Below are 240,251 nucleotides of genomic sequence, written 5' to 3'. Positions count from 1 at the left end.
ATTATGAGCTTTGCTTCCCAGCGAAGGTTCTCAAAAGATGCTTTCAGCTCACAGGGGTGACGCGTCCTGCACCCCACTGCGCCTGATTGATTCCCCTGAAACTTCTTCTAAAAAATATTCAGGCGGCATCATAATTTTGTAACTGTGTGTCTCTTCCCCAATTTCCACATTGTTTTTCCTCTTTGTGCTGTACCCCAAGAATTTCACGGACATTTTTTGCTGCGGTCAGCTCGCAGCTCCAGGACAACACTATTGTGCCGGGATAGCACTGTCCTATAAGTCTCATTTTATTTTGCAACCTGGGTGAGAGGTAATGGTGAGTAAACTATTAAAGTCCTGAAAATTTCCTGCAAGTGCATTATTACAATAATCATCAGGCTAAACCCAGTGCTCGTGGCAGGCTAAGGCAGCTTCAGGCAGCTCTGGATGCCGGCAGAAATGCAGTAGAAGGCAGCAGAGCTGGGAATGCCTGTTGCTCCATAGGGAAACCCTTCCCTCAGTCTCCCAGCCACCACACATCGTGCTTCTGTTCAGTGCCACAGCAGGTTTCATTCTGGACACACCATGAATCTTAGTTTATTGGTACAACCGTTTGATTTTTCTTTATTTAGATGCAAACCTCTTGGACTACACAATGTAAAGAATAAAGAGTGTTAGCAGTTGCCAGGAATCAATGAAGAGTTTAACTGTGTTCCCTCACATTGCAGGAGGTACGGCATATGAAACAGCCCTGTAGTAGCAGAGAAATGTTTAGACAAGGTACTCCTCTTTTCCACCTCTGCCTTTATGGTTAGGTTTCCAATTCATCCACTGCCTCAAATCAGCTTAATAATATTGGTAGTGTACAGGTGACACTTAGGTAACATCTAGAATTTTAACTTAGCTCTGAGCAGCAACTGAATGTTAGATCAGGTACAATTAAGGCATTAAAAAAAAATGCCTGAGGCCCAAATTCCCAAAGGTGATCAGACTCCAAGGAAATGGATTAGAATCTAGATACTTCTTTGTAGTATCTTTGTGAATTTGGGCCTCAAACCAATTCTCCCAACAATCTAAACACATGTAAGTGTTAATTGCCTAAATAGTTTAGAAGAGGCAGGTGTAAAGAGCTATGGCCTCCCTCTCTTGTGGTGAGACAAGGACCAGAGTCCCAAACCCTGCCTTCACAAGACCATCCCATACTGCCTTCAATGAATGTGGTTTAAGAAAACCTGCTCTGACAGTGACATGGCTGACAGGATGTGAAGTCGTGCACTGTTTTTGCTCTGACAGCTTTAATGGGTTTGAACTCAGTTTTTCCAACTCCTTCAGAGGAGCTTTCTTTGGACAGGAACTCAGTTGAGTGGTGAGGATGCGTTTGTGTCCCAGAGTGGAAGATCTGCCCCTGAAGTCAGTGCAGAACACCTCTCCTGGCTTTCCTCTCTCACCTTGGTTTGCTTCACAATAACTCCCCTGTGCACACGAGGCTTTAGACCGACTAGGACTGTGTCCAGGTGAGACAAGTGGTGTCTTAAAGCTGAACTTAGAGTGCCTGCCTAGATTTGCACTTCACCCTGGAGCTGCTGAAGTCCCCTGCAGCCAGAACTGCGCCAGTGAGGACAGCCATGCCATGGGGGTGACGTGCCTTGCTCAGAGGCTGGTGCTTTTCCCCTCGGTATCACCTGATCTGCTGGGCACAGGGATGTTGCCAGCTGAGAGGGAAAAATTGTTATAGATGGTAGTGCACCCAAAAATTGGGATTTGTAAGGATCAGCCTTTACCTTCCTTCTTGGCTTAGTCCAGAATGCCTCTACAACACCATTTATCTACAATTTCGGTGGTGCACATTTATGCTAATATTGTTGCATTGCTATAAGCCCCAAAATCTCTGCTCCTATTCAACTACCCAGGCACTTCTAAATTTACATTAAAATTATAGCAAAGCATGCAGCTAGCAGGAGAGTTGCTACAGGTTTATTTTTCTTTCAGCAGAATTTGAATGCTCAGGTAGAAAGTTGCACCACTCTAGCTGTGTGTACAATGGTACAGAAAATAGCTACACTTGTATATTATACTGAGATACAACCTGGATCAGGGCCTTAGGAAATTTAATTGCTTATTTAATTACTTGTACTGAAAATATATTATTATTATTATTATTATTATTATTATTATGTGTAATAATCTCCTGCTGAGATTAGTGGGAAAATTCCCAAAAATTCCAGAGGGACTTACACTCTATCTTTAAACAGAATAACTGAGGATCAGAAGGAGTTTGTAGTATTGATCACCTCTTCTTGTCATTTGTTCTACTGTTTTTATCTTGTATGATTAAAGCAACAGAGACAATCTATCCAATAAAAAAAAAATCATCTGTATTTAATGGAAAGGAACCCTCGTAATCAGGTTCTCTCTGCTGTTTTTTTTACAGAAGGAAGAAAGTCATGTCTATTGAAAATGCTTCTTCTGTTTAAAACCAAACTACGAATTGTATGTTCTTATGTTGGACTGCAGAAGAGCCCTGTCCAAAATGATGTTAGGTAAAAGATGTCAGAGAATGTATTTTGGACTATAGCAAATTTCTATAACTAAGGTTCAGCCCAGAGAGCTGACCTTTTTCTGAGGCAAGCTAACACAGCTAAAAAGCATCTCATATATAGCACAAAAAAGATACATCACCCAAAAATAAGACATAATTTATTCTTAGGCCTTAATTTATTAATTTAGAAAGGACATAATGAGCCAGAATAATCTTAGAATATATATACACATAGTTAGGAAAAGCACATTTCAGAGCTCTTACATAAAAGGAATTTGTAAGACTTAGATCAGTGTCAAAACAAGCCCCTTAAGGTGGATTTGAGGCAAAACCAGCCCCCCGTCACGGGGAATGCACTCTTGTCAAAGGCATCATCTGAATCAGTGATTCTGGAGAATAGAAATCACCTTCTGGTTGGATGAGCTCGGAGACAAAGGACCATGTTCCTGAAAGCAGCAGGGTAGGGAGTTGTGCAACTTTGATTTATTTTTTTCCCACACATTGTTTATTCATTTAGACACAGTGTATTATATTCTGTTTTCTGTGTTTCAAACATCTGGGTTTTTGCATGTCCATTTACCAATTTAATTAATAGTGCTCTTCCCTCTCCAGCAGTTGTACTGTGGGCAATCAATCAATTGGTCAGCTGCAGAAAAACAGACCAGCCAGATGTAATAAGGATACTTTTTTACTCACATGGGGTTTTACAGTATGGAAACTTGTAAATGTTGGGACAATAACTTAAAGCTGCTGGATTACTGTAAAATTTTCTAGTCGTTAGGTTATTATATGTCAGGGAGCCATCAAACATTGACCTACCAGCACACAGTATGTCTTTGACAGTTTCCTCAAACCCAGACCTCATGTGGCAGCTGTACTTAGGAAAATGCAAATACAAATATTGTTCACTTTTAATGGCTCGCTATTTAGCCAGATAGCAGCTATACGCCTGAAATATGAACATACTTTGATCTCATTTTTATTGCTTTGTAGACTGTATTTTCTTTGTAAGGTACTCCAGGTTTTAACTGGTGAAGACCTAACTAATCCACAATGCTGTTTTTTAGTGTGCCATGCATTGTGTCAGCTCGTCATGACCAGAGCAGATGGAGCAGTGAGTCACCTACCTGACCTTATCAGAGCTGTGACAACAGGAAACCAGATGAAACCTCTAAACTGGATCTGCTTTCCAGACCACAGAAATACAGAATATTGTGTTTGCTCTGACTTACACAGTCTGCAAAGCCTGGTAAGGACTCTTCTACTGTCACAAGTGCAATGTCCACAGGCAAACAGCTGTACTCTAGTACCTGTCCTAGACACTTCAAATGCCTCTCCAAGACTTTGCCTCCTTTTAAAAATAATATCATGTGGCAATAAGGCTCTAAAAGTTATAAGAAAGTATTTATTTATTTTTATTTGTAATGCATAAGCCCATGGCAGTGGATGGGAATCTTTTTGATTCTCAAATATATTACCCATGTGCATTTAGATGTGTAGGTGTGGCACTTGGGGACGTGATTCAGTGGTGGGTTTGGCAGCGTTAGGTTAACAGTTAGACTTGATGGCCTTAAAGATCTTTTCCCTTACAAATGTTTCTATGATTCCATACAATCAGTTTACACTTTAAAACTCCTGCATGCCATTTTTTTCTAACTTCTCAGGAAGTACAATATTGTCTGATAAATGAAAACATCAGTTCTTTTTACAGAAGTGTGCACACGTTTTTACTGGAGAGGGGGAGAGTGCCAACTGACAATCCACAGCTACAAACACCCTCATGAGGACTGTGGCAGTACTTCATGCTCTTAAGACTTTGTGGTTAAGAAAACTGGGAGTGAAATACAGAAGCTGCACCTCCTGATGTTTAGCAATATCATAAACATGTACGAAGTTAGGAGGAACACAAAACTGTATATTAAAATATCATCAAACCCATAATTCATTAAGACCTAACAAAATAGATCTTTCTAATTAATACATTGTGAGTGTTATTATTCAAATTTTCTGGTTTATTACATAGTCAAAACTTAGTTTAATATCATCATTTTAAAAGAAAGAAAAATGCAAACAATGTGATAAAACCTTGTAAAAAAGTCCATCATTCATATACTCTGATTTTCCATTTGATATTCCAAATGTTTTGATCATATTTCACCTGTGTATCTAACATCACATTATTAATTTCACAGAATTCAGAACAGAATCTAAGCCAAAATTAGGCATTTTACTTTCATAGATTTTAGCAGATTTGTCATTATTTATACCCATGTAAGAGGAACAGCTCCAACATTTCCAGTTTAAAATTGCCTGCCATTCTGAATTATGGTATTTTGTACATCTTTCTATTGAGGAATTGAAGCTGGCCTGAATTAGCATTCCTTCAAGGATGGGTACTGCTGCCTTTATTTTTTTTACTGTTTCATGCCACACAGTTTTTAGTGGTTGTTATGGTGAAAAAGTTTGTGTCTTAAATGAAAGAGAACAGAAATCCCACAATAAAGGTTAGCCATTCACAGCTGGCTGCTTCCCCGAGGCTACAAAAACACACGAATCCTTCATTTGGAAAGATCTGACTTTTAAAATCCATAAATCAAAGATGCTCTAATCCCTTTGCTCAAGCCAGGACTAGCTGGTGTTCTCAGCTGACTGTGTATCTTCAGAGCTGCAAGAGCCAGTACAAAGTCATTGCCACACTGATATTTAACTTGCACGTGGTCTTTGTTAAAGTACACAAGAAAAGTGAATGATTCAGAACAAAGAAAAGCATTTCATTAAGGAAATACAGGTGCCTCCTCCATCTTGACTTTCTTGAGTTTGTGAATCGTTATATAATCCTTTTTTTTTCATTAGTATGGTTTTTTACTTCAGCACTTCACTGTGTATTTGGCTGCCATTTTCCAGCTTTTTTTCCCCAGTATTTTCCTGGCAAGATGCTTATGTAAATTCCTATTGAAATATGGAGGGCAAAGTGCATAATCCATATGGAATATCATCTGCAACAAAAACCCCCGAAGCACATGCCTCTGTAAATTCACATTATCTGCAACCTGTTGGAACTATTATTCTTCTTTAGCTTTAACACAAGTTTATTCTGCACAAAAAAATTTTTTTTTAATTTTCTTATAAATTCAGGATATTTTAAAATTGAAAGTAATGGACTGTGGTATCCTTTGTAGTTTCTGAAACTAAACTTATATTGTTTATATAAAAAACTCCATAAATCTACTAAAATAACAAAACTGAGACTGAATCATCTGCAGGGGAAGGTTTTCATAAGTATTCTGAATTTTTAAAAAATCAAATATGTCTGCATAGTTCAATACAAGGGAGGATACCACTTTTGATGGAGTCCTGCGTTTAAGAATCAAAAAGGATCTGGGGCAGAGGCAATGAGTGAAAAGATGAAAATTACAACAAGTACTTTGCTTTGCAAGTTATTTAGAAATACTTGGGTGTGAGTGGGCCAAAGTGCTACTGGGGAGTGAATTTTTGTGGTCACATTAAAGGAACAGGGGCTGCCATCCCCACGCAAAACAAAATCTGGGTGACGCTGACGTCACAAATGGCACAAAGGAGAGATAAAATGTGCTGGATAAAACGCGCTAGAGGTGTGGCATGTGGGTAGCAGTGGCAACAAGGACTGCCGTATTGCTGCACGAGCTGTGAAAACAAACAAGAGACACCATGAAAGCAATCCAGCCAAGCCTCCTGGAACATGGAGGTTGTCATCGACCCTAAAATGCTGTTAAAACTGATCATCAGGAAACTACAAATAAGCACTAATGGGAGAGGCTTTAGCAGCAGCAGATGGTGCAGCTCTGCAGCTGGAAGGAGTGACAGTAGTGACACGGGAGAGGCTCGGGCAGGGAAGGAGGGATTTGCCATAAATGTTATCACAACGTGTGTGGCTGCACGGCAACAGCTGAAGAGGATCACAGGCTGCTACACAGTGTTATTGACAAGCATTTAGCTACAGAGATTGGGCTGACCAGGAAGCTGCAAGCCCTGAAGATATATTCCTGATGCTGATCTTATGCTTGTGCAAGCATAGGAAAAGGAAGGATAACTGGAAGAAGCTTGCATCATAGCACCAGATTTGTCACATAGAAACAGGCTGTCAGAAAGAATAAAAGAAAGGCTGATGATGTGACTAAGCTTTAAACAAAGAAAAACCACTGGAATCACAATGCCTGCTGAAAAGCAGAATGCTCATTAGCTATAGGGAATAATTGGGAGGAAAAGTACAAGTTGTGGAGAGAAAGCAATTAATCAGAGAAGAAAATTCATCAAGAAGTTCTCACAAGCATTAATAATGGACACTTTATTATGGGCTTATTCCAGAGAGGAAGAAACACCCATGATTTGCCCAAAATGAAAACAGGGGTAAAAGAAATCACAATTTGTTCAAAAGAGAGAGAACCTGGGGGAACTGAGGGAACGTGATGTGTCTGACACAGCCAGACAATCAGTGACTGATTCAAACACAGTCATACTTCGAAATAAACTAATGAATCAACATGGTTGATTTGCCTGCAGCAAAATCAGTCATGGCAACTTTCTGGAGATGAGATAAGAGGTGCAGATCAGGTGTGAGAACTACTCAGGGACAGTGCAAGGAAGGACTGATCCCACTGTGTGTTTGCCCAGGGTGACTGAGTCATTTTCTGGGCCAGTGACACAAAGCACATTTTTTTTCACCTACGAAGCCTTTCCATTTTTTAATAGTGTGACTTCCCTGGCCTTTGGAGGTGTGTTAGTCTTCCAAGAGCCTACTTTTTATTTCAGCATCTTTGAACATCTTTCTGGGCTTCTGAGCATCAACAGGGTACAGGTTCTACCCTCATCCCTTGTGCAGTGGATCAGCTTCATCTGCTGATGGAACAGATTCCTGTACTTGTCTTAAACCTTTGCATTCACCACAAGGTTTTGTGCTTGCTGCAGTGAATACTTCAGGTTTTAGCTGCCCCTGCAATTGCAGCATGGAACACTGACTGTGCAGAGCCTGTCCTGACTCCCAACAAGGAGTTTGGTACCAGCAACAGGGGCTCACAGCACCACAGATCCCTATAAACTGACTGACCTGTAAGGTGGTGGTGGCAGGAAACAATTCCTGCAGTGCCATATTAAACAATAAGGGCAAAACATTGTAGAAATGTAAGTTAATTATTTTCTATGTTAAGAACTACTTTTTTTTTTTTTTTTTTTTTTTTTTTTTTGCTCACATCTCTACTCTGGAACAAAATTGGGGAAGGAAATAAAATGAAGTTTCATTTATTCGGGTTTTGGTAATCTTTAAGCTGGACTATATCACTTGACAATTCTGTTGTATCTGTGTCATGAAAACACATCTTGCTGCAGAAATAAATGAATAATAAAGTAAATGCTGCAGCCAGAAGTTTCTGTTTTCTCCTTATCAGAACAAAAATTACTCTGAGCATGCAAGGAATCTTTGATTTTTACAGCCTTCCATATTTGAAGGCTCGTGATTTGCGAGCTGAGTCCTCACTCTCTTTCTAGGCTGACACAGCCTCACGCAGGCAGCCCTGTGCCAGGAGCTGGCTGGGGACATGTCACTGTCACTTAGCTGGAATAAAACATTTAATACTTCAGCTTCTCCGTTTCACGAGACTGCAGCCTTGCTGCTATCTCTCATTGACTGCTTCCAAGCCTCCAGTCAAATACTTTCACCATTACTGATCTGTCAAGTCCTGCAAAAGCAAAGCCCAATTTCTGATCCTGATGTATCCTTCATCCCTCTGGGATGTACATGTGGTACAGAAGTAGCAAGGGACAGACACATTTCTGTCTCATTTCCCAAAAGGCTACAGTATTGTCATCATTTGGGGCAAAAGATAGTTTAATAAGCCATCTATCACAAGGTTTTATTAGCAAAATTATAAGCTATTCAAAGCACAGGTTTTCCTATGGATGTTTAAGATACACATGTTTCTTTCCAGCATAATTCACAGAAGTGGGTGGATTTGGATGTATTGGCTGCATGCATTGGGTCGGTCATGGAAGAAAAAGGGTATCACCCTAAGTTATCTACTTTTGCAGCTATGTAATGTTTAATCCATTCTGATTTTTTTCCATTTCAGTCACGGCCTCCCTCTTGTTTCTTTGGGGATTTTGGAATTAGGTAGGAGGATTGGGCTGAAGGCTGATCCATGCAACACACCAAGCTTGTTGCTGGGCCTAAGCCTGGTCAGAACAGGGTCAGATTGGTCTGATACATTTGGTATCTCTACAGCTATTCAGCTGGTGAGAATGGCTTTTAAATTCAAAACAGTTGTAGGCTCTGTGGAGTTTGATTAAAACTGTTTCCCTCTCCCATGGTGGGAATGACGTGGAAGCATAAAGATGTGCTTGTGTGATAAGGAGCTGTGAGAATGAGACTTGCTATTGAACAGCACAAATCATGATGCTGGTAGCATTTTTATAAAAAGATAAGAGAGGGTCATACTTGCAGTGTGGAACACAACAAAGCTGTAACAAAAGCATTCTCTAGTGAGTAATATTTTTTTTGTAAATGCCAGTGTTAAAAGTGAATCATTATAAATTACTGTCTTGACTCTCGTCTCTATAATTCACATGCTGCTTTGGGCTAGTTCTCAACTGCTGTGCACCACTCTCTTTTCAGCTCTGCAGGGCTAGAAAACAAAAGTGGTTTTTAATCTGAGGGATTCTGTAACCTCTGTTGAACTGCAGGGCTGAGCTCCCTGATGCCTGAGAATGCCCCAGAGGGTGTCACGGTCCCTGGGAGTCTGCACCATCACAGACTCATCCCTGCTTTAATGCAAAGGCTGCTGAACTGTGTCCCTGGTGCTGCTGATGCTTTAGGATTTTAGCTTTTATATTTTTCATATCCTGTAATTCTTTAGTGTATAATTCTAAACTCCATATAGACTGTTAGCTGCTGCTCTCCCATTTTGGTCAGACAAAACAATTCCTCTCTAGGCCTGAAGCTCAAGGACACCTTACTGTCTCAGGCCCTGACAAATGTAAACAAGAGTGAGCTGGGGGGAAGCAAACTTGGGGTAATGACTTCATTACCTGAAGCTGTAATTGGAGGATTAACCCCTCATATGCAAATGGATCAAACTTACAAAAGTATTAAAAACTTGTGACTTCTTGTCCCTTTTGGGTGTAGCCCCCAGGGGCTTTGACTGCCCTGAATGTACCTGAAGGCCCTTCAATAAATATAACCCCTTTTATTCTCTTAATTTTGTCTAGCCTCTGTTTTTAGGTAGCCCCATCAAGGCATCACTGCCATCCTGCCTCTCCCACCGCGCTGACCTTTTTTTCCTTTGGTCACAGCTGCTGGGCTGTGATTATGGTGTTCCCTTCTGTAGTTTGTATCTCATACTCTCTGTCTACTTCATAGCAGGCTTTCACCCATGCTATTTTGGTCTCTGGGAGTCTTTCACTCTACATATTGGAGAAGGGACCTCAGCATTGCACATGCATGAAGTTAATTTAGGTATTTTCTTTTAACAGAACATGTAAGTATCAAGAAAAGCCTTTAAAATAGATGCTCCCCACAACACTTGTGTTTTTAACTTAATGGGACATTACAGTTTGAAGAAGTAGCAATTTGCTGATAAAAACAAAAAGAGACTGGGCAAATACTTCTCTGAAAATGAGATGTTTCAGAGAGCACCTTGCTTTATAATAAACATTTTATTTGGCTTGTCTTGGACAATGTTTTCTGGCAGTTCCACTGGGTTATATCACTGATGCTGGAAAGTTGTCCAGAATCAAACTTGCATTGTTTACTGACTGATGGTTTATTTCAGAAAAGCTGCAGCCTGTGGATACATGGTCAGATTTCTTACTCATGCTGTGTACAAGTAAGGAGAGAGGGTTTTAAGTTGGGGGTTTTTTTCCATATATTATACACTCCAGCTTAAATTATGCCTCTAATTTGCCATTTGAAATACTTCTGATTAAACAAATTAGGAGGGGGACAAAAGAAGGCACTTCAGAGAATTTGAACAGCACCTGATCATTAAAGGAAAGCTGGCTGTGTCAAAGAAATACAGCAGAGACCAAGGAGTTAATTTGTTCTGGTGGATCATCCCTACATACTTTTCCCAGCCACCAGCTGAGTTATTTCTCAAATGCCAGCCAAGAACTACTTGCAGCTGGCAAAAATCCACAGTTATCAGTGCAATGGAAAAGAGGTGAGACAAAAAAAAAAGAGCAGTGTGTCCCTGTTGATAGTGAGGTGTGGGTTCCTGTCCTCTTATCCAGGTTTTAGGTGTGAGGGAATAATAAATAGTTAACAAAGATAACATTTAGGGAATAAATAGTTAACAAAGAGAACGTTTATGCAGTGATTCAGCTCAGTGGTATTTGTGATGACTTCCTAGGTCTCTGGAATCTGTTTTGTGCTGTGGAGTGTGTGAAGTTCATGCAGGACCTGTGGAGCTCATGTATGACCTGGTTTCCCTGAGGCTCACAGAAAAAAAGATAATTTTAATTGTAAGTGATTTCAAGAAATACATGCATTTTTAAGTTATTTGGGGTATGACACATTAGGAACACAGAGAGGCAGAGAGAGCACAGATTAAATACTTGTAAAGAAGATAGAAATCTTTTAAAATCATGACTGTGTGTTTAAGCTGGAGAAAAGGAGGCTCAGGGGTGACCTTATCACTCTCTAGAACTGCCTGAAAGGGAGGATGTAACCAGGTGGGGATCGGCCTCTTCCCCCAGGCAACGAGTGATAGGAAGAGAGGAAATGGCCTCAAGTTGCCTCAGGTTTAGATTGGATATTGGGAAACCTTTCTTCACTGAAGGGATGGTCAGGCTGCCCAGGGAAGTGGTGGAATCATCATCCATGAAGGTATTTAGAAGATGTGTAGATGTGGCACTTGGAGACATGGTTTAGTGGGATTTGCCGGTGCTGGGTTAACAGAATGAAGATCTTAGACATCTTTTCCAACCTAAGTGGCTCTGTGAATCTTGCAAACAGAAGGTGAGTGGGTCTAGCAGATCCCCAAAACTGTGCCACACAGGGTGAAAATAAGGCATATTTCCATGTTCTAATGTTAGCACCTATAAAGAAAACAGGACCTCATAAATCTCAGCATTTTGGTAAGTTTCTTATTCTTGGCAAAAGTGACTACCCCACATAGGCCTTATTCCCATTGCATAGAGACCAGATTCTTGCAGACTGAAAAACACCGGGCTGCGGAAAAGGATCCTGCACGTAAACAAAATGAAAGTTTCTGATTCGCAAGAAAACCTTCTAGAAGCATTCAGCAAATACTTCTAAAAAGTATAACTGAGTTCAAATTTTGACAAAAACCAGAAGGCCATTGAAAAACTAGTCTGTGCCCAAAGTCCTGCATGTCTGAGTTGCCTTACTTTCAAAGGCTGTAGAAGAACTCACTCCAGCTAAGGAGCAGTAGGACTTTTGCTCCAGTCAGGCTCTTGAATACATCTACATGTGCAAGTGTGTGTGCTTGTGTGTGTGTGTGTGTGTGTGTGTGTGTGTGCGCATAGGCCCATGCTCATCTGCTCTTTCTCATGTGAAAACATTACTTGGATTGGCTGCTCTTTAAAGAGAAAGCCTGCCCCAAACTGCCTGCTACTGCCCTGAATTAGTATTTATAACAAATTAACGCTGGTTAAAACTCGAGAATCTGAAACGTGAATGAGCTGGTGTTGGTACAGCCGCGACACACCGAGCTCTGCCGGGAGTCAGGAGTGTCCTATGGAAATATCCCCATCTAGTGGGTGTCCCCGGGCTAGGGACACACCAGGACGTTGCCTGCTCACTGTTTTTAGAGCAGTTGCACATCTATTATTTTCCTCAAGGAAAACGAAATTAGGAACCTTGTACTGTCTGTAAAATTATTTCCAGTTTTACATGGGCATTCCAAAACAGCATACGATAGTTAGTATGGACTTTCCATTACAGACTGCTCTGCTTTTTTCACTGCAGAGCCCATTATGCCTAAAACCCACAAAAGTATCTCTGATGGTTTGTCCAGAAATTTTCTGAATGAGTTTTAAAAGAAATGAAAATGAAGAACACCGAAAAGTTTTCAGGCTTGACTCATCCTCCCCACAAGTAAAGGTTTTGCTTTTCTCAGAATATGTTTTACATAAGAAGAAGGAGTTTATTAAGGTTTGAGAGCTGGTATGTTTGTACTTATTTGTTACTGTCTTCAAGACAAATTAATGTGAAAATATGAAAATACAGTATTATTCTAATGTGAAACATGGCTACAAAATCCTATATCTACTCTCTCCCCTATCTTTTGAGGGAGCTGTTCTTAGCTGATGGGAAAAAAATAAAAAAGGTTTTTTCCTAGACCCACTAAAATTAGTAGGAGTTTTGACATTAATAGAGTTAGGGCTTAGTGAGGAATATTTCAGGAAGGAATACAGCACAGCAAAAACTGCAGAACATTCAGTCCCAAAGAAAGTTCAGTACTCATGCAATGGTCACCCTGTTAATGCTTTCTTACTTGTCTTTCTCAGAAAGGATTAGTGGCTGCAATGGTGTAATAGTTATTTAAGGATGGTTGAACAACATAATGGCATCTAACTAATCAGATGCCTACTGCTGATATTTGTCAGCAAGGCTTCAGATCCTCCATCATCCCATCCAGGCTAGGAATTTCTGCCATTCATCCAGCAGCACACTCTAGGTAGAAATTGAGAAGGTTTTCCAAGAGGAAATATGAAGCACATCAGGTGGCTGGAATTGTGAAATATCCTCATCTCTCTTGTCCCACCTTTTAATGCTTATCCTGTTATCAGTACATGGAACATACCTAGTTTTATACACACATATACATATATATTCCTAAGAATAGATAAGATCCTTCCTCTACAAACACATTTACAAATACGTATTGCTTTCTGGCTTGTCCCATGTATGCCATGTTTTTCCTTTTCAGCAAAATCTCCCTCAAAATGGTTCACAATCCCCAAGGCATTGTTTTAAACTGCAGGTTTGAACGCTGGGGTTGTGAAAGCAGGAGAGTCCTGTCATTAGCTCAAGGCAGGCTCCGTGGGGACGGGTGCCATGCGTGTTTCTCTGGGTAGCTCTGCCAATGCACATTAATCTTGATCTGCAGCATTCCTGCTAAGCCAATCCTGGGCGCCTCTTGTGCCAAATTTTATAGTTTATTTGTTTACAGCTATGGCAGCGTTTACAGTGAAGCAGAAGTTATTGTGAATACCTTTTGTGCATTTTCTGCTTTCACTTCTTCCTCTGCTGGTTGGATCTGTCTCCTCCACGGTGCCTGCTATGAAGGGAAGGGCCCAGACACGAGGCTGACTGGCACTGCACTAATCCCATGATTTTACATGATCTGAATGCCAAAAGCAGAGAACCCCGAAGTTAATCATTGCTTATGATGACTGACTCAGCCTCTCTAATCCTTTTCCATCCTCAGTCCTTGTCACGGTGCCACTTGACCTGCTTCCTCAGGGCTGCACTCTGTGCCTGCCTCACATTGCACAGCGCTTCAGTCTGAGGAAGGGAAACTGTTCTGGAAAACTTCAGGGGCCAGCTGCTCACACCAAAAGTCACTGGGGGGAGGGATGGTGCCTTCGAGCTCCCTGGACGTAAAATATGGTATCATGCAGGTGCTCACCCCTCTGTTCCTGTGCTTGCAGCAGAACTTCACCTTTCGAGCAGAGAGGAGGATCCAGTTTCAGAAAAAATGGACGTTTGGATACAGGAGTTTTGCCCCCAGGACTGGGAGTAGAGATACAATCTCCTGCCACCACCACATCTATTCTGAATCCGCAGGAGGTCACTTTTATTTCCTTTCATGGCATTCATCACCCGTGGCAGAGGGATAAGGGCAGCAGAGCGCTGCTGGGCGACTGATGCGTTCGTACTGCTCTGCACTGAGAACTGAGGTTTGTGCATCCCTCAGCTTACACACTCCTAGCACAGCCTCTTACAAGAAAGAAATTGAATGACATGTTTTGCTCCCACTTTGCTCAGGTTGCATATTACACCGAAGAAGTGAAATATGCCAAGTACTCTTAACAGTAACAAAGTACAAGTTTGGCCTTTGTATAAAACCGTGTGAGCTGTTATGCTGATTTCCAACAGTTTTTCTCTTGCTTTCCCGGTGTCACTCTCAGCAGCCCCCTGCCAGCTCTGATGTCAGAAACAGCCCTGCAGGAAACAACCATGTGCAGCAGAGATCTGCCCAGGTGAAACACCCTCAGCACTGGGCATCTGCCCTGGCACCAAGGGCTCAGCTGCCTGCCCAGGACCTACTGCTGGGTTTTCCCCAAGTCGAGTCTACTCTACCTGTGATGTTAATTGGTGTGTTCTCTGCCTTATCCAGCTTCAGATGGCAGTGACAGAGCAGCTTTGGTGGGCACCTTGTGCCAACCCACCTCACTGCTGCTCAACACACATGAAATTCAGCAAGGTCCCCCTCTTGTGAAGCAGGGACCAGGTATTTATACATTACCAGCAAGACAAAATAAAGTACAGGACTGTAAACCACGGGATCACGCTGCTGGTATTTCCAGTTTGAAGTAGTAAAACAAAATCTCGATTTTAGTTCCTTAGAGCATCCAGCTGGTGGTGCCAAATAGTAACTGCAAAGGTCATTTTTTCTGTATTTTGAATGCTTGGAATACAAGTTGTTTGGATAAACAACTTAGACTCTTTTTAGCAACTGTCCTTCTCACTCTCAGTGAACTTAGCAGGTCAGCTTCTAAAAGTCAACTGTTGTGTGTTTATGCCTCACACCAAGGGATATGACCCCTTCTGCTCCGATTTATTTGACAGCTCATTCTGTGCACGGGCTGTAGAAGATGTATATACATGTACATGATCATAAGCAGTGGAAGATCAGGCCCAGGACATTTTGGCCTGGCATAATATGTTTATTACTTCATAAATCACAGGAAACCTTAAGAACACATACACCTGTTTCCTTGAGTGGTGAGTAGCTCTGTACCTGGCACTTACAACTTACGTGCCCTTGTGGCCTGTCCAGGCTCTTTATGAGTCCAGGCTGCTGATGAGTCAGCTTGTGAACTTCTTCTCCTGTGAAGTTCAGTAGTTTAAAGTATTTAGCTTGGAAGAAGACACCTGTTTTCAAATTTAAAAGGGGGGGCAAGGGGGAAGTGGTGAAGGAACACCACTTTATGTGTTATGTTTCATTGGCCAAACAGTGACCTATAAAATGTGCTGGTGAGAACAGAAAATGTAATGCACCATTGGCTGCGGCCACAGTTTGTTTTCATTCTTTTTGATATTTGATTATAAGGGTTAGAGCAGGGGAAAGGGAGTGCTAGCCTGAAGTGCCACCTTTCCTGCGGCTCCCTGCCACCTAAGTCAGTGCTGATTGGAAAGGGTCGTGTTCTTTGCTGCCAGGCACGAGGCAATGAGGAACAAACCCCAGGAGGGTCACCTTTTACAGCAGGTCATACACATGGTTATTTTAGGGAGTGTTTTGCCCTGTTCTGCGGGGTGCCACTGTTCCCATGGGCCTCCTGCTTCTCGCTGAGAGATTGCAAGAGCCTGCTGCTTGCACAAGTGGTGTTCTGCTGAGAGCAGCCAAGCAGGTGGCAGAGAACGAGCAGTCAGGGCAGGGAAAGTGTCAGAAAGGTGAGTCAGGCAGAGTGACGTGGAGAATGACACAGCCAAGCCATGCTTGGACTCCAGAACTGCTGGACTCGTGGCCGATACAGTTCATGCAGGCACTGTGACAGTCATTTTCCAAAGAGTAGTTTCCATATCTTTGGCCACTGAAACAGAGCAAGAAAATGTTTGAACACTAAGAAGGACCTGGCTCCAAAGGCATAAGATTGCCACTTTTCCATTTACCAAAGTAATTCCTTACTTGATTCCAGGGATGAAGGCACTTCAGTTATGGGTGTTTATGGTAACATGACGTGAAAAGGAATAGCAATTATATAGTAAAGAAAAAATTTATGTATAGATTCTGGTGCAGTAAAATCAATCAGTGTGATTGGTTTGTTTAGTATTTTAAAAACACACTGTGCAGTAGAAGTATTAGAGGAACAGCTCACTCTGTTCTGAGATCATGTGTCCAGCAAGCATGACTTTGTCTGTGTTGTTTTGCTCTGGTGAAGCATACCTCGTAAAATCTCCCAAAGTATTCCCTGTGCCACTCTGGAAGCTAATGATTTTACTCAGACTCATTAAGAAAATTAAATCCTCCTCAAAGAATTAGACCCAAACATTCTGCAAATGTTTTGCAACCCAACGGCTGCACTCTGCCCCAGTGGCTCTTGCGAAACGCAGCTGTGGAGAAGGGAGGCTGCGTGTGAGGACGGGGCTGGAGCACAGCTGGATGAGCACTTACAGCTCACCTTTCCAGCATCTCTCGGGGGAACTGGGGGGTATCACTTGCTCTTCTCTCCACAGAGCCCTGAGCCTGTCTTACAGCAATGGCCTGAGATGCAGCAAGGAACAAGCAGCGCCAACTTTTACACCCACATAAACAGTGAGCGTGTTTGAGCGCAGGGAGGTAAAACAGCCGTGGCTGGTGGAGCTCTGATTCTGCTTGAGCTGCTCAGGCCCAGGCTGCACAGCTGCAGCAGGGAACAGAGTGTGGCTGCCTGTCCTCATGTGCATGTCCAGTCAGTCACCAGCCACGATTTGATGAAATCAAGAGGATAAATTGTGCCATGGATGGAAGATCTCAAGCTCTGTACGTGCTGCCTTTTCCCCTGGGTGTTTAGTTAAATGAGGTTTTCCTTTTCCTGCAGGCCAGCAAATAGTTTCCCTTTTCCTTTTGATGTCTCAGGACTCTGTTTTTCAGCCTGCCTGCCTTACCTTAATTCCTTTTGATAAAAGAGCCTTTTATCATGCCTCCTAAAATTGTTGGATAGGTCTATTTTCCATGCCAGGACGAAACTAAATAAGCAGCTTTTTACACCTTGGATCAGTTCATTTTTCCATAAGTCTCATCAATGGATTTTCACAACATCACGGGAGTGTCATGATTTTTGGAGGGGATTTTTTTGTTGAGCTCCAGCTTCTGGATTTTTTACCTTAAAATAAACATGAAAAGACCTTACATATCAAGCTGTTGTGGTTGCTGAAAAGGACGGAATAACCTGCTCAGTTTTATGAGAAAAGCAAATTACAGGCATATTTCTTGCGAGAAAGCTTCAGACTAGGGCCATGATTATAAAATGCTTGGGATCAATGATATTTCACTCACAGTTGTTTGTTGTTTGTGAGCAGGCAAGCAACAAGACAGGACTACTGGGAAATTTTGGATTAGGAATTTAATGACCATTTAGACATACTTACTGACTGTGCTGTCTCAGGCACATGGTAGTTTTCAGCATATCTAGAAATGTGACTAGTAATTTAGCCAATTACTATAAAAATTAAATGTATTTATGGGCTGGTCAGATGATCTCTTGTTTAGGAGTTTTTCTAAACCAGGAATATCTGAGCTACTTAATGAGCGTGGCCTGTAGTTACTGGGAAACACCTACAATGAACACTGTATTTTAAAGAATGACTAGAAAAAATAGGGTTTGTATAACTTTTTGAAAATAAAATTTTTTATTAGATATTGAATTGTAATAAACACCCCTCAACATTCAAGGTTTTGCTTGGATGAGGGTGTTTTTTTCTTCCAAAGCTATTGCGTGGCTTGAAAACAGCAACCTATTTTTATACCCTGTCACATTTATTTTAAACAAATAACTTTGCACTCAAGTTTTCAGTTCTAACCTAATTAACACAGAGTTTTGTGCAGTAAATAATGGTTGCATCTCCTTCTCTTCAGACAGAAAGTATAGAAAGATACTTCAATTAGTGCCTTGATTTTTCATTTGTCTAAACTAAGTTTTAGAAACTTGTTTGAAGCACTGGAAAAGTATTACTACAGACCTTCAGCGTGCAGGGATTTAAGTACATATGGGACCTTGATGGACTATAATGATGTAATTCAGCAAGGTCAGTTCTTTCATTAGACTGTGACATTTTTGCTCTTAGCCAACACTCCTGTATTTCTGACTTGTGCAGCTTTTCAAGACCTTAGGATTGAAGCTTTTAATGAATCACTTTAATGTGAAGGTTTGTTCAAAACCTTGAATTTTGCATCAAACCTCGTGTAATGAGGGAGGGGGAATTTTATTTGTTTATCAGGACTGAAATCAATACACAAGCACAGAAGACACATTTATCTGTGAATCTGCTGTGGGAGCAGGGCCATGCTGTTGTAAAACAGTTTTCATTTCATAACCTCAGTTTTACAAGCCCTGTATCACTGCAGCCTATCAACAAGAGTTGACTCATTATGCAACTATTGGAAATGAACTAAGAGGAACAACAGGAAGTGATGACTTCTAAAGAAACATCTGTACCAAATGTTTCCCTCACCAGGGCAAGCATGTTTGACTTGTGATTTATAAAATAGATGGATTTATTTTATAAATAAAGGACAGATTCGGAACAAAGTTTGATTCTTAATTACATGCTAAAGATTGTTCCTTTATGCTGCACTGTTCAGTAATTGAACAATTACATGTAGTTTTCAGACAGGCAGGAATTTATGAACTTACCATTCATTCTCTGGTCTTGCCTAGTTTTTCTTCCAATAGTATCTGAATCTTCATTGTACACTGATCTACAAAACCAGCATTAATTGCTGTTGGGGTTTGTTTCTGGTCTCATTTTTATTACAATGAAAAAGTAAAAAAAATATTTATAATAACTGGCATTCATCCTTCGTGCATAAATTGAATAAACCAGATTCCAGGTCCAAGTCATTGTTTTCTTCCTCTTTTATTTCCAGAATACTTTAAATTTTTCTGTGAGTGTTTATTCTCTCAGTGAGAGAAGATGTGTAAGCAACAGAGCAGAGGCTTTTTAATGACAAACACCAGCCTAAACACAGCAAGTCTGTAGCAGAAATAGTCATGGAAAATTAGATAACCTTTTTTCATTATCCAATATCAAACTTAGCAGTGACCAAGAAAACAATTCTCACCTGGTACATCCATAATCTGCCCAATTTTTTAGAATATATTTTGTTTGGACACCTTTTCCTGCTCAGTTTCTTCTCCCCACCCCCACATAACCACACGAAACTTGTTCAAGAAATGCAACTATTTTCCCTGAAATTAAACTTCCAGTGCTTTACACAGAAGATAAGAGGGCAAATCCACAGCCAAAATTGTTCAGGTGGCAAGGGCAGGGTAGCCTAGCTAAGCTGAGGGCTGCAAACACTCATTGCTCAGCTTTTAAATTAAAGAGCAGCTTCTCCCTTTCAGCTCTCCTGTTTCTTGCATTATCTTGATGGTTGTTAGAGGTAAAAGCCTCACAGCATTTGCATGCTGAGGTATCCAGTTTGGAGGATGAAGGTTAAGCAAAAAGGAGGCTTAGAAACAAAAGTGGTAAAACACTAAAATAGGCATTGGGTCAGGGCAGAGTCCAGAATATTTGTGTCAGAAGAAAGACTGCTAGAGTCCAGTCCCTATCTTTTGCAGATTTACTTAGCTTTGCATGCTGATTAAAATCCTTTGAGGCTGATAGGACTGAATAGTTGTGGGTGACTTTAAGCTGATATCTAAGTCCTGAAATGCTGCGTATTCCTAAGAGTCAGGTTCTCTCCACAGCCACCCTAACTTTTTTCTTGCTTCTGCTCTGTCTTTGATAGATATAACCAAAGTTGGAATTTGTTGAATGTTCCAGTTCTGATGCTGGTCCTCCAACATCCCATTTAACCACTCACATGATGAAGTTATTTGCAAATGTTAAATCTTTGCAGGATTATGATCTAAAGGAGTATTAGAGCCTGATCCAGCTACTTCAGAGGCCTGCCCTAGATTTTGATCAGTGTATCAGAGCCATACTAACGGGATTAAGATGCTGCCAGTGCTTACTGAAGATATGGTTTGACTAAAAGCACAGTCCAGTGTCCTGGCACTGCCACACCCAGGGCACATCACACGGAGCAGCTCACCCTGCCCAGGCTGGCACCCCTCTGATGGGATGCAGTGGCTCCAGTAGCTTTCTCTTTATTTATGCTTTCATAATCCAAATGCTTAGCAGTGTAAATATTTCCTCTGTGTGGCTCCACAAGGAGTGATGGATTTACTTATATAGTGTGTGAGGCTGTGTCCTGGAGAAGTATCAGGGCTTTGCCAGTGTCTGTCTGACACAAGTGGGTCACCGGCTGCAGTGACAGGGAGGTCACCACCTCCATCCACTTGTATCCTTTCACTTTACCTCTCTGCCTTCCTGGTGTCCCTTTGTTTCACAGGTGTGGCAAGCAGAAGGGGGGAAACGATACAGGGAGAGATTTGGCTCTTTTTTCTTTCACCAGCTGGCAGGAGATACAAGATATCCTGCAGTGGGAGAGCAATGCCCTGAATGTCCAGGTGACTGAAGAGTAGGCAAAAAAAACCCCAAAATCTCTTGTTTTCTTGTGGTGAGTTCTTTTTCTGTGTGTTGTAAATCTGCTATTGCAGCAGAAAGGCTGGAGGCCCAGAAAAGGAAAGCAACATGCCAGACTGAAAAACTTCATGTGCAGAAAGAAAGGGTATTTCTTTTTCCCATGTGATTTGCCACTTATTTCAGACCTACAGAAACGATGTTGTCTTTTCTGATGTGATAACAGCCCAGTTATGATGTGTTATATGGTGTGTATGTGTATCCAAGCAGTTTTGCACCCGTCACAAACACGAATTAGTTCTGCTAACAACACTAAGGGAAAAAAACCCTTTTATCACTTCTCTTTTGTGGTGAGGGTCTGTGGTGTAGCTGTGTAGCATATGGGCATGAAAATTTTGTGGCAGCCAGAATACAAGCTCCCTTGCCAGATCTCAGTGTCTAGTTTAGGAATATTTCCTTTCTCATTATGTTACATCATGAACAAATGATATTAAATGGTGTAAAATAACCATTCTTGCATAATACCTTTACCTTTCATCTTGGATTTCAAAGCACTTTACAGTCATTAATCTTTACCTCTTAACCCACTAATCACATGAGAAAAGTCTTCCTCAAAGAGAAGAAACATTTCTAAATACTTTTACATCCTGTTGAAGATGAGAGGAGAAGCCAAGTTTACCCAGACAGGAACTGGGATTAAAACTCGGTCCATCTGCTGTCCTTGAGCATCTTTCTTCCTTTCAAATGTATCTACAGATCCAAAAGACCAAATAAATATTGACATGTAGGTGGTTTTGGTGCATATCTGAAACCTGATGCTGCTGGGTTTAAATTTAGGCTCTCCAGCTGACACAGTTCTGCTGCTCTGCAGAGAAATAATTCTGTTGTGTCACGTGTGTCGTCACAGCTGTCTTGTTTGCTTGTTCCACAAACAGCTTTCTTCACAAGCTGGAGTTTGTTCAGTATGCATTACCAGTTCTGGCATATCAGTCCAGCAGTGTTTGGAACAAGAATAATACTTAACCAGATGAAGAATCCTCTCCCATGTGAATAATCAGTGACTCCTAATCCACTCAATCATTCTGTACAAAGCATACAAACAAAATCTATCAATGGGACAGGAACAGAGCTTAACTCAGAAAAAGCTTTCAGAACATTAACTGCAAGTTACTGGAAGATTTAAATTCTTCATAAAAGATAAAATACTGCTGTGACTTTGAAAAGTCAAGCACTATTTGTCATGTTCTGTGTGCTGATTTTGCCCTGGTTTTTAGTGTCATACTTGTATGCTCAAGGGTGAATGGGTTTAGGGCCAGTGTAAAAGTGGACTTAGTGTCTGAGAGCCAAGAGTGTCAAGCCTGTAAATGAAGTTATTTCTTCTGATGGAAGAAATGTGTAACTCTGCTACACAAATCCATAATACCAGGTTTTGATCCCTTGCATAGCTACTGTGTGTGATCTAGTGCAGCCTTTCACTATCTGCTTCTGCAAAGTCTTGACCATCCTTGTTGTTGTTTCTCATGACCAAAAACTGCCTCTTTGATATTATTTATCTCTAGAAGGAATAGGATTGGCAACAATTCATTGCCAGAAAACCATGTGGCACTGAGGCCTTCTAAATATAACCACTTACTGAATTTACTGATTCTATTTTTTTTTCTTTATATGGAATTACTTTTCAGCTACTGTACCCTTTTGGGTTCAGGCTGTTGTGCTATTTTTTAATCTTCCCACTGAAGAACAGTATTTCAAGCATTTGAACATTTTTCTTTTCACCACTTCTAGGAGAGTCCTAGGCTTTGACCCTGTCACCACCCGAGATGTTTTGAAACTTGCCCACACCTTTATTTACTTCAAACTGGATTACTGTGAGCCCTGCCAAACTTCCTGCTCAGACACTGCTGTTAGAAGGTTTTACTATAGTCAACGTAGTGAGAGCAGAAATTTATAATCTTTTTTAGTTTTCAAGTCACTTTTTTATTGATTCTTTGCATTGTGGGATGACATATGTCCCTCTTGTATATTATTTTATACACAAAAACACGTTTTCAGCTTTGATTGTAGTCTAATAATTCAGGCATATAGCTGGAATGATTAAGGAATTGTTTGATCAAGCAGCATTTTTACCAAATTGTAGGATAAAAATAGATGACAAGTAAGTATTTAAACTGGGAAAAGGTATGGATAAGGAACTTCAGAATAGTTATTTGAAGACTGCCAGACACAAAATCAGACAAAACCCGAGATAGTTTGCAAGAGGAAAATAAATAATTGATGGTAACATAAACAATATCAGTTGACAAAGTTTTATGGGTGATAGAGCTTGACAACAGACATGAACTGTGTATTTGTAAGTGTGCTGTATAAACACACCTGTGTTGATTGAATACATGATTCAATTGTCCCAAGAACACTGGACATTCTGATAAAAAAAAAAAAAAGGGGGAGAGAGAAATGCAATGTTCAATACCTGGTTAAGTGATAGTAAAGGAAAGGTGACGGTCAGCTCCATAATGCAGCAGAAGAAACACCCTAAATTTGGAAGTAGAAACTAGATACGTTCAAGCTACAAATAACCTGCAGCAGCGGGGGTTTTTTTATTCTGAGGCACACTAGCTCTTGGTGCAGTTTTCTTTGGTATTCAGAAGCTTCTTTAACACTTCAGCCTTTTTAATTAAGGCTAAAAGACTTCTAAAAGGGGTACTATAATGCTATATACAGAAAGTGTATGGTTAAAAATTAACAACCCACATTAGATAGGAAATCAAATTAAATTAAGATTCCTCAGATATTCATTTATGTATGTATCTTCCTTTGAGTTCTATTTTCCTTCTGACTATTACTAATCTCTGCTGCCAGGGGTATATTCAACATGAATTGAAGTGGTAAAAGACATGGCTCCATTCCTGCTATCTCCACACACACATAAAACAATTCACACAGAACTTTACCAGGACCAGTGAAGTAGTGAACGGTTTTAAAAGAACTCAATACTTTGAGTGTTTTAATGTCCAGTTTCATTAGAGCATGACTTAAGATGATCCATTAACTTTGCCTGACAATGGCATTATTGTCGGATGAGGTGCTTCATCTGGGGCAGTAGCAACCCCCAGCCAACAGGACATAACTGAGTTCAGAAATCACTTAACCTGTGCTATCTACAGCCCTTCCTTTTTGTCATATGTGACCAGTTCCCCAAAGAGCATTGAAGAATATGGTTATAATTTGTTGTAAGAAAATAAGCTATTTTCTCATCACCCAGATGCAAAGCTGATCCTGCAGCAGTGAAGCCTGTGGAAGTGGGATGAGGCTAAACGGGTGTTAATTAGTCTTGTGAACATTTTGTGTGTGCAAAAATGTGCTCAGGCTGCATCCCTGCAGGTTAGGGGACAGAGTTCCCTCAGGGGACAGCGAGGATCTTCCAGGGCAAGTTAGGGAAGAAGCTTTAATCTGACTTGTCTGCCTCTTCTCCTGTGGTATTGGTGCTTCTTTTGGCACTATTTCTGGCACAATTCACAGATTCTTGCTTCCTAAGCATTTCTTAACCAAGGACCACTGGATCTATTGCTCCTTGGTGAGGGGTTTCCTTGTTCTATCTGACAGGAAATATTTATATTTTTTATACACACAGCAGTTTGTTGTGTATCTTAATTTGCCTTGTCTCAATGAAGTTTGCTGCTGTGGTTTCCCAGGAAAGGTACATGGAATTAACTGTGGATGGGATGTAGCCAAGCTGAACTCAAGCAGTTTTGCTCTTTGCATCCACATCCAAACCTACCATATCAGGGCATGGGGAAAGTGCAAAGGAGAAACTAAACAAGTTACCCTGCACAGAAGAGAGTGAAGGACTTTTTAAGAACACAAGAGAAACAAGGGCCTTGGAAAGTAACACTGGTGCCCAGTGTTACTTTTTGTTCTGTACACAACTTATTTTGCTCCATCTAATCTAAAAAATGCAGTTGTATAATGACTTTTTGTTAAATAAAAGGTACACTGTCAAACAGTTTAATTATACTTTGGCTGACTTGCATGTATTTCCAAATCCTTATTTCCTAAGAACTTTAAAGCAGATGAGTTTTCCAAGGTCCCTCTTTAATTATTTCACCTATGTTTACTTGGAGACTTTTATTTTTAATCCAATTTCCCCCCTCTTTCCCTCTTTCCTTCTTCTTTGCCTCTTTCTTCTCTGTTGCAGAATGCAGCACAGGCATTCAGACTTAGGCAGTTGTCCAAATCTATTTTAAAACAAAATTTTAAATCAAAACTTCTTGCAGCTATAGGGCAAGGGTCACGTGTGCTTGCCCTGGGTCAGCAGGAAAACTTGTGAAGACATTGCAGGCCCATCTCTCTGTCCACTCCCAGTAAATACGTGCATAATGTAAAGCTATAAAAATGTTATTTTTCAAAAGAAGTCAAGGTCACCTTGTCCCATATAGGACCAGTTGAAAGATCTCTGCCTTGGAAAAAAGAGGGAAGGTAGGTATATTTTACCTAAGAAACATAATTTTTCCTGATTAAGAGCAAAGACTTAGCAAAGCATGTCTAGATTTTGCAGAGTTAACGAGCAGTTTCACTATTACCATAATAATATCACTCAGTATCTGAGGCAGAAAACTGGAAGATGAAATGCCAAGGAGAGATGGGAGAAACCACAGCATTTTGAAGATACTGAGATATACAAAGCTTTTGTAAGTGCAAGTTCACTGCTCACACCTGTCAGTTTTCCATCCTGAACTCCCAGTGAGCCTGCAGTGATGCAGAAAAGTTGGTACTTGGGACAAAACTTGGAGCAGAGATAGATGTTAACACATTAGAAACTGCACTTGTAGCTCAAAACACGCCGGTATTTTGACTTTGCCCCTGACGTTTCTATGGTAGTTATCCTTGCATGCTTTCCATCTGCTCTGGAGCCCCTGCTGCAGTGCTGGCTGTGGCAGTGAGAGAGCAGCTCCTGCAGAGGAAAGAGCAGCAGTGATAGTGCTGGAATGCGACCTCGGCCGTTTATCACAGTGACATTGTCAGTCAGGCCATGCCGCATCCTTGTTCTGCCGACCACTTCTGGCACGAAATCAGGGCAGGGCAGGATGGGGGCATCTATTGCCATGCCATGCATATGCCCATAAATGGCCTGTGAAGACTCTCAATATGAATTTAGCTTAGTTAATGTGGAAAAGGTTTAATTTCAAAAGCTCTCTCTCATGTATAGATATTTACCATGTTCCTCTGCCACTTCCAACCCGTGTTAAGGACCTGCATGAAAGAAAGCCAGTGGGATTCGAGAAAGGCTGTTTAGTCTCTCTGAAAAAAATCCTAAATAAATTGAAATAGATAGCAAATGAAGGTAATTCCTTTGCTGTGAATCATAGGTATTCTTCTGCTCAATAGACCACGGTCTCATAAACTCCAAGGCATTATGCAGGTTCCAAAGGGTCAGGAATATTCTGGGGTTTTGTTAGTGCAAACACATTAGGACAAGACATGCAGGTGAGGCTGTCTTTAAGCTAAATGGCTGAAATGCCAGAAATGTGGTGCTTTTACATCTGGACAAAAGGAAATATTTCTCTTTTTTCAGCTGTGGAGTGTGGAAGAATTTCTGCGGTTGTAGCCATGATGAACCATGCAGATCGTAGTTATGCATGAGTTTCTGTTTTAGGATGGAACTCCATCCTTAATTTTTGATAATTCCTCTGCTCTTGAAAGGGCAATCGAGAATGCTTCTGCTCTGTGTTCCAGTTCCATCTCTTAATTTTTTTGCAGATGAATGTGCTGGAGGAGGTTTATGGATGATTATTTAAATAGTGTTCATTTTTGTGCATAGGAAATGTAGCAACATCTCTCATATTCTGGAGCTGGAAAAAAAAGTAGTGAGTTAGTAAATAAGCTGAAAATTACAATTTTAGCCAGTTATGTCTGTAATTCCAAGACAGTTTCTTATGCAAGCTAAAAGGATCAAGTACTTCTTCATAATAATGCCCACTCCAGACCAAAGAAGAGCAGTGGGAGACTTGTCCATGTCACAGTTTTTGGCCATTGCTTTTGAAATAAAATATTGTGGTAGAGTAATTACAGAGATAGAAAGCATTTCACAGCGAATGAACAAGGAAAATATTACCATTCTTGGTGAACAAGTACCTAAGTGCTCCCAATGAGAAGGTGAACAATTTCTAACATGTACCTTTAGAACCAAAAAAAAAAGAATCAGTTTAAACAGTGTTTTGACTCATCAGTCAAGTTTTGAGCATGCTCATGATTTTCTGCCTAGTTTTGAATCCCATGTTTGGGAAGTGACTGGACTGATTGGCTGAGTCATTTTCTGGTGTCTGAACAGGAAACATACTGCAAAAGGCTTAGGGGGGTTATAAATAGAACATGTTCTGAGGGAAAATTGTTACTCAGAGAGCAAAATCTGTTGATATATGACTGCACAGACCTTGTCTGCTGTACACCACCAGTATTTTAATGAAAACTTTCCTTTTATTTTTCTAACTGAAATCCCTTTAATACTTAATACTATTTCTTTATTTTATTTAGATGAATGCATAGGGAGAGTAATCACTTTATAACTTCAAAATAAACTGCCTCGATAGCTGTCCTTTTGTTTTCAGGGCCTATACTTTTGATTCCAAGAACACATATTTCATTAAACTTGTTAAACTGTCAAAATCCTGATTTCCTGTGCACTTCCTATGTGCTCTCTTCTGTGACACAGTCTGTGTATGCCACATGTCACTCGTACAGGGAGAGAAAGGAATGGGGCATCAGCTGGGAATTCCTCTGTTGGTATTACTTCTGCCACTGTCAAACTAGAGAGTCACATTAGACCCATTTTCTTATAATTTCCCTATAATTTCCTAGAGCTGTGATTTATCTTCACTTTGCTCTTCTGGAAAGGTAGGATAACCTCTATTCCCCCATTTAAGAATACTGAATACAGAGAATAATAGGATACTGTGTGATTCCCCTGAAGCCAATGATTGTCCACAAACCCAGAAAGAGCCTCTTTTTTCCCTTTTCCATCTAGCAGCAATCTTAGGATGCCTATCTGGTCCTATTACAGTGTAATTTACTGACAAATGGATCACTTGACTGGAAAGAGCAGTTCTGTCATTGTTTAAAAAGGAGCTATGTTGTTAACACAGGCAAAAAATATTGTGGACAAATAATGGAAATAAAATCGGACTCCCATAATTTACAGCTGGATCCAAAGCTAACCCAAAGCCAGTAGGAGTCTTTCCACTGACTTCATTAAACTTTGCATATTTGTCCTCAGAAGTGCTGGTAATAGAGCCCAGCCAGGCCCTGGGAGATGCTCCAAGCCCTTGTTCTCAGCTGACCCCCTTTGGCCAGAGCTGTTAGGGTGAGAGTGGTGCTACACACAGTACCAGGGGCAGGCAAAGTGAAATTCTGGGACACAAAAATACTGCAGAAAGACCCACTCCAAACCATAAAAGGCTACATATAAATAACAGTACATGGTAGCAGGATCATGGGCTCCTTTGCCTCCAGGCAAGCACCTACACATTTATAAATAATGACATGCAAACATTAGTTTAGTTTAAGATGCTTATTGGTGCTTTGTAGACTAATGTTTTAAGCAAAACAGAAGGCAAGAGTGGGCAAATTTCCAAAGTCTGGATATGTTGTGAAATAAAAAATACAAAAATATAAACTTTCTCTCCACGAGCACACAGCGAAATGTACGTGCTTGCTAAAAATCCTAATACTGTGCACTACGAAAAAAGCCCTGCTCTGTCACTGCCTGGAGTACATGACAAGAGAAGTGGCATGAAGGAAACCAAGCTCTTTAACTCAATTCATTAAAATGGGAATCTGCTCGAAATGCAGAACTTTTTTTTTTTTTTTAATAAGGAAGTTTCATCTGTGAAGTTTCACAATAAACCATTCTCTGAAACAGTTTTGGATAGCATTCATATTGTATTGAAATTTAATATGAATTATCCATGTACAACTGAACTTTTGCTTACCATCTGATAACAAATATTTGTCTCTGTGGGTAAAAGTAAAAGGCCAGTGATCTCTTGATCACCAGGAAGTAAATAAACCATTTAAATCCCGTGGAAACATTTCAAACTGACTTTTTTTTAATTCTGAAAATGCCTTTTAGTCTTTATCTTATACATTGCTAAACAGTGTGTTGGTGAATGGGTGATGGCAGATGCTTATCTTGAAAGAGCAGCATAATTGCTGCTCATTAAGAAATTGCAAGGATGCAGTATAGGGAGCTAAAAGGAGCACTTCACATGCAGAAGGAAGCGCTTGCAAATCAGGAAGGCTGAACGGCAAAAGAAGGCTTACGAGCTGCGCTGAGTTTCACAGGTCCACCCCATGTGTGAATTGCAAATACTGCCAGATGAAGGGCACTTAAAAGAAACGCCAGTTCTGTGAGCAACGCGGAACAATCCTGCAGCGAGCTGATGGACTAAGTTTCTGCTCAACAGGATTTCCCCTGGGAATGTGGCGTTGTTAATCTTCATTTCAGCTGTTGAGGAAACGCTCTTGTGCCCAGGCTTTGTTTTCTCCCCAAGCGCTCCTGTTGCCATCCCAGGCAGGTCTAAGTGGTTTTGCTCTCGGTGTATTCAGGCCCTTCCTCCACTAGCTGAGAGCTGTTGTTTCAAACTCTGGGTGTAGAGGAGCAGGAAGGGATGCCATCTGCCCTGCTGACACATTTGCAGATGCACGGGACCTTTTTTTTTAAATTAGAAAACACTTTTTTTTAATGCTGGCACTGACACAGGAAATCTACTGGCAGATGGTGCAAGTCTGAAAAGGTCTCCCTGCAAGCTATGCTTGTTTGTTTGAAGTTGCTAACGTGACATGTTTAAACACTAAACGATGAAGTTCATAAAAATATTTTGCAGGTTGTCAGGAGCAATATTGCTTGTGCTGTGATCCGGTGAGATGGCGTGAGCTGAGGAAAGCCAGGGAAGGGAAAGGAGGCTGTTCAACAAGCCCTGCTGTTACCCTGGGAGCTGGTGGCACCTCCTTGCCAAGCACTAAGCTAATGGCCAAGCGGTAGCAGGAGACGTGGTGCTGCAGAGCCTGGCATCCCAGGGGAGGCAGCAGCTGCAGCATCCTTGACATCCCCAAAACTACAGCAGGGAGGAGAATGACCATGGCCTTATTCCACACATGGTCTCAACGTTGCCAAATGCTTGCTAAAAACCTTGTTTTGCTGTGCCAGGTGGGCTGTAGCACAGGCTTTCCCTCTCATAAGCAGTGCTGAAGAGGATTGTACCCTCCTGAGCCACTCTGAACGCGGCAGAGGGGTTTCGGCAGCACCGATGAACGTGCGTGGCCTGCATCAGTGAGGCAGCGCTGAGCTTCCCTGGGAGCAGAGATGTTATGTAAACCTTCCCTACAGGTTTATGGAAAACTGACAATGCTGGCACGGGGCCAGTTTAACTGGGAAAACTGAAGTTGACCAAGCTTGAACAACTTAATTATCCCACAAGGTTAAACAGGTAAATGGCTTTAGGCTCCATTTAAGAAACCAGGGATGAAAGGCTGGAAACAGGAATAAGCTGCATTTTTTTTTTTTTCTGTGATCAGATAAGAAAGAGAAATCTTCAGGGCTGCTGTAGATGGATACAAAATTTAAAGAAAACCCCTAGAGTTGCAGTGAGTAGTTAAAAAGCAATTAAACTTTGAAGAGCGTATTCCTGAGTAGCAGGTTGAGAACACGGTCGTATTTTCACCCAGCAAGAAGTGCAATCTTTTGAGGATAATTTTCCTAAGTTTAAGGTAGTGATTAGAGACCTATAGCTCTCAACTTTGTAACACCAGGTTTAGGGGAAAGTCTCTTGTGTGTCTGTACTGTGGGCAGCCTGCCAGTGCCAGGAACACCTTCAGGCTTAGCAGTTGTGTCGCTGTGCTGCCATGTGTCATACTTTTTTCTTTTTTTCTTTTTCTTCTTTTGTTTTTCCTCTTTTTTTTGGTAGTTGAGCAAGTTCAGAAGAAAAGTTGGTTACTGGTTTAAATGGGCATAGAGCTGACTGCAGTGAAATGTATGGGGCTGGATGAATTTTCTCTGTCAACAATAAGAATAGTAGTGAAAAATATCAATATACACATTTCACTGGGCATACCCTCTTAACTCCTGGACCATGACAACTGCTCAGTTTTGAACAAAGTTTACAAATACAATTATCTGTAACATATATAAATCATACTGAAATGCAAACCTATAGGTAAACCTATTTGTTATAATTATCAACACTTCTTGCTGAAGTACTTTAACTATAATGAGCAAAACTTATGTGCAACCTGTAGGTCCTCAGTTATTCCCCTCCTATTGACAGGATCCTTTGAAAATCCATAAATGGCATTAAACGTGCATAACTCTTGTTTCTTAGCAACCTTATTTTTTAAACAAAGGGGGTTTGAATACATATAATTTATTAATTTTATGCTGTCAGGACAGATAGTAATGTATAACAGACAAAGCTCATGCCCAGCAGTTGCTGGTTGTTTTCTATTATCTCCATAGAGCAAGTCAGAAACATTTGTGCTAGATAATTTTTAAAAAGGACTGTATCTTCTTCCTAGCCATTCCTTCCTGGCTGAGCATGAGAAGTGAGGTCACCTCTCCTCTAATACAGTGTAATATAGCACAGCAAATGATCAGTCACCAGAATCTCCCAAAGTAAACTCTGGCATTGCCAAGGAAAGTACCTCCTTCCCCAAGATTTAGCACTGACCTTCTAACATGGGTTTGCTCACGTGTATGGAGTCACAGTCATTAAAGAAAAAATTTCAGCAGCACAGACTAACTACAAGCGTTTAACTTAAAAATGAAGGATGAGAATCTGAGACTGGAAGGATGGCACTTAGAAGTGTTGTGGTTTCATCTTGAGTTAGGCAAATATGTCTGTGTTCAGCTGTCTGAGAAACAGGGATTTCCCTAAAATATCTCTGCATTCAGACTTATCGTGATGGTCCTCCCTGGTTCAAACTCTCTGTCATTCTTCCATTAATGACACTCAGGGAAGTCTTTGTTCAGTAACACCCACAAAACATAAATAACATTTAATTAAATAAAGTCTCTGCTAAGATTTAATATGCTAAGATCAAAGCATGTGGAAAGTGATCTTTGTCTCTGACAGAAGGTTTCCCACAGACAAGAAATAATCTCAGGTTCTTGCTGACAACACATACAGAAAAGTTAATTTGTATTAAGAATATGTTTACAGAATGTTCCCCTTACTCACTGGCAGTCACATTCTAGGAACTGTTTCCATGCAGGTGTGTGAGTTATTTCTATTGTTTGTGTGTTTGGGGTTTTTTTCCTTTTTTCACAAAATTTCCTGTATTTTTCTCCTGATACAATCTGTGACAATCCTTCAAGCAGCTGGCAGTTACTGGCTCATGCAGATGTTTTAGCACCCCAACAAAGCAGAATCTATTTCCCGGCTGCACACAGCATGGAACCACTTGGCTTGGAAGAGTGAACATTAACTTAAATTCCTTTATCACTTTATCACATTGAAGTTTCATTTTTCTCTGCAAAGTCTTAATCTGAAATCAAGTATGACCAAAGTCAGAGCACATTTTCAGGGAAGGTGTTAGCACAGCAGTGCAGGAAGGAAATCTTATCAGCTTTGCTGAGCTCGGTGGGTTAGTTTTACAGAGAGTCGTTTGTCAGCACAATCCAAAGCAGCAAAGCTGCAAGCACTGGCTGGGGAAATGAGGCCTGATCCAAAGCCTATTGGAATCCATGCAAAACAACACTTAATTACTTGATCCTTTTCTCTCTGAAGTCAGTGAGATGTTGACATTTATTTCAACAGAAGCAGCTCCATGGCTTTGATATCTCTCATGTATTTCTCAGACTACCGACTTCTGCAAATCAAAGAATCAAAAGCTTCTTTTTTTATTCTTTTGAGCACACAAACCCAAGTGTCAGAAATGAAAATATAAAATATCTGTGGAGTAAACTCTGATGACTCAACATGAATAAAATAAAGGCTTTTAGTGGTATTCCTAAGGGTAACAATGAAAACATACCCTTATGAAAGACTTAATCTTTTAACAGCTGACTAAAAGACTGGCTACAAGAAGGAAAGAAAAAGATGCAACCCTTTGTAAGAATGGTTTATTCCACCCTTCATAATGTCCACCTCTTTTGATTATCTGTCAAATCTTCTCAAAATTCAAACACACCTTACAAGACGATATGTGCCCCATGAGAGGTTTGAAACTTCTTAAGGTTGTGACTGTTGCTTTCCAGAACTCTAAAAATGTTTCCATGATTTGTAATTACAACATCACCAGCGCTGACATTATCCCTTAATGAAATAAAATGACACTGAGATGTGACTCCATTATAGGAATAAATATGGGGCCATAATTCCATGCCTTACTGAAATTAGAGTTATCCTAGAGATTGAGAGGCTCATTTCTTCTGTGTTCAAAATCAGGAATTTTTTTGATTCTTGAGCTGAAGATTTTGAAGGGGCTGGGGCTGGCTAGCTGGCCTCTCTCTGTGAAATTGCATTTAGCAAAGTGTCTTAGGGAATGAATCAATTAATGTTGAACAATACGAGGGGCAAGATATCATCCTGTGCCCATATTTGGTGTATTATTAGAAATTTCATAACTGTAAAATCCTTCTTAGCCTCAGGGAGATTTCGCCAGCAAAGGCATGTGACCCAAGGAGTGAAATTTCCTAGATTTGTGTCAGTAATCTGCATCACAGAAGCTCTAGCTCCTGTTTGTTAAAAAGGCAGAGAAAATACACATGGAAAAACTAAAACCACTCACACACATGCCCAAACCCCAAACATCAATCTTCACATTGAGGGAAGAAGGACTAATGCTACCAGCTCAGGGGTGTGTTACTGACCAGGTGTGCTGAGGGATGGTTTGTTAAAGCTCTTAAAGGACAGAGACAACACAGGGCAAACACAAACCCTGGCAGCGTGGGAGAAGCTCCCTCCTGTTTCTGCAGCAGAAGCACTGAGTGTGTGAGAAGCTGCTCACAGGAGGAAGGTGGGATGATGAAGGACCCATCCCCAAACTTCCCTAACAAATGAACTTGGAGTCTCCCGTGGGAAGAAGGCTAGAAAATTAGCTGTGCAGGCTTCAGAGGTACTTCTGTCTGCTTTTTCTAATGAACCAAAGTGTTTTGAACTCTTCTGCAATAGACCTGTGTAAATCTGTTAATGTGCTTGGAAACTTGAACAGAAATGTTGTTCAGAAGGTGTCTCACAATAGAATAGTTCCTTTATATGCTAAGGGTATTATCTGATACACCCAGGATTGGGTAGGAAGAGCTATTTCCTGCACATGTGGTAAGAAAATCCAGCTATTCCAAGCTCCAAGAAAAGTATATGCTCCCACGTAAAGAATCCAGCTTCCTTTCCTTAGATCTGTTTTCTTTTCCTCACGCTAAAGCAAAATTCCTTTAAAAGAACCACTCTAATGGCTTTCTATGTTGATGTAAACCAAAAAGCATTAATGAAGGAAAAGAACATGAAAATTTGTATTTAACTACTGATCCTCATCAGAGATGAGTATGATGAGCAACTTCAAACCAAGAGCAGGAAAATACCAAGCCACCCATAGTGGCCTTTCATATGATGCAGCAGAATGTCAACGTTTCACCCTCATAACAGGGGTTTCACCCTCATAACCTCCACAAGGGAAGGAATTCCTATTACCTGCACCCTATAGACCACAAACTGATACACGATGAATTCTCAAAGTCATAAAGGAAATAAATAATTGAAGAGGGAGCTCAGCATGGTCTCCTGAGAGCCAGGCCACCTCTTTTGTATGAAAAAATCAGTTAACTTTGAAGACATCCACAGTTCCTCAGAAAGGATCAGACAAGTTGTTTGAATACCACAAGAAGGGCTTTTGTTGTGCTGGATATGTAGATAGGATTCCATTTACAAGAATTTGAATAGATAGGCTTGCACACGTCAGGAAAGGGAGCGCTGCACATCGCCAGCCACAGAGAGGGATCAACATCCTACAGTAGAGTTAGCAGGCATGGCTTTATACCACTTGATAAGGCTGGATGGTTTTTGTAAGGACTATTCTTATTCCTTTTTCCTATCCTTTCAATGGATAGGATTGAACAAAAAAATTACAAAGCAGCTGCACTGTTAAAAACAAGGGTTAGGAACTTGTTCTCAGGGGAAGGGGAGGCTGTGCAGCACCCGGGGAAGTTGCTATTTCCCTTTATGCTTGTGGGTCCCACACCTCAAAGAAGGAAGGGTGGGCTAGGATATCCCACAGAGCCCCAAGTAATGCCAGATTGGTGGTTCCTGATGAATGTTTTTAACCTAATCTTTAACTGATGTGTGTTCATCTTAGCCCAGAGTGACTAGACTGTATCTCAGTTATGTTTTCCTTTGGAGGTAGGTGTGACTGTGAATAAAGAATTTCTTAATTCTGGTTAAGTAACATCTAATGAAACATAATTTTTAAAGATGGTTTTGATAATAGTTAAGATTAGTGTGAATTATACATTCATCTTTCAGCCACTTTCAAAGATCAAATAGTTAAGGACGATGAGTAAATACACTAATTATAGTTAATAAAGAGCAAGGTTCCTGGTGGTCTTCATGCAGCCCCCAATGATGCAGATAAATTTTGGTTATTAACTTTTATTAACTTTTTCTGAGAGTCATGGAGGAAGAGGACAGTTGGGAAGGTGAACAGACATGTGGGAGACCAGTGCTGTAACCATCTTTCCTAACCAAAAAGGACCATCTATCCTAAAGACTGAAGTTTTGGAATATTTCCCAGTAGGGGCTAAATTCTTTAGACTTCATATTTTTTGGGTTCTCTGGCTCTCAGTGGTGGACTGAAACTAGCAAGACTTTGTAAAAATCATATAAATATGATTTCTTTTGTACACACATCCCCCTTTGCTAACTACAGAGCATTTTTTTCCTGGAAGTTTGCCAAGAGGATTTTCTCATTCCTTGTTTTTGCCTTCCCCAAGGCTGCTAAAGATGATAAGTCTTTTAGATAACAGGGAAATTGTATGCACCACTATTTCTATATTCTTGCTTTTATCACTTTGAGGAAAAAGTACAGTTAATCTCCTGAAGTTAAATAAGCAGACAAACATACTGCAATTCAAAGTTAATGATTGAGTAAAACTTGGGTTCAGCCAAGCATGATGCAAAAAACTGGAAGACAAATTTCAACCCAAATGAGAGGTATTTTCTACAACAAAATTCCTTCCTTAAGATCAACAAATTATTTTAGAGAGTTGGCTAAACCACTTGGGTCATTGGAGATTATGTTACATTCAGCTGTGCATGGATGAAAAGGGCCACATTCACACTTGTTTTCTCTCCACCTTATCCCAAGCCGCTTCAAATTTGGCTCAAGTGTGAAAAGGGTCAGAGCTCATGTCGTGGCGGCCCAGGGTCCCGCTCCTTTGTTCTGCCACAGCCTTCTGCAGCGTCACTTAAGTGTAGTGACTGTGTGGCACATGTCAAAATAGGTATGACCGGTTGAGGTTACCGATAAATTGGGCCTGCTGGGGCTTTCGTCAAGCCTTTAGATTAGCAGATATGAGCTTTAGCTCATTTGCCCTCCGTTGCAGCACTTCAAGTGATTCCTGATTGTTTTGCTCTGTTTCTTTTCATGCAACTTCACTTCTGCCGCCAGCAAGATGTTCCTGTTGATGGGAGTCGGGGAGTCACAGCGTCAGTGCTGTGAGCTGATCTTGAAACTTTCTCCCCAGCGCTTTTCTATTTGCCTGCTGACCGAAACCTTTCTGAACCTGCCGAATATGTGACAACATTTACGCTTCCCCAAACACAGAACTTAAGCAGCCGACAGCCAGCGCCCCGAGCTCCCCATGCCGCGCTGTCCCGTGGCAGGTGGCGGCTGCTCCGTCCCGCTGGGGCCAGACCCTCGGGGCCCGCAAACACAGGCGCGGCCGCGGGAAAGCCACACAGCAGCCCCGATGGGGACAGCGGGGGACGCGCACCTTGCGCGGGCACACCGCGCCCGGCGGGGCTGGCACGGGGCCGGCGCTGGGGCCGGGGCGGGCCGGGGCCGGGCTGGGGCTGGGGCTGGGGCCGGGGCGGGCGGGGAGGCCGCGGGCCCCGCCCGAGCCCGGCGAGCCGCGCTGAGCCCGCGCCGGCAGCATGAGGAGCGGCGGCGCCGCAGCCGGTGGGTCCGGGGCAGAGGCGGAGCAGGTGCGGCGGGGCCGGGAGGGGCAGCGGGGCCGGGAGCGGGACCCGCGGGCTGGCGCCGGGCACGGCGGTCCCTCCGCGGGCTGCCGGGAGCGCCCCGAGCCGGGCTCTGTTCCGCGGGCGGCGGCGCTCGGGGCCGGGCGGTCTGTGCCGAGCCGTGCCGGGCAGCGCGGAGCCGGGCTGTGCCGGGCAGTGCGGAGCCGGGCTGTGCCGAGCCGTGCCGGGCAGCGCGGAGCCGGGCCGTGCCGGGCAGCGCGGAGCCGGTCTGTGCCGAGCCGTGCCGGGCAGCGCGGAGCCGGGCCGTGCCGTGCCGGGCAGCGCGGAGCCGGGCTGTGCCGAGCCGTGCCGGGCAGCGCGGAGCCGGGCTGTGCCGGGCAGCGCGGAGCCGGGCTGTGCCGGGCAGCGCGGAGCCGGGCTGTGCCGGGCAGCGCGGAGCCGGGCTGTGCCGGGCAGCGCGGAGCCGAGCCGTGCCGGGCAGTGCGGAGCCGGGCTGTGCCGAGCCGTGCCGGGCAGCGCGGAGCCGAGCCGTGCCGGGCAGTGCGGAGCCGGGCTGTGCCGAGCCGTGCCGGGCAGCGCTGAGCCGGGCCGTGCCGGGCAGTGCCCCACTGGCGGGTCCGGACGCGGGGCTCCCGGAGCCCTCCCGGAGCCCTCCCGGAGCGCTGTCCGAGCCCAGGGCTGTACCTGCCCCGCGCGTCCCGGACGCTGACGCCGCGCTGGCTCGGACGGCCACGCAGGAAAAGTCAAAATAATCTTTTCGCACCGTGAGTACCTTGCGATTAAGGCAGCCGAGTGCTTTCCAAATGTGTTACAGCACTGGAGCGGGCTATTAGTGTGGACGCGTCCTAATGAGTGTGTTAATCAGCATAACATCCTTCTCTGCTCACCTTTTGGGCTAATTGAGGATGGCATCTGCTGAGTTTCTCTTCGCGCTTTGAAGTGTTTGTTAACCTGTGATAGTGATTGTCTTGTCACGTTCATTCCGTTTTTCATGTGTAAATTCAGCATGTGACTTGAATTCAGATAGCTGGCTCGTGGACTGGTGATTGTAGATTTATTTGCCCCTATGCCTGTAAAGTTGAACCAGTATCAAAAAGTCTTAATTGGGAAATATCTGGAGGTCTCTGTCGACTTTAAAAACTGTTTACAATTGGCAGCCTTGTTGGTACCTTCAGCCAAAAAGAGATCTGAGCGTGGAAACGGGACTGCATTCTTGTACCTAGGGATGGTCCCTTGCAGGTCAAAACGGAGGCATGTTGGCATGGCCAGGAGGCTTCATGGGAGCGTGGCCTTCTTTTTATTTTTTTTTTTAATTTATTTTAATTTTTTTTTTTAAATTTTTTTTTGCTTTAGAGACTCTAAACCTTGCAGTAAGGTGGAGCAGCGCAGTCCTCTGCTGGGGTGTAGCTGCCCCCTCTCTGACTCTCCTTTTGGTTTTGAGGAAGTTCTTAATCTCCCTATGACTCAGTGTCCTAATCTTTAAAATGGCTTAATAAGACTTGTCACGCTTGCCTCCCAGGGACATTAACATCTAATTGATGCTCGTGAACTGCCTTGATCTGGGAGAAAAGAGGGCATCTTGCTTCCCTCATTTTGCCACTTTATGTTGGGTGCTAATTATATTACAGGGGTGGAAAACAGATTATCTGACAACAGAACTGGAATTCGTGTCTGTTATCATTGGCACAGGCGCTCTAAGTTAAAGTGTATGCCCACTTATGCTTAGTTTGAGGTGTCTGGGTGTTTCTCTAAAAACAGCGGGGTTTATCCTTTCTAGAGGATGCATTTGAGAAATTTGCTCCTAAAGTACCGCATTGAAGCATCAATAGACTTTTGCTTCTGACTCTAGAGATACTACACAGCTTTCCTCTGTGTATTATGAGGTCAGTAAAGGTTTTAAGAATTAAAACTGTGTTGACTCAACTCTCAGCATGTCCCTGATCTTAAGTCTTACTCTGCCTGAATCTTACGGCAGTCTCAGTTTTTGTCATGTTTCACTTCTCTAGAAATAGGGAAAACATACAATTTTACAGTTCTCTGCTTGAAAATACAAGCTTTAGAATATAAAATGTATCTTTTTAACCATTTTGCTTGCTGCTCAAGGGAGTAATTAGCCATTTTACTCCCCTGACTTGAATCTTGCCCCACCTCCTCCTTATCATTGCTGCCTCCCCCTCGGGCAGATAGAAGAGACTGCGGTGGCAATAGCACAGGGCTGGGATGATGGGGTCACCTACAACACACACCAAAAGACACCAGTATTCCATAGATCAGCTGCTGTGAGTGGACACGCTGCCTTACAGCACAGGCACAAGGGTCTTTTTCACCTAAAACTTTGGGTTGCTAAATTCTCAGTCCTTTTCCTACATCTTGGTTCCTGTGTACTGCAGGTCTGTGTGCTGGGAGGCTGCTTTGTGACGCGGCATTTGACTCATATGTTTGATTCAGTTCTCCTTTTCAGCACTGTTGCTGCAATATGTCCTTTCCTGTGCTAAACAGACCTTTAGTGTTGATACCTGACAAATACAGCTTTTAAAATGCTGTTCGACATTTCTTAGTGCTGTTCTCTTCATAGTACTAGGAAAAAATATTGTATCTTAGAGTGTGTGGTGGAGAAATGAAGTTCTGAAGGGAAACTGAAGCATGCTGCATTCCGCTTCCTCTTGCCATGTGGTCTGCAGCAAGTGATGTTACTTTTCCTGCCCTGTCTGTAAAATCAGGTGAATTCTTAACCAACAAGTGTAAAGAGAAGTATACAGAAATGGGAAGTTATCTCTGTTTCACTCTGAATTGCTTTTTTGTTTGTTTGTTCTTAATTGCCTTAATGTTGTTCTGAAGTTGTATAGCAGTACCACATCCCTGACATCAGGGTCCTGCTCTTTGTGGGGAGATCAGTTTTCCTTCAGTTTCATCTAGAAGTAAGTATGATCTGAAAAGGTTTTGTCTTTACTAAGATATGCTGAAGCAGGGTTTTCTAGTCTTGTGTCGACATCCCATTTCTTGTGGAGATGAGAGAGCCTATGTGTTTGGTGGAGATGTTCTTTAAGTGTAAGAAACCATAAAATAGGAGAGGTGATTGCTATCCAGTTTCTCCATGAGTATGCTTTAAGTCTTTCACCTCTTTTAGCACATACCTTGTATCTGCTCCAGCTGTCTCACTGCTCTGGTATTGTATAATTAGTATCTTGAAAACTCAAGGGAAAACTTTCAAATGCTATATATTTCCCATCCGGACTCTTCCACGTGGCTGTGACATTTGTTGTGAGTCCTTGGTAACCTGTATCTGTTCCTTCACCTCACTTTGATTCCCCTGGCGTCAGCAGAAAAGCTCTCTTTCTTAGTGGAAGAGGCTTTGCTTCTTAGGGGCATGGTGTGTTTTGATTCCCTTAAAATGAAGACTATTTCAGGTGACTGAAATTCAGATCTGCCTCCCAATGGTCCTGTTTTCTCAGCTTGCTCACGTGTTGGATCCGGAGTAAAGGAGCTACAGAAACACTGAGGGGTTGATGTGTTGGGCTGCTGGCAGCCTTGCTTGCATGCATCTTTATAATAGATGTGTACCTGTATAATAGGAATTTGGCATCTGCATTTTGTGTGTGAGCAAATTCTTGGCTGCACCTTTCCTGTTCAAGCTCCTTCTGTGTGAGGAGCCCGTGAATTTGTAAAGCGCAGCCTCTGCTCTGTGTTGGGCAGCTCAGCTGTGCAGGGAGGGCACACTGGCTCTTGTCACTGGGAGCAGTTTTAGAGGTGTTTATACAGCAAACTGACTCTTTCAGAAGTGGTATTAGTAGTTCAGAGTACATTAGACTGATTCCAGAAAATACAGATATTCTAATTAAGGCTATTAAGTGTCCACTGATTCAGTGACTGTGCAGACACACAGTTAATATCGTATTGTGACACATTCTGGAAATTGCTGTGTTTATTTTTGACATGGACAAGATGACTAACTCTTTCATCTATGCATAGTTACATTTACAAGCAAGTAAAAACTTCCCCAAAATTATCTTCAGACTCCTAGTTCCATGAAAGGAAAAAACTTCAGACTTGTCCTTAAATCTGAGCTGTGTGTGCCATTGAGCCCTCTTCCTGCTCTGGGTTGATAACCCTGTGTTTGGTGGGGGTTATGTTTTCAGGGGTTTTATTATCTCCTCCAAATTTCTGTGGGCAATTTACTGTGGGGAGAGGAACAATAGCAACCCCATCTGTGTTGGGAAAGGTAGGTGGTACCACAACACAAATTAGAAGACGCTGCTGCCCTAGCTTATATTCAGTTCAAATTCTGATTGTCCTTATTTCAATGTCCCAGTAGCACTGATGTAACTAGGAGGAAACTTGGGTTTGTTTCTTCTTGCTTTTGGCCTCTTAGAACTGTGATGGCAAAACCTGGTGAGGCAGTTGGTTTAAGGAACTCTGTGATGGAAGTATGTGGACTAGATTTAAGCTTTTTTTCTTGGCTCTGGCATCTCCTCCGCCGTGGCCTGGAGAAATAATGGCAGCAGTTTCTCCAATGGCTGCATTCAGCCAAGGGGACATTACCAATTCAGCTTTTAAAATGACTGTGCCTGGCATTGTAAGTGTGTGATGTGGAGTTTTGGCTTCCTAAAAAGCAGTTTCTTTGGATCCGTTAGTCCACGATAAATCCTTCTCAGACCTTTTAAGCTTGCAGCTTATTGCCTGTTTAGACTGCAGTAATGCCCAAAGGGGTGGTGCAGTTCACCATCCTGTATTGCTGCCATCGCCAAGCATCAAAATAGAATTTCCGAAGCCATGTGAAATTTTTGTTGGGAATAAACCGGGATGTTTTGTAATCAACTTTAAATATTCTTAATGGTAACTCAACAGACCTTAGACCACCCTTCCACTACCAAAAGGGGCTACAAGAGAGCTGGAGAGGACCTTTTACAAGGGCAGGTAGCGATAGGACAAGGGGTAATGGCTTTAAACTGAAAGAGGGCAGGATTAGATTAGCTGTCAGGAAGAAATTCTTTGCTGTGGGGGTGGTGAGACACTGGAACTATGATATTTTTGTTATATAGTGTTTCTTTTAGAAGACTAAGAACATTAAAATACCTGGTTCAGATAACATATTTTGTCATTTTCTTACCTGAATAGGTGACTCCCATAGCTATCTGGAAGGCTTTGAAATCTTCCAAGATTTCTTTTCCTAGCCTATAATGTGCAAATCATATATGATGGAGTCCAGCAAAAAAAATACAAACGGTTTTGTAAACAGCAAAGCAGAAGGTGCAGCAGAAGACAAATTTTCCTCTCGCTCTGAGAAGACTCGTGTTTGGCAGATAGTGGAATTCCTTTTTCCCGTGTGATCAGATAAGAGTGTATTGCAAAGACCTTAATCTGTGTTACTGGCTGAGGTGAGCCCCATCTGTCAGTGGTGCTAGGGATGTGCAGTACCCTTGCCCTCTAGACTCATGCATGCAGGGAGCAGCACAGAAGGATTTACAGAAACAAATGCAGGCTCTGAAGGCAGTTGCTAAAAGCAAAGGGAGGAATTCATAATGGAATGCAATGTTCCTTGCTGACACCCTTTCTAGCTGAAGAAACCCTCTGGTTAAACAAGAACTTTACAAGATACTGGGTATTTTTTGGTTTCTGCTTATTTGTGAGTTTGACTTCCTTTCATACGGGTTTACCTATTGTATGTGCTTGTTATCAGGCTGCTTTTTATGGATTGTCTTTATGGCACCTTGAGCTGATCTGGGGAGTAATTTTAAGTAGCAATCTGAGCTGATGAGAAGAAAATAGAGGGCTTGTGTTGGGCTTGACTTCTTGGTAGTAAATATGTAGTCAGTGCTAATCACCCCCATGTCATCATTCACCCCAGCTGTGGGTCAGACACAGGATCTGCTTGTGTACTTGAACTGCCATTGCTCCTCTCCTTTTAGAGGCAGTAAACGAGTGAGCATCCTGACACAAGAGCTTACTTCTCCATGTCTCATTTCCATCCTAGGTGAACTGAAAGAACTTCTGATGGAATGTGATATTTGGGCTTGGATAATTTATGTGAGCGAGTTCTCATTCAGATCTGATCTCCTGGCCTTCTGCTTGGTATTTGATTTTCCCCTTTCACTGAGTGCTACAAATTCCTATGGTTACCACCTATGCAACCAGCTGTTTCTGTCAGTTCAGAAAATTGTTTCAGTAATTACATGGCTGTAGGGACAGAAGAATATTGAAGTCTGGAGCCTCTTTTAAGATTTCAAAGTGAATGCAGAGTGTAGGTTCCTCCCATTTCAATCTAGGGATTTTTAGAAGTAACAGCTGCCACCCCTCTGTACAGTATTTGTGTTCAGAACATTAACGTGGTTGAATGAATGTTAGAAACATGCACATGGTTAAAGCTTGGACACAAGCTCCATAAATACGAACTTTTGATCCATTCAAAAACTGAATTTGTGGATGTAATCAAATACCTCTTGCTATACTTACTCTCTGAAACTCTGCCCTTGCACTGAGTCAACATTAGGTGTCCCAGCAAATGCATTAGGAAGAGTAAGACTTGTGTAAAGAGCTAAATACGTCCCAGTGAACCTGTTCAGACCAAAGAAACCATCTTTCTGTTGTTGTTGGGGGGCTGTGTGTGAGAGGGAAGAAGGGTTAGGGTGGTTAACTTTATTTCCTGGAAATGAATAGCATACATTTTTCAGTGCACAGAACGGATATTACTCAGTTTGTGACCTGCTTCCTCGTAAAAGTGTCGTGGGACAGGGATTGGTTTGAATCTGTTGCTGCACTTCTGACATGCAGCACTGTGTGATGCTGCCCTGTCGCAGAGGCACGCCTCGTGCCTCGATGTATAAATAACCCTGTGTGGCAAAGGGAATTGGAGACAAAAAAGGGAATTGTGCCAAATATTTACTGATGTGCTGGGCCTTGTCCTGGGCACCTGGGCTTAATTTGGGAGCAGGTGTCCGAGCTGAAGCTGCAGCACAGGGCCGATGGGTAATGTAACACTCCCCAGCACCTACTGGAGAGCTGCTCTGCGCTGAACAGGAAGGCACAACCATGCAGTGCCACAGGTCAGCCACATCTTATTTGTAGCTGTGATGCTTAGATAAGCAGACAGGAAAATAGGTTAATGTACAGGCCAGCTTTGTGCATGTCGTGGGGAAAAAACTGCTTTTAGTATCCCCTGTGGAGTAATTCTGATGACTACTTCACATATCAATTTTCAGGTTAAAGATAGAATAGAACAGAGGGGAGCAGGGTTATTCCTTTGGCAGCATTGGCTCTCCCCTGCTGTTCTCTCCCGGCATCTCAGTGGGATGCTGACTGCGGCCAGTGCAGGTTTGTGCTTCAGAGCAGAGTTAGGGTGTCCTGGGGCTGACAGCCCTGGGAGGGAGATGTGGCTTTGGGAGATGTGGTGCAGTAGGTGCCGGCATGAGCAGGAGGAGCAGTGTCAGGCACTGGGAGCTTGGCAGAGCTGGGTGCTGGCGCCTCACTAAGAGAAAAGGGTTTCTTTCTGGGTTTCCTTCCCACCTGGGAATGAAAAGTCACAGTGGAGCATTCACCTCTGTGTGTTTATGTGGGAAAGGAGAGCCACAAGGTTTTTATCTCACACTTACCTATGCAAAAATGCAAAGGGGCAGTGTTATTTTCTTTCTCTCCGTTTTCTTTTTGGCTGAGGAAGGAGTTGTGATTGTTTGCTGAACACATCCACACAGAGGACTCCAGCATTGCTGAATGCATGCACACAGAGGGCTCCAGCAGTATTTCTGATGCTATTTCATCACAAATGCAGAAGCTTGACATCTTAAGGCCTTATTTACACATGCATTTAGATATAGACCACCACACCTGTCTATAGCTACTTTGTCAGCTACTACCTGGCTTAATGATTGATGGTATTAGTAACTTGTGTGTAGAAGCATCTTCAAACTCAGTTATGGAATCAAAACATGTCTCCCAATTACTTTGTTTATCAGGCATTAATAGGGACCAAAAATAATTACATGGCTGTTTCAGAGCAAGGTGAGATATTTTTGTGTTGTTCACAATGCTTTTCCCTTCCAAAAGTAAGTCCAAGGTTCTACCTGATGCTCAATAAAATATTTGAATGATGTAATGGCTGTGTTTGACAGAGTTTCTTGACTCAGCTTTTTCTAAGGGAGCATTTGTATGCACCCTTTGGATGGTCAGGTGGTTCTGCAAAGTTTCAGTATGAAACTCCTGCCCTTTCTGGTGAAGCTTTGTGGATTCTGACCCAGAACTCGATAGGATACATGTTTGTGAGGCAATTTGGCTCGTTTGAAATTGCAAGCCAGTAGATCTGTGAACACTGGCTTCTGGAAAACAACTGTATAATTATCTAAGTATCTCTCTTAGTTCGTTAATTTGCAAGATAAATCCAGGAATGACATATATAGTACAGCGGATTTGCATTTGCACATGAGATTTAATTTAGAGGTAAATATTAATGCAGATGTATCACAAGTTTTTTTGCTTTAGTAGTTCTAGTGAACAAAGAATGTGAACCACTAGTTTTCAGTTTTATTGGCTCTACTGAAGTAGCAAAGGATGGCAAGGTTTTCCTTGCCTCTCTGCCTAATCAGTTGTTATCCAGACAGTAGGCCAACCCACATGTAAAATTTACTGAAAGTGTGGGCAAGAGAGAGTTACTGGGACTTCAACAAAGCCAGGTTAGTTCATGACTTTATCTGACTTTCCTGCTAGGTACCAAGAGGCATTGTAAGGTTGTGATCAGTGCTTCTGATGAGTTCATGGAAGCCTTCACTACATTTGTTTTTAATGACTGTTTCTCTAATGAAAAAAAAATACACCTTTTTTCATACTAAGGAGCAGCTTGTGTTTGGAATCCAAATTTTCTACATTTCTTTTGGGTTTTGTCTGTTGAATAATATTTAGCTGGGATATTGTGCCAGTCACAGGGCTGAAATAAATGCGTTTTTTAATTTTGGAGGAGGAGATGAAGTCAGTGTTTTCTTCCTTTTGGCTGAAATCCTTCTATTATGATTTTAATGATGATTCTGATTTCTTCGGGAAAAATATCCAGAGGAGTGAGAGCTTTTCTCTTTTTTGCCAGGTCTGGGGAATTTAAAATGAAAACTAATAGATTATTTTGGACCTCATCACTAGAAAATAATATTGGCGACATAAATATTACTTCTCACAATTAGAATGAAGCAAAAAAAGATAACATTTACATTATTTATTTAATTACCTAACAGATCAGTATACACATGAAGTGTCTCTGTTAAGTGTATCTGCATTCCCCCTCCTATTTTTGGAAATGGGATCCACATTTCTGATATTTCTTACTTAATAAAATTTAATCTTAAAAAGAGTATTTGTAGTCATTGTCCTGTGTGTTTTGCATGTTGGGGTATTTTTCTTCTTAAAGGCTCTCAAACTTCATTTGCAATGCTCTGTCTTTCCCGTATTCACAGATTAGTGGGAGGGCAGGAGATAAGGAGAAATTGCCTTTATTTTCAGATGAGTGGCTGGGTTCTGGCATACCCAATACGTGCTTAGTCATGTGCTGTGCTGATGGCGAGTTTCGCTTGGCACACCCTGGCAGGTGCAGTCCCTCCCCTGTTTTCTGCAGAGCCATCTCTCCGTGGTGCAATTGTAGATGACTGGGTTTGTTTTACAGCAGTGACAGTGTAATGATAACCTTGCCAACGCTCAGGGGAGGTGGAGACAGCTGAACTTTTTGCTTGTATAGCACGTTTAAAAATTTCACTCAAGATACTGTGACTTGAATGTTTTGGTCAGTGTCACTTACAAGACTGTTGTGAACTTCTGTCAGAAAGTATTGGAGTGGCAGCGAGAGTTGGGCTAAAGCTTCTTCTTTCTTCCACCAAAATTGTATTTTGATTGTTCATTCAGTTTCTTTGCCTTTACCTGTTTCTTCTCTCCTCCAGGCCTGTATTCTAGATTATGTTTTTATCACTTTTGATTAAAATTCCAGCAGTAAAATTGTCATCTTTGAGCTGTGAGATGCATTGGTGTGTGCAACCTCAGAGGGATCAGAAAAATAGGGCGTAGGCAAGAAAGGGGAGAAAGCCACCTGGTAATTGTGTTGGTAGCTGTTGCTAAAATCTGGGCTTTCTGTCTGGGAGTACAAGGAGGTTGTATTTACTGTATTTAACACCAGAAGTGCCTGTGCTTGTGCAGTCATACAGTCTGGCAGAGCTGGGTGGACTCTTCCCTCTGTGCCTGTAGTGCCTGTGAGCACAGGGTGTTTTCTCTCCCCACTCCAGCGCTTTGCAGACCCGGAGCAGTGAAGCCACGTTGGCAGTGGCCGTGCTGAACGTCCTTGTGATCCTTGCCCCTGCCTGCCGGGCTCTGCCTTAAGCAGATTTACTCACCTGACCTCTTAACCCGCTGGAGATGATCAGACCTCTGCCAAAGAGCTGCCAGACGAGACGGGGTGACTCCGGAGCGGCCCTGCCAGGAAAGGTAAAAGGAGCAGGCACGTAAGAGCAGCTGCCCCAGCAGCCAGAAGATGGGCTGGAAGGGGCTTGTGCAGAGCTGTCAGCTTCTGTTTTTGGAAGGCAAGGGTGCTCTCTGCCTGGTGCTGCACTGACCTGAAAATACTGAGGTGAACTGTTCGTGTGTTGCCATACGCTGCCTGCCAAGATGCCTTGAGGAAATGGGCTCTGCAAAAGTTGATTCATAATTAGCTGATATGCTGGATATTAGGAATCCAGTGCACTTTTTTCCTAGCAACCTCTCTTAAACTCTGTTTATATATTCATTGGCAACATAAGGAGGGTTTGTAGCGGCCAACTCAACATCTCTAACTTGTACCTTTTCACAATTTTTCAGTCTTCTGTTATGCAAACCTATGGCATCTTTTGTCCAGTGAGGAAAACAGGATTCTAGAACTATTAGCTTGTCCTGTTAATCTCAGAAAACTAGGAATAAACTACTCTGGATGTCACTGACTTATACATTAAGGCATCTGGTAAGAAAACCCTTCGTTACCAAGGCTTTCCATGTTTTTCTCAGTGTTCTCTTGTGTTGCTCCCCCAGGCAGGGTACTGGTTGTGGTCTCTGGCAGGACTGGTGGTCAGCAAAGGGCAGAGGTGGAAGAGCCCCTGCTGTGTGTGGTGGAGGGAGGAGGAATTCTGATCGTGGAGGACAGATAAACCATCAAACAAAATACAGCAAAAGTTTCTCATGGAAGGCTGCACATCATTGGTGGCAGCAGGAGCGCTGGGATATGTGCTCACAAGGCAAATCCCTGTAATATTCCCTGGATCTGTGTGTGTGGTTTTAAATATGGCAGTTTGAGGTAGCAGGTTGATCTGGCTAGAGAGGAGCCCATTTTCCCCAGTCACAGACTGTGGTCTGTCTGATGGGCCCCGTTTAAAAGGAGTTCCCTGAAGTTGATAGCATCAGTGAAGAAGTCTGCTCAGTCTGGCTTTGGTACGAACATGAGAGCCCTGCCCAGCTGCACCAGGCACCAGGAGCAGCACCAAAGGGACTGGGATGTTCCCAGCCTGTGCTGGGATAATCTGTGCTGCACATGGGAGTTGCTGGAGGATTTGAATTTAATGTACTTCACAGTGCCCTGTGCTGGCAGGGGTAAAACCTCACAGGTTGTACCTTAAGGAAAGGGACTCACTCAGTGGTAGTTGCAGTCACTTCCAGACTTCTTTCATAAGGTTTTCTGATTTAGAAATGCATTGTGGAAATACCTGGCCTGGCATATGAGCTTTTTTTTATGTTGCTGTGCCTTTTTTTCTTCTTCTCTTTTTTTTTGTCTGGCTACTGGTTTGAGAGTTTTCTTTTAGTAGTACCTGGCTGTAGTATGACTTGCACACAAAAGAAAGCACTGTTTCTTGAAATTTTTGCTTCCAGAGCTGATATAAGTACCCTTTAAACTTCACCTGAGATTTAGTTTTTATGTTGACTCAATTTTCTTTTTTCCCCCTTGATGGGGGTGAGCTCATAACATGCAAATTGTATCCTTCTGGACCTGGTGTGCCAGATGTCCAAAACTTTTTTTATGCAGTGTATCGCTTGCTTGATCTCTTTGGTAATCCAAGTAGCAGTTCCAAGCAGCTGGGGGGGGGAGGTGGGGAATAAAATATATTAAAAAAATCCCAGTCTTGGTAGAAAAGATGAGTTTCTGTGCTGTTTTCATGGGTTTATGACCGCTCAGAGCCTGTTTAGTGGGCTCCAAGGATGTCTTACTTTTGAAAGATGCTGCAACAAAGCCTGTTCTGTGCATATGGCTTTTGGGGCACTGGTTGTATTGGTATTTAATCACAGTGCTAATACAGTATTAGGACATTAGCCAGCTCCTTATTCCTAGTAAGCTAAACCTTGATAACTGGAGCACAGATAAAGATCTGGTTACACATTTCAGTGAAATAAAAGCAGTACTGTTTACCTGTCTGCAGAAGAGGGAGAAACCTCTGCTAATATGGAAACAGAATGAATTCCAAGCCAGCATTAGGTCTTGGGCTCAGTAACAAAATGGTTTTTTTAAAAAAAAATCGTATTTGTAAAGTGGAGAACTAAGCAGTATTTCTTTTTTAATAGTTTAGATTCACACATTTTTCTCTCCGTCCTTTTTGTGAAGGTCAGTTCTCTGTTTTCCTTCTTGGTGTCTCTAAATTGGGGAATACTAAAGCTGTTGGAACTATACATTAAGGAACTGTAATAGTGAAATACATCTTCATATCTTCAGTTGATCTGCTTTGTGTAGGCACATTGGATGGATGGATTTTTGGGTCTCCTGATCAGCAGTTGGATAAAAACTTCCAGTATTCTGACAGTTCCCATTCCCCAGTCCCTGCTCTTGGCAGAGCAGGCACAGTGAGGGAGGAGCATGGTGCCCAGGGGATCAGTGGTGCAGGCTCAGCTAAAGCAACACCAACTTGACCCAAGATGTTCCTGCAAACCACTTGCCTTCCTAAATTGTTGGTTTCTCTAACAAAGCCAGTTCTAATCAGCACCTTGGGCACTGGGCACTCTGTGAACCCAGAACCAGTTAATCCCTTCCCTTTCTGAAATTTACAGGCGGTTTGAGAGTTGGGGCACCAAAGCAGCTTTAGCTCTGTCTTGCTGTAGGAAGAAATGTGATGCCCCTTATCTACTCTGTCCTGAAAACACCACGCTCAAGTAAGCGCCATGTAGTCACACATGGCAGCATTTCAGGATCCCCAAACAGCTGTGGCTGCTCCACATAACCTCATGTCAATATATGGGAATGAACCGGCATCACTGCCTTAAAACTTCCTGGGTCTGTGTAACATACCTGTGATGTTTTTGCACTTACACAGGCTCAACTCTTTAAATGCACTGTTCACGTTGCCTTTCAGGTATGTGTGTTGATGCTTGCCACAGATGCATGATTTCACTAAGAAATTTTGACTCTTATGTACAGTAAAATGGATGTTAGGACTAGATGACAGTGATAAAAATTAGCTTTTTACAAAAAAATTGACATTTTCCTTTGTCGTGACACTTCAAAAGTGCTTGCATTCCTACAGTGTCTGCCCCCTTACATGCTATGAAATACAGGTACATGATAAAATTAAGTTTTCCAAATGAATGGGTGACTAATGAAGAGCATGATGATAACATCTACATATTACAGTGCAGGTCATCCAGTTTGGTTGATGACTGGAAGCAAATGGACATTGTTGCATAAAACCTTCAATAGAGAAGGTGCAACCACCTCTGTTGACAGGACTTACACAGAGAATTTAAACCTTAGGCTTCTGGAGCCAGGCTGTGTGATGGACAATTACTATCAAGAAGTGGTTTTTTTTGGTATTTCACAGATTCTGGTAAACTTCGCTGTGCTGGAGACGATGAATCATAATTTAATCCTGACTATATCTCAGCTTGCCTTATGAAAACAGTGATTCATGTGTCATCCCTCCTGTTGTTGGTTAATGATATTCTGCCCTCATTTGGATTTTTTTTTTGTTCCTTGATGGGACTGCTTCCTAACGTATTGCTCCCATGGGTCTTTTTTAAATTTTTTTTTTCTTTTTCCGGTGGATATCCCAAAACTAATGTTTCAGGATGTATTCTATAATTTGACTGTGTGGATTTTTCTGCAGCAGAAATGGATCCTGTTTTTGTAACTCTCTTGGCATCTTTATTTGTTTTTTGTTTTTTTTTTTATACTTTGTTTTTCTTCATTTTTTGGGAAGTCTGGGCAGAGGGAGGGTAGAAATTGGCCTGCACATTTTCTTCCAAAAATACTGTTTCTACTTTCAGAAACTATGTCTTTTCCAATCTCTTCTGGTAACTGTGGGTCCAGTTTACAAGGACAAAAAACATAACACAGATACAAAACTAACACAGTAGCTTTCTTTCTGTTTTTGTCTTTTCATGTAAATTCTCCTTGGAGCAGAGTTTGGTGTTTAAGCTAATCTTCTGGTTTCCCATCACCCTCTGGCTGACTTGTCTGGGTGCGGCTTCTCAGTTCTCCACTGTCATTCAATGGCTGGTTTTTGGTGGTGAATTGGCATTGCTGCAACCAAGGAACCTATCATTTACGACTCAGAACTGCTTTTGGGTTTCTTTGATTTTTTAACTTTGTGATTCCCATGGATTTCAGTGTGACTGATAACATTAATGTCCCAATAAAACACAGGAAGAACTGTGTGCTACCTTGTGTTTAAAAAAAAAAAAAATAGTAATGGAGTGTGTTGATTCCTAAAAATGTGTGTGTATGCATATGAAATATTGCCCAGAACGTTTTGTTTCTTTGATCATTGGCAAAGCAATCCTGTCTGTGTTTTCAATGGATTAATCCTTACTACTGATCTGGAAGTCTGATGTCTGCAGATGAGGGCAGCTCTGCCAAATGAATTATTGTGGACTGGAGCCCTCAGGGTCTTGCAGCCCCAGTGCTGGCTGTTTATTCCTCTTGGGTAATTGCCACAGCCCTAGTAACCAGAGGGACACATGCTGGAGAGCAGAGATCTACAGATCCATGCTGGGAAAGATGATCTGAAACATACTCTTGAGAGCTCTTGGCACATATCTGTGAAAACTAACACTGGTGCTGTTCTTCTTCGCCCCCAAAACATAACCTGGAGTGTTTGCTTCAGCACAGCCATAATTTCATATTTTTGCTTCAAAAAACCCTGAACAAATATTAATTTCCTTTCTCACAGAAATCCTGAGGAGTAACAAAAGACAGTCTTGCTTTGGCATCCAGTGTTCTCTGAGGGCACTTTCCAGTGTCTCCAGCTGACGTTTTTGGGCAGCTCTCAGTTAGAAAAGCAGCATTGCTGCTCTTCTTTGCTCTCTGGGTTGGGAGTGATCACAGTAAGGGGACAGACAGGCTGTATCTGGGCATTGGGTGGCTTCAAGGAATCAACACTGGTGGCACTCTTTGTCGCTTGCTCCCTGCTGAGGTCCGCCAGAAATGTGATGGCTCCTCCAGGGCGCTCCCAGAGGCATTGGCAGTCCCACGTTGCTGTGTCAGTCCATGGCCTATCTCACTGCCCCATCCTTCTGGATTATTCCTATTCTCAGAGTGCCATAAACCAACATTATTCCCATGATTGCTGACTAAGAGAGTCTGCTTTTTACTGCTTCATATGTTTGTTTTCTTTTATGGTGTATTTACATCTGTAATTATGTCCCCATGCATACAAAGGGAAAGCTGTACTAGAGGAGCTGCTGCCAAATGTGGCTCGGTTTTGTTGGTATAGCTGCATATATATACCAGGGGTTTTGCTGACAGAGCTCTGTCAGCTAGAGGGTACACTTTTTTTGGTGTTCCTCATGGTCACCGTTGCGCCATCCAAGTTTTCTCTGTGACCTGAGGGTGAGGAACAGAGAGGAGCACACAGGGCTGTGAGAAGAAGTGGGATGTTGAAGTTCCCACTGGCAGCTGGGCAGGAATGGTGCCAGAATTCCCTCTCCATCATCCCCTCGTGGTATCCATCCCTGATCAATGTGTCTGGCCCTGCCATCTCCCTGCTCCTGTGATTTTGGGAATGGAAAATAGGGTATTACTTGCCCTCCAAATTAGTCTGGCTTAGTGGCTACATTCCTATTGAAAGTAGAAAATCTTGTGCTGATCAAAAGACAACCAGCACTGCCTATTCTGTGATTAACTTTAATATCTACGCTGTTCCAACTTGTGAGCTTGAAATTATAAGTGTCACTATAGGAAAAGAAAGGCAGGAGTTTCAAAGGGCTAAAAGATTGTCCTTTTAATTGTTTTCACTGAGACTACTTCATAACATCTTTCTAGCTTAAATAACAGGTGCTTTTTCTTAAGAGGTATGCTTCCTTGTAGGCTGATGTTACCCTTATGGTATACTTTCTTCCTTTGTTCTTGTGATCCTAACCTAGGAAAACATCAGCATAAACTTTATACTGTTGTTTATATTGTGTTTCTGATCTACTACAACAGAGCTGAAAAATGTTCTTCCTTGTAACCAGTCTAAACAAGAGTCAGGTTTTAATATCTTGTTTATGCATAGCATTAACCCCAAATGACTGTGGCATAATCATCTACAGTTACCTTTGAAGATGTAGACTATATGAAAACTTGGGACTTTGCAGCAGAGCTTTTAGCAGCCCTGTAAAAAAAAGATTTTTAAGTACTTACTGTAATCCATGGACAGAATAATAGAGCTACAGACATTTCTCCTTAAAACCATTTGATTTGAAGGTTTAGAATTATAATTTCTACTGGTGTGGGTACAACAACATTGCTTTAAAATAAAAAAGAAAATTTCTTTATTTTACAGCTCATTCTTCAGAAATTATGGTATTTCTGATGAGTAGTTTGAGTATATACTGCACAAAAACGCCTGGAAAGCTACGTGTTGTCATTCATTTGAAAAACCTGTGCCTTTGCTTTGCAAAATGAGCATCGAAGGGTTTTAGTGATGCTCACAGGACAGGACTTCTTGTGCAGGCAGGGGAGGGGTGTCACCCCTGTGGCTGCCAGTTTTCTGTTGGGATTTATCTGAAACCTGGGAAGTGCTGTGTCCTTGGCCCCACCAGTAGCTGGGGCAGAGGCCTGAGCTTCCATCCCTGGGATTGCACATGTGGATCCTGGGGCAGCACCCCATGCTTTCCCCATGCCAGCACTGTATGTTTCTGTGAATGGCGACACATGCAAGCTGCTGGCTTACGGGGCTGATCTCATTTTACTTGTCAGTGTCTTAGTGCATTCCCACAGTAAAGCTCCGATCAGGAACATCCAGAAACAAACTGGACTATTTTTAAAGCTTCCAGCTTTAAAATGTGTGGAATGTGACTCAGTCTGTGTGGCAGATAAAATCCTACAGATAGGTCATTTTATTTTATGCTTCCTGTGAACATATCTAAAATATTCACTGCCAAGCCTCAGTGTACTCGTGCACATGTTTCCAGCTGTATTTTATCATGGATGCTTGCAGCTGCAGCAGGTTAAATGGGCACAGCAGCCCTGGTTGGAAGGCCTGTGTTTGAAATGTCTCATATAACCACTGCAAAACAAGCTGATAGCGTGCACGGTAACCTTGTAAGTTCATAGGCACAGAGTGTCGCAGTAGGAGCTGTTTTGAATTCCATACTTGGCCCGAAAAGTTATTTTGCAGGAGTTCTGTGGAAGTCAGCTTTTTATAAAAATACAGAAGAGTAATCTGGCTGTTTACAGAGACAGTTGGAGAGGCTTTGTTCAGAGGCAGCTTCCCTTCACTGATGTTTCTGGTAGGACTGTGCATCTTAAGGAATGTGTTGTCTGTCTGTCACCAGCACTAAACAAGTATTTCAGACCAACGTGCTTTTAAAGTAGTTTTATGAGCAAAGCAAATGAGAACGTCACTTGTCACCAGAATCACATATAATTTTTTTTTCCTTTTATGTCATTTTTAGGAAAACATGCAAAGAAACCAAACCATCAAAAAGCTGTGTTTCCTCCAGATAGAAATGTTTACATTTAAAATAGTCTCCACCAAAAAAAAGTGCATCACAGTAGAAACTAAGCTGAAAAACTCAGAAGGTCCTGCAACATGGCCAGTTTCACTTGCAAACTTCATTTTTTGTGGTGGTATTGATCTGTTAGACAGTTCAGCCAGGGAAAGAGGCAGCAGAAATATTGTGGTTATAACTGATGATGAGGAAGGGCCCAAGTAGATGAGTACTATGATTTCCATAGACATTGCAGAACCCAGCCTTTTGTTTCTGTTGTTGTTTCTAACCTTAAGCAAACAATAAATGTATTGTATCCTGCATGCCAAACTGGAGTCTTAATAAAAGAATTTATTCTTGGTAAACATGACAGAATTAGGGCTGTATTGAAAATGGAATCAGGATTAGTAGTATTGAAATGCAAGGAATTTAATCTTTTCCCGATCTCCCCGAGGACCATGTTCTCAAGTATTAGAAACAGCGCTTTAAGGGACTAAGGAAGAACTTAAGTGCTTCAAGTTTGAATTAAATTAGGCTTGCTCTCATTCCAGTGGGACAAATAAGCCAAAAGAGGTTTTTAATTTTTGCAGACAGTACCTCAAGACCTTGCTGACAAGCAATTTGCGTGGTGCTGCTGTCAAAAAGTTTTATTATTTTCCTGTAACGACTCATATGTGTCAGCTTTACTGCTGGCTGCTGACAGACTCCATGTGCAGATGTGAACCAGCTCCATACATCCATCTGACTAGAGATATTTAGTGGAATTGCCCTGAGAGTGGAGCTGCTTTTTTCAGTGTTCTCAAAATTGTCTGCAGTAGCAGAGCTTGGGTTTTTTTTCTGTCAGGAAATATCAGCCAGGACTGGAGACATTAGCTTTCCTGTGTATACATCTGTACATGCACCACTGCTTTAATTTCTGCTTTCTCTCTGCCCCTTTGGCACTGCTTTCCTTTTAGTTGTAACAAGATCTTCACTTTCTCTTGGGCAGCCACCAGGCATGAGCAGCACTTCTCAGCTTTCCTTATCTGACATTCCTGTTTGCCCTGCTGGAGGCAGAAAGGAGGCAGGGATAACTTCTGACAGTGGAGGGGGCCATCGAAACGGAACCCTTCTTCCCAGTGTGTTTTGTGCCCTGGAGCCCTCCAGAGACTCCTGTAATCCCATGGGAAGCTGTGTGGAAGGCCAAGTTCTTGTATGTGTTTAATGCATCATGCATGGGACCAAAAATGGCAATTCTTGTGCCTAACCCACGGATGCTTCAGTTCTGACTTAAAAGAACTTTTTGTCCAGACTATTTCCTGCTCTCTTGTTCTTTTCCTTTCACTGACCCAAATTTTCATTGGGCTCTGTAGCACTTCAGTGAAGTTTCAAATAAAATGCATTTTATTTTTGGATTGTGCTTCTAGAGGAAGCTCAATAGTCACTTAAAAAAGCATAGTTTGCAGTTTCAGCATCAGTACTCACCTTGATGAAATTTTTGGCTCTGTATTTCATCCCTAGAGTGATTTATATGATGGAGTAAAAGGATAAATTATAATATTCTAAGAATTCCTGTACTTTGGCAAACACTGTTAATTTTTCTACTGCAGGTAAGCAGTTAATGCATTGCCTCTTAAGTCTCAGAGACTGTTACAGGACAGGAAACTTTAATTATAGTCAAGAATGACTCTGCTGAACTTCTTATCCTTATTGCATTGTTTCTGGTGACTTATATACAATACTGCAGTGAAATATCAGTGACTCCTCACAAAAAAATGCATAATTTTCCATCAGCTGCATATACTTACAGCACCATCTTCAGCTCTGTCATCTGTCAACACATTGTTCATGCCAAAAAAAAAAAAAAAAAGAGAAGAAAATAAGTGGTGTTTCCAGCAATCCAGAAACCTTAGTAACCAAAGTCTCCTGTCTTACCCTGCTTTTTTAACCACAAAATTGTGAGTTTTTTGGAGAGTATGACCTCTGACACAGCAAGGAGAAATGCTTCACTAGTGAGCAAATGTCTCTACTGAGATGCCACTCCTCGGTTTTTCAGTATGGACAAGATGGGAGTGTATTGGAAGTTCATGAGGAGAAGATTTTGTGCCCAGAAAAGAATAGTCTAATTTTTGGCTTTGTGGTGTTGGAGAAGGGAGGTTTTAAGGCTGGAGAAGGTGTCCTGACTGTCCTCCCCAGTGGAAAGGCAGAGGAGGGCCAGGCCAGGCCTGTATGTGTGCAACACCTACTTCCACTCCATGCTAAAAATGCTTTTGTCCCTTTCCCTTTGCCTACAGCAGCTCCTGCCTTGTCCTCGCTGTTATCAGCACTGTCACACGCTGCTTTTCTTCTTTGGTTGGTTCAGATACTGCTCTCATCTCTTAGCTTTGCTCTTCCCCCACTTCCTTGCTGGATGGCAACAGCTGAGGCCATAAAACTCTTGTCTCTGTGAGCAGAAAAAAGCACTGGGTCAAAGAGCTTGTGATCACACTCGCTTATCAGTTGTGCCAAGAGTTAACGTTCAAAGATACTTGTGTTTTATGAGCACGACCACAGTCTTGGGGTGAGCTGATAGAACAGTGGAGAGGAAGCACTGTTTTATAGCTCCTGTGTTGGTCAAAGTCTCTCATAGCTCCGAGTGAGGCAGCATAATGTGAGTTTATGGTGACACAGGAGAGAGTATCTGGTTGCCAATCCCTCAGCCGACGTGTCCGTGGTGGGACATTTCACTGACTCTTCCCTGCTCCCCAAGGAGCTGCTCATAATTATTTTGAGAGAAAAGGAAAACACTTTGACTTCTCTGTTATAAAAATAGCTCAGGCAAGTATAAAAGTCAGGTGAAGTAAGTGTTTAGCTGTGATTTTAAGTATTTTTTTTTAAATGGGCCCTCACATCCTGAGGTTCATGTATATCAAGCTGTTCAAACCTCATCGTAGCGTCTTGCATTGTGTTGCACAGTTGTTCCCTGTCTTTCCCATGGAACTTTTGGATCTGTTGGTCCTTTTTGGAGTGACCTAAACCCATTGTGTAGCTCTGCATTCTCAAAGCCAACACCGGTGAGGGGAATGCTGGGCCTCCCTCGCACCCGCACCACGGTGGCAAAGCCAGGCTCCCTCTTGCTGGCACATAGTTCTTGGAGGGGTTTGCTCATTAATCTTTGAGGGCTCGAACCTGGGAAGGTGCAGGATGTCCTAAACTCCTTTTGAGTCAATGGGAGTTTGTGGCACTCAGCTGCTTGAAAAGTTAGATCTTCTGAAAGGCGTGGCACACAAAACATTTGTGCTTTTGCCTCACAAAGCCACAAGGCTCTTCAGAAAAGGGCATGAAATGTACTATAAATGAAGTATTCAGAGGGGAAAACAAAAATTTCCTGACTTATTCTTGGCACCAAGTATTTAATCATGACATTTGGTCTAAGAAAATGTACAAACTCTAAACATTGCCCATTTATTTTACCCACAAACCCACAGCAGACTGATGATGTGCATACAAAGGTTATTTATTTTGAGCTCAGACAGGGAATGTGAGTATTCCAAATGCTTCCTTATATCTCTCCGTGGGATTTCTTTAATAAGTGCATAATATTTTTTCTGTATTAGAGGATGGTAAGATAGACATGGTGGGTCTCTTCTCTACTTAAATACACTGGTTATGTTTTCTCTTTTCTTCTCTGAAGGAAATGCAAGCAGAGAATGAATAGTTTGTGAACAGTATTAAACTGAAAAGCATGACTTCAAAGGCCTTTCTAACAATTTATTCTAAAACTATCAGCCAACAGATGAGGTTCCAAGTAAAATAACTAATTATGTAGGAAGTTAAGCAAGCATTGATTTAATTTTTGGTTTCTTGGACTGGCAGATAATTCTTTAATAGCAAGAAAAAGAATACATGACTTAAATTTCTGAGCTTGAGTCCAGGTAAAGCTTCTTCTGAGGACAAGTTTATACATAACCTGTAACAATTTTCTTGGAAAATGTGAAAGCCACTTGGATATTTTCTGTGGACCTTGGCTGACTCTAATATGCTCCCCATTAGAGATGGAGAACAAGGTTAAAGAAGGATAAGGGAGTGCCGCAATGAAAGTATTTTAGTTGTTTGAAACTTGTGTTAATTTAGAATAGCATTGCTCTTGCAGAATGTAAGGGTATTTATCTGGAGTATCAGGCACAGTTTGACAGTGATCATGTTACTAGGAAAAGCCAGTGGGGCTTAGCAGGCCAAACATCATTACTTTATATCATCAGCACATGACAAGGTAAGACTCCAAACACATAACTTCAGCACTGAACATGTGGAGACGTGGAGATAAAATTCCTTTCTATGCACCGGAGCACCAAACCCTTTCTCATTTTGGCAAGAGTGTTAGGAAAAGGGGGGCTCTCTGTGATTACTTGTTTTCTGGTTTCTTCAGTTCTGGTGTAACTTGTGATGATGTTTCTGCTTCGCCTGTTTTGTGCATTTGCTTGTGGCAAGTGATAGTGCCAATACTAAATTGCTCGGGGTCAGCTGCACTCTTGGCACTAACTTGTGCAACAGCATAAAAAAATCAATCAAACAGCATTGACTTTTGGCTGCAGGTTTTCATGAGTTCTTAAGACCAAAATGTCACTTGCTGATACATAAATTCTGCTTGGGGAAAGAATCTGGACATTTGGGGTTTCTTCATCAGTAATCTAGGACTGAAAAAAAAAAAAAAGAAAATTAAAGAAATGCTCAGGCTCTCAGTGAAGCTGGTTTTTCTTGAAGCAGTAGGCTTGAGTTAGCAGGGTTTTTATAACAGTCTTTGTGAGTGCAAGTCGTGACAGCACGAGTATGTTATGTTTGTAACACTTGGGTGTCACTTCTTAGACTTTTTGTGCCTGCTTATCTATTCATTGTATGCTGGGTTTTTATGTTCATATTGTATGTGCAGTTTGTGTGTTTAATTTTATCATGCAGAACCTGCTCTAATGTGACCTGCATTGGTCTTTTCTAGGGATAATATGTGTGGAAGTACTTGCTATTGCTGATCACCTGTACCCCGGCACAAGAGCTCCAGCTTAATCCTCTTCAAACTCTTCTCTTAGAACATGGGGGAAAATGATGATGAAAAATACAATCAGGCTGGCCAGATATTTGAAAACTTCGTACAAGCATCAACATGCAAAGGCACCATTCAGGCATTCAATATTCTCACTCGCCAACTTGAGTTAGACCCTTTGGACAATAGAAACTTTTACACCAAACTGAAATCGAGAGTGACCACGTGGAAGGCCAAAGCTTTGTGGAACAAGCTTGATAAAAGAGCGAGTCACAAAGAATATAAACGTGGAAAGTCTTGTATGAACACTAAGGTAAGTGGAGTTCAGTTTTGGATTTCATAGCTTGGAAACTTTTAAGCTTGTTTTTCTGCAGAAGCAAGGTTTCTACCATCACATACAGTGTCTCTGTTCATGTAGCCCTTCCTTTAATATGCTGAAACTGGTTATCAACTGATTTGGTCGAATTTTAAGGGTTTTTTTTTCTGAAAGTTCTGTGGAAACACTATATGAAAGAGTGGGCCTTAAAGCATCCTGCTTTCCGGTCTGTCTCAGATATTCTGTCCTTTTTATACATCATCACCAAACAGGCATGAGATGCAAACTTCTGAAGAAGTAGGCTGCATTCATTCCAGGCTCTCAGGAACTACTTACTTTATTAAACAGGGCTTTGCAAGGTACAGACTGTAACATATTCAGCAGGCTCCTCAGCTTTGTGCATGCTGTAAGAGATCAGGCCTGGCCAAATGTCTTCCAGCAGCAGTTCCTAAGCTGCTCTCTGAAAGTGCTGCTTGGAGGTGTGGGGATTTGTCTTTGTCACCTGGCATTGGCTCTAGTTGCTAAAAAACAACAAAAGAAAATCCTGCACTATTGATGAAGTCCTTTCCTGGCAGTGCTTTTTGCAAGCGGAATGTGGCTGATTGCTCTGTGGTAGTTACTGAAGGAGGCTTGGTTGTGGAGAGGACAGGAAATTATCTTCTTTTCACAGAGAATGCCATACATGTTTTGATAGAGAGCACTACTGAACACTGGTATAAATCTTGCTGACAAAACTGTACAAAATACTCTACTTCCTGCCAGTTGTTTCATCTGGCTATCATAGAGTATTTCTACTAGCTTTGTCCCAAGAGCAATTCACTTATTTACTGCCAAGTGATGGCTAAATGTTACCCAAGAAGGGTAACTTTGTAAGAAGCTACTCAACTGTATAGAGACAGAACAGAGAGGAGGGACATACTGAGGGATAACTAGACACCAAAATGTGGAGGACTTTTTAATTAAAACTGTCACTGAAGTGTTCTTTCATGGACTCAGTAGATAGGCAGTTTTGAAGGTCTCTTTCTTCTGGTTTGCATCATTGACCGAAAAGTCTCAAAAGCACAAGGGAGAAGGACACCATGTTACCTTCAGTACATGTAGAGTCCTCTGCTTTTATTCATTTTTCATAAGCTCCCAATGATTATTAATGTTTTCTAAGGTCATAAGGGTCCTTAATATAGTTTTATTTAGTAAAGGAGTATCACTGCAGCTATCTACACTGTTTTCCTGGCAGGCTCTGTTTTTCTCCTTTCCTTTTTCCCTTCATTTCCCTTTTTGACCTGTGCTTCCTTCCTCCTTTTTTGTTCTTTGGAAAAGTCCTTGAACATATGTCGTGGAGCATCTTTGTGATGAAAACAGACAGGAAAGGGAAGGAATGAGAAAGTGTCTGATGATCAACCAATTATAGGAAATATTCCACATGTACCTCACCATACACGTACAGCCCCAGGTCCAAATTTCCATGGTTTTGAGTTTGAGGAAGTATTTGCAAAGCAAAAAAGCAGTTTTAAGACCCGTGTGAAATATAAAATCTAAGTCTTCTCTCAGGGTGACATTACAAAGCCAAGGCTTTGTTCTGTAAACTTTCTAAGCAAAGCGATTAATTTTTATTTTGTGAGAAGTCTTGTGGAAATGGGTTGGTACATAAAATGTATAGCCTGTGTAAGTAATGCTTTACAAGGTTGCCAAGAAGAATGCTAATCAACACCTTCCACAGTGTTGAAAGTATGGTATTACTGCCCCTTGAGATTAAAGATTTATTTTTAGTGGCATGGTGTAATGAGTACTTGCAGAAATTAATGGACATTTCAATGATGCGCACAAGACCAACTTGCAAATGGATATAGAATGTCTGTATGTGAAGAGTGTGGGTATAGATATTCCGTGAAATACTTGGAGAGGTTCATCATGAATCTGGACCGTGCCCAGACCTGCACTTCACTGTGTCATCGCTGATTTAACGAGAGAAACATGAATCTTCAGATTGCTGGGAAGGAGAGCAGCAACCACAGTCTGCGGGCTCGGTGGGGATATCTACCAAACATTCCTCGGGTGTGAATCACAGGCTGCTGCAAAGCCTATCTGTGCCTTTCCCTGGGGAGAGGAGGCCTGATGTGCTGGGAGAGGAGTGTGGACCCCCTGATCATTGTGGTGGTGGGCTCTGACAGCCCCTGTTACAGATAAGAGATTCTCAGAAATGCTGGCGCCCCAGCCAGTGCAGAGAGATTAGGCTGCAGCATGCATAGCACCCTTTCTCTCCAGTGCAACTGGTGATTTTAGCTCTGTCTTACCTGTGTGCTGTGCCAGGTGCTGTTTTCAGCCGTGAAACAGGAGTTCACAGCTAAATCCTGGCGGTGGTGCCCAGCACTCACCTCTGTGGGACTGCCTGGGGACTGCTTGAAGTAGATCAGCCCAGAGTAAAAATCCTACTTGTTAAAGCAGGATCACAACTGGAGCAATGAGCTAAGTGGATTTTTGCAACTGCAGCTCTGTAAACAGAGCCAAGGTTGCTAGTAGGCATCATTAAAAAAAAAATACATGACTTGAAGGCTTTAAATGAGGTTGTGGCCTTGGACGCTCAAGCTGAGCCTGCAGCTCATGGTTCTTAGATACGACTTTGCAATCTTCCTAATCTTTGGAGGAGATATGGGAGATATAATGTAATTGGGTTCTAAATTACTCAGAGGAGGTTTTTGATTGTTTTTTTGTGGGTTTTTTTTTTTGTTTGTTTGTTTTTGGTTTTGTTTTTTTGGTTTTTTTTAAACAAAATGAAAATCTGCTGCTTCATCCCAAAACTGTTTGGGTGGGTTTTTTTTTTTTTTTGCATGGTATTTAAGAGCTGAATGCTGTACTTGTTGATTTTTGTGCTTATAAACTCTTCAGCCACACTTAAGTTACTCATTGCAATATACACAAGTTTTATACATACAGAACGTTCCGCTCTGGCTAAATAACAATAATCCTGTGTCTTAACTGCTCTTGAAGAACATTGCCAAATATGGCTCTCAAAGTTTCTACAATGATACAATTTTAAGCTGGATGAATAAAACCAGTTGAGCAATTTTTAAGAAGTTCAAACCCACTGCTCTTTCAGAGTTGTCTTACTGGGGGCATTATTTTGCCTTGAATTCTTTGTAGAAGAAAAAAACCCCACAAACGCCCCAAAATAAAACCAGAGTCCTGTAAAAAGACATGCACAGAATTGGGGCAGAAATGAAATTTCTGAAACTGTAGGAGTCCACCTATATGAGTGTTAAATCTGTACAAAACATGAGCTTCCTTCACTCTTGAGCTTGTAAGCTGAGAATGAGTCCTGTTCAAAATCTGTTTCTGGAGCTGGTACTTACCCAGTTCACCAGTATTAGAGAGAAACAGAAGTTTGTACTAATCAGGCAAAAGTGTAGATACCACACTGTGCTTTTTGCAAATATGTCCATAAAAAGCACAAATTTTTTATGCTGACAAAATTTCTCTCTAGTTTTCATCTTTTACTAATTAATGCAGAGGAGCACAGTTGGACTCTGAAGTGGACAATTGAAGAACGTTAAAGGTTTAATGCATGTTGTTCCCTATGCTAGCAGTTTGAATGTTAGGCTGAATTTCTGAACGTGCAAAACATGATGCAGTGATGACCAAGAATTCATCCAGCTAGTGTTAGTATATTCATTAGCCTTTTAAAGACATCTGCGAGCATTTCCTCTCTGTATGGAGCAGATTCATTACTTGCACTTGATTTACGTTTACTTTCAGTTTACCTGTGTAAATGATACCAATATGTGCATGCACATATAAATGAGACTCCCTCTGATGTTTGAGATAGGTATAAATATGTATCAGGGGGTAGGACCTGGCTCATGCTGTGCACCTGAAATTCTGTCACTCCCATGCTTCAAGAGAGCAGAGATTTCTGCACATGGAAACATCCCAGGCTTACTCTGAGAGGAGGTGTTGGTTCTCTAAAGCATGCAAATATGTAGTGTTGCCTTCCCCTTCAAAGGTCCATGCTGTTTTTGCAAAACACATGCTTACACCAGAGAACTAAGGAAACTTTGCATAATTATCAGCTGCCTTGGTAGACTCTGGCATTTCTCTCTGGATGGACAAGTTTTGGATCAGTGGAGGAGGGACAAATTCCTGGGCACAGCTTTGGTCTTCTGAGCATTGTCTGTATTTTAGACCCCACCTTGGGCACAGTTTCTGGGCAGGGGACTTGTACAGTCTGAGCTGCTGTTTCAAGGCTGAACAATATTAGCATAAAGCAAGGAAATAAAATTAAGCTAAGAAGTTTTGACAGCTGTGCATTTAGAAATATACATATATGCATTTGTAGGTATATGTGTATATGGAATCATATAAAATCCTGAAAAACAAATTCAATGATCTTGAAGTCTATCATAGAATCATTAAGGTTGGGAAAGGCCTCTAGGATTGAGTCCAACTGGTTAACCCAGTACCACCTGTATTCACCACTAAACCAGGTCCCCAAATGCCTCTCTTGTTTTACCCACTCCTGAACTTGGCCTTTCAAATCTTATTTTACAATAGATGAATTTTCCTTCCAAAAACTCCTGTTGGGAGACTTTTTGCAGGAGAATGACTCTAAAATTATTTTTAACCGTGTTTCCAGGACTTACATAAGAAGGGAGTGGCTCTTTTTGGCACTGTCATGTGCTGTCAGTGTGACCGGGACTCGGTGGCATCGGTGTCCCTGCTGTACAGAGGGCTCCACGGTGATGCTTTAGCCAACGCAGCATTACAGAGAGCTTGCGGTTTCAGGGGAGTTGGGCCAGGGTGAGTCAGCAGAGGAGGAGCCCTGGGTCAGAATTGGGGTTGGAGGTTTTGTGGCTGAACCTGAGCCGTGCCCCCCCGTCCTAACCACACTGGTGTACCCATGAGTGATAAAATGGGGGATGGTCTTTATCTGCAAACCCCTTCCACTCCTTTTCACATTGTCTCCATTTCTAAAGATGGCCAAATGAATGCCTTGGGAGTTAACAAGCCTACTTTGCTGGTGCTCTCCTTCCCACAGAGCTGAGAAAGGGAAAGGAGCTCCTGGTCTGTGCCGGGTGCTGCCGTGTTCCGTAGCCGCAGGGTGATCACAGGACGAGCAGTGGGTGCCAGGTCTCTCTGCTTGTTGTGAGGTAGAAACTGGCTTCCTACCAGTCCTCACTTGTTTACAAACATCCTATTCTGCAGCCTTGCCCCTTGTGGTAAATCAGGGAGGTTGTTTTCCACGAGTCTTCCCACCTTCCTCTGTCGTGCTAGACAAATACTTGTCTCTTAATTAAGCAAATCATCCAGCGTGTATAAACCTGCAGGTAAGGTGGCCAAATTTCCTCTCCAAGGGCTGACACTTGTTGATCCTTCAGAGGCAACTGAGATTTTCAGCCAGGTTTCTCCAGTGCTGCACATACCAGTACAGAAGCCACTGAGTTTGAGTGTTCAGCTGACCTGACTGATTGCATCCCTCAAGACAAACATTTGGTTTTTAATTGAGTAATTGAATTGTAAGATGAAAGAAAGGGAAGCCAGTTATGCTCCAATGGAAAAATATCCATATTATAATGAAAACTTTTACCTCTTTACTCCATAAAGAGTAAACCCATCCCTTTTTCTAGATTTACTAATTTCTTCAAAATAATTATTGGAATGGGGAGATTTCCGAACCTGACAACCAGGGTTTATAATGAACACACCAAACTTGTTGCAGATTTGTTAGATAGTGTTGCTATCTTGCGTATCTTTATAGAAAGGCGTTCTCTGTGAAGTCCACAAGACTTGAACTAGTCGGCTAGAAGATGACTGCCAAGTTTAGGAAGTTGAGTGAATGAAAGGTTGTGGCTTTTTACAAAGAGACATTCAGCTGCTTTTTTTGTGTGTGTGTGTGTTGTTCGTTTAAAAAAAAAAAACGAAACAAACAGTGCTTGAGTAGTAGAGTCCAGAAGCTGTCAAGGTTTTTGGGAATATTAAAGGCCACATGTTCTATTGACTTTTTAAGTGGCACCTAGGTGTGTTTGGTGTACTTGAAATACAAGCTGTTTATCTTGATATTGGTGCTCCTTTGTTTTTGCCTGTTTGGCTTCTAAAGCATTGCACTGGATTTCCATTGTAGATTTCTTTTAAAGGATTTTAATAAGCAACTTCTATTTCAAAGCTGGAGAAAATATGGGACTAATGAGGATGAGTGGCAAGGAAGATTTGCTTGAGATGAGTGGAGAAGCAGTAAATTACATATGAACATGCAGGGAAACCACAACTGTTGAACACTGCATCCGTGTTCATTTCTCGAAGGATTTTTAGAGAGGGGATAGGGAGAAGTTGGGGTGATGACAGGACACACAGCAGACAGTTCTTTGAAAACAAAACAAAGTATTTGACTCTTTGTGATGTGTTTTATACTGAGATTAGGCCAAATTACATCAGCAAAAGCAAATGTTTGGCATGTGATTTGGTAATGAAATCACTTTATTTTCATTATCTTGGAGACACTTCCACAAACATACAGTTTTTTCAGCTTTATCAGTCATGAAAAGCAATGAAGCCTGGCCAAAGCAGAGTAATCAGACAGTCTAGATAAGACTTTTTAGGCATTTGGAATGTAAATTTTTTTTGGCTTGGAAGGTAACAGTAGCTTTGCATCTGTATTTTAACAGAACTGTGCTGTTTCTGTCCCTCACGTAATGGCTTTGCTAGTAATCGAGAGAAGGGAACTGTCCCACCCTGACCTGATTTCCTAGATATTTTATAAAGATTCCCACAGGGAGTGACATGCAGTTACTTTCACACAAACCACCACTATTGTCACCGCAAGTGGCTTAATTAGGTCTGAATGAAACAAAAGGCTATGACAGGGTGTGTTCCCCTGACCCTGGCTTTGTAGGGCTTTGGTTCTTTGAGGCAGCTGGGCCGTGTCCATCCACCAGGCAGGCTGGTGTGGGGGGCAAGGGGGGCTCCAGGGCGGGATGCTTTGCTCGAATCAGGTCTTTCTCCTGCCTTCCAAGAGACCCATGTGGATGTTAGAGGGTCGGTGCCAGATGTGGTCGTTAGGGGTTTGTTGTTAGCTACACTTCCAGCTTTGCTCTGGTAATGTTTGTGTACTGATAAGTAAGGAAATACATAACTTTTGCTACCAAGAAGTGATTAAACACTTGGCTGCTAAACCCCAGATTTCAGACAATAAGGCAATTTCCTGTCTCCTGCAGCTGAGGTCCTTCCCGAGGTTCCCATGTCTGCCCTGAGAACAGGGGGTTTTGGGATGTGGTTGCTGTCTTCCTGCTGACAAATGTAATTCTACATTATCTGCTGTTTAGGTCTTAGTGCAGATAGCTTTTAATAGACTTTTCATAGAATGTAAAATACCACCGTTCTAAGGTGTTGTATAAGAACAGAAAATATATATTATCTTAAGCAAACAAGAATATTTCTATTTGCGTTTTCTCTCTAAAAAGCCGTAACAGTGATGGTGTTCACGGTGAAAAAAAGAAGTTTAACTGGTGTATGTTGAAAAGAAAAAGTAGAAATTCCTTTTTAATGCACCTGAAATTAGTTTAATTTGCTTTACTTTCTTTGCTACACTGTTTAAAGGTGGATTATTTTTGTCAGACAGTTCTTGAAATTCCCACCTTCCCTAACAAGTCTGCACTTACAAAATTTGTTTGTGTCTACAAACAGCCAGGTTTCTGCAAACCGTTTGTCATCTCTGGATTATGTGTGTCTTAACCTGAGAAAAACAGGGTAAAATTGCCAAAACCTACTAGAAGATTATGAACCTTCCAACAGAGGAGTGTAATACCTGGAGAAGATTTGGAATATGCTGCAGAAAATGATCTGGTGCTTGTAAGGACCCACAAATCCAGCCACCTTCTTGGTGCAGGTGAAACTCCAGCTAAAATAGTCTGGCAGATAAACTGGAGCAAGTCCAGAGCAGAGCAGCAGGAATGGTCAGAGCTTTGGAGAATGTGACCTCCAGGAGAGGCTTCAATACCTTCACCTAATCTGTGTTAGGGAAGGCCCCAAGGGGAACACCACAGAGTTACTTGGAGCACAACCAGAACTGCTGTGGCATTTTACCTTCTGTCTCTTGTAGTCTTGCTGACGCTGATAGATCAAGTTCTGATCAGCTTTCCAAAGTTTGCGTTTTGCCCTGGACATTGCTACTCCTGAAGAATAGCTCGTGTTCTTCCAAGGATGCACTGTTTCTACTTGACAAACCAACCCAGAGATACTACCTGACTTGTCTTGCATCACTCTCTGGATTTGTTCATCTGACTGAGATACTGTCTGAGCAGGAACCATGTGGTTCTGCCACGCTGTGAGTTAGCCTTGTGTTGTTTCGTTCTCCTCCCCCTTTGAAAGATTTACAAGAGCAGCTCTGAAAGGACCTGTGCAACAGCAAGTGCTCCTTCCTCCCGGTCCTGTCCCAGCTGCACTCTGCCATCCTTGCAGGATTTACAATTCAGATAAAACCACTGCTCCGGGGTGAATTGCAGCTCGGATTAGAAAACAGTTGCAGGAGATGGCGCTGAGCTTCCTGCCAAGGCCTGCACACCCAGAGCAGTAATAACAAGTTAAGCACATCAGCAAGGGCTCAGTGGAAGGCAAAGGCATTTCTCTCAGGTTTCTTCTCCCCCACTTTTTCTCTTATTTGTGCTTTAGCAAGGTAGGAAATAATGGCATAGAGTAGGAAGCCGTTCCTGGCTGCTGGGGCTGCTGCAGGGTCTGCTCCCTGCTTGGCCAGCCATGGTTCTGCGTGTCCTGCCTGGCTGGAGGCACCTGGGGTAGGAAGTTCACTGCCTGCCAGCCCAGATACAGCCCTGATAGTGGCAGAACAAGCACAGCCGGTGTTGTTGAGGCAGGTGCCTCCATCTGAATTTCTGCCTGCCTGGAATGTGAAAACAGACTCATTAGTACGTGTAAATAAACGCTGGTCTTCTCTGTATGTTTATCTCCCTTCTGTTGTGTCGGATGTTTGTGTAACAGAGACGATTACACCTCATGATGTGTAATTTGTTGCCAAATTTTATGTCCTCAGCTCTCTGCCCCTCTTTTTGAAGCATGCTTCTTTTTATGTTTTTTCACCATTTTGTATTTAATTTTATTTTTTCAAGTCTCTCTCCCTCAGTAATAAGGGTTATTATGTACCACCTTTGTTTTCAGCCAGGAAAGGTTTTGGAAATAAGAACTAGAGGTGCTGAAATTTAACTTTCACTGTGTGACATGCTGCCAGCAGCCTGGTTTGTGGGTTCTGTGAGTGCTGTTAACTTTCTCCGCTATCAGAAACCTTCGTAAAAAATGTTATGCTAAAGGTAAATATTTTTAATTCTGGTTGTTTGAAAAATTCAAGTCCATCTTGCTTGCTGGCACTGCTGGATGCTATGTTACTAAGAAGTGCTGGTTGATAATTCATAGTCTTCTCAAGCTGTACGAAAAACTTAAAAAGTAAAGGTATTGTGTACCCATGGTAAATTGGTTTGTGCAAGCGACCAGTTAAACTGGAAAAAAAAACCCAGATTATCACTCTTTCTGGAGCTGTATTTAGATTTCCTAGTTAAGTGTCTATGAGTGCTAGCAGTGGAAATGCACTGACTTTGATGGCTGCATGATGAGCTGGAAAAAAAAAAGACCCCAGGAGCCCAGAATTGCTGCCTTCTTGTACAGTATTGCATTTTGAGCTCACCTATAAGCTGATGTACACTGTTGTACAGTCATTCTGCTTGGGAGCCCTAGGAATGATGAGATTAAATGATTAAGATCTTTAAAAATAAATATAATTTAAAAATCTGAATTCTGACTCAGACCTGATGTCTAGTTCTATATGAGCTCATTTACCCAGGACTGGCTTCTAAAAGCCACGTCTTAAATGGGTGTTGGTTAATGATTCATCGAATAGGAGAATGTATTTTAGATCATATTTTAAAATACTCTGTGAAATACCCTCAAAGTAACTTGACTCCCCACTCACTTGAAAAAGCCAGTTTCCAAGTGGAAGCTCAGCTCATTTATTAGATTGTTGTGAGGTTTGGCTAAAATTTCCAGGGCCAGGCTGGAGCAACGGGGGTGTATTTTTAAAGTGTGTTACCAACCTCTTGCTGTAGCAAAGCCATGGTTGTTGACCAACCTGCCTGCATGCTTTAGATGCCATAGAGCATGAGAAATCCTTTCCTCTGGGTACATAGACAAGTCCTTTGCTGGCTGGCCAGCCCCTGCCCCTGAAAACCATGCAGAGAATTAACCATTTTCTCTCAGTCACTACTCACAAAGTTCCCAAGACTCAAGGCTTGGCCTCTGCTGTGCTCAGAGGTGAGGCTCTTGATGCCTTTATTCCTTTATCTCTCTTCATCAGTTCTTCGTTTCTGGATGAATTATTTTGTTTCATGGTTTTGTTTTGGGTTTTTTACACTAAGTTTTTAAGTATAGCCTTGGAGCACTATCTCAGCGTGACAGGCGTAAACCTACAAAAAACAGGCCAGGTACTTACATGCTGCCAACCATGTTCATGGCTGGGATAGTCAGGCAACATTCTTTCTGCAAGGTTTATCTTGTTTTCATTTTGATTGTTTAAGCAACTGGCCAAAAAAAGAAAAGAAAGCAATCTCTTCTGGGTTTTGGGTGTGGGCTTGTTTGTTTTTTTTTTTTCTTCCTTGTGTTTTGGTTACAATGAAAGGCAGGTAAGAAAACAGCAAACACACTTAATTCCAAAGGATGTTAGAGGGCTTATTTTGTGCTTTATTTAAGGAGATTTTGGGGTTAAAGCAGTTGCCTGGTTTCTGGTGGATATGTTTACTGAAATTAGTAGAACATTTCTTGTTAGTAAGGTCTAGGTTTTTTGGATAACTGTAACTGGTGCAGGGGAACAGAAAGTTTCTGGGAATACTTTCCTGTGTTATGATTATCAGTTGCAATTTTTTAAAGATGTATTTTTGCAAATTGTTCTAAAAGATCTGAGATCAAGTTACCATATTTAAATACAACCAATGCCACCTGAGAGAGCTCTTCAGAAAACCTCCAAAGTCCTGACAGCTCTGCTGCATCATGGAAGGTACTCTTGACCTTCCAACACCCGGAGTGCACACAGCCCCTCTTTAATGTGTGACATAGCAGAATATAAGTTTCGGATGTCTTTCATACCATTGTTTTAATTTCAAACTATGGAAAGGGTTTTTTTTTAATACACAGATCTAATATTAGAACCTATATCCATGTGACAGACAGGATGGATGGACAAGTGTGTCCAAATACATCCAGGAAAAATGAAGGCACATGCTTTTTTCCATGCAGAAGCTTATCTTCCAAAAAAGATAAAAAAATCCCAGTAAAGATGAGCCAAATGAATGCAATAAATGTACTAATGTTTCACTTCTGGCATTTTGACTCAATAAAATAGGAGGGCAATAAAGATAGATCCTCTGATCCCTGGATTGTGCTGCATCCAGCTGTGAGCACAGCAGCTGCAGGGCACAGAGCAGGGGACAGAACTCTGGCTAAAGTCACCCTGTGTTAGGTGGCCTTGGATACATGTTAGAGTCTTAGAAGGAGAAAAAAAAATAAAGCTGGGACTTCTTTTATGCCAGTCACTGATCTGGGAGAGGATAAAACTGCACATTTCTGAGGTGCTCAGCTGGGGGTACAAAGGGTAAAATACTGGTGGGATTGAAAGTGGAAGTGGACTTGTAGTGATGCACTGAATTCATGCCCTGACGCAGGGTTTTGTTGCAATTAGGGGTGTGTGAGCCTCGCTGTTCCCAGCTGCCTTTGAACTTCCCCAACAGTGGTATTTATATGGTGTTCACTCTCCAAAAATGCCCATTCAGCAAGATCCAGCTAGTCTTAATAATATTTTAAAGTAGATTTTCAGAACTATCTGTAGTGTATTTAAGGAGTGTCCACATAACTCTTTGGAGAGTTAGGATCTCTCATTAAAATACATCTAAGTGAATATTATTTTTGTCAAATGACACACTAATTCTATGAGGAGCTCATAAAATAGTACAACAGAGAAAAATACCCTTTTAAAGATTACATAATCTTTGTAGTGCAAGTTTAGTTAGCTTCTGGGCCTTCTCCCCCCTTTCTTGGGGTGGAAGATTGAAGATTTAATTTTTATTAAAAATAAAGCTTCAGCCTGTGACATTTTTAATGTTGTCTGAAGTGGCATATAAATTTTCATTTTTCAGTGTCTTCCATGATGATGTTTCAAACTTTAAATTGATTATTCGGTGGGTTCAGGGCACATTTGGCTGCAGTGTTGTATCCGGTGGCTGTCAGTGAAGTTGTGTGATAAAATCTGAGGCTACGAATGGGAGATGAACTGTAAGTCAGTAAGTCAGGAATGTCCCACTGAGCCATCCTATTTTTGCCAGAAGCATTTTCGTATCTAGTAAAGGGGATGGACTGAAAGGCATTGTGGTGGAGAAAGCTTCTGGTAGCCGTCTGCCTTAGCTGCTTATGCAGCTGTTTTTCTCTGGAGCCTTTCCAGGGGAACAGTCGCTGCTGTTCCAGAAAATGTGTTGTTTCATTACATTTTGTGCCTGTCTCATGTTGCAGCACATTAAGCCCTATCACTAATAAACACTTGTCCAAATCCATGTAGGATGTAACCCTCTGGAATCAGCCAAATTCATCCTTGGTGCGCCCCTGTCACTTTGGGTGTTGCACAAAGGCCAGGGCTGGTGTGAAAATTGTCTTCTCTCGTAGTCCCAGATCTGCTAACTGTGGAAATGAAGGTACCTGAGGTGCAGAGCAAGTGATGGAAGAGGGTTTGCCATGGGAAAGCAAAGCCTTGTCCCTCTGCATCCTACAGGCAGAGCCTCCTGTCACTGGGTGGGGGGGCCGACAGCTGCCGAGGACAGTGCAGCCTCGAGGGTCAGGGGGCTTGGAAGCATGTGGGGAAAGCCACCCCTTGGTGCTGCTTTCTGGGAGTGTGATCCATGCCTGTAGGTTGGCTTCCAGTTGGTGGTTTGGCTGAAAATTGCCTATGAGCTAAAGGCAGTTAAATAACCTGGGTGGGTGGTTTTTGCTGTTTTTTTTTACCACTCTCTGTGTGCATTTTTACTGAAGAGTAGCAGTGGTGCTTCTCACCTGGCATGCCATAGGACAACAAAGGGGGTGTGTGTGCCTATGCAGCTATTGTTGAGCTCGAGGCTAAAAATAATATCCTCTTTTTCACCTCCAAAACAACTGAAAGGCAGAAATGAGGAAGTCTTGGATTCCTGGAGTGATTGAAGCTTCTGTCTTCATCCCAAGAAAATACAGGGAGTGGATCATTATTTAACACCCTCTTATTTTCCAGGATTAATGTAATGTTTGGGTACCTTGGGCAGGAGAGGAGTGAGGGATTTAGAGTGGGATGACAACAGTGGGATAATGCACTGGGCTACAACAGGATTTGTCTGTTCTTAACTATGCAAAGAGATGCTGTTTGTTGTATCCCCCCAGCCCCATGCTACTGCCAACTGGTAGATTCCTTGAGCATGTAAATGCCGACAGCTAATTTTTTTTACTTTTTTCAAGGTCAATGAGTAGATTCTGCTGTGCAGTTATAGTGGATGAGATTTTTGTGACTAGGTTGTTGTTGAGCGTTATTTTGAGGGGGTTTTTTTGGTTTTTTTTTTTTTTTGTGTTTGTTGTTGTGGGGATTTGTTTGTTTGTTTGGGGGGTTTTTTTGGTTTGTTGGTTTGGGGTTTGTTGGGATTTTTTTGTGAAACACAGTGGTGGTATTTTTGCCCTTTCACTCCTTTCTTCCAAGCCCTCCCTTGTTTCTGCAAGCTTACTTTACTGTGTGAGAACCAACAGAGGCATTCTGCAAATTCTCAGCTGTTAAACTGCATATGGTTTTTCCAGAATGGGATGCAGGTGCCTGGATTCACAGGCTGCCAGTTTAATAGTGGGGAAAAGGAGGGATTGCAAGAGGCCTCTACATTGTATCCCTCTCCCTTTCCTCGCCTCCTATTTTGAGTCATATATTTGTACATTATATACAGGAGGTCATCTCAAAATCCTGTGCCTGGCGCAGAAGCCATTGTGCTGTTGGAGAGGTAACTTGTGCTGCCATTTAGCTCAGCACTAGGAATATTTCCTGGAGATTTTCAAGGCATGGCCATTCCTAAACACACTCATAGAGAGAAAGTAGCATCTCTTAGAGTCAGACTAACCCCTGAGTGGAATCAAGCTTATGGGACTTACCAAATGCTGTGTGTGTTTGTTAGTACAAGTGAAAATTTCTGATACATTTTAACTGTAGCAGGAAGAAATCCATGAAGTTCTGCTCTATTTCAGTCTGAAGATAAATAATGCATTGTGCTTGGTTATAGCGTGGGACAAGATTCATACAGAAACAATTTTCTTTTAGGGCATAGTAAAATACTTTTTAACAGTATCATAGAAACATAGTATGTACTCAGCAACTTGAGTAAACAACTTTTATAAAATATGCAGGGATTTATTAGTGTTTTATTGTGAAGTGCAACAATGTCCATGCTTTACTTACTAAGTATGAATTTAAGCTGAAATAGTCGTAAGTTAGTCACTAGGCAACTGTTATTGGCCTGGAAACTTGCATTAGTCTCGTTCAATGGGAATTTTTGAGCCCACATTCTTTCTGTAATTTTGCCTTAACGTAGGTGCTATTCTTGAGGAATGTGTTAAATTCAATGAAGCGTCTCATTTGACAGAAAATATTCACATACATCTGCAGGCAGAAGATCAGCCATTTGTACTAAGAGGTTTTCACCAAGAAAATTGTCTTCTCTCAATATTATTATCTTGCACTAACACGGTGTACTCCCAGTAGTAAAACAAGATGTGACATCCAACATGATACTGATTCTTCAGGCAGCTCGCAGAAGTCTCGCCATGATCTTATTCTTTCATAAGCTGCCCTGTAAAACTATACAAGACTCTTCATTTCCAGCTTGAGCAAGAAATATGCAAAAGCTCTTTGTCTGTTCTGTTCAGCAACTGTTACTTGGAATAATTTGTAGGAGATGCTTTGAAAAGTCAAGTTGCCCTTTAGCTTTGTAGGGGATGATCTGGCACTGTTAAAAGGCAGTTGATGTGTGAATGGTGATGTGGATGTCAAGGAGCTGTTGGCATTTGTTCATTCAGGACTGATTGTTTTGAGATTCCCTTATGTGATGCCAGCTGTCACGATCTGTGTTAAATTGCAAGAAATTAGTTTCAAAAGCAGGCCCTGATGAGCCAGGAGACTGGGATAACAGGAGAGGAAAATAAGATGCCATTCAAAGTTTGTTCTAGACCGGCTGCAGGAAGGTTTCTTCCGGGACTTTGTTGGCAAGCAGACCGCTGGGGAGCAGCAAGGGCCCTTCCCTTACTTAGTAAAGATAGGAACACAAATATAGTAAGAATTACTTTTGCAAGGGTTTTGTGCTGGTTTTGACCCCAGACGTTTCAAAATTAGATGAAAAAGTGCCAAGAGTAAGTCCTACACCAGCAGTTAGTGTCCTCAATAAATCAAAGAACAAATAGCTCTGTGATGTAGATAAATATGTTTCTGGAGGTAACCATGGATGATGGCAAACATACAACCATTTTTCCTGGTGTCTCCAGGCAATTATGAAGTTACTTTGTCAGTGGTGACAGGAGGAGGGGAGAGGGCAGAATCCTCCTTAAAATTCTAACATACTGTGTTGCAAAGCACCAGGAGGAGGGAAGGGTTTTCTGTGTGGGTTTTGTTACTTGGCAGGATCCACTATGACTAAATCTCCGAAGACTGCAGTTTCTTTTTATTTTTAATTTTCTTTGAAGTTGCATTTATTTATATATAATACAGTTTGTAAGTGAAAAAACCAACCTCGCCTTATCAGACCATGTAGGGGCTTTATTTGTGATGTGTTTCCAACTGCCTGCTCAACATGCCTGGAAAACCCCATAGCTGTGAAGGCTCAATGGAGTCGTTCACTTATCAGAGCCCAGAGTCCCCATGTTAATCACAAGGAGCATGAGCAAAAGAGTCTGACCCAGATCCACTGGTGATCCTTTTCAGCTGGGCTACAACTGCACTCTGTGGTCTTCCTTTATATTGTTACATCTGTTGTTTTGTTGGTTTTTTTCTTTAATATTCATCATGCAGTGAGGAGTGTTCTTCTGAAATTGTGAATTAAATATGTTCTTTTAAGAGGAACAAAGCCAAGTGGCTAATGCAACAACCTAACTTTAATATCCCTGGTTAACAAAACACTTGCCTAAAGCGAAGCCAAAGCACCTCACAGGAGTTCTTCTTTCAGTGGGAATTTATTCAAATTATTTATTAAATTTAAAAAAGACATTTTTGCACTTTTATGATTTGGATTGGACAAAAGTCAGCACCAGATACTTTTTGCTTAAGTTGTTAAATCTGAAAACAAATGATGGCCAAATCAAAGTAAATAATGACTCTATTTTCTGAAATTGCAATGTAATGGGAACCAGACTGGAATCCAGCGAGCTGCAGATAGAGGCTGTGCTTGCTTTGAAGCTGCAGTCACTGTCTGGCTCTGTGTGCGGGATGCACAGGAGCGTGTCTGGCCTCTGACATCATGGGCTTGGATTTGCAGCATGGCTGTGCTGGAGCTCTCCCATCCTCCCAGACCCACCTCAGATCTCCCTGCTCCAGCCACTGCAGAGCTGGAACTCACGGCATGGATTTTGTGAAGCCTGTGGGGGTTTGGAGGAGTGGAGGGAGTTTGTAGGAGGTAGGGAGCAACAGCATTGTCCAGCTATAAGACTGTTTCTAATCAGTTTTTAGTAATCAGTCAAGGAAATGTAAGCATGAGATATGCTTGGGGTTTAATTAGTTTGCATTCTGGAAATCCTTTGTCTGTTAGTCCGTGAAAAATTACAGCTGTCAACTAAAATTTGGGCAGGAATCCTCTGTAATCATTTTGGAAGTGGTTTTTCCGAGGATGCTCAGAAGCATAAGCTCCTAAAATGTGATTGTCCTAAGAGTGAGGATGTTTATCACTGGGTGAAATGGAATAGGGCAGGATGAGTGCCCTGCCGAAGCCAGGACAAGTCTGCTGAGTTCCCTTGGCATGTCCTGCTTTACATCAGTAAGTGAACCAGGCTGTTACATCCACCCTTGCTTGAAAGAGAGTAACTAATCCCGTAAGGCTACTGGCTTATTGTAGGTTTGTCTAACAAATCTAGAAAATGTACACCCATGTCCTCTTTAAAATAAAAAAAGCCTACACTGAGACCGCTTACTTCCTTTCCCCTCCCTTTTACACAGCTGTAGCGCTGTTTACTGCAAGCACTTGAGAAACGCTAAACGGGGTTAGATGCGCGAGCAGATGCTCAGAAGTGTTTGGCTTTTTGCTGTTTCTTCTGTTACTTCTCTTCCCCAGAGTCTTTTGTGTCTGCATTAAGCACAGTTTATCCCCTTTTTTAAATAGGCTGAACACCACATGCAAAAAAAATTTTCATTTTCATTGATTTAAATAAATGACTTGTATGCGCTCTCAGTAGTGCAAGTCCAGTTGAATTGCAAGTCATACCAATAGAGTAAGTTGGAAACTCTGTGGAAGTAATACAAAACCCTGTGTCACACTCCTCCTTTTCTCTGCCAGTGTTTAATTATTGGAGGTGGCCCATGTGGCTTGCGGACTGCCATAGAACTTGCCTTCCTGGGAGCCAAAGTTGTTGTTGTGGAGAAGCGGGACACTTTCTCAAGGAACAATGTGCTGCACCTCTGGCCGTTTACCATCCACGACCTCCGGGGACTGGGAGCAAAGAAATTCTATGGAAAATTCTGTGCAGGATCTATTGATCACATCAGTAAGTATCTGAGGGCATGGGCACTGTTTGGAGAAGAGGTTACCAGGATCAGAACGTTAATGGAGACTTTCTTGGTTTGGCAGAAAGTTCATCTGCCTTAAACATGTGCAAGTGCATGTGTGCAACAGAGAGGAAAAAATGGCCTCATTTAAGCAAAGTGACAATAGAACAAGTCTTATGGAGCAGATTTTTTATTAGTCTGGCTGGACTTGTTAAACAGTAAATTTTGATTATGAAGTATGAACAATACTGATACTCATTCCAGTACACTGAAGGTAGATAAAACCCTGATCTAATGAGAAAATACACAAAAGTCGGCTATTTTCCAAGGAAATGTACTGTAAAACTTTGTATTCTAAAATATGCTGGTTAGCAGATCCTTTAAATATCATTAAAAGGCTAACCTCTACAAAAGTATTCTAAGAAACTCAAATGAGTTTGCCCACAAGATTGTGCTGCAAGAGGAAAAGGAGGCGGAAGAGAACAACATCCTGTGGTGGTTGCAAAGTTTGCTTTCATTACAATATGGGAAATAGAAATGCTACATGCTGGTGTTAACAATGAATTTCAGTTCTCCAGCAGGCTGGTGGCAGCTGTGATTGCTCACTTATCAAACACATCATTGTCACTTGCTGTCCACAGGTATTCGACAGCTTCAGCTCATCCTCTTCAAAGTTGCGCTTATCCTGGGAGTCGAAATCCACGTGAACCTGGAATTCGTTAAAGTCCTGGAGCCTCCTGAAGATCAAGAAAACCAAAGTATTATTTATCATAATATAGTTCTGTTCACAGCAACTTCTTTTTTTGTGTCAGGTGTTATGTGAAGTCATCCAAGGCAGTTGAACTCTGTTTAAAAAGAGTAAGAGTTTTTTGCCCTTGTTCCTCAGCCAGCCCTGCTCTCTGCAGTTACAGGCATGATAAGTATCAGTGTGACAGAGCACTGATAAATCTTAAAATACAACCCAGGCTGAGAAGCTGAGGTTTTGCACTATGCCTTCTGGCATGTGTTTGAGGCTTTGTAGGGAGTCTGGTGTGGCTTCTTGGGATCTTCTTGCAAAAACAGATTTTGATTGATAATATAAATATTGAGGATGGATTAAGCACCCAGGGCCTTGTTTTGCTTTCACATTTGGTATAACTCCCACTGGCACACAGAGTCTTATCAGCATTCTTATGCAAGATTTTTAAACAATAGAAGAAGATTTCTCGTTTTCCATATATTTTTTAATATTAGTATTTAGGATGTAGCATCACTAAAATATTTTAAAGTTTTACTTTAATTAAAATACTATGGTATCTCTTCAAAGGGTCATATAATGACAGTAGAACAAGTATATTGGTTTAAGTAGTTGAAGTATATATAATTTTAAAATATGGACAGTACAAACACCTTCACATAATCAGCTTTGTAAAAAGATCAAATTTAGCTTTGTGACTATGCTTCCATTGAATTTCTATTTAAAAGACAATTAAAAGCATTGATGATGGAATGCTGTTTTTCTTTTAAGAGCCAGCTCTTCCTTGCTGTAACCACATGTATGTACTGTCCTGGTAAGGTGGCTGTGGGGTTATTTCTGTGAGAATGAAGTGCTTGAGCATCTTCTTGTGGTGTGGGTCTGAGAGGGAGTTACTGCGTGAGGTGATCCAGAGGATGAGAAATGTACCCTTTATCTTAGTGCCCTTTCCTCAGACTCTGAAATCACTTCTGCATTGTAATACTGAAGAATGAATAAATATTACTTGTGTTTTCAGAGACAGGTTGGAGGGCTGAATTTCTCCCCATGGATCACCCTTTGTCAGAGTATGAATTTGATGTTATCATTGGTGCGGATGGCCGCAGGAACACGTTAGAAGGTGGGTGAATGTGTGTTTTTAGACTTATGAGTGGTCTTTACAGTGTCTTGAAAGACCTGAAAGTCAGAGGAGAACACAAAGCAGCAGGTCAGTTTTCAATCCACTGAAGTCTGTGTGGAAGCTATTATTTTTTGTGGTACCTTTTGGTTTTGTTGTTAAGTTGTAGCTCAAAATAAAAGACATTTAATGTCATTACTACTTCTGAGCTCTGTGTATCTGCACTGCCTACAGAGTGCATCATGGTGCCATTGAGCTTGCTTCAGGGTTAAGGAATTACATGATGATTTAACTTGAAGGAGGCTGACAAGATAGGTGTCAGGAATTGCATGGCCTGTGCTGCTGTGCTGTGCATTTGCGCTGTGTGCTTGAACTAATGACCAAAAGGTGGCTGCCAGGTATTTGATGAAGGCAACATAGGCATTGCTTCTTTGTAAATGAGAATGAGCTTCAGAAGTAATTCCTTTAAAAACAATAGCAGAAGATAATAAATAGCTCTAAGGTGTGTGGGAGGAGAAGGGGGTAAATGTTTCCTGAGCTTGAGTCACTGCTGAGAATTCAGACCATCTGAGCTGTGGTTCTTAGAGAGACCCTGGCTAAGCTGCTCCTGCATCACACCAACAAACCTGTTACTTAATGATGTATTTCCCTTTTAACTCTAATTATATCCATGTTAGTTTCCGTTCACTAGGTACACTTCGTCCTTTTTTTTTATTAGCTTCGTAGTTTGTCTGCTGATTTTTTTATCTGCCAACCACAATGCACTTACAGTTAATACCTTACAATGCTGTACTGGAAATTTCCCTACATTGTTGTTGAGCTGTCCCCCATAAAAGACTGTTTAAATAGTCAGGTACCAGCAAAACCTAATTATTCTTACTTCACCTGCAGACTCCATCGAGAGGTTAGTGTTTACCATCATACCAGGTTCTAGGGAAGTATTTGGTGCACTGAAGATATGTACAGAAGCTGGTGTTGTCATATCAAATCTTTGCCAGTGAAATAAGGAGAGCATATCAAGAAGCACAGAGACAAAAATTCATAACCAATTTATTTCTTGTTATAAAATACACATATTCTCTGAAGTCATCTGCAATGGGCTAAAAATACTCTAAGGATCCTCTGTCCTACTTCATAATTTAATTACGGATGAGGGGAACATACAGATGGAAAAACTTCAATGTGTGATTGCAAGATTGTGGCTTAGTGGGCTTTTTTCTGTGAAAAGTGGAAGCAAGGATAGAGCAAAGAGCTTCTCAGTCAGTCTCACCTTGGGAATATAACAGTTAAGCCACTGAATATTTTTCAACCCCGAATATCTTTGAAAAATCTGATTAGCTGGTAGTGTGTGCACCTAAGCACTCCTGCAGAGGTTTCTATTTTTCACATCATTCTCTGCTGCTTTTGACTGCTGATCTCTTGTGTCTTTTTTCATGAGCTGTTTACTGCCTATATAACAAGTATCTAATTTGCCATTTAGCATGTTAAAAATGTCTCCCTCCACTGAATTTGATCTGTTCTATTCCCAGACATGTCCCAAAAAATTTCCATGTTTTTCTTTAGTCATAATTTTTCCTTAACTTCTTCCCTTAGTTCCCCACCCAACCATTTTTTTTTTATGAGACTTTATCTTGAATGCAGCACAGCTCCAGTTTTGCAGCTGAAAATGGGCAGAAAAGACTCTTTACATTCAAGGGAATTTTGAAGTAATGGTAGAATCTACTGATGATGTGCTGTTTGGTGAAGTGTAGGAAAGATACTGAGCTGCCTTGAGCTGACCCTTCCTGGAAGTCCAGTCTGAAGTTTCCAGTGGTTTTCATTCTTTTCTTTGCTCACCAGGCTTCAGGAGGAAGGAATTTCGTGGAAAGCTGGCTATAGCAATCACTGCCAATTTTATAAACAGAAATACAACTGCAGAAGCCAAGGTAGAAGAAATTAGTGGGGTTGCTTTCATCTTCAATCAGAAGTTCTTCCAGGACCTCAAAGAGGAAACGGGTGGGTGCATCCTCATTTTTTCCACTACCAAATACAAGAGGCAGGAGAGGAGCTCTTTATGTGCCAGGCCACCTGCTTGTTGCTGGTAACATCAGTTTTGAATAATCTGTATAAAAAATTTCCAAGTGATAAAATGCTGTTGATGTCAGAAGCTTGCAGATAGAGGTATCCATTTATGGTACAGTGGGATATTTTTTTAGCTTGGGTGTTGCCACATCATGGCTTGTTTTAATGTTTAAATTTTTCTCAGCTGCAAAAATGTCTGCTATGTTGAACAAATTTGGAAGAGCATTTTAAGGGCCCAGAGGTTTTCCCTTAAGATGTGATTTGTTTTGTTTCTATCTGTTCACATGCTGAACAGCTTAAACCCTTTGAAAAAGTCTGTGCCCTTCTGGGAGGAGTTTATTCTTGCTTTTTGATGTGTGGAGCTGATAAACTGAGAAGAACTAGAATCTGCCACAAATGCTAAAAACATAAACTGTGAAGTACATCTTAATGGAAAGGCGTTTCAGAACAGTTGTGTTCACTGTCAGTACAATCAATTCTATTCTTGATTTACAGCTGATTCTTTTTAAATTACTGTTACAATTGAAACCAAACCCCCTGGTTAGACCCAATGCCAGAGCCCTAGCAACCCGAAAAACACTTTGTTGCCTTGGCACCCAGTTCTACCTCAGAAACTGTTAATGCTGAGTTAACTGGGTCCCTGGAAGAATGCTGAATAACTTTAAACTGTGCTGAGAAAAGCTCTTGTTGGGTGAGACCAATCTCCTCTCTTGTTTTGTTCCATAGCATTTTGCCCACTAATCCTTCCTCCCAGCTGGGAAAGTGAGTGCATCCCAAGAAGGAAAGGCACCTGTCAGGATCAATCACATGTTGTTAGTAAATGACCCAGACATGGCACTGCACTTGGTAACAAATGTATATCTCTTTTCAGGGATTGACCTGGAGAATATTGTTTACTATAAAGACAGCACCCATTATTTTGTGATGACAGCAAAAAAGCAGAGTCTTCTGGACAAAGGAGTGATTATTAACGTATGTAAAAATGCTGGTTAAACCCTATTTTATTTACTTGGTGCAGAATAAGTGTGAACATCTGCATAAATGTTGTTGCATGGTAAAGAGGGTGTCTGCACACTTAATCACTTCATTCAAGCTCAGGTCACTTGGATCTTACTTTGATATTTTTAGAATTTGCTTTCAGTCAGCTCAAAGTTTCTATAGAGAACTGAAAACAATACTTCCTAAATTTATCAGTTCTGAAACTGGCTGAAGTGGGATCTTGACTCACCTTGGAAATACGTGGTGGGATCATGACACCAGTAAGTAAAAACCTCAATTATTTAAGGGTGAACTTAGCACAGCTATGTCCAGTTTTATCAGGAAAAAAATAAGGAAGCATAAAAACCTACCCTAGGCTAAATTGCAAATTCTCTAAAGTGGGTGAAACATGATAGAAGAAGGCTATAAACTTGATGGCCTGAACTTTCAGGGGTACTTGGGATTTTGAGGTATTTTTCTCTTTTTTTCTTTTTTCTTCTTCTGTAAAATGTAGGGGTTTCTTTTCTTTTGTTTCTAGAAAGTGTTATGGCACCGCTTAAATTTCCCTTCCTGGAAACCCTAGAGAGGTCAATTTTTCTTGCAAAGTAAGACAGTGCCAAAACAGCCAAGTGTAATTTCCTGAAGGAAGTACTTGTGGGGAACTTTCAGAAGGCCTCTTGGCTTTCTGATGGGACCACTTAGCTCAGTGCTGTGATTCCCTGCCCTTTTGGAGGCCAGGGGCTCCCAGGGCAGAGCTGCTGTCCATGACCAGCCAGGGCAAGAGAGGAAGGGCAGAATCCCTTGGGGGGGAGTGGGTGGTGGGCCCTGGGGTTGTGGGGCTGGTGTATGTAGGTGGGGGCAGTCCTAGGGGATGTATGGGGTTTGGAGCAGAGGAGCAGCAGCTGTGGCTCATCAGAGCTGTTTTCCTGACCTACTCAGGTCTGAGTGGAAAAAAAAAAACCACCCCAGTCTGTCTGGAACAACTGGGCTAATAGCGGTTCTGTGGTATCATCTGTGATTAGGGGTCTCATCCACGATTAGGCTGGAAATAGAACCTGCCTTATTAATAACCACTGGCTTTAAGTAGGATGACCTGTAAAGGCAGGGTCCTTCACCACTCTGGCCAAAAAAAAACCCCAACCCAAAAGGGAGCAACAGAAAAGCTGCTGCGATCCAAATTTGTATGTGGTGGTGTTACTGAGGTGTCGAGTCAAGCCTTGAGGCTGAGCCCCACATGTTACAGCATCAGTAACCACGTCTGTCGTTTCAGACATGGGGGTGCACGTGTGCAGAAAAGCGTTGCAGTGATGTTGATAACATTTTTTGATGTGAGGGAAGTAATATCCTGAAGGTAACACATAATGAAGGAACTGGGAGAAGCTATAATCTTCTGTTGCAAAGAAAGCTGCTTGTTCAGTGTCGGCAAGGACAGTTCCTGCTTGGGGTGGTACCTGTGTTTGTGCATTGGCTTTTTGGAGGAGATGACAAGTGTTGCTTGTTTCTTGTTGCTGTATGGCTCCCAGTTGTGCTGTGAGACTCAGTGTTCCAATTCAGAGAGGATAGTGGAGTGTCTCATCCCACATCCTTTTCTCCTTGCAGGACTCCATTGATACTGAGCTGCTGCTCTGTGGGGAAAACGTGAACCAGAGCAATTTGCTGTCCTATGCCAGAGAAGCTGCTGACTTTGCAACCAACTACCAGCTGCCTTCCTTGGATTTTGCAATTAATCACTATGGCCAACCAGATGTAGCAATGTTTGATTTTACTTCCATGTATGCATCTGAAAACGCTGCGCTGGTGAGAGAGAGGCACAGACATCAGCTCCTGGTGGCTCTCGTTGGAGATAGTTTGCTTGAGGTATATTTTGGAATGCCTCACAAGTAGTATTTTTAATTTTTTAATTTTATTTCCTTTATCCAACCATTCAGTCTACCCTCCAGTATAAAATGTCCTCTTCTATATCTCCTGAAACAGTGGTACCTTCTTTGGAATAGACTTTTTTTTTTTCTTTTATTCCTTTCTCTTTTTTTTATGCCATAGTTTGTCATAGCTAATGCTTGGCTGGCAGCCTCTGGCTGAGATCCCATTTTGCTTTATGCAAGTTGTGTTTCTGTCTGAAAACTGTGAGCTCTGTGTCCTCAGCTTGGGTGCATGGCATAGTTTTCCTGAATTCCATCATAGACAAAAACTTGATCCAAATTATTATTGCAGTCTCTTTGCCCTAGTATGTTCCCTTTTTTTCTTCCTGGAGTGAAAACTGTATTCTGCAACTTTTTTTTTTTTTTTTTTCATCTCGTGCTGGCAGCTTGAGGCATTTGAAAAAAACACTCCAAAGCAAATTTAGATGAGAAGGGCACCTTTTTTTTTCTCCTTTTTTTCCTTGAATAAATCTTGAGGCTTTTTTTTTTTTCTCGGCCTTTACCTTTTGAGGCTAAGAAATTTGTTTTTAAATATAGAAGTTAAAAAAAAGGAAAAACTGAAAGAAGTAATCTTTTTTCCTTACCTAAGACTTAGAGGAGAGACACATTTCAAACCTGCAAGTGTTGCCTGTGTTGCATTTTGACTCTTTCTGGGCTATTTTTCCAAGACAGTATGAAATCCTAGACTCCAAATTCGCATTGAAAATTACCTTTGTAATAAGAAGTTAAGAAATACAAGGAGTTAAAGTGTAAATGCTTCTTACAGCCCTTCTGGCCAATGGGTACTGGCTGTGCAAGAGGCTTCTTGGCTGCCTTTGATACTGCGTGGATGGTGCGGAGCTGGGCTCAGGGGAAGCCCCCGTTAGAGATCCTGGCCGAACGGTGAGTGCTGCTTTGGTCTCCAGCATTTCCAGTGTTTCAGAGAGCCACAGCAGTGGTGGAAGGCAGTGGATTTCAGAATGCTATCAGGAGAAATATTACTAGGGTTTAAATCACTGATTTGTATCACTTAATTAAATGTGATCCTTAAGGAAATAAACCAAAGAGACCTTGTATCAAAAAAACAAACCTCCAACCATCTCAACACCTGGTTTTTTATCATAAAAATAAAAAAAAATCCTGAAAGGACTCTAAATAAATTCTTCAACACTAACAGCTTTCAAAGTTGGTCTCTGTGATTTTAACTCTGCAGTTTGGCTTAGTGGTGCTCTCTTTAGGCTGATAAAATGTGGCAAAGGAGAATTGTTATATTGCTGCACCAGAAGCTTTTTTTGACTGGAGCAAAAAATCTGTTGTTAAGTACAGCAGCAGTCCTGGTGTCACCATGGTCTGATGGTTGAAGTTGCTGACTCTGGTCCTGCTGGCAGCCACCCTGCTCTGCTACAGCTGCCCAGGCTGTTCTGGGGCAGATATGTAATAGGAATAGTCATGGTTGTGGTAATGCAAGCAGGAGCTTTACTAACTACAGCACTTTGAGAAGTTTTAAGATAGAAGCCTGTGGGATGACTCAAACACGGCCTAGTCCCAAATGGAAAATTGAACAGCATAGTAAAAAAAGCTGTGGTGGTTATAGGAATTGCAGGATGACAGGATTTAGTGCTGTTATGTGGTAAAGAAGTTACTCCTTGAGTGGATGTTAAAGCAAAACCAGATGACTGGATGATGTAACCTCCTTTTTTTTTTTCTTCCTTCTTTTTCTTGCTCACTTCCTGCCTCAGGAAAATACGGCCATAAGCTCTAAGTGTCTGTTTTGCTGTCCTTTTTCTGTCTGGCATCCTTCTGTTGAGTGGGGATAAAAAATGGGATGGATGCATTATGCATTTAGTCTGTAACACTTGTCCTGGCAGAACCAAAATGAGGTTCAGGCAGCTGCAAAAAGCCCCCAACCTCTTTATATAATAAATATTTATTTTAATACATAATTCTTGCATCTTTTTCCTCTGTAAGAGAGAGCATTTATCGACTCTTGCCTCAGACAACCCCTGAAAATATTAATAAGAACTTTGACCAGTACACCATTGACCCGGGAACAAGATACCCGAACTTGAACTCAAGCTGTGTTCGACCTCACCAGGTCAGTACTTAAAAGGCTTGCTTGTGAAATCAGTTCTTTTTTTGTCTAGGATAAATAGAGCTGTGAGGAGTGTGTAAACAAAATCTTCAGGAGACTCCTTAATTTAGAACCAGCTGCTGATAAAGTTAACCTGGAATCAGAACTGGTTTTTTTGTCTGACGTTATGCTGGTAATTGCTTTTCCTTGTAGGTGAGACAATTATATGTTACCAATGAGCTACAGCAGTGTCCTCTTGCAAGAGTGAGCTCCATTAGAAGATCAGTGAATCTCACAAGACAAGGTAAGTGGCGTCTCCTGTTTGCTGTGGAGACATTTGTGGCCTTCTGGGCATGCAAAAACTGACTGAAATGTTTGCTCTCCTGTTTCTGCAGAGTCAGATATTCGGCCTAACAAGCTTTTGACATGGTGCCAGAAGCAGACAGAGGGATACCGAAATGTTAATGTCACTGACCTGACCACCTCCTGGAAAAGTGGCCTCGCTCTGTGTGCAATCATCCATCGCTTCAGGCCTGACCTCATGTAAGTGACATCTGTGGAGCGTGTTGGGTGAGGCATTTACCAAAGTGTAGTGTAAGACCAGCCACAACAACCCTGACACTCCACAGTCCCCTTCTATGGCTGCTTTCTGCAAGGAGGTGCACACCATGGCTGGGTTTGAGGGGTGGAGAGGGTGGGGTTGGTTTTGCTTTGTTTCTTCTTTATGTCCTTGCATACCATTTAAAATGAAATATAAATGCTTTCAAGGAGCTAGGAAGGCTTTGAACCCTATGACTGATCATGTTTGTGGGAGTCATGTGTCTATTTCAAATGAAATCTGCAGTGCCAGGGGAATGTGTAGAGCTGTGTTCCTGGATCCCTGGAGACAGGTTTTCAGTGTCCTTTTGAAACCACAGCCATAAGGCCCAGTCATGTGTTACAGAAATACTGGGTGAACCTGGAGTGAGCCATCCTCCATGTGTTGAACTGGTTGCTGTGACATTCAAGTAGGGAAGTGCTGGACAACTGCCTCTCTCCAACTTCCCGGAAGGTGGTTGTGGCCAGGTTGGGGTTGGTCTCTTCTCCCAGCCAACAACTGACAGAACAAGAGGACACAGTCTTAAGCTGTGCCAAGGGAAATTTAGGTTAGACGTCAGAAAAAAATTCTTCACTGAAAAAGTATTGCGTGCTGGAATCGTCTGCCCAGGGAGGTGGTGGAGTCACCGTGCCTGAACGTGTTTAAAAAGACTGGATGTGTCACTCGGTGCCGTGGTTTAGTTGATGAGGAGGTGTTAGGTCAGAGGTTGGACTAGATGATCTTAAAGGTCTTTTCCAGCCTAGTTCATTCTGTGAATCTGTGATTCTGTGTGACCATGGAGGTGGAGGTTTTGCACAGCTCTCTGTCCAGGAGAGCGCAGAGCCCTTTCACGTGGGCACAACAAGGGCTGGCCCTTGAAAATTAACTGCCCTAGGGACTGAGTGTAAGCCAGCATTCCCCTTTTAGCAGTGCTTCTGGGGCCCTAGTGCTGCATGACCAAACTTCATGCATCTGAATATTTTGTAATGTCCCTTAGATACAAGGGGGTCAGTGTGTAACAGTGTCAGGAAATGGCAATTGCCAGCACTGCTGGGTGCAGTCAGTGGGGTGACTCTCTCTCCTCACCTGTCTCCAAAATGCAGTGGGTGCATTCTCTTGTCTTCCTACAGAGCTTTAGGAGTCACACATGGATTACTGTCAACCTCCCTTTATTGTGGATAAACGAAAGGAATGACTGAGCTCTTTTATGAGGTGTGATAAATTGGAAAAAATGGGAGCAGTACCTAGGGTGCTTGTTTGTACAGTTTTGCCAGAGGAGGAACTGAGATTTTAAGAGTAGGATATTTTTTTTTTTGCCTTGGGTTAGTTTAAAACAATTAGAATTATGGATGTTTTTTGGGGAAAGGGTGTAGAAAGCAGAGTAATCTTTGCTGCCTGTGGAAAACGTGTTCTCTACCCTGCTCTCTACAAAGTTGATAAATTTATCTTCCTGAGCTAACAGACCTCCTGCTGTTTAATTAACATTGTGTTTGGGTTTTGTTGGCTTTTTGTATCCAGTGAGCCTGCTGTAGGACTTGGCCAGATAAAAGCCAGGCAGGCAAGAGAGGTGGCTGCCAGGGCCAGCCCCCAGCTCCAGAAATGGGCAGTGGGTGGGTGAGAGAAGAAATTCTTTGGAGAATCAAAAACTCACATTCCGTTGTGAGGAGAAAGAAACTACCCTCCCTGGAGCTTTGTAATTTATTCACATGTTTATTTTAATCATGAATTTTGGAAGCTGTTCAAAAGATCAGAGTCTTAGAATAGGTCCCATAGAAAAAGGGATTAGAGAGTGGATAACAGAGTTCCAGATGTGTGATGTACTTGTTTAGTGCACTGCTAAATTCGGTTATGACCTGGACAGGAGGTCCCTGCTCAAACTGTGTGTGTAAACACCTTAAAAAAGGAAAGGTGGTGCCTGTGCATGTGCGTGCACACGCACATGTAACATGCTGCTTCCATAGAGTGCTATCCTAAATTTAGTCCTCCTGGCTTTGATGATTTATAGAACTAATTGAACCTAAGTAATCCGTTCCTAATGGATGAAGTCTGTAGTAGTTCAGCTGTATTTGGAGAAGGAAAAGGTTTCTTAGCGCTTCTGAGGAAGAATTGCATTTCTCCATAAATTAGAGGATCTTTTTTTGTGGGACTGTGTCAAGATCCAGTTCAGTGAAAAAGCTTTTAAATTACATTTCTGGCAAAGCCAGTATTTCTCATAATGGGATTTGTGTGAGCTCGTACCTTTGGCATTGTGTGGACTCTATAGCTTTGACCTGGGGAGGTGCCTGTGCCCTCATTCCTGGTGCTGCCCTGCCCCTCTGCCACGGGCAGGCGAGCGCTGTGTGTTCCCAAAGGGACAGAGAACAAACGATGCCCCCGTGTTGTGCCCGCAGCGACTTCGACGCGCTGAACGAAGAGGACGTGGTCAAGAACAACCAGCTGGCGTTCGACGTGGCCGAGCAGGAGTTCGGGATCCCCCCTGTGACCACGGGCCAGGAGCTGGGCTCGGCCGGGGAGCCCGACAAGCTCAGCATGGTCCTGTACCTGTCCAAGTTCTACGAGCTGTTCCGGGGCACCCCTCTGCAGGCAGTGGGTAAGGCACGCCCAGTCCCTGCAGGTTTGGGAAGCACTTCATCCAGGCTGCTGACGAGCACTGCTCCGGAGCCAAGAGTCCTTTCCCAGCTGAGCCTTTCTGGCATGCCTGTCTGCAAGAGTTACCTTGGGCTTAACAAAGGAAAGGGGGAAAAACTTGATTGAAGACCAAGGTTTTGTGGGTCCTTGGTGGTTTCAGGGAACAGGAGCAGCTGGATAACTGCTGCTTGACATCATGAAGGTTGTGTATCAAGTTGTTGGTGTGATTTCCTGGTAGGGATGACTGCACACAGCACATTCATGCTTGAGTTTTAATCTTTCTTTTTTTAAAAAAGTCACCCTACATTCTATGTATTTACTTTTATTTGCCTGTGCTTCTTATATATAATTGCTGCCAGCACTCGACTGGAAAGCTTTGGGTTAGTCAAAATAATTTAAAACCAAATCTAAGTAAATATCCTAAGCAGTTGTTTTTTGGACAGATGCTGCTGAGAAGCAAAATGGAGAAAATAATGATCTTGGTTCAGCAAAATCATCGAATTTCATCTTTAATAACTATATCAATTTAACTCTACCAAGAAAACGAGTACCAAAGGTAAGTTGTGAGGAAGACTTGCCCTCTGATTTTTTTTTTTTTTTGGAAAGATGAAAATAAACTTTCAGGCTCAGAAATAAGGGGTTTATATATACACTGCTATAATTTTCTGGGCTATTTCTACCTGTAAGAAAAAGATTCCTGTAGCTCTGTATTCCTGGATTTAAATATACAGCCATTCTATTATATACCAGTTCAAATAATCATCCTGGGCTAGACTGTTTATTGATTGGGAGGTAGTGCTGCTTTTTCAAAAAAGCAGTGATTTGCATGGTTTGTGGATGCTGTCAAGGTTCTGAAGGAAAGCTTTCCAGCTCTTACAGAAGAGTCCTGTAATGGTAACAAACAGTGGGCAGATTGATCAGCAGCTCTGGGATAACAATCTCTTAGTCATGCCTGTATACTTTTCTCTCTTGGTCACTTATTAATGAAAACTTACTGACAGGCCCCATTATGTCCCTATCTTATAAAAAAATCTATGCCCATACATGCTATGATTAAAGACTTCAGAACCTTGAAGCTTTACAGAGGCCTGAGTTAACACATGTACACATCTACTGCATTTCTCAGTATTTTAATATACTGCTTTTTAAATTTGTTGCTCTCTTGTCTTGTAAAAATGTGATTTCTTTTTTCACCTGAAGAATTACTCCAGAATTTCCAGATACTTCCTGTGCTGACTTTTGTCTTGAATATTTTCCATCCACAAACACTTTCTCAAAACCTGGGGACAGTCAATTGTCCAGTAACTTCATATATCCTTGTTAGGAAATTATTTTTCCCTGCCACCCACATATACACGAAACCAAGTGACATGGTTCCCAGATAGTCAAGCAGTGAGAAACCAAACAGGCAAAATAAACTTTGCTTTTTCTTGTGGGTGACTTCTTTAGAAAAAAAATCTTTATCATGACCACAGTGTTGTTTTTCAATGAGTTGTTTGCAGAAGTAAATAGACTTTTAGCAGTGGGGAGAGCTTTCCATTACAAAGCCATACAGCCTCTGATTAACCTCCTGTCATGAAATAAGCCTCCTGTCCTAGCAGGAGCTGTAGTTCTTGGCAGTACATGAAAGCACGAGGTGATTTGTTTGAAGGGCCCCTCTGGTTTCACACTACAGGGGCTCGTTGGAAATGAGAAGTGGAAGTGGTATTTCCCCAATCAGCTTGGGAAACAAGGCATTCTGTGTGAGGTTTTGCGGCTCTGTCATGGATAGGGTGTGAAACCAAGCAACATGGGGTTAGGGTGCTTGGGTTAGGACAGCCTTGGGACTGCCACAACCATCTAGCTGGGAAATGAAGCTCCTTGTAAAGCACCTGCTTGAGTTCAGAGTTTGGCTGTGGCTTCAGTTTTACGGTTCTTTCCCCTGCAAAAAGTGGTGCTGAGCATTATCCAGGTGTATATCTATTAAATGTTCTATCCAGGCTTTAGGAGGGCACAGAGTGTTGCTAACTGAACTTTCCATGGCTTGTAGTTTGTCCTTTGATTTGGGGGGAGGAGGGATCCTTATCTGGGCACAGGCTGTGAGAGACCAGGAAGCGGGGCCTGGAGCTGGTTTGGCTGTAGCTGTTCTGGCAGCCTGTGCTGAGCTGGATCATGTTTTCCATTCTCCTCTGAGTGTCAGCCCGGCTGGAGAGGAACTGAGATTTCCTGTGCTCCAGACTAATAAATGAATGGAGGTGTTTACACAATACGGGGTGCAGTCCTTTTGGAGTCCTGCTCAGCAATTAAATTGCTTTGTCTTTCACTTCTTTGTCAGCATGTTACTGAGAGTCCTTTATGGCAGGTTTCTGAAAGGCAGCATCTTGCTTGCTGCATTCACTCAGGCAAATTCTGCTTTTATGTGGCACAGGCTATTATGCAGAATACATTGTGCTGCTGTGTTCACCCTTTCTGGGTAGACTGAAGACTATAGGTGGTGCAGAGCTGGGTTATACTGAGCTGCTGCTTGAAAGACAGTGTAGCAAAGCAGACAAAGTAATCAAAATATTGTCATCTGATTCTTTTGGTGTTTGCCCAGAAGTTGTTTGGGATTACTCGTACTCACTGCATAATGATTTATTGCAAACAGTCTATATGTAAAAAGGAAGCCTGCATTCTTTGATCTTTCTCTCTTTATTCCTTTTTGGGTTTTTTTAAGTTGACTGAGCAGGCACTGAGTTACAGCATGGGCAAATGCAAATAATTCGAATGTAGTTTGTTGTTCATAAATTATCACTGTATGAAATCTTCACGACTGAATGTTATAAGAAGTGATAAAAATTTCCAAGCATTGACTGTTCTTCAAGTTTGTGCAGACTGAGTATGAAATATTATTGATTTGTGTAATGTCTAGTTGAGTAAAATAATGAAATATGTGCATAGTTCGAGCACAAAAGAAGCAGTTTGGTTGCTTAAGTATTGTAATGTTCAGCCATAATCAGGGAGGTGAAACTTAGAAGGGAGACAGACCTTTAAGACAGTCAGTAATTGCTCCAAAAAGGAAGTATGACTGTGCTGTGAATTCATGATCTGCGTGCAGATAGCTGGGTTAAGAGAGATTTGGGGGTTATAGTGAAAGAGTGAGGGGTTTTGTTACTTCTGGATTTTGTTACTTCTCTGGAAAACAGTGCAGTCTAGCTGAAAATTCACAGAATAACTGATGCTGTAAAACCTTTTTCTCCAAGGATGTGTTAGTGCTTTATGAATTATAAACTCTCCAGTACTGAAAGAGGGAACGATAAACACCCGAGTTGTAAGGCTTGTGTTCAGCAAAGTGTACAAGCATGTGTTCTCACCCATTAGGGTCCAGTGAGAGCTCTGGGACAGCCAGGGGCTATGGGACAGCCTTTACTGACCTGACACCAGCCATGAGGAGCAATCCTGCTGAGCTGGGGGGTCTGGCGGGGCAGCGAGACCCCTTATGCTGGCACTGCTCACCTGTGTGTGCCTGGTTGAGCACAGGCCAGACCTCACCTGGCTGGTGATGGAACTTGTTATCCTGGGAGGAGCTGCTGGGGTAAACTTGGAAGCTGCTGCAGTAATCCAAGGAACTTGTTTTGGCTTTGCCCTTTCAGGCTGAAGGGAAAACGGAAGAAAATGAGACGAACAAAAGGCGTCGGAAAGGACTCTTCGGTGTCTTCGAGGAGGTCGGTGTTCAGTGGTGCCCACCTGTGTCCAGCTCCTTGATGGGCACCAGAGCTGAGGAAGCAGTGGGAACTGGGGGGCCTTTGGAGCTTGGCAGGAACAAAAAGCCTCTCCCCTAAAACCTTGAATTTACTGTGGCATGCACTAAAGAAGAGCTAAATTAGTTGAAATCATTTGGTAGGGAGTAGAGCATTAACTGAATTACACTAGTTTTTGTTCTGAAACAAGAACATTTAAGGTATTGGGTTTTTTTTCCTTTTCCTAACTCAGCTATTTAGACAATTTTTAATTTGAAGAGTTTACATTGCAGCTTGGTTTCTATCCCTTCTCTGATTAGTTACCTTTGTGACTCTGTTTTATGAATAGCAGCACTGATTAATGTTCCCTTTTACTGTACTCTGGGACCCAAGAAAATATTTTTGGTGACTTTTGCATGCTAAACATGTCATTTTTGGTATACTGTAGACTGTATTTCCTTTCACCCTTTGCTGATAAGGATGTTATCTCTCTCCTCCTCTCTCTTCATGAGTGTTGTAGGAAACCTAAGAAAAACACAGTTTGTTGTTTCCTTGCAGACTTCGGGTTTTCCAAGCCAAGGGACAAATGCTGGGAAAGAACAGAGTGATGGCAGAGAAGGAACGAACCAGAACAAAGTGAAATCAATGGCAACTCAGCTGTTGGCAAAGTTTGAAGAGAACTCTTCAAATACAATTTTGCGGAGACAGGTAGGTCATGGATGAACATGAAAGTCATCTCTGGAATTAAACTGTAGTCCCTCCTTGTGAAAGTGATGCAGATTTCCAAGGGAAGAAAGGGATTTGTTAGGTGTTCAAATGGGCTGCCTTTTTTAATACTTCATGCAAATTAAAAGTATTTCTCTCAATTCTTGGTGAACAAATACAACTCATATAGATTGACTAATGTGTATAAATATGATGTATTATTGTGTGTTATAGTGTCTAGAAATGTCATGTAAGTCAGCCTGTAGAATTTGTGTTATTTGGAAGTCTAAGCTGGCTGCACGCAGTATTGCAAGAAGGCCTGTTGTTGCCTATATTCTTCAAATAAAGGACACTGCATATCCTGTGGACTCTTTCTTTGTGGAAAATCTAGGAAGCATTAAAAGGGAACCTAATCTTTTGCAAGAGAACGTCTGGCTGCCATTTCCATTGCAAAACTAGGCAGAGTGGAACGCACTTGTGCATTGTGCAGTGTTTTCATGGTTTGTTTTTAGTGTGACTAGAGGTGTTTTAAAAACAATCCCATGCTGCAAAGGTAGGGATGAGAAGCTAAAAATCACACTTCAGCCAGAAATAGTTTGAATCAGTAGAGTTTGGATCTGTCACCTGAAAGATCTGAAGGAAGGAGATGAGCGAGGTGTTGATGTTTTGACAAAGATGGTGGCTTAATTCTTTTTCCTTGTATCCATTTGTTTATTTAAATATTTAGGTCCTCCAGTAGTGTAGGCTTTATAGATGTCCAGTGACTTTCTCTGTCCTTGAACCAAAGTTGTTTGCACACTACCTGGTTCCTTTCAATGCTCTGAGCTTTCTGTGTGGTATAAGTGGCCAGAGATTTCCTTGGCCATGCTGAAGGAAGCTATTTTGATGAAAAATTCTTTTAAAGAATACTGAACGTGTTCAACTTCAAGGATATATTTGATGGTAGAAGTTGCTAATAAAATGGGTGGGTGGCAAAAATCTGCAGAACGTGTTGTTAAGCTTCATAGTTGTGTCTTTAAAAGCAGCTTTTATTTCTTTCTGCCTCAAAAACTCTTTGAATCCTATTTACTGTCTTCCTTTTTTTTTTTCCTTCACTCTGTCTTTGCAATTTTAAAAATGCTTTACAAGGAGCTAACAGATAGACCAGCCCTGCTCTCTTCTGAGCCTCCTGTTAATCCTCGCTTTGCTAAACCCTTGGATCCGAGCCTTCTTCCACCTCAACCAAAAAGGCAGGTAGGAAGCTCAAAATGGGTAACACCTGGCAAGCACAGCATTTCTCTTACTGCTGGGAACTCACTGTCATTGCAGAGCTACACAGTATACAAAGCCATGTTTGGATGGGGTCTGCAGAGTTCACAGACACATTGAGCTGAGAATTGTGAAAAGCACATTAAAAGTTTAAGGCTGTTTTACGCCTGCTTCTCCAGATGAGAAAACTCTCTGAAAGTGTGGAAATGCCCTGAAAACATAAGTGTTGATTTCTATGTTATCACATCTAGGCTTCAAATTGTATAAATGTAATTACACAGCTACACTGAACATGTGAGAAAACTACAGCAGTACCTGAAAATTTGTGCATGTACTCGATGCTTTGGGCTATTGTAATGATAAGGCTAAGACAGAAACCTGGCAAAAATGTCTAAGAGAAAATCTTGAGCATTGAAAAGCTGATATTGATGCCCAGGTGTTTTATTTCTGTAAGCAGAACTTGTGATAAGAATTTCTGCTGAAAGCTCTTTTGCAGCATCACATATATGGGGAAAATTTTTTGAAGACGTAATCTAAATTTTTCTCTTAGTATTTTCAATGAAAGCAATCTCATCTCAAACAGTATTGATATTCACTTTACATCAGAGTTTTAAATCGAAGTAAACATCCTGTAGTGGCATTTCAAGAGCAGTCTGCAGTGAAATGAGATCTGTATTGCATGTGGAAATCTGCAGGTCAGAAGCTCTTTTATATGAAAACTCAAATTCAGATATGTGTTCTGAACTCCTCAGAAAATGCCTTAAATCTGAAATAGGGTATATCTTGACTTGTGTCAGACTAGATCTAGAACTATGGCAAGAAATACTGCTGAAATCCTCATACATATAATTTGATTATAAGCTTAGTTTTGGGCAGATGTGATGCTAAAAAAAACCAACCCAAAACCTTTTCTCTAAGCCCTAGAAGGAGATGTAGTTCTTCTGCACTGATGCTGTCTGAGGTTATTCACAAAAACTCACAAACCTAGGGAAGGATGTCAAGGCCTGCATAAGTTGTGATTTATTTCAGTGCATGTGCACAAGCACCAGAGGTGCAGTAGATAGTGTGCAAAGAGTGTTGTGAGAACATTTTACTTCTAGTTATGTGCATGACTGTGCCGCGCTTTCGGAAGCATCCTTAAAAGCTGCATATGCTGCATGGGAGTGCAGAAAGCAGAGTTTTTTTCACTTCCAGTGTTTCCCAGTTTCAGGTGGTAGCTAGGAGTGAACACGAGGTCAGGGAACCCAAACAGTCTTTAAATGGTTCTGATCATATGGCCAGGAGAGCAAAGACTGTGCAAAAAACAGATCCCCAGCCCAGTCTGTCAGAAACCTCTGAAAATCTCGCATCTGCCTGTTCTGCTGCATTTGTACTTTCTGGAGTGCTTGAGCGTCTTCAGCACCTGGAGGAAAAACTGAAACAGGTGACAAGCAAATTCTTTTCCTTTCTGTCTCTTAACTGCCTGTGATATTCTGTGTACTGTTTTTGGTGGCTTTTTCTCTGTTGACTGTAGGTTGTATTAAGACAGTAAGAAGTCTTTCTACAAACCTCTATGCTGTGTTGATGGATGTGGTTTTAACTGAAATCTCTCTCTCTCTTTTCTTGGCTGTCCTTCCCTGGCTGTCACTGCAGAAAAGAGCTCAGACCATAGCAAATAGGGAATTCCATAAAAAGAACATTAAAGAGAAAGCAGCACATCTCGCCTCAATGTTTGGATACATGGAGTTTCCGAAGGTGAATTTTAAGTTTTGCACCTGAAGAACTGCTGAATTGGAAGACGTATAAGAATTCATGAAGGGAAAAAAATTTCAGTGGTTTTGGTTTTAACTTTCCTTTCATTCTGTGTGGATCTGAAAAGTAACGTGGATTCCACTGAAACTAGTAAAAAGCGTTGTTTAAATATTATTGCATAATTTAATTGAGGTAGAACAGTCTGAATCACAAAGCTAATCAGAGTGCTTTGGCTGGAGAGAAGTGTGTTCAAATAAACTGTCTTGTGCTTAAGCACACACTGCTGGCTCACAGTTCCTAATCAGCTGGTGAGCAGTGGTACTTGGCGCACTCTGGTTTTTCCTGGATTTCATTATGCTTTCTCCCAGCACTATCTTACTGTGCACTGTGAATATTTCTATTAAAAAATCAGTACAATAATATCATTTACCATGAAGATGCCATGATGATTTCCATGGTTCCTTACTGTGCACAAGTAGAGAGAGGGGTAGAACTGTGTCATTGTTACCTTCCTGGTTTTTTTGATGCCTGATTGTGAACTTAACCTGTGTTGATGTCACTGTCTCTTGGATAACTCTCCTGTTTCTGCTCTATACAGAATAAGCTACCTACTAAAGGCTTATCCTATTCTCAGCCCCCAACTCCCTCTTGCTCTCCACCTCATCATTCAGCTGTTGCTGCTTCATCATCTGTTGGTTCAGCTTCCTCTGCTGTTTCTTCTCAACAGGTACTCTATTATAAAGAGATTTTTCATGTAAAACCCAAACTTGTACTCAAGCTGCTTGAGAAATGGCTTGGATGGAAGGTGCTGCCAGCAGACCTCTTGTATAGGTTGTAATTCACGTTTAAATCAAACTTAACTTTGTTTACTGTTGTTAGTTCTGCATGTTTGTAAGAGAAATTGTCGTCATCAGAAATGGCTCAGGTAAAAGCTGAAGAGCAATGCAAATAGTTAACATTTTTTTACTTCAATTCTGAACACTCTTTGTTGCTGCTTATTTTAAATGGTCTGCTGTTAGATAATACCACAGGCATGCTGAAGAAAGCTTCACACTATAAAGCAAACAGGATGCTGTGGGGTTGGTTAGTTGTTCTTGGGTGGCATTTGTGTTTCTTTCCTTAAGAATATCTGTCTCGTCTGCAGGGGAAAACCTGCACAATAATGGTTATTTTAACCAGAAGATGTCTTAGAATTGTATGAGCACTTACCAGTACAGACATTTTATTGTTGGTTGGTCAATGATGTGTACTTTAAACTTGCTTCTGCATACTAACAGCTAGAATTCAGTTCTTTGTAACAGCAGACCTTATGGAAAGGAAACATGCATATTCTGAATGAAAGAGATGACACTTGAGTCAGAGATACTCAGTTCTTCCTACTTAGGCTGATGTTAATGGGCTGTGTTGAAATGACTGCCTGGCTCTCAATCCCCAGGGAAATGCAATGTACATGGCCCTTCAAGGACACTGCAAACTCAGCAGGTGCCTTGCTGCAGTAATCCCCTAATTCCCTTCAGTTTCCAAATAATTCTTTTGCCTGGATTTACCTCTTACTTTTTATGACCTAAGAGGTAATGCATGTGATGGGTTTTAAGCTAAGTCATGGTTTCCAAAAGACTGGGGGCTGATGCTCATTTGATTTGGAGAGCTATTGTGACTCTGCAAAGAGAATAAAAAAAAAAAACCCACCCCAAACCCAAGCTATCTGAAAAGCCCTTTAGAATATGAGAACTAGGCTTTTAATCATATGGAAACTCTGTGAGCAGTAATTTCATTGGGATTTTAACATCTTTTCTTGGAAAGCCTTTGTCCTGTGCAATCTTTCTTTTTTTTTTTTTTTGGATATTTTAAAACCTGCATTTTGTTTTAAGTGCTCGGACAGCCTTTATTAGTTTACTGTTGTATTTAAACAACAGTAAACTAATAGTTTGCTGTGACTTGGTTTCACTTAGGCTGAGTTTACTTCAGTTGAAAAGTGCTCTCTCTAGAGATACTGGCAGAATGCAGCACAGCTGAAGCAAGAAAATCTAGTTCTGTCACCAGCACAGTAAATACATGTTCATCTCACTGGGTAAATATTTGGCTGGTTAAGTAGGACTGCATTTACGCTTTGGCAGATCTACATGCATGAGCATCTTGATGCCTGCATACACAGCTCCATAGGTTGTACAGCTCAGGGCCTCTTGTACACTGTATGTGTTTCATAGGTGTACATATGGTGCATTTTGTGTGGCATTTTGGAGAACTTTTAAACAGCAGGTCTGGTAATGATCAGGTGATCTTTTACTCCTTCTGTGTGGGACAGCTGTGCTAATAGAATCTGTCCATGCCCTTTCATGGTCAAATTGTTGTCCCTGTGTGTTATCCTTATCGATTGCACACTTTTCAGAATGTGAAAATTTTATCCTACTCTATAAAACACTGACTAAATGTGCAGTGCTATATAAATAAAAATCCAGCAGTATTTCAGATGCAGTGTGCATTTTCAAGTGCTGTGCATGATAATTCAACAATACGTTTGGACCTCTCTGCGGTGAATGTGTACCAGGAATTGCCTGTGTCTGTGTTATCTTGAGGGGGGTTATAGGTCTCAGAATGTGTATTTCTAGTCTCTGTTTTTAGAATTATCACTAGGTAAGACTAGACTTCAGTATCAGAACGTGTTTTGGATTGATAACCCAACAGGAAGAGCTCCTGTGTGTTGCTGTCAGTGTTTCTGCTTTTTCCCCAGCAGAAAACCAGAAGGTAATAGAAGTGTTTTGAGTTCTGTAAGGCTTCATGGTATAAGACCTATAAATATCAGCACCCTCCCATGGTTTTAAATAGCTAGTGCTGTCATTTTAATTTCAGGTGAGTTCTGAGGTTGTTACCAGACATGATGATCCGTTGCACCTGTTGAGTTTTCATTGAAACAGTATTAGTTTTGGTGACACAGTTATTGAAAAGGGTGGCTATGAAATCATACTGTCTAATTACAGACACTTGCTATTAAGTGTAAGTCCTGAAAGGAACACTTGAAAAGAAGACTGTGGGACTGTATTGTTTCTTTCAGGCCATGCAGTCATTACAACTTATTAAGAATTGCCTTTTATGTGCAATATGCCAGTAATAATCAAAAGTACCTTCTAGCTTCAATCAGCTGTCAAAATTCACATAGCTAGAATTGTGACTCAGCCTATGTTCGATTACAGGCTGGGCTTTGGTTATTCCTGTTTTTGCTTGAGGTTGGATTGACCTTCATAAAACACTGTTCATCTGAGCTTTGCATGAGTGAATCCACACAGTGTGTCGTAAGAACTGAGAAGTTCCTGCAATCAGTGTGCTCCCTGCAGAGTTTGGACCAACTACTTTCCTTCAGTGACGTGACTCTTAATTACCAGCAGTAAGCAGGGCTTGGGTGTTTCCTACACACAGTAACTTATTACTCAAATGTTGTTTATCTCAGAGGGAAAATAGACGTAGCAGGTTGTACCAAAAGTAAATAAATCACCCTCAAAGCAAAATAAGACCAGGAAAATCATTAAGGATATGAAAGAACAAAGGGAAAGCATTGTATGCTTTTGGAGACAGAGAGCATGTTTCCTTTGTTTTATGAGAATGCTACTGAGGTTTACTTGGCTGGCTCTGCAGTTCTGAATAATAGCACAAGGAAATACAGAATAGCCACCCTGATCAACCTGCTGAAAAGCAGCGTGCCACTGACAGGTCAGCAGTCTGAGTAAATCGCCAACACCTGGGATTTTTAAGTGTTTTCTGGTTGTTCTCTGAAATTTGCCATGTAAGGTAACTCTTTAAGATTCCTGTTCATAAAGGCTTTAAAGCTGCTGGCATAAACCTGCCTGAACTGTGAGCAGTGGCCTGTTCCATGCAGACAGTGACCTCAGCATGGCAAAGCTGTGTGTGTGACTTCACGTACAGCAGTAGCCTCAGGGGCTGTAAGGACATTCTCTGCATGTCTCTGAGGGTGCCAGCTGCCCTTGGGGCTGCCCTGGTGGAGCCTCATCCTGCCCGGATTATTTCTTGTTGGTGATTGAGTGGCACTTGAACAGGACACAACAGAATAGTTCTGTTGGAGGGGATGTACAACGAGCATCTCTTGACCAGTTCAGGGCTGACCAAAAGTTAAAGCATGGTTTTGAGGGCATTGACACTAAATTAAATTGAAATCCCATTTGCTTTTACTTGGAATGTGAATTCACATTCATTACAGGAACATTTCCTTTTAATAACATTTTTGAAGTATGTATAAACATGCAATTTTCTTGTTTTGACTGCTTTAATGTTGACATAGATTGTTCCAATGGGTGGAGAACAGCAATCAGGCAACCTGATTAATTTCAAGGTGTAGTTTGGGCTCAAGGATACTTTTCCTGAAATTCAGCTGCTTGCACTTTATGCACAGCCTTGTTATTTAACTGACTGCTCCAGCATTTATCTAGTTCAAGGAAAACTTTCTGCTTCACCTGAATTTGAACACTTTCTTTTACCTTGGAGCTTGTGGACAAGAACTTGTACGTGGCCTAGAGATTGCTCAGCATATTCAGAGGTGCAGAATTTGGGGAGGAAAATTTTTTTGTTCCATGTTCTTAAACAAATGGAAGGAATGTAGTTTTCCTGTAGCAGCAAGTAGCACTTCTTGTATTGGTTTATAATTTGGTGTACCACTTAGGACAGCATTGTGGTATGTAATTAGCATTTTCCTTCGCAGTGGTTACCCACAAGTTGTCCAGATATTGAATAATATTTTAAAGTCTTTTTATGTTAAACAAAACCAAACAGTACAGAAACTTGTTCCTTAAAAGGCCTTTGTATTCTTAACATGTATATTTTGTACCTGCCTGGATATCAAGTTAATTATGAGATAATTCCCAAAAGATAAAGGGAGCAGTAAAGGGTTGGACATGTTCCCTTGAATTTTTTTTATCCATATTAATTTTTGAAAACCCACCCACAGTGCATTATAGGTGTTTTTAAACTTGATAGAAAATGCTTTAAAATAGTTTTAAAGTACTGAAAATACCGTTGCATTTATATTTTTCTCCCTTCTTCATGGTAACTTTCTGGTATTTTAAAACCTTTCAATTAGCAGGACTTGGTGTGGTGGCAGTAGAGAAATCATTTCACTGAGAAGAGGGGGACTTCCTTAAGATTTGGGCTCTGTGAGAGGCAAATGGAGTGTAAGATATGATATCATGTATTTATCCTCCCGGGAAAAACAATGCCCTGGCTTCAGAAGCAGAGTACCAGATCCCTGGCCAGACCAGGATGACCCTGGCTGCATTTGCTACCAGAGGGGTTGTGGGATCTTACATTGACTAGAAAGCAAAAATCTAAATCACTACAGGAAATTTGATTTAGGGTAGAAAATATTTCTGTAAATCTGTGAAGTGTTTACTGTCTTTTTTTCAGGACCAGAGTTACCTACCTACCTGCTACCACTCGCACACTCCTGCACACACATCCTTCCCCTTTTCCAGTGCCCAGGCACGTGTTTTGGCAGGGAAGAATGGGTCATGCTGATGACTATCAGTCTGTCTACTGTGCTTTTGGAGCCACAGCCTAAGCAACTGCTGTGTCTTTGCAGGCCAGATTGATAAATTTGGTTAAAAGCAGCCTTTCATGACTGCAGCAGTGTGATGAAGCTGGTTAAAGGAGATGTTTCCCTCTCATGAGTGTAGTTTCTTCAGTTTTCCCTGGAATTACAATGAGTCACTGGGGAGAGGACGAATGGTTGCCCTGTGAGCATCAACAAAACATTTCTGTGTGGGACTTGGCTCGCACATTTTCCTAGAATGTTCCCTGAAATGTCACAGTTTGTGGAGAGTTAATGTGGAGCTCAATCCCACTCCTGTTCTGAAATGTAATAACCAAGTCCCAGAGAAGCTGAAGTGAACAATAGGGTTTTTTTAATGTCAGAATGTCCAGCTCAGATAGCCAGGCAGTAGCTCCCAGCTCAGCCTTTCATGAACATAGCAGGAGGCCTTGAGGAGAAGCATTTGCTCCCATCAGGAATTTCTCCATCAGCCTCAGGGAAAAGTATGTGGGCTGCACAGAAGCTTTCTGTGGCCCCACCTGGACCATGCTGGTCACGCATGAACGTGCTTGTGCTCTGTTGGACCTGCCTTCTGCTCTTTCTCCTGCCTCCCTTTATCGATGTTTGCACGTGTCCAAATCATTCTTGTCCTTTTTTGTCTTTAAATTCTCTTTCAAGGGTAACTAAAGCTCTTCCTTCTATTCTTCATCTTCTCCCCTTTCCTGGTTAGACGACTGTAGGAAAGGTCTCATGTGCAATTGGAGCTGTGGCTGAAGTTCTTGTAAATCTGTATGTGAATGATCACAGGCCCAAGCCACAGCTTGAACTGGTAAGACTAAACCCACAAAGAAACAGTAACTTCACTTAAGAGTGGTGTTCCCAGAATGCCATCCTCGCTTAAGACCCCAGTTGTGGAGCACTTGAAGCCTTATGAAGGGTCTTAGTCTAACACTTACTAAAGAGTCAAGTACGCATTGGCACAATATGCTGATGGAAATGTTGCTCACCACATCTTCTATTCATATTTTTATTACTTGACTGTGTGAATTAAAACTTCAGGAGGCTTTTATTAAATGTAATTACTGTAGAATTAGTAACAGAAGACAATTATTACTCAGGGTGGCTTCTAAAGAAAGTTTTGTGCATGCTTATGCAGTTATTTTTAACACAAAAGTGCTGAATCACCGTGCCTCCTTTTGAAGAGGGCTGTTTCTCAACTCTGACACTGTTCTGTGTTGAATTCAGAAGCGGTCTCTGGACAGAGCTGCAGGTTCTTGCCCCATTCCTGACTCTCCATCTGCTGCCTCCACTGCTCAGAGCTGTCAGGTATTGGGAAGCTAAGTAAGGTGTTGTGTTGTGATGATGACACTTTACTTACCAGCCAGCACTAAACTCAGTTGTTTCAGCTTCGTTGTAACTATCTGATCTATTAACACCTTGTTTTTAAGAACACATCTGTGTGGTTTTCCATTTGCATGGTTGGTTGGTTGGAAAGATTGATGCTCTAAAATGATCCATCAGAGCAAAACGGACTGCTAATGGCAGATCTGGAATAGCTCTCAACTTTTAAGCCCAGGACAACGTGGCAATGACAATTGTGAGTTCTACTTAACATTAAAAATGATTCCAAGGCCACCTTCTGCTCGCAAATGAAAGATGAGTTGTGTGGACTCTGTGCTGCTGTTTGAATGTGCCTTGGACTTTTCCTCCTCCATCCCACGTGTGGTACCTCTCCTGTGGCAGCAGGGATGGTGGAAGGGGAGGGAGGTGGTGGTGGATGTGGCTGACACAGCATGCTCATCTGTACCAACCATAATACAGTAATGCAAAGTAACATCCTCATACCTGCCTCTGATAAGAAAAGGGAAGTCCAGTGGCATCTAATCAATTCCTAGTTCACTTTTCTGTACCCTTTGCATGTATATCTAAGAGGGGATGAGGTTTGTGACAATTAAAGAACGTTAATTGTCAGCCTAATTTCAACAAACTTTCAGAATAGTTTCACATTGTTAATATGGATTATATTTTGAATGTGTTAAAAGTGTTCTGAATGTCTGTGGTAGGAAACAAACTGATTTTTAAAGCTAACCAAGCCCCAGCTTGGGCTGTAGTCTCAGGAGGAGCACGGCTGAGAGGGGAGGCACATCTGTGGCGATGGGAAGGGTGCTTCAGACAGCAGCGTTGAAGACTGTCTGCTTTTCCTCCTGGACCTTAAAGCACAAGCCTGCATTTTCCTCCAGAGTGTGTCTGAACTGAGTCTTCAGGGCATCTGTTTGCTTGGCTCCAGATGCAAATCTGTTTGAGGCTGGTGAAGTGTGCCTTCACCTCCTGAGAGAGACACGAGTCCCTGACCCAGGGCGGTGCAGGGTGACGAGGGAGCACTCGGGGATGGTGCTGCTCTTGGACCTGAGTAACTGAAATGCTGGTGAACTCCCAGAGGGAACCTGGATGCAAGGCCAGCATGAAAGTCACCCCTTTAAAGTCCTCGTGATGTCAGATTTATTAATTGCTGCATAAACCTACAGAATTGCAATAACAAGTAATAAAAAAAGCTGCCTGATGCTTACTGTAATTGTGCTTGGAGGGTGCCGTGTGACGCTTCAAGCAGCTAAAGCAGCTGCCCCCTTCATCAGGATTTATATCTGGGTGTGGGGCCACAGCCTTATGTTCTCTTTTTATCTTTTAACAGGGTTCTCTGCGAAAAGAGTTCCCCATGTCTATCGGGGGGAGTGACATTTGTTATTTCTGCAAGAAGCGGGTCTATGTCATGGAGAGGCTGAGTGCAGAAGGCCACTTCTTTCACAGGGAGTGCTTCAAGTGTGAAATATGTTCTACAACACTCCGCCTAGGAATTTATGCCTTTGATGTTGAAGAAGGTAATGTAGGAGCTATTTAAGAGTATTTTGAAATGTCTAAGTATTGGTGCTTTTAGTGGAACTGGGGAAAAAATCTGGCCCAGTAGCACGGTCAGGAGGAGGTCTGCCAAGTGTGGTGTTTGTGTCCGTGCTGATCTTTTGAGTCCTTGTACTTGCAGTCCTAGTCTTTCAAAAGAGCTGAGTTATGACAGGCCTGAGCTTTAAATGAAGAAATCCTCAGTGGAAAATAAGTGGAGTGACCAAAATGCACTTTGTCCAATCACAGGTCAAAGTAAGGGGAGGCAGAGGGAGTGAGGTTTCTCTAATAGTACAGAGTTATTCTTATCTCTCATTTAAAACTGGCCATTAAATAATGTGATCTATAAGAACAAGCCATAGTAGTGGCAGATTTACATGGATGCAGGGAATATAGGTTATTTCTTTTAAGATGTTATGGTCAGGAGTTGAGAGCAGTAGGACTGGCCAAGCACAGTGTAATTTATTCCAGGCTCCAGCCTGCTGTAGAACAGGAGGTTCAGATCTTGGGTGCTCCATCCCATCTAGAGCCTTCTTTTTTTCTTTTTTTTTTTTAGTTTGGAATGGAATTATCAAACCGAATTAAAATTCCTTTGCCCCTTCCAAATTATTTGAGTAGATCCGCTTATTAACCTGATGTCCCTCTGCAAAAGGATTAAAGATTCAAGGTCAAAGTGGTTCTTTTTTGGTCTGGAGAATCTGCAAAGTCGTCTTTTTGAGCTGATTATTTGACTTTTTTTTTTCTGCTTGATGTCTTGTTTTGGTTTGTGACTTTGTATTTATGGGATGTTGTTTTTTTGCTGTTTATTAATGTTATACCTGAGAGGTAGATAAATGACCTTGTGTTATTGAACTATTGTGCAAATCTGTAAAAGAAACCTATTCAGAGCTGTTTAGCAGTGTCAGTGCCAGGTTTCCCATTCCTTTTGCTGCCAACTGTTCATTATCCTGGCTTCATTTTTTTTAGAGAGGCAACAGTGATTTTTTCCATATATGTATAGATAACATGTCCTATAACTGATGTTTCCCTCTTGTAGGTAAATTTTACTGTAAACCTCACTTTACACACTGCAAAATCAGTACGAAACACAGAAAGAGAAGGGCAACAATACAGGTCCATGGAAAGGTATGGATTGATTATATTGCTAATGCACTGTTGAGGCAGCTTTATATCTGGAGCAGGGTGCACTACTTACATGTCTGTGTGGATGTTTTCTGCCTAATGTGCAGTAAAACCAGTGCTAAAATACAAACCTCCTGGTACTGTGAGTTTGGGGTGTTTATAATCTGGTTCTCAACGGAATTTAGCTTTTCCTATGCAAAGTAAAGTTGAACTTAAGAGCAACTGGAAATGAAAATGTATATAAAGACATGAAGACAGTAGCAGAAACTGGACTTACATACTTTAAAAGCATATTTAACACTTTCTATTTTTTAATGCTCTTTATAAGGAGGCGATAGAAGCATGGAAGAAAGTGGAAGCCAAACCCACAGAGATCACCACAGAAAGCACTTTGTCCACTGCTAGCAGTCCAGAGGCCAGGTCCCCAGGTATCCTGACTTCCTTCTTTAGGGGCACGCTAAGCTGGCCCCTGCGGGTGACAAGGGATCTGCTTGACATTCCCAGACGCCTGTCTAACTGGATGCATGGTTTCCTGCACGCTACCCACCTCCATTTCAGGGACAATGCATATAACTATACCTACCTGTACGAACTCCTGAGCCTTGGTGTGCCACTCCTCTGTGCTCTCCTAGAGGTACTCACTCACATGTACCGGGAAGCAGAGCTATCACTTGAAAATGTGCTTGAAGGGGTGAAAAGATTCTGTAGGGTTTGAATCCTTCTACGTGTCCCGCTCAGTTGTGCCTTTCAGATTTTCAAAAAATTAATTTCAAAATTAATTATTTTCTTGAGGGTTTTTTTTTTTGGTTTGGAGGGATTTGTTTTTGCTTTTCATGCAATTTCATGCATGACTTCATTGAACGGTGGATCCCTTCTGATGGAAATGAGGTACAATCGAAATTTACAACATAAAATGTACTGTATGTTAGAGCATGAAGGACAGTGTCCAGACACATTTCCAGAACATGGAGACAGATGAAGGATGTTTTGTAGATTATTTTCCCCCCTGTTTTATTCTGTGATCAGGCCATTGGGGAAGATGGTACGTTTTGAAACCATTTTTCTCCCTGCCTCCTGTCCCCAGCCTTTTTTTTCTTTTTTCAGTTAGACCAAGAAAGAATAAATGTTCTTTCAGGGAGTATTTCTCACAAATGACTGGGTTTTGAAACCTGAGTATGGCGCGCAGCTTTTTTTTTTCCTTGCTTTCCTCTGGGTTATGAGGTTTATAACATGCATGAATATGTTTTTTAAAAAATCATGTACATAATTCACATTGCTCCTAGTCCTGCCTTTTGCATTGCTTTACATGTGATAGATATCTTTTGTTAATAGTGGGTGTTACCTGTTCCACTAATTTATTTAAGGTTTTTGAATAAATTTGAAGAGCAAATGTTAGTTGAGTGAAGGCTTGATTGAAATTTTAAGTCAAAGGAACTGGTAGAAAGAGGTGGACCAGACACTCTTCAAGTCAAGACTTCCTTGGCTTATACAAGGAATACCAATTTATGGAGCACTCCTCTGTATCTGAAGTTACTCCTGTTGTGCCTCTGTGCAGGCACTTCTCCCCGTGTCTTTTGGAATTTTTTAAAGAGACAAGTTTAGAACAAACATCAAAAGCCTATAAATGTATTCTTAGGAGATAACTTCTTACTTGGGTAATTCATTTCAACGTTAGTGGCAGAAAGGTGAAATTCTGTTATCTGGAGCAGCAGATAAGTAGTTTCTTTCAGATGTCCCTCAACGAGGTCTACCTTAATCAGGTGGTCTGCCTTAATCTGTTAAACAGCAAGGACACAGTGACATCCCAATTCTGATTACTTTCAGGCTAGTTAGCCAGCGAGGTAAGCATGCTACCTGCCTTTCAAGTATTATATACATTCAGAAGTTTACCAGGAACTGGGTAAATACTTAAACATGGCAATATGTGTAGCCTAAAATGAAAAGCACCTGTAGCATTTATTTGTAGCCAAAAGAATGTGGCATGAACAGTAGGAAATACTGTTGCATTCAGTTAGTACCAAAATTGAGGATCACCATCCAGTGGTCTCAAATGACTGTGCTGCTTATGGGCTGGCAGGTCGTGGGGTTTGGTTTTTTGTTTTGTTTTGTTTTAATATAGTGTGGGAAAAGACGATTTGAATTGTTTTGCCTCTTAGGTATTAAAAGGAAATGTGTCTGCTGTTTAAAATAAATGACTAACTGGATCTTTCTTCTAGATAGTTTGACTTTCTTTAAACGATGAGGATGAGCTTTTCACATTTTAGAGTGGTTATGTATTTTGGAGAAAAACATTGTTCATTTTATGCACAGAACTTGAAAAAGTGCTTGAAGAAAATTGTTTTTTGATATAAGGTAGCATTCCTTTGACATAAATTGCCATTAATGCTCAAACATGTATTTCAGCCAAACTTTACATTGACTGGACACAGCAATAATTACAGTAACATGATGGGCATCTATATATATCTAAGGTATCTGTACCTTTCTTAAAGCATGTAAAAAATCCGACTTTGAAACACTATTATTTTTAATTACTTGCTAATGATAGTAACTGTTTCACCCTAAAAAAGAGACAATCTGCAGTGCAATTTGCCATGTTACTCCTGCAGCACAGCAAACTGCTGAGTGGTAAAGTTTTTAAATTTGGGCTGCCATCAGTTTTGATTTCAGTTTGTCAGTAGGAGAGTGTTTAGGAATGCTTTTTCCTACAGTTTTCTCCTGCTGTTTACTACAGCAGAGTGAGCATGATGGTAAACTTAGAGAAAATGGTGATGTAGTAAGAAACTTGGAAATCTCAGGCCAATGAACTTAAAGCAAATGAATCTTACTAGTAGAAAGTGTAAAGATAAGTTTTTTAAAAAAAAACCTTTAAAATCCAATATTGGTTTTATATGTATTTATATAATGGGGCATAAAATCCCTACATTTCCACAACAGAATTCAGGAACTTGCATAGTGACAATGTTTTCCTGAGGAATCTTAATTACCATGCGTATTCCACTGGGATTTTGCTGGTGATTCTGTTGGGAGGGTTATTTCATTGGTATCACTCCAACTAGTTGATTTTTTCACTTCTTCATCTTACTGTTCTGCTAGTAACATTCATACCTACTTGTCCTCATTGATAATTGAGTGACGAAAGAAGCAGTTTCATTTTGGCCAGTTCTTCTTTGTACCTATGTAATCTTCCTGATGCTTTCCTACATAACCAAGTGAAGTTCTGTGTTTTCTTCCCTGCTGTCTTCTCTGCAATCTCCCTCATTGCTTTTAGTCCAATTCAACATTCCGGTGCTGCACCCGCTCACTGGCTGAAGTCTTTCTGCTCTCAGGTGACTTTTTTTTTCCCAGATCCAAAATTACATGACTAACCCTGTTGTTTGACAGCATTTCATTGTGTGTTTTGGGGTTGTTTTTTAACTGTTGGAGCAATCTGTGTGTCTGGTATATTAATGGAGCTTTGGCATGATGATTTAACCTGTTGCTGAGTCCACAGTTCTAGAAAACGTGTCGTCTGTGCTCTTTGTAGGGAATGTTTCTCTCTCTGTGTCTGTGCATGTGCGCTTCCCTGTGCCTTTAAGGTAAGTTAGGCAAGTAAAGGGTTTCTTGAAAGAACTTACAAAGCCTTATTTCTTTCAAAGGACTGAAGGAAAGATTTAAAAGAAGGTCAGGGTGTGATTACCCAGCTGATTCTCCTGGTTAACATGAGCGCCTATTTCCATCAAACTCAAACACAAAATGAGCAAGCAGTGTCTGAGCACTTCCCTGCTTTCCTACTGGAAAAGTATGGTATAAAAAGGTTCTGTAGAAAAAGTAGCCAAAACGATGCAAATTCTAGTCTGCCACCCCAAGTGACATCGTAGACGGGCCTAAAAGTGCATGTGGTTCTCAGGCTGAAATATCAGCATGCCAGGTTTCTATAAGCAGAGTGTTTTGGTTTGAGTGGTTTCATTAACTAGGCCTCATTTGGCACTCTGATGTCTGGGGTTGTCTTGGCCACCCGTCCTCCAGGACCAACTTCCACCATTATTTTGTATGTATTTTTAACATAAGTTCCAGTTTGTATAGTCACAGGGTGACAGCGTAGAAGGGGAAATGAATCCCAGGAAGAACCAAGGGCTCAGGCTGACCAGCAAGTGCACTGAGGGTCTGGCTGACGTTGTCATAACCCAGCTGTCCCTGCCAAGGATCCCTTTCAAAGGGAAGGGCCTTTGGGAATTGATCTTAGGAGCAGTTTTAGGAGGGGCCAAACATCCTCTGCCATTTGCCCCATTTCACACACCTCAGCAGGGAATGTGGAAGGGCAGCAGGGTCAGAGCCCTGTGCTCCTTATCTTGCTGGTCTGTATGTTCACATGACTCAGCCAAGAATATTTATTTATGTGGGTATCCTAAAATGACTTGATGGCTTTGAAAGTCCCCACACTGTGCCCACACAAAATCTCTCTGTATTTTAAATGTCACTTCCTGCACAAATGGCTGGGATGTGACTCCCTGTGTATTTCAGGGCTGCAGTGTGTTGCTAGAAAGCTCTGCATGCTTTAATATGAAGATCATGACATAAAGGTCTGCCATTTCAAACCACTTCCTATTGCTGTGTTTTTTACTCTCTGTTGCAGACTCTTCCTTGCTCTCCTGCCCAGTGAGGATTCTGTCCTTCTCCTCCTAAATCTTCTGTCTTCATATTACTTTATAATCTTAACTGAATATTTTTATTAAATAGTTTTTAACTCTGTATTTGAATTTTCACATGGAAATTCTGTATTTTGCACACGGTGAACATTGTTTTAGCTTTATTTATGATATCTGCTGTAAACAAAAATAAATGTAGTTCTTTATAAGTCTCCTTGTTTCATCTCTTCCTTTTATAAAAATTTCCTGGGTACAGAGACTTAGCAGTGACTTCATGCTGGTTTTGCACATTCCTCTTGTGGTGGATGCTGTGGTGTTGTCCTGCTTGTGGCCTGAGCCCAAGGCCCGAGAGTTTCACTCTGGTGGTGTAATTGCATGTGTGTCCCTTTTGGAAGGGTACACATCAAGGTCCCTGACAAGTTATCCCATCGCTGCAGATCCAAGGTGTCTGGTGTTGGGATTTACCCTTCCTGGGAACGATGAGCTGGTGTTGGTGGGCACGGGGGTTGCTTGTATTGCATACACAAACAGCACTTGTCCTCTTCTCTTTGGCCTCAGCTACCTTTCCTTATGCTATTATTTTACATATTAACATATGTCATAAAGGTAATAAGTTAATGCGTTTAGATTTTATGTTGTGTTCAGGAAAAGCAGGTAGTAATCCAGGATAAATCTTTGCCTTTGCTACTTGCTCTGGAGTGCTATTCCCAGTATCTTCTGGAAGCTGCAGCTCGTGGTGACCTATTTCCTGTTAACAGATATTTGCTTTATTTAATTTTTTTTTTTTAATTTTAATTTTTGTATTTTAAGCTGGTGGTGGAATTCTTTTTAAACAGCAGGTTCTCCAAAAGAGCTTTCCTAGGTATTCCTCCCCTTCATTTTCTTTCTTTTGCTTCCTCTGCAATTCTCTTCCCTTGCATTTTAAGAAAAAAACAAATGTCAGTAAGAATAGTCCCAAGAGCTTAATGGAAAGATTGTGTGATTTTTTTTTTTTAATGAATTAAAACTAAGCCTCACTGGGGTTGTTTGAATGAGAGAAATGAATTTTTTTAAATTGTTGCTTAAGACAACATTGCCAGAGAAGAACAAATGTTCTCAGTGAACTATTCCATCTTCCCTGCCAAAGGAAAAGCCACCATGCATAGTAAAAAGTTTGCTGTCCAAGGGGGAGATGATACCCATAATGAAAACACAGGGCAACAAATGCCACTGAGGACAATACCTGGCACTTCTGTAATTGTAATGGACGAAGCAATTCGGGTAAAACTGAATTTACTCTTTGCACAATTTACAGTTTTAGGCAGAGGCAGTGGCAGGGAAACATCAGAAGAGTTTTTGCCTGCAGAAGGTGATGATTTCTTTGGCACTGGAGCGTTGAGAGGCATCAGATAGATGTTCATGCTGTTCTCATGAAGTTTTACTTATTCCTGCTAAAATATCAGTACAATGACTTGGAATTGGGGTAATGTTAGAGTCTGGATTTCTTTCTCATAGAGATGCAGAAGGCCCCAAGCAGTCACATCACTAGACAATCCTGTCAGCAGAGGGATATACCTTGCAGTAAACAACCCATGCACTGGTGGGCAAGACAGGACACAGTATATGGATAAGAAATAAACCAGACCAAATTATCCAAGTAAGGGGAGGAAGTTTGTGTTAGTTCCCTCGCTCCTGGTCAGAACCGTTACACAATAAAACCACATATTGCCTGGTTTGCTCCTGGTGATGCTGCTGAAGGGAGAGCCTGGTGGGTTAAGTTCTGTGTGAATTTAACGAGCTGGTTCAGCCCTCCTGTCCTCATCTTGGTGTGTGAGCAGAGCTCCCTGTGAGCAGGAGAGCTGGATCTTCCTATTGCTCTGCTCTGGAGTTCTCTCCAAAGCTGGGGATGCTCCCAGCCCCACGTGCTGTCAGCAGTGCCCCCCAAAGCTGTGTCCCTTTGCTGGAGTTACTTGAGAGGCAGACAGGCTGCTCCTCTGGGCTCACCCTGCACCCAGTCCCAGGGCAGGGTGAGCCCAAAACCCGTGGGTTTGGAGCAGAGGGCACTAATGCCTCTTTGCACAGTTAATGCTCTCGGAGACCTGATGGTACAGATGCCATTGCAGCATGAGAACGGCAGAGGTGACACTGGCAGGCTCAGGAACTGCTCTGTCCTTCCTCCTCTTTACACTGCTTCAAATGGGTTCTCAGCTTGTCTGTTGCCACGAGGGTCATTTGGGTTGAAACTAAGTACAGAGATGTGCCTATTTTCTTTATTAAATTTCTTTTTTTGAAAAGCCAGGCTAACCTTTCATTCTCAAAGCCAGGCAGCATTAACTGCCCAGATGTCTGTTAATGAAAATCAAACATGTCAGGATTCACTAAAGGTAACCCACCTTTATTATAATTATGCTAAGCCTTTAAAATTAAAAAGATCTTGCTGGTTTTAAACATACTTGATTTGAATAGAAGAATATAGACAGAACTTCTTAAAATTGCTCAAACACCAGCCTTTCATTAACTCTACCATGAAGAGTAATTTCTGTTCCTCTGAGTTCTTCTAAATTGCTACAGCTGTAAAATGCCAGTGAAAGTTGCTTCTATGTGTCTTCCAACCACAAGCAAAGACTATGGTCTGCATTTTTCCACAGCATTATGGCAATTAGTTACTATGATTGGCTTTCATTCACTTCTGGCTCACTCATTCCTCACATTCCAATCAAAACAGTGAGTTTTGAAATGCACTAAATTCTGCATTAATATTTATGTTTTCGAAGACATGACATGTTTGCAGATGACTTGATTTTTTTTGCCTGAAAGATCATGTCACTGAAGATCAGAAGACATTATGTATTAATGCCTGGTGCAAGTATACATATTAGTCATGTAAATATTTCCCCAAGTCTCTTTCCTTTCCTTCATGAAGTATGCTCACATAAAAAGAAGGGAGGCTTTAATCTCATCAGGTGGTGGGCTCCAAACCTGTTTGAAATGGATGGAATTTCTGAAATGGTTTTTTGAAATGTGAAATGATGAAGAAATTTCCGTGTTGCTATAGTATTGAATTTGCTCTTTTAGCATTTGTTCTGCAGGTATTCATTCATTCATTCATTCATGTCTTTGTTTTAAGGTATTTGGTGCTTTGAATCTATGTCCAAAAATACTATTTTGATGGACACTGGAAACTGAAAGTGTTGCAGCTGCACTCCAAATTCATAATTAATGCATGCCTTAATATACCAGACTAACACAGATTGCTCTGATTAAATATTTATTTACTCTAAAATAATAGAAGTAGTGTGCTATCATAGCAGGTTTTGCTTGAGAATCAATTCTTCCTAAAGATACTTATTCAGTATATCTAATAGGCTTTCTAAGTTTCTTTTTTTTATCTCTATTAATTTTTGTTCAGTTGTATTAGCACGCTAATGTGCACTGTTCTCTCACATGCATTAAAAAATCATGGGGGGCTCTGTCTGGCTTTGAGAGCTTCAAATTCCTGGCTGTATTTTGTGCCAGAATTCAGAAGCGTCTGTTTATGAAGTAGGTGATGGAGATTTGGAAAAAGTGTTTTGCTGCTGAAGAACTTGTGTAGGTCTGGTGTGGGCTCACAGGAGAGTGGGGGGAGATGGTCTCCTGGTGTGGGGACAGGAGGAGGGGGCTCATCCCTGGATCATGGACGCAGAAGAGGGTGCAGGAAAGCATTTGTGAGGCACTGGTGGTTGGAAGGCAGGCAGGTGATCTGGTCCCACTGCCCCAGGAAGCTGAGTGCCACCCCGTGGATAATGGGAGCAGCAGTACCCTTTATTCTTTGCTGTGTGTTAGCCTCAATAAAGTGGAATTACTTCTGTTCGAAGTGTGGATCAAGTATGAGGAAAAAAAAGAAGGGGAGATGTGGCAAGAACGGAAATCTGTGAAATGTCAGCTATCATACCTTTTGTAAGAATCCTTTTCCAAGGGTAAAAACCTGCCTGGTGGTATCTCAGGTGAGATGAAAAGTCAAAGTTGGGACAGGACATCAGTTTGGGAATGCTGCTGGAAGCCTTGTCGTCTCCTAAGGTAGATCTGTGGAATACCTCAGTGGGATGGCTTCAGTTTCCAGCTCTGACACAGGCAGCGCTCCCATGCAGCCTTGTGTGTTTTGAGCTCAGGTTACAGGATGCAGCTGAAGCTCGGACAGGTTTGAGGTTGGGTTTCACTCGTGTGGGCTGCTGAGCCCTGTATTTCGGCAACACCAAGGTCTAACCAAGCTGGAGGTGTTTCCCCATTCCCACTGTCCCAGTCCCACGTGGGCTGTGCTTCCCAGGGGAGTGCCTTCTGCTCGGGGTGTCGCCCCTGAGCTCACTGGGTTCATTTCAGCTGGGCTTGCACAGCTCTGGTGTTAGGACACCTTCCTTGTGTCTCCACAGCTTTCCTAAGGCACTGCTGTTTTGTAAGCGGGACTCAGATTATTTTTTGATTTATTGCACAGTAAGAAGTCAGGCAGCAAAGTGGGCTGGGTGTGCTATGGATCAGTTTGTGGTCTGATGACTGAATTTCTTAATGCCAGGTTTTGATGCCAGCTGGTGTTTGCTTTCACCATCAGAGCTGTCCATGTGTGTGAGTAACTCCACTTTAGAAGTGCCCACTCCTGTCAGTGCCTTAGTCAGCAGCTCCATACAAGGCCAGGCAGAGTCCACTTACCCTGTGAATGAGTTATGAGGTGACACAGTTTAGTGGCCGGCCAAGAGCCTTGGGATTGCCAGCCAGGAATGCAAGATGCAAGTTAGGCTGGAGTCTTTAATGGGGGGCACTGTGCTGGATGGGACCAGCTGCACAGCAGGGAAAGCGAGCCCTGTGCCAGCGCTGGGTGCCAGGCACCCACACCCCGCTGACCAGAGCAGCACTCTGGGTTTTGGTGCTGCCTTTCACCTGAGGACCAGAAAGCCCTGTGCCAGTCCTGAATGGGCTGGGGCAGTTTTGGGTAAGTACTGTTGTACTGTTCCTGCTTCACAGGCCTCAGGGTGGGCCAGAGGTGTCAAAACATCACATTCCGACTGCAGGTTGGGACAACTGATTCCAGGAGGTTTCAGTTTTCCTCCCTATTCCCCAAACAAGGCCCGCAAGGAATTGGTTGTTTCTTGTCTGCTTTTCCATAGCTGTGGGGCAGGGGTGGAGCTGCCTGCTCTTGGGGCAGGGCAGTTGTGGCAGGGTCCCCTTGCACTGCCAGCAGCAGGTAGAGAGAATTTCTTGTCCCATCTGAGGGCCCTGCTAGGGGTTCTCCACCTGGTCAGCCACCAGACCTTGTGGTTTGGTGTGTGGGGACCCCCAGCCTGGGCAGATCAGGAGTTCTTGGAGTTGTTTTCAGGACCAGCCTCCCCACAAATACTTTGTTCCTGACCACCAGTATCCTGAGCATGTTGTCGCCCGAGGAAGAAAAGTAGATATAATTTTAAAATTTGTTGTTTCCTGGCTCTGTTTGTGCTTTTCACCTGCCTTCAGGGATGTTCTCTGGGTTTGTGTGAGTTTTCATACTTTGGTTGACTCAGTGAGGTTCGCTCCCCTTTTCTTCTTAATGTGGGGTTCCCATTTGGTCTGACTCACTTTAGCCAAGAAATCCCACGGGATTTCCTTAAAAATGTATTCCCCTAACATGACTTAAAACCAGCTATAGAGGAGGAGGGAGGAGAAATGTGAACACTTCTGGCTGTTTGTGGCCCAGCAGCATTGGCTTAATGGGGAGACAGCTGCAGCTGCCTTGGCTGGGGATTTTCAGTGGAGCATCTTTGACCATTTTTGTCCATGCTGGACAGAGGCACGTGGGGAGCAGCCGCTCCTGAGAAAAGCCGATCAAAGCCAGCTGCCCTGAGCCAGCTGGTGTCCGAGCCGCTTGGCACGGCGCTCCTGGTGGGGAGGGGAGTGATTTTTGGCCGAGTCCAGGCTTTGTGCCATTGTGGGCGGCAGGCGCTTTGCCTGCGCTGGGGAGGAAACGCCTGACCCGGTCCAGCTGCCCCGGCAGGAGCTTGGCTCTGCCCGAAGCTGGCTGGGTCCCAAGCCCTTGTCACCTCGTTGCCAGGTCACAGCAGTGTGCTTTGCCCGGCGCTGGCTCGGCAGATGACTCAGAAGCAGCAGCAGAGCCCGCACGGAGCCAGGCTGCCCTGTCAAGCAGGACTCGCAGCAGGGACAGCATCTCCTGCTCCTCTGGCTGGTGGCCCTGGCGCTGGCGGTCGGGGCGCTCAGATGCTGGAGCGATCAGCGCCTTACAAGTGGTAACCAGAGAAGGTGTCAGAGCCGCCCGCGAAGCCCCGCGTGGGTGGGTGGGCGCTAAGCCCTTCGGAAAGGGCCGCTCCTCTGCCGCGGCTGCGGTGGCACGCTGCTTCTGGGCGCGTTTCTCAAGGGCACCCGTGCCAGGGGCTCCCGTGGGATCGCGGTGTTCTCATCAGCTAAGCAGAACCCATTGCAATTGCGCCTCCAAGCCTGGCGTGACAAGGATCTGACACCGATCCTGCTCCTCCGTGCAGCCGAATGGGCACGGCGTGTGCGAGACGGGGACCCCTCTGTCCCTGAGCCGGGCTGGTGCGATGGCAGAGCCTCTGGGACCAGGAGGAGGGATGCGGTGATGCATTTGTCTGGTTTGCATTAGCAGCGGGAGCTTGCCTGCTGGTGGACGGCGTTCAGCAGTTTGTTAGTCACGGAGGGGCAGTAAACAGCTCAGAGGTTTGGGCTTTCAAAAACCTGCGCTGGAGATTTTTGGCAGAGCAGTCTAGGAGAGCTGGTGCAAGACCATGAGGCAGCATCAGTCCTGGATTTGGGTCTGTGCAGCTCAGTGCCCCCTGCAAACGCTCCCTCGGCCCCGACAGGGACGGGCAGTGGCAGCCTGCGGTGTGGGGAGGGGTTCATGGCACAGGGAGGGGTCCCTATGGCTGCACCTCTCCCGCTTGGCTTGAGCCAGAACAGCACAGCTGCCTGAGAGCCCCGTGGGAGACCTACCCTGTGTATCCGCGGGCATAAACTGCCTTAAACTCACTCCAGGAGTGAATAATTGCTTCCAAAATTATTGCAAGCTTTCAGGCTGTAGGAATATTCATGTAGCTCATGTCTGTAACAGGCAGCACAATACAGACAAGAAGGATCTCTCCACAGCTGTGGACTGTCAGCTCTGCCCTCATACCCAAGGAAGAAAGGCAAACCAATGCATTAGCAAAACCTCTTGAGATCCCAGAGTCCCCAATCCCACAGCCCAGGAGATTTCTCCATTCCTGTTTCTGGGCATTGGGATGACTTTGGCTCTCCCCACTGTGGGGACATAAGATTTCACTGCCAATGTTCCTGCCTTGGATACAGAGCCTTTGCAGGACAGTGATGCTGCATGAAGGCCTTGCTGGATGCTGAAATGCATCCAGACCACTGAGGTTGCTGTTACAGAAAGTTATTTAAAGAAGAAAAAAGGCAAAAATGCTTTTTAGGTTATGGTGGATTATCTCTGTGTAAGCACATGAATTTTGCAAGCCTGTCATTAAGAGAATCAGGGTTGTACTGAACTTTGAGTGAGCAGAGGGGCCGTGCTGAATTTGCCTGCTTTTGGTTAGCATGAGCTTCCTGAAGGCTCAGGCAGGGAGAGCATCTCCAGAGAGATGAAGGGAAAGGTCTTTCATAATGTCGTTGTCCCTCACTGCTGCATCTCTGACTCACTCGAGGCCTGGTGCAGACATTGCTGTCTCAAATGCAAAGGTGAGCTGGCAGAATATTGAATTAAAACAGTTGGCATGACACTTAATGCAGAGAAAAACTGTTTTACTGGGAAGGGGTTTATGTTCGTCATTGGGGTCTGCAGGGGCTCTTAGGCTAAGCCCATAGATTGCAATGAGTTTTGACCAGCCCTGACCTCTGGGTGAGAGCCAATCCAGATATAAGCTCTGCAAGCTGAAACCTTAGGAATACTTCCCAGTCCCCACAGGGTTTAGCTAAATCCTTGCCCTGTAAGGAGCAGTTGTTTCTCTGCCCATGTGAGGAGGATGAGGTGAGTTTTGAAATACAGACAAAGGAGAAGTTGTTTTTATCCACATTTTTCATCATGTTTGAGTGGGAAGGCCAGATGAATACATGATTGTTCTGTTCAAATCACTGACTGTATTGCTGCTGTTTAAGTAGCTGAAGGCAGCTAAGCTTCACCACTTGCATTAAAGAAAAAATTAAAACCCCAACCACCAAACAAACAAACAAAAAAACCCCATGAAGCCTAAAGCCATGTTATTTGCCCTCACTGCAAGTCAGTCAAAGACCAGGATGAGAAGGATCATCATATGTGGGTGACAGTGGAGTAAGGAGGAAGTTAACAGCTGAAGGAGTGGAAAACATGAATTCCCTTAATCCTATCAGCCCTTTGGACAGCAAGCTGGAGCTGTGTAAGTGTAGACCCTAAAGCAGCAGGAACACCCCGAGTTGTGGTGGCTGTAGGACCTGCAGCTCCTGGCCAAGCAGAGCCAAGGGCTGCCCTCACCCCTGCACAGGACAGCCCCAAAGCGCTGGCAGGATTTGGGAGTTAGCAGATTGGCTCCTTGCCTGGCTCAGGGAGCTTCGGCACCCAGAGAGCGCGCGTCAGCCGTCGTCAGGAGGTTTCCCTTTACCTGGCTGCTGAGGGACACCCGTGGCATGTGCTGCCTGTCCCTGCAGCCGTGCTTGTGTGACAGACCTGCTCTGACTGTGACACCTTCTCATGGTTTGTGCGTGCTCCTCCAACCCCCTTCCGTGGGTAAAGTGAGTGTTTTGGCAAAGGATTGGCAGGGACTTCTGTCCAAACCGTGCTGTGGAGCAGGCAAATCCCCTGCTGGAAGTCTTTAACATGCTGAGGCATAGGGAATAGGAAATGTGAAGTGAGCACGATGGAAATGAAGTCAGACCTTACGCAAATGCTATTTTAGGGACTGCTTCCTGAGGGCTGGGGTTCCTCTGATAACGCCCCGTGCTGCAGAGGTCAGTGGCATGGCACCAGTGTGCACAGGCAGGAAACAGGGCTGTGCCTTTTCCATCCTGCACACGGGACACCTCTTTAGCTTCTACTTTTTATAAAGTTCAGTTCCTCTGACTCAGTCTCTTGGCTTCTAATAGAAAATCTCCTGTCCTGGGGAGGAAGTGATTAGGGCACTGGAACATCTCTCTTATGAGGACAGGCTGAGAGATTTGGGCCTTGAGGACAGATAGCTGAGAGGGGACCTCATCAAAATCTCTAAGTATCCGAAGGGAGGGTGAAAAGAGGGCAGAGCCAGGCTCTGTTGGTGATGCTGAGCAATGGGACAAGAGGCAGTGGGCAGAAATTGGTGCACAGGAAGTTCCACCTGAACACGAGGAAGAACTTCTCTACTGTGCAGTGGCTGTGCAGAGGAACGGGTTGCCCAGAGTGGGTGTGGAGTCTCCCTTGCTGGAGATACTCAAGAGCCATCAAGTACAGCCAGGCACAGGCTTAGGGAAGGACTCAAGTAGTAGCAGCCTGAGGTCCTAGCAGTCTCAGCCTGCAGTATGATGGGAATCAGGGCACTGAGGTTTAGAGCCTGATTTCCACCCTGAAGGCAGAATTCCAGAAAATCAGGGTCCTGCTGCTCAGCCTTGCTGTGCTGCCGTCTCACTGAGTTCCTTGCTGGTGCTGCAGGGATGGGTGGCTGTTCAGGATTCAGGGAGAGCTGCGAGGCTGGAACTTTCTGAATCTCCTGTTTCTAATTTAGCCTAACATCAGTTCAGGCGCATAAATGTGTGCCTCACCTTTGTGTAAGTACTCAGCCTTTGGGCTGATTCAGCAGAAATCAGTTCCCACAGCCCTTCTTATCTAACTGTGCAAAATAAGAGCTTTAAAGAAGCCCCAGGTTTCTTCTGAACAGTTTGTTTGTATCAGAACATAACTTCTCCTTTTTGGTACTGCTCAAACACAAGCGGCAGCGCTGGCCCGCGGCAGAGCCGCAGTGGTGGCCGGCTGGATGTGTTTGCATTGCTGTGGGGGAGCAGGTAATGATTGCCAGGTGGGATCCAGGCCTGTGGAGCTCCAGGCTTTTTTTTGTTTGAGTTGGCCACACTCTTTCCCCACGGTGCTTACACGAGGCCAGCAGCAGCACATCCCTGCTGCCCTGAACTCGGTCCGGACCCCCGTTGTCCTCGGCGATTGGAAACTCCACTGCTTTTTAGGAGGGACCAGTTGTATGGTGTAACATCCTCAGAGCCCACAAAAACTCTGGTGATGGGGCATCTGGAACATCTCTGCTTTCTGTTTGAGCCTGTTAGCCGAGGTACAGCGCTGCGATGAGGGACAGCAGTACTAACTTTAAACTTTCCAAGTGCCCTGCAGAATGTGTGAGCCAGTGTTGATGTGCTCATGTGGGTGTCCCACACACTAAAACACCAAGATGGTCCAGTCTCTGCTTTTGTGGAGCTCAGTGCAACATAATTTATTCAATTTATATGTCACAATACAAATACTGATAAAATATGTTAGTAAGGAGTGGGTTTGCTTTCAAATCCTGGACTGGTTTGGGTGGGGAGGGACCTGCAGAGGACTGGTCCAACCCCCCTGCCATGGGCAGGGATGCTGCTGTGGGATGCTGATCTTCATCCTGGTTGGTATCACTGTGGATGTAAACTTAGCTTGCTCAGAAAGGACTCGGCTGTCCAACAGATTGCTGAGAGGGTCAGCTTGTGGAGTTCAAGAAGGGGAGAGATTGTGATGCCAGAAAGAAATTTAAACAACCAGAAGAATGCAATGGAAAAAAAGCAAGCACAGAAATTTACCTCTTCAGAGAGGTAATGGTGCCATCCATCACTGTCATCTGGTGTCCTGGATGACACCCTGAGGTCCTTCACCAGCTCTGACTATTACATGTCCCTAGTGATTGGAAATTGGATGTGTAGCAAGCTATTGCAGAGGGATGGGTTGACTGGAAATGCGATCACATTCAGGAGCCATGCTGGGAATCACTGTAGGTAGTCTGTCTGTCTGTCTGTCTGTCTGTGGTTTTGATGGTCTCCAGCTGTGTGTCTGTTAGTCATAAGCATGTTTTCTCCTCTTTCCTGTTAGCGTGGCAGAGAAAACATTAGTGCGTGGGGTGGGAAGGGAACACGCTGAGGGTGCAAGCAAATGGCAAAACTGACTTTCTTTAGCAGCCACTTGAAGTGACTTTGGGCAGTGCTTATTGCCAGCATGGGTACAGAATTTACAGAAAGAGCTGGAGAACTATTATTTGGGTTTGCTTGCTCTGATTTGCATGTAAAATGCACCATCTTTTAAGGAGAAAGTTGGGTTGAAAGATTTGAGTTTTACAAATTGGCTCACAACACTGGCTTCTACTCAGCTGCTGGAGCCCACAGCATCTTTGGGTGGGCGGCCTGGCTAGGCCAAAGTAGAAGTCAGACATAAAAATCAGAGAGGCATGAATTTCTTCCCATTTCCCAGAGGAAATGAAACCCCTGCAGTCAGGAAACACGTGGCTGCTGTGGTGCTATTGAGCTGGGTGTAGGGGCTGAGCATGTTCTAGGTAAAAGCTCTTGCAAGGAGAAGGATGGGGTGAGTGCACTCCTGCAATAAATGGAGGCGCTGCAAGTTAAATAGGAGTTTAATTGATGTTAACTAGATGGTTTGCTCCAGTCGATGAGAAAATAAGCCATGTACCAAGTTAGATTTTTTTCCCCGCTCATACAGGTGTAAATTAGAAGCACCAGTGTTGAATTGGATGCACTAAAATCACCACACAGGGGCAGTGAACCAAGCAGAGCCACTCTCCTGGAGCTTGTCATTTGTCCATTCTGCACCAAGCCCCAGGGAAGCTTTGCAGCTGATATGTTTGTATTTGCTTGGGTGGGAGATTGTGGATAGGTGAGGTTGCTCAGAAATTGAGGATTTCACAGGGAGAGATGAACTCCTGTCTCAGTCGCCTGGGGTGAGCGGGGAAACGTGGCTTTATTCTTTATTCCCCCTGTCTGAATGTGAAGTTCAGGGATAGTGCTGTTTAACTGCTGGGATGCTGCTTCTTTTCACAAATCAGGGTCTGTATTTGCTGTATGCAATCAAAACTAACCTGAAGGGTCTGCGTTTATTTTGCTCACTCCCTCTGTCCTAAACTGACCTAAACTTTCGGTGTGAGGCTGAAGGTTCAGCCACCCAAGCAAGGCTGGTTCATCTGCCTTCTGCCACACACACAGGTCCATAAGGGGCTGGAAAAGAGCCCATAAATCCCTACTTGTGTGGCTGGCACGTGTGGCACTGCTGCCACCAGGCACCAGGCTGATGTCCATCCCACTGAGCAGTGCAAAGACCCGCAGCTGCTGAAGCTGAGGCTGCTCCTGAAGTTTCCTTCTCTCTGGATCCAAGCTGAGGAGCTCTGACAGGGCTGTTCTGGGCTGGAGGGGTGTTTTTGCTACGCCAGGCTGTCTGTGCACGCACCTTTCCTGTGCCTCTGGGGACAGCACAGGACCCCACGCAGGAACCACCAGCCAAGGACCACTCAAGTGCAGGGGTGAGGTCCCCCGTGGACTCCCTCCTCCCCTAACACCCTGCTGTCACCTTTGTGCCTTCCCAGGCTGCTGCCTGCCCGTGGCTCACGAGCCCACCTCCCCCAAGAAGGCGAAGAGCATCCCTAAACACCACGACCTGGAGAGCTGGTTCTCACCCCCTTCCCCCGAGTGGGCCATCGTGAGGGTCATCCCTGAGGAGGAGATGACTGAGCACAACCTCCTCGCTGTTCGAGTCATGGTCACCAGCGATGCTAGCAGGTACTTTAAAATACAAGTAAACCTCTAAGAGCAGTTTGGTGTTCTCTAGAATGCTAAAGAAAATCGTAACAAAATATAGAACTGGATGTATGTACAACTGGGTGGGTGGGGGAAAAGAACCAAACAAAAAATCCCCCACAAATGCTCAGGATAACAATTGTTCTTAACCACAGCCACAAATCCCCCCAGGCACATGAATCACTTTGCAGGAAATCTTCAAACATTCACATCCCACACAGAGGCCTGAATCAGAGGGATAAACATTGCTGTGATCAGCTTGGGTTCAGCTCTTGGAACTGATGGTTTTTGGTGCACAGGGATTTGGGCAGTGGGTGTGTTGTGGCCAAAGGTGCATCCTGTGACCTGGCCACCTCCCCCCCTTGGGCACCATCCTGCAGCTCCACACCCTGGGCCTCTCCTGGGTTTTAAGAGCCTGCCCATCCCTAAGAAATCTGAAATTTGATGAACCTTGGGGAGCTCTCAGAGGAAGCCCAATTTCTACATACACATTAGAATATATTTGCTTTTGGGCAGGATTCTGTGGGAGTTTGTTCCATCTAAAGATTAGACTGGTATCCCCTGACTAAAGCAGTTTTCCTTACTGAGAACTAAAAATTAAGAGGGAGAGTGAAAAAAATAAAAAAAAGCCCAAACCAAGACCAGCTGTTGCAAGCACTGCTGCTCTGTGGGGAAGCTCGTTCAGATTCCTGACACCCTCCAAACACCTGTTTGTGGTGCTGTGTGTAGGTTTTGGAGAGCAACCTGGCTCTGAGGTTGCTCAGAGGACTCTGAGCAACTTTCTGCTATTCCCTGAGGTGGTTTGAAACAGGGTTTGTGCTCTGTGCGTGGGTCTGGCTGCTCTTACAGGGAAGGATGAACCTATCCATGGGGAAGAGATGAACACAGGGAAGGGTTTCCTGCCTGCTTAGCAGCTCCCCTGCAGAGCATGTGCTTGCATTCTCCACTAACACCCTCCGGCTCATGGTGCCCTGGTGGCATCCAGGCAGTGATGAGAGCTGGCTAATCCCCTGATCTGAGGGATCAGCTCCTTTCCTGCGGCTGGACAGCAGGGCCCCTGGCTCCCTGCCAGCAGGATGTGGCACAAGGGGTGACAGCACATCTGTCACCAGCACAGCGGGTGCCAGGGGCTCCGAGGCCAACCTCCCGCTGCACCCTCCGGCTCGGGCTGCTCCGGCAGGACTGCCCCTGCCTGGAAAGGGGGACAAGAGAAACAGCAAGTGACAAATGGCACTGCTGAGCTGGCTGCAGGGAACTCGGTGGGACTGGGAAAACGAGCAGCTCGGTGACACAGCTTTGCAGTTCAGGCTTTAGGTACTGTGAGTAATGACCCCCATTGCAGCAGAGATGAGAGGAGAAACCTCATGCTATAGCACTCAGCTCCTTGCTGGCCAAGGAAAATACACGTTCTGCTCCTTAAAACAGAAAGATATAAATCAATGTTAATGGCAGGGCTTTTTTTTTTCCTTTAGTGTGGCCCTCTGCCTGATCTCAGTGTGGTATCTCTCCATCCACGCAGAGTCTCAGCTATCAAAGCCTTCACATACGTATATTTTTACATATATATATATCTGTATCTATCTATTTGTTTGACACTGCTTGAAAGTCAGCTTAAAAAGCATGTTTTAGCATGAAATGGATGGCCACTCTGATGCAGCCTGTCAAGAGAGCAGCACACCTGGAGAGGTGCTCCCTTCCCTGCTGTCTTGCCTGCCCTGGCCTCCCAGTACTGCTGGTTTGTTCTGGGTGAAGCTGGGACACAGGACTGGTGGGTACTACCCAAATGCATGGCTTTATAGGGTCTGCAGCCTCCCTTTACCTCTTCTTCCTCCTGGGCTATGCCCTGGGCTGTCCCAACAAAACTTTGCTTTCTGCTGTATAAACACGAAGCAGCGTTCTCCTGCCACGCCAACAGGACTGCTCGTGCTGTGAGCTCCTCGTTTTTTGAGGCACAGCTATTAATCATCACAGTAAATCTAAGAATTAGGTTGGCAGTATTGTTTGCATTTAAAAGAGGCTGAGTGGGATCCTGCTGCACTCATGCATGGCAGTGGGAATGTGGTCACATCAGAAGGGCTGACGGTGTCTGTTCCCCATAGTCTGGACTTCAGAGATGAAAGAAATGGCCTGATTATTAGAAAAAGGGCTAATAATCACCTCAAAGAGTTGCTCTGCCCCGAGGCAAGGTCATGATGTGCATGTCATCCACACGTGTGTTTGTGTGGTGTATTTTTAATTACATTTACACAAGGGGATGCCACAATCTGCCTCTGTGATCAGCTCAGGTGCCTCCCTGTGCTGCTCAGTGTTGCATGGGCTGGCCCAGTGGCTCCTGCAAAAGAGGAGAGTTTGTTTCCTTGATCTCTGCAGACACCTTTTGCACATTTGAAGGCTGCTTAGGTAGCTTCACTCAATCCTCCCTCTCTAGACTAATGCTTACAATTTTCTCCACCTTCTGGACTCTGCCTTGCTTGCTGGGCCCATGGCTCTCCTCATGCCTCTCCTCCGGACTCCTTTCTCCTCTTATTTTCAAAAATCTGCAGGAAAAATGTGGAAAGTGTAGAGTTTTGCCCCTCGTGCCTTGTTTCCAGGCCAATTACAGCGTTGCAAATGCTGTTTCCCTTACTTCATCCTGCTGTACAGCCTTGGAGGCAGAAGGGCCTGGCCTTGCTAACCAAGCAGTGAGGACTTTCACCCCAAGTCCCTCTCAGCAGCACTTTGATTCCAGGTGCTGAACGTAGTGGCTCTGGGTGTGAATCCAGAGTCTGATGGGAATGGGGGTAGCTCAGCTGTGGAGTGCCTACAGCAAATTACAGTCCTGTAATAACAGTGATGAAAGCAGGAAAATGAGGACATCAGCTCTGGGTGCCAAACACCTCTTCCTCTGAAACACCCACACTGCTGTCAGTGCTGATGCCAGTGCTTGTTGCACCCCCTGAAATGTCCCACTTCCATCTTGCCCTTTTCCCCTGTAGCTCTGAGCTGGAGTCTGATTTCAACGGTGACTCCTCGAACTCTGAGGTGAGCGAAGGACAGACCTCGCTGCTGGAACCCCCCGCCTGCTCCAGCCCCATCCAGAGGTGGGCACAGCTCATCAGGAGCCCTGTGGTGCCAGAGGAAACCTCCAAAACATCCAAAGTGGCTGATGGTAAGCAGTATCCTGACCTGGGGGTGCTCCAGCAGCCTCTCCTGAGACAGGCAGGTCTGGGGGACATGTTTCAAAGTGGAGGCTTTTCCCTGCAGTGTGGCCAGGTTGTGCCTGTTAATGGTGTCTTTTGGGGGAGTTTCTGCCTTTTTGGTGCTGTAACTGAAGCACCATTTCCGTGGTGCAGGATAACCTGGAGGAGTTGTGCCTCGTGCTTGGCTTGCAGGGGTGGGGTGAATGTTCTCCCACTGGTATAATGTTAGGATGTTATTAGTCAATGCAGTATCTGCAGCACTGCCTAGGCAAGGGTGATGCTGGGAATCACTAGAGAGCTCTGCTTGGGAAAATTTATGTTTCTGCAAGTAGCTGCTTAAGGTTTTTGTATCCAGTGAAAGCACAGGGAGGAAAGGATATAGCTAGTAGGGAGGTGGGGAGAGGTATGGGAACAATCTGCCTTCAAATGGAAACTCTTGTCTGGAGCTGGTCAGAACTAAAAGATGTGCTAAAAACAGCCAAAGAAATGGTTCTGCAGAAAATAAAAGGCCACCAACACTCGTTTCTTCCCATCTCCCACTACCCCCGCAGCCATATATGCATTTTTAATCCAAGCAGAAAAGAGGGAATTTCATACAGCAATTTAAATCAACTCTTGAATAATGGAGTCCTTGTTTAAGGCAAAAGGACAGCAGCGGACCCCAAAATGTGCCCAGCAGCATGTGACTCCATGTAGCCACTAAAGAATTTTATCCTCTTTCTTCCCCAGTTTCACGCTGTCCCCCATCCCTGGCTGCTGAGGTCGTTTTCCTGCCCCCAGCCCCGAGTGGGTTTGGGATAAGTGCGAGGGTTGCTGAGCTCCGCGCTGGGAGCTGCTCCCGGTATCCCGCGGCGGGTGCGCGCTGCCCTCTCCCGGCTGGAGGCTGCTTGGAAAGCTGACCCCCCGCCGCCGGGGATTTGGGGTTCTGTTCCTCCGCTTTTCTTTTCTCCCCAGCTCCATTTCTGCCCTCTGGCTTTTGCTGCATTAGCTGACCCTGTGTCCCTTCTGTTTCTGCTCAGCACTCCAGAGAGCCAACAGTTTTCAGTCCACGGCATTAAATAAGTATCAGAATTGGAGGAGAAAAATCCAAACGAGTGAGTAGAGCCTGAGAAGTGATTGTATTTTCTATTCATTCTGTTTTCCTGCCTTTTAGTTTTCTGTTTCCCCTCCTTTCCTTTAGGATTTTTATATTTTGGTGTCACTAGTTGAGACAACAGATATCTAAAACACACCAAATGTTTCTTTTCCATTTTCTTACCCTCAAAAGAAAAATTCCCTTTCTGTGTGACTATGCACAGTTCTCTGTGTAACTATACCCATCAGCAAGTGGTGTCCACTTTAATTCTCCAGATGAGAACACTCACTCCTATCCCAGAGCTGCATATTTTGTCTCTAGCCCTGCCTGCACTGATTGCTTTTGATCAGGTGGGACGCTGGCTCTAACCTGGTGTCGCTCATTAGAAATGCTCCTGGAGGTGCCTGTTTACACACTTCCACAGGTGCTCTGTCACCCCTTTTCTGTTGGAAAAAAACCCCCAGGTGATATTTCTGGGCTGGTGAAAGGGAGAAAGCCAATCCCAAGAGATGAGCTGGTGAAAATAAGTGTTAGTGATCCTTGTCCTCTAGCAGTTTCCCTTGGTTTGGGCTGACCTGTGGGAATCACACAGGAGGGCAGTGATTTTGACAGAGGTTGGATCTGTGCTCTGTTCACTTCTGGTCACCCCTCCCAGCTGAGGCTGCATCCAGGTAACCTTTCTCCTGGGCTGGAGTCCCCAAACAAGACAGCCACCCTCGGTTTCACCCCTGCTGCTTGGGGCTGTGTTGCCCTCCTGCCTTGGCACAGCTCCTCAGCAAGTGCACGTGCTTTCCTCCCAGCCCCTAGGGACTGGCAGGTTCCTGCTGGGATTGGCCTCACCAGTATGGGGCTGGGTGAGCTTACCAGCATCCCAGAGCCCCTCAAAGCTCTGCCAGAAGTGCAGTTGTACCTGGGAGACTGGGGTGTTGGCAGGCTGGAGTGTAAAACATGGATGTGCAGCAGCAGGAGGGCGGGATCTGCGCATGTGACCGAGTGCCATGGTTTCTGAACACGGAGACAGCGGGTTTTGGGGAATGCTGGTGACAGCTGCTCTTTAGCCCTGCCCTAAGCTGCCCTCTGCAACGAGGGGGATTTCTGCTGCTGTTTAGGGTCCCAGTTGCTTTCAGAGAAGTTATGGCTCTGCTTCTGAAACAAGTAGGATCCCTGTGCCCATTATGGGACCAGTGCTCAAGCAGAGGCTTTTCGGCTTGCTTGCTTTGAATGCCTGAAGAAAGCTTTGAGGTTATTTGCAAGTACCCACTGTGGGATGAATTTTTATATCTCAAACAATGAGATAAGATGCATTTCCTCTTCCTGGCATCAGCCTTGCCTTCAAGTCAGGTGCACATGAGCACTGTCGCTACCCACCCACAGTCTCTGGGAGGCCTCCAGTGCCTCACATCTGGAATAACTCAGTAAATCTCAGTAGAGTATGCACAGGGCTGTTTCATGGTCCTGAGAGGAGGCCCCCACCAAGCTCAGCTTCCTCCCCTGTGAGGGTCTGTCCCTGGAGAGGCAGCTGTGGCAGGCAGACAGGCAGGACAGGGCTGCATTCCCTGGGATTCCCTGCACATCTGAGCCATGAGGCTTTGCCATGCTCTGAGAGGCTGCATGGGGTGTCTCACCCAGGGGAAGGCTCCCCCATGCCGAGGATGAGAAGGTGGAACAGGCTGTCCTCAAAGTCTCATGGCATCTGTGTCAGCCTTGGCTCTGCCTCTTGAGAACTGTAAAGCATGGGGGAATTGGCATAGACATCAGAGTTTGGCTCCACCAAAGGCTTGGATTTAAAGTCTTGCCTTAATTGATCTCAGTTTTTAAAAGATCAATCAATAATGATGCTTGATCCAGGTTTGAGCGCGGCGTAAGACAGACTGTGAGAAAGGAAAGCAGAGAAGACTGGACGGGGTGTCACTCTTAATTTTGACTGATTTTCAGCTTGCTCTCAGCAAGGGCATCACTTAATGGTTTGCCAATTAATTTTCCCATCATGGTGTTAAAATCTTCCATGTGCCTCAAGGGCTCTAGAGGGAGCTAAAAGCCTTTGTGAGGGGAGCAATGTGCTGCGTGAGTCTGCCTGAACCTCCAGTATGCTGTCAAAATGAGGTGTAAAGCACAGTCAGCACACACTGGGAGCAGAATAAAGGCTTTTTTTACTCTCTGGAGGAAGACTGTAAGTCATAGTTTCTATATTTAATCCAATTTGATTACAGGAATCATATGATCATCAGTCACATGAAAAAAAATCTGTCTCCTTTTCAGACATATTTCCCCAAACACATATGTTTCATAAACAGCACGGGGTAGGCAGCCAAGGAGAGGAAATCAGTGTCACGGCTGTATTGGCTGCGAGGCTCAGAGCAGGATATTACCTTTCAAAACCTTTAATCCCCATCGCACGGCCACAGGGAACGCCGTGCTCTTAATTTATCTTGGGAATTTGGGCCAAGCAGATCATGATAGTACCCTAGGGAACTTTTTTTTTTTTCTAAAATCCTGTTTTGAAAGCAAAGCTGAAAATACAGGTTCAGCATCTTGGTGGGAATGAAACCGTTTTCCCTGTGACAGATGGTGGGCTATGGCTTTGTGTGGAGCAATGTTCTCCCATGCGCAGGCCCTGTCCTTGTGAGCACGCCCATGAGAGCTGGGGTGGGAAGCAGTTCTCCCCATGGGCACAAGCAGACTCCTGGGCTGGGGGTTTTATGCCCTCATCAGTGTTCTGGCTGTTGCTGCTGCAGCACTTGCATTTCCCCTCGGTGTCCTGAACCATGACATTTGCTCGTGTCAGGAGGCTCAGGGCCTTAGTGGATCAGGCTGAACCCACCTGGTTCATTTATGCAGGTGGTGGTGGTGGCTTTTTTATCCTAACTGTGGATTGCCATGTTTTCCTGTAACTCAGTTACAGGATATAAAGGTCAGCCCCTGGTTGCCATCCCTGCAGGAGTTCCTTAACAGGCTCCAGCAGAGTGTGTCCCTCTAGTCTTGATCCAACATGACAAGTTGCATCAAGATTGGGTATGAAGAGGTGAGACACTGAGAGGAAAGGAAACTCGGCCTCCCTGCCTGGCTTGCCTTTGTTGAAGCCCACATGCAGGAGCTGTCCTCTCTCTCTCTGGAGTGTTGCTTTTGTCCTTACGCAGCTTTTAATCCCTATGTAGAAGACCCAAAGTTTGCTTTGGGAACCTGCATGGATTTCAGAACTAATGCTTGGGTTTGGGAGTTAATAATTGAGCTAGAAATATACTTGTCATGTTATAGCTAGACATGATAATATCTTGGATCAGGGATACTTTTGTTTGTCCAAAGATTATTTATTATGCAAAATTCCCACAGGCACAAATATTGGAAAGTTCTCCTGACTTCCTTCAGGTGCAAGTTGCCTCCTTTAGCAATTATTTACCTTGCCTGTCCTAGGGGAGCCCCCATCATGCTGCCTGTTGTCCCTGCTTGGGAGACTGCAGCATTTTTTCTGTCCTTACTGCCTGCAGGTGGATGCATTTCTCATTTTTTTTCCCATTCTGATGGACAGCCCTTTCAGAAGTCATCCATTTCCTTCATTTCTTGGAATTACCCAAAGTTCAAAAGTCACAGGTTGTTTTGACTGCCTGTGCTTCTGAGGCCCAAAGGCCCTCTAAAGAGGGTTGGTTTTCCAGAAAGTTTCCTGGAACTCAAAAGCTGCTTCACTACATCCAGCCAAAAAGTGGAAGCAGTTCAGGTCCACTGCTGAAAATATCCACATGTGTTTGGCACAGCATGCACACACACATGTGAGCGAGGCCATAAACTTCCATGTTGTAGGTTAGTTCTTCAGGTTTAACTCTATCCAGGCGGCTGTTTAATCTTCTACTCTTGTTCTTTAATTGCAGACTTCACTTAAGACAAAGTCAATACCAATGTGAGGGTAAAAGTTGTGTCTCTTGCAGGCTTTCCTCTACTGTCGAGCAAGAAACCTGGGCTCCGCTGGAAGGAGAGCTCAGCCAGCTGTCAGAGTGGTGCTGAAGAGGAGCACTCCCAAACACAGGTAGGAAGGGGAACTGTGCAGGGCAGAATGATTGTAGCTGCTGATAGGGCATGTCTGCTCTCAGCAGGCTGCCTCTGCTCCCTTAGATAGTTTTGGTCCTCACAGTAACCACTGAGGTTGGCGTTATACTTGTGCTGCAAGTAGGGAAGAGACTTGGATTTGATGTAATCATTCCCAAATCAAGCAGCTGTGAGATTCAGGCCTTGATCACACGAGGAGTTAGCCACTAATCTGTTGCACCAGTCACAAAATCACAGAATGGAAAAGGGCTTCACATCTCCCACTGCTCAGGAGCATCTTCTGTGTCCTTCAGGACCTAGGACTTCCATGGTGTTTTCTGGGTTTTTTTAATGTTGGGGTTTTTTTAAGGATGAGGAAGGGTGGGCCTGCCATCAGCGCAGCACTGCAGCAGGAGGAGTCATGACTGACCATCCCGAGCAAAGGGCAGCACGTTCCCGGGCTCCCGGAGCCAGGTGGAGCAGGGACCAGCCCACATCCTCCATGCCCTGGACAGTTGTCCTCACCCTTGGGTTAAACATAGCTAGAATTGCTTGACCTCAGGGCCTGTGCTAGGAAAAAATCAGCTCTTCCACATCCACAGTGGTGGCTGAAATCCGGTGCAGGACAATGGGGCCAGGAAAGGAATGTCCCAGGAGAGCAGAGCTGCACAATGCTCCCTGGCCATGCTGTGCATGAGGAGAGGGGACTCCATCAGCTCCTGCTCTACAAGCACTGCTTAGTGGCCTTTTTCTTACTCTAAAAAGCGAGGAATAAGAGGGTGTTTATTTGTTTATTGTGTTTCTTACATTTTGGTATCTGAGGTCCTGGCCAATAATAATTTTAGTCATCAAACAGAAGTGTGAAACGGAGTGGAATCATTATTGCCTTACTTCTGATGCTTCTGGGAAATGAAAAGTCAGATTAATGGCTTCACCCATGTGAATTTGGGTATCTGGCACATAAATGGAAGCAGGAATTCAATCTTCACACCATCCATTATCACACAGCACTGATGATAAAATGCCTCCTTTTTAAGACGGAATGAAGAACTCTAGTTTTGTCTGCTGGCTACATAAAATGGGTACTTATCCCTGTTACTATCTTCAGCAGAAGATTTTGGTGGCTGGAGTAATGAATTTAAACCTTTACCAAAGGAAAAATAATCATGAGAGAGAACTAATTGAATTGTTCAAAACTACCATCTTGCATTTTATAATCTTCTCTGGGTCACTTCTTTCATTCCTACCTGTGCTACATAAACATGCAATATTATAAAAACATTTGGAGAGGATGGATAATGGTCTCTTGTGCTTGCTCAAAACTCTTAAGGTGATGCAACTGGAACACACACAGGAGAATAGAGCAGATCTGCTCTTGTCTGTTTTCCTGGGGATAGGACTGTTTCTTTCTAAGGAAAATATTAAAGGTAATTCATAAAGATATGACAGATTCTTTGCATGGATAACATTATTTTTAGACTATTAAAATTTCCAGTAGTATTAGATTTCCACTCCTAGAGAAATATTAGTCCTTTGGGGGAGAAGCTTTTCTTACATTATCATTTACATATGTATTTGTGTACAAATTAAATATTATGTTCATTACTATTAAGATTAAAATGGATTAAAGTATTTTATGAAATAGAAGCTACACAAAGCAGTATTTTTATATCCCTAAAATAGTAATTTTTTTTCATGCACTTCACAGTTGGTTTCTTGCAATAAGCCACCAGAAATTACAAGAGGACATTCCAAACCCTGCAGCCCAGTATTTCAAAGAAAAGAAGCAGCCAGGGAGATGATGCCTGAAGACACACATCACTCTGTTCCCCACTGTCCTTTCCAGGGCAGCACCACAGGTTCTCCATGGACCCCTCTTGGGAATGGGACACCAGCTGCTGATTTTTATGAGCCTGAAGACACAGATAGTGACATTGGGACACACTCAGCCTGGGACTGGATGGAAAAACCACAGAAATCTACCTCTGAACCAGAGGATTTTAACAGGAAGACAAAAGTGCTGTCATCTCTGGATTTGAAAGAGAAAAACTGCAAAAATACCAGGCACCCAGAAGAAAAGCTTGAGCAAGAGTTAAAGGAGGCAAAAAAGAGGCTGGGGCTTTGTAGTCAACAGCAACCCTTGTATGGCTCAAACAGGACAGACTTGGGTGGGAGCAGTCCAGGGTATGGAAACAACAGAGCCCCGTGGACCCTGGAGAAGAAGGATGCTGGCTGGACAAAAGAAGTGTTCAAACAATCCCGTTGTCCTGGGCTTCTCTTATCTGCAGATGGTGCTCCACCAACTTTGTCAGCCGACACAAAGGATGCTCTGAGGATTCCAGATGTGGTTTCCAGGGAGCATGCAGCCGGCCAGCCAAAATCCCCACTGAGGCTCATAGCCAATGCTATCAAAAGATCCATTTGGGAGCCTCTAACCTTGACTCCAGAAGGACTAAAGCAGGACTCAGAGAGCAAAGTCAAAGCCTCTTCAGAACAAGTTTTCTTCAGCTTCCCCAGCACTCCTGGGTATTCCCTAAGCCAAAGGAACAGGAACAACAACAACACTCAGTCACAGGATCCTAAAGTAAGGGAGTGGGCAGGAAAATATTCAGGAGATGGGAGCCCTTTCTCAAATCCATCTCATTCTTCTTTTGGCTCTGAAGAGATATCTCTAAGGGATTACAAGGAAGAGGTATCCTTCACACCCTGCAGACCTTCCAAGACAACCCATATACCTCAGAAATCAGTTTGCACTAGGATGGAGGAAGTCCCAGGACTCCTAGAAAGGTTTACCTTTGAAGACCGTCCTCTAGGGGCTCCCATGGATGAGATGTGTATCTGTAAGGAAAAGTCCACGCTTCTTTCATCTCCAGAGCCCAAGAACTCCTTCAAGGACAGTCTGGATGACTCTGCACAAAAAGGGTCACTCTTCCACAGAGTGAGAAGTAAAGCTCGTGAAAGGGAACGGAATTCCTTGGTGTCATCTCTGCCTGTCATGAAGGACCATTCTCCAGAAAGGCTGTGTTATCCTTTCACAGGTGAGGACCTGAGTGGAATTACTTTGTTATTATTACTGTTATGATTATTATTATTACTATTATTATTGTGTAATTGCACTTAACCTTCAGAAGACCTGTGCGTGATCATGCAAGCACATATCTATTGTGCATTATATTTGATTTCTAGGTACTTTCTACTTAAGGACACTTAATAAATACATTTTTTGGCTAGAGTTTAGGAGTTGCTACAGATTTAAAGAAGCAGAGTGGATTTGCAAGCAGAATGCAGCTCACTGGACCCAAGTTTGGTTTGCTGCTCTCTGCTGTTCAGACACATTTGGATCAGGGAATTCTACTCAAGAGGTGGAAAGGGTAGCAAGGCATCCCAGCAAGGGATGCTGGGCAGAGCAGCTTCTGTGGTGACACTGAGTGGTGGAAAGAGGACTACAGCAGGCAAGCAGAAGGATGAGCACCAAAACCTCCAGTTTCTGCCGTGCAGGGTACATTTGTTTTTCTTCCTGTGAGGAACCAGAGACTGAAGCACTGTGGTTGCAACAGCAAGAAGCTTTGCTCTGTTTGTGCTTTCTCAGCAGGTGTCTCCTCAGCTCTGCTGTCAGAGTGACTGAACTGTGGACATACTTTTGGGAGCTTTGCAGTGTCATTAATATCCCCTTTAATTTGAGAGGAGAGAGCAACTTATTGACCTCCTCTGACCTATTTGTGAGTCTATCTGGGCAGTGATTAAAAGGCATCAATTTTCAAGTTTGCTTGCAAGAGCAAGGTTGGTATTACAATTGCAGACAAGTCCAAGAAATATTGATGTCAGACCAAGAGCAATCTGAGTAATCTGAGCATAGGCTCAGAAAGAATTAAGTGCAGCACAGATTCAGGTATGAAACATGAGGCATGAGGGCTGCACCCACCTGTCTTTCTCTGTGATCCATCTTTCCACTGCAAAAAGTCTCATATATAACTAAATAACTACTGAGTTTTGTCAACATACCTGTTTGTTTCTTACCTTATTAAACTGCAGCCCAAACTGTAACCCCAAAATTGCTGCTGTACAGCAGCAATAAAATCTGTATGCAGAACGTAAAGTCACTGTAATGTTCCCAGTGAGCTGCCAGATCCTTTTGCAGCCCTTCTGCTTCAGAACTGCCACACACTGTGGGGAAGATAGAGTGTGTAAGCCACTTGATCTGGAGCTCATTAAAACTGATAGAACAACTCCTGCTGTCGCTCCTGAATTTTCGGATTGGATTCTTGGAGCATCCTTTATCTAACAACTCACAAAACCAGGCATTCCCACTGAGCCAGAAGATGCTAAGGACTGCACTGAAGCCACAGAGAGTTGCTAGTTCACACTTCTCCCTGTGGTCTTAAATGGGAGGCCTTTTCAGAGTCTGTGCCTCATCACTGCCCATCAGCTGAGCCAACCTGACTTGCTCTTAACTAAATGCATTACAATAATTGGTATGTTGTGCTCCAACTAATATGGAAAAAAATTCTTGTAAGGTTTGAATAATGCTATGCCTTATTGATGTTGAGAATATTTTGGAAAAACATGCAGGTGTAACATGTTGCATTCCTCTGCTGTGCAAGCCAGAAGAGTAATTATTAAATTATTACACTTATTAAATATAGGAAATGCAAAGTCTGTTTAGGAAAAAAAGGAAAATGAAGCTCTAATCTAGCCATTTGCCCAGTAGTCTGTTATCTTCAGTGTTTCAACATTGTAGCTCTCAGAAGTTTTTAAAACATTCATATTTGAGTAAATCAAACTGGTAAAGAGCTGAGTCCTTCTTGGCTCTCAAAAATGGCATTTGTGTCTCATACAGGCCCTTGTCAGAGGCCCAGGCTTGGCAAACTTTAGTCATGAAGTGATGACAAGCTCTAGCCCACATTTCTTGTTATTATTTTCCTCTCTTGAAATTTACCACAACTTTCAGAAAATTTCTTTAATGAAAAAAACAATTACTCCCAGCACCTTGCAGAAGCCAATTTAATGAGACTCCTTCTAATACTCCTCTTGGCTCCTTGCAGTAGGGCTTTCCTATCCTGTTTGGGGCCAAACTTGTTCTGTGCAGGTATGGTTGGTATTACATCACACTGCTGTTTTCTCCCTCAGTGGCTTGTGGATCCAGAGGATGAGCTGGGTGATGAAAGTCCATGGGCTTGAGATGAGCCTGGGCTAGCTCATGGCAGAGAAATCCCCTGGGGAGTAGGCAAATATTTGGAAACCACTTCTGATATTTAATATGTTCTGTCCTCCTGTCCTTTCCTGCCACGTGCTCAGCCCCCAGCTGAAGCTCAGCAGGAAGAAGCAATCTTCAGAAAAATGAAGCATCTTAGCAGCAGATTGCCTGTTGCAAACTTAACACCTGCAGTTGCACCTCCCATATGGGTCATTCTAGTTTCTGATATCCAGACCTAATTTTAAGGCTTTCTGCCTAACACTTTCCCTCTGTTTCATAAGAGTTCGTCCTCAGAGCCACTTGGAAATTTGGGGCTGTGCAGAGATCCAACAGACAACTTGTGTGGGACAAAGACAAAGCTTACTGAGTTAAGGGGGGTTCATGCACACTTTTCAGGGAGAGACTGGTTTTAAAAAAAATAAATCCAAAGCCTGCCTGTAGAATATACAGCTGTCCACAAATAACCACACTGGGGTTCCTAAGTGCTGTTCTAGATTTTTGATTTACTGCACAAATATCTTGAAGGCTTTTGTCCTTTGATGCTTCCTTTGTGTTCCAACCTGCAGTAAACTCCCTCACTAAAAAAAAATTGATCAATAAAATTGTTCAATTACATGGCTAACTGTTCCCCCCTAATCCTACTTGCCCTTTTGAAATTCAAAAAAATGCCGAAGTGCCATTTTAATTACTGATACTTTAAGCAGGATAACCAATTCAGCTGATGAGAAAATTTAATGTGCTATGAACTCACTTTGCTGATTTTGTGCACCCCTAGACTGAGAAGGGATTGCCTACAAATGTTTCAGGTTCCCATTGCTGCATCGTTGTGCCACGGAAAGTCTGTGTGTTGGCAGTGTTCTGCTCAGTGAGGACACTGCTCTTGCACTGATTTTGTATTTTAGAAGGGCAACTGAGGCACTAGAAGATTAATTGCATGCATAAGACCACAGGAGAAATCTGTGGAGAAGCAAAGATGTGAAACCAAATAGCCAAGTCCTCTCCTTCTAGTGGTCATTCTACTGAATTTCTACTGGACATTCTTTTCATTTCCTACCTCATGCCAGCTTCCATCTGGTTTTGGACACCAGTCCCCCTGGAGATATGTGTAACTTTATCTCTCTCTTTTGTAAAACACTGAAGTTCTTACAGTGGTCATGATTAACTCCCATGACTTTATAAAAATATGCAGTCTTGGACAGTTACAGAGGAAGCCAACAGATTAATATAGCATTATGTTATCAAAACAGTTCCTGCTCCAAAACATTGTGTGTATTTAGGCTGCAGTCACTACCATGACACAAAAACACCCGAGGAAAGAAAGGGAAGTGAGCTGTGACAGGCAGATTGACACCAGTGGTCGTTTCCCCTAGAAACCTCCAGGACAATCAGTAGTGCTCCCACATCTAACACAAGGGATCACCTTATAAGCTTCTTCATGTGACACCTCCCTCGTTTTTCAGAGGACCTCAGGTTTCCTGGGAAAATGAATACCTTGGATGTTCATGTTAAAGAAGAGGTTCTCAAAAGCATTGCACTTTCATCCGAGGCCTTGTTACATGGGGAGGGAAAGCTCTAGTATAACATATGCTAATTGGGAAATTAGGAGATGCTAGAGTACTTAGGAAATAAGAAATACATAATAAATAACTCCCAAGCTGAAGGAATGAGATGCCTGGAAAGTGAAAATCCAAGGTTAGAAGACTTGAGTTAATATTTGGAAAAGAACCTGCTTTTTTGAGATCAGTTCTGTAGCAGGTTGAACTTTAAGGCTTGGCATATTTGGAGGCAAATTATTATCATCTAACTTTAGTATTGCAGTTCTAAGTTTCAGATTTTAATGACTCAGTAAAAGTCCCTAAGTTTGAATGTTTTTATGTTTGTTTTGTCAAAATTCTCACAGCTGTTGGCTAAGTTCTGCCTATCCCACTCTATTTAGTTTGAGGGGTTTTTTGGGTTTTGGTTTGGGGCTTTTTGTTGTTTGTTTGTCTTGGTTTTGTTGCCTTGAGGTTGAAATTTGCATCTGGGGTACACTTTAGAGCATATTTCTGGTCTCTCTCACAAAGAAACAGCCGAAGAAAACAGGATTTGGATATTGGGGTCCCTTGAAAGGGCGAGGTGTTTTGGAGCAATCTGAATGGCTTTTCTCTGCAGAGCAAGGTGCAAATACCTGTCTCTCCACAGCAGCGAGGCATTGGGAGGACTGGGAATGCTGTGAATCTATTCTGTACACAGGCATCAGATTCCTTGTGCTCATGAGACGGCCCTTGGAAGCCTTTGGGGAGGTCACTGACCCTCTCTCTGTTCCAGAAAGGCAGAGAGTTCCCGAGGCACACGCCCAAGGGAGGAAGCAGGTGCCCTTGTGTTGGAGCAGGCTGCTTCTCCTCCAGACCTTGTAACGCCTCCTAAATTATTGATATCCCCCAAAGGGGCGGACAGGGGAAGCGGTCACTTATTCCCAGCACAGCTGAGAGAAGAAAGGGAGTGTGTAATTGCTTGTGTTTCCAGCCCTGCTGGGCTGCAAGGTTTGCCCTTTGCATATTGTGGAATTTGATTTCTCCAGTGGCAAGACCGCAGAGTAGTTACTGCAAACTTTTGGTTGCACAGGGAGAAGCAAGGTGGGTGAGTTTCCTCATTAAAGAAGCAGTGGCTGATGCCCCCACACCTGGGGAGGGCTGTGTCTGACTGTCCCTGCCGGGGACAGAGGTGGAGCGCAGCAGTCCTGTGCAGAGCACGGGCAGCGTGTGGCAGTGGTGTGGCTGCAGCACTCGTGAGCCACCAGCCCTTGGCAGGTCCGAGCAGGAGCTGTGTCCCTTCTCCAAGCACTGCAAGGCAGGGAGGTGTGGGCTGGCAGCTTGGGCAGGTCTGGAGCAGAGGCCCCTGTGAGGCTGGAGACCCACCTGGAGCGCTACTGCACCTCCGTGCTCAAGGACCTGCATCCCAGAAAGGATGGCAGGACCCAAGTCTGCTGCTCTGAGCCCTCGGAGCTAGCAGCTTCACTGAGCACAAGGACTGAAAAGAAAAATATTCAGAATTTCTGCCTCAAATTAACTTGGATTTGCTTTTATTGCTTTACTGTCTGGGATGAACATGTTTCATGGATCCTGAGTTTAAATTAGGGCTGGAGGCAAAAGTCCTGCTTCAGCCGTGGGACCCAGAACAAGGCAAAGAAGAAACATTTACACTGGGAGAAGGGGAGGTGATTTTAATCTGAATGCAGCTTGCACCTAGAAAGCCAACTGTTACCTTGTAGATACAAAGAAGAACTAACACTGCGCTTTAAATAATGTACATTTCCAAGATGCCCAGCTGTTAACCATTAACCCTGTAGCAGGTTGAAGCATAGAGACAGATGTTCCAAAAGCGGTTTTATTTTCTGAAACAAAGAGAATGAAGCTATGCATTAGACAAATTAAGAAGAAATGCAAATATTTACACCCAGTTGAAACAAGATGCTGGAAAAACAGGCGTGATAAAATTGCTGCAATTAAATGTAATTTAATTTGTAATTCTGAAAGCACGCTTCTTCCAAAGGCAGCCTTTGAGTTTTCCTTATGGAGTGTACTGTTGTGATGTATGGATTTTCCTGGCTTCTTATGGCATTTTAATCAACAGCCCAATGATGTGATAATATTCCTAAAGCAGAAAAATAAGTGACGTTTGTTTAGACATAATTAATGAAATATTTATGTTGCATGAGGCTGTGTGATAAAGCCCTGTTCTCTTAGTCCATTTGCTTCTGATTACATTTGTGATTTTTTTATATGACCAGACATTCTGACGCCAACTATTTTACACTGAGCAGATGTCATGTAGTAAAAATGGGTGCCAGATGCTACAAGCCACATAAGGGTAATTTGTTTAAGAGCTGGCTCAGACTTTGTGCATTCAATTACACTGTATAGTGAGCCTTATACAATCATTTGGGTAATATGGCTAACTTCAGATATACATTTTAATGAATGTTGAGTGCATTCAGAACAACGTGCTACATGCAGAGTGCTCAAGGAATTAATTTATTTGTTTGTAGTACCTAGAAAAAAAATAAAATATATAGCCAGACATTTTTTGACAGGGATCAAAAATTTAATTAGTGCTGTCAGCTGAATTTCCAAATTGCTCTAGGTGCTGCTGATTAGAACTCAGGGCAGGTGCAAAGTGTCTAAGTTAAAGAACAGTATTCTTTGCTTCACTGACAATTTTGTTCCTGCATTTTAGGATATGAACACCTATCTGTCAGAAACCAAGCTACTGAGTATTCTACTTCATCCTCCGATGAGGAATTTGAATCCAAGCCTTCATTAACACACAAGGTAATCTTGACTTGGAAACAGAAAGGTATTTCCTTAGCTGGGCTGTATTTAGAATTCATCATATGATTCCGATCTAAAACACGCAGCGATTCCTCAAAGTGGGGATCGGAACGCTGGAGGTTACATGTCACGGAGAGAAAATACATTAAGACAGATGAACATCAACATTTCTTTTACCTCTTTGGATCTTTAATTCCCCCAGGTTACAGCAGCGCTGACAGAGGAGGTCTTAATTTGACAAACAGACATGTTTCACTGAAATCACTTTGAAGCTTCATTCTTAAGTGGCCTTAATACGTAGCCCAACAAGCAAACTATTGAAAAAATTAGACCAAACAGATGCAGATTTCCTTTGGGGGAATACAGATTCATTTGAGAAGTGCTGCAGGCAGGTTGCCTGGAAAACACTCTGTTTATCCTAATCAGCACAAGTGTGTGAGCCACAAAATCACACTCAGGCCCTGTACCCTGAAAGAGCTGACTGCAGGAGGGGGAGCCAGGGGCTACAGCACCCTGAACCCTCCATACCCAGCTCTGACGTGAGGAAACACAGCTTTTTTGTCTGAATAGCTCATCGGAACTGTGTTTCTCTCTTTTCTGTGGAGAATATCAGTAAGCGGAGTTAACAGTATGAGGTGGCCTTTTGATTTGTTGCCTTTGGGGGCGGGAGGAATAGGAAGGAAAGCAAAGTACTGAAAAACACTGAAAAATACGAAAGCTAAGTGGGACTTTGAATGGAAACAGAGGAACCAAAACACAGCAATGTGTAGCAGCACTTGTCACCAGTGGCCCTGTGTCAGGATGCACTGAGATGTCAGGATTCTTCATTCATCTTTCCTGTTACAGGAAAGCCAATCTATAGTATGATAATGTTATGGTGAATTAAATAAGGTTTAAATAAAATAGAGAAAAGAAGGGAGGCATGAGAGCAAACTGGATAAAAGCAACCCCCAGCAGTTCAGGCAGTCACAGGGAGGGCAGGACCAGGCAGGGAGAAGGCAGAGCTCCAGGGGAGCTGCCAGAAATGGGGAGAAGGATCAGCTGTTGCACATGGGCATTAGCAGTGATTCAGTTCTGATGCACATTCCCCACTCAGTGTGTTTCTTTCAGCTGCCTCCTACCCATCCCTTTTCATGCCAGTTCTGGCTGCTATTTTGCCAGTACCACCACTGGTATCTGGCAAAACTTGGTGGGAAAAATTTTAGTGACTTCCTGGCTGGTTAATTTTTTAATTGTCTGGCCTATGGTGCTCATGTATGCTGTCTCCTGAAAAATGGGAACACCACAGCCTTGAAGCACATCAGGATAGCTTAGGTTAAAGGCAAGCTGGAGCAATGGCAGGTGATTCCCTGACCAGCCTTGCAGTATGTGCTGTCCTGCTCTCCTGGCAGCAGCAGCAAGTGCCCTGGGGAAAAGCAAAAATCTCTGTAATGCAGCACAGAAATAGCACTGGGCAAGGTTTCACAGGGCTTCAGGTACTGTCCCATGATGTAAATTTTACTACTTTATAGCTATAGCAATGGAAATGGGTTGAGTTTCCTTAAACTGGTGCTTTCCCCAGCCTGTGCATGGCCATGTGCAGTGGGATGCTATATACAGTCAGCTTTGTCATTTGGACACTTTTTATTGACACACTTCCCACTCACTTATGGTTGCATTAAGAGCTTGTAGGGATTTAAAGCCAACATAGCAAATGCATGTAAATGTTCCTGCAGGAATGTTTCCCTTTTGCCCCGAGCACCCTGCAGTAGCTCACCCTGCTTTGGGCAGGGGATCGGGGCAGACCTAACCTCAGCGGCTCCGTGATTCTGGGGGAGGCTGGAGGAAAGCTGCAATAGCATACTTCTGCTTTGATTGCCTTTTTCTTTCTCTCTGTGTCTTTTGTAGGCAAAAAGGGCTCTCAGAAGGAGAAGGAAGCTGGAGAAGGAGACAAAGCAGTTGATTAAACAAGAGGAGCTGAAGAGGCTTCACAAAGCACAGGTGAAAATGTAGCTCGCAGATGTCCCCTTTGTCTCCCAAGAGTGACTCGTGAGGATGGGGGTATCCAAAATGGGCTCTGCATCTCCCCTCAGTCCTCACTGTGGCTCACTGCCTTCTGTGCTGAAATCCCCCCAACCACCAGGAGCAGGAAAGTGCGTGTGGCAGGGCCCTGCATCTCTCTGAGTGACAAATCCATGTCAGTCCCTGGAGATCATCATAATTATCATCCTAATTTTGTAATTGTGGATGAAGAACAAGAGGGAATAGTGACTGGCAATAAGAATACACTGAAGAGGGAAAGAGATAGAAAGGGGAAATAACATCAACCCCACAGAATGTAAGAAACTCGGCGATTACCTCTGTGTATTACAGGAGGATACAAAAATACAGTGATGGCTTTTGTTCTCTCCCTGCCATAACAATGAAAGTGAACCATATTTTTCCTTAATGATGGAAAGTCACTTCATTTTAAACAGGCCCTGCTCCTCAGAAAATGCTAGGAAAGCTCTGGACTCTACTGACGTGTTATAATTCCCAATTACAGTTTAAGATTTGTAAATGCACTTCTGCACAATTTGATCTCAGACTACTCTTATTTTACTGCTTTGTGGAGACAATCAAGTCCAAACTTTTTGAATGATCTTTCGTATTAGGCTGTTGCTGAGGGCTTGGCTTGGGATGCCCTAACACAGCCTGAAATGGGAACTGCTGAGCATCTGTCTTTGACATTTCAACCTTTTAAGGTGTTTCACGCCTTTTATCCCCACCACACCTCTGAAAATCTTATTTAAAAGGGAATGGACAATGGATGTAGAAATCCTTCCTGAAGTGCCACTGAATTGTCACATCTTAGCTATTAGACCCTTTTCTTTCTGGGTCAAAAGCTTGTGAAATGTGAAAGAAAACCAAAAAAATCCCATGGACAATAAAATAGCTAGCAGAGCTTTCTAGCTGTAAACCTTCCCTATTTATATGAGCTTTATCAATGTAATATCTCAGAATATATGTCTCTGAATATGAAAGTATTGACTTTTTACGCCTTGTGAGACACAGAAACATTACGATCTCTTTTTTACAATGGGAGAGCTAAAACTCAGAAAAAACTGAGGTTCTTTTGGTACCTGTGATACCCCCATAAAATTGTGATTGACATCTAGTAGCATATTTAAATTGCTTAGGTGCTTGGAACACTCCATGAGTTGGCAAGAGCCACGACTCCTCCAAGACCTTTCCAAGCTGTTTCTCTAAGCACTGAGACCATCTTTTGTCTCCGAATTTTGAAGCTCTGTCTGTAGCTTTTATATCATTACATTTTTGCAGGCAGTCCAGCGCCAACTAGAAGAACTGGAGGAAAGACAAAGAGCTCTGGAGATTTTTGGTGTTGAACTGGAGAGAGAACTAAGAGGAGAAGCAGGTACACAAAGCAGTGTTTGCTTGTTTGGTGGTGGGTTTTTCAACCTGTTTCAAAGCAGAGGGTTTTAATGGTTGTCATGGAAATAGTTTGATGCAAAATCTGAAAAGGAACAATAACTGGCAGGACAAAAATAATTCTTTAAGCATTTTCTCAAACTCTTTGTTAGCTGAAGTACCTTTACATTGAAGGCTTTAAATGTTCTGTTGGTTATCACAGATTTGGAATGATTTACAATGCTATTGAACCTGAATTTACTTTTCCCCTCACCTCCCCCTTTTTTTTTTTAAGTCCCATCCTGAGCTTAATTTCATCTTGTGGAGGGAACCAGTGAGGTTTCCAGGAGCTGTATCTCAGTTACCAAGCCAGCAGCAGCCCATGCCTAGTAACAGAGTCCTTAATGACTTTCCTGGAGTGTGAAATGCCATTAATATGATTAGAGCCAGTGGCCATGCTATAGCAACAGCAGCATGCAAGCACACACAGAGATCCCAGCAGCACAGCTTTTCACCCAGTGGGCAGAAGATGACAGGGATGTCACCCTGGCCCCAGCCAGAGGCAAGGTTTTCCCTCACCTGAGCCGACACTCCCAAGCCCCGAGGGTTGTAGGATCCTGCCACTGGCCCAGCCTTGGCACTGCTCCCCAGCACACACGGGGTGAAGCACAGGGACAGGACACCTGGGGCTCCTGCCGGGCTCAAAATGGGGATGGGCGTGTGAACCATGCACGTAAAGGACTGCAGAGGGGGCGGGGGTTCTGTGCGGGAGGGACTGACAGCCTGAATGCAAATGTGTCTTCACCTCCACTTTAGAAAACTGAGCCTTGTGTTTTCCTGACAGGCAGTTGCACAACACGGAAAACCCAGATATATTTTGGCACCTGATCTTGTTGTTGTCTTAACCAGGCAATCCAGTCCAACGCTACATGCTGGCCTTTTTAATGCCACATTTCATAGCTGCTCTCACCCCTATTCTGACGCTGCACTAATCAGTTTGGCAAGAGAGCATTCGCCCAACCTTTTATATTTATTAACTAATTTCCTAGAATTGATTGTGTCAGTCTATTCCAAATTTTATTTAAAACGCTAGCATCTATTTTTCTTAAATGAAATCATAACCCTTTATCAAACAGCACCCACCTTACTGCCCGTGAGAAAGTCTGCTAAAAATGCTTTGAGGATTTGGAGAGTTAGCTTTTTTCTTCTGATTTGTATAAAGGTGGTTGTTTTTTGGAAACCTCAAAAATAGAGAGGGACAAGAATCTTCTAGCTCTTGGGATAGACACCGAATACCAGGATAAATGGCCTAGAGCCACTTCTTGTTGTTGCTGTTTTGACAATCGCATTTCCTAAAGAAGGCTGTCTGCCAAGAGATCGATGCTTCTCATTCTCTTACCATCCTTGGTAATTGGATTGCCCTCATTAAGGTGAAAGTACTGGTTTTTTCTCCCTGTTGATTGTTTGTGTGTAGGTGGCCAGTTACAAATAGGGCAGATACTGAAACGTAGGATGTTACTGTCTCTCAATAACTCTTCTGGTGCAAAAGCACGAAGCTGTGAGTTTCCCAGACAAAATGTGAGTGCTTTGTTGCTTGTAATAACAAATGTGTAATGATGCAGGAATTGGTGAGTTTAATATTCTGTTCAAGCTTCCTAAAAATAATGAGCATTATTGTTTAATGAATGACCAGTGTTTATTAGGTTAAGTTGTATTTAAGCAGGTCTGCGCTTATGCAATTCAAGTGATTTAATAGGTATTATTAAGGTAATTAGAAAACGATCACAGTTCAGCAATAATATTGAGCTGCAAAGGTTGTGAATAACCAAATTTAGAGGCAGGCCTGCAAACACCAGTCTTCAGTGACATTTACGTAACTCTCCTCTAATAATTCTGTAAGCCTGGGATGAATGGCCCCTTTGTTAGGGGGAGTTATTCATTAGCTCCTCAACTGAATTAGAAGAGAACATGCGTGGGTGCGAAACAACTGCCATGAAGACTGATGAGCAAAATGAGGTTTTGATGATCTTCTAATTGTAGTGACAACAATTCATGCATTAAAAAAAAAAACAACAAGGCCCCCAAAAAACACCCCAAAAAACCTGAGAAAAATAGTATCAGTCCTATGAGTAATTTTTCATGCTCGTTATTTCCTTTATTCCACTTCAAAATACCAAATAATAAATCACTGATATACCGTTGCTTTGTTTTCCACTGACATTTGTGAAGGCTTATGGAGAGCTTCTGCCTACAAGAAAATACAGAAATAAAAATCTCAAAACACGTTTTCCACTGAAATTAGCATAATGGCTCAGTTGACTAAACAAATCATGAACAATGATGGTAAAGAAGAAAACCTACGTTGAGAGAGAACATCAAGAAATGTCTCGGTGCTTCGGAAGGCGAACAAATATCTGCACATGTTGTAGCTAGTTTTTGATTTCATAAAAAACAGATCCAAGGTGTCTTGGAATTTTCAACATAGTCAAAAGAAATCAGTTGTAAACCTGTAGAAGTAAGGAATATGAGGTTTAACTGTACCTATAATGGTGCAAACTGGCCAAGACCCCTTTACTGTGTGGTGACTGTAAGGAAGGACAGTGGAGCGTCAATCTGGAGAACAGAAGGTTCAGGTTTTGAGAGGAGTGTTCAGTAAATACTCCTCCACAGCCTGTACAATTCCTTCCAAAGTGATGAAAATAGAAACACCTATGATGTAATTAGAAGAATGTCTGACTTTCAAATGGATCTCAGTCAAACGAGACTTGGATAAACCAGGAGGAAACGTTTGCTTTAGCAATGCTCTAGGGAAAGGCCAACACAAAACAAACTCACAAACTGTTTTCCCTCTAACCTTTAGAAAGATCTGTCGAACTGCATTATGCAAAATGCTTCTTTGGTTTGGTCTGCCCTTGGAAGGCATCGAGCACTCCATCAGACTTAAATAACAATTAACATCGGTAGTAACAAACATTTGAAAAGCTCAGGGAAAAAATGCCCCTGGGAACACTTAGGGGGCATTCTGTGGGATGGAGGAGGAGGCAAAACAAGGGCTACTTTTATTTCATCTTGCACTGAGGATTTTGCAAAAATGAATGTTCTTCTGCAAAGTGTGTTATCTTTGCTTACCTCAATCAACCTACAATACACAGTCTTTTATTAGAGATACAGTGATTTTAGCGTGTAAAGAGTAAAAGTTAAAAGAAAGACTATTTTTGCCTAAACAAGGAAACAACAAAAATGGAACAGTAACATTTTGTGTCTGTGCCACACTTAATGCATAACAGCGATTGCAGTGTTTTTACTGACAGTAAAATAAATCAAAGTTTGATGATAACTTCTTATGGTGGCATACAAAGACCTAAGGCTCTGAATACTTATGCTGCATCCTTGAACTGGATCTGTAAGAAACTGGCATGTTCCAGCAAGGACCGCTCCTGCAGTCACTCTGAGAAGACACTTTTTATCACCGCTTGCTGACCTGGAAGATCCCACAGGAACACATCCATTACTGCCAAGTTTTAATGGAATCAGGCAGAAATTGAAGAGGGATTGCTCTGCCTCCTCCTGCTGTTTTATCCTCCTGTTTCATGGTAATTTCCAGTTGGGGTCAAGTCCTGATGACAAACTGCAGAACTGCACCCACACCAGCATGGGCCCAGGTAACTCCTCCGGTGCTGGCAGGAGGTGACCTGGGTTCCCTGGGATGATGGTGTCTGGTGAAGGCATGCAAATGGGCTGGTGATCCCAAACACCCAGCAATTTCTCTTGGCTCAGGAAGATGGCTAAAGGGCTTCACTGGGTGACATCGTTGCTGCCCCAAGGATATGGGCTTTAAACTGCTGCTTTTGAGTGGAGTCAAATCCTGGCTCTGACCTAAGAGTGAGGGGCAGCTTAAGTTGTAGAGACAAGAGGGTAATACCTGGGGCAAAAAATATAAAGCACATTTCAAAATGACAAGAAAGAAAGGCATCAGAAACACTGCTGAACTGCCCAGGACTCTGTCTGTCTCTCCCCTTGGTAATCTAGTTTAGTGATACTCTTGTAATTGATGTCTCTGGAGCTTGAACCTGAGACATTTTGGGTTAAGTTTCAGTGCTCTCAGTCACATAAAATACAGGTGCAGTCCTCTTAAAGTACGAGAAATCATATAAGCTTCCATCCATAGAAAACAGCCAGGCTGGTTTGTGGGGATTTTATTGTTGTTTATCTAGCACTGTGGTGTAAGGACTGAGGAGCAAAGAACTGGTTCCCCTGCCTGCTGGCAGTACTCCTTTTGCTGCATCCTAAGTCTGGCCATCCCTGCTTCCATGTGTGGTGGGGAGTGCAAATACCATGTGCTGGGGCAGGAGCATGGGCTGGCTGTTGGCTTTATGCTTCTGAAGGTGCCAGTGTGTCACTTAGATTGTTGCCTCAACCTGGAGCAGTGAAAGATACTTGCTTCCTACAAGTGATCACCATTTTGTGGCAGCAGGCAGTGGATGGGCAGAACAGAAGTGGGAGGTGTGTTGGCAGTGCCATCACTGCCACTGTAATTCTGCAACAAAGGGAGGTGGGGTGGCTTTGTTTTGGGAAAAAAATGAATGGAAAATGTGAGGTCATGAGGATGTTACAAAGGACAGCAAGGAAAAGAAATACATATGTTCTCTGACTTGCCATTTGAAAACACCCAGGGGTTCTTCCTTGCCAAAGAGTTTTGTACAGATGGTATTTTAGGAGAGTAAAGGTCCTCACTTGATGAAAGAGATCCATCATTTTCTTCAGCAAGGCAGAGTCAAGCTGTGAGCTCTTTGGGAGGAAGACTGTCTACCAGTGATGCCCCAGCCCAAAGTGTTATAAACGCACCCAGTAATCACAGATTTGTCATTCAAAGCAGCTGCAGATTTAGAGGCCAGCTGACAAGGGAAAGGAAATTTGAAGAGGATTTGGTTGTGTGTCTGATGTCCACTGGAAGCAGAGGTTAAGTTGATACTTGCCAGCATGTGCATCCTGAAGGCTGATTGTGTTAATGGAGTATCCACTTAGACATAGCTCAGCTCTGAAGCCCAGTTTCAACAGAGAAAACTCTCTTATCAAAGGCAGAGCTAAGAGACAGAAATAGTGCCTATTAAAGTCTATGTGATTATTTGAAAGGAAAATCTTTAAGACAAAAGTGTTTTAAAATCCAGTGCATCTTTAACGGCAATTAGCCACAACAGTCAACAAAAAAGAGACAAAAAAATGTTATACTTGTTGTACCCAGCCATTAGTGGTGGAAGTTGCATACAGCAAAACCATCTCCATTTGAATAATGTGGGCTTACAAGGAGGACTACTGAAAGAGAACTTAGTTGGCAAAAGCATTGGAAAGAAAGCTGGTAAAGCACACTGAAGTCTCCTATTTTACACAGATTCAGGCACAAAGGATGAAAATCAGATGCTACATGAATGGTTTGAGCTGGTCATGGAGAAGAATAAATTAATGCGTTATGAGTCTGAGCTCCTGATTATGTAAGTAAGGACAAGCATTAGTATTAAAGATGGGGAGGGGAGAGGAAAAAAGTGTACTCACATCTCACAATGTACCTGAACACCTTGCTGCGTGCTGCAGTTCCAGACAGTTGTGGAATAAAACCCAGAGTAGCTACAACCTGTTTGAACACAGATTTGTAGTTGGGGCCTCCTCGTCCTTCCCTCTCTCAGTGGTTCAAATATTTCAATCCTATATGATACTCTGAACCAATGTGGCACAGAGAGCTCTGCCTTCACATAATATGGGTCTAATGAACACTGGGGCGCTTTCTCCTGGGAAGAAAAATAGTCTGACAAATTCATCTGCTTTTACTGGACATAGGAAAAAAAGATCTAGAAATTCACTACAGCAATGAAACAAGCAGGTACAGCAACACAACAAGCAAATAAACCCCACCTCAGATGCCACTGTTGTGGTTGATGGAAACAAGGTTTGCTGTAGCTCCCTCACCTCGCCTCCCTGCAAACACACTGGAGACAGGCCGAGGTGACTCTCGGGTATTTTCTCCACTGTTTGTGGGCAGTGTGGGAAGGCAATGGGAGCCTCAGCAGTCCTTACTCACGCCTGGATTTCCCACCTGTGCAGGCTGCTCATTGCCATTTATCATTCCCATATCACCCAGCCCAGCCACGAGCTCCAGCTGCACCCCAGTTTCTCCCCGGCTGTGCTGATGCTGCGGGGGGCCGACCCTTTCTTGCCCCTCTCCTTGTCATTGGGTGTTGTGGTAGCAATGCTTTCTTCTCACACTGGGAGTTAAAAAAGCAACAGTGGGCTGCTTTTAGCACCGCAGGACACAGAATGTTGTTGTCTGGGTGTGTTCACGTGTTAATTCCTCTCCCTCAGGACCTGTGCAGAGGGCCTGGTGAGGCCCCTCACGTGTGGGAGTGCTCAGCCCTATCCAGAGTTACACTGTGGGTGCCACCAACAAAGCACAGATGGTTCAAAGCCTTAAGCACTGCTGGGTATGGGGGAGTTTAATGCCATACATAATGTAAAAGGTGGCAGTGGTACTTCTGGAGCTGCTCCGGAGATGTTGGCACAGGCAAACCTTTTAGCCTTGGTAGCCCATGAGGAGAAAATACTGGATAAGCAGAACACAGAATCTCGTAATTGAAATAACATGTATGTCTTCACTGAAAAAAGCCTCTTCTTTAACATATTTTTTGCTGCATCCAGAGCCCAAGAGCTAGAATTGGAGGATCACCAAAGCAGGCTGGAACAAAAGCTGAGAGAGAAAATGGCCATTGATGGTAAGTCAAAGGGGACAGTGTGCTCCAGCCCGCAGGGACAGACCGTGCCAACCCCTTGTCCAAAAAGGACCAGGGTGGCCAAGGCTCCTGTGCTCCCTCTGAGTGCAGCTCAGCCAGCAAAATGTGAGATCTCCTCTGACTCCTAGTGAAGACAGCTGAGCTGACCTGCCCAGTTCTACACTGAACGGGATCAGAAGCACTGCACGTGTAATTACACTAATTGTGCTCTCCAGGCAGCCATGTCCAGCTGATGATGGGCAGCAATGGGAAGAAACTTCTTCAGACACCTAAACAAAGGAGGTTATCTGCTCTTATGTAGCATTGCTGGTTACCACAGTGTTTTGGAACTGCTTTGAGGTATTTGGGATTACAGTTTGGGCTTGTCCTTTCATGTGGCATTTGAAAAGGGAGCATGGGGAGGAGGAATGCAGGGAGAAGAGTGGCTCCATAGCACTGAGTACCCCAAAATATCCTGCTGTGTTCTAGGCATGTGGATTGCAAGTGACAGCAGCTTTTAGTACGTTTTCTGAAAAATACTTTCCATTTTCTTACAGGTACTACATTTCATGTTGGGATTTTTGCCTTATAAACTAAATTTAAACTACAGCTTAGTAGTTTTTATAAATAACTAGTGCTTTCCCTATCCCTTCCAGTCTAACTTTTGTTAAAAGATCTACCCTAGACATTATGAGCCCTAGTGGTCAACTTCAAATGGCCCAAACCCAGGAGAAAATTTCCCTGAACCCGGAACTCTAACTTGAAAAATACTAACTACTATTGACTTCATTATAGTCATTGACTATAATGTTAATTCAAGCTGTGCACTAACAGTTAAAATGCAAACAGTGATCTCGTTTTTAACCTCTTTTTTGTGATCTTTTAGACAGCCTTAAAGATGAGATGGATCTGAATGAGGAGGATGAAATTTTTACTGAGATGATGAAAGTTGTTGAAGAAAGGGACAGACTCGTCTGTACCTTAGAAGAGCAGAGAGTGAAAGAAAGAGCAGAAGACCAGCACTTCGAAAGCTTTATCTTATCTACAGGTTATCATCTGAGCAGGATTTAAACAGCCACATGCAAATAAACATCCTTTCAGCAGTATTCCCTATCACGGGGATACAGTCTTGTGGCAAATGAAGGAATTCATATTTAAAATCAGCTTATTTGGGAAACACATCATTTTGTTATCAAAAGCTTTAAAGTTGTTCTTTTGCTCACACCAGAGACGGCCGTTTCATTGTCAGCTCAAAGGATCACTGGGATACAGATCTGGACTGAATTTGCCTGTCTGATGGGCACCAGGGTCTGTGAAAGGGAAATCAGAGCTCTATTATTCTCTTGGAATTTTATTTTAATGCTCAGAGTAGAGTTTCTGAGGAACATGATGACATCATTTAGTATTCCTGAGACAGCCTTACTTTCCATCTGTTTGTCTGAATCTCTGTGTGGCTTTGTTAATATTTTGGCACAGCCAAGCCATGGTCAACTATAGAAACGTCAGAAAACAAGCATCTCATAAAAATAGTGTTAGTCTTTATTTCTGGTGGAGGAAGAGTCATTTGACTAATGACTACATATAAGCACTTACTAAAACTACTGTAAATGCAATGTCAGAAATTAATTTTTCAGGTATTTATAAGTTTTATTGCACTGTGTATTTTTGAACAAGAAGTTAAAGCAATGTTAAATCCCTGCATTTTGTAAAATGGTAAGGGATTATCAAAGGGATGACTATCCTTTCAGCTGTTACATGCTCGAAGAAGTTTCTGTATATCAGAGATTATTAAAGTCTTTAAAATACGATAAAAGATAATTTTAAAATAGTAATTCACCCAATTGATATTTATAGGGCAGGCTTTACTATGACAGACTTTACAATTCCTTCAGAACATACATCTCAAGTTGTATTGTTGAGTGTGATGAATGGTATAGCATTTAAAGACCTCCCTGAGAATAATCCCTTAAAATGACTGCAAAAAATGTTGAGTTTTTAATATCAACATTTGATAGAAAATACTGTGCTATGTTTAAATTACATTTATCTTGCTGCTTGAGAATATATGCACTTTTTTTGCTTAAAGGGACCATCTCCTATCCTTTTGGTACATGCATTTGTAGATATTGGCAAAACAGTGCAGAAATTCTCCTAATTTAAGTACCTTCTTAAGCAAGTTTTTGCTATTGGCCACAGATAAATAATATACCTCTGTTGGTGCAAGCTTTATACTATTGCTCTGCAGTATTTATTCATATTTATTTATTAGATTGTTTAAAGAGGGTAGGAGTGTCTGGTTACATTTTACAGTTTGGATGTTGTCTCTAATTTTGATTGATAAATGTGTATTTCTAACAGCTGTGTACAGCAAAGCTGTGCATTGTAGAGTAGACAGCTTTATAGGCTTGGTAAATAATTAGCAATAAAATATGAATTAAGATTTTAAACAATGTTCTCAGTGACCATAACTTGAAGGGATACCCTTAAAACACAGCATTCAGGGCTTTAACATATAATTTGTCTTTCATCATACTGGGAAGATAGGGCAGAATCCTTAAATGTGTTCCAAAATAACCACCAGACTTTTTTCCCCCCTGTCATTCATAGGTTAAGCATACCTGATCTTCAGATGACATTTTTACTATGATGGATTGCAGTGATTGATTTTTTAAACTAAATCTATTACTTAAGACTGACACAAGTAGGAGAGGCAGAGAAGCAATAAATATTTTAATTTTCTCTGTTGAGATCTGCTGGTATTTCCAGTTCTGTGGAGAAAAATTCTGGGTTTTATCACTGCCTCATGAAATCCTGTAGAAAAAGACAGTCTAGAAAATCTATCATAGTTTTCTGTGAGAGTCATAATGTTTTCAAGATATTTCTTAAAAGTCTGAAAGCAAAATTCTTAAAGCTTTGCACAGGTGGGGAATTCTGCAGAAATCTCCAGTTATATCAAAGACTGTTTTTTTCACCTCATTTTACAATTAAAAAGTCCATTCACATTTGTGTTGCTGTTGCAAATAAGCCCTGAGATTTCAGTTTACAGCATATACCTGTTCAGCTATAAAACCAAATTCCAAAGGGTGCTTTCCCTTTAGCTCCAAAGCTGAAGTATCAGAGTCCACAGAAGCTGAGGGCCATCAGAACTTAATGGACATACAAAATTATCTTGGCTAAAGAAACACTTTTCTGGATGCCCTGTGGTTGTTACATATGCCCCACCCAAAACTGTCTGCTCCTGGGTGGAAAAACCTGTCAGGCTGCTGTTACCCTGCCTGATATTAAGTACCTCACAAGATTAGATCCAAAAATAAACTGTGCAAGTGATTTAGAAAATCATAAACTCATAAGTCATTTAAAGCAGGTCTTTGTGTATTGTGAGAGTAGAGAAGGGGGTTAAAAAAAGAGAAGCTATGTGCACTGTTCACAGGTCAATTTCATATGGTTGGCTTGTATTAGAAATGTATTTAAACACTGGTTTGGTTATGAGTTTTCTTGCTGCTCAGTCTTTTTCTGTAACTTGGCTCACTAATTTGTAATAGATTTGTTCATTTTTAAGTTCATGGCACTATCATTTCGGGGTATAATGTGATGTGCTGGACTGTACTGAGTGTGTCTAAATGGGCTGGTTGTGAGAAATTTTCTATTGGAAAGAATAAAATTCTGTCTCACTCTTTGAAGTCCCCGAATCATTTCCATAGAAATTTCTCTCCACTGACACCTACAGCGTAATAACGTGTGATGAGGAAAGATCTACAGGTAAGAAATTAAATCATCTTCTTAGCTCATATAGTGGTAAGTAAATCACACACAGATTCCTTTTGTAGTTCAGAAATAACAACACTCTGAAGTTAGGGGGCACCTTTAACAGAAAAGATTACAAACCCCATGAGACCAACAACTTCCACACATGCTTACCCAGGAATTCACCAGCTGGTTTCCTTAGGCTTGACACACAATTTATAACAGCTCCTTGAAGACTCGAAGGAAAAGTGTTGATCAAAGGGTGATCAAAATCTTAATTGTCAAATAATTGTCAATTTTCAAATGCAACTAACTTTACCTCTGTCAGGTCACTGTGTTTTGTTGCTTTCTACCAGTGGGAGAGTCTTACAGGGCAAGACAATGTGCTGCCCAGAGGAGAGACAAGGATAAGCAAGACTGGGGCCAGCATGACTGTTCCCTGCTCAATGACTCTGAACTGATTGATAGGTCTCTCCTCCTCACAGGACAGATGGACAGCTCCTTCTCTACAGAGGTCAAGGTAATTTTTGGCATCTTTGAACTGAGATTTTCCTTTTACTGTCATGACCTTTCCCTTCCATCTTGTGGAATTTTCTGGCCCAGGAGCAGGGTAGAAATGCCACCACAGGAATTTACTGAAGTTCTTCTAATCCTAGTGCATGCACACACCCTCCTTGTCCCCTCTTCAAAAGATCACAGGTCTAAAGAAACTCGGTGCTTAGGGACATGGTTTAGTGGTGGATTTGGCAGTACTGGGTTAATGGTTAGACTTGATCTTAAAGGTCTTTTCGAACTTAAACAGTTCTGTGATTCTATAAAAAGTTTGTGAAAACGATTTTGTAAACCACTGTTTGAATGAAGACCGATCCATCTGCCTCCAAGGTAAAGGGACACCTCACTGACTTTTAGTGTGTTTGACCAGGTTTCTCTGGGCATAGGAAACAAATTTAGAGGTCTTGTGCCTTGAAACTTCCGTTTTGTAGCCCAGTGCATTTCAACTAGGATTTTCACATTAGTTTAGTAGTCTTTTTCCAGAAAGATACACTGTTTTCTTTCTTGCTTGAGCAAGTAACGGGATGTGGCATAGCAGATTGGAGATTCTGTTTATCTTTCAAAACTTTGCTTCTGTTAAGATCTAGAGCTGTCCCTGCTGGGTTTTGCCTGGACCGTACACTTTGGCATCGTTTAGCACAATGGGCTTGCCGTGGTAGCATGGAAATATTATCCCTGCAGTTTTCATCGCAGCCACATCTCATGAACCTGGATCCTGGCAAATACTTCATGATGGGCAAGGTATTTGCTGGATTTCACCCAAATCTCTTTGCCTGATATTTATGAAAAAATTATGGTTTCTTCTGTTGCTTCTGATGAACTATGAAGAGACCTGATGGCCCTGCATGCCAGTATTGTGCCTGCTGGAATATTCATGTAACACACCTGTACATAACTACAGGCCCAAATGAAGGGTACAAGTGAAGCTTAGTAAGGAAAAAAAAAAATCACATATTGGGGTTTTTTCCTAAAACTGTCTCAAGAAGGACAGTTGTAAATGCAAGTCAACTTGTCCCAGTTTCTGTAAATAACTAATTGATGTAACAACGTGTTGCCAGGTGGTGAATACCAGGATGATGTTCCCCTTTTACCAAAAAGTTTTAAACCCACTTTCTTTCCTTTGAAGCTTTTAATTTATTAATTTCTGTGGCTCTATACAACATGTTATCTTTTGTCTTTCATGCATATTTTTCCTCATCACATCTTAGTCTTTTTTGCTCCTCAACGTACCATAAAAATTCATTGTACTTTTTAACAATCTGGTTGGAAATACTCTGTTACTTTTATAAAACTATGTTATTTTGTCATATTATTTAAAGAGGATATTCTTATACCAAAGAAGTTAAAGCAGAAAGCATAGCTGTGTATTAAATCCAGGCGTATGCATATGCCCAATCTTATTCTCACCTTGTGAGCTGGAAACAAATTTATCCTCAAGCATGAGTTTTAGGTGATGCTGGCAATGAAAATCTGGAGCCCTTTTATCCCTGATACGATGCTTTCTACTGTTAAAATGCAGCCACGTTGAAATGGTGTGGAAACACCTTCTTTGCTCAGCAGGCTCCTTTACTGTGCTGTTAACTTATCACTCGGGGTGGCTGGGCACATTGAGCAATTCACCACACAGAGCTGGCATAGTACAGGGCTGACTGCAGGTACTTAGGAAAACAAAATGTGTAGACTTTGGTCTAGTTCTCCTCTTCCTGAAGTCAGCAAAGGGTGTTCCTGTAGGCAAGCAAAGCAGTAGCAGTAAGTTGATAAATCGCTTTTAAAAATTCCACTTCCATTCTTTAAATGACCAAATGGTCAAAAGACTGGAGCAGAGCTACACCTAGGAGAAAAATGCTAGGGGAACACTCTAAGGCAAGTGAATGATTTCTTGCACAGTCTTAACCAGCTGGGCTGCTCTTTCTTACTAGCCTAGCCCGTGGTTGGGATATTACATACCTTGCCTCTTCTGTTCTGTTGGGAAAGTAAAACTCTGGTCCTGAACATTCTGAGCCTCATATTAAAAGAAATAAAAACCAGCTGTGCATGGACAGATATGCAGGTGAACAAGAAATATTTGAAGTGTGGTGGGGAGGGGACTTAGCCACCTTTTATTGCCTGGCAAGAGTACATACGTGAGCAGGATACGATTAATTTGATGTAATGTTTGGCTCATCTGTCTGAACAAGACGCTGACAGGGAACGTGGTGAGAGCTCTCATGGTCTGCTCTGGATTTCTCTATACCAGGTGCAGCAGGGCCAGCCTGAACAGCAGCCTGCTGACTGCTGTGTCCTATGCTGGGATTGTGGAGCATGATCCTGGAAGTGTTCCATTGTCAAATACAAAGCAGAGCAAACCCCATCCCCAAAGCTACTATAACTTAGACCTTGTGTTTATCTATAAAGCCTTTTGTAATGAATGCAATATTAATTTAAGGCCATATGTTCAGGTATATTCCTAGATAAAAACAAAAAAAAAGGTAGCATACGTAATTCTAAATTTAAGATACAGGGGAAAAATGTTGTAACTATCCTCAAAGAGAAACATCACAATTGGAAAAACATTGCAATAATGTTATACACAATGAACTGCACATAAATCCTGAAAGAAATCCATTAAAAAACCCCAAATCAAAACTGTAAACCTAAGGTCTGGCTGCTGCTTTAGCAGCATTACTTAAAGCACACAGTATTCGAGTTTCCAGATCTGATAAAGTTCATCTTAAACACATGGTTTCATTTAATTTTTTCCCCTTGCGACGTGAAACTACCATAGTTCATGAGGCTATTAAATAATTAATACTGTATTTATCATTAATTTACATATACTGAGTGTTGAGAAATAGGAAAGATTCTGGGTCTTTTCAACTATTTTGTGAGGGACTTGGCAAATGCATGTTGAATTCTGACTATGCTGTATTTGCACAGCCCAGTACCCATTGGTTTTTGGGAGGTATCTGGCTTGTTCCTTCTGTATTTACCGCAAACAAAGGGGTACAAAGGCAAGCACACTCGTGCTTGCCAAAATGCTCTCTCTTCTTCTATGCCCACAAAATCCTATATTGACATCCATATATAGTATAGAGTCATTTGGCTCTAAATGGAGATTTAGTTGGGTCACTGCTCTGTTTGTAAATGCCACAGATTTACAGGCATATTTTTAAAAGGGTTTGATGTGTGTATTTCTTCTTTTGAAATTGTCGTTTATTATGTTCTTAAAAATTATTCAAAACTGTTCATCTCCTAATACATAGACTGTATAAGAAGCATTTCTGTAAAAAGAGAATGAGATGTGAAATTCAGGCTGAAATTCGTAGACAAGAAGCTTAAACATACCTGGTGCTATGAACCAGAGAGCAAACATTAAGGAAAGGATTGTGCTGAGGCTTGGGCTCATTCCTGCTTATAACCAATGGCAGGATGGATGAATAAAGTTTTTCTCCAGGGCACATACTAACTGCATGCAACAAATAGGCATTGATGTCTACCCCTCATCAGCTAACCAATGTTACCGTCTTGTAAAAACACAACAATTATTAGCTGATTTAGAAATATCCTCATGGTAATTTCATTTCACTTATTATGCCTAATGGATAGCTAGATATTTGCATGAAGTGTGTGTGGCTTTTTGCCTGAATTGTTAATCAAGTGATTAAGTGGTAAGTGAAAGTAGTGCATCCAGATGACATTAATGCTGTTCCAGTCCTGGATGCCTCCTGAACCAGTCACAGCAAATTATCTGTTTTAAACATACTTCTCCCTTAAGCTGCTCATCTGCAAATCAAAGCAGCATTGGTATAGGCAATCTATCGTGTTAAGTCACCTTTCCTTCCACAGGCTTTTTATACTGGTCTGACTATAACAGTTGTTTTGTTTTGTAGAAGTGGATGTGACAATGCCCACTGCTTCTCACTACAGACATAGCTGAAAACTGCAGGCAAAAGAGCTTTGCAAAATGTTATCAAGACTGAAATGTATGTAGTAAGCTTGAACTTTAACTTGCAGCAAACTATTCAGTGACACTTTATTACTTCATGAGTTCTTTTGTGTGTCCAGATCTGGGGGCCCCAACACAAGAGAGAGATGGAACTTGTTGGAGCGCATCCAGAGGAGGCCACCAAGGTGCTCAGAGGTCTGCAGCACCTCTCCTGTGAAGACAGGCTGAGAAAGTTGGCGTTGTTCAGCCTGGAGAATGCTTCAGGGAGACCTTCTAGCACCTTCCAGTACCTAAAGGGTGGTTACAAGAAAGCTGGAGAGGGACTTTTTGCAAGGGCAGGTAGTGACAGGACAAGGGGAAACAGCCTTAAGCTGAAGAAGTGTAGGTTTAGACAAGATATTAGGAAGAAATTCTTTACTGGGAAGGTGATGAGGCTCTGGAACAAGCTCTCCAGAGAAGCTCTGGACACTCCATCCCTGAAAGTGTTCAAGGCCAGGTTGGATGGGGTTTTGAACAATCAAGTCTAATTGAAGGTGTCCCTGCCCATGGCAGTGTTGGAACGAGGTGATCTTTAAGGTCCCTTCCAACCCTGACCACGATTCTATTTTTCTATCAGTGCTGAGCACAGGATGTAGAAACATCTGCTGGCAGCAGGGACCCTCCTATCCTTCAGGGCCTTCACCTCGGAGTAGCTGTGGACGAACTGAGCTGTGTGAGCCCTGACACTGTGTCCACGTCTATCTTTGACTTTCGGCACCCACGTTACCTGGCCCCCTTCTGCGTGGTCACCCACCCTGGGGCACTTACCCACCCAGCCCCAGTTAGCGCCTGGCTCCTCCGCAGGGGCGGAGGATGGAGCCCGGGGCGAGGCGCTGCCCCGCGCCCCCGGGTACGGCCGGGCCCCCACACGCGGTGCGTGCCCCAGCCGGCAGCGGAGCGCGGCTCTCGCACCGCCCGGGGGCTACCGGGAGCCGTGCGAGGGGAGCGGGCCCTCCCCGGCGGGAGGGCGGGCGGGAGGAGGGAGGGAAGGAGCGGGAGAGCCGGGAGAGCGGAGCAGGAGCTGCCTCAAATGCTTGAAATAATTCCGCTTCCGTTCAGAGCCGGGAACAGCCTCCCACGGCACCGGGGCCTCGGACCCGTCTGCTCCGTCCCCCAGCGCCGGCGGCGACCGGCCCAGCATGGCAACCTCCCCGCAGAAATCCCCTTCTTCCCCCAAATCCCCCACCCCGAAATCTCCCCCCTCCAGAAAGAAGGATGACTCCTTCCTGGGCAAGCTCGGCGGCACGCTGGCCAGGAGGAAAAAAGCCAAAGAAGGTAAAAATTAACAGGTTTGCATATTTCCTGGGAGTTACCTTACTATGGGGGGGGGGGGGGAGGGAGGAGACAGGAGGAGAGGAAAAGGCTCTGGGGAGCGGGAGGAAGGGGCTGGCGGGGAAGGACGTGCGGGGTGGGGTGGGCAGGCGAGCGGCGAGGGAGGAGCCGCCCCGGCCCCGCCGCTCCGCCGGCACCGCGCGGGGGCCGCTCCGGGGCCGCTCCCGGGCCGCTCCCGGGCTCTGTGTGCGGGCTCTGTGTGCGGGCTCTGTGTGCGGGGTCGCTCCCGAGCTCTGTGTGCGGAGCCTGTGTGCGGGGCCGCTCCTGGGTCCGTGTGCGGGGCCGGGCAGCGCTGCTCCCCGTGCGGGCCCGGCCGGGGAAGGAGCGCTGCCCGCAGCGGGCCAGGCGGGCCCCGCAGGCCTGGGAGAGCACGGGGATTTTCCCTCAGCAGGTTTTGCCTCCGCAGTTGCGGTGCGGACATCCAAAAACCCGGTGCTCCAGCTCTCCGTGACTCATAACGCGTTGTGTTGGTGTGCGGTGTGGTCCGCACACAGCGCTCGGGGAAACCTGCGTAATGTGCACGACTGATGTAATGTTCAGAGCAGTGATCGTTCCTCAGGGGCTCGAAACGCAGTTGTCCTGGTGCTGAGCAAAAGACTTTAGCCTTGCGACAATGAACCTTTACAGAACGCCAAACGTGTACAACATGTTGCCTGGGTCTTTGTCCGTACATGTGAATTAATACCCACCCCCTGCTGAATATGCCTGTATGAAATCCCGTGAGACAGGGAATTGGAATTTAACCTCGCCCAGCCATCGTTTTCGCAGCTGATTTTAATTTAAATGTGATGCAAATAGAGCCAAAGTATCAGTCATTTCAAAACGGTTTTTCAAGCAACATTCATTGCTTGCAATTGTGAAGAAGGGTACTGTGCTCAGCAGCCCCTTGCGTCTCATGGGCACTGAAGCCAGGCACACTGTGTTTCAGAGTAGCACCAGTGCTGTGAACAAGGATGACACAACTTGGGAGAGTACAGCCCCTCATTCTGTAGCTATCACATCATCATTCCGTGATGTATGGCCTTGCTTTTCAATTCAATCCATGTTGCACAATTGTGCTCGCATTGTTTGGCTTTTTCTGGTCATTGCAGATGGATCAGATGTTGATGAAATAGTAAAGAATGACAAACGTCATTAGTTACCAAGTTTTTTACATTATTCTGCTTGAGTATTTGTGACTATTAGTCTCTTCCTTGATGAGTCCATTTTGTAGGTATGTTTAGAGATCTTTAAGTGAGCCTATTTGTTGCAGTTTGGTTATGTCCATTATATTGTTGTTATTATTGTTTTTACTATTAAATGCTATTTTCCTTAGTGACAGATGTTTGAACTCAACAAATCTCCAGCAAACTGTTAGAGGCAGCAGTTACTTTTATCCACAATCTTTGTAATCTTACAGAAAGATGTATTCTGTGAAATCATATTTCTTATAATTACTTTAATGTATTACATTTATTGATTAAAATCTGCACCTGCAGATTATCATTGTCTAGCCATTTGAAATTTTGAAACTGCATTGTCCTTGTCTTTTGTGTTTCCCAGTTTTCTGTCTAAAAATAACAATGGTTTAGAGAGTTTGGGGTTACTTATTAACTTAGTAAGGACTTTGTTATTTACTGATGGACAAACAAGTATTATTTTAAATTCACCTTAGTATCCTTTTTACTTGGGCGTGTGTTTATGACATTTCTCTGGTGGAAGTCTATGTAGGGGTGAGATTGATAGTATTCTGTCTTATCTTTCTGTTTATCGATTTGTTGGTTTTAACACATTCTGATGGCTTCAGCCTTACTGTGAAGCCTGTCCTCTTCTTACTTCCTAATTTTTTCTCTACTAAAAATAAATATAAGTTTGCAAACTATTAACGAGCATTCTTCCTTGCTGGCTGTGGCACACATAGGTTCTGTCTTAAGCTGTGCTGATTTTTTTTTTTGTAGAGCTCCAGGTGTTTTTAAAGCCTAGCTGGGAATTTCAGAGGTCAGATTGCTTGTTCATCCAGGCTCTGTTCTTTGGGGGTTTTTTCCTGCTTTAACCAACCTGTGGCAGGTTTCCTATGGAGATGGGTCTTGGTCATAGGAGGGCATGTGGTTATTCAACTGTTAGCACAAAGGATGTATTGGAAAATGTTCAGGATAAGTCAGGATAAATGAGGGACAACTGGAAATTTCCATGTCTTTCAGTTGGTGTAAATTCGGCTGCTACATAGAGGACAGAAACTTACTGATTTACTCCAGTGTTTTACCACAAGGGCTAAGAACTGGTGGGTTTTAATAATGCAAAGATATTTCATCTCTTGTAGGGACGATGCTGGTTCCACTTCAGTACTGTCTCTGCTATGTGTGTAGTTAACTGTTGTAGGTGATACATGATTACACATCTGTGAGTTTTGTATTTATGGCAGCAACAGGCGTTTTGATCATTGTCAGAATTACATTTTTATATATTACAACAATAGAGCTATTGCCAAAATGCTCCACCATACCAAGGATGAAAATCCTTTAGGATCTGAAGTGACATTATGATGAAGAGTAATCCAGATAATTTATGAAGACAGTAAAGTTTATGTAGTTTTAGATGTCACAAAAATAGTTTATAATACAACATAAAATGGGATTTCAGTATTGACATTAATATATATGTATAAATATATTAAAAAAAATATAGCAAACCATAGCTTATGAATTTCAATGTTCTTGGCGATGGTAAGAGGTCCACCAGTGGTAGAGGTGAGGGCAGTCTAGAGAAGTGAAATGAATTCTCTAATATAACAGCATGAGTTATTGACCAAAACAAAGAGTAACCTGAGATACTTGAGATATCACACATGATGTAAGCAGGGATTAGTCATACCAGAAGACATATGATAATATGGGAAACAGATTAAATATTAGAGAATATTTGATAAAATCTGGAATTTAGAGCTCAGATTTGTTTATGTTGTCATCTGTCATGTAGAGCCTTAGTCTGGTTTTCATTTACAATCTCTCATTGCCAGTGGTGTAATTCAAGGATGAGAACATTGTACTTCAGTCTTCCCTGTGAGAGCATCTGCAGCTGCATCTTTAAATGGTGTATATGTTCTGTTAAGGTAGCAAAATTACAATTATTAAGTATGTTTGGAATTAATTAAATCAGCTTTTTAGGTGGTGAGAGAATTGTGAACTAATACTAGAATATTTGATGGCCTGTCTGCAGACTGAACTGTGGTGTGCAAAAGTTATTTGTAGATTTTAGTAAGGTTCCATCCTCCTTCATTGCTGAAAGGCATTTAAAGATTGGGCCACCGCATATATGCTAGGGAAGGATCCCAGTCCTTATCTGTCAGGGGTTCAGATGTATGGTGGAGCTCATCATATTAGCAAAAAAACCCCACACAAATTAGATTTTTTGTAAGCTCCTTGTAGTAGTCTGTACTGTGTACTAAACTTGTCTTTAAACACATGTAAGAAGAGAACAGAATGGCCTTTTAAAAAAAGTAACTGTGTGTGGGGGGGGGTTGTGTTATCTAATGAATTTTTCATGGTGGGTTTAGTAAGGTCATGTGTGATTGTCCTCCTTTAATTTTCCTGGGCTGGCAATTATAAACACAGAAAATTTGCTCCCCCTAATAGCTTACCTTAGTGGAGAATGTAAAGAATTGGCCCCTGACATGCTAATAAATCTGTGACACATTTGGGAACAGAGAGTGAAGTTCAGAATTGCTTAAATTGCAGAGGAGCAGATGGGAAACAGACAGCTTGGACTCGTGAATTTGGTGGAGAGCAATTGTATGGGCTCAGTCAGTTTCCCAATTGATGTGACATCAATTTTAATAATTTCACTGCTCTTTAGTTTATTTGAGGTTGATGTGCAGGAGAAAGAATGAATTTTCTGCCATTCTCCACTTAGGATATTTCTTCTTTTTGTGTTGTATGTCTTGTTTTGATTTAATTTTCATATGTGGGGTCACAGTAGGCAGTATTCTCTGAGTGCCTCAGGGAAGAGTATGTTAACAGTGTAAAATACTGTAGATTCTGGTGGTTTTTGATAATAACCTTAACTTTCTTAATCTTTACTTCATGCATTTTATGTAATAATATGAAATTGGAAAAATCTAAGAATACAACGTAACAGTAAAAGTAGGGTGATGAAAGCTTTTCAGGTGTTTTAAGTAAAATGTTTGTCTTTTCTGGAATCCCTGAGTAAAATGTTTTGCTGTGTGACTCACTGACAGAAAGATCATGCCTTGGTCTTGCTCTGGGCCTTTTCCTATATGAAATAAATCTATTTCATGGTATACAAGAAGTGTTCTGCTAATATTTAATTGACTCATTTTCTTTGGACCTGTTTCTGCAACTTACTGCACAACTAATGCACATGACTAGTTTTTATGTCAGTAGATGTTTGTGCTTGTCTGTTTCTTGTGTGAGAGGTTCTAGGCTGGCTGAAACACTCTGCAGGCTTTTCTTCTCTTCTGCTCTCCCCTGATGCGGTATTTTAAAGCATAAGCAGGAAGAACTGATCTGTGTCCTACCGTCATATTTGCTAATGTGTAGCATTAAAATGTAGCATGAAAATGAACCACTGGATGCTAATTTCATACTGGTGTTTAGGAGATGGCATGTGGTGTTATTTGTGAAAAGGAAGACGTGCGAAAGGCTTTATTGTCACTCTTACCAATATTTTTCACATTCTGTCTTTCACTGCAGCTTATCAGTACATCACCCCTCGGCCTTCTAGTGCCATCAGAGTAGCTGAACAGCCGGTTTTGCTGTCTGACATGAACGTGTTTTACCACGAACCTCACTGCACAGCAACTGGAATGTGCTTATAATCTTTTCCCTATATTTCTGTGTCCCTGGTGTACTGCCACAGGCGCATTAAAGACAGCTGCAGAGCTGCTGCTGGACAGAACCTGTTAGCATCACCACTGAAGTAATTATTGCCTTAGAGCAAGTTCTGTTAAGTAGATAAAATACTTCTGTTCTGTGGAAGGAACGTGGAAAACCAGAAAAATACAGGGGAGGTCCACTTGCTTTGTTTGTTGTCATTTCACTGCTTCAAGCCTTCTGAGCACATCTGCAGTGGGAGAGGAACTCCTCAGGAGGACAGCACGGGGGTTTTGTTTGCGTGCTTTGAAGCCGAATTGTCAGGGGATGTCTGGGGAGGCCTGTGTGGCGGCAGAGGAAGGGATTGCTCGGTGGGAAGGAAGATAATTGCCTCTGAAAGCGTAGCTGAACACCCAACTGTTGCTCAGGATGGGATGGCGATCGCCCTGCAGATGCAGCTCCCGGGCACAAATGTAGATGACAGCTCCGCCCTGCTTGATGCTGTTCGGCATCTGTCGAGCCGAGCTCTGCCGGGGTGGAGCATTTTTTACCCCCCTTCTTTTTAATAGCCTCTGGCTCCAGTTGGTTCAGGCGAAGGCATGAAAATATTGTGACTGCGTTTCTGAATCTCAAAAGTAAAAGATAATCCTAAAATTATTCTAAAAAGTTCATTGTTTCAACCAGTCCAGTTATGCTTGGTCCATGTGTTTCACCTACAGCAATCAAATCTGCAGGAACGTGTGAGTCCCAGGTGCAGCTTTTTTGCCAGACAGCTTATTGAGTCAATATCCAGAGTTATCATGGTAGAGCCGAGTGTATCCCTGCCTGCTTTCTGCGAGTGCCTCCTAGCAGGTGCAAAGGGGTTAGATCACACAGGATATGGAAGTGTGCTGACAGTATTGACAAGGCACAGCACTGCCAACCTCATCTGTGTCAGAGATGAGGCAAAAAGGAGCCTGTGGCGCTGTCTCACTGGAGGCCGGAGGACCCCTGCATGCACAGAGCCAGGCTGTGCATGATTAATTTCTGAAACTTATTGCTGTGGGATGCTTTGGATGCCAGAAATGTTTTTTAAAGGGAGTGGGGGGTGGGGGCTAAAAGTGGGTCTGGGTGGATCGTAAATGCACAAAATCTCCAGTGTCTCCAGTGGCCTACTTATGAATCATGTAGGCCTTCACAGACATTTTGTGTTCAGAAATCATAAAATACTTTTTGTGGCATCTGTTAGGATTATGAAGCTGTTACAAAACTTATACAAAATTCTGTTGGTTTGCCCTTCCCTGTTTGTATTGTAAAGAAGGCATTTATACCAGGGACCAGGGCCTTGGGCTTTGAGCTCTTATTCTGACCCAAAACAGCCATGAATTCTACTGTTTTCTGACTACCTGCATGACAGCAATAGAGTCACTGAACTCCGTCTTTGCATTTGACTTGCAAAAGCAGCCTAAATTACGTGGGGAAGTCAGCTGCTGCAGAAGTATGCCTTTTATTTCCTGAGTTTTTCCTATTTAAATAATTCCTTCGTGTTCTGAGCTGAGGTTTCAGCTAAAACTAACCATGCACTGAACAAGTGGTTGAAGAGCCTCCAGTGCTTTCAGATTACAGGATGAAGCCATGGAAAAGAAAAAAAAAAACAAACCAGCTAGAGACCAGCTCAGACTGATGCACCTTTGTTTCAGTGCTAATTTTTTCTTTACATCTCCAGATTTAAAACATGCATTCCCTTATATCATCCTCATAAAAGCACGTATCCACTTTGCAGAGTGAATGTGGATATAACCAAGTAAAGCTGTAGAATAAATATGAGATACTCAACTGAGGATGAAGTTTTCATCCTTAGTGAAGTGAGTGTGCTGTCAAGAGAATCTGGGGTTTTAGAACTCTGATGTTTCCTGTAGCATTTGAAGGAATCTGCCCTGAAGGTAAGAGAAGACTAGGGACCAAGGTTCTGGCTGAGAGAAAAGTTCTTACTGGATTTGATTACTGCTTGTGGGCTCTACATCTTTGAAACCCCTCACCTTAAAGGCAGCTTCCTGTAAGTACAGGTCTGTGCTTCTGGAAATCTCCCTTGGACAGGATCTCTGGGATGTATCCTAATTTTTCTTTCTTAATGCCTTTCACAACCATTGAATGATGCCCTCCCAGCAGACCAAATACTTTAATACTGGGCTCTCTGCCTTTCTCACAGAGATTAAGGACAGTCCAGTTTATTTGTTATGTCACTGTATCCAAGATCAAGTGCTTCCTAATAACTTAATCCAGAGTTCTGCAGTGTTTTTCAGCAAAATGCTGGTGTTGCTGAAGGTGAAATCAGCAGTTGTAGGGACACAGTTCTTTGTGAAATGAAACTTCAAAAAACCAGTGGTTGAGGTATACCTAAAATTGTGTTGCTTTTCCATCTGGTTCTTCTTTCCTCTTCCTTTTCCTCCCCACACCAGTTCCTATTCAAATATAATGTTGTATCCCTAAGCTGTTTTATCAGCTAAACTGCAGCCAACCCAAAAGGAGATGATCCTGGAAGGACAGTTGCCACTGAGGTGGTGCAGTCAGTGCTGTGCTGGAAGCCGTGTGGTTTCGTTTTTTTGTGAGGGAGGATGAGCTGGAAGGCAGGATGTTTTCCAGTGCTTCACATTTTCACTTGCAGCTCTTCCAAATGTGGGGCTGGGGTGGGGCTGAAGGCGTAGCTTGCTCTCCGTGTGTTCTGTGTGCCTTCTCCAGCCCGTAGTAGTTCCTGTACTGCTTTGGAGTGTGTGGCTGTAGTTGGAGCACTGAGTAGCAAAGCACTCAGAGCTGTGCTCTCTGCATGTATCATCATGCATTTTCTGTTTGGTGTGCTAATACTTACTAATAGATAACATTATTTGGCTTGAATACCTTTGTCCCTGTTGGAATTGGGTGTGTATGTGTGTGTTGAGTGCCCCAGTGAGTTAATTCACTTTAGTGACCAAACTGAAATAGAAACAAAAGATATCTTGGACCAAAAGCAAAATCAGATCAACAGCCTTTTGTGAATCTTTAGCCTACTCTGCAACTACCCCTTGAAAAGCTGTGCTCAGGCCAGAGAAAGCCAAGGGCCAGAAAAAACCAGGGATGTGACTGGTCAAGAGTGAGTTGTACTCGCAGAGCAGTATTAGGAAGATTAGCCACCATCTGTTCACCCAAATCCTGCACCTGGCTCTAGACTGTGCCACTGTTCATCAAGCAGTGATCTTACTCAAAATATTAAAGAATTGCACGGTTGAATAACAAGGCTCTACAGTCTCCCAAATGCTCTGGTTTCCTTTCAGTTTTGTAGTAGTCCATGTGAAATAATTGCATGTGGTGCTATGAAATGTTCTTATCATTTATGTGGCTTTAGTACAAAATTAGAGAGGACATAAGTCATGACTTAGCAAAACTGCTTTCCTTTTAGTCTTTGCACTTCTCTTCCTGACTTCTTATTGATCTTTGTGTCAAGCAGCACATAGCGTACCATGGTTGACAATACATTTTTCTTAGATAATTATTTTTGTGAAAGAAAACACCTGGAGTGTGAATTTCTGTGAGTCATTCTTGGTAGTTGTAGTCATGGTTAAGTCCTCCTGGCTTCTCTGATTCCTGCTTAGCATAGAGCTGCTCCTTTTCTTTACCCTTCCAGTGGAGTGGTAGAGCAGTCTGTAGCACTGACCCAGTGATGGGTGATATTAGCCTTTATTCATAGTGAAACCTATGAAATCCCACTTGAAAAAAGGGACTTTAGGAGGAGAGGGGATGCACTGATTTGTCACTGAGCACTGTTCCCCTTCCTCAGCTCTGGGCAGAGACTGAAGGGTGTGGTAGAGTGATGTCCCAGACATGAAAATACAATCTCATACTGCAGAAGCTTTGAAAGAATAAAAAATTCCAAAAGTAGCCTAAACATTATAATTTCCTGAATGTTCCTTTAGCATAAGGTTCATAATTTTTTAATGGGATATGTGTTCACAAGAAAAAAAACTCTGCCACTACATCTATCTAAATCGCCTCGGGAGATACCAGCTCTTTTCCACTGGCCACGTTTCTTTGGTCATTTTCATAGGGTGCTTTCCTGTGTTCACATCTACTAAAAATACATAAAACTCCATGTGACCAGCGATGCTCCCTTTTCCAACAGCATGCACGTAATGATTGCTGGGTTCTTTTCTGTTAGGACTTGGTACTCCAGCTTCTCATTTATTGCAGAGGAAAAATTGAAGTTGCTTCTGATGGCCTGGCCGTGGGCTTTGTGGATTCTAAGAGGTCCATGTTAATGTGTCAGTCCTGTCCTGCCAGTTGCACCTGCAGTTCTTTAGCCCACGGTGGATTGTTTCCCTGGAATTACAGTAGGGAAAAGCTGGGTGTTAGGTGATCACAGGGCTGTGGCTGACCACGTTCCTGGCTCAGGGACAGGCAGGTGTCACCCTTAGCAAACAGATGGATGGGGTGCAGGCAGCCTACAGAGCACGTGTGCTGCAGGGCTGGGAGTTTACGTCAGAATTTCCCAGACAAGAATGTCTGAATTGCCGTGCCCTGCTTATCCAACTGTGAGCTGGATTAATGAAAGGGAGAGTTTAGACAGAGAAGTACTTTGGGTACATTTAGTGGGAGAAGAGATGTTTTCTTTTGTATCTGTACAGGTGGTCCTTTTGAAGGAAGCCAAAATTAGCTTCCTCACCTGGGTAACAGCCTGAATAGGTTGGCAGGGTGTGAATCCATTTTCAGCAAGTGTAAGGAAGAGTGTAACGGTTTGCCAGTGCACAGCGTTTCATTAATTTTTTTCTTAGCAAGTTTTTTTCTTTGGCCATTGAGTTAGGCTGAGGCCTAATTTTTTTTTTTTTAACCGTAGGCAGTTCTAAAGTAGCAAACTATTAATAGAGAAATATTGGTTTAGAAGAACACTAATGCACAGGGGATTCTAGAGCAAACGAGGCAATGCTGTCAATGGTTCAGATTGTTCTTAATTACAATAATGGCATTATAGGAGCTGCAGTTGCTGTCGGGCACAAAAGAAGATAATGATAATGTCAGAGTGTCAGAGTGCTCAGAGTAAATGCAGTATAATGTATTGCAGAGCTGAATTCAAAAGATGATATGCCTAACTTGTCGTCAGAGTGCATGAAGAAGAAGAATGGTAAAAGGTCAGAACACTTTTTGTTGTAACTATGTAGTTCAGGGGGTTGGATTTTGTGGTTTGTTTGGGGTTTTTTGTGGCCTATGCTTTCAGGCTTAAGAAGAAATGTCAGGTCTCATGTGTTTAAATGATAAGTATTAATTTTATTAGAAGGTGCGGTCACATCTGTCCTACGTGCTTGGAATAAAGAACATCACTCTTGCTTTGGGAAGGAAAGGAAATACCTATTGGCTCAGTACCCTCAACACATTTGATATTGATCCTGTCAGAACAAAAGAACATGACTATGGTAGATTTGGCCCTGAGTCAGAATTTGTCCCAGTAGCCTCTGGAAGTATGTCCAGACCTATTTGATTCATGTGACCCCTATTTTATAATGAGACCAAAAAAATTCAACTCTGAATTTAGGCATGTTTGAAATCTGGATTTGAATTTTATGGCTAGAGGCCAAATCTGAACTGCAGCATTTTTAAACATTTTTATGCTGTGCACTCAAATTCATTACTGCAGAGGAAGAGACTTCAGTGTTTCACTGCAAAGTAAAACATGCAGCAGAGCAGCTCATGGTCTTGCATTCTTGTCACTGCTTTGTTATAATTCTCAGTCATACATAAGAACACATAACAAACTGGAAAATAGTGGTGGTATTCCTCATTATACCACGAGTGTTCAAAGTGACTTAGTGTCTTGCATAACTCGTAAAACCTTATTGCAGTGGTGGGTTGAATTGGGAAAAAAATAATCAGCATCCAGTTGATTTGCGGCTTTATTAATTTGTTCATTTTTAACTGACTTGAAATAGTTACCCACAAATAAATTATCTTTAACTGATTTCAAACAGTTACTCCCAAATGAAACGATTTATATAGAAGCCGAATAAGTATTTTTTAGTTGTTGTCTCATACACAAAATGCCAGCATGTAAACTCGGTTTTTCCTAAGCAGACCTCAGGGTGCAGGTGCTCTGTAGGGCACAAGGTGGCTCCAGTTCACGAGGAAAGCTGGCGTGAGCAGCCCAAGCGCCAGCAATGAGTTCAGAGGAATCAGCTACTGCTGTGTCAGAATGGAGCTCAGCAGTTCTCTGCGCACGTCTGGTATTCTGAAAATGGGCTGAATCTTAATGGCCTTTAGAGGAAAACCGTGGCTAGACTTAGAGTCAGACTAGTACATTTAGATTGCATTTTGGGTCTTGTATTTCATTTTTGAAGGAGTTACCCCAGTGGATTTTATCAGACATTCTGCTTTTGCCTGGGTAAAAGGTAACAATTCTGTGTAGAACAGCATTCCCTGGGTAAGCTGTGGAAATAAACAAGAGTTGGTGTGTACAGTGAGAACACAAATGTAAAGTAAGCTAGGCAGAAGATGGGACAGAGATTGAAAGCTTAATGAGAAAGGGTTTGGGTTTTTTGGTTTGGTTTTGGTTTGGTTTTTTTTGAAACAGGTCCTTAAAATGAGAGAACAGAATAAATTGATAAGAAAACCCCATATTATAAACAATCAGAAATGCTTTTTGTCTGTTGTTGGTCTTGCACCCTGTAAAACAGCATTTTTGATTTCAGAGTCTCTTAGAAGTGAATTGCTTGTCCATTTCTATTTCCAACATAATATTAGCTCCTAACAGTCTGCCCTTACACAGAGCATCTTCATCTGACTGAAACACCTGAGAATTTTAAGGTGAGATCAGAAAAGGAAAAACGTTTGTTCTCCCTGCACCATCTGCTTGGGGCAATTGAGGCAGAAAAGGTGAATTGATTCACTCATGTGATCTTCTGCAGGCAGAGAAGTAGAAGGGAGCTGTGGTCTCCTCATTTCTGTGTTTAGTCTTGCTCCATTAGACAGCTTTGTGCCATTCACAGTTTTTGTTGGTTTGTAACTCTCTGATGCATGTCTTGATACAGTTTCGGTTTTTGTATTAAACGACTTTTAATTGGTCGGATTTCTTTGGGGTTTTTTTTTGTTTGGGTTTGGTTTTTTTTTTTGTATGTGAGCTAGGTAGACATTTCCTGGGGTTTGAAGTTTTAAATATACTTTATGTACAGTAGCAGGCATTATATTAAATAAATATATGAAGAAAAAGCATTTCTTAATGTGATCTTTGCCTCTATCCCAAAGAAAGAAGGTTTGGTTAAGAGGTTAAAATGTTTTACCTGATATAACAGTCTTTCTCAAAGTAATGTGAGATGTTAAAACAAATTTATAAATCTAAATTTGCTGTATTATTTATTTTAAAAGTGTATAGTTTTCTTCTCTAACATCTACTGTTAAATACAGTGAAATAGATTAGGTACCAGACCTACACAGAGTTAATGTTAAAACAGTGCAAAGCACCATTTGGACTTAGTAAATTCTTTGTATTTTCATTTTTACAAATGAATTTTATCAAAAGCTGCGGGCATGATTCTAATTAGTAGCTCCCCATATTAGATCTAATCCCTTTGTTCTTCATTCAGACAGAACGCCCATTAGGGTCAAAGAAGGTTTTGACTGAATAAGGAATACAACAACTGGTTGTAGTTTTAGTACATATAGGGCCAGATTGTGGGTCAGGGCCAGCTTAAAGTGTACAGCTCCAGTGATTCCACATCTTGTGCATAATAGGCAGATCCTTCACACTGTTATGATGGTATTTTATTAACATGTCAAATACAGAAGAAAAAAACCTGACAGTTTATGGCTGCTCAGAATCTTATTAGCACGTCTTGGTGTTTTGTGTTTCTGAACTGAAATTATGCAAATATCTCTTCAAAAACATTTCCCTGTTTTCATGAGACAGCGAAGAAAATAGAAGTAATCAAAAATTGGTATTAAATACTCAAATAGTTCAGCTAATTAATAAATCTGCTGTTGCAGAATAGAAGGTCTGTGGGCTGGAGCTGGCTCTTAACTTAATGTTAACTTACATTTAATTAGTCAGACCAGATGGAAGCTGGCTAAGCTTCGCATGAAGGCTTGTGGGAGAAAGAAATAATCTTCCATTTTGTCAAAGGAACTAATACCACAGATTAAAGGTCAGTGTTCTTTTCAGAGTTTAGAGAGTGGATGCACAGTGGCTGACAGCAAGAAACAGCAAGGGCACTAACAAATTAGCTTAACCCCTGGATGACTAGTGTACCAGCGCTGCTTCATTTGCTTCCCTGGTTCAAACCATTGGTCTCCAGTTTCACTAAAAAATATCTTATCCCAGGGAGATAAGGATGTCTGTAAATTTTATTCTTTTGTCAGGGAAGTAGAGTTGTATGTAGGCAGTTAGCATGGATAGAGAGATGAAGTTCTGGGAAATGTTTTCTTACTCAGCAGAGTAAAACTTCATGCTGTTCAGATGCTAAACACTTGGGATCAGTCTGACAAACCACTTAATTCCCTGCTTAACAATAAGCATGCAAGGAGGCAAGTCAAGGAGACAAGTCAAGAAACCATTCATGTGCTCAAAGAGGTGCATACATGATCATGTCAGAGTACAGCAGATCTTAAGGACTAAATCAGGCACATTCTCTGTTAAGGCTTGGAAATGTAGTGGAAAGAGGGAATGGGTCTGTCAGATTGAACCTTAAGTAAAGCTGCAAGAAATTGCACATATTTAAAAGTGAGGAAATGAGAGTCTATTAAAAAAACAAGAAAGAAAGAAAAGGGTTAGGATTATGCTAATTGTTTGAACATTTAACCAGTCTTCGGGGATACAGGGGCTTCAGCAAGGTAGGAAAGAGTTCTTTCTGAGGTGGAGAATAGTAACACACCTACCAAGAAATTAATACAAACTTAGCATTGCTATGAAACATCACATAATTATGCAGAAAATAAGGTACCCTCAGCAGTAATTAAAAAAAAAAAAGTAAAAAAAAATAATTACAACTTTGGTCTGCCATCTTTATACATCTTATTTATAGTGGAAATACCTGTGCCCAGTCTAGCTTGGGAAAGGAAGCTGGGAAATAAGCACCTGCTGTTGGAGTCAGGTTTATGTCAGTGTTCATGTACAGCAGCAGGGAATTAAATACCTGTTGGACTTTCCCAGCTGGAGTGCAGGCACCTGCAGAGCTGCTGGTAGGTGTCTTTTGAACACCCGAATACACAGTGGGTCTAGGTGCTTAATTCCACTGCCGTAGCCACTTAAGTTCCCACAATGTGTAATCCCCTGGTAGTCACAATGTATTTTGAAAAACTTTAAACAAGCCTTTCAAAACATCCTGGAGTTTGCTTCTAAATTTTGTAAACTTTTTTGCCACTAGACCCTCTTGTTTAGTTTGTTGCATGTGAACTTTCCCCTAGTGGCCACTGCCCATTTGGTGGTTGTATCACTTAAGTGAAATCATTGGGATGAGACTGGGTCAATTCTTGTGAAGAGTGGAGTATTTTGCAGTTAATAAATTGTGCTTGCTGACAGTACCTGGAGAGAGGGCTAAGGACCTGAATGAACATGAAAACTACAGAACTGTGCAACCTATTTATGATTGCCTTGTGTAGATGGAGATTTGATATGCTGAGGTGTTTACTGTAGCTTTTTTAGAGTGTGGATAAACACAAGATTCCAGCACCACACTCTGCAAGGTGCACAGATTTAAAAAAATAATTTTAATGTGGAAAGCTCTTCTACCATGTCAGCTGAACTGGAGATTTGGAATCCCACTGAGTACTTTGAAAGCTGTATGCACATGTATTTATGTTGATGCTTTCATCTCTTTTCTCATTTTTAAATAATTGCATCCTGGGGATGGAAGAAGAATTATTTTACTAGTGACTGTTTACTAGACCACATTTATCTACAGTTACCAACTGGTGGTGATCGAGATACCACAGTTATTTTCCATTCTGAGTTACTGACATATTTCAGATACCACTTGGGGACAAAAAATATTTGAAGGGAATGATAAATTTTAAAACCATTGTAGCTACAAATGACAGAATTAGCATTTACTTATCAAGTAGCTCATTTCAGCTGCTATAAAACCAGAGAAGTGTAGGAGTAGGTAGGGTACTTTTGGGGGAGGTGTAGGTAGTATGAAAATATTTTTTTTGCTTTCCTTGTCAGGTAAAACTTGACAGTGCACGTCTAAAGTCAGTTCGTGTTCTCTGAGAAATGCCCATATAGTACAGCCCAGTAGGATTTGTCCCAACAAGTACATTTGGAGAGAATCTTTCTGAGCAAAGTCATTCATGTACCTTTGGTAAGTGTGTCAGACATTTTCAGGTGGGGATCACACTCAGTTTTGTAAGGGCATGAGTACAAATTCTACTTTCATCAAACTCAAAAAACGCTGTTGAAATCAGAAGAGTTTGGGAGCTGCCCTTTTCAGGGAAGTACTGTGCACTATGAAACTTGCCAAAAACTAATGGATTGTTTGCAGGAAATTGGAAGTTAAAAGTGCATGAGTCAGTCTACTTCAAGGCTGAACAGTTTCCACTGAACTTAAATAATGAATGCCAAAACCTAGAGACGGTACAAGCAGCTGCAGCAGTTTTCTTCAGTTGTTTCATCCAGGCACTGTAAGGGATTTTATGTTTAGCAGAGTCCTCCTGAGTTCATCAGGCTTTAGAAGCGTTACATACATTGTTGTTACTGACATGGAAACTTTGCACAAGAAGCAGCAACCCAAGCGTTTTTATTTTTGCTTCCAAGCAGTTACTACAGAGTATGGACCAGAATGTGCAGTTTCAGGGATTTCATCTGCAGCAACTACCTGCTTTTGTAATGACAACTGCTAGAAAAGGAGAGGATCATTTTTTTCCTCAGAAGTGATACGTGTTAGTTTCACACTTCTCAAAATACTCAGGCCGTTTACTTCCTGGTGTGTACAAGAATTTCAATGTACTTAATGAAATATATCAAACATTAGATAAAAGAATCATTCTCAATAATTTTGATCAGTGACAGATCTTATGCCCAGAGCATATTTGTGCAATAGACTACTTTTTACCAGGATACTAAAGGAATCTAACTCTTTGTAGGAGTGCAGGAAAGGAGTGAGGTGTTTGTGTATATGCATGTGGCTTAGATTTCTTTAATTTGAATTAGTTTTTGATGTCTGTGCATGTAGAGAGTAGTTGAGGGTACACATGGCTGAGTCGATTCTTTGTCCTGTTCTGTGCTCCTGTTCTCCAGTTCTCTCAATAGTCGAACCTTCTGAGCATTTCTGAGTTGGAGAATCACTGAGTGCACCAGAGCTTTGGGACTTTGGGTCTCATGAGAGATGCTCCAGGTCACTAAGCACCTTTGTGGCCCTTCACTGGACTCTCTGCAGAAACTCCACGTGTCTCTTGCACTGGAGAGCCCAGAACTGGGCACAGCACTCTGGGTGTGGAAGTGCAGGTGCAGAGCTCTCCCCTGTGTCACAGTTTTCCACCATGCACAGCATCCCTGCAGCTCTTCAGCTGTGGTGTGGACAAGAGTATGGACGTTTGGTTTTAAGAAAGTTTGAGTATTTTGCTATATGAAATTCATATGAAGTTGGCCAAATGCTTCTTGGTGAGATTTAGTCTGAGTAAGCCTAACATTATTTAGAAAAGCAATGAACCACGTTTTCAAATAGAGAACAGTCGTGAATCAGGAGGAAAAATAATTTTGGTTTTTTTCTTTCTTTTTTTATCACTTTTCAATTAGATGGAAACATGACTGAGGTTTTCAAAGGCAACTGTAGACTTCTGTTGTGCTGAGTCAAGTTACCAAGTCTGGAAAGGTGCCCACCTAGAGGTGCCTCATAAATAATGGCTACAGACTCAGGTGTGTTAATTTGTATGCATGTCATTCCTTTTACCCCTCAGTTTTAATCTGAAGCTCTTCCCTGGCATAATTTACCATAAGGCCATGGGAATACTGGCACAAGAGATGATGATCATGTGGGAGTGAGAACGATCAACAAGTTTGGGAGCAAGGTGCAGTTGCCCCTTTCAAAAGCAGTGGCCATGGCACAGGTTCCTGTGTTAGCTTGGGATATTTAACTATTGTGTGCCTCAGTTTCCAGATGTGTGAAATGGAGCGGTGATGGGGATTAAATTTGGAAGAACTTTTGAGCTTTCTTGATGAAAAATGTTAAGGGTTATTAAGTGTGAATGTGGTATAATGCTTAGCAGACAGGTGTGGCTTAACGAAATGGTTTGAAATCCAGTAATTTAGTTCTAGGTTTAAATGAAAGTTGTAATCCCAGCAATTGGTGCCAGTGTCTTCTAGGATTTAAATCCAACGTACTGGAGCGTGTAATTTAAGGCTTTGCAGAACAGTATTAGTGCTTATATGTTTATCACTCAGCAAGTGTTAGCATTATTCCTGTGGAATGCTCTTAATTAAAATCCAGGAGCTGCTTACAGTGCATTTGATGCTCGCTCTCATGAGCACTCAGTCGAGTTAGCAGCAAAATAAATTTAAAGGAATGATTTTTCTCAGAGCTACAGTATAATTGGCAGACGCTTTTGTAACTGCTGTTGTCATTAACGTACGGGAGGTTTCGGCAGCAGATTCCTTGTTGATCAAATGACTTCTGTTTTCATCTTTCAGGTCCTAATATTAGCTTAAGTAGGAGGAAAGGGACTTTCATTTGGTACAGCAGAAAACGGGATGCTTTTGCAGCAAAATAGCCATTAGGGCATGCCTACTTTACACATTGTACTCTAACATCTCATACTTCAAAGCCAAATTTGTTTTGGAAGAGTTACACCCAGAAAATCTCTTGATAAATGGGTGAAATCTTTTGCTCTGTTTTTGAAGTGGAGGAACACACATCAAAAGTGTTTTGTAACATAGTATTGCTTCTTTCTGAAATTTTGCATTGTTTTTTGGGGCTTGGTGCTCAGTAGATAGGGTTAATTGTTTCAGTGTGAGCAACCAAAGTTTTAAAAATGAATTCTAACTTTTTGACCCCATTAATCATAAAACTGCCTGACCTATCTTGCTTACTGTAACATTGCTTTTTTTTCAGTTGATGAGTCATGAGCATATATTAAAAACTATTTCTTTAAAATAATTTTTAGAAAGTCCTTCTTGCATGTTAAAATGATTTTGTAAGCTAAGAATTCAGCATATGTATGTCAGTACATATTGCAGTGGGCTTATGATATAATAGCTTCAATGAAAATTAGATCTAAATTAGAGTAGACTTTGAAAAAGGGTTGTGGGCACATGTTTTTGGGAGTGGCTGGAAGAACTTACTGTAGGGGAAGGTTCAGCCCTGTGTGTGCTCTACCTAGAAACCAGATAGGGTGATGTTTCTAGTTAAAGCAAGATGCAGAATTTAAAGCAAGGAACCGCTGAATATGAGAATTAATTTTCATGTTTACACAAAAAGAAAAAATCCAACTATGCTCTAATTCATTTTCTTTGCTTTCCTTTCCAAAAATATTTTTAGAAATTAAATAAAAAGCATTGAAGTATTTCAACAACCAGTTGGTTGTGGGTTTTTTGGTTTTATTTTGGATGTTTTTATTGTTTTGTTTTGTTTTCTTTTTTATAATGCCATTAAAACTTCTTTGGAGGATAACAACCCTCTTGAGGACCAAAACCCCGTCCTGTTACAGCCAACGCTTGCGGGGCTTTTTAACCCGCTCAGTGCACAGAAATCACAGAATTGAGAGATCACAGAGCTGAGCGAAGACTGAACAAAGACCCGTGACAAAATCCAATTCTTTCTGTTGCTCAGTTGAAAAACAAGTGTGTTTTGAAGTCTGTAGCCTTTTAGAGGAGTAAGAATATTTAACTCCTGTATGTCTGTGGAGCTGTCCTGCTGTAAGCCACGAGCTTGCTGCCGTTCTGTATTCCAGAGCGCCTTGCGGAGCTGAGGTGAATCCTGGCACTGCTCCCCTGGGCTGCCATTCCCCTGGCAATGGGTGGGTGGGGAAACTGAGGCACAGACGCTTGGTCCGGCTTCTGGAGCCCAGAGCACAGCCAGCTCCAGTGCTTCCTTTGCTCTTTGGACTTTCGGGATCACTGCTTTCTCCCTACTGGCTTGCCCTCTTCCAGGTTATTTTGTTCCTACGCTGCTTTAACATTTTTCTCCCAGAGACCAGCCACTTGTTAATTTGTCTACAGATAAGAAATTGTGTGTACAATTAGCAAAAGCCTTCTTTGGTCGCATTCACCCTTATCCCTCCCCCCGATTTTCCTCTAATTCCTGGTGACCCTTCTTTGACTTTTATTACCTTTTAAGAAGTGGTAGAATCAGGCCATTAGGTTGAAGTGAATTATGAAATACTTAACCCTCTTGTCTCTCCTCTGAAACGCCAACCCCACACGTACCAGTTACGCACGGAGGGCTTTTTTTTGTAGAAAAATTTGACGTCTGAGTGTTTGTCTGTAGCCTGGATTGCGACATACATAAGATACAGAAAGGATAAAACCAGAAACTGAATTTTCTCCCTGTCTGAATCCCTCATGATTCCGGGACCTCTACTTTTACCATTTTAAAAATGAATTTTGGGGGAAAAAAAAAAATACACTGCGGGGTTCCGCACTTTATTCAAGGAGTTAAAAGTCTGGAGCTGTGCTTGATGAGCCAGATGGTCTTCAACAGTAACATTGTTCATATTGTTTAGATTATCCTGTTGCAAGTACAGTGCCTCGTTTACCTTTTATGGAAGAAAGTGTGGAAAATTGACCACAGATGTAAGTAACCAAGAATGATGGCTGAGGCAATTCTTACCAGGCCTCCCTCTCTAACGCGCCTGATCCTGCAGATAAAAATAAATAGAGAAATGTGAGGCAGCATGAGAAATATCTAATGTTACCTATTTAAGTGTTTAATTTGAGCTCTGCGAGCTACTAAAATCTTTATTTTCTTAGACTGAGATTTCTTCATATTGAACTGGTTTCAGTCTTTCAGTGTAGGACAGCCTGAATGTAGATTTTTATCCAGGTACTAAATAGCACATCATTATATATGTTTTTCCATCCTGGTTGAAAAAAAAAGGGTGTGGGAAGAAGCCAACTACGCTGACCTCAAACACAGTTTATGGTCCAAAAGTCTTCATGAGAAGATTGGTACCCATTTTGTGCTGTAATGAGAGAGCACAAACTCCCCATTAATATTGATTTGATTGGTATCAGAAGCAAAGGCTGCACCAAATTAATTAGAGGTAGCTCATTGTTACTCCTGATAATGGGCTGTTGAATTAGTGAAGCATCTTACAAGTCAGTTTCAGGTTGAAATAAACTTTTTTAGACAGGTATCTCCTTTGTTTAGTATCTGGAATTGGAGGGCTCGACAGAACAAAGGGAAAATGCTACAAATGAAAGCAATAAAGCCCTGGTTTATAAAGTCCTTTTGTCTCCTATCACTTTTCTTTCTCTCACTCATTTCCTTCCTCTTATTAGGAGCTGCTGTCAAAGTGCATTTACTTATGGCAAGTGGTTCCCTTCGGAGCCCCTAAGCTGATACTGCCGCATTTGCATGCAGGTGCTGCTGTGGTGGGGCACGGCTCTGGCCTGGCCTTTCCCCTGCCCTGGCAGAGCAGGGAGCTGTAATTATAAACCAACAGGTTTGCCGTGCGAGGGGCCAGGCACTGACAACCTCTGTTTGTTCTTCAGCACGGCTGGGCTGCCTGGTGCCCTTTCACAAGGTGGTAGATTCCTTTGACTGTTAAAGGCAACATCTTCCCTTTCTTGCACTAAGCTTTGATTGATCCAGGAAATAGTTTCTTTTGCCTATGCAGTGCTTTTAAACTTGGTTCTGCCTACACCGGTTTCTAGAAGCGTAGACTATCAGATTCTCTTCCTAATATTGTTTAAAGACTTTTCAGAAACTGACAGGAAGAAATGTTTTACAGAGAACAGAGAAGGCTGGAGATTCTGGTGAGAAATACTCAATCTAGGATGTCATGTAAAATCAGCAGTTAACATTGGAAAACAGATTTCTAAGGCAAAGTTCAAACAGACAGTCTAAGGTGCCACTAAGTGGGACAAGAGAGAGTCAATAATAATTTTCATATTTTTAATACCTGCATTCAAAATGGGATAAATTAGATTGGCAACATGGGCACTGTTTTTCATCATTTACCTATCCATGGGATCTGGAAGACAAGATCACTTGGACATAACAGCTCTGGCTCCATGCCTGCAGCTGTAGGGTGGAGAAGGGGAAAGCCGTTGGGAGGAAGTGGCAGGAGCAGCACCAGAGTGGGAGGTTGGAATGCTGATAACAAACACGGGCCTTGGAAGGGGAGATGGACAAGGTGAGAGTAGTGTTGAGGAGGAGGTGACCAGCTTTAATCAGGAAAGTGGGTGAGAGGGGAGGGATTTGGGTGAGAGTGATGTGTGTGGGGAACTGCTGCTGAAGTGCTCTGAGCCTGTGCCTGGGAGCCAGCAGCCCTTGAGCACTAATCTTGTTCTGTTCTGAGGCTGCATGCAAATTCTCTTTTTTTTTCTTTGTGTCTGTTTTCATATTCATGAAATAGTGATAATGACCATTGTCTGCATCAAAGTGGTATTAGGAGGCTTAAAGTGCCATTGTAGTTCTGAAACAGCAGAGATGTGTTGACCTTCCTTTGTGCCCACAGTTGATAAATGCTTACCTCAGTGACAAATTAAGGGTTTGCTTTCTTCTTCCTGAGCAACCACAGCTATGAAAAGGGTTTGGACACCATCCTGTACTACAGCAGGCTTGTTAGCTTAATTACAATCGGGCTGCACAAGTAACAAAGGGCAGGATTCGCCTGACATGCCCTGTAGTACTAATGAAAATGGAAACATTTGAAGAAAAACAGAAGCTTTCAGGTCCTGGATTAGGATTAACTTGCTCACTGATGTAACATTTTGCAGCCGACTTCTAAAACTGATCCAGATCTGTCAGGTCAGGTTTTGTGCTTGAGCTGATCATTCAGCAGGGAAACTTCACCTGTGTTTTAACTCATTCAGACTAGAAATTATTTGAAAGATCAGCTGAAGTCTGAATGTTACAGAAAATTGTTTTAAAGCAAGACTTCCCAGGGATGAGCACAGATTTCCATCTAAATAAAGCTGCCAAAACATGATTCACAAGACCCCAGAGATTTTCCATTAGATAAAGCAGAGTTATTGATCTCTCTTAATACTCTCGAGAAATAAGATGAAAAAGTTTTCATTGCCTGGGCAGGACCGGTCCAAGAGAGCGAACAGGATAAACACCAGTGCCACACAAACTCCTCAGACTGATGAGCTAAACACTTTGCTTTTGCTGTCATAAAATATCCTACAGAGGCAAGTGCTGAAGACCCAGAGACCCAAAGAATTTATCTGTGAAGACAGATTTTTACACCTTTATTCAATGAAGGGACTCTGTTAAATTTTACAGGAATGAGGCAAAGAGTGCTTAATCAGTGGCAGCTCACCAGTGCAGCAATTCAGAGTTGGTCCCTACATGGTAAAGTCAACATAGATGTGGCCAGGGCTGCATTGTGGTTCTTATGGGCCTGAATCACAAAGGAAACAAATTGTCCCTTTCAAGGCAGTGAGACGTTCCTCCATTCCTCGTAACCTTGCAAGTGTTGTGGTAAACGCCAAACAGACCACAGAAAAAACAGGTTTGTGGATCCAAAAGCCCTGCTAATAATGCTTAGAGAAACTGGTCAGCTCTTCTGCTAGTTCTTTTCAAAGCTTGAAGGTAACTTGTTGCTCTTTTATAAAGGTAAGTCTCAAGGAGTGAAGCTGTGCTGCAGAGGGACTGTGAATACAGAGTGGTTTCTCAGCAGGACACAAGCCCAAAGCTCCAAAAAGCATCACTTGATTTGTAGAACAGACTAAAGCCTTCTGATGAACAGCCCCATGCAAATATTACATTTTTAAGTGGTGTCCTACTACTCCTTTTTTCTGACAGATATTCTGGGAATTTCCTTTTTAACAAACAATGCCTGCCTTGGTAGAAGCCTGTTTCCATGACTAAAACTATGATGAGAGCATCAGCCTAGTGTGGTTCCAGGAATAACCTACACATTCAGCTCTCCTCTGCCAAGAACCCAGAGACTGGTTGTTGAGATGAATGGTTTTGGTTAATGTGCACCACAAAGTAGGAAAATAAGATGCCTATATATTTTAGTTCATAGATAATTATCAAGAAATTGTGTATAAAGAAAATAATGTATGGTTGGGGAGCAGAAATATAAGCCTTGAACTTCCTATCCTGAAAATATAAATCACTGCAAGTTTTAAAGCACTTGCATGACTCATATACAGAGGTCATAGACCAAATTTGCTGATGGAGGCAGGATGAAACAAATTCGGCTGCATTTTTATGATATTTTTCCTGCTGCTCTTAGCTTTTTATTTACCCAAAGTAATATAATTTTCCAGAGAAGTGTAACAGATCCAACATATGGAACTGCTATCCAGTTCAGTGCTTAGGTGCAGAACTGAATGGGAACAGTGGTGTGTCAATAAATAGCTTACTGCATGTCAGGGAAAGTAGTCTCTCAGGAACCATATTGCCAGCTTGGCAGGATTCTGGAAATGGAATCTCAAGTGGAATTGGGGTAGTAATGCAGTCACTGAATAGGGCCCAGGCCTAGAGGAAATCCAACTCCAGTAACAGGAACGCTAAATGGAAGGCAGAGAGAGGGTAACAAGAAAGAGGCACTTGTTAATGTGCAGGTCTATAAATCAAGGGGTTTTTCCTCTTGCTCCTGCACAAACTTTGAGCCAGTTTAGTGCATCCCTGAAAGTCGGTACACTGTAGTTTTTCCACTTGAGAAATAATGACATAACACTGAGTAAACACTGCTAATCAATTGTGTTGCCTTTTGCTGAGTAATATTTTTGTGCCACGAGAGAAATCTGCAGGAGTTATGATCTAAGTCTGATCTGCATACTGGTTTTATGCTGCTGAGATTCTGTTGACTTTGAAGTTGTTTCTGTATTTTCAGTAGCGTTGCTGATGTTTAGATTTTGATCCAGCATAGCTTAGAAAGTGAGAGGAGAGTTATTCCAGCATTCAGTTTAAAATGTCAGCACATAGCAAGTCAAGAAGTCTGGCTCCAGGTGAAGGTTTTAGACCTGAATGTGTCTTGATTTAATGGCAAGGAATGAGGCTGGCTTGTTAGGAGAGAGAGGCTGTATTATTGAGTGTTCCAAATGATCCGATTTTGTGTGCATGTATGGTTGTAGTAAAGATTTTGTTTATGATATGAGGCATAAAAAAAGTGTGTGTATTTATAGGTATAACATCATTCGCTTTCTCCTGTGTGTTTAGGGAAAAAGGCAATGGGCCTGCCTGTGTTTAGGAACACTTGGACTTTGCAAGGTGCATTGCAAATAATAGTAACATTCTGGGAGAGCTGGAATTCCTCAGGTTCTTGTCAACATATTTTTAGCCATTTGTCAGTTATAGGTGAACTGGGTCATGTCAGTGGTATTTTATTTTTTCAGTAGTCTAATTTTCTTGCATTTGCCACCTAGATCTAGTTGGAATTCCCCTTTTTAAATGACTTCTGGTAACATTCACCTGTGTTATTTGGGAAGGACACCATTTGATGATTTGCATGTCTAAAAACATAACTCTGGTATCTACCTTCTCCCTTTGCATCACGCAGCCTGTGTTGCAATTCTTCACTTTTGGATTGTAGCCCTAGTGAGTGGGGAGGGGAGGTTAAGTGTCACCCATACCCTCAGTGCCACCCCTGAAGTCCCATGTGCCAGGCTCATGTCATCCTCTGGAGGGCAGGGAAGGCCTGAGGGCAGTTTGGAGACACCTCTTTCCTCACGGCACTTGTGTACCAGTAGATGTTGGCACTGCCAGGGATCTAACCTGTAATTTCTTGGTAAATGAGCACTTTATGTGACTCCCAGTTTATATGACTCTTGTTTCTGCTGTTTCTGCTTATGTATAACATGCAAGGTCTGTCATCTCTTCTTCCATTTACATGATTCCTGGCATTTTAAATTCAGGTAGATTAGATTTAGACTTTTTGTAATGAATCTGCATCATTTTGTGTTCTGCTTGCTCCTGAAATAGCCTGGGGGAACCTGATAGACGCAATTTATGTGTATCATTTAGAGGCAAAAGAAAGCATCTGATTGATTTAGTCTTTCTTTTGTTAGCTCTTTCCTATAATTCTAATCATCATTTCACTGTAGCATTACACCATCGAGGAAAGTACGGGTTTTCAAAGGAAGGATGCTTCCTGCCTTCCTTTCCTACTTAAAGGAAAATGGCTTGGAGGTCTTTACAGCAGATTTTCTGCTTATTCTGATGTAGCTCAGATTATAGTTTGCAAGGTAGAAATACGTCTGGCATTTATTTCACCAAGTATAATTAATTCATTTTTGGTGTTATTTCCTGACTTCAGCAGAATATGCTATAGGTAGGATGCTTCTGTGCAGCACTGAGCTCTACTGCTGCACAGCTGTTTGTGTGAAAGCAGAACTGAGTGCTGATGCTGCAGTGCATTTCATGTGGCCAAGGGGAAAAGGACTGATGAGATTTGGCAGTGTTTGTTACTGTGCTGGTGAGATGCTTGGAGTCTTCCACATGGCTTTTAGTCTCTGTCACTTTTACACAGAGCAGAGCAAAGGAGACAGAAACATTAAGGACCTGACCCTGTAATTTTCCAATTGGAATCAATCAGTATAAACAATAAGCCAAATTCTCTTCTGATATCAGTCAATGCTCTTCTGTTGGCTTTAGTAAGGCTGTGTCCATTTGCAGTAGCTGAGAATTAAGCTGTTGCTCTCCTCCCAGCCTTTCTGATGACTTAACATAATTTTTTATACATGAAAGTCTTGTTTCAGGTCCAGGTTGTTGGCTTATATGTTTAAATTGAAGGCTTGTCAGTCCTCATGTGACCAGCACTTTGAAGAAGATCCGTGAGTGAGGTTAGGTAAAACTGTGGGTTTTTTCCCTACTACTATCTGGATTTTCTCAGAACCTAGATAATTTTATCCCATTTGCATCAAACATGCAGGTAACTTTAGAATCCTGCATCTGTATTGTTTCTGGGGAAGCAAAATAAAATTACAAATGACAGTAATTGACATTACATGCTTTAATTTAATTTCCTCCTCTGTGAACCAAAACCTTTTAACCAAGTATTGCAGTGCTATTTCTGTATTTATTTGTTACATGGGTTAATGTGCTATGTGGCAGATCCAGTATTTATCCATTTTCACAAATTAAGCTATCAGTGTCATGTTGCCTTTGAATTGTTTCCTGTATTGATGGCCAAAATGGCTTTGAATAAGACTTTAGTCCTCCCTGGCTATACTTCTGTTTTTACAAAGCTGAAAATTGCAGGGTTGAAAATGAGCCCTTAGGAACAGTTTGGGAAACTCTAGGCCCGAAGCATCTTACCAATGTGCTGGGATTTTTCCCTGCAGTGATCTCTGCTAAGGGAAGGGGGAAGTGCACAGGCTTTTTGAAAGATGACAAACCCAGCTTGAGTTTATGTTAGTGGCAAGTGGAAATGGATTACAGAGAGAATGAGTAGAAATTCCTCTACTGGGTCCCCAAGCTATGCACTTCAGACCTGCTGTTGTCAACTTCTTGCCGTTTTAGACCCTCTGAGAAAAGAGCTCTGCTTTAGCTAATCTGCTATAACCTCACCTATTACCTGGGCATGATCTTTTGTCTACCTCTGTAGGTGTAAAAACTCAGCGTGAAAGAAACAAATTTCGTTTACTATTTTTGTAAAATAACTACTTTTGTGCATGGAAAAAAAAATCACTTTATAAACAGATATATATAATCAATTATAAAATAAGTTGATAATGCAGGTAGCTGTGGCTTCAGACTTGGTGAATTTTCTTAATATATAATAATTTTCAGCCTCCTTCTTGATATTTCAAGTGAAGCATTGTTTTCCTTTAGCTGTACTTGTGTCCCAAACAGGATTGCCATAATAAAGTATCTGGGACACTTATGATTCTATTCAGAAATTAAGAAAAGGAAAGCTTGGTAAAAGAACTGCCAGCTCAGTATTGTCCTGTAATTGAATGCTGTTATTCAGCAGTCCAGCAATGCAGGTTTTCGGTGCCAGAAGGCAATGGGACTCCAGGAGTCAGAGTGGGGAGCCCCATTACCACTTGTGAGTGCAGCATGAAGTAGAAATGTTGCCTGGAAAGCTGCTTTTTGGAATGACCCAAAAGCTGCAGACCAGTGTGTATCAGAGACTCCTTAGAACTGGCAAAGAATGTGGTGTGAGAAAACTGATGAGAGCTCTGAGTCTTCTTCTGCAAGGAATCACATCTGATATGAAACCTGGCGAGGAATGTTGAGTAGCACAGCTGAATAACCCTAGACAATAAATACCACTCCATTCTCCATACTTGTCTTTTGGCACTGGTATTTTAAATGAAGTTCCATTGGAAATTAGAAAGGTAACTACTTTCCATGACTTAGAAATGAGCCAGGGATGTGTCACTTCCCTCCTCCTGCTCCAAGTTGAAACAAACACTTAGACATTTTACAGCTTCTGAAAAGTTTTAGTCTGTAGAAAACTTCATAAGAATTTGATTTTTAGCCCAAATAAGTAATTGCTTTAGATTATATTTTCATTACTGTCCCCCTTTGGAAGGACCCATAGACCATAAAACCAGTTTATTTCTTACCAGTAGTTTATTATTCTTTTGATGGCTCATACCTCTCCCTTCCTCTACTTTTTAGCTTTTTATATGCTTTTGCCTGTTTCAGGGCTTAATCCTTGTTCCATGTGAGTGTTGCTAATTATTTCAGTAGGGAAGTATTTGTAGAGAAAAGAATACTGTGATCAGGATCTGGATTTGGTAATATTTGGCAATAACACACGTGCATCTCAATTCAGACAACAGGATTCAAAGGATTCAAGTAACTCCTGTTGATCAGACTTTGTTTCACAACAACTAAAAAATAAAAATTTTAAAAAAAGGGAAAAGAAAAAGACGCTTCCCTTCCAATGTTGCAGTGTCTATACATAGACTTTTCCTATGCTTTGAGGGGAATTGTGACTTCATTCAGTTACAAGGGGAAAAGGTACAAGTTACCTAGAACAGAAACAGACTGGGATCGCTAAAAATGTGTGTTTTACACTTGCCCTTTGAGCACTTTGTTTAGTTGTATGACTGATAACAAAAGCACACAATCAAAACTGCATCCCAGCCTTCAGAACACAACTCACCAAGCTGCAAAAAGCAGATTTAGTTTCTTTTGCAGATGGTCTATGAGTCTCATGTGGCATCATATTAAATTATATAGGCAGTCAGTCGCTTGTTCTGAAGCGATGCTCTGAGCCGAGAGTTGTGATGTGCTTGGACCATTCTGTTGGAAAACAGGCTCTAAAGCTAAAACAGCTCCTCCGAAGAGCAGCAGCAGAGGGGCCTGCCAGGAGCTTCCAACACCTCAAGGACTGCAGTTCCCCCTGGGATACACTATGAGGGTGGCCCAGCGACCCTATGATGGGCTGTGGAGCATTTTGCCCTAAAGGTAGGAGACTAGACCGACTCATCTGGTTGTTTTTCTTTTCTGGTTATTGCTTTCTGATCCTGTATTTTTACAATGGTAGTTATTTTTGGTTTGTAATATTTTGAAGATAAGAATGGGAGTTTATTTTCTTCTTTCTCCTGTCAGACTTTGTTTTTCCTGGGTAAAAGAAGAAGAAAATACAGCAGTCTTTTAATATTTAATGTTATTCCATGAAAATATTTCTGCAATATGAAACAGAATTAGCTGTTTCATCCTAGTGATGTTTCGTAAGATTATGTGTTTCTATTAGCTTCAGCTTGGTACAAATTCAGTCTTTGTGTAACACTGGCTCCAGTGTGAAAATAATGCTTTTTATCAGCTGATTTCCACTCAGTGCAAGTTATCATTTGTAGTCAAAAACATGCTTGGGATAGCAATTTTCAAATGGACTATGTGTTATGCAGTAGATAAATTTTACTATTCATGCTTATTGAAATAAAACCTTCATGATACTATGCACTAAGAGGAACAGTAACACAAACTCATTTATGACATCAAAGCTGAAGGCTGCAGACTATTTATGGGAAACTCCAGATGTGGTAGTGCCATGAAGTAAAACCCATTTGAGGTTATTTACTTAGATGATTGAGTTGCAGGTTTAGGTATGTCCACCTGCAAAGTAGGAAATACAGCTGCAGGTATGGTTGGTGTGATTGTTCCTCATGATGAAATTGGTGTATTGGCAGTGACAGCAGCCCAGGAAATGCATTTAACAGGTAGGAGTTCCCACAGGGGTGTTTCCCTTGTCTGACAGCTCTTGACAGGTGTAGCAAGTGCTGCTCCAAAATTCCAGCTTGTTTGAGATCTCTTGGAAGAGACAGTGGCAGTGCACGTGCAGTTCAGAGCTGGGGCTTTCCCCTTACAATGCTGGTCCTGACAGAAACGCCACGATCAGATGAACAGTTCAGTGAGGTGGTTTGTTTTAGACAAGGCATTTGGAAGTTGGAGCAGCTGCTTGAGTTTTATAAGGAAATAAGCAAAATTAGGAATGCACGGAGGGTACCAGGTGGGGCCTGTGAAGGGCAAGGCACAGGGCTGGATGAAAATCATTGCTACTGGTTTATATGGAAAGAAGGGTGTTTTCTTTGCCATGACATGGGTTTGGAAGGCAAGAGGTACAGGTATTGCTGTCCACTCTGTCAGGCTAAGTGTAACATTAGAGACAGGCTTTTAAGGCTGTATTTGAAGTGCCAGACTTCCATTTTACAAGTGCAATTTGTCTCCAGAAAGGAAACATGTAGATGTATTCCTTAAACTAGAATTGTGCCTTTTTCTATGCTGCAGAATGAGGATACTGCTGGTTTTTTCTGTTAAATTAATTAATTCTGATTGAGGGATTTGAGAACCTAGGCTGGAGAGTGTTGATTTTTTTCCTGTGCAAATTGAGAACAAATTCTGCTTTCCTAAGCCAAACACAGTTTCTAGTTTGTGCTACCAAAGTCCTGTGTTGCATCATCATCTTACACTTTTGTGTAAATGTGTTTTAGGAGGCTAGCACAGCCACAATATTGATCACACCATGCTGTGATTTATGCCAGCTGACCAAAGTCCTTCCTCTAGCCAGGGATTTCCACAGACAGCCCTGATATGTTCCTTTTCATCCCTGAACTGGCCCTTAATGCTGTATGGCTGGGAAGCAGAGGGGCTTCCACACATCAGATGTGCATCTTGATAATGCACACTCATAGGAGATAAGGATGGGGAAGGAAGTTTGCCTTTTCTCTGGTCCTTGCTGTAGCAGTCAAAGCCTGAAGCTTGTCTGCTGTCAAATGCATGTTAACCTCCACATTGGCCAAGAGACCCCTGAAGGGCTGTTTAGTCTTCAGGATGCTGGAAGATATATTTCTTCCATTTTCAGGTTTCATTTTGCTGACTTTTACCAAATCCACCCCTTTTTCTTTCAGAATGTAGCTGGGTTTCTGTTGATCCAGCCAAAGCCACAGCCTATTTTTGCCATGTTGAAGGCCTGTCTTTAGATCCCAATTCCCAAATTAAATCCTGATTCTGTCCTTGACTACAAACTCCAGTTCCCTAGGACGTATTGCAGAGACTTTAAGAAACCATCTGTGTGTTAGGCACAAATATTAAACATAGCAGGGAGAAAACAGAATTAGATGTTGCAAGTTAATTCTGCTCCTGAATCTGAGAACCATGGTTAGATGCTCAGGATTGATGGACAAGGGAGCAAGGAATGGACTGCAAACTACCAGTTATGCAAATAAGTATTTTATCTACGTATTTGTATTCATTATTGTTTTAATTTCTTTGGGTGACTCTTACCCCCCTTTCTTATGTTTGCTACTTGTCCAGCCTTGGTGTCAACCCCAAACTTCATCCTGGTGGACTTTGATACTAAAGAAAAGTCTTGGAAGCATGAGAAGCTTTTTTGGTTTTTTTTTTTTTCCTTCTGGGATGCAGAAATGCTTGGCCTCTTACTACAAATCTTTTGATCCTCTGTCACAGAGTCTTTTCCTGAAGATGATGAGATGCTTATCTCAAAACACAGGTAGTTCTAGGAACTGCAGTTTGAAAATGGGGGCCATGTGTGAGACATAAACCAGTTTACAGTCTCTGAGAAGGAACTTTAACTTTCCAGTAAAAGTAGGCATTTTTCCATTTCTTTCAAGAAAAAGGGGTCATCTAGATTACTGAGATGCAGTGGGTCTCTCTTAACTTTTTCTCCTTCGAAAACAAGGCTTATATACACAAGAAGAAAAGAACAAGAAATTCCGGAAATCCTCAGCTTGCCACTAGTGTGCCCTCACATTCCTAAGAAGTATTTTTGGGTTTTCTCTTAGGAATAGCTAGAACTTGTTGAGCTGGGAAAGACTTCTTGGAACAGATCCTTGGTTTTGTCTTCTCTGCATGAGCGCCTCTTGTTGATGTTGGAATAGCTGCTCTTAGCTGGTTGGTGATTCACAAAATGAGGCAAGTCAGCCCTATAAAATCTGCTTCTCCACTCCACAATGTTTGGAAAAATTTATTGCAGCAAGCTGGTGAGCGTGTAAGAGGAACAATTGCCTCCACTTGCACCAAGAGGTCTGTCTGCCTCTCTTCTGGATATTGCTACCTGCAGATTTGTTATAACTTGAGAAATATCAGTGTCATTGAGGAGGATACAGATGCTCTCCCTTCTGTCTCTGTATGGCCCCGCGTTCTCTGTGCAATTCTGAGATGCCTCAAGAAATCAGCTCGGAGATCTCTCAGTACATACCTCAATAAGTTGAAAATCCTAACTGTCAGAGGGTTTGTTTCCATAAAGTATTTTGCTGTCCCAGGATTTGTTTCAATAAAGTGTTTTGCATGTAGGGATGCCACGTGCAGACCAGCTAACAACCTGTATGTGTCTGTTGCACGAAGACCCTACCAAAGTATCTGAGGGTCTTTGGAGTTTGTTTTGGGATCAGATTCCACACAGCACATTTTGATTAGAACTTGGAATGGTCACAGCTTTTCTCATGTGCATGGTTTGTTCTTCAGTGTGAATAAGAATCAGCATCAATTGAACTCTTGTCTGTATTTGTTCCCAAAACTGCCTTTTGGGATTTTTCAGTAGGGTTTTAAACACTCCTGTGGGGTGACAGGTTTTTCAAAACATCTGCAGATACTGGTTATGTATTTTAAAAGATGTGTTGAGAGGATGTGTAGAAGGAATGAATGGAATGACTGGCATCTGTGTTAGCTTGGCACTTCGCTGCTTATTACCTCTTAGAAACTACAGGGAAATTCTGAGAACGAACCTTCATCCCAAATGAAATGTGAAAGCATGGAAGGCTTAATGAAGCTACTTGTGATATGGCGAAAGAGAATCACATGTACTCTTTTAAAAAAGGACTGAGTTTGCTTCCTGATTTGTTGTTTTTTACCTACCCAGACCAGACATCTGTCTGTCTGTGGAGGGCTTTTTTCCCTGCTAATTGCAAGAAAGAAAGGAACAGCAAACTAGTCACTGAGGTACTTCAGAGTGGCTTTGGACTTTAAGTTCAAGGCAAAAGGCATTTAATTTGTGTTGCATAAATGAAAATCAAATCATAGCATTTCTCCCATCTTTTTTTGTGAACAGTATTACTCCTGTTCCTTTTGTGTGCATGCCATGTTTGGTTTAATGGAGAAATGAGAAAAGAAAATAGATTCTTTTTTGGAGACTGAGTACTAATGCAGAAACATTAAAGGCAGGCACATTGTTGTCAGCCAGTTTGCATATTTATTTACTTTTACAAATGGTTGGCTTGGAGTCAGCAGTTAATGGAATGAGAATGATGTTCCTGTACAGATCATTTCCTGAGACACATTTTCAATTACAAACATATCTCTGCTTTTCTTCCCTCATTTGTTATGTCTTGGAGAATAAATGGGGAGTAGCATTTACAACTTAAGGTTTATGTTCTGAAGACAATTTTAACAATGATCCCCACATAAAAAGGCCCTTTTGTAGTTGCAGACATATGTTTATGATGTTTTGTGCTGTGAGTATCAAATTTCTGGTGGACGCTGTGTCACACTCTGCAAACTTGTAAACATCTATAAATCCATTGGATCATTTTAGTACCATGTGTAATGCAGATTTATTGCCTTTTGTGTGGATTTCTTTTGTTTCAGAGTTAAAGCTGAGCTGCCAGAATCCATGTTTAATGAATTATGTATTCCAGAAAATTAGGCAGTATTATTTTAGATTAGTATTTTCTTTACCCTTTGTGGACTTATAAAATGCACGTGCACAGGTATTAGAAATTAACATTTTGGATAGGTGGCCCAGAAAGCAATTAGATAAGTTTGCTTGACTAAATAGTATCATTTATAAAAGCCCGAACTATGACTTTTTGAAAATATTTTTGCTGGTTTTTTCTCTCATTCTCTAGCCATCTTAAGTTGTTTTGGTCAGTTTTCACATTTACCGGTACAAATCCAGAACTACCCCACTGGAATTATATCAGTTTGTAGAACTGGAGTATGTGAGAGGGAACAGGAATCATGCTGAGCCAGTGAGCTGGTATAAATCAGCATAAATCCACTGAGATCTGTGTGGATAGAGTCATTTACACTCAAGTCTGCATTACAGGCTATCAAGTCAGTAGAAGAACTAAAGCTGCTGTTGTGCACGAGTGGTTACAAAAGGAAACCATCGAGGTCATGGGCATTTACCAGAAATTTACACCCAATAAAGGGAATATGAAACCAAAACCCAATTAATCTAAATTTGGCTCAGTTCTAATTGAGTGTATGTCTTATACAAGAGCAGTAAAAAGACATTTCTTACTGAAAATCTGCATTCTTCTAAACTGGCTGTTTTTTCTGGCTGCATGTCTAAATGTATGTAGCATGGGCATGCATGTTTGAATGTGGGCATACATACAAATGTCTACTGCTATTCTGGCAACGTGATGTCTGCAGCTGACCTTCCAAATGGTGCTTTTTCCAGGAAAAAATAGCTTAAGATAGAGACATGACATGTAAAGCTACTGCCTACCATAGCAGTTTAAAATATCGAGTAGATTTTGACTTTCTTATAGAAAGCTTAAACTCTTGGAGCCATGTGAATGTCAGCAAATCTCAGCTTCCACAAAAAACCCAAAACAAAACATAAAAAACCCCAACCCCAAAGTACATGAAACCTTAAAAATGGTGAAGACCTTGACTGCAAAACCCACATGCTAGAGAAAGAAAGACAATTAAAGACCTGCATAAATGTTATGTATGTATATATGTCTGTAGGTGTATGTGCATCTATTTAAGTCTCCTGGGTTTGAAAGATCAAGATTAGAAGCAGCATGCCATTGTGCTCCTCCAACTTTATAGTTTGGTTCTAGTTAATCCCACACTTTCAGAATTCATCCATTCCTGTCGTAGCACTTGAGTAATTTTAATTTTGTAAGTACTGAACCAGTTACATGGGGAAGATGTGGCTGTAGCACTCAGAGGAGAGGCTGTTTTACACTGCATCTTGCTGTGTTTGTTTCATGATTCTTCAGATGGGTACGCTAAAATACATCTAAACCACAGAGAGTGCACGGGGTGATGTGGCATTGCCGAGCTCAGTTAAATAATGAGATGTGTTTCATTCAAATCAGAATAACTCTAAGCCCTGAATACTAAATAGGGCAGCAAAAAGCCTTCAGCACACAAAATAAACAAGTAAAAAACCCATATGATACTGTCTAATAAATACAATGTGGAACAACAGGCTGCATGTAGTGGAGGAATTAAGGCAATTTAAACCGTATGGGCAGCACTCCACTCTCAGATGTGCAGCTCCAATGGCAGTTGGATGCACACATCACAGGGCAGGGCTGGCTCGGAGCACATGCCTGGATTTGATAGCATAGGTTTATGACCTTGTAATCCTAGAGCATCTAAAACAGTAAGAATTCCATCCAGCTTAAAATAGCTGCTGTAGTTGCTGTTGATACAGGCTCGCGGGCTCCCCAGCTCTGGGGCCAAATTTGGTGCTGGCATGATGGGAGGAAGTCTGTTGACAGCTGATAGCAGTGGAGTTGCACTTGATTACATCATAAGAAATTTGGCACGTGGAGCTGAATCAGAAGTCTGAGCAGAAATGTCCATTCCTCATCCAGAGTTAAAACTGGGACTTTGACTTTGCCAATCCACAGAGATTTGTCTGGCCCATATGTAGCTGTTGCTTTTAAGGGTCTTGCTTTAAAAGTGCATTCCTGCAGTTCCATTCAGCATGGTGACTGAAAAAAAACCCTGAAGGTCTGGATTTTGCTCTCGTGTCCAAAGGGATGAAGTCCTTAATCTTCCCAATATAAGCACGATGAGCATAAGCCCCATGGTAGCTGATGAACTGGGCTATATCTGGGTCACAGCAGAGGGTGAGAACACAAAGGGGCCTTATCTCTAATTGCTGGGCTTGTCCAGTGGCCAGGCATGCCCTGTGTCCAGCACAAAACCCTGGATGCTGTCCTTCACAGGAGCTGCCACAGCTCCCAGTGCACTGATCTGTCTCCTGGCAGCTGGTGTGGTAGCGATGAGCTGCTACAGGTACATCCCATCCCCTCCTCCCTTCCTGGGCTTTACACTATAAGGCTCGACGTGCAGGTCTTACTGGTGCTCCAAAGCCATTCCTCAAAGTATTTCAAGAAATTAGATTATTTTATGTTAATTTCAGCTGCTGCAAAAATTGCCCCAGTACTGTGTTCCTTCTTTTTATTAAAATACTAAGTTGCTGAAGTGATTTCCATGAAAATGAATTAAAGCAAATTAATGAAAAGGAGCTGAGAAATGGACTTCTCTACTGAAACTGTGGCATGCAAACTCTTAACCTCAATCACATATTTGTGGTTGCTCTATAAACACCTAAGTGTATAGCAGTGATCTGTCATGGTATTTCTTTTGGTGGAAATTCTTAGAAAGTGAGGCTGTACTTCATAATACATTTTCTCTTAGTTTACATACAGCTTGATATAATGCATGTGCTTACCTGCTCCATTTAGTAACATTACTAATCTGTAGTTAAATCTTTGCTCTTCAGTATTGGGAAAGAAATGAAAAAGATACTGTCAGGCTCAGGGTTTCTCCATAATGTTTTCTGCTTGTAGGGGACAGGAGGGCAGGAGGAGTCTTTATTATGGGACTAATACCAACCTGGGGCAGGGATTGTGCACTGCAAAATGAAGAGGCTGAAGAGGAGCCTCTAAAAACTGAATCCCTCTGGGATCTTTGGATCATCTAGAGGTGTGTTGGGTAGGTTCTGCAAATGGCTCTGGCAGGTGTGCAAAATGTCTGTGCTTACAGCAGTGTACAGAAAGCAGAGCTTAGTCCCTGCTGTGCAGTAAATACAGCACTTGCATTCGAGTACACATCAATGTTTTAGTTCCCCGTGTATATTTATTATTATTTTATTTGCATTTTATGTTCCCTTTTCACGCAAAGATGTGGCAGGGTTTTGTTTACTTTCTCTTATTTTCTCTGAGAATGTGCTGGAGGTCATGTTATTAAAAGTAGACTGTTGTGCACGTTAGAGGACAGATATGGGGAGGTTCAGTGGGCCTTGTAAAGAATTCCTTACATAACCTTCAACCTTGAAAGGTGCACTCAGTCTCCTTGGAGAATTGTCAGCAAGCTCTGCCAGTGGGTTGCTCCCTGGAGGGAGGAACCAAAAGCTTTCATTACTGTCCTTCACTCGGAAAATGAGCGGACTGCTTTCTCCAGTGTGTCTCACCCAAGCAGAGCATCCAGCCCTTTGGGACAGGAGAGCTCAGTGAAGGCAGTTGGCTTGAATAGATTTTATTTTCTATGCTCCCCCTTGGGACTGATGTGAAAAAACCCTACATTTTCTGCCTAGGAAGCTTTGTGCGGAAGCCCTCCATGAGCTAAACATTTCGGAACAGAAGGACCTCCACATGGAAGTTTTCTACCCACTGACATTTTTATGCCCATAACCATTTTGAACCAAAATAAAAATTAAAAAAAAAAAACCTGAAAAAAAAAATCAAAGAGGTTAATAAAACCAACAGTGATTTTCTCTAAGGAGTGCTAGCATTTCCAACAATTGCCATTAAGTGCAAGCAGTTCCTGAGATTGTACATGCTAGACCAACTTCATCCTTGCTGTAACTCCTCAGAACTCAGTGGAGTTACATGAGGGATTAATTTGGTCCATTGCTTTCAGCCATTAGTTTTAGAGAATATACAACAATCGAGGGAACTATTATTGTCAGCATTGTTTTATGACTCTCTAGAGCTGCTCAGTATTTGTATTTTACAGACACATAAGCAGGGTGAGTGTATGGAGTGAAGTTATGGGTTCAGTGTTGAAGGTAGTGGATTTTTCAGTTATTTGTGTACAGTTAAAAGTAATAAACATTCTAGCAGCCATTATTGCTGTGAGTCTTACATAGATGCTTAAATACAGCTACACAGATTCTTGAAGCATGCACAGACATTTCATCTGGCAGACCACAAAACATTTCATGAAGCGTAGAAAATACCTGGAAGTTTCTAAGTCCTGTTATCACACCAACTGACTGATTATCACAGTGTTCATGTGAATTGAGCTATACATACTGCACTGAGGAAGTTAAGGCACAGAGGTAAAACTTCCAAAAGCTAACTTACAAGGCAGCCATGAGGGCAGAGACAAAACAGATGATCTTTAGAGTACTTCTCTGTTTTTTTAGAAACCAAATTGTCTCTGTAATTTTCAGAAAAATCTGAGGACAGCATCAGCTGGTAAATCTGAACAGTTGGATGGTGAATCTGCATCTGCACATAAGTCATATATTTCAGTTCATGTCAGAAGGTGTGGACAACTGCCTGAATCTTTAGGCCATATGTAGGATTGTTGGATTAAGTTATTTAAGTTTAAATTCTGATTGGTATAGATGAGCTAACAACCAGTTCTGTTAAAGGTTTGTGCACTGGAAATTGAGTGGTCAAAGCAACATTGCCAAGACAGCGAGCCCCTTTCCTGGTTCAGTACATCGGATTACTTCCCCATTCCTATGTCTGTCCTTCTCAGCCTATGTCTGGACTCCACACTAAGGCAATATTTCTGGAGGTTCATCATCCTCCACTGTGTCTTGCTGCTGTGATTTCTGCTAAGGAAAGACCAAGAACACAGGCCAGAAGCATCCTAGAGCCTGCCCTAGCTAGACAGTGTAGACACATCAGCATCCTGGACAACGGAATGTGCTGTGTGCTGCAGCTGCACCTTCAGTCCTGAATAGTTCCTCACTCTGGTAACTCCTGTGTGGGTACACGGCCAGACCAGCTCTTCTCAAGCAGCTAAACTTGTAGCATCTCCAGAGCCATGGTGACATAGTGAGAACAATAACCATTTCCCTCAGCTAAAATGATTCATTAGTGTTAAAATGTCAGGACCATTAAAATGCAAGTGAGCCCTTTAAAAATTTGAGGACAATGGGCCGTATCCTGGAAAAGATTTCAGGTAATTGCGTTGGTTCCAGCACCATTATCCATGAAAAATGTACTCATAAAAGTAAAGGTTTGTTGGCTGCACCTCCCATTTTTGTTAGCTTTCCTTTATTGCTGTAATTACACCCAGTGGCTTATCTAATAGAGTCATGTTCTTATAAAGAAATGAAGACAATTAATGCTACTTTTAGTGAGAGTGAAATTGTAAGTAAAATTAAATTGAAATTTGACCAAGTTTTTCTTTTTTATTTCCTAGTGTCTGAATTACAGGAAGAAGGAATAAATGCCATTAACTTACCTCTCAGTCCCATTCCATTTGAACTAGACCCCGAGGACACTATGCTAGGTAATTCAGAACAATTTTACACCTCAACATGAAAGCCTGATGTAAAATAAGGTGGTGTGCCTGGGATAGCTTCTAATGTTTTTCTTTTAAACCTTCCAGAGGAAAATGAAGTCCGAACAATGGTTGATCCAAATTCAAGAAATGATCCAAAATTACAGGAACTAATGAAGGTAATGAAAGCATGTAAACCCTCTCAGGAAAGTGGAACTATTTTTTAATGCCATCCCTGCCTCTTTCACTTGAACACTTCAAAGCATGAGTTAAATATTGATTAGTTGGAACCATGTGGTGCATACATCCCAGTGAAATGGGGAGGTCATTTGTTGCAGTATCTTTCTCTAGACGTGGCACAGGGAGACTTAAGAATTTCTATTAAAGTCCTGAGTCCGGAGTCTCAGTACCATCCCACCCCCAGTCTTAAGATCACACTGACTTTCCCTCATCCTTGTGATTCTTGGGGTTAGAGCTTTAGCAGGATGCTTCTGTAAGATCAACTTCAGCACCTTTTGCTTCACAATAAGATGTTAAAATGCTACTGAAAGCAAGGGAAAGGTTTCACTCCAGAAGACACTGCGTCAATTAGTGTTTGTCTAGACCTCGCGGTGCATTGGCACAGCCACCTTAGAAGAGTCCTTCCTGAGTCTTTCCTGTTTGCTCCTCAAGGTATGTCAGACTGTATTTTGAGCCACTGCAGCTTTGGTATTCTTTCTGCTAAGAAAAATGACATGTGTTTTAAATTGCAAATGAATAGTGTATAATACTGCCAAATTTGTGTTTCCTGTATAGGTATTAATTGACTGGATTAATGATGTGTTGGTAGGAGAGAGGATTATTGTGAAAGACTTGGCTGAAGACCTGTATGATGGACAAGTATTGCAGAAATTATTTGGTAAGAAAAAATACACGTGCACGCTGTTGAGGCACTTTGTCAATAAGTGGATCTCTTGTTCCTGCTCAGGAGCCTTGGTATCATCTTACATTTATGCCACTAAGTGATACAAAAATAGCAGTGTGTTATGAGACCCCTGAGCAATGGGCTGTATGCACAGTCCTCATAGCTGCAGTGCAATGTGTGGTGCTCTGCAGTTGATGAGAACAGCACAAATCCTACCTGGGCTGCTGGAGAGAGGGGACTCTCATCTTGGCAACAGTATTCACTCCAATTAAATTTATTATCTGCATATGGGCTGCACAAACTTCACCATGTTACAAGTGGAAAGTCAGTTTGAAGGCAAGGGCATTTTCAGTACCACGGTGGATGTTTTTAATCTCTGCTCATTCCATACTATAGTTTATTCACATTGCAAGGTTCCTCTGGAAAGTTGGAATTTCTTTCTGGTTTGATGTCTGGCTTTTAACATGACTGAGGTAATGGTGCCCAGTGGGCTGCAAACTGAGCTTCAGCTGAGAAACAGATAGAGAAAAGAAACTGCTAATGCAGAGTTGGCATGTGCTTTTTACACTGTTGGCTTGAAAGCCATTTTCTTAGTTATTACAGCTCATAAAGTCTCCAGTAAATTTCTTTCCAGTATCCTAAATGAATCTTAAAACATCATGTGAGCACTTCTAATAAAGACTTCACAGACTATTCTCTTCTATGAATGGTTAAGCTATTGAATGTATTGTGATGGACTGGATATGCCCAGACTGAGCAATTTGATTGTCATGGGCAAGCCTCCAGTGACTTCACCCAACATTCCAAAAATGTGTGTCAGATGCAGCCTGACTCTAAATATGCATATACTGATCCAGCATTTAGTGATTTCAGGGGAATCTTTTCCATTACCCTTAATTCCTTGTGGATCAGGTCTCTGCTTACTAAACCTTTGGTCTTGTGGTGAGACTATGCACAAACTGATTTCTGAGGAGGCCTAAGAAACCTATGGAGATAGCAGCCTGTTAGGCAGGATTAGGAGATAGCAGTCTCTTAGGCTGGTAGTTTAGGCTCCCTCCCTTTGGGAAGATAGTTGGCTTTGATGAGAACAAGATCAGCTCTTACCAAATAAGATATCTCTTGACAAGATACTCTTTTGTAGAAGTAAATTGGTAAGTGACCAAGCATCTTGTTTCTGATGTTGTCAGCTGGGAGCTGCTATGCTTTCTTTGCTTAGGGTAAACACTAAGCCATGTATGTATATACACAGCAATCTGTACTAATTAGTAACAAACTAATTCATAAAGTATTTTAAAATCTACTGCAAATTTTCTCATAGGGAGAAATTGCCTGAGGTTTTAGTTGTTTTCATGAAAACTTGTTTGTCTTTCTTTGATGCATCCTCTGCCTCTATAAATATGGAATCACTCAGTTTTATCACTAGTAGGCCAAGTAAAATTTTTATCTCCTGCATCTGAGGTAGAAGCTGGAGGAGACTGGTGGAATAAATCCTAAAGTTGGTGTCTGTTTCCTAGGTTTGATGGTCTGCTGTACAAGCCACTTGCATGCAGAATAACCTTTATCCAGTAGCAATAGAAGTAATGGGCCTTACCTCCATGTCTGGTGCTCCCTAAAAGGAATTGCAGCAAGTATTTGTTAGCCAGTGGTGTGGCATAGAGCAATACTTGGCCTTCCCCTTGTCAATGTGTAACTAAAGGGAAAATGTGAACTTACCTTTAGGAGCTCAGAAGTGTGGAGAGAAAGTGGCTCTGGAAAACAACTGATGTAAAATTAGGAAGTCTGATGTCTCCTGAATGTACCTCTGGGTGTATGGAATGTCTTTGTGTTCATGGAGCTCAAAATTGTGTTTTCTCCATTTTTATTCCTGTCTCTTCAGAGAAGCTTGAAAGTGAGAAGCTGAATGTTGCAGAAGTTACTCAGTCTGAAATTGCTCAGAAACAGAAGCTACAGACAGTGCTTGAAAAGATCAATGAAACCCTTAAACTCCCTCCAAGAAGCATTAAGTGGAATGTTGACTGTAAGTTTTGTGTTTGCTATACTGTTCTCATTTGTTGACATCTGGGAGTTCATAGGTGCCCTCTGGAAATCTGAAATGTCCAATGATGAGGGAGGGCTGAAACCTGGGATTTATGGTGGGAACTGCTCTGAAGGGCACTTCCAGATGTGCCACTCTACCCTCTTTACTGGTGCTCAGCCTTCAGTTCAGTTAGGTGTCTTTTCAGAGTCTGTCCAAGTGTGGCGGTTTTGCTCTGAGGTCCATGAGCATACCAGCTTAAGTTTTGTGTTGCTAAATTGGTTTGTTGAAACAGGCAAGTACCTGCAGAAGTGCAGTGGATAGGCAGAAGGAGAGTCAGGTCCTAGAACTCTGTGTGAAATTTGCAACATAGAAATGAATCATGTTTCTGATCATTTAAGGCTAAGTCTGAACCACTAGTTTTGATTACAAAACTCTTCTCAAGACTAGTTTTATTGTATTTTTTTCCTGTTTTATTATATTAAGAATGAACATAGTGGTATCTAATAGAAATGCCTTCAGTGGCCCAACACAAGACACTTCAGTGGATATGTATTGCAGAAAGCAGGTTATCAGCTTTAGAAAATTAGGCCTCTTAATCTGTTTTAAGTTTGGTTTTCAGAATCATTTCATGCTGTTCAATACCTTGACCAGTACATCACATTTTCCCTGTCTCCTGTACCTGTCTTGTGCTGAGCAGTTTTGTATCCTGTTGCATTCACAACAAATTAGTGAGAAGGAGAGAAATATCTTGAGGGAGGAAGAGTGAACATTAGGCATTTTGACTTTCCCCTTTCTGTGGTCCTGCTGAATTTTTTGCCCCCTTCTCTTTTCAACCTCCCCCGAGTTTTCTTTCCATTCTCTGTTATGCAGCTGGAGGCGGGGTGTTTGGAGTTGCCTGACAATTTAACTTCTAGTTTTAATTTAATGTTTTACATGTGTTTTAGAGCTGGAGTAGAGATAGAGAGCAGCAGCTGGGCCCAGCTGTAGCACACACCAGTGGTAGGCAGACAGGCACCTTTGTAGTGTTCTGCTGAAGCACCTCAGCCCTGACCACTGGCACTCCAGCACCATTTGCCAGCAATGCCACATTTTATATGCATGTGTATCTCTGTGGCATAGCTGAGACTTGCACTGGAAGATAATGAAGAAGGATATTTTAGTGAATCTGATCGTGTTTCAGCAGTGAAGTAAGGTAGTACTTAATGATTAGTTCAAGTACAAAAAACGTAAGTGCACTGCAGTGTAGCTAACAAAGATCTTTTAGGAATACTACTCTGGGGAATGCAAAAACAAAATAGAAGAAGAAGAAAGGCAATAAAAAGGATTGGAAATTATCCACTTTCATGCCAATGGTTTGATACTTGATCAAAGATTTCCTACAGTTTGTCTTTTGGTATCTTGTAAGTTGTGTTAGTGTTAACTACCCGTATATGAAACCTGCTGCAAAAAAGCTTCAATACCAGAACTAGAACAACTTCATGAGGAATGTTTGAGTCATTGAGTTTAGTAAGTTATTGCATAAGGCTTGTGCCAAAACAGGCTCGTTTATCATCCTGCAGACATTGTGACACTTAAAAATGAGTAAGTGCATGTTATGAGTACAAAAATATCTTTCTGATAGCCCATAAATCCTTATTGAAATAAAGGGAATAAAAGAGAGGCAAGGAGGATGCAGAGACAGCGCTTAAACTGTTGTACATAAAATCTGCCTTTTGGATTAGCTTTAGATTTCCATCTCCACAAGCCTGTGGCATCCAGACGTGTTGCAAAGAGTAGCGCGTTGGTGCTGATGCATCTTGCAGGACACCGCTAAAGATAAGGTGCCTTAAAGGTGCCCCCTGGCTCCACGTGGCAAGAGGAAAAGAATCCCATAATCCCTACATCCTCAGGAGAAGTAAAAATATGTGCCCTAGTTACTTTGCAGTTTGTAACTTGTGCTTTTGATATCTATTTCAGCTGTTCATGCTAAAAGTCTCGTAGCGATACTTCATCTTCTGGTTGCATTATCTCAGTATTTTCGAGCACCGATCCGACTCCCTGATCATGTGTCCATTCAGGTGGTTGTTGTGCAGGTAAGAGGGGCCTTACACAGCTCGTGGTAGTGTTGTGAAGTTGATTGAGGGGTTTTGTTGAAAAATGTATCTGGAGTTTCTGGCTGGGCGGGCATGTATGTGTCTCTTTGGCTGACAAGAAACACGCGTGCACCTTCCCTGCCGACACTGCTTCAACCAGAAGAAGGCACAAGTGCTTTCCCAGATTCAGCTGTGGCTCACACTATCTTACTTTGATTGTGAAGTGGCCAGACTGTGACATTAAAAATATATGAAACATATTATTGTTGGAATGTGTTTATCACCCCGTATGATCTCTAGAATTATTGTTTTCCCCATTTTTTGACGCTTTTCTCACTTGTGTAGAGATTCAAATCATTCTTGGCACAGGATGACGGATTGTCACTGTTTATTACATTCAGATTCATGTTAGGTGACTAACTATCCTTTTTCAGCCCTGTGCATCCTAATTTAGTCTGATTACAGTATTGGTTTTCTCAAAAGCATGCAAAAAAAACCCCATCAACTGAATCTTTTGTCAGTCTCCTTATTAGAGCCTCATCCATTCACTCTTCATGTTTTTGTGTTCATCATTTTTCTTTCAGCTGAACTTGTGCTTGCTCTATCTTATTTGGCCTCTTCCCATTTAATCTGCTTTTCTTTCTCTCCAATTAACTTTGCCTTTATTTTTCACACTGCAACTGTCTTTATTTATGTCTTTTAACTGATGTTACCCTGGAATAATGGGTTGAAAGAGCTATTGCTCAAGTTTTGTGTGGCTGAAAATCTGCAAGACGGATCTGAGAAAGTAAACATTCTCTCTTCTAGAATTCAAATAGGACAAGTTTTTTAACTTAGGGAGAAATATGAAGGAGAGTCTCTGGTAAATGTATCTCTGATGTCTGGTAGTGACTCATTGATTCTCAGATTCTGCTTCCTGGGTTTCTCTACAGATAATGAAGGAGAATCCCTGAAAATCTGCACTTATATGTCTAAGGCGTCAAAGAAACACAGTTCCTTTGGCTATTATAATGTATTATTTACACTGGTTTATCTCAAAGTTCCACCAAAACCAGCTTAAGAAATGTGGAGTACAGTGAGCAGGGCATCTTTATGATGAGAAACTAAATGAGGAAAACAACACAGTCCTAAAATGAAGAATCAGAACCTCTGCTGTCATTCCATACCTCCAGACAAATTTCCAGTTTAAATCAGTGGGCGTAATTGTCCTCTTGTTAAACAGGCTAATGTGGTTCAACAGCAAATCTGCTGAAGTCGGTACAGATAAACCAATTTGAAACAATAAGTCGTGGGAGAATCTGACTCACTCTTAGTTAGACAGCTGTAGCTCAGGCGCCAGTGGTTTGCACCAGAATAAAATCCAAGTAATATTGAGGAAGATTTTGTCCTGCAGACCCTGACCTTGAGGAAAGCCAGTCAGTGAAACTCCAGAGCTCTGGTGGTTCCTATCAACAGAGGGTGGGGGCCAGTATATTTACTGTAATTGTTTGAGACACTTCTCATTTTTATTTTATGGTGGCTGGGTGTTTTAGTCTTAATTTTTAAGTCTCTTTTGTGCCCCATGGGACTGATTCTGTATCATGCATCATGTACCCTTTGAACTCATGAGGGTTTTAATCAACAATCAGCAGATCCTAAAGCCTAATTTAGTGGTCAGACTTGCACACCTCATGTTCTAAACACTCATGCATTCTGTAAAGAAAGATCAAGCCTAGGGAAGCTTAACAGACTATGCAGTAGCTGTTTTTAAATTCTGCTGTGTATGGTTTGATAAAGGGAACAGGAGAGAGAGAAGTAAAAGAACAAGGTACTTTTATGAAGTCTTTTAAGGAAGACTCCCTTAATTCATTTCATGATTTTGGTAGGCATAGAAACATGTAAAATGTGAGGGTTGCTGTGTTGGCTAGATGTAGTTTATTGAAATAGAAAAAAAGATATTTGTGAAACAAAAAATGTGCTCATGTCCAACAGGTAATCAGCCTAGTTCTTATGGAAGCTTGTTTCCTTTGGCTGTTTTGTACAAAAGCTGTTAGCAACGAGAGTAATATGAAATCTGGGTTTAAGCTGATTTAGGAAAAAATCTGATAGTTAGACCTTTTGTAGCTACTCTGTTATATTATTTTCTTTTCATGCCATACCAGTAGAATAAATAACTTTGAACAAAGCCCAGGCTTTGATTGTATCTGCTGAAATGACTGAGAGCTTTTTTGGAGAGCTAGGTCTTGTCATCAATTTGCCTTTTTTTTTTAATTATGTATTTATACCATCCACAAATAGTTAGATGACAGATTGTTTGTGTCCAAGAGATGGAAGTCAGAGAGTGTAAGAATGCATTGGCAGAGCAGCCAGAATGGCTTCAGCATGTTCTGGGACAGCAGTTCTTGGGTGCATAAACTACTCTTAGGCAAAGATAGGAAATTACTGAGATTAGATGTGTGCAAATCACAACCTTAATCAGAGGTCATTGGTCCCACTACCTGGGAAGGTCTGAAATGTGTTGGAGCAGCGCAGCCTCCAGGTTCCCAAGAAGTCTTCTCTGAACATGTGACAAATATATTTGTTCTTTCAAGCTCCAGAATAATTCAGCATTTCACTTTGGTGGGGCAATTATAAAACATGATCCTCCAGGTGCAATGGATTGTAACAAGGCATAGGCAAAAAGCCATCCAAATAATGGCAAGCTTTTCAGACTGGGACTTTGTGGGGGAAATTAAGTAGTTGGCCCTCAGTTACACAAAAATGCTGACACAAAAGGAGATAAGAAGAGATCTCTATTTCCAGATGTACTACCCAAGTTTCAGTTTTTTGGGGTTTTTTTTGTTCTAAGGGTAGTTGCCAATTTTAAATGATAAGTGATTAGGAATATCTTCAGGGCCTTCTGTGAAGTCTTTCAGCTGTGAGGGAAGAAAATGCCAAGCCTGTTCACTAAGGTCTTCTGATGTCACTGGAATGCATGTCCAGCTTTTCTTTTTAATGGGGAACCTTAATTCATGCCTCTTTTCACAGTGACTTTCAAATAGTTGATGTTGATTTTTATAGTTTGTTGTTTCAATTTTAGCCACTGTTGCCTTTAATGAACATGCTGGACAGTCTTTCAGTCCTCAGTAGCACCTCTCTGTATTTTTAGGAATATTGTGTCATTCTCTGTCTAGTACAACAGGTCACAACAGGTGACATCAGTGTTAGGGTCAGTTTTGAGGTGAAGAGTTTTTAAAGTGCAAGTATGAGAGCAGCCTTCAGAGAAGGTGCTTAGACCAGTGTTTTAAGGTCCATTCCGTTGGGAATTCACCAGTCTTTTTACAAATTGAAAGTATAGGAAGGTCTGTCTTGACATGTGCAGGTCAAATAAGTGTCCAGGGGATGCATGTTGTATTTGGGCAGTGTGGAAGTCCCAAAAATGTTCGTGGTCAGGTGCCAGACACAAAACTAGGGCTTGGCATAATTTTGGTTTGGGTTTTTTGTTTGTTTTTGTTGTTATTATATCAACAACAAGATCAAGGTGCATATTTTTTAATTTTAATATATTAGCTGCAGTTTATCAAAAAGGGAAATATTTTTTATATCAGTACTGGAGTATGTTTCAGGCAGTTTTTGTGTGCTTGCAGAGAGAAGGTGTAGAGCATTAGAAACCTGTTTCTGCTGCCATATCCCCAGACTGGTCACTGAAAACTACAGATGGCATTGCTGTGATGCTCAGCCCCTCCAGGAGATGAGAGCAGCAGGGCTCTTGCTGCAGAAGGCATCATTGGCATGTCAGAGTCATCATGAGGAGGAAATAAAAGTTTTCTTTCACCCTGCAGCAAAGGGAAAGATAAACAAAAATCCCAAACAGAGTGGAATTCCAAGTTGAGCTAGTATGAACTAGATTGTAATTTGAAGTTACTTCAGTTAGTACTGAAGACAGCACTTAACTGCTGTCTACACAAGCTGAAAGTGAAGATAGCCCTAAATTATGTCATTTTTCTTCAGACTTTCAAGGTGTGTGACAGGAAATGCCTCTGCAGCTGTTCTGTGCCCCCTCTCTCAGTGTGTAACACCCTGGACTCCCCTCTGTCTTTTAAACGCCCAAAGGTCCTCCCTGAATGCATTTTTTACCGTGTGCAAGATATTTAGAAACAGGACTTTAAAATATATCATGGAAACCCCCTGAAACTGTCATCTAGCTGAAAGGACAGTTCAGATTGCTCCAAGTGCCAGTCTAGAGTGACCCAGAGGGCCACGTTCAGCTTTTCTTGCAGATATAAATACATTTTTGATATATTTTAGTAATGCAGTGTAGAAGGAATAGGCTCAAGCCTGGCTAGCTCCTCAGCACATCATACACCGAGGACTGCCTCAGGTAGGGATGTGCTGTCTTCTCCAAGGCAGGAAAAAGCAGCAGCCCCAATTCACATGCCATGAAGGACTTTTCTAATAGGTTATTTTCTTTTTCTCTTTTCCACATAGAAGACAAGTCTAGGATCAGCATAAATCTACTTTTCTCATTTCTTTGTATGGCAGAGAGTGAAGAATCATGAATAATTGCCTAATGTCTAGACTTTAAATGGAGTTGTCAGCATTTGCCTGACTTCACTTTCTGTACTGCAAAATTTTGGTAATACCAGAGAACAGAATTGGCAGACAGAACACAAAGAGAGGCAAAACATATGTGTGGTATTTACAGGGGCCCCAGATGACTGTGATCAGCAAACTGGAAACAATGTCAAACTCTTCAAGTGCTTCATTTTGCAGCTGATTCAAACAGCAGTGATTGGAGTTGGCTTCTGCTGCGTTGGGCACAGCCTCCGGACAGAGGCACCAGGAACGAAGGGCTTCTCCCATCCGAAGAGCATCAGAGTCAGTGCTCAGGCAGGATGGGAATGTGAATGGAAGCTCCATTTTGGTTTGTCAGAAGCCAATAGAGCTCTTTGTCTGCAGAGAAAGGAAACACTGAGACAAAAAAAAAAGATAGAGTGTGAACAGTGCAGAAAGAACAAATAGCCTGGGAGCAAGATTTTTGCAAAAGAGAAGCATGGGCACCATCTGCCAAGCTGTTCATTGAAATACAGGGCTTAATTCAGCACACCTAGACATACCTCTACTAAAATACTTACATATGTGTTTGGGTGTTTCAAATGTCTCGCTGAATTGGGGCCTTTAAAAGAAAAGTAAATTAAGAACAATGGAGAAAGGAAAAGAAATACTTCCTTCTACAGGTGGAGTTTCAGGTTTCTTGTTAATGTACAAAAGAGTTCTCTGAAATACTTGCAAGGTAAAATAATATATTACTGAAAAATTGTTTAAGGAAAGTTCTTACTCTGCAGGTTTCTTATCTAATTGTGTTTGTAGATCACAAATTTTTACTGTACCCTAAGCATTTGCTGAGAAAAATGTCATTTTTTTACTTTTTCCAGAAACGAGAAGGAATCCTCCAGTCTCGACAAATCCAAGAGGAAATAACTGGTAACACTGAGTATGTCAACACCACTTTTGCCAGCAGTTCAGTAATTGAACACAGATGTGTCTCAGAAATTCAAACATTTGCTGATATTTAGATTTCAGTATTGGGGTTCCAGGGAAGATGATGCATCAGCCAGTGACTGTATTTTAGCCTTTTCAAGAGCTGCAAACAAGCATCTAAAAATACAAAAGGGGGAAGAAATAGAGAGGTGGGGAATTAAAAGCAGGACTTTAGGGGTGTAAAATGAGGTAAGCCTTGTATGTGCCATCTCACTGAACATTTTATAACAGAAAAGTTATTCCAAACCAGAAGAGAACACTAGCAGAATATTCTGGTTTCTAATTAAATGGAGAGAAGCTGCACTGTTGACTTACTATTAATCTGTATGGATTTATTTGTGGTAGTTATATGGAGGATCAACTGGAGCAAAATGCTGCAGTCCTTAAGAACCCAGCCCACGTCTTGTTTTGGATGGATTTGTATTGTAGTTGGTGTGGTAGATGCATCTTCAAAGCAGAGGGAAAAGTTTTCACTAAATCAACGTGAAAAAGCCTTTACTCAGGCAAGATGTGTTGATTAGGTTCAAAGTAGGGAGTATGAGATCTGGCTTCCTGTGAGACTTTAGTGAAGCCAAGAGATGTGATACTGATGGCCTCCAGACTGACCCAGATCCTCAGCTGGAGTAACTTGGTGAAGGTTTTCCTAATTCCATGAATCTACTCCAGTATTCACCAAGCTGAAGATCTTACCATGTATGCTGTTTTCTTTTGCAGCACAATATCTGCAAGTGAATTATATGTAACTGTGTTGTTCTTTTCCTTTGTTTTTTCCATAGGGCGTTATCAGGCAGGCATGGTAAGTTCATTTGATTATTGTGTCTTTCTGGGGCAGCCAAAGTGTACATGAGTTCTGCAGTGGGTGGTCACTTTGATCAAATTGCAAGAATGTAGAGGATTTCACATTGCCCTGGCAAATATGCACCACAGGCTGTTGTGGCAGTTAATAAAAGGGGAAAAAACCATTAAAATCACTCTGCCCATCTTTTAAACACATTTCATTGCTTTTCAGCACATGTTAATTTGCAGGTGCTTTGTGGTTTAACCTCCAGAACATAACAGTGGTATTAATGGTCGTGAGTTCCCAGCATGATGTGAAGTGGTATCTTATCATGAACCAGCTGGTGAATGTGTTGATATTCTTACATCCATTACCTACTTTATTCTTTAAAGATGTTGAGTCGTTGTTCAGCAGGCCTGCACACCATGCAAGGACCTGTGCCATGTGTGTCTGACTGCCAGGACTGGGAATAGCCAAGTGCCTGGCCAACAGAAAACACTCACCTGAGTCTTGCTTTGTACAAAGTCTGCCTTCTACAAATGCCTTTGGATCTACTCTAGCTTTTGGGGATTTTTTAAATTGAGGAATATGAATATTTGTTGAGTCATTTGCTGTCATTCAGGTGATTGTCAAAACAGATATTGCTCAGAAAAGGCTTTGGTGCCTTTTATATGTATTTTCCTGTTTCCTTCAGAAGGTGACTACAGTAGCACTCCAGTCACGCTACCTTAGGTTGCCTGTCCTGCTGACGGTGCCCTAAATTGCATATGAGAATGGCCCGAAGCATCTATACAAAGGATTGTACTGCAAATGTGTAACCACAACCCTGCTTGAGATGCTTAATAATGCAGTCAGTGGCCCATGGGGAAAATCCTTCTCTGTAGGTGTAGTGACTAATGTAAACTCATGTTCTTCTGCAGAAAATGATTTGGTTACTTAGGTGTCTGTTTAAGATTTTATGCGTAAAGATACTATTCTTTCCTCATTTTTGAGAAACAGAGTCTTTAGGTAATCCAGATCCTGCCTGAAAATGATGCTTTTTTGTGAATAATAGAGAATAAGTTACTAGCAGCTTGCAGCAAGAGAGAAGTATGCAAACTACTTGGTACTTGGAATACAGAGAGTATATTGAAACATTTTGCTGACTGTGTTGTCTCAAATGAGTATGTGTCTCAGTAAGTGTTTATTCTGCACTGGAACAACTGCTGCTCAGTATATTAATGGCACTGAATGTTTTTCAGAAAGAGATGCATTCGACACTTTATTTGACCATGCTCCAGACAAGCTCAATGTAGTGAAAAAGGTTGGAAGGTTTTTATTTTTAAAATACATAATTTGTGCATGTGCATGCTTGTGTGTATCAGATTGTGTGTATGTGGTGAGTGTGTGGATATAATGTATAACTGGCGTACTTTGCATACATTAAATACAATTAAGCTTTATGCTTAAATACACAAAGTCATGATTGTAGTGTTACTTTTTATTTAATGTTTAGCAGCATGAACTTAACTTTGGAACACGAAACAACATATAGTTATCAAAGTTTTCATCAGAAAAGTTCTCACAAAATGTATGTTGAGTAGAACCCAACTGGTACATTGGCTGTACTGATGCCAAAGAGATATCCAGTTTACAGCTGCCAGAGGTCTGACCCTAGAGTATTTTGGCTGTTGTCAGATTTGAGTGGAGTCCAATTGCCTACTTCCCCATAGTCTGCTATAAGTTTGGGGGTTTTCTGTGTTATAACAGTCTATTTATATATATATATATATATATATATATATATATATATATCACATTCATTTTATTTCTGTTCTTCATTCTTGTAAAAAATAAGAACAATTTTTAATGTCACATTTCAGTTTTAAAACTTGGAGGTTGTGTTGCAGTCTCTTCACTCATGCAAATTCTCTTCTGAGTGGAGTTCATACTGCTGGTGTTGAACTTCTGCCCTGCTGAATAGGCCTTCATTGCACTGTTTTCATATTTCAGACTCTCATCACCTTTGTGAACAAGCATCTGAATAAACTGAATTTGGAGGTGACTGAACTGGACACGCAGGTAGAGTTTTATAGCCTTTCTTAGAGGGGAGAGGTAGCTGCACTACGTTATGCACTGTGTCCCCAGCTTTATCCAGAAATTTTATTGAATGAGCTCTAAGATGTTATTTCAGCAGGAAACCCTTCATTTCTAAACACGTTTTTATGAAGAAGTCCTTACCAATTAAGCATCTATAACAGTTTTGTACTTTCATTAGCCTAAAAATTAATTAACAAATGCTATGTTCTGGGTGCTGCCAAGTGCTGTAAGGAGAACCTGCTTGTTTTGGTCAGGAAAGAATTCTGTCCGCTTGGTTTGCTCCAGCGTCAGGCTGAGCAGTTGTTTCCTGCCTACCTTTCCACAGCCACGCAGCCACATGGGATTACAATGGCTCTATTCAGGGAGAATTCACGGATTCTGGAGAGTAAAGCTACTCAAGTGTATAGGCAGCTGTACAGCTGGGCTGCAGGCTTGATTGCACCACAGAAATAATGTGCTACATGCTCTTCTTTCTTGCTCTCGTCTGCTAAACTGGCTGAAAAGAAGCTAAAAGAAAAGCTTAATCCTGCTGTATTAATACCTCCCCATGTGAACAATTGCAGCAGTTATCATAAGAAAATTATGGGATCAGGCAGAAAGGGATGGGATCTGCACTGTCAAAAATCCCCAGGTGTCTTCAAGTCAGGCTTTATTTTATGTCTTGATTCATGTTATTAAGAATCTCTGCTTTATTTAAACACCTACCAATCTGATACAGGTTTTTCAAAGATAAAATTAAGATTTGGATGGAAATCATGTGTAAAGGCTTTCAAAAGGGCATTCCCTATTTCTGCTTATTGCATTGTTTACTTTGGGGGAAAACATTATTCAAATGTACCTGGAAACTCCTTAAGCATTTATCTGAAACAGTATTCCCTAAGATGAGAGGTTGTATTTCCATCAATTAAAAGAAAATTACCTAGCTCAGGAAGGTGATGGGTTGCTAATAGACCTGGTGCCGCTGGGGTAGGAGTGAGAGGCCTGTGATAAAACCACAGAAACATGGAATGGTTTGGGTTGGAAGGGACTTTAAAGATCATCCAGTGCCACCCCTCCTGCAGGGACACCTTCCACAAGACCAGGTTGTTCAGAGCCTCATCCAGCCTTGGTTAGTTCCAGGGATGGGGCATCCATAAGCTGTTCCACTGTGCCCTGCTCTCACAGTAATGAATTTCTTCCTAATATCCAATCTAAACCTGCCCTCCGTCAGCTTAAGGCCATTCCCCCTTGTCCTGTCACTCTGTGCCCTTGTAAAAAGTCTCTCTCCAGCTCCCTTGTACCCCTTTTGGGTACTGGAAGGTGCTACAAGGTCTCCCTGGAACCTTCTCCAGGCTGAACAACCCCAGCTCTCTCAGCCTGTCTCTGCAGCAGAGGTGCTCCAGCCCTCTGAGCATCATCATCACGCTCCTCTGGACTCGCTCCAAGAGATCCATGTTGTTCTTATGGACTTCGCTATTTTTTCCGATAGAAATGAACATATATTATAGCAATTTGATACCTTCCACTGTAATTACAGACACTTAAAATTAGACATAGCATTTAACTAAATAAATAAAATCAAAGAAGTGGGATGGCATCTTTTAGTTGCAATTTAAAATATTTTTTTAGTAGTTTGTTGCCTGTTCTGCATTAGACAATACATACCTTGTTCAATCAGAAGAGCAATGAGATATTTCTCAGAAAATGTACTGAGAAACTTTTTTTTTCACAGTTTGCAGATGGAGTGTACTTAGTCCTGCTTATGGGTCTCCTGGAAGGCTATTTTGTTCCTCTGCACAGCTTTTTCTTGACTCCCGATAGTTTTGAACAAAAGGTAACTAGATTGCATTTTTCTGTCAAAAACAAACATAAATATGTCTAGTTGTACAAGGATAACACCAACTTTTCCACATAAGTTTGATGCTAATAGCTGAAATCAAGAAAGGACTGTACTGGTAACCATTTCCAAGTATTTTAAAAAATTAGTATTAATACTTACCCAGAATAAAACAGAAAATTGTATTAATGATGGGGTGGTTAGCAAGTGTTAACAGATTTTGGCAGCCATTGTGTGGTGCTGTCATTGAACAAGACCTACTGTTCATTAATGTATATAGGATTACACACAAGCATTGATGACAGAACTGATTTTTTGTGTATCCAAAATCCAAGAATTTAACGCTGGAAAGGTTTAATGGGTTTTGGAAACATAAAGGCATATATGTACAGTGTGTCAATTTAAGACCAACATTACGTCAGTGTCTGTAGCTATCCAGGCAATTCATCTGTCTGTTCAAGACAAGAGCACTTCAGGGGCCATCATGTTCCAGTTTTTGAGCTTGCAGGAGGTGGGGTATTCTTACCTGTAAGTAATTTTATTATGGGTTACGTTAGTTCATGTTAACTTTCAATTACCTTTATATTTCTAAAACCACCATCACTCAGAAACAGCAAAACAATGGATTGTCTGGATTCCATGGACCAGATATACAGAGCCCTAACTATTTTTTCCTTCTGAATATCTGGGTCTGCAGCTTTAAATATGTCTTGTTTTGACTATTTGTACTATACAGAGTTCACAACAGTGACTGCCTTCATTGTGTTGCTAGGTCGTCAATGTATCTTTTGCGTTTGAGCTCATGCAGGATGGTGGATTGGAAAAACCAAAGCCAAGACCAGAAGGTACCTATTCTACCTTTTTTGTATCTGCTTCAAAATTTGTGTTGGGTCCAGATCTTACAAGGTTATGGTATGGCTAGATGAAGATTATAAATTAATCCAACAGCAAAAGGCAAGGTTCATTTTGTAGTGGCCAAGGAACTCTGTATTTTAAATGCACTTTTTCAGATGTTGCAATGCTCCCTTTCTTCATTGGCCAAACATATGCAGTAATACTCCAATATTCCCTGAAAGAAAGAGAACACCGTTGTGATTGGTGTCACTGGCAGAAGTGAATTGCTCCAATTGCTTCATTTTCCTCCATCTCACATTTTCACACTAAACTTCAAGTCTTCCAGTGTAATTTACAAGATTTTCAAAAAAGAGGGAGATGTTGTGGAAGAAGAATTTCAAATGTTCACATAACTGCCTTTGAGTGCAGGACCTAATCATGCATACTTAAATTAGATATAGAGCTGGGGGCTGGAAATAGAATGTGCTTCAGGGAGGATAAAGGTTTTGCTGGTGACCTTAGCAGTATCAGGATTCCACTCCTCTTTGTTCATATACATACAGTGTTTAAATCCAGCTTTTCGGGCTGGAGACAGAACCCTTGATTCACCAGGTTAATGGGTACTTCTTGTAGCTCCTCCTGTGAGAAGTTACCACTTCTTACCATGCAGGAGCTGGATGTGCAGCTCCACTCTTCCTACCAAGAATGATATCTGGGCTCCTGCTGGTTACCTACCATAATAATCAACGTGGCTGTGTCTTCCAAGACCAATTTCAGACTCACATTATATGGTGCTCACAGTCTCTTCCTGCCACAATATTGGATTGTCATTCCCTGAGGAGTTGACATAAGCTAATGTCAGAGTGTTGCTTCTAACAGTAAGAACTCCCTGGAGATTCAGGCACTCATTGCTGAATCAGGTTCTGCTCCATTCAGGATTTTTTCCATCCCTCCCAACTTCCTGATTATAACAGCCACAGATTATAAGACACTCACACACAAAATAGTACATCTCAGGATTGAGCCTGTGCATTAAACCTGGACCTGCCCAGCCTATTTTTTCCATTTCTTTGATTGCTTGAACTCTTATCCACAGTCATGCTTAACTAAACCGCTGGTGAGTGTATCACAAACCTTTATGTTTGAAATAGTCAAAGTGAGAAGGGGGAAACAGTGAAATCGAGGGATCCAAGTAAAACACAGAGTATCTGTGATCCCTTACTCCCTGTGGAGGTTTAAAATTCTTATGGCATTTAATTTTTCAGGTATTTATTGCTCTAGGGGACAGCTAATTTTTCCAGTATAAATCAAGCCATAAGGATATTTCAGCATATATAAGACATTTCTTGTGCAATTATTGAAATGCTTAATATGAAACTTCCTGCCCAATGTGAATGGAAAAACACATCTGTTTTATGTGTTGTTACATTGGGCACAATGCCTGTACTTAAAATTTCCAGTGAGCAAAAGAGTATTGAAAAGGATCTTACCCTAAATGTGTACACTAAATACTCTTTAAATTCCTACACTGTTTCTTTGAGGTTCTTGAGGAAAAAATATGCTGAAAAGTGCTTTAGAATATGAAAAACATATTTAGTGGAAAAAAAAAGAATGCAGTTAAATAAATGAGTATGAAAACCGATGATTTTTATGGGGTGAACAGTTTATTTGGGTTATTTGCAATATAATTGAAAAGGTCTTAAAAAGCTTTCCGTGACCTTTTACTTTAAAAATGGCTGGAGCATTAATCTGCTGAGTCTATAATGAATTCATTTGCAGTTTGAGCTTTTTCAGATTACTCCTTGGAATGTGTACATCAAAGCCAAACTCAAGTTTCTCTTTTAGAAACTTGCAACCAGTAAAATGTTACACGTGTTGGTCAAACCTGTGAAGCAATGGAAATAACCCATCTTTCTTTGGGAGAATGCTTCTTTTACTTTGAGCCCTTCTGTGGAATTCTGTTGTGGTGGTGGTGGAGTCTCTTTGCATCTTTGCAAAGACCTAACAAAGTTACCTCTTTGTTAATAGAAGTTCTGTATTTGGAAAAAAAGTTGTTCTGCACCTTGCTGCTGGCCTGGAGGAGGAAACTTCTGGCGTTACATGCAAACAGTAATGCAGATTGCAACGGGATATTGTGGGTGCAATGCACCCTTCCTGCAGCTTTTGGCATTTCCTCTTCATTTTATACCAAGCATTTTTCATCTGATTTATAAAGAGCCACAAACCCATGCTGGCTGTGGTTTCATGACTGTGCATAGGCTCAGCATAAAATCTAGGCTTGAGTGTTTGCACCCTTTGTCCACGGATGTAAATTTGCCATGTAGCCAGGACACCATGCATAGGTTTGATTGGATTAATTATTCAAAGTGTGACCCCTTCACAATCTATGAGAAACATCAGTGTAGATAAATATAATGGCTAATGATGATTACATCCACCATTTACTGGACTTACTTGGAGGTCTTGGCCAATTCCAAAAACCAAAGTTAGGAATTCGAGTTCCAATGCATTCAACAGAAAGAGACAGGACAATTCTAATCCCCTCTGCTCTTTCTGAGGGCAATTCTGAGTCCCTGTTTGAGATTGGCTATTCCTTGAAGCACTAGTGTAGAGTGCTGCAGTAGTACTTGTCAGTTTGTTTTATAGTTTTCTTGTGAAATAATATTGACTTTCTCAAGAACTGCTCTTTGAAACAGAAGGTATTCATTAGCTTTTTGTTTCATATAAATCCTTTACTTTAGATGTTGAGTTTCTGAGGACTGATTTCAGCCATGAATGTCAGCTAACTCCAAGAATTTTCAGATGTTTGTTCGAGGAGCACTTGTACACCTAGCTTCTTTAGGTCCTCTGGAAAATTTAAACTTGCCTCTAGCTATCTTGCTGAAATTAGGCCTAGTAAAGGATGTTGCAGCTCAGAATGTGCCAAGTCCTACAATTCTTACATAAGAGGAAGGTTCCATTGGTTCCTGCCTGATGATTTTTTTCAAAATCATTACTTTTCAGCCACAACTGACTGAAGATGAAGTCATATAAGTATATGTAATCCTGGGCACTCTTTGACTTAGGAGCAGCTGAGCTTGGTTGCATTTCAACATCAGCAGCAGTAGCTATTTGTATCCCTAACTAGAAGTGGTTAGAACACCAAGTTTTGAGTTGCCAGTTTGAAAATTGTATTTTATTGATATTTCTACTCTTTTTTGCTTTCCTTGTGATCTCATGTTCGTGGGCATTAATGTGAGCAAGAGAAGGGAGTAGAGAATAGGCACTATTTCTGGAAAACATTTGGAGCTAATGAAGTTACTAATTTGTTTTCCCTTGTCTTTTTTCTAGATATTGTAAATTGTGACTTGAAGTCTACACTGAGAGTACTGTACAATTTGTTTTCCAAATACAGGAACGTGGAGTGAAGAATTGATTTGGGTCACAAAGGAGTGTTAACAAAAAAAGCATCATAACTAAGCATATCTTTCCTCAGTATTCCTCTGCACCTCTATCCTGAAAGGAGCTAAACCATTTACCTGAAGAACTTCTAACTGATTATTCTGGCATTACTATTTTCATAGTAGATTTAAAACTGTACAACTTATAAAGAAAAAAAAGGTTTGGAGGAAGGTATTTGGGTATATTCTGGGAGAATTCATGTCTCGGTTGTCTTCACTGTTTTTTATAGGTGAAGCAACAATAAAAAAACTTTTGTAAGTTAAATTCAAATCAGCCTTTGGAGCCAATCATAGGAATATTCTGTAGTGAGTACTTCAATAATTTTTGCATATATCTTTTTTTAATCTGGGAAGGGGAAGAATATTTTCTATGCATGATAAGACAGTTCCATTCTAATTGTGAGGAATGTGCATAGGGAGAAACAGCTAAATACACCTGTTCACATGACAGCTAAAAAGAAGAAACTTAGCCTGATGAATATATAGTTCCAGTGCTATTATTAGGCTTTCATTTTCTGGGTACAAACTGAAGTGGCTACTCATTCCTTCAGACTTATTAAAATGTGATACTTTGCTTTCAATATATGCAATTGAGCATTCCACAGAAGTACACTTTGCAGCTTGTCACTTCTTTTTGTTCAAGGCAGAGATCTTTTTTGCAAAGAACACTTTTCAGGAAGAGACACCTGTATAATATAGTTTTTCTATAATATTTCTATTATTACATAGTATTAGAAAGTAGAAGAATGGCTTGTTTTTATTTTGGCAGCTTAATCACAGAATTATCAGATTGCAAGTTTAGATTGGTTGCTAAACAGAACTTAGAACTGTCCCTTTGGTTGCTTTTATGATGAATGTATTTTGCTGCATAATCTTCAAGACAAAAAAATGAGATTCATTTTCTAGAAATGGTCAAAACTACTCCCATCTGCAAAGATTCCATTACAGTGTAAAGTTATTTGGCGATTTTACATGTCTCCAAAGATTTTTTTATTTGATTACCACCAATTCTAAGCTGTTACCTGTTTGGTTTTAGCTTTAGCAAAGACACAAAAGGGAAATGGGAGTTAATTCTTCCCTTAGAGTGGTACCAAGCACCAGTTATGCTTCCAGAAGAAGCTGGTAGAGACTGCCTGGATCACTTCCGAAACAAAGCGTTCCATTGCAGCCACAAATTCTTGGGATCCTGGGTTACACACTCAGGAAAAAAATCCTTAGGCAGAGATTCCTAGATAACTCTTCAGAAATCTTTGGAGTGCAGGAGGGAGAGTTGTTAACAGCCGTCCAGTGATGGCAGAGCTGGCTTAGGTAAAAGGAAAAGCAATGTCAGTTCTTCAGTCTTTCATCAGGAGAAAGGCAGTGCTGGCAAGGACAGTCAATAGCAGCTGGATGTTACTTATGATGTAAAGCATTACATAGTTTTCAGTTTTCCAGGGCTTTTTTTTTTTATGTAGAGCTTTCCAGTACAACATTAGCACAGAGGGAACTCCAGCAATTACTTTGTCCTTGGTAAATACCAACTAATGTTTGTAATGTAAGGTGATACTGACTTCTGCTGGGGGGCTACAAAATTATTTTTCTGAGAAATAATATGAACTTTTTCAAGGGGAAGTCAGTATTCAATCCAAAGGACAGTATCTGAATGTTCTCTGAACTCAGAAATTATCTGATTGTTATAAGCACTCTAAATATCTTTATTAAAATATTTTCTTACCTCTGTATTTTTAACTGAGTTTCTGAAATTAGAGGTACAGAAAACAACAGTTATTTGCCTTTTACAGGGAGAAATAACTGGACATTTTGACCTCAGTGAGAATGAACATTTTCATTATATCTTTAATATCTGAGAAGCTAAACAATAGGAATTAACCAAACATTTTTGAGCAAACTGAGACGGAACTTCTCATGTATATAGCAGCAGCAATTTCAGCTTATTTTAATGTTTAACATGCAACTTCTTCATTTGCACACCTAATAGTAATTGTCATAGCTAATTAAAAAATGTATGATGTTTTTTCTGCAGACCCTGCTCAGCTTTTACATTTCGACAGTGCCGAAAGATTTTGATTGCCTTTGTTTTCATGAATGCATTTTCTTTAAAGAGGAGATTTATATGCATAAAGTGAACAGTGAAACTGTTTTCTTTGCCTAGACTTCAAAATAAGTATTTCTTGTGCGATATTGGTATAACATTATTGGAGATTTATCTGTCAGACTCCATTTCCACCCTTAAAAAACACAAACTGAGACAGAATGATTAAATCCTCATGCTGAAATGCAATTATGCAGAACTGTAGAAACATTTAAACAATATCCAACCTTTACAGAATTATCTATCCTATGGTAAGAGTTTATGTAAATTAAAATCTGCTATATAGACAACGGTGTCCTATGTAAATATAGATCTGTGTGATAGTTTTAACACTTGCACACAAATAGTACATGCTGCCATGTAGGAGTGGGTCACTGCTTATATTTTTGACAGTGTAGATTTAAATAGCTATCAGATAAATATGAAATCTAATATAGAGATTATATCTAATATTTATTGCTTTGATTCAGAATATTATAGAAATACAGAATACTACTGTGGACAGTTTGCTTTTCAGCAGTTGGTGTAGGCCAGCCCTTTCCTTCAGGGAAGGGAAAAGTTATCTGGGCCAAATTCTGCCACCTGCATTGCTTTTATTCTTGATACACAGCAGTGCCCCCTGATGTACTGCTGAAAGCAGAATTTTCCTCACTCTTATATCAAGATAAAAGTTGTTTAAATTTTTGTCAATCCCAGGTTTATTTATAATTACTTTAAATGATTAAATGTACCCGATTTAGCTCATGTAAGACACGAGCAGCCACCTGGAGAGGCCAGTTCCTCTAGTGGTCCCAGAGAGAGCCTGTGGTCTCAAGGCTGCTATCTCAGCACTTTGGCTGGATCCTAAAGCCAGGTAGGGTAAGTCCAAGCCACTGCCTGAAGATCTCGTGGTGGTATTTGGATCCCATCCACCAGACCAATGTGCCTGTCTGTTGTGCTGTGTCACATAAAGGCCCACAGGTAGCTGAGCCTACCAAAACCTGGCCAGTTCTTGGTCTGCCTTGAGTAGCAAACAAGCAGTAAACATTGCTGCTGCTGGAGCATTATGAAACCACCAAAAGAACCATTTTCTGTGACTTCTAATTCATCCATTGCATCCAGCAATATGGTATCTAGGCTTCTTTTGTGGCTGGAGATGGGCATCCTTTCCCTGTTAATGGGTCCTGGCGTGCTCTTTCAACCACACAAAACATTGTTTGGGTTTTTTTTAAAGAGGAGCTACAGATTTTTCATAGTGTGTCAATAAGGTGTTGTCAAAATAATTACCTAAAATCCTAATGTCTTGAGGTCAGCTCCTTTCAGATTTCTTTCTCAGCTGACTGGCTGTTATTTTCCATAAAGATCAGGCCCTGTAAAAAGGAGTCTTTGCATAATTTTACCCAAGACACACTCATAAAGCCCAGGATTGGATTGCGCTGTATTTCTGATGGAGTACAGACGAACCAAGTTTCCTGTTAAATGAGCTGACTGTAGAATATCCAGTTCTTTACATTTCCTAGTCAGTAGTATCTCCATCTTGCAGAGGATAGCAGCCCTTGCAGCTACACAGCTCAGGAATTCAAGTGGACCAGCAGGAGCTGGATAAGGTCCTAATCCACTTCAATGAACTGTGGACAAAGTTGCCCACTGGCACATCTCCATATGAACCAGTGGCAGGAAATCAACAGAGCCTCTCTTTTACAGAGGGTTGCAGTGCTTGGGAATGGTTGCATTCAAGCAGACCTTGATGACTGAGGTAAATGCTACTTGGTTGACTTTTGTTCCTACTTTTTTTTCTGGTTTTAAATTCATGTTTCAGATTAATTTAGCAGACACCTTACTGCAAGCCACAGTGTTGTAAAGCAGAATGGCTTCTAGAGGTTTATTTCATTTGAGAAAGAGATATATGGTATTTAATATACTAGATACCAGCCTTAGGTCTAGTTTTTGTTATTCTTGTCTTCCTCCCAAAACAACTGTCATCAATGGCCAAGCATCCAAAGAGAAAATAGTGCCTTGAAGACCTCTTGCAAGATTTTTACACTATTACCTAGTAGATTTCTGTCATTTTACTGTAAGAATTAGTGTGGGCTTTCTCTTTACAGTCGAAGTACAATTACAGACTGAAGAAATCCTTTGTAAAAAGCTACAATTAGTTTGCATTAAGATATTTTATTTTGATTTGTCACATGAAAAATTGAGATACCATCACCAAAATGTTAAAATTAGGCATACCTCAGCATCCACAGATTTTCCGAAGAGGTTTTGGGTCATTCAACATTTACAAGGGCTAGTTTTATGTATTTTGAAAATATTTTGTGTGACTATTTCTTTCTGCAATAATGAGATTTTCTTTTCTGTCTAACAGTTTAATACCATGCACTCTGCAACAATGCTAGAGTCCTTGAAACATTTGGTCCTCAATTTCAATATCACACTAACTGAGAAGAAAGAATATTTTCAAAATTTGCTGAACATGTATCCGAAAATAATTATTAGTTGAAATTAAGCTGCGTTGCCTTCAACTGCAGAGTTAGTAGCTTTCACAGAATATATGTACTCTGTAAGTAAAAGACACACTCTTGCTGATTTTTTTTCCTGTGCTTTTTCTGAAACCTTTTGTTATGATCCACAATAAAATTTGCACCTGAAAATCAACACAGCATGTTGTGGTTGGGTCAAAGGATGAGTTGTCTGACAAAAAATTAGGGAGGCTGTGTGTTTTGTGTTCTGGAAACTTCCAGACCTCTCCATGCATCCGGCCCTTTCCCAGTAACCCCTTTGTGGGTGTGCAAGGTGTTTATTATTATGTTCTGTGGGGGCTGGCGACAGCTGAAAGTGGGTTGGCAAAAGCAATCATGTAAACATATGTTTGAAATGATTAACAGCAGCAGGTCAGGAAAATGCAGTCTTTGACTCAAAGTAGCAAAGTCTACCTTTACTTTTAACATTGCTGTGATGAGCACTTCAGTGGTGATATCGCAGCTGGATAGAATGCAATTCTCTGCTGGGCAATTTTGTTAATTTCAAATCTAACAAAATGTTAGTGAAACATTAAAATGATTGAAACTATATTGTCCATTTCAGAAAATAATGGCATTTTGGAAGATTTTGAGATCTATTTTGTTAATAAACTTAGGTTTTTTTGTGACCCTTTAATGCAGGAGCTTCAATGCAGAACTTGGAACCAGTCCAAAATATAGACGTCTAAAGTGCTCCAGATCGACATTTATAGCTCTGAATTACTGGACTGAATCCAGAAGCAGGTGTTTGATCTTTAGGTCTGCTTGTAAAGCTGAAACCACCAAGCAGAGCTGCCTGATCAACAGGGAACACTAAAGACAGGGTGAGTTTTAAGGCTAGTCTTCAATCCCAGTCTGTTCCTCAGGGCTGGATAGAAGTAATTCTGCCTGCTTAGGATCCACATTCTTAACCCCCACCATATGCACTTGGAGCTTTTGTCCTGAATTTTATGGATTTTGTCTTGAAGAGTGAAGTAGACTTGCTGCTCTTCAAACATTGCAGTACAACACGAAGGTCACGGCCTGCCTACCTCAATTTTTTCATCACCGTTCACACAGAAGGTAAAAGATTGGGGTGTAATACCCTTCTGCAGCCGTTGGGAGTTATTCCTCCTCCTTTTTAGAAACCTGAGGCATGAAATGAAGGTGAAACAGTGTTTTTAGTATTGGAGGGGCACTGTTGACACCTTAGCTGCAACTCAGTGTGTAGAGTAACTCCACATTAACTGAGACAGAAGGGGAGCGCAAGAGAGAGCATAGCTGGTGATTGAGCTGTTAAAAGGTGGAAAGGGATTTGGGGGAAGAATGTGTCTTCTGGGCCTCCTGTAAGGCCTGCTTCTATATTTCAGTCAATCAAAAGGTGTTAAAGGTCCCAAACACATTTTGAAGAGAAAACAGACTAACATTACTCATCTCTGTTTCAGTGCAAAGTTCCTGCTGAGCTTTTGCTTTCACTCCTCTCTGCCAGGCCTGCTGTCAAAGCAGCCCCAAGAGAAGGTATTCCTACCCCACACAGCCTGCAGCCTGAGTTAGGTTTGCATTTCCTCAGGCAGAACAAATAATAGTTTCCTCCCCTGCTTCCTACCTGTCCTCTGGCCATTAGGTGAGCTCTGGTGGGAAGGTGAGCACCCTATCATCTCCAAGCTGTGTTTTAGGAGAATGGCAAACACCACTGCACTTTGTAAAGCCAGTGGAGGTTTCTTGGGAGCTTCTCTGAGCACAGCACTGGACTAAGTGCTGTGTCTCATTTTTGGATCCCAGCCAGATTAAAACCAGAACTACTCAGTCCCATTGAGACTGGTCAGCTTTGAACATATGCAGGCAGACCATGCCGGGGACTTTACAACTGAAAACCAAGGATGAATTTAGATGGCTTCAGGGGAAGCTGGTGCAACCTTGGTGCCTACATTCTGGGCAAAGAGCAGAAAATCTGCCTGGGGCAGTATTACGTGGGCTGGGGAGGGAAAACAGGAGGAGCATCTTCTTCTTCTGGCATTGCCATGGTGTGGCAGACTGCTGAGACTGTTTCCTACTTGTACAGAAAATACATATATAATGATACACTGAATACATGAATGATGATATGATGACACAGCCCTTGTCTTCAAAGGCTCACAGTCCTGCAGGAATGCAGGAGAAGAGCTGTGAACTTCTCTATCTCATGATAGGAACAATAGGTGTGGATTAGGAACGGAGTTCCCCTTTCTGTATCTTTCTGCCTTTAAGTTGTGGTGTAAAAACCAGGAGCTAGAAGGTGACCTGTGAGGCTGGTGTGGGTACCAGTCCCCAGGGGCAAAGGAACCAGAGGAGGTAAGAAGGCTGTTAGCTTAAAAGATTTCCACATTTCTGTGGTGAAGATGTAGGTGCTCAGCACTGGGCCACTGAGGTAAGTAAGTGTGTGGTTTTCCTAGGTGGCTGGGGGAGGAATTAAGCCCCTTGAAGTGCTGCAGGGCCACCAGCTTGGGGGAATATTGCCAGCGTTACAAGCTGCTTGCATGTGACTTAGACTTCCCGCTATGTGACAGTAGCTGAAACACGTCCATGTGCATATGGTTACAATAATAGAGTTTTGAAGGCGTCAGTCCTGGGTTTCTGAGCCTTCTGTACCTCCAGATCTTTCTGAACTGTTTGTTACAGCAGTTGAATAGACAGAAAGGACATCATTAGAGCAGGTCTGTATTCTCAATTGCATAAAAACCTTGTACATCTACTGTCTGAAACCAGCACTCACTCCAAACAGTCATAACCTCCAGCTTCAATTTTTTCTGTTATCAGGACAAATTAACCCATTAGCTGCACAGACTCTATTGTGAGTCAGAGGTTTATGACTCATGTGAATAGAACACATTTCTATTCTGGTTTTAATTAACTTGGCCTCCACCCAAATCCTCCTTAGAAATGAAAGATACTAGATTAGCTGAAGTGTACAACACATTTTTATGGTTTGTGCTAAACTTACATGTGTATTTTTATGAGATAATGCTGCAAAAAACAGATTCCCATGAATGCACTAGCCTAAAAGGTAAGTGACAGAAGTGCTTTATTTGACAGACTGTTGAAGTATTGTAATTAATCTGGTTGGTTTGTTTGCCTTGCAAACTGGAAGAACAAAAAAAAAGAAATTCACAATTCTAATACATTGGGAAAATATTCCTTGTCTTGATTCAGATAAATGGAAAACAAGTTTGTGGTGGTTAGAACTTCAGTAGAAGTATAGTCTTAAGTGGCATTTCCCATTGTGATTTTCATATTTTGCTGCCTGAAAACTTTTATTTTCTTTCATTCTTTTTTAAGATAACATGTAAAGAATTATTTGGTCAGTATCCGTATTTCTAATTGGGTCATTGTGCCTTCTCTTCATAAAGCAATACTAAAATCAAATAAACTCCTCAAATATAAATTGCAGGGAGGGTAACCTGAGCCACTGAGTTGAGAATACTGTCAAAACAGAAGCGATACTAATTGTATTTACACAATTTTAAAAGAATCAAAAGAAAAACAAGGAAACAAAACCACCCCTCTCTAATCCTGACAGAAATCAAAGCATGAATCTTACTTATCACTAACCTTTCTTCATGACACTTTAGAGATTCTTAAGGCAAATGAGAAGCAGGCATTCAGATATTGGTGGAGCCATCCCACCCCACCACAATCTCTGAAGAACCAAGCACAGAATAAAAGCAGAGAGACTGAGGGGAAGAGAGAGAAAGGTATCTTTCTGTGATCACTTTATAGTTTGCAGCATGCTCATATAACACAAGAAGGGTGGGCCAGCTGGACATAAACTAACCCAGAGTGATAAATTAATCAGGAGTATGCTCTGTGTGCCACCATCTGTCTGGTGACTAATAAGTGAGGCTTCTACTTTGGCAGGTTCCAGGTTACCTGTAGCATGGAGAGGAGAGCTGGAGGGAAAAGGTCAGGTTTAAGAGAGGCTTAGTTTGAGGGGCTCTGAAATGAAAACTTGCATGGGGACCACTACTTCCCAGACTCTGCAGTCCCACAGTTTAATTCCAGTGGCTTAGAGCACTTAATGGAGATCTGCCTTCAGCTCTGCCTGCTGCCTGTTAGTCCTGATAAAGCCCTAACTCACCTTCTCATTGCCTAAGTGGTGACATCAACACTTTCATCAAAGCAAGGAAATTAAGGGCACGTAGCAGACTCAGCTTCATTTAGCCAGAGCTCCACATCCAGACCCAGAGATTTTTCTGGCTTGGAGGACACTGTCCTCCCATGCAAGAAAGGGCAGTTTGGCAGTGAATTGTTACAATGTGCACTTCCCAATCACTCTAGAAAGTTACCGAGGTGGTAGGAGGCAGATTTAGGGCACAGATTTATCTACAGATACTGTGAACAGTTATGCTGCTTTTCTGGGACATGTGTATTCCTCAGTTGGAAGTTTTGAGCATTAACTTCTGAAATTCCATTGCTGATAACTAGACCTTGCTTTTAATTTTTCCTTTGCTACAGTGGATTTTTTATGCCAACATTGATTGAGGTTGGATTACCAAACCTGTCTGGATTCCTTTTTTATGCTTACAATAATGTCCCTTTATTGGACAGAGCTCCTTTATATAATCTAGAAAGCATTGTAGATCTGCACCAGGGTGCAGAGGATGATGTGGTGATTTGACACTAATGGGCAAGTTACTCTGAGTCAGCTCTCCCTCCTTTGGGGATATTTGTACGAGGAAATCTGCATCAAAACTCAGGATGTTCCCATCACCATGCATGCTCAGTAATGGAAAAGATCCAGGGCTCTCCTTTGCTTTGAACTTAAGGACATTACGTGTGGTTGTGCTACTAGAAGGGGGCAGAAGTATTTGTACCCTGATGTGAGAAAGAGGATGGATCTTGCTGGGCACAGCAGTCCCAGTGCCTTTATTAAAATATTTCCTAGCAAGCCTGTAACTTGCCTTCTGAGCACTTCCAGGAATTTAAGCTGAACTATCTTATGCTGCTGGGTCTCCAACACTTTAACCCCAGGAGGCTTGTGATCCTCTGTTCTCTTCTGTAGTGTGACATGACCTCACCCAGTAATTTTGGTGTCAAGACCGTTAACTTCTGCTGCTTCTAAGCCTTCTTTCCCAATGGCTCAGTTACCCAGGCAGACCTCTAGGGTGGGGAATGAAACCACAGGAACACCAACAGAAAACTGCTGTCTTAAGTCAGACAAAATTTTCCACTAGGTGAATTCCCCCAATTAAAAATCAGAAGATTTGTTCCAAGGAACCAAGACACGCCTGTTATTTAAACGCAATTTCTCTTTTATTACTGGCTTATTAAAACTTACCGTTCTCTATTAATCAGCATTTCTTAATTAACATAAAATTCCCAAGGTCTGGTACAATTCCACCACCCACAATCCAGTTCTATGCAGTTCATTTCTATTTAGACTACATATTGCTAGATCATGTAGGATTATATTGCATGCTGCAATTATTTTCAGGGAGGACTGTGACACTTGGCCTTGATCTTGGCTTTCTCTAGTACTGAGCAGTGTAAGTATTCTATATTTATTTATAACTTGTTGAGGGGAACAACAGAGGCTGCCTGACACTGCACTCTCTTCTTCTTTAGATTGTAATTCTCCAATAGGTCTCTCAGGAATTACAGGGAGGAGAGCTTTGCCATTTGGAGAAAGAGTCTTACAATTTAATCAGAATACAATTTTAGCCAACCAGCTAGTTCAGTCAGCCAGCCCAATTATGGTGTGGGTTGAGCAAGACTCTGTGCTCAGGGTTCTCCGGAGTTGTTTTTAGCTATGAAATGAAAATAAGAAATTATGTCAGTTATACTCTATTGACTCCTGGTCCTACAGCTTTCAGGAGTGTACAGCAGCATAGCTTTGCCTAAATTTGTATTTGGCATCTCACTGCTCTGACTGGGCTTTGCCACCGGTTGAAAGCTGAACTTGGGAGTGCTCATTCCGAGTGGCAAGTTACATATGTGCTTGTCCCTGGGCTTGTGCATATGGACAGAGGTCTTGTGGACTTGTCTCTGCTTTTAACCCTCGCAGTGCTGCAGGTGAGTGCTCTTGGTGCAGGGCTAAAAGAGCTGCGGCAGCTCTCCCGTCACCATCTAAGAGCAACTTTCCTCAGTGCCACTGGTTATCTCCTGCTTGACTGACTCTCCTGAGATCTTGTATGAGCCTTTGTACCAAATTTTTCCTAACTACTGTAACCCTTCAAAAATTCCCAGCTCCCCAAGCCCCCTTCATCTGTTGGTACCTTACCACCTACCTCATTTTCTATCTGTCCCTTCTCCCTGGTTAAGGCAGTTGCTTAACCCAACATCAAACCATCAAAATCATGCAGCTGGGCGTGCCATTGTTTCACCAAACCCCCGTTCTTTCCAAACTGTTCTTAAACACTATGTCATTCCTGTTTCTTTTCTCCAGGCCGCATTAGGGGCTTTGAATGGTTTCTTTATCTGGCTGCATGTAACAACTGATAGAGCTTCTTATTTCTATCATCAGCCTCTCATGTTCTATAGACACACTGAAGACAATCTTTCACTCATCCTCCTGCTATAATTTTAAAAGGCAGGATTGAAAGAACTGTAACAATCCCTTCTTGCCACAACCCAGCACATCCTGCAACATAATTTGCAATACCTTCTTCTTTTCTCCTAAGGATTGTTTCAAGATCCAAAGATCCAAATTCTGAGCCAGCAAACAGGCTGTGGCCAGTTGCTTCATTCCGTGCTGGTCAAATACGTGTCTGCTCACACAGACTGAAGTTTAGTGCCTGCACACCATGAAGAGTGTGGCTCCGTGTCTCTGCCCATCACATTACAGTACAATATTAAATCAGAAATGTGCTGGGAAAACCTCAAAAGAGCCTGTGTTTGGATACCTCCCAAATGTTTTGGTTTCTTGTGTGCACTTACAGAAGTCAGAAGAGAAACAAAAAGGCCTATAAAAGTGCTATTGTTCTTCCCCTTCCCTTTAATTCTCTGTTCCTGTCCATTTAAATGGGTGTAGTCTCAATTCACTCTTTTCTTCACCTCCATTGCTGATGCACATTTCTGTGCATTCAGTGCCATGGACATATACTGTTTAAAGCAGTCCCATTGTTACAAAGTGAACATGGGATTTTAGGCATTAACTGAATTTCTTATAGGTTAGTTAAAAAAAAAAAACAACCAAACCCCATGGAGTTTACACATATGAAGGTTATGGGAGTTAGGAAATGAAGATGTTACACTTCTCACTTGAAGTTGAGTTGCATTTCTGTCTGTGATACTGTTGGGTTTTAAGCCCAGATGAAATTAAGTGATAAAACCTGCTTCTTTAGTTGACAGTGTCATATGCACCTGAGGACAGCTTTATCCACTGATCCCACTCTGAAGCTTCCCATTTTATGAAATAAAAGTTGTATATTTGTATGTCTAGAATTAATTCCCCTGCTCTGCAGAAGATGAAGCTCCTTTAAATTTCTTTCCTTCTCTTTAGCAAGTCATGTGTGCTTGGAAAGCTTTGCAGGCTTTCCAAGACTCTTCCTCCTTACTGCAAAGCCAGTAATTGTCTTTTCTCAACACCACTGGGCATAGGTCAGGCCAGACTTACGGAAAACAGAAATAATATTTTCTTTTTATTTGAAGTAAGTAGATTATATGGTATGGTCTGAATTATTCAAAAAAGTCAGAGATATTTGTGTAATGCAATGAAATAAAACTGTATCTAAATATGTGCTTTGCTACGTTTCAGTTAGATCTTAACATTTGAGATTGATTTTGCATCTAGGATAGTATGAGAATTAATTCCAGAAACAAGATATAATCAGTTTACCTTTCTTGGCACTGTATCTTGCTAAATGTAAAAAACCTCTTTTCATTTACTCTGTAATTATCCTTGTGTATTCTTCAATGAAAGCATAGCAAGGATCACATTTCTGGCACATTTGGGAGCAAAACAGTTAAATTGCTAACAAATAATGTTTTGTAGTTTGTATGAGAGCCAAGAAGATTAATGAAATGTTCATGAGAGAGTCTGGCAAGTGGCCACATTCCTATGGGAACATTGCAGTAGTGAGGTTTAACGGAGCATGAGGGACATTAAGAAACAAATGTGTGGGAGTTTTAGGGTGAACTGTAAATGATAAGAATCTGGTAAAACTAGATATCGTGTATTTTGCCTTTGAGGCTTTCCAGTGGATCTCTGTAACATTTCTCATCCTTATCTAAAGGCTGTGAGGAAGATGAGCAAAGTGCACCCTCCTTGGGTTTTTTAAGAGCAGCTGTCAAACACTTGAGCTCTGCTGACTTCTTTGAATGTTACAGCAGATGTAAACTCATTAAACAAATGGCTACAAGAAATGAGTCTTCTAGCCTGACTAGAGTTTTTGTATAGAAGCTCCTCAATTTACTGCTTAATCTGCCAGCCTTCCCAAAACTTCCGCATGCTTTTAATGGCAAAAAGTGGCGTTAATTCCATTCTTTTAGACAAGCCAAGGAGAAACTGCATTACTGCAGTGTTATTTCTATTTCTGCTGTTCTACCACCTCCCCTTTCACAGCAGTTGTCCCTGAAATACATCCTCATTGACCCTGGGTATCCACTAACATGCTGTATTTCTGCTAAGTTATTTAATGTTACTTTTAATCAAAGATAAGAAAACAAGCTAAGTTTCCTCTGTTTCAGAAGAAAACCCCTCTTTTCAGTAGGTGGCTAACAGCAATCAAACACTTCTCTTTATCACAACAAAAGATAAGAAAAATGGGAAGGTATCAATTTCCCTGTGAGCAGGGCAGGCATTGAAATATGTGTGGACTCCAGCAATACACTTTCTAGAGGTTTCCCAAATTAGCTAAAATAATCCTCAGTGATCATCGTGGATAGCTATTAGTCAAGAAAACCTGTGTCCTTACTTACCTTTCCACTAGATGGCAATGGTACATGGTAGTTACGTGTACTTTGGGCGAGGAAACCTTTAAAAACGAAGATTTTATTAGAGGTCTGAATATCTCTTTAAATGAGGACAGTCAGACTATTAACATATGCTGGAACTCAGCTGTCTCAGCACTCCCTGTCTCGAGCAGTAAAACTAATTCTTTTTTTTGAGTAACAAATGCAATATCCAGATTTAGAAGTTATGGATATGGATAATAAACCCATTCAAAAGCAAATACAGAGCTGTGGTGACGAGGCTGCCTAACACACCGAAGTTTGTGTTAAGTTTCTGCTTTCTTGCTGGATGAGGCACTTTTCTGGTATTAAAATCAACAGACAAACCAGTTCTTGAGGTCATGTCATTAATTTCAGAAGAGTTACATTAGGGATGTTTGTGGATCATGGATTTTGTATTGCAAAATTAAGAATGCACACTACATTCTTCTGAGGAGGAGAAAAGACTATTTTTTTCCTGTGGTGAGTTAGAACAGCATCCAAAATGGGACTCCTTTGCAAAAGCTGCCCCCAAAGCCATTTGGAGGCTTAACATCCTAAAGGAGGTGATATTGGTGGAGGAGGGTGAGAGGGAGAAGAGAGGCAACCAAAAAAACCCTTTTTTTAATGTACCCAAATTTCTGAAGAAATGCAACAGACATTCAGACAGATGGGATATCTGAACTGGTGAGTTGGCATCTGGAGACCATTTGAGGTCTGCCTGTAATTTAGAACACACCATGGCAGAGCTGCGTTTTCCTAAAGCATGGCAGTCTGTTGTGATGCACATGAACAATTTCCCTGTGAGAAAGCCCAGAGTGCTCTACCTGACCACAGGACCTGCTTCCCAATGTGTGGGTAGAGAACATTTGCTTGTTAAAGTGCTCTGATTTAAAGAAAATCTTTCATGCATATCAATGTAGAACATGTGTCCTTATGCTAATCATGTGCTTCAGACTAGAAGTTTTTTAATAGATACCACCTACAGAATTTTCAAATTCATTTCATGACAAGACAAGATCAAATTCAAAATACAGAAGTTTAACTGCCTCCTAGCCGGAATGTTATCCCAGCAAGATTAATAACCAAATGTACATTGCTATATAGAGATTTGGTTTTAATTACTGTTTTAACTTCACTCTTTATTAACAATTTATCATACTACTATTCTTATTTACATCTGTTTCTGGTTGTAGCAAGGAACCAGACAGTTACATTATTATCAGTGAAACATTTTGAAAAGGTTTTGATTGGTTTTGTTCTTCTGTTACGACTGCTTATGACTTCTGAAATGAAGTAGATACTGAAGTTTAGGCATTGATCCATGTCTCTAGCAATAAGGTGATTTCCTTCCATTACTCTGCCACCCTGTTTCCATCAAGACCATGGCTGATTTTCTTGGACTTTCCAGATATGCCCACTTCACTGCCAATGTCAGGCATTCCTTAATGTCTGGCTTCAAGTCAGAGTCAAGCAGAAGCTTGAAGCAATAGGACTGTGGTGGTTCCTGGCCTAATTAAATCTGAGCTGCTGTTCTACATCCTTCAAGTGCCTGTCAATACTGATAGGAATTAGATGCCCAAATATCATTGAAGAGCTAGGCTTTTGCTTGTTCATAGCCCTCTAGATTGTTACTTCAGCATCTTTGGAGGCCAAGCCCTATGAAAATCCACATCTTCCAACTTTTAACTCCTCGGGAATTTCACAGGATGTTCAGCAAAAGCCTTGCCCTTTCCTCCTCCTCCCAGATCCACTCCTGTTAGCCTGGTTCACGCACACACAGAGACCCAGGTGTTGCCAGCAGCCTGCACAACACCCCAGCAGCCTCATGACAACGGGGTGCTTGTCAGGAAAAGGGGCTGCCCTCTTCCTTTGTGCAGAGTTCAGCAGAAGCTTCAGAGATGCCAGCTGTGCTTCCACAGCAGCGAACTCGGAGCCACTCGCGTGATCCACGGTGAGCGTGCAACCGAACAGAGCCAAACGTGCCACATTCCCCCTGGTGCTGCAGGAGCAGGGACATCACACGCCCTGTGCTGGAGTGTTTCCCAAATTGGCCCTGCTGGATGTTCTTTTGCATTGTGCAGGTGTGTTAGTGAGGGGTTTACACAGCAGTCTCTTCAGACTAGCTCTGATATTTTGGGGGAAGGTAAAATGTTACATTGCAATCTTTCAGACTTGGAAGCTCTTCACAGATTCCTTTCTGCCTGATGTGGTGGTTTTAGTCCTAAGAGAGAAATCTGGACATAGAACCCCTCTCTCAAAGTGTCAGGGAGGCTTTCCAGAAGCTTCATGGTTACAGCTGTATTACATCAATCCCTGTAGCTGTTGAAAAATCATGTCTGCAGTTGGTGGACATGGCAACACATCACATTCTGCTACATTCAGGGAAAAATAGGATTTTTTTACAGCTCAGCTCTAGTTGAGGGGTCCTTGTGAAAGTCCCAAAATACTGTCAAGCAAGTACAAGAATTAATATTACTAATGTTGTCAAGCTCAGAAACCATTTTTCAGGGCAGAACTTCTTCAAGAAAGAGAAACAAGAAGTTAAATCCTGTGATGAGGTCCCATTTTGTCAAGTGAAGAGAAATGGATTTCATCACCTGCTGTAATAGACCCAACTGCTCTTGTCTAAGTGGAAGCTCTGACAGTGCATTAAGAATTGTGTTCTTGGATTCTTTTGGTTCTTTTCTTTTCTCTTTTCTTTTCTTTCCTCTTTTCTTTTCTTTTCTTTTCTTTTCTTTTCTTTTCTTTTCTTTTCTTTTTTTCTTTTCTTTTCTTTTCTTTTTTTTCTTTTCTTTTCTTTTCTTCTTTTCTTTTCTTTTCTTTTCTTTTTTTTTTTCTTTTCTTTTCTTTTCTTTTCTTTTCTTTTCTTTTCTTTTCTTTTCTTTTCTTTTCTTTTCTTTTCTTTTCTTTTCTTTTCTTTTCTTTTCTTTTCTTTTCTTTTCTTTTCTTTTCTTTTCTTTTTTTCATCTATTGACCTCTGACAGCAAGTGAACGATGCTGTTTGGGCATAAGGAAGTGACAGTTCCCAACATGTTACCCTAATGTTACCTAGATTGGTGCATGTGGTTCTACACAAAAAGACCAAAAAGACCACTTGTCAGTGTGTTTCTAATGACCAGACAAAGGAAGAAATCCTTTCTTCAGAAATTCAGAGTGGAAGTGTGCCACAAAGAATGGGAGTTTTGTTCTAGAATACTTTTCTCTCTCAGAAAAAAAGATTAATACCTCTTGCAGGATCTGTGTTGTCTTCTTAATTCTGAGCATCTGTCTGACATCCACAGTTCACCCAGAAAGCCAGACAACAAATTTTAGAGCAACAGCCTTCCGAGGAAGTCAGGAGTAGTGCCATGTAGTGCCATGTAGTGCCATGGCTCAACCAAATATCTGAGGTGGCTGTTTGTAGTGTGGCTGTCTCAGCTCAGCTGGTGGGCAGTGGTGCTGAGGAACAGGAAAAACCCCTTTCTCCTTGTGCTGGGAAGTTCGTCTCAGCTTTGTCTCATGCTTTTTTCCTAAAGCCTCTTTTTCTGCCTCACACCCTGACAGTTTTATCTACTGGATTACAAAAACACTCCAGCAAATCAACTGTAGGAAATGCAATGGTTGGGTCTTCTTCTTGGACCCATGCATAGAACTCTAAATACAGTTGGGTATATTAAAAAAAAAAAATCACAAATGTAAGTCAACATCATGGATTTTTAAGGTCTGAGTCATTATTTAGCATAAATGTCAACAACAGTCCTGCTTTTGATTTAATGAGAACTGTAGACTCAGATCCATGGGTCTGATTTTGTCTTGTCTCAGCCTTATTGGAAATTATTTCAAGTGTCAATACCTTAATGTATTGATGGTGTAAAGCACAGTGAAAACAAAGCACCACACAAAGTGAGAGTCCTTGTTTTCTTCTCAGACTTCATAGCTGAACAAACTCAGGCACGTTCTTTTTATTTACTGTGTGTTTCTGTACGAATTCATTGAGTTTAAGGAGTGAAACTTAGTTAAGGAAAGAAACTTGGAGGAACATGGTTAATTCTCACAAGTGAGATATGTCTGGCCACAGCACAGAGAAGAAAGGACATGAAACTGATTCTGTCATTGTGTCTGCTCTTTCCACCTCATCTTCCTGTCACTTTATTTCCAGAGCTATGGTCACAAGTATATTCCCTACCATCAACATAAGATGAGAATTCATTTGATTCTCCCTGGAGACTGGTTGGAGGCACAACTCCAGAAGGGGTTATGCTTGGTTAGTGCCCCTTTGTAGAACCCTTAGATACTGTACTGGTAAGTCAGTGGGAGTGTGCCTGTGAGAGGGAATAACAGATTTGCTCCTGACATGGATGAAACCAGAGCTGCTACAGGAAGACAGCAGCCAGAGCGCTGACTCCACGAGGCTCTGGTGTCACAGAAATGCCTGTCACTGCTCTTGGGCAAGAGCCCACTGCTTGTTAATCCCCACTGTGAAAAAGAGGGGAGTGATACATCTATAACTAAGGTTTCCCAAAGTAATCTTTACTAATTAGTCAAGAAAATGAGTAAGAAATACGTTCTTTCCCTCAGAAGGCTCTAATCCCACTTGACTGAGCAGTATTAAGCAATCCTATCAAAGAGAATGTATTATTGAAGCAGTCCTTGGGGCAAAATTAGACCTTCAAGAATAAGAAATAATGAGAGTTGTAAGGGGGAGAGGCTTTTTTATTTTTAGAACCAATATTAAAGAAGATCCTTTGCTTCTGAGTCAAGTTCCCATGCTTTTTCATTATGTTCTTTGGCTGAAGTGGTCTTTAGATAACAAATGTGTCAAGCTGTTCTGTCTCACTAAGTTGGAATTAGGTTATGTCTGTGCAGAAGAAAGTTTTGGAATAGCTGCAAAAACAATTACAATGCTGCTTGATTCACTGATGATGTTAATTGTAAATCCATATTAATCTAGGGCTGGGCAGGAGTTGCCAGAAGGATTCATTTTCCATGTAGCATGACAGATGCTTGTCTCCCTTTCCTTTTTTCTGGTGCCTTAGACCTTGGATATCTCCAGTATTTTCTGAAAGCATAAACAGTAGCCTTAAGCAAAGTTGCAGTTGATAGGAAGGTTGCAATAGCCTATATAAATCTCCTTACATGACTTCAGTTCTCATAAAGCAGCTCATAATATTTTAATCATAATCTGGAAGTACTTGAATACTAACACATAGGAAGTACTGTACCAACAGCTAGTTTCTTACTTAGGAAACTTTACAATGAATATTTCTCTTTCTGATATGATTCTTACTAAGGAACAGATAAAAATGGAAGATAATTTTTTTTTACTCCATTTTAAAATAAGATAGAAAGTTGTTCTTTCCAGTCAGATGCCACATCTCTTTCTGTTTGCAGGAGTTTTCCAACTCTGTGTGTGCTGCTGAGCTATGACAGGCAATTTGTGTGGGAATTATTTCTGTTCGGAGCCGCGCGTTTGCAAAAGCTTGTCGATGCTTGTGTTGTACTGTGCAACTGTTAAAAGCTGCTTGGAGTTTTACAAGCTATTCTAGGGATAAGCAGAGCATGAAAAAATACAGCACACTGTTTGATTTTGCCTCTTGTAGATAGGTGGCCTGGCAGGTTGTCACAGGGTGATACCCATTTATAAGCAATCTTGAAGATCCAAAGGCATGGCGTGGGTGCCAGGAGCTGTAACTTTGGTGTGGGCTCCTGGTGTCACCTCAGTGTGGCCACACCACCAGAGGCTGAGCCAGAGGTGAGTTATGCAGCTGCCTGACTGAATGCAGAGAGTGGGAGTGATGGACCACAATCCCACAGATCCCTGCTTCTAGGAAAACCACTGCAATAAGAACTGCTGCTGGGAGATTGCAGCAGAGTAGAGAAACAAAGAGTAAAGTCCTGTGTCCCTGGCAAAGCCCACATGAAGAATTCAATTAATTTTGGTACGTTGCTGAAAAATTAGCAGTTCTATGGTTGTGAGACCAATGAAGGTATGATCAATATGAATAGGGCAGTTTATATTCCCAAGCATCTTATTAGGCTCTCTGCAGACTCAGGGAGAACTTGCTGTTTCAAAATATGTTTGAATCACATTTTCTCCCCAGGCAGAAGAGCTAAAAAGTTGGGGGAGGGGAGGGCAGTGGTTAATGAATAGCAAAGATGGGTGCAAATTCATGTCACAGAAGTTGAATAGAGATCACAGATCTTCCAGGCCCTTCTGTGGCTGGCACAAACAAAGGAACCACTAAATTGTTCCTGTGACAGAGACTGCACAGCCCGTGAAAGGGTCCTATTAAGTGTGCTTTTACCCAGAACATTTAGGACTGTAATTGCTGATGCAAGCTACTTGGCACAGCAACTGACAGTTCATTCATAACTTGGTGGTTTCTCCGTTAATAACTTACCCCCTAATTAGTTCCTGTGAAGGTACTTTATGAAATCATAAAGTCATATTCTTGTGACTTCTCCAGTATCACATCTGCCCCACACTAGCCACAAGGGACTGGAATTCACCAGTCTGCTGAGCTGGAGCTGGAAGCTGTCTGGGGATGGGAGAAGGTATCAGCTGCTCTGTGTTCTTCTCAGTCCTAAAATTAAGGGTTGAGCCAGGAGCAGCATCAACCAGGGCACTTAGCCCCCTCCAGCACCCAGCTGGTTGCTGGGGAAGTGGAATGCATCCCTGCAATGAAACATGCTGTAAAGACCATTCATTATAGTGACGCCGTGTCCTCTGTGGTTCCCCATACTCAGGTATGATCCGCATCCGTAGGTCTGAGGATCTGATCAGGATTTCTTTTAGTGCCTAATGATTCCCTCTAGTTCTTATTAAGGAAGTTAAATATATTTTCTGCAGCTGATCTAAGGATAAGCTGGCTGGCTTTCATTTTCTCCTGTGATTCCTCAACCCTGTT

General features: G+C 42.0%; 2 protein-coding genes across 11 annotated transcripts; both read left to right on the top strand.

Moving 5' to 3' along the window:
- The first annotated feature begins 37,003 nt into the window (after positions 1-37,003).
- On the top strand, positions 37,004-155,986 carry MICAL2 (microtubule associated monooxygenase, calponin and LIM domain containing 2). 7 transcript variants are annotated; one of them, XM_039552134.1, is made up of 36 exons: positions 47,344-47,527; positions 59,913-60,270; positions 77,835-78,042; positions 78,685-78,801; positions 79,795-79,896; positions 81,733-81,888; positions 82,826-82,926; positions 84,532-84,789; positions 85,618-85,733; positions 86,799-86,925; positions 87,115-87,205; positions 87,297-87,444; positions 89,869-90,068; positions 90,550-90,662; positions 93,718-93,789; positions 94,363-94,512; positions 95,638-95,742; positions 96,962-97,180; positions 97,390-97,491; positions 98,087-98,215; positions 103,752-103,850; positions 104,267-104,347; positions 105,711-105,897; positions 106,950-107,038; positions 107,364-107,463; positions 124,176-124,368; positions 127,362-127,534; positions 128,585-128,659; positions 132,561-132,658; positions 134,366-135,695; positions 142,067-142,161; positions 144,049-144,141; positions 145,462-145,555; positions 150,938-151,037; positions 152,236-152,309; positions 153,193-155,986. In XM_039552134.1, the coding sequence occupies exons 2-36, from the start codon at positions 60,007-60,009 to the stop codon at positions 153,375-153,377; spliced, it is 5,844 nt and encodes a 1,947-aa protein (XP_039408068.1). In that variant the 5' UTR covers positions 47,344-47,527; positions 59,913-60,006; the 3' UTR covers positions 153,378-155,986. The 7 variants fall into 7 exon arrangements, 6 of the variants coding, with proteins under 6 accessions (XP_039408069.1, XP_039408070.1, XP_039408072.1 ...); XM_039552135.1 differs by lacking the exons at positions 47,344-47,527; positions 103,752-103,850; positions 104,267-104,347 and adding an exon at positions 37,004-37,090; XM_039552136.1 differs by lacking the exons at positions 47,344-47,527; positions 95,638-95,742; positions 96,962-97,180; ... (2 more) ...; positions 103,752-103,850; positions 104,267-104,347 and adding an exon at positions 37,004-37,090.
- A 5,568-nt stretch (positions 155,987-161,554) lies between these two features.
- On the top strand, positions 161,555-224,611 carry PARVA (parvin alpha). Of its 4 annotated transcripts, none has more exons than XM_039552603.1 (13): positions 161,555-161,841; positions 200,363-200,452; positions 200,552-200,622; positions 201,239-201,341; positions 203,224-203,364; positions 205,321-205,436; positions 210,830-210,888; positions 211,712-211,731; positions 212,955-213,016; positions 213,706-213,774; positions 215,504-215,605; positions 216,381-216,453; positions 219,773-224,611. In XM_039552603.1, the coding sequence occupies exons 1-13, from the start codon at positions 161,706-161,708 to the stop codon at positions 219,847-219,849; spliced, it is 1,119 nt and encodes a 372-aa protein (XP_039408537.1). In that variant the 5' UTR covers positions 161,555-161,705; the 3' UTR covers positions 219,850-224,611. The 4 variants fall into 4 exon arrangements, with proteins under 4 accessions (XP_039408537.1, XP_019144917.1, XP_019144915.1 ...); XM_019289372.3 differs by lacking the exon at positions 161,555-161,841 and adding an exon at positions 171,817-171,841; XM_019289370.3 differs by lacking the exon at positions 161,555-161,841 and adding an exon at positions 182,925-182,984.
- The last annotated feature ends 15,640 nt before the right edge of the window (positions 224,612-240,251 follow it).

This window comes from Corvus cornix, chromosome 5, assembly GCF_000738735.6.
Source record: "Corvus cornix cornix isolate S_Up_H32 chromosome 5, ASM73873v5, whole genome shotgun sequence".
Classification (NCBI taxonomy): Eukaryota; Metazoa; Chordata; class Aves; order Passeriformes; family Corvidae; genus Corvus; species Corvus cornix.
This window is presented reverse-complemented; position numbering and strand designations above follow the sequence as displayed.

Bases quoted from the DNA above. Each gene is read 5' to 3' on its own strand.
- MICAL2 (XM_039552134.1), top strand. From the start codon at position 60,007: ATGGGGGAAAATGATGATGAAAAATACAATCAGGCTGGCCAGATATTT. The intron at 128,660-132,560 runs GTGAGTAGAGCC...TGTCTCTTGCAG, and splicing joins GAGGAGAAAAATCCAAACGA to GCTTTCCTCTACTGTCGAGC. The intron at 142,162-144,048 runs GTAATCTTGACT...TGTCTTTTGTAG, and splicing joins AGCCTTCATTAACACACAAG to GCAAAAAGGGCTCTCAGAAG.
- PARVA (XM_039552603.1), top strand. From the start codon at position 161,706: ATGGCAACCTCCCCGCAGAAATCCCCTTCTTCCCCCAAATCCCCCACC. The intron at 201,342-203,223 runs GTAAGAAAAAAT...CTGTCTCTTCAG, and splicing joins AGTATTGCAGAAATTATTTG to AGAAGCTTGAAAGTGAGAAG. The intron at 210,889-211,711 runs GTATGTCAACAC...TTTTTTCCATAG, and splicing joins GAAATAACTGGTAACACTGA to GGCGTTATCAGGCAGGCATG.